General features: G+C 47.1%; 2 protein-coding genes across 8 annotated transcripts; one reads left to right on the plus strand and one right to left on the minus strand.

The window, feature by feature from the left end:
• Positions 1-70,554: 70,554 nt before the first annotated feature.
• On the minus strand, positions 70,555-153,669 carry LOC8054049 (mothers against decapentaplegic homolog 4). 7 transcript variants are annotated; one of them, XM_029976687.4, is made up of 14 exons: positions 153,100-153,612; positions 152,850-153,024; positions 152,339-152,368; positions 146,727-146,906; positions 122,504-122,752; positions 119,464-119,532; positions 116,176-116,283; positions 114,894-114,989; positions 96,613-96,714; positions 95,070-95,132; positions 90,784-90,967; positions 88,259-88,427; positions 81,447-81,585; positions 70,555-70,806 (listed from the first exon to the last, which is right to left on the minus strand). In XM_029976687.4, the coding sequence occupies exons 1-14, from the start codon at positions 153,343-153,345 to the stop codon at positions 70,595-70,597; spliced, it is 2,022 nt and encodes a 673-aa protein (XP_029832547.1). In that variant the 5' UTR covers positions 153,346-153,612; the 3' UTR covers positions 70,555-70,594. The 7 variants fall into 7 exon arrangements, with proteins under 7 accessions (XP_029832547.1, XP_029832553.1, XP_029832558.1 ...); XM_029976693.4 differs by lacking the exon at positions 96,613-96,714; XM_029976698.4 differs by lacking the exon at positions 116,176-116,283 and having other exon boundaries at positions 153,100-153,611.
• A 567-nt stretch (positions 153,670-154,236) lies between these two features.
• Positions 154,237-203,416, plus strand: LOC8054046 (double-stranded RNA-specific editase 1). Its single transcript, XM_029976742.4, has 6 exons — positions 154,237-154,493; positions 157,712-158,616; positions 185,370-185,677; positions 190,045-190,212; positions 199,789-200,089; positions 200,531-203,416. Exons 1-6 carry the CDS (start codon positions 154,418-154,420, stop codon positions 200,861-200,863), a joined length of 2,091 nt encoding a protein of 696 aa, XP_029832602.1. The 5' UTR covers positions 154,237-154,417; the 3' UTR covers positions 200,864-203,416.
• The last annotated feature ends 84,942 nt before the right edge of the window (positions 203,417-288,358 follow it).

Raw genomic sequence — 288,358 nt, forward strand, 5'->3', positions numbered from 1 at the left:
TAAGAAACACGCCAGTACAACAAACGTGGGCGTAACGGAAGCACGGAACGACGGTAGGAAACACGGGGACTACACTGTTAGCAATTCCCCTGTACTTGGTGAATATTTGGGGTAAAAAACACGCTATTTACGCAAATTACCATAAATTTACACGTTGAGTAACGGATAATATCTTCAAAAATCATGCGAGGTTGTAAAAAACGTGTTTTTGTTCGGTCATACACGCATAACCGTGTAGCCGACCTCGAAAACATGCACCACCGCCGGTGACGACCGCAGCATTGCCGGCTACCGAAGCACCGGAATGCTTGGGGACACACCTAGAAAGGACTGTGGAGACAAATTCCGCGGAAAGGAACATGTCTCGGAGACAGATATCCACCAAAAGTAATTACGCCATGTCGCGGGACGGAGGGAACCACGCGCTTACCGTGCTTGCTGCCATTGTTTGTGGTCGACGATGGCAATGCGGGTTCCCTTATGTCGCCCTTGTTTGTATTTATTTTAGGGGTCTTTATAATTGTTTCTTACACACCACAGATAACGTTAGGAGTTTAATTACTCGTTCTAAACAGTTACGATGGATATAAAAAGCGTGCCCTCGATCTGAACACGTGACATTGCAGTTGGTTTCGTTTTGGCTTCAACCATTCAACTGCAAGCGAAGGTGCCGCCGCTTCCCATGCATCCTCCTCAGAATTTACTAGGGCTGTCGCGAACTTTCGTCGAACCGGATTTTTAGGTCGAACTTTCGGGGTTCGACTGGGTCGAACCGGTCGACGAACCTTCGAACTTTTCACCAGATTCGGCCAGTTCGACTTTGTGTACAGTGTGGCCAGACCTTGACACAAGCATGTCAAGGTTTCGAGAATTACTTTTTGAGCAAAGGGTTATTTTAATTTTGTGAACAGCTACAATTAAAAGTAGCTGATACTAATGACTGAAGAAGTTAACGACTTAATTTTTTTACTGTATTGACTGAAAAAAACCAATCAGCGCTTTCTTTCATTCATTCCTTAGCCATCACCGGCCAATCCGAAGCCAACTGGCCAGCCTGTCGCGCATGCGCACACGAGTCGAACCTCAATACAAGGTTCGTCGAATTTTCCCCTAAAAGTTCGAAAAAGTGGAACCTGGTCGAACTCGAACCTCGGCCGGTTCGCGACACCCCTAGAATTTACGGCGCTCCGTGGTGGCCAGTGTTGTTGCATCAGTAGGTCATCTTTAAGTTAGAGCTGACAGAGAAAATTTGGCCACGGCGTAACGCGGATGTATGCGGGTGTTATGAAAGCGTTCATTAACGTCTAGTTAATACAACTGAGAAGACCGAGTCAACCGAGTACTGAGTTCGAGTTCGACGAGCTTCCCTCGACATGGCAGGTCACGTTGCTTCCCGTGTGTGTGTGTCTCTCATTGGTCAACGGTTCCAAGCCGCTTGCGCGATACTCGTGTTTTTCCTAGGGAGGCTCAAGTGAGGGTGGGTGCAACTGCAAGATCGGCGATCACGGGACATGGACGCCATTTAATTGCTAAATTTTGCTGGGTGTCTATGAGGCAAAGGGTCGTTTTCTTTCCTAACTCGGGTCATAAAAGCCCATTAAGGTGCTTGAATAATTTACACAAGGTATAAATGATTACTTTTCCATAGCCACAAGTTTTGTTGCGATAGGTTAAGTATTTTTTTAACACGAAAAATGGTAAATTCTGCCATCTCGGACGTTGCTGCTTGTCTGGAGCTTTGCTTTCTCCGCTCGACGTTTGCAATTCTCGGAGCGAGAAGGAAGCGAGAGAGGCTGCGCCAAGGCGCTCGTTGCTTGCAATGGGAGGCGACAGGAGGAAAGGCGCATGGAGCAACAGAGTTGCAACAGAGCGGGCGCCTGCTCTCGTGCAGGCAACACTGGCGCATATCATTTCTCGAATCCTCTCTCTCAGGCGCCGCCATTAAATTGCAAACGCTCTCCAGGTTTTGAGTTGCGCCCACCCTCACTACAGCCTCCCTAGTTTTACCTCGGTGAGGTGGCTCCCTCCCGTGTTGAAGATGCGAACTTGTCTACATCTCCCTTTTTCACTCATGAATAAAATTTGTGTCGCGGTAGCGGGCTGGTTTTTGTTTCGCTCTCTAGCTCCTGCGAAGAGCGATGGTGTTCCTTCTGCTCTGTGTGCCCTCGTCGTCTTGAACAATATATGACCTTGGCTGCGGGGCTCTAGCGAGTATGACAGCCGGTTTCCAGGTTCCTCGTTCTTGATCTTGAAGGTAGACGTCTTCTCCCGCATGTAATTCAGGTAGAGGTTTGGCACCTTTGTTGTAGTACCGTTGCTGAGTTCGTTGTTTGTCTCTCAGCCGCTGTTGTACCTTGCTTGAGTCTGTGCTTGTCCCTTGCAGTTGAGAAGGGTGTATAGGGATTTCCGTCCTCGTATGTCTGTTCATGAGCCTTTCAAATGGTGATCCTAGAACCCCATCCCTGGGAGTGTTTCGCCATTCGTGTAGGCGATCGTAGTAGTCTGGCGTTCCGTAGCTGCACTTGGTCATGAGTTTTTTCGACTCCTGCACCGCTCCCTCTGCCATCCCGTTTGACTGAGGATAATACGGGCTGGATGTCACATGTGAAATTCCTCGGTGCTGCAAGAACTCTTTGAAGTCAGCGCTGTTGAATGGTGGTCCATTGTCAGTAACCAACCTGACAGGTAGACCATGCAGGGAAAACGTTGCCAGGCAGCATTTGATTATCGTCTTGGCAGAGGACCTTTGAAGCTGGTGCACTTCATAAAAAAAAGAGCAATAGTCCACCAACACAATGTAGTAGTGTCCCGAGTGCTGAAACAAGTCCACTCCAACAATCTGCCAGGGTGCGGTTGGCACTGGATGGTTCACAAGTGGCTCCTTCTGTTGCCTCGGCTTGTGTTCCTTGCACACACTGCAATTTTCTAGCACCTGCTTGATGTCATTCTGCATTGCAGGCCAGTAGAGGGCTTCTTTAGCACGATGAACGTCTTCTCTACTTTGTGAGCTTTGTGAAGCCTTGCCAAGATGGTCCTCTTCATCTCTCCTGGAATGACGAGTCTATTCGACCTGAGTAGTAAGCCCTCCTCCTCATGGATTTCATCCCTGTACGGCCAATATGTCTTTAACGGGCCTGAAATGTCTTCTTTGTTGCTCGTCCACTGGCTCTTTGCATACTCAGCATGGTACTCAGATCCTTGTCCCTGCTGATTGCTTGACGACATTCTTCTAGTGTTTCATCTCTTACAGGAAGACACTCCAAGACATTCACCTCGAAGACTTCAGACTCTTCCTCCTTCGCAGGGTTTCTCGACAGCGTGTCTGCAATGTACAGCTCTTTGCCAGGAGTGTACTTCACCAGTAGGTCATACTTTAGTAGGGTCAGTCTCATCCTTGGTAATCTGAGAGGACATTGATTCAAAGGTTTTCTGAAGATCGCCTCTAGTGGCTTGTGGTCCGACTCCACGGTAACGGTTTGCCCGAAAATGTAGTCGTAAAATCGGCTGCATCCATGGACAATCGCCAACAGCTCCTTCTCAATCTGGGCATAGTTCTTTTGGGCGTCATTTAACGACCTTGATGAGTAGGCTTCTTGCTGGCCCTCCTGAAGCAACACTGCACCAGTTCCTCTGGAACTTGCATCCACTGACAGAGGTACTGGTTTGTTCTTGTCGTAGAACCGCATAGTCGGTGCGATAGTCAACGCTGTTCGAAGTGCTGTGAAGCTTTTATCGTGCTCCTCTGTCCAGGACCAGGCCGCCTCTTTCTTCAAGAGTTGCCTTAACGGTGCACTTGTGTCTGACATGTGCGGAATGAACTTGTCAAGGTGGTTCACGACTCCTAGGAAGCTCTTCAGTTCCCCCACATTTGATGGTCTTGGAAGAGCAAGGATGTCTTGCACTCTCGTCGGGTCAATCGAGAGTCCCTCAGGTGACAAGATATGTCCCAAGTGCTTGACCTGGCTTTGAGAGAACTTGCATTTCTCTTTGTTCAGTCTAAGGTTGACCTCACGACACCTCTGCAGCACGGCTTGCAGTCGACGGTCATGCTCCTCTTCCGTCCTTCCCCAGATAAGAATGTCGTCGACCATGATTTCAACTCCGTCGAGACCTTCAAACACCACATGCATAGTCTTCTGGAACACCTCGGGAGCTGACGACATGCCAAAAGGCATTTGGAGAAATCTGTATCTCCCGAACGGTGTTGCAAATGTGCAGAGGTATGAACTCGGTGTGTCTAGCTTGACCTGCCAAAACCCCGTGGCTGCGTCGAGTGTCGAGAAGAACTTGGCTCTCTCCAGTCGTGCTGTTATGTCCTCCAGTGTAGGCATGCAGTAGTTCTTTCGCATGAGAACCTTGTTGAGCTCTTGTGGATCGATACACACTCGGAGTTTGTCCTTCTTTTTCACAACCACGATTTGGTGGACCCACTCTGTTGGTTCTGTCACTTGTGCAATCACCTTCTGTTGCACGAAGTCATCTAGGTGGCTTTTCAGGTGGTCTCGGATGGCTACTGGGACTGTACGTGGCTGTTGCGTAACACCCTGAGCATCTGGCTTGAGCTTCATGTGATACTTGACACCCTTGATTTCACCAAGTCCATGGAAGACGTCCTCGTGCTCTTTTACTGTCTGGTTGCAGTGCTTTTCCGCTGACGCCACTCGCTTGATCAGGTTCAGTCGTTCCGCGATGGTACCGCTTATCGATGTGGGTACTCCCCGTTTCACGATGTAGAACTGTACGTCGGTACTCTGGTTGCCATGGGCGACTGGCAGCATAATGCGGCCTTCCGCTTTGCTGACATGGCCAAAGAACGAACCTATTTCCGTAGTGACTGCTTGCGGTTTCTGTTTCGTGACTCGTCGCAGTTGCTTTGCAGACATAACAGAACAGTTTACTCCTGTGTCCACCCTGCAGTCAACTGCCTTTCCTGCAACTCTGACTTCAGCACTCCAGAACTGTTCATCACCAACGCTGTTGGATAGACCACAAACCAACTTCTCTTCTTCGGAGCTGGAACTTGAAAATTTGCATCGTTCAACATTGCGAACATTCTTCCGTGGTGATGCTCTATTTTTCGGTAAGTCGTTCTTCGCGCGACACACTCGAGCGAAATATCCCCTCCAACCACAGTTTTTACACTTCGTACCTTTGGCAGGACATGTTCCGCTTGTGTGCGTAGAGTATCCACATTGGAGGGCATGTCTCGGACTTGAGTCCATATACAACGGCAGGCGATGCTCCAGCTTGGATATCTTTGAACTGTAGGGCTCCACGTTCCTCCGTGCGGCACTTTTGAATCACTTGTTCCAAAGTCGAATCGTCGTTGATGAGGCGTTGTTGCAGTCGCTTGTTGGTCATTTCAAGAATGATGCGGCTTCGCAACATGCGGTCGTATAGCTCGCCAAAATCGCACTGCTTCGCCAGCGTGCGCAGCTCGGTAAGCCAGTCATCGAATCGTTCGCCGTCATGCTGGTTCCGTGTGCCGAATACAAAGTCCCTATAGCTCACGTTGATAGCAGGCTTGCAATGTTTTTCAAAAAGCTCCGCTATTTTCTCAACGCGTAGTTCCTCACCTGGGTTTTCGAACGTGAACGTTTTGTAGACGCGCCTGGCGTCTTCCCCTACGACGACTAGGAACGTCGCGGCCTGTACCTCGGCGTCTTGCGACTTCAGAGCAGTGGCGGTTGAGAACAACTTAAATTCGTCCCATCATGTTCTCCAGGATGTCTCCAGGTCTCCGGAGATGTCGAGTGGCTTCGGAGGAGGCAGCAAACTTGCGAAGACCCCTCCCGGCATGGGAGGTTGGACGTTCGGACTCCCGCCCGACTGCTGCGTAGTCGCGGTGCCGCTTCCTTCCGCCATTTTCTGCGCTGCCTGTCTTCTCTTGCCTTCACTCTTGCGCCGTGCGACTCACATCGGTCTTGACTTCACGTGCGAACGTTTTCGTGTTCCGTTTCTGACACCATGTTATGAAAGCGTTTATTAACGTCTGGTTAATACAACTGAGAAGACCGAGTCAACCGAGTACTGAGTTTGAGTTCGACGAGCTTCCCTCGACATGGCAGGTCACGTTGCTTCCCGTGTGTGTGTGTCTCTTATTGTTCAAAGGTTCCAAGCCGCTTGCGCGATACTCGTGTTCTCCCTCGGTGAGGTGAATCCCTCCCGTGTTGAAGATGCGAACTTCTCTACAGCGGGAAGCTATAGTCGGTTACAAGTTAAGAAGGTAGTAGAAGCCCCTCCCCATAAGCGTGATGCGCCCGTTTCAGACGCCTCCGTAGTCGAGAAAATAGTTCGCTGAAACGCCCCTTCTGCTTCAATGGATGGATATTGACTAAAGACAGACCTTGTAGCGGGCGGCAGCTTGCGCAAGCTAGCCGAGGCAAATTACTCGCCCCGGAAGGTTGACGTAAAAAGAAGGCTTCAGTGCAACGAAAATTGTAACTTTTATAAGATGATGCATATATGGTTGTTGGTTTTAGCTTGATAAACTTCCTACTCGAATTAGGTGCATTCCGTGTATTTGCTGCGTTTGTTAAAAAAAAAAAAAAAAAAAAAAAAGAAAAAAAAACCTGCGTTTCGGGTTTTGAAAGTTCCTGCGATTCGCGTTTTGACAATGCCGAAGTCGTCTTTTCTTTTCCGTTATGAATCCCAACGTGGAGACAGCGGAATGCGATTCCTCCGATTCTTCTTCGTCAAGAGAGTCTGGTGCAGCCTCGCCGCCTACGCCAAAGCGTCTCTACAAGAAGCATAAGAGCGGCGATGTCCTCAACCGAGTTGCACGGCAGCTCATAATGTACGCGCACGTTCAGGTGCGACACAAACCGCCCGCCGAGCCCGGCCAGCCAGGGCCTCACTGTGGGTAAGTCCTGCATCAAAGTCAGCAAACTGCTTGGCGTTGGTGTACGCACCGTCCTCGAGATTAGGAAGCAGGTGAAAGAAACCGAGGGACAAGTTGTGAAACCTTCTCGGAAGCGCCCAGCAAGTGAAGGCAAGAGGCGGCGCAAAGTCAGGTACGGCGAGTTCACGTTGTGCGCGCTGAGATCGTGCGTCCACCGTTTCTTTCGACGGAAAGAGGTCCACACGGTCAAGAAGATAACGGCCGAATTCTGCGCGAGCACTGAACTTCCCTCGTTGAAGGCTTGGACTGTGCGTCGCCTTCTCCACGACATCGGATTCCAGCATGACAAGAGGGAACGAAACTCCCGGTTGATTGAACGAGAGGACATAGTCGCCTGGCAGCAGAAATACCTGCATGAGATCGCACGTCACCGACAAGATGGTCGTAAGATCTTTTATTTGGACGAGACGTGGGTGACGGCAGGGCACACTGTCTCAAGGGTGTGGGTAGACGCGAAAGTGGCCTCGTCTCACGACGCCCTCAGGCGTGGTCTCTCGACTGGCCTCAAGCAGCCATCGGGGAAGGGCCAGCGTCTTATTGTCACCCACATCGGCAGCGATGAAGGCTTCGTCGACGGCTGCCTGGACGTGTTCCGTGGACAAAAGACCGGTGATTACCACGAGGAAATGGATGGCGCCCGCTTCGAGAAGTGGTTCGACGGTGTCCTCGACAAACTGCCCACAGGAAGCGTTATCGTCATGGACAACGCTTCTTACCATTCACGGCGGTTGGAAGCAGTGCCGACGACGAGTTCCCGGAAGGACGACATCCGACAGTGGCTGACGTCTAAGAAAATTTCATGTGACACCAAGATGGTGAAGAAGGGAACGCGACAGAACAGCACACGACAGAACAGCACGCGACAAAACAGCACGGTCAAAACAGCACGCCTCAAAACAGCACTGCGTCAAAACAGCGCGGCGACAAAACAGCACGCGTCAAAATAGCACGCGACAAAACAGCACAGCGTCAAAACGGCACTGCGACAAAAGAGCACGTGCCAAAACAGCACGTCGTCAAAACAGCACAGCGACAAAACAGCACGCATGTGGAAACTTCGAGCGCACTCTAACTCTCTCTGCACGAATAATTTCGAACCTCCTCGACCCTTTCATTTTTTGGCGCTAGGCTATAAAGGATGGGGGCATACTTGAAGAGATTGGGTAGTTAGAGGTGCTATCCTCTCGTCAATGTTGGCCACGTTCTCTGGACTTTTCTGTAGGACCAAAGAAAGCGGAAAAGTTATTTTAAAAAAAATTCACAGGTTCAAGTTATGTTCTGGTTTGCGGCGTCTGGTTTGCGGCGGTCCGGTAAGGTTCTGTAGTACTCGTCGTTTCGTAATTACCACCTAAGCGTAGAACGTCCCCCCCTCCCCCCCCCCCCCCCCCCCCCAAAAAAAAAAGAAAAAAAGCGGGAGATGCGCTGAATACAGATGCATTGCTAGAACCGGTAAGGTAAGGTGACTTTAATGTTGAGCGTATTCAATGTGTACCATGAGCAACGATTCTGCGGGGTTCATTCGCCGTGAATAAAATGTCCAGGAAACACGCGGCTGCAGCTTGCAAGCGAGAAGTCGTTTTGAATTAAATTCACAGATTATTTCCGACGCAGGCCTCGATCGAGGGGAAACCGGTGAAGCAGAAACATGCCACATCCTCAATGCTGCTGCCGTACAGCATGGACTGAGCACACCGTTGCCGCACACGCTTTCTGTTTTTTTTTTTTTTTTTTTTTTTAACAACTAACGACAACACTGATATTTTTTTTTGCAGACGAGATTGTTAGCAAACTTGCGCGTCAAAATTAGCAGAACTGCTCCAGAAATAGCCAGAATACGCACACGCAAAGGCTTTGGTACTGCCCAGGGAGCCTTCATGTGCCCATCGAGTATACTCCCCACTTCCAGCTCGCTCCCAGGAAAACGGATGTGACAAGTTGGCCCTCGACGAGTTGGCCCTCGACGAGTTGGCTTTCGACGAATTGGCCTAGACCCTACATTCCTTTACAGTGCCTACTTTGAGACATACATCTTTTTTTAACTACATGCGCTACATTTTGGGTTCAGCGTTTTCGGCTTTAACCGAATAAAACCGGTAAAAGTACGCCGAATTATTTTTTCAAATTCGATTTTAACTGAAAAAATCAATATGTTCGAGGGAGTTCGGAGAGGCAAGGGCGGGGGGGGGGGGGGGGGGGGGGGGAAGGGTATGACTCATTACTGACCGTATGCCACTTCCCTTCGTAGTCTCCAGCTTGTCTCCCGAGATCGGCTCAACGTTCAACAAAAGCACCGGGAGCCCAGGGGTCTACAGGACGATATCTGGGTTTTTATGTGATAGCAATTTGTGTGTCGAATTCTCCGTTCAAAGAAGAGAGTTTAATCGTGAACTGAACAATGAAAATCAAGGACGTCCGTAAATGCCGCGCATTTTTAACACCCCTAGCTTCCGTCTACTAGCGGAGGGTGTGGGGTATTTACAAGAAAAACGGGTTACAGAAATCAGCCCGGTTAGAACACGGCTGCATGCTGTCGCTCGGGTAGGCAGTCCGTCAGTTCACGCGATAGTCTCGCGCGCACGCTGCACGTCAAGGCACGAGCACTGCCACACATATAACATTTCCCCCGGCGTAATTGAAGAAACCAAAGGAAAACACACACTGCACAAAATGCCAAAAACGTTATGCGTCGCATCTGTCTGGAGGACGGCGATGTCTTGTGGGGTAGCGCTGTTGCACAGCGTGATTGTCGGTTGTCCTCTGTGGGGTGGTTGCAAACTCACTGACCACAGGCTCGTCGACGCAGTTCTCTGGATCCCTCAGGTCGGGCAGGAATCCGTCTGATGTGGCTTGCATCGAGTTTTCACGATGATGAAGCATCTGGTCTTGGTGACGGCGCCAGATATATATGCCCCGAGCAGTCGTGACTGGAACCTGGAACGACACTGTTCCAGATTGCTTGAGAATTGTGCCGGGAATCCACTTCTGGGAGCCTCTATAGTTCCTCACGAGAACATTGTCGTTCACACTAAAAATCCTTGTTCGTGCCTTTCGCTGCGAGGTCTGGACGAACTGTTGATGTCCTACTCTTCCCCCAACGGAAGGGTTAATGGCATCGAGTCGTGTGCGAAGTCTTCTGCCTAAGAACAAACTGGCAGGTGTTTCTTTTGTCGTCGTGTGAGGGGTATTGCGGTACGTCAGAAGAAACGTTTGTACCGTCAACTCCAGGGAGTCTTGCGGTCGTCCTTTTCGGAGAGCAGACTTCAATGTCTGGACAAACCTCTCCGCGAGGCCATTAGTACTCGGGTGATAGGCCGCGCTCAAGATGTGACGACCTCCTAGATTCTTAATAAAAGCCTTGAATTCTGTTGAGACGAACTGGGGACCGTTGTCCGTAACAATGGCCTCAGGTACACCAAAACGACAAAACAAGTCCTGAAGACGTTGGATCGTGTGCTGTGATTTCGTCTTCTCGATCACATAGACCTCGGGCCACTTTGAGTGTGCATGTACGGCGACCAAAAACATCTTCCCCTTGACTGGACCCGCGAAATCCAAATGCACCCTTTGCCAGGGCGATGTCGGCCATGCCCAAGGGTGGAGGGGCGCGGGGACTGGCTCGTTCCGCTGTTGATAGCATTCTTGACATGCTTTCACTTGCTCTTCCAGGTCATTGTCAATTGAAGGCCACCAGATGTAGCTCCTGGCTAATTCCTTGCTTCTGACAATACCTGGATGACCCAGATGTATCTCTTCAAGCAGGAGATTGCGCAGTTTTGGTGGTACGACTACCCGCGTGCCATACATCAGACACCCTTGATGCACAGTGAGCTCCAGACGTCTGTCAAAGAAAGGCTTCCTTTCCTTGTCAGTGATGGACGATGGCCAGCCCACGTGTGTCAAGTCGAGTACTTTGCTTAACAAAGGGTCGTGGCGTGTGGCACGAGCAATGTCACGGCTGGGGACAGGTAGCGTATCTAGACGCAGAGAATAGAAAGTTTCGTTTCCTTCGGTAGATTCATCTGCCACAATGTCAAGTGGCAATCTTGACAAGCAGTCTGCTTCAGCGTTGTCACTTGATTTCTTGAACTGGAGCGAGCAGCTGTACGTAGACAGCGTCACTGCCCACCGCTGCATCCGTGCAGCAGCCATTGCTGGAATACCTGTTTTCGGGCCGAAAATGGTTTGCAAAGGCTTATGGTCTGTAATCAAGGTGAAGAAACGGCCGTAAATATACACGTGGAATTTTTTAACTCCAAAAATCAGGGCCAGTGCTTCTTTCTCAATCTGGCTGTAGTTCTTTTCAGCCTCCGATAAGGTACGAGACGCGTAAGCCACAGGTTGAACTTTTCCGTCCGGAGAAACTTGAGAAAGAAGGGCGCCTATGCTGTATTGCGATGCGTCACAGGCGAGCTGCAGGGGTCTTTTGGGATCATAATGAACTAAGATCGGTGGGGAAGTCATCGCAGCTTTGATTTTCTGAAAAGCGGACTGGCAAACTTCGTCCCCCGTCCATTCTTCTCCTTGTCTCAGCATCTTGTACAAGGGGTGTGCCAGCGTAGAAAGTTGCGGAACGAACTTTCCGTAGTAGTTCACCATCCCAAGGAACGACTGCAGTTGCTGCTTGTTTTTCGGATCAGGAGCATTCAGTAGTGCAGACACTTTCTCAGGGGATGCGCAAACACCTTTGGCGTTGATGACGTGGCCTAGATAACGTAGTTCGTGCTGAAAAAACGAGCACTTGTCACGCCGCACTCGCACACCACGTTCTTGTAATCTCGACAAGACGGCTTCGAGATTGCTGAGGTGTTCTTGCTTCGACTTTCCGGTGATCAGGATGTCATCGAGATAGCAGCTGACACCCTTCAGGCCCTTCAGCATATTATTCATTATCCTCTGGAAGATGCCTGGTGCTGATGAGATGCCAAAAGCAAGACGGTTCATGACGTACAGCCCTTTGTGCGTGTTCAGCGTTAGCAACTTTTTTGAGCTGTCCGCCATAACCACCTGTTGGTAAGCCCTGCTGAGGTCGATCTTTGAGAATTCTTGTCCGCCAGCTAAGGCCGCCAACAGCTCATCAATACGTGGTATGGGGTACCTGTCCACCTCCAGGCAGGGATTGAGCGTAGCCTTGAAATCTCCGCAGAGGCGTATACTGCCATCCTTTTTTACTACAGGCACAAGGGGTGTCGCATACTCGCTGGTAGCCACGGGCGTGATGACTCCCAACTTTTCCATTTTTGCCAATTCTGTCTCGACTGCTGCTTGCAGTGCGAATGGAATGCTCCTAGCCTTCAAAAACTTCGGCTGTGAACCTTCACGAAGAAAAAGTTCGGCTTGTTCTCCAGAAATGGTGCCAAGCTCATCTTTGAACAGGTCGCTGTGGTTCTCCAACAAGGCGTCCAACTTTTGTTTGAGACTCTCCGACATGTCGAGCCTGTTGACAGTGACCAGGTTCTTCCAGTCTAGCCGAATTTCTCGCAGCCATTCTCTGCCAAGCAATGCCGGTCCCTTGGTTTCCACGACGTACAGTGGAAGCTCCTTACTTTGGTCGTTGTGCTGCACAAAGACCAAGGCCCGACCCTTCGGCTTCACAAAGTCTCCTGTATACGTGCGAAGTTTCAGCGTTGTAGGTTGTAGCTGCTTTCTTGGGAACAGCTTCCGAAATTCAGCCAAGGAGACAACGGACACAGCTGCGCCTGTGTCAATTTCCATTGTAAGCTTCACACCGTCAACGTTTATGGGTACGGTGATCGGTTCCAAGCCCGCAGCCTTGACCGCTTGCAGAGATACCGCGTCGTGAACGGACGTCAGCGTTTTCACCTGCCTTTGTCGTTTCGATTTTGTCGGCTTCTTGTTACCCGAACGGCAGGCGCGCTGAATGTGCCCTTTCCGGTTGCACTTGAAACATGTGTCACCGACGTGGGGGCACGCATCACTGCGGTGGTTGGTCGAGCCACAACGGAAACAACTTGACTGCTCTGGTACTTGCTTGTCGATCCGCGCTTTGTGGTCGACCCGAACCTTGTGGACGTCAGGGACCGATGCACCGCTGGTGTGCGATAACGCTGCACTTTTAGTTGCTATTTCCATCGCAAGAGCCCTAGCTCTCTACGGCTTTCTGGAAAGTCAGCTTTTTGTCTTCTGTGAAGAGGACGCGCTGTACATCTTCTCGGCGAAGGCCGCACACAAAACGGTCGCGTAGCGCCTCATCAAGAAAGCCTCCAAAATCGCAGCTCTGTGCTAGGTCTCGAAGTACCGCTACAAATTCGGCGATGGACTCACTTTCTTCTTGCGAACGCTTGTAGAACTTCGCCCTTTCCGCTATGACAGATGGCTGCGCCGCAAGATGATCGCCCAGAAGCTTGAGTAACGCGGTAAACGACTTTTCGGACAGTGACTGCGGGGCCGTAAGCGACTTCAACAAAGCGTACGTCTTCGGACCGATGAGACTCAAGAAGACATGGACCTTCTTACCTTCGGGAACCTCGTTTACCAGGAGGTATGACGCCAGTCTTTCTTCATAGGAGCGCCAGTCGCTCGTCGTATCGTCGAAAGACTCGATGTGCCCGATGCGACTCATGGTCTTCGCTGAGGGGTTGCCGCTTGATGGCCGCTCCAGGATTCCGAGGCTGGACAATCCTTGGCTCCAGTCAAGCCCCCAGCAGTCAGACGATGATCCAACCCGTGGACCCGAACATCCTCGTCGCCAATAAATGTGGTGTATTTACAAGAAAAACGGGTTACAGAAATCAGCCCGGTTAGAACACGGCTGCATGCTGTCGCTCGGGTATATGGCAGTCAGTCAGTTCACGCGATAGTCTCGCGCGCACGCTGCACGTCAAGGCACGAGCACTGCCACACATATAACAGAGGGCATACATACGATTGCTCGTTTGTCGTTTCTGTGGTCGGCGCGAAATTACCACCCGTCGCAGCCGCAAAAATGGGGAAAAAACGCACTAAACACAATGCTTGCAAATTTCTGGATTTTGATATTTGCCTCTCCGACCGAGGTGGTGGTGAAGCTTATGTTCGTCCAAAGTACGTACAAATACGAGCACACGACGATAATGTCAGGTCACGATGGGTTGCCACAGACAGGAACAAATAATAAAATCAATACCTGGTTTACTCACTATACATTTTAAACAAACACTTTTAAATACTGAATTTTCGTCAGTATACTGGTTTTCGTCAATAAACCGGAAAGAACCGAGAAGTTTGAGTCTACATATATTCACCGCCATAAACCAAAAAAATCCCTGTTTGGAATGGAAACCGAAAAAGGTACGCCGAATTTAGGAATAATAAAAACCGAGAATGCCGAACCCTAGCTACAGTATGTTGTGAATGTTCTGTGTTGACACAGTGCTATTTTTCTGCGGTGCTGTTTTGACGCTGTGCTGTTTTGACGCCGTGCTGTTTTGGCACGTGCTCTTCTGTCGCTGTGCCGTTTTGACGCTGTGCTGTTTTGTCGCGTGCTATTTTGACGCATGCTGTTTTGCGCCGTGCTGTTTCGACGCTGTGCTGTTTTGACGCGTGCTGTTATGTCGTGTGCTGTTTTGTCGTGTGCTGTTCTGTCATGGTGCCGGTGAAGAAGTAGCTGCTCGACATTGTGGCCTTGGTGAAGCCACAGCACCTAAAGTATCGTGTGGACACTGTTGCCGAGACGGCTGGCTGCACTGTGGTGAGCCTCCCACCGTATCACTGCGAGTTCAACCTCATTGAACTGATATGGGCGCAGATCAAGAACGGCGTTGCTGCCCGAAACACGACGTTCAAGATTGTCGACGTGGGGAGACTCCTCAACGAAGAAGTTGACAAAGTCACCACTGACAACTGGATTAATGCTGTCAGGCACGTTATTGACATTGAAGCAACATTCCGACGAGGCGGTGCCACAAGTGCCCACATCCAGCCCATCGTCATCCAGCTGGATGGAGAGGACATTCCATCCGAGAGTGACCTGTCTGGTGTCGAGCCCCTTGACGAAGCTTAAGGCCACCATTATGGAGAAAGCGTGGAACATCTCCGAACACAAAACGGTCCTTTTAAGGACCACTCATTTGCTTTAAGATCGGATTGTTGTTCTTGACCACCACTAACCTCCCGTGTCTCATGTTGTCATGCTCCTCTGCTCGTTGCCGTATAGCATTTCGATATGCAGCCACCAGACAAACTTTTTATTTTTGTTAGATTATGTCTAAGCTTGTCTCTACATTACACTGTGCCATGAATCACCAGTATAGATTTCAACTTCACGAAAACAAAAGTTTGCAGCCCATCTACGGCAAAGACATCAGATGCCATATTGACCCTTCCCGCTGTCTAAGCATCTTTGCTACGCAGCAAATGGAATTTTGATTGCAAATAAGCTCTTTTGTATCTAAGAAAAACGACACAACATATTACTGCTAGTGCTCTGCTTTAAAGCATAAATGGGACGTCTGTCCATTTACATGACTGAGGCTTCTGGGAATAACAAAGCCGTGTGTTAGCTCAGCGGAGAGCGAAATCGCAGTACCAGTACTCCAGTACTCTGTTTCGAAGTCTAAAGGGAACGCCTATGGTCATTCACATGACCGAGGCCCCCTGAAAACAACAATAATGTGTGTCAGCACTGTGAGCAGCTAACTCTTAATGCCAATGACCTGTTTCGAAGCATAAACTGGTCGTCAGTGGCCATCCACACGACCGAGGCCACTCCGAGAATAACAATAACGTGCATCAGCGCTGCGGGTAGCTAACTCTAACTGCCAGTGACCTGTTTCGAAGCATAAACTGGACGTCAGTGGCCACCCACATGACCGAGGCCACCCTGGGAATAAAAATACCTTGTGTTAGCACAGTGGAGCGCAAAATGCCCGTGCTAGTGCTCCGTTTCGAAGCATAATAGACGCGTCGAAAGTTCCCTTGAAGTCGACGGCCATTATGACTCTTGGGTCGCACTTTAGCGAGTTGGCCAACACCTTGTGGTGGATGAGGAGCAGGCTGCCCTGTGCGCCGAAGTGCGGTCTGAAGTAGTGCGGCATGGATTTCCTGAATTTAAGAGGCGCCATTGTACTCGCTTGAAATATATCGTAAAAACAGCACTAATTGCTTGACGTGAGTAAACGTTGGCTACAACATTGATGAAGGATTGGTGAGAGGACGGAGATCTGGGGAATGCCAATGCCAGTAACTGGGCCTAGCTCAAGCTTGATATTGTCCGTCTTGCAGAAACGCTGTGATGAAGTGAAGCGGTCTTCCATACAGACCTCAGTTTTGAGCCTCCCGGACTAGTGCAATGTACAGGATTAAATCTAACGTTTTCAAAACCGATAAGAACCACAATGCACAGATTGCAGCCAGACTTGTTGCCAAGGGCAGAGTTGTGAAGTACCGAAAGGTTGTTTTCGAGTGCTTGGGTGGCTTCTAAAGCTGCTTTAGAATGAATGGAGGTATTTCTGGGTTTTGTGATGTTATAGGCTGTAACAGGCGTAATCGCATTTTCCGCTGTTGCCCCTGTAGTGCCCCCATCAGCTGGCCCAGAGGTCAACTATATAGTGCACGTCACAATTTGGGGTCCCTTCTCGCACCCGGATCCAGTGGGTCGCCTCCTGGAAGGCCTGGGGATGTACTGTTGGAGCAAAATTGTAGGATTAGTCTAATGGGCTGCTAAGAAGTTATCCCATCCGACGAATCATGCGGAGCCCTTTGAAGGCTGAGGTCTAAGGCTTGCAACGAGATCAAATAAGTAGGTGGTCGCCTCCCACTGTCGGAGTGAACTCGCCTTACCCCTCGGCTTGGGGAGCCCCACGTTAACCCTCAGCTCTCAGGCCCGAGCCCACTGTACTCGTCATACTTTTGCACGAATAACGCCGATAATGAGTCCATCTTGTCCAGTCCAGAACCATTTCAAATTTGCCTCATGGCCCCTTATCCAATTCCAGGTCGTGAACTTCAGCAGAAGGGCGTGAAATTCATTTTCTTCTTTGGTTAGAGTGCATTTGCTGTGGCAATGGGTATCTAAAAATGATGCCTGCGATAGTGTTTAAGTAACGCGGCTCGGGAACAGGCTTTTTGTGCGGTGCCACTCATTTCATCAAATGACATTTCCCCGACAGTTTGTTTCAACGCTGCGACGTTTTATCAACAGATTGTTTCATCGACACTCGCTCATCGACATATCTTGCTATGTTTCGTCAACAAGATCTTTGTTTGGTTAGGGGTGCGCTGCTTTGTTGGTGAGCAAAGGTACGGGTACATGCACGGGGGCAGGACCACCCTTACACGCTGCCGCGAAGCGGCATGTAAGGGTGGGCTGGGTGTGTCCACATTTTTGTAATGAACTGCTGGAGATTGTCACCGCAAAGCGTCGTGAACTGGGTGGGTCGCATAGTTTAATATGTGCCTCAGTGATAAACGCACAACAAAATGTTCCTACAGCATGCAATGTGTGTGTCGATGAAACTTCACAGCACAGTGTGGCAGTATCGATGAAACGAGAGTCGTAAAACGTTGATGAAACGTGTTGATGAAACAACAGGGACCCTTCTTTCCAATGGTTCCATGGAGGATCTGACAATGAGGACTGCAAGGTTGCCTCCAAGAAGGTCAATGTTTTTTACACGAGTCTGTCTTTGCCAAGGTAGACCAGAAAGACGATGGCAGATTCTGAAGAGCTCGTTCGCAGCTATGGCCTGGTATAATCCAGAGATAAACATACATGAGAAATGTAATTAGGCGGTTTGAGCTGTTGCTTGATTCAAACATTGTTGATTTTATTGTTATAAAGACAAATTATTCTGCCACTTGCACTCGGTCCAAGATCAGGACATCATGAGCATTCGGTATGCTTTCAATTCTTGATTTAAACAAATATTTCGCATATAAGAAAGCCACAATTCATGAAGCGGGAAGCTGCCCTTAACAATCAATTTTTATTGACATGCTTTTCATATTTTACAAATTATTAAACCTATGCTGCGATCCAATATTGTGGACACATTTTCCTTCTAAAGTAAATTGGAAGAATTGGTGCGTGTTTGCCGGTAAAACCTCAGGCCGCGACGCGACGCGAGTGGAGGTCCACGCGTCTCGTACCCGGGTTTCGAAGCATAAACATACGACTGACAGCGCCTCGAGAGCAAGCAGAATGTTCGGAAGCATTTGAGAGAACCAAATCTGCTTCCCTCAAATACTCTGGTATTTCTTACAAAAGACGACATCAGCTTCTTAACGTCCAAAACAATATCAATTAAATGTTTGCAACATACGCATCACCGGCTTTATCATTTGTGTGCCACCTGTATGTAACAGCTCATTATTGCGAACGAGGGTGCACCCGCGGGTACTATCGCAGTCATAGATTACCGTGCAGCTGATTGCGACACGGAAACTTGACAAGGACGCCACGTTTCACAGATGAATGCATACTGCTTCGAAGGCGTCATTTTAGTAGACAGACTATTTATTAACGCCAGCAAAGATACGGTCGAAATTGGGTAAAGACACTTACTGTGTTCGCGGTTCACTTATGCCCCTCCCGCACTGCCCACTACACTTATAAAGAAGAGTTTGATGACCGCTGCATTTTAACGTCGCTCCACAGAAACCACTGCGAAGAAAAGCCGATGCCTTCACGATGTTGAGGCGCAACCTGAGGCAGAGAAGCAGACGGCGTTCGACGTATGTACGATGCTAGGCCTTACTCCCGCATCGGAATTTTCGATGGCAATGCTATCGCTGGATTCTCACACTGTCGCGCAGAACCCATTCCGAATAAAAGTGGACGCGGTTACGACTTAGCGACGTATGCTCGGGTAAGTGAAAAACCGTATTAAAAAACAGAATAATTGGTGCAAGACACTCGAGTCGTAGAAAATCTGCCCGGCAGCCATGTCGAAAATATTCATTTGCCAAAACAAGATTGGTTCGGGCAGGTCGTGACGTCACGGAAACAACGGGACGCGATTGGTGGCGGAGGAATACAAGATTCCCTTTGAGGGGCAGTTGCCGCTACCTTCTTGACTTGTAACCGACTTTAGAACCGATTTGCTTTTGTTGTTTTTATTTGGTCGGAGAACATCTGGCGACAACGCACGTTTAACATGACGCATGTAGCTCGGTCGCAAACCAAGCTACATGTGCTCGGTTTGCGAGCACATGTAGCGAAGACGTCACTAGAGACTTGCCCCTGTGATGTTCCCGGACGACGGAAAGCATCATTCGTAATCGTCGCGTGTGCTTGGAAAGCGAAGGGAGTCACAGGGTTTACGAGTGCGCAGTTACAAGCCAAGGGCACGACAGCGCTGCGTTGACTTTGGCGATCTCGTTCTGTTTGGTGCAACGCGGCGATGCGACAAAGAGCTAAAGTGTTCGTGGTGTGTGGTGCGGTGCTTGGAGGTAGAAAGCCACACTAACACGGAACGCGAATGTGTTGTTGTGGGGTTGAGGGACTGAACCCGTATATGGGTTCAGTCCCGTCGTCGTCAGCTGATCCGGTCCAGCTGGTCCGGGAGGACGCAGCGAGCGTTTTTAAAAGTAAATCTTCCCTCGTTTCGTTTCAAAACATGGAAGTATCCCGACGCATACCGTGAGTAAAAAGCTCTGGGCGTTTTCAGCGAAATTACGTCGTTTAAATTGAACAATGAACTCCCGATTGTTATCCTAAATCTGCCGTTTTTATGCTTCGTGTTGGACTGCGTTTGCAAAAGCGACGCACACAGCTTGATTAGATGACTCGGTCCTGCAAACGAAAGTCACCACTGATATTTTCCTTTAAATCTCGTGCGAGTTTGTTGCGCTCATCATGCGGTGTGAACAAATTCGTGCAAGATTTTCTACCTGCCCACAGATGCATGAAGTGAGACCATTTTTTACGTGGTGCACGTAGTGCTTTTTCTTTATTTTGGAAAGAGGGGTTGGTGCATTTACTACGGTACAATCACTTGAGAGTTGAGAAATGGGAGACAGCGAGCAAGCTTTCCCAACTTTGTCTGTTCTCTCTGGCACTGCCCTGTTTCAGTTTCACTAGGCATATCTACAAGCAGGTACAAACTGCTCTAAAGCAGGTAAAAAACGGGAGAAGCTTAGGACGGTGCGGACTCCGTGTTTTGCGCTTTTCATAAGGTGACGGGGTAAATGCGTTTGCGAGGTATTCGGAATGTGCAAGCGATATTGTTATGCGTGTCGTTTGCGTCTCTCCAGCAAAACAAATAAGATGATCTACAAAGGCGCAATCACAAGCCAGGATTTACGATAGCAAAGCGTTTGCTTCGGTGGTCCGTGTAGTTGGGTTTTACCCTGCTCTCTGCAACACCGTGTCATGACGAAGAGCTGGAATGGTCACGGTTTGTGCTGGCCTCTCGGTTGACACAAACCCGCATCGCCCGCGTCGGCACCGAGTGCGCTTGGGCTGTTGATGCTCACAAGCCACGGATGCTTTCACGGATGCTTGTCGCCAGCTGATCCTGCTGCTCAACGGTGAGGAAGCGGCGAGAGTGACCTCTGAAGTGAATCTAGGTCCTAGTTCATTCAGTTATCCGGTGTCAAAGTGTGGAAGATGTCGAACGTGTACTGAGGGCGGGAACTACGAGCGTTTTGCCTTGTTTTTGTAATCGGAACCAGAGCAACGAGATAGCTGCCTTGCGTACTCCAAAATGACGGAAGCAAAACGTTTTAACAGGTCGAGTACGTCACCGGGGATGTAGGCGAGACGGTGCACACTGTTTAAACGCTTGCAGTATCCATGAGTGGTACCAGGAAAGCGACGTCAACAGAGAAGGAGCTCGCGATTCAGCGTAATGCAGTGCTATGGGCTCGTGTATCTTCAAAGTTCGGGATGGTGGCAGTATAAAGAAAAAGACGCATCAGCGCCCCACACTACTCATCACGAATAGCACCGGCCACGAACTCCCGAGCCCCACCGGTCCACTCAACACCGACACGACAGACGACAACAAGCTGCATCAACACGACCCAAAAGTGAAGGCGTCTGCTCCCGTACTGCAACTAGCGGAAGTGAAGTGTTGAGCACATGTCCTTTACAAGAATATGTAAAAAATGCTTTGCGCAAGGATCATTTCCATTTATTACTAATTACATAATGATAAAATCCCAATAATTTTTTTTTAATCTGATTCAAGCTATTCGGACTGCTCATAACACTGGTCTAGTATGAAAATAAAAGTTTGAACTTCTTCATGACCGGTTTAGGATTTATTGTCAATACATCGTTATTTTTCGCAACGGACTAACATTATAGATTTTGCCTCCATACTTTTTAAACGCAAACAGTTCTTACATACGGCCGTCCATTGCGCCGTGTTTTATGTCTTCTATAAATCTGTAACGGTCAGCGACTAAAGAGCTTACCCGCACATGTCAAGCTTATATACGCCGCGGAGAGAGAAGCATGTTGTGTAGGAAGTGTCGGGCGCAGTGTTCGGTGTTGTGTTTGTGTATCAGTCGGTGATGTGTAATACGTGGTACTGGTGTTGTCTGTGATGTATGTAGAGTTGTGTCCACTTGTGATCGGTCGTAGCGTACTAACAAACTCGTGTTTTTTTATAGACTGCTAGAAATCCCGCTAGGTGGCGGAAGTTACCGCCCGATTTCAAATAGTTTTCTCGAGTTTTTTGTTCATTTAAGTTCGTTTTTTTGTCTAGCGCCTCGAGCGTAGCCACCGATGCCGACGACGCACGTACGTACCTTCGCACGTAGCTACGTCTGCCGTTTGGAGACTGTTTAGTGTGTATAAAAGACATCGAACGAGAACAAACGCCGTCCTGTGTGCTCTCAATTTAGCTGAAAGGCGCGCGGCTCGCTGGGCTCGTTTCTCGCTTGTTCTCGGCTGCTGGCCGCCATGTTTTATGAGCACGCTCAGACTACACCACTGATCTCTATGACAATTGCTGGATCGCGCTTCCCCACACCGAAAATGAAGCCACCGTCGCTATATGCTCTATCGCTGTCAAGCCTCGACAGTTACCATGGTTACCGTGTGTAGGTCACGTGACAACAGAGACAACCGCCCCCTTGACAACGCTTCCACGGAACCCGTAAGATGGCCGACCGGTGGCTTCAATTCATCCAATGGCTCGAAGCGGGGAAGCGCGATCCAGCAATTGTCATAGAGATCAGTGACCAACACGCTCAGCCCTGCTTAGCGGAAGAAAAGCACGGTGTATCGTCTTAAGTTTACACAGCACCTATTGTGTAGACGAAAACCACAGGTGGCTGCGTGTAAAACGAACACGTTTCGACGTGTCCGCTATGGGAAAACGGTTTACACGTCTGGGCGTGTTACTTTTGCTAACAGTGTAGGAAAAAGGCTTACCAAAAGAAAAAACAAAGCCCCGTAAAATTCCTGCGAGTGGGTAGCATACAACGCTTGGGCGCCATTGTTGTCGGTTTGCCTTGCTGGATACCTGACCCGGAGAAATAACACGGAGCCAACGATTTCAACAACAAAAAACTACATTTATTAGGACAAGGACGATTGCGATAGTAACATAGTTATCATCTCTCGGCGATATTCGGCCGACTGCTCCTCGCGCCGCTTCTGCCTCGCCTTATCTAGGCGAGCGGTGCGAGGCGCGCGTGGCCGGCTGCTTGCCGCCACCTTGCGGCCGAATGATGGCCGCAGTATTCGGGGACCGGGCAGTCATGTCAAACGGGTCCCCACAAGCTTAAGTCCAGACGCGACCAACTCTACAAGCTAATGGGACCAATAAAAAGCGTCAAAAGTGCAAGTTACTGGGCCTTTACTGTTTATGACCGGTTCAGCGATGATAGTACTCGTACAGGAGCACGAGGAATACTACGACGGTGCACTTTTGACGCTTTCTGATTAGTCCCACCAACTCGTAGCGTCGGCCGTGTCTGGACTTAAGCTGGAACGAAATGTAGTCATAGTTCCCGGCATTCCATTCCTCCTTTTTGTTTTCCAGTCCTTATTGTCCTCGTGTTTTTGTAACATCACCATCGCCTTAGTGGTATGTTTTCTTAGATATTTAATTTGTTCGAAGATCCGTTCGTCGTTATTACGAAGTTTGGCGTGAAATGTTACCTTTGTTAGATATTTATTTTGCGCGATGATCCGTCCGTCATCACAACGAAGTTGGTCGTGGTCGTCACCATGCAAGGATGTCAAGGTCAGGGTAAGAGCGTTTGTATGTTGACATTGTTTGTTGTGCCCACCCGATTATTAAAACTTTTAGCGTCAGGTGTAAGTGATGGTATGTTATGTCATATAAACACTGCGTTGAATACTGAAAATTTTCGAGTTCAATCCTTCTAAATAATACCAGGATTATTAGTTGTCGCGGTGAGAGCAGTGTGTGGCTATCCCAGTCACTGTCAGCTCATCGAGCGGCGTGTAATCTACAGATCGTGTCTTCGACTCTGGGACGTTTTACCGTAAGGTAAATTCGTTTTTTTTTCTTTCACGTATCTCGCGACGTGTCGCCGACAGCTTCTTTTCGTTGTTGGAAATCGCGGCAACCACCACTATCCTGATCGCAGCCTAGCTTCCCTAACCGAAGTGACTATTTTTCTGGCAGTCGGCCTAGCAGCTCGCAAAATAAATTTCCGCCACGGCCATCTCATTGGCTGACTGTATGCCGGGATTTACGCTTTGTACCGAGTGCCGGCGGTCATAGTTCTCTGGTAGTAACGTTGTGTTCGACTCGCGCGCGATGTTACCGAATATTGCATTTGATATTACAAGCCTCTTATACTTCTTGTCATTTTACAATCGAATAACATGCAATAGCAGTACCGTATTTACTTTATTCAAGCGCGACCACAGTTGTAATTAGGGGGGCAGCTTTACATTTTTTTCCAGTGCAAAAAACAAATATGTATTAAATGCGAGATCTTTGTTTTTCATAGAGTGTAGCCAACATTTGCCAGCTTTGGGTGAATGAGTTTCTCGTCGTCGTCGGACGTCGAGTTTTCCTTCTTACATTTAAATGGCATCTCCTACTGGCAAATCATTCTGCAAATTACAAATTAGGTAAAAGCTAGCCCTACTGCGGCGGTGGAGTTTCTTGGCTCTTCGGCCATCAAAATCGTTCTTGGGGCTGGCAGCGTACCCAACTTGTCACATTGCTATTGGTTCTTTGAAAATGTCTGACCTCGCGAAAAGGAAAAGTGCGGTACCTTAAAGCAACAACAACAAGAAACAACAAAAGAGTTGCCATTTTGTGGCACAGAAACATAAGAAATGATGCGAGTTCATTCATTCGACTACCTCATGTAGCCACTCCATTTGGTTTTGGTTTCTCTGCATGCACGAATGCTTCTTAATTCTAGGTGGTAATTTGACAGATCAGTCGCAATTCATGAGTTTCATACAGATTTCTTCTTCCTATCATTAATGAGCCATGAAAATTTAGCATGTGTGGTAGTGGCACCACGGAACCGAAGAGTCGGCTAGTGCGAGCCTAGATCACGTCCGGTCACTAATTCTGTAGAACCAGTGATGCAGTATCATACATAATTTTATGTACAGCTGTTTGTAATTTAAAGCAGACGGAGGTTGGCATCGCCTGGTGAAGTCACCCTGTCATAAGTATTAAAAAATTCGAGGAAATTTTTTAATACTAAATGACAGGTTTCAAAATTTTAAACCTGTCATTAGGTTTCTGACTCGTGTGTTTGTTTGGTGCCCGTGTTCCCACTCCATGTACTATTTGCGCCCGAAACAAATACGGCAACCCTCCCCACAACAACTATACATATATCCTGCTCTTTTTCAATCTATGTGCATGCTTATTCGCTGGGATGCTTCCAAGAAGCCCCTTTACTAAGGACCATACATTGTTGTAGACAAGGTATGGACTTCGGTAGAGGCCACATTTCTACACGATTATTCGAAATGGCGGTCAAGAAACTGGCTCACTTAATCGCCTGAAACCTGCATTTGGATCTTCTCTTCCATAACTACGCCAATGCGCCAGGAATACGGTGTCGCCTACACTACGCCTTCAGCACATATGCCCCCGGTCACTTGTATCAGGGCATCTGTGGTAGATGTGACACGAAACCAAAAAAGTCAGCTAGCGCAAGACTAGAACACGAACCGCGTGCGCCACGCCGTGCGTCAAGTCGGAGTCCGAAACGAGGTGGTGTGCAAGAACAGAAGTTGTAAAATCCATCAGCAGGTACCTTGAGGAGGTACTAGTTCTAGAATGACTGATATATGATGAAACTGAAACCAGCGAGATAGAAGTGACTCATGACTTGTCTAGGAGGATGCTGGGTTATGAGTTTGCTCGACTTGTGATTTCGCTCGGCTTTTGGAACAAGCTAATGATTCGTAAAGATCGCATTAAAAATGCATCAAGATTCAAAAATGAACTTTCAAGATGCTGCTTTAGACAGTAAAAAGCTCCGAGATTACTTTTACGATGACACGCAGACACTCATATGCGAACCACTTGATGAAATGCTTCGTCTTTGTGGAGAGTGGGGCATCAAAATTTAAAGGCATCAGAGACTAAAACAAGAAATGCTTGGGGAAAAATCGAGAAAAGACAACTTAATTACCAAGCAGGAAATAGTAAGGACCATGAAGTTTACGCGCGGCCATCTTTGTATATAAAAATTGAGGAGAGGTTAACTTGCCTACACAACACCGATTCCAAGTTTCACTTCCTAATATACACTGACGAACTGTACAATGGTACCGACAGGAATTGCTTAAAATCAAGATGCTACAGTTTCAAAAAATTTTACAGCTACGAGGTCGGCACCCATGATCGGTGTGAAAGAAATTTTAGACTGCATATTATTGTCCTTAAAGCGGACTGACCTGAAGAAATCCTTCATTTTATTGTTCAGTATGGAGACGAAAGCGGCTTCTCCAATCGTCGCATCACTATTCAGATACTGATAACTAAAAAAGTTTTTATCACAGGATGTGGGAGAAGGTAGAGCAAGTTGAAGTTAATATGTACATATTTTTGAACTGTCATGGCCAAGGGCACATTTTATAATCTCGCTCTGGTGAGTGTAGGAAGAAAAAAAAAACTGATCAAAGGGGCATTGATTACATTGTGGACGAGTTCGCTATAAGGAAAGCAAGAAAGTTATTTGTTACTTTTATGCGTTGTCATGATACATTAAATTTTATTTTATATTTGCTCTGTGAATGCTCAAAACTGGAAAACAAAATGCTTAGGAAACCTAAACAGCACTTGTTGGTTAATACTATGTATATAACTTCATCACAGCGTCTCGCGACTTATCAAACTGTAACATTATGTTACTCTATCAAACCGTTAACTTGTTAGCATGGTTCACTCATCCAGTACCAATGCAGTTTTTAAATCTCTATTTTTTTATCTTTTTGTTTGGTAGTTTTCTTCATATTGTTTTCAGTATAATGCAATGAAATGGATATGCTGAAATTCAGCCAGTCCGCTTTGGCAGACACGTAAACTTTTACCCAAAATAATCGTCATCATCATCACCGTCGTTATTAAGGGCACGAATAAAAGTACTTGCTATGGGCGCCATCACCCTCTATAGCCACACCACTGCTCCCGAGTACCCCGCAGGACTGTATAAGCTAAGCTAGCCTTGAGAATGCACCAAAAAACAGTCGACGCCGAGTAGTGTAGACTGCCTATGAAAACAAACAAAAAAGTATGCATTAAATGGGGGACAATGGGACAAGCAGGTTCAAATTATGCTGCGTGTTAATGGCAGAACGTTCTTTCCAAGCCGAGATGCACGTGCGACTTTCCCGCAAATCATGTAAAATAGGCGGAGACCCTTCTCTAGGTCGCTCCCCACAGTTAACAATATCGTAGAGTAAAACGCACTTACAATTTTCGCACTTTTTCGCGACGTAAGTCTAGTTAGAAGCGCAGTTGCCCACTTTCGTCTCTTGTTGAAAAATGCCCTCCAACCAGGGACAAAGCGCGTTTTTGAGTTCCTCGCTTTCCCGCAATGGCCGTTTTTTTCTATGTAGAAGAAATATAAAGGCTGCAAAGTGGATCTTACGCTCTAAAACGACACCGCAAAATTTGGCGCAAGCACATAGCGATCTCAAAGTTCCACCGAATGTGCATTGAGGTGGTGCATTTCACCTCGTGAAATTGCAAGGCGTAGTTCTCTTTGTATAATTAGATAAAATAGTGAAAGCCGTTTACAACTCTCTGTAACGCCGAATTAGAGCGCAGCTCTTAAGGAGGAGGAGGGAAGGGTACTGAGGTGGAGGGGTGATGTGACCTCGGGGGGGGGGAGGTCACGTGGCCTGGGGAAGGGGGGGGTCACGTGACCCTCCCTCCCCGAGGTCACCGAAGGTACCCGAGGTCCTCCCGTGGTCCTCCCGAAGGCCTCCCGAAGGAACACCAGGTCCTCCCGAAGGAGCCCGAGGTCCTCCCGAGGTCCTCCCAAAGGAACCCGAGGTCCTCCCGAGGTCATCTCGAAGGTACCCGAGGTCTTCCCGAGGTTCTCCCGAAGAAACCCTAGGTCCTCCTGAAGGAACTCGAGGTCCTTCGGGAGGACCTCGGGTTCCCTCGGGAAAATTTATTCATAATGCACCGCGCGGTTACGCCGACAGCGACGGCGGTGGCGACGCCGCTGAAGCCGGAAACGGGCGCCTAAGAGCTGCGCTCCAAAAATGAAAGGCGTTTACAATTCCCTCTGATGCCGAATTAGAGCGCAGCTCTTGAGGAAGAAAAGGGGAGGGTATGCCCCTCCTCCCCCTCCTCTCCTGCTCCCCTCCCGTTTAGCGCGAAATTCTCGTAAAAATACCCGCTAAGGTTAGCGGAAAAATTTCTCGCTAAATTTAGTAGGGATATTTTTCCGCTAAATTTTTTGGGAAAATTTACCCATAATGCAACGCGCGGTTACGCCGACCGCGACGTCGCTCAAGAAGAAAACGGGCGCCTGAGAGCGGCGCTCTCAAAAAAACTTGCGGAATCGTTAACAGCACAGGTGCTTGTAGAAGACCGAATTAGCTATTAATGTCACTTATTGCGATTCATCTCTCTTGTCTGCATGCGAGCAGAAAAGAGAGTGGGTCGTCGGCTCACTACACCTGTTGGGAGATGGCGCCACAAGTTGGATTCATTAAACCACTGGATATCCGGACTTATCCCAACACCGCCATCGTCTGATTGTGCCGCGGGCGCTCGTATTGGATGCCGGCGACGGGTCGCCTTTTTGATGCTCATGGCGGATCCCACACCCAGACGTGCACGTCCCTCTTGGTCTGCTGTGGCTACCGGTGACCCGTCGCCGTTTGCGAGCACGCTCCTATTGGTTGATGCCGGTGCCGCACCGCCGCGACACACTACTGTAATAGGCACGACCATATTGGCGCCGTGGAGGCTTGCGGCGCGACGGTCGACGCCGCATGGCGACCAAAACCAGTTGAGGCCAGATTCTCAAAGCGAACTTACGACGAAAAAAATGCGTACGACAAATTTGAGAGAAAATCCGTATTCTCGAAACGAAATTGTCGTAACTTTTGCGCAGGTTACGACAAAATCCTACGACAGCTCTGAAGCTGTCTTACGCACTTTCTACGATCAAATTAACATGGCCGACAACGTCGCTCAGTTGCTCGGTCGCGACGACCCAATGGACATTTATTTTTCTACCTGCTCTTCTTGCGCGTCCCGACTTCAAGCAGCAAGAAAGAAATGAAGAAGTACTTGAAACCGACCACGACGAACATGAACGCTGGATCCACAGACACCCGGAAAAGGCAACAAAGGCGACGATCCCACCGACCATGCGAGCTCGGCAGAATATATAGGCCTAGCAGGCACTCCGACCCGTTCCGGCGCACCATTGCTCAGACGGTCTTTGGCCAAGACCGTCTGCCCACGACCGGCTGGCTTGCTGAATGGAATATGCCCGCGCGACCCTTGTGGACCCTCCCCGTATGAAAGTTTGATAGCTGAACTAAATTTCAGAGGTCAAGCGATTCCCCTTATCATCTCGATCACCTTGTTTTCCGAGGCAGCGGTGACGAACGCTGTCGTCGAAAAGGGACTCCTCGATTCAATCTCCTTGTTTTGTGTGATATAGAGCTCAAATAAACGCCGTATGGATTACCTTCGCAACACGGTATGTACACTTTGTTATTAGTATGGCATTTTTAACTGTCGAGCTGTATCAGTTTGTGGGAGCTACGTGATGCCGGTCCAACCTTTCTTTTCCGAGTGTCACGTCAGTATCGAGTTGCAATCGTAGAAGATCGGTCCCGAAGCGCTTACCGAAACGCAGTCTGAATCCAGCACTTCGATCAAACGCACGCGTCCGCTCCGAGTGTGAACAGGTATTTGCGTGACTCTTGCTGACACTCTCGTAGTTCAAACGTATCTTTTTTAACGTCGGCTCACTCCTGCATTTCCGAGGCCGCGAGAAACGCCGCGGCGGTTTGTTTCCTTCTACGTCGCTTTGCAAACGACTGGCACGGGGCTTTTACCAACGATGACAGTTGTGTTGACTTCGTAGCGATCGAGTTTGTAGCAGTCAACGAAGCGTTTAAATCGTGTTAGCGTCGATATACCACTGCACGGACACGAACCCCAGACAAGCGGTGGTGGAAAGGTCGCCCGTGTTTATGAGAATCAGCTTGAACACTACACATTTACACACAGACAGGACAGGACATACAGAGAGCTGTCTATCAACGAGTGGTTAGCCTGTGTTTGTTATTAAAAATCCACGTGCTCCGAACTATGCCTAGCTCTCTAATTGGTTATTCGTTTTGCCGAAGACGCCGTTGCCATAGCAACAGCACCGGAAGTCATCGTTTCTCCGTAAGAGGTCGTAACTTTCCTCCTCTCACTTAAGAACGCGTTTGTGAATACCGTTCTCGCCTCATCTTACGATGATCGCAACTTTACGAACTTCGTAGCTAAGTTGTCGTAGGTAAGAGGTTTTTATGAATGGGCCTCTGAGCTCGGCGCTTTTCGCCGCAGAAGAAAGGAGACAATGGGAGGTGGCGTAGATAGTGACGTTAAGATGCCATGGCAACGCTCAAGCCGGTTCTCCGCGCGTCTTTCACGTTGCGAAGGAACACAGGTTTGTTTCGTTTCGTCTGCTATCCCTATTTCTCCCTATGCCTTCCCCAACGAAGCGGTTCCTTCAAAACTGTGCAACTGTTTCCCTTTTGATATGACAAGACGCAGCCAGATTACCTAGATAAGGACGCTAAGAACAACCGCTGTGGAATTATAGGAGAGAATTTCGGAATTACAAGTGAGTTTCTCCGTGGCACTTGTTGCATGTCGTGTGTGTTGTGACGGATGTCATGTTGATTTAATGACACTCGCGAAAGTAGCGTTCATCTCTGGCGCACCACTGCGGCAGCGAAGCACTGACCTTTCCTTCGGTGTTTCGGTAGAAACAACTCAGCCGGACCCAAAACCTACGCTTCCTTTCCTTCAGAGCGCGGCGACGTCGCAAGATCAACGAGCAGGCTAGGATATTCACATTCACGCTGATCACCAGGTCATCATGGACACCTAGCATGTGCGGTTTCGATGCTGATATATGCGAAATATGAAAGTCGAAACGGAAAAATCTAAGAACAGACAACGAAAGAGCGGGAAATCCGACGGGAGGCTGGCGCGCGATCGCGAGAGCCAGGGTTGGGCAGTATCGCGATACAAATGTATCGCGATAGTATTTTAGAAATACATTTTGTATCACTATTTCTGTATCGCGATATTTTTTTTTCACCAGTACCTGTATTCCTGTATCGAAATACATTTTGAATGGTTCTTTGTATCGCGATACAATCAGGGTGAAATGTATTTCGTTATATATCTTGAGAAATACCCCCCCCCCCCAAAAAAAAAAAAAAATACAAATCCGAAAGATTTTTTTTTTTTTTACTTCTAAGGACATTAGGGTCACGGAGATGCTGGGGCATTGTTACCATGCTGACCAAGGTTCCTTCCGATTCTCCAAACTATTTTTCTATGCGTCCTCTTCTCTCTTCTGAGAAGTGTTGCATAGTCGGGGACTCGAACCAGGTGGCGTGCCAGTAGTGGAGTCAGAGCATCTTGTGCCGCAGGTTCTTAGGTAGCGGTTTCTTGAGTAATTTTTTGCTGCCATCCAAAGCCCACTGCTAACCGTCTTTTTCGCCTTAGCGTACACAGTACACCCAGCCGGCAAAGTTGATTCACAGTCCGTTGCAGCACGAGCCTGGCGGTGGTTGACTTGAAATAGTAGGATGACTCACGCAGTGAAGTTCAACACATATTCGAATGTGTCTGCGGCTGCGCCCGTAATATTGCACGGCTCAATGGTACGTCATCAGCCGACGTGAAAGCGACCCGCTGCTCTGGTGATCCGAAACCCAGGACTGAGGTCAGACGTGGCCTCGCTTTGCCGACCCAGACTTCGTACACCTGCGACTCGTCTTGAGCGGGCTGTTTCTCGGACAGCTCGTACCTCTGCCGGCAATATCGGGTCGCAATCCACGAGGTCTCTATCTGGAGTATCCAAGACGAAACTTGAGGATTGCAATCCATGCGTCGGTGGCGGAAGTTCGGTAGGAAGAACCTTCACAACAGGGATGCCACCGTATCGTTTTAGTAACCGTAACAGCTAGAAGACATGTGTTCCAGGATGCTTCATGTGGCCCACTATCCTCGAAAATTCCAAATGACACTGCCTGCATGATCTTCAACGAGGTAACCTACAACGAAAGCACGTATTGTCCTTCATTCCAGTTCATTCCACCGTGACGTCATGTGATAAATGTTGACAGGGACTTTCTTATTGGACAGGGGCATGGTGACATTTTGGTGGAATTTAGGATAACATGGAATTTATATAGAGGTCGAAGTTTTTTCGCATCCCTCGTCAGACAGACAGGATGTCGGGGAAGGGACCGCGGTCATTCTTTGATAGAACGTTTTTTTGAGCCCAGTGAAGACTACTCGTCGTCCGCAGTCCCTAGCTTCAAGGCAAAGTGCCTAGCCTACGGGAAAGCAATTTCAGAATCAACAACTTCCACTTCCAACTTCAAGCTTCATCTCATTTGGTGTCTCAAACAAATTTGAAAATGTATCGCAGTATCAGTATTTTTGTATTTGCATTTCTGCCCTCCCTAAAATGTATTCTTGTATTTGTATTTCCAAATACATTTTGCCTCTATTTAAAATGTATTTCCGATGCGTGTCGCGATACACTTTTACAGATATTTTTCAGTATCAGTATTTTAGTTACTATTTTAACGTATCCCAGTATTTGTATTTCCAAATATATTTTTCATTATTTCTGCCCAACCCCGGCGAGAGCCAGTGCTGTCACGTGACGCCCGCAAAACGGGGGCCAATGTCGACTCCTCGCGATGGGGCGCCGGGCGGCGGTGCCGCCCAGCGGCGCCGACCGGCGGCGGCGTTCACGCTAGTGTCGACGCACCGCCATTTCTGGCTCCAGTGTGCCCTAGCCTGCACCAGCTTGGCGGTACTTTGAAGCATTCATCGTTAACTCGGTTGTCTGCAAGCACGCCCGCTGTTGATTATGGAAAGTTCCTTGGTATAATTTTCAACGGAAAAGAAAAACGCCTTCAAATTTTTCAACCTATAATTAACCACCTCAATGCACATTTGGTGAAAGTTGGAGCTCTCTATATGTAGGCGCCGACTCTTCCAACTTGTTTTACAGCGTATGATCCCCTGAGCAAAGTGGATCATCAATTATGAAGAGGGTTTAGGAAGGGAAAACAGTAAGACGCAGCGTGCTTTGTGAACGGGAGACTAGTATATATCCAAAAATATAAAATATATGAGCAAGATATTTTCGCAAAATTTTCCAAATTCTACGAGATTTTACTGGGATCTGTTCCACCAACCCACAAGCATATGCAAATATATAGCCAAAATAAGTTGGAGATATATGTGCTTATGCTAACATAATGTGCATATATGTATATGCATACGCTAACATGTATCCGTGTGCATATGCTCAGCAAGCATAAGAAGAGATGGTCTGGAAACTTACCTTCAAATGGCTACTCTAGTTCAGTCAGGATTCGAAAGAGTTGTGCAGGGTTTGTTATTAATTTTACTATCGTAAGCACCTACGTAATGATCGGATTCATCTAGAGAATAGCACTCCTAACCGTGTGCATGCCTTTGCAAGTAACCTTTAAGAAATGCAACCAGAACGTTCCAAAGCAATCTGAAAAACACGAAAATCGGATAAAATGGGGATTTCAAACCGACAGGTTGTTATGCAAAAACGTGTTGACCAACAGGTCGTCGATCAACAACTGGTTGTGAAAGAGGTGGTCGATCGGGAGATGCTTGCCCAACAGCTGGTTCTATGTGATTCATCTGCAGGTGATTGCTCAGGCAGTGAGGTAATAGATACTCGCGGCGAGTGACGACATAGTAGAGGTCAAGGAAAGTAGAAGGAATGAGTTTATGCATAGAGGAAGAAGATTAAAATGAAAGTAGCACGAGGAACAGTGAGGTTGCAGAAGATGTTCTTACTAGCAGGGTGTTTCTGTGCGTCATTCCAATCCCGTAAAAAAACTTCGTATAAATAGACCAATGTAGGGAGCTCATTCGAATGTTTCACATGTGTGTCTTTAGGTGCTGCATTTATCATACTACAGTTTTTTATGAGTGTGGGTAAAAAACGTACACCTAAAAAATCCAGTTCTTTTTTTTTTGCATACATTTGTTAGGAAGAAAATGACGCAACACAACCTTCTGGTTGTACTCACAGATAGAACTGCTATACTCACAGCTACTCACGCGCTCGGATCTGCAAGATCCGCTCCTGGGTGTTCATATGAAAGAAGTTGTCACGTCTTTGCTTTATGTTGTGCCATTTTTTTTTTTTTTTAGAAATGCACTGTTATTTATAAGAAGTATGTAATTAATATTTTTTTTTTGTATGGCCACTGCGTAGCCAGGAATGTTTTATTTTTCCTTTTGTTACTTATTTTTGTTTATTGTTCCATATGTATGTGTTTTTCTGCATTGCCCCCCTCCCCTTTATGTAAAGCACCTCGGTTTCTTTAAGGATAAATAAATGAATGAATGTGAGTAGTAGCGTCATTCAGGTGGTTTTGCTGTTTTCTTGCCCTGACAAAACAGGATTTGCTTGCCTTACTTTTTTTTTTTTCCAATACCTATACAAGTTATGTGATCGATCTGAGTAATTTTGAAGCACCTTTTGGATAAGCTAAAAATTCATTTTGAAGCAGCAAATGGAACTTTTGGAGCATAATACGTTTACACTTCATTTTTATTTTTACCTGTGCAAAAATTATACGTAAAAATGAGTGTGATGGCCCGCCCCTCAAGAGACATTGTCTACTTTACCTTCCCACTTCTCTGCAACTTCTGTTATCATCAATTGCTGGGCAGAGGTTTGATTCCATCTAACACAGAACTAGCTGTTGCTTATACAAGTATTAGATACGATGACGATATGCTGAATGAGTAGTGCTGCATATGGTTATTTAGGTAAAGAGCAAAAGGTAAACCAAGTAGTTATAAATAAAAGGCAAACGCCAACCAATCCCTAAAATAAAGTAGGGTCCCAACGTTTCGGTGCCGGCTCGGCACCTTCTTCAGGAGAGCTATTTAAAAGAGAATCAGCTTCTTACTTTTCTTTTGCGGTGAATGTAGGGCAGTATCTTCGTTTTTTACGGCAGTTAGTTTTCAAACCAGGTGCGGTACCTCCATTTTCTTCACAGTTGATTATTTACAAACGAGGATCAGCATCTTAGTTCTCATCCATGGTAGGGGCTTCTTTCTTCTAAGTGTCGAAGTTCATTCACGTATGCCGAAGGCAAGGTGTCGGTGGATCGGTTAATATTTCCTGGTGTGGTCTGTATGCGCCATGACTCAATATATAGCTGTGCGCGCCGATTACTTTTTACACCCAAGATTCGGGTATTTTCAAAGTCGATGCGGTGGTCATTGTCGTCGCAGTGTTCCGCAGCAGCGCTACGCTCTCGTTCAAATTTGCGTACATCATTCTTATGTTGGTGGATTCTTTCCTTGAGGTTTTTCGTTTCGCCGACGTATGAGTGAAGTTTCCCTTGTATTTCTCTCTGATCTACACACCTTACGTGTACTGTCACCTGGTTTGGGGAACCACACCGAAACAAAACTTAACAGCACTGCTACTAACACAGAAGAAAGTATTTCACATAATTGAAACTGTTTCTTTTTTGCATTCTTCTGAGAAGCTTTTTCGTAAACATAAAGGTACAACTATCGTTTGATGGGAGTCTACGATACGGCAGTAAAACAAAATAAAAATGTTTTTCTTTCTGTACTGTCGGGCTCGGAGAGAACAACCCAGACGTATGAAACCCGAGTGTCGAACCGAAATTTTTATCGGTTCGGTTCCGGTTCGGTTCCGGTTCGGTTCCGGTTCGGGTTCAAGGCTTTCGGTTCAGTTCCGGGGAGCAAAAATAACGGTTACGAACCGGTTCGAACCGGTTTGAACCGCTAAACAAAACAAAAAATACTTTCCGATTTTTTTTTTTTTTTTTTTTTTTTTTGCAATAGGCATTTTTTTTAACAGTGGAACCAGTAACTGTATACCTTTTTATCATTCGTGTAATCCACTTTTATTTTCAGGTACCAAACGTAAATTTCATTATTTAATTTCGATGACACAGTAAAATGGAAGCTAGATTAACTTAGATGACACAACGTCCGTTTTTTTACCTCAGTCGGATATATTTTACCTGAATCGAAAGGTTATCAGCCTAATAGGTTGCCTGAAATACCCGTGATTGGTACAACTTTGCGTCGCAGTATTAAAAATCGTATTCTGTTCTGCTCTTGAACTTAGGAATTAATTGTAGTGCTTAAAATCATTAAATGGGCACGCACTCGCCATATCTATCCTGAAATCTAGTACGTTTCACAATATATATGAGGACGACCCAGCTGAGCTAAAATCAATAATATTTTCAAAATGTCAGGAAATGCTTAGGACAAACCCTTTCAGTCTTCATTTTATCGAAACACTGAGCGTCAATCGTTTACACTCAGTACCGTGATGCAGGCGAATAATCATGCAGAAAAGTGTGACCTTCGTGCTCAAATTGGATCTGGCCTAAAATAGCGATTACCGAAGTGAACATTTTCGACGTAGCTTGGCGTTTGAGGTTTGTTCTTGACAAGATGTCGGTCAGTTCACATTCCAAATAATCATCACCCTTGCTATTTGTTGTTTTTGTTGTGTTAGATAGAAGAAAGCAGTATTTTCTACTCTACTCGAAATTGCAGCTACTTGATTGTTCACTTTCTGACGGTCTGCGTACGGAATCATCATACGGTTCCGCCACGCGCCTCTGTGTACTTTGTTTTCGTCCAGCCCACACACACATAAAATTGTTGTTCAACATATAAAAGAGGCAACAGTCGTCTATATGTTTGAAAAGTTGAATATGCTTCAGAAACAAATATGTTATTTAAGTCAGCCTAGTTGTTTTTTAAGGTTTTTAAGGTTTTTTTAAGGTTTTCCAGAATCACTTAAGGCCCGTTCACACTCTTGCGACCGACTTCGACCGACAGAGACCAGACCGGTTTTTAAGCCTTTTGCGACTTCTTAGGACCGGATGCGATGCAGCGGAGCTGGTCCTAAGAGATCGCAAGAGGCTTAAATACCGGTCTGGTCTCTCTCGGTCTAACTCGGTCGCAAGAGTGTGAACGAGCCTTTATAGACGAGCCTATCGAGGATAAAAACGCCGGAGAGATTTGCAGAGCGTATTTGGTAAACCATTGGGGTGAATTTACTTATGATGTATATCTTTAGGGTGATTGGCCCTTTATTCATGTTGTCATGTCCTCAGGTAGCAATAATTTTTTTTTAATGTCATCAATGATTTTGGCTGTATGAAGCTCACATAACCGCTTGACCCCGACACGGGAGGACGATAGTAAAAAATACGCCATCTGTTGGGTCTGCGGAAACGTGTTTTTAAATTCACTGTTTGGCAGTGTGAAACACCGGGTTGTCGGGTATGCCAAAAAGGACTGTGTGCTCACATTATAGATCTGAAGGCAAATACACGAAATGTGCAGAAAGAGAGACGATAAACGGTATTCTTCTAAACAATCCCACACACGACGCCTTGCAGCAAAAAGAAATATATAGAGATGCATGATTTAAACGTAAACACGTTTGGCGGAACTCCGTTTGGTTGGGTCAAAATTTGAGAAATACAGACCTTCACCAACCAAGTCCTAAACAAATAGGAGCCAGACCTTTCAATAGGTCGGGCGAAATAGGTCGACAGGCTCTTAATCATCGGCGTATGTCAACGGTTTAGAGCACTTGAAGAAAAAAAGTGAATGAAGCAGATGACACGTTTTAGATGGAAAAAAGCTGCTGCTCTCCACGTGCAAATAATCGCCCCTAGTTAAAAAGAAAAAAAGCAACGAATCGGTTTTGAAACGCCGGGTTCCTATCTGTTTAGGACTTGCTTAATTATGGTCCGTTCTTTTTTTTTTTTTTTTCTTTTTTTTTTTTTGAGATGCATGCAGTGGTGTTTCTAATTACACATAAATAGCGCGAAGAACAGACAATATATTTCTAATTTAAATCGCATTTGGACATTGCCTTGCACGAGCTCGAAACTTCGCAGAACACTGTCTTGGGAGGCTAAAGTTATTTTCGGTTTTACGTGCACTTGTTTTGGGGCCGCACTTTACAACTCCGTTTTTTGTCAGCCATGCGCGCTCTAATATTTTATTAGGCAGCCGCATATCATCACGAGACTGCTAAATATACTGCGCGACTTTACAATTTAGACATCTCCTTTAGCTATACTTCGTTTCAGCTTAAACGGGCACTGCAAAGGGGCGAGAAAAAAAAAACAAATGGTGCTTCGAAAGGCGTGCCTATCAGTGTCAAACACGAGCGTTGAGTGACGACATTGAGCGCGTCAGATAATCCTTTCAAGCACGTGACTCTCCCTCAAATGTCTGCTTGAAACACCCGTAAATTGGTGGGGAGTTCACATCTTCATAAATGGATGTTAACCTCCAACACTTAGGAAAATCGCGCACGGTTGTCGCACGCTCTTGTCGTTTCGGTTCTTCATTGGTTCAGACTAAGGACGTCATGGACAAAAGAAAAAGTGCTCAAAAGTCTGAACTTCCTTCCCCTATTACTTTCAAAATACATCAGATTTCTTATTTATTTTATATTTACTGTGTTGCTAGGGTCCCACTCACTATAGTTCGAGCGAACGCGATGTAAATTTAAAAAAAATGGCCAGAAACGCTTTGCAGGGCTCCTCAAGTCCAGACGCAGCCGATGCTACAAGCGCGAGCGTGTGGCCCTGAACGGTGCTTGCTCTACACGAGCACGCGTCCTTGACAATGGAGGTGAAAGCCCGGAGCTCGCTCTTGTAGCTTCTGCTACGCTCACGATGTATTGTGTTGAGAACATCACATTTCACCAGAAAACTGAACTTTTTAACGTAGTTTGGACGTGACGTCAGCGCACTATATGTGGTCATTGAGATTTTTTTGTTTTGTTTTGTTTGCTTAGAAAATTCAATTTTGTCGTGCAAAATGCACGCTGCACAAGGTTCGCTCAGTGCAATCCATGTATTGTCACGGGTGATGACCAGAATAACAATAAATAAACAGGAAGAACTAAACGTTTAATGTGGCGAACTTGTGCCAATACAAAAAGAGAATAGAAAATAATAACAGCGTCGCGAGCGTCGAGGTCGGCGAGACAGCAGAGTCGAGCGCTGGGGCGAAACTGACTCGACACGGTCGCGGGCGGCCTCTTATCTAGAGTGAGTCACTATCTCGAAGATTCGGCGGAGAAGGTTCGAGCGTAGTGTGCTCGGGGCGAGAATGAACAAGCACTTTCTAGAACAACAAAAACAAGGATGAACGATAGTTATGTCCGCAGCAAGAATGAACGAGAACTTTCTACAAGTCCGTGACCCTGCGCGCGGCATTATCCCCCCCTTTAAAAAGTGCATCGTCCCGATGCAGCACAAAACGAAGAACAACAAACAAAAACAAATCCAAAACAAAAAGGCAGCAGAATCGCGAGTCGCAGTTCACAGTTCACAGTTCACCCGTCGACGAGAGTGGAAAGTTCTATCGTTCGTAATACGGCTTCAGCCGGACGACGTGCACCACCTCGGGTCGCGGCTGACGTCTTGCAGATGGCCGCGTTCCGTCGGGTAGAACTTCGTAGTTCAGATCGCCGAGGCGTCGGATGATCTTGTAGGGTCCGAAATAGCGTTTCAGGAGTTTTTCGCTGAGACCGCGACGACGTATTGGTGTCCAAACCCATACCCGGTCTCCGGGTTGAAAGTGGACGTCCCGGCGACGAAGGTTGTACCGGCGTGCGTCGACTCGCTGTTGGTCTTGAATCTTGACTCTTGCCAGTTGACGAGCTTCCTCCGCGCGCTGGGAGATGAGTTGAGCGTCGTCGTTGACATCACCGGTTGGCACGTGAGGCAGCATGGCGTCGAGCGTCGTGGTAACCGTCCGGCCGTGTACCAGTTGGAACGGTGTCATTCCCGTGGTTTCTTGAACCGCTGTGTTGTAGGCAAACGTGACGTACGGCAGCACTTCGTCCCATGTCTTGTGCTCTACGTCGACGTACATGGAAATCATGTCGGCGATGGTTTTGTTGAGTCTTTCCGTCAGCCCGTTGGTCTGCGGGTGGTACGCCGTGGTGCGACGATGGCTGGTGTGGCTGAGACGAAGGACTTCTTGCGTCAGCTGGGCCATGAAGGATGACCCGCGATCTGTAATCAGTACTTCAGGTGCGCCGTGTCGAAGGAGAATGGACTCGACGAAAAATTTGGCGACTTCCACGGCTGTTCCCGATGGCAGGGCTTTCGTCTCGGCGTATCGTGTAAGATAATCGGTCGCGACGATAATCCACCGATTTCCTTGCGTCGATGTTGGGAACGGCCCAAGCAAATCCATTCCGACTTGCTGGAAAGGCCTAGTCGGGGCAGGTATCGGCTGCAGGAGTCCTGCTGGCTTCGTCGGAGGCCTCTTACGTCGTTGGCACTCATGGCATGACCGTGTGTACAGGTGGACTGTTTTCGGGAGTCTCGGCCAGTAGTACTTGTCACGAATCCGGGCGAGCGTCCTGCTGTATCCAAGGTGTCCAGCCGTCGGGTCGTCATGGCATGCTTGAAAGATTTCTTCTCGCAGGCTGGCCGGAACAACCAGCAGCCAAGCAGGGTTGCTCGTTCCGAAGTTCTTCTTGAAGAGCACACCTCGCCGCAGAACGAAGCTTGACAAGTCTCGGGCCAAGACTCGCTGAACTGAACTTCCTTGGCCTTCGAGGTGTTCGATCACGGCGCGAAGTTCCGGGTCGTCTCGTTGAAGTGCTCCCATGTCGGCATCTGTCACTGCACCGAGAAAACGGGCGTCGTCGTCGTCGTCAGTGCTTTCGGGAGGAGATTCGACTGGGGCCCTAGACAAACAGTCAGCGTCGTTATGCTTGCGGCCAGACTTATGCACAATGGTCATGTCGAATTCTTGCAATCGCAGACTCCAGCGAGCGATGCGTCCTGACGGGTCCTTGAGGTTGGCGAGCCAACAGAGAGCGTGGTGGTCCGTGACAACGCGAAACGGGATCCCGTACAGGTACGGGCGGAACTTGGTTAAAGCCCAGATGACAGCGAGACATTCCTTGTCGGTCGTCGAGTAATTTTTCTCTGCCTTGGACAGTGCCCGGCTTGCGTAAGCGATCACCCTCTCTTCTCCGACTTGTCTTTGGACGAGTACCGCGCCGAGTCCGGCGTTGCTGGCGTCCGTGTGAACTTCCGTTTCCGCTGATGGATCGAAGTGTCCGAGGATAGGGGGCGACTGGAGTCTTTCCCTCAGTTCGTGGAACGCTTGTTCTTGCTCCTCCCCCCACTGGAAGTTCACGTCGTCCTTGGTCAGATGCGTGAGCGGTGCAGAAATCTTGGCAAAATCGCGAACAAAACGCCTGTAGTAAGCGCACAGTCCAAGAAATCTTCTTACGGCTTTCTTGTCTGATGGCTTGGGAAATTCTGAAACAGCAGATGTCTTGGAAGGATCAGGGCTTACACCCTGAGCACTCACGACATGGCCCAGGAATTTGAGCTCGCCGTAAGCGAACCGACATTTTGACGGCTTTAGTGTCAGTCCAGCATTCTGGATAGCCTGTAGCACGGCTCGCAAACGTCTCAGGTGCTCGTCGAAGTCGCTTGCGAATACCACGACGTCGTCGAGATAGACGAGGCAGCTTTGCCATTTCAAGCCGGAAAGAACGGTGTCCATTACGCGCTGGAACGTCGCCGGTGCTGTGCACAGTCCGAACGGCATCACTTTAAATTCGTACAGTCCGTCCGGCGTGACGAAGGCAGTCTTCTCACGATCCCGTTCGTCGACCTCGATCTGCCAGTACCCACTCTTCAGGTCCATCGACGAAAAGTATCGGGCATGGCGCAGCCGGTCCAGAGTGTCGTCGATGCGTGGCAGCGGGTAGACGTCCTTTTTCGTTACGGCGTTTAGTCGGCGATGGTCCACGCAGAACCGAAGAGTCCCGTCTTTCTTTTTCACCAGGACTACCGGTGAAGCCCACGGGCTGCTTGAGGGCTGGACAATGTCGTCATCGAGCATTTCTTGGACCTGCTTCTGGATGACTTCTCTTTCTTTCACGGAAACACGGTACGGCGACCGATGCACAGGAAGCGCGTTGTCTTCAGTGACAATCCGATGTTTCGCAACGGTCGTTTGGCGCACCTTTGACGACGTGGAGAAGCACTCATTGAACTCGGCGAGAAGGTCACTGAGTTGTCGTCGTTGTGGGGTAGGCAGGGTTGGGTCGATGTCAAACTGCGAAGGCGGCGTTGTCTTAGGTGGCCACGAAGAGAGGTCTTCTGATTTTCCGGCGATTGCGGCTGCGTCCGGGAGTTCCTCGGCGTGGCCCACGGCGGTGCCTCTCGTAAGGTGCTGGGCCTCCTGTCGGAAGTTCGTTACGAGTGCGACAGTAGTGCGTCCGTCTTGGAGCTCCGTGACGCCTCTTGCGATGCCGATCCCTCTTCCTAGAAGCAACTGGAGGCTTCCTTCGAGCAAAACGTCGCCACAGAAAGTCTCATCGACCCCGACGGGTACGAAAACACTTGACTGCGGCGGTAGGTTCACGTGGTTTGCGAGGACTCGTACCGCGGATGACGTCACTTTGGGGTCCTCCTGTGGTGGAGCAGGTTTTCGAAGCGTCAGCCGGTTTGCTCCGAGGTCGATGACGGCGCCATACTCGCAGAGAAAGTCCATTCCGAGGATAACGTCCCTCGAACAGTCTTGCAGAACGACGAACTTGACAGGGCACCTCTCACCGTGGATCTCGACGCGAGCAGTGCATCTCCCGACCGGTGTGATGAGGTGCCCTCCGGCGGTTCGTATCTGAGGTCCATCCCACGGCGTCGTGACTTTCCGAAGGCGGCGGGAGAGCCTCCCACTCAAGACTGAGTAGTCTGCTCCAGTGTCCACGAGCGCTGATGCGTCGTGGCCGTCGATGACGACGTTTAGGTTATTGGACACCGTTGCAGGGGCGTGGTTTCGATCTCTGGTAGCGTTCGAGTGGGGGCCCTCCGACGTTCGTGGAGGATCTTGGCGTCGGTCGTCTTCGGCAACTCCACCTCCAGGGGTTGCCGCGCCTAGTTTCCCCGGCGAGGAGCGAGGGGCGACAGGCTTTCACGTCGGGGTCGGTGCATCGGCGAAGCTGGACGTCGTGGCGACGGCGACCGGAACTCTCGGCGGGACGTAGGCTCGGGGGACTGAGGTCGTCGCAGGTACTCGTCGATCTCCCGAGGGCGTTCACCATAACGGGGTCGCGGGTCGTTCGGGTGGAACCCGCGAAGCCCGAGTCGTCGGTAGGGGCATCGGCGGTAGGTGTGGTCCGCTTCCCCACAATGGAAGCACAGAGGGCGTCGGTCGGGCGTTCGCCACACGTCGGTCTTGCGGGGTGCGCGAGGCTCCGGGCAGGCGTACTGGACCTGGTCGTCGTGGTGTCGGTCGTGCTGCGGCGCAGGAGACTGACGTCGGGGCGGCGCGACATAGGTGCGACGAGGAGGAGGCGGTGGCCGTCGAGCCACTGCGGCGTAAGTCAACGTGGGCTCCTCGGGGGCTGCCACGACGACGGGAGCCTCTTTCTGGAAGGTTCTCTGGACTTCTTCCCGCACAACCTCGGCGATAGAGAGTGAGGCCGGGCGTACTGCAGTGGGCAGGAGCTTCTTGAGTTCCTCCTGGACGACTTCACGGATAATTTCACGGATGCCGGGGAGGGTGGTGCCAAGGTCGGATCCGGATGTCGCCAGAGTGGTTACGCCGGGGTGTCGCTGGTAGTGTCTGGCGCGTGCTTGTAGGGCCCGTTCCATATTCGTCGCCTCCGTGACGAACCCGTCGACGGTTGTCGGGGGATTGCGAATGAGGCCGCCGAATATCTCACTTTTCACACCCCTCATCAAGTGGTGCAGCTTCTTCTCCTCGGTAGCCTGAGGATCGGCGCGGGCGCTCAGGCGGAGAACATCCTCAACGAAGCTGGTGACGCTCTCATGTAGGTCTTGGGTCCTTGTTCGCAGGAGATCTTCGGCCCTCTCACGTCGGTGTTGGCAGGCAAACGTTTTCTTCAATTCTTGCTTGCACACCTCCCACGACGTCAAAGAAGCCTCGTGGTTTTCCAACCAGTGCCTCGCAGTTCCTTCCATCGAAAAGTAAAGGTTCTGCAAGCAGTGCTCGGCTGACCACCCGTTATGGCGGGCCACCCGTTCATAGTGTTGCAGCCAGTCCTCGATGTCCTCGTGTGCGTCTCCGTGGAACGGCGTCGGAGTTTTGGGTGCGACGGGCAGGTATACGACGGCAGGAGCAGCCGGGGCCTGCGCCTGGTCGGCCATCGTCGTCTTCTTCGGCTTGGGCTTGTCCAGTAGCAAACCGTATTCAGGATCCTCTCCCTTGATGCGCCGGCTGGTCCGAGTTTCGGGTTCCGCGGGGAGTGGTCTTCTCACTGGGGTTGGTACCGGACTTATACTGCGGGATCTTGGAGGGGAACGCTGCACAGGCATGCGGTACCCCGCACCTCCACCAAAATGTCACGGGTGATGACCAGAATAACAATAAATAAACAGGAAGAACTAAACGTTTAATGTGGCGAACTTGTGCCAATACAAAAAGAGAATAGAAAATAATAACAGCGTCGCGAGCGTCGAGGTCGGCGAGACAGCAGAGTCGAGCGCTGGGGCGAAACTGACTCGACAAGGTCGCGGGCGGCCTCTTATCTAGAGTGAGTCACTATCTCGAAGATTCGGCGGAGAAGGTTCGAGCGTAGTGTGCTCGGGGCGAGAATGAACAAGCACTTTCTAGAACAACAAAAACAAGGATGAACGATAGTTATGTCCGCAGCAAGAATGAACGAGAACTTTCTACAAGTCCGTGACCCTGCGCGCGGCAGTATTCAGAAATAAAAATTATTCTTACTTGGTGCAGCGTCGTGAGGAACGGCGCGAACGTCTGGCACCACGAAAACGCGCTTTCTGGCAGGAGTGATTTTGCAAACGAAGTAGTTTTGTGGGATCCAGCCGTCAGGTCTGTGCCGAAGATGCGGAGAAGAGGAGCCTTTACACCACAGTATGTTTTTAACCCCCCCCCCCCCCCTTTTTTTTCCTTTTTCTTTTTACGATGCTCCTCCAGAGAATATTTTTTTTTTTATTCTGAGAGACTCACTTCATTGTTCGGGAGTGCCAATTCGACAATTATATTCGTGTCGTTTGTTGACAGTAATTCTCCTTTTATATTATTTTGCACCCAAAAACTGCGAAGTTTAAACAAAACTGCGAGAATGGACCTTTTTCACATACCGACTGCACCAGGCGGTGGCTGCACGAACTAAAAATCGAGGAAGTGACCTACCTGCGCTACCAATCGATAATGGGAGCTATGCTACCAGTTTCTTCGCTCTCTGAGCAGCGGCGCCTGCCCAACGCGACTTGAAAGAGGGGCATCCGTGGCGTCCACACAAACGTTGTGTTTTCCTTTTCGTCGACGTTCTTTTTTTTTTTTTTGTGTAACACAATTGTATATATGCTGCAGTTACGTGTTCTACTCGCTGATATACAGCCTCCTTCCGAATTTCCTCGATTTTTCGTTCCGACTTCCGCCGCTTGGCATCGGGCGCTCGCGCGTGCGCAGAACGCTTGTCGGAAAAGGTCCATTTGAGCTGCTGGCAACGTTCGGCTGTCTCTCTGAGGCCACTAGGTTCTTTCTTTTCAGGCATCCCTGCCGTATACACTTGTTGTTTTATTTATCGTCTGATTAATAAGCCATATTTAGTCCTTTCAATGCTTGTATTCTCGGGGACAACTTTCTGAGACAGATCAGCAGCAACAGAAACAGGTTTGGGTGTCTCCATGATGTGTTTGTTAAAATGGTTCGTGCGAACATTTTTGTACTTATAGTGAATACCGCTAAGAGTTAATCCCTGAATGTTGATAACTTGCCAAAACGCTCATTAGTTTTCCTCTCCGCTCAATGGCAGACGCGAGAAAAAAAAAAAGACAATAAAGGAAAAAAACAGTTGTTTCTCGTCAATCCGCTATTAGAACAAACGGCAACGTGATCTTACGCTAATTATAGTATACCATCAGTGTTAATCACACTGATGTGATGCGGTTGGCCAAGAACAAAGCATGGGTTGAGCTTTTCACATTGTTAGAGTTCGGCTATTCTCATCATTGATTGAACACAAGCCAACACGAATATTTGGCGATGCTGACTGTCTAGAACCCGAGCACTCGACTCGGGCTCATGGCAATCGAGTACGTCACGGTGTCACGCGACTTGTGAGGAGAAATTGTGATCAATGGTTGTGATGAGATGTGACGTCACGCTGTCAACAACGCTAATACATCTAGTGATGTGCTCAATTTATGTCGACTTGACGCGGTGAGTCACGTGACTACGTCACGGGGCCACTTGACATGACATTATTTGACAGCATGTCTTGGCACTATGATGTCATGTGACCACATGACAGAAGATTAATCACAGTGCAAATACAAAAGCGCCACGAAAACCCACAATTTCTTCTACATTGGAATTTAGTATTTGACAATTTGATCACTACATAGAAAGGCAGCTGCCAATTATTACTTCTCAAATACTCATTTGTGATAATAAAACAAAATTACCGTGAACCGTTCTGAACCGGTTACCGTTATATTTTTTTACGGCTCAGTTCCGGTTCAGTTCCAAGATGGCGCCGAAGATTTTGGTTCGTTTCAGCTCCGGTTCGGCTAAAAATAACGGTTCTGTTCCGGTTTTCGGTTCGGTTCGGTTCCAGTTCGACACTCTGTATTAAACTATATATAGCGAGGGCCTGGTGTATTACTACTTCCCGCGGAACTATGGACTAACTTCTTTAAAACATACACTACCGTCGCTTTTAAAAGAGCTCGAAGGTCAAAATATTGACATAATATAATATATTATAAAATTATATTAAAATATTATATTGACATGCTATTGGAAAACAATGATAACGACTTTTTTGTTGATAATCGATACAATAGGGTGTAGAACTTTGTTTTTTGCTTGTCCTGTTTTAAATGTCTCTGCTGCTTTGTTACACGGGGTAGGGCCTAGTCAAGCTGCAAGCCATGCAGCTTTTTGCCCTATCTTCGTCCTTTGTATATGAAGGAAAATAAATTATTAATATTATTATGAATCTGAACACTCAGCACAGGGAATTCGGTACAGAACACCTTGTGCTTTTTCTCTTGGTGGACGGTCTTTCAGACGTCGCATTAGGCGCCCAAGTGTCGAAACAGGCTTGTGAGCCCCCTGAATACATTCCTTGGCCAGCGTACGGGCCAGAGTGTTGCTAGTTCCTTTTATATAAGGTACACAGACGCGGATGCTAAGGCGGGGCTGCGTACTATTCTGTGGTTGCTTAAGACTGCGACCAAGACGACGGGCAACACAGCTGATGAAGCCGTTGGTGTAGCCATTTTTTTTTTTTTGGAGGTCGACCGTTGGCAGCCTGTTCTTCACTTTCTTTATCTTTCTTTAGGAGCAGATGTTCCGAGCTCTGGACAGCAGGGTCGCAACCACCGACGCCTTGTGACTCGTGGGTGGTATGAGTCAAGCCGAAGGTAACGTCCAGTGTTGGTCGGCTTCCTGTATACACTAAACTTCCTGTCCACCTACTCGCTTGACAAGCACGTCCAGAAACGGCAAGGTGCCGTCTTTCTCACGTTCTAGTGTAAACTGGATCGGCCTGTTCGATTGAGCTTAGGTGTGCTAGAAATTTGTCCCGCTCTGACGTTTTGAGGATACAAAAGCAATCATCGACCTAGTGTAGGAACACTTTGGGACTAGCCGGGAATGACTGCAGCGCCCTTTGTTCGATTGCTTCCATCGCCAGGTTTGCCGTAGTAACCGAAATAAAAGCACCCATTGCGTTTCCGTTGATCTGGCTGAAGAACTCTCCTTGGTAGCTGAAGTAGGAGTTGTGAAAGCAGAATTAAAGGGGGCAGCATATTTCATCCACGCTAAGGCAGGTTCTTTCGTTCAGGTCTTTCTCCTTTTTGAGAGCGTTTCTGGCTGTGGCTGCTGCCAGGGGCACGGAACCCTTGTGAACATTGAAATTACATCGAATGACACTAGACTCTCCTCGGTGGTGAACTTGAGTTCTGAAACATGCTCCACAAAATGACAGGCGTTTCGTACGTGAGTTGGCGTTCTTCAGACGAGAAGGAAAAGGGTGCGATGAAGGTAGTTGGATAGCGCCCGAAGCGGCGACAGACGTTACAAAGTCTACGATAGGCCGTAGGGGAACATTTGGGCTATGAACCTTAGGGAGTCCATAGAAACCAGGAACATTTGGCTTATGGACGATAATTTACAATTACGTTTGATTAGCGCATAGAGTCAATTGACCTGAGAAACTGCCACCACAGTTATCTTTAAAATATAGGACCACTGTCAAAAGGGTTCTTACCACTTATCTCGTCAAGGTTCATTCATGAAAACAGTTCATTGTCCTTTTGGGTCACGATAAAAGCCGCTGTATGGGTTTTCAGTATGAACCATAGTATTTGTGCTTTAGAGGAAGGACACGCTGTGTTCTTGTAAGAGTGAAAGCTATGGTCCAGGAGTGACCAGAGTGACATGAGGCTAGAGCCGCAGACAAAACTACAAAAAAATCTAAGAGCTGCAGGAAAAAGGCAAATAAAGATAGGGAGCGAACATTCCTTTCCAAAGTCGACAACCATAATTGCCGACTGTAACAACAACCACAAGGCAGCAGAACGTCTCTTCAACCGCTAAGCAAAAGTGAATGCATCGTTCACTAGTTAGCCACTGGCCCTGACGCCCATTATGCGTATACGTTTCGAGATTCTTTCTAGAACAATTAAGGAAACAGAGTAACTGGACACATCTATCTGTCAAAACGTGGTCCAGTTTTATGTATGTAGTGTAGTACGAGGCTGTCAAGACTGGGCTTTTATTTTGAATTCTAGAATTCTTCGTCTTGGGGACAAAGGAATGGAAGGAGGGCACCCTTATCAGGAAGCCGCGAGCCGCACTTGGAACCGCGAAGAGCCGCATGCGGCTCGCGAGCAGCAGTTTGGCCATCCCTGCTATAGGACCATAGAGATTGCATAAAATGGGGAAGAGGGGCAGTTGAAATTTCTCTATTACATCCTTTACCACTCCAACTCGCGTTGCCGCGGGGTAGGTTGATGCAAGAGAATGGGACGAATACGAGATTTTCAGCGACCACCTCCGGGAGTTTGGTGGTATCTACGTTTATCCAAGCAAAACTTCTGTGCAGTTCTTGCCCTGTGACAAATTAGTATTTCCAACGGCAATGGCACCAACGTTAAATCCAGCTGAAGAAATATTATTTGATACAAGCGCGTTTTATTGTTTTATTTATGTAGAATACGTTTACACTCGAATATTATTTATTTATGTATTTATTTATTTATTTTCAATAGCAAACACTGCGAAATTCAACTGAATTTAGGAGAATCGGGACTCAAACAAAAATAAACTCCGATACAAATCTGAATTTAGGTGAATTAGGAATCAAACAAAAATAAACTCCGAGAAACTCCGAATTTTCGTCAAAATATAAACTCTGAAAAAAAAAACACCCACCGAATTGGACAAAATATTAACTTCGAAAACATGGAATTCTAATTGTAGCCCCATTTCCGCAATGTACAAAGTCGCTTTTTAATATTTCTTATACCTTTTAGAACAGAAACCTTTTTTAAGTGGAGCAATGAGAAATGCTGCATTTAGGCTTTTTTATTTGTGTACCCCGTTATGTCCGTAATAAGTAAATAAAAACAAAAAGACTCAGCATAATTTTTTTGTAAATGTGTGACGCATGGCCTATTTTTCACATTAAACTAAACTGATTTGAGATATTTAATGCCAGAAAGAGAAAAATAAAAACATCACATCTTAGACGGTTCGGTGACATATTTTTGGAGCTTTGTATCGGATGGGATGAAGAAGATTCGTCACATGCGCACTCGTCACAGGACGATTGGTCACAGGACAATTCGTCACAGGATGACTCGTCACGCGGGCGATTCATCTCCTCAAGAGCGTAGGGGACGATAGCAAAAATTAAATTTCAACTGCCCACATTCCCTAATGAGTAGTTTCACGACATCCCACTGTGACATAAATCAGTAGTTAGAAAAACAAATCTTACAATACTCAACGTAGAAACGTTTTTGTCACTCACCCGTTTTTTCTTTAATCGTATGACGATCCTTCACCAGGTTGATCTCAGCTTGGTTCCTTGCGTGCTTATGCTGGCTTGAACGAGCAATAATCCGACTGGCAGCCAAATCAGTTGTTACTTTTGTCTTGCATGCACCTCTTCTGCGACAAATTTACTAAAAAGTATCATTATTATTTCCGCTGCATGTGTGCGAGGGCGTTCGGGATGGTACCAGTTTCAAACTTGGTTATTGCTCCAGTTTGACCAGTTTCATAATGGTTAAACTGGTCAAGGTGGGTCGAACTGGTTACACTTGTTGACCGGTCATGGCAGTTGAGCTGGTCATACTGGTTGACTGGTCATGATGGTTGAACTGGTCATGGTGGTTGAACTGGTCACACTGGTTCGACAAAAATATTTTCATTTGTTCACGCCACCATTGCCGTTTCAGAAATCTTTATTATAAAAAAAATGTAGACACATACGCCTACTACAAGCATCAGCTGAACATACATTGAGCGCATACACATACACGGTACATACAAACATCAACACAACAGCACACTTACCCGATCACTACTACCGAGCTCTACGTTTCCGTCTTTTATATTGGTCGTCTTGAACGTACGGAATTTCTCAGTGACCGCCTCAGAAATAAAAACTAGTGACAGCATGTTGATTTTTTTCCAGCAATGTCATACCTCTGAGAGTATTTTAAACGGTTCAGGGGATTAATCTCTTAGTAAATTATTTGAAAGCCAATTAATCAAAGTGAGAAAGCCAATAAATAAAGTGAGAAAGAAGGGTCAAACTGGTAACCAGTTTGGTCAATCTGGTTACCAGTTCGGCCAATCTGGTTCGGCCAATCTGGTGACCACTTATACAATCTTGTGCGCAGCAAGGACGAGGACAAAAGAAGAGAACAGGGCAGAACAAGGCGCAACTTTCAACTGAATCTTATTGAGTATGTGTTCGGTGACCAGTTAGGCTAATATGGTGACCAGTCAGGCGAATCTGGTGACCAGTTAGATCAATATGGTTACTAGTTAGACCGGTCTTGCTACCAGTTGTACTAGTCTGATTTCCTATTAGACCAGCATGACCAGTACTAATATCAGTTTGACCAGTCCAAATACCAGTCTGACCAGTTAGATAGTCAAACGGGTCTTTCCAATAGGGATGTAACTAAATATAGTAGTTATAAACAAAATGTAAATGTAACGTATATGTAACGATACGTTCCATTTTTTTAACTGTAGCGGGAACAAGTTTCTTTTGTCACATAAGAAACTAGGAACGGGAACGCGTTCCAAAAATCAGAAGGAACGAGGAACGTGTACAACACTGGTCTGTTACCAGTTGCCCTATGGCGAATCGACATGTGACGGATGGGCCGCATCCCTATTAAAAATATGTTCTCTGTTTTGTAATATTCTTGAAGTTCATTGGGCATATTTACTAATTCCTCGGAAATTTGTAATCACCCATTTTGTATATTAATGAAGCCGCATGGGTATAATATCAGAACATCGTACACCGGTAAAAAAAAAAAAAACGCTTTACTGACAGCTGACAGCGCCGTCAGTAGCTCTGTCAGATAAAGAGGTTTGTTTTTTGCGAGCGAATATGAATAGCGGTGTGTAAACCATTTCAGCTCCAAATATTATGTAGTGCCTAATAGATAAGTAAGTGTTTGTTAATGTAATTAGTGTCGGCTACGCTGTTTTCTTTCAGTTAATGGCGTTAACAAAACTTTAGTAGCGAGAACAGCTTCGTCCTGTCGTGTTTGTTGTCTTCACTCCGTAGTCGTTGTTTGAGCAGTTTTCATCAGGCATGGCCTTTACCAATTCGTCCTATTCCAGTGGTGGATCCGAGGGGGGGGGGGGGGCGACGAGCGCGGCCGCGCTTCCCCCCCCCCCCCCCCCCAAACAAAGTCGACCCCACTCCCTCCCCCCTCCTCGGAGGGCAATTTGACATGGGTGGACCCCCCTTGCACAAGAAAGAATGGGAGAATAGTATTAAAATTTTCCGCCCCCCCCCCCCCCCCACACTGAGTTCTGGATCTGCCCCTGCCCTATTCGCAACCTTACAGAGGACCACTTCTTATATAGGGCACGAGTAACAACGGTGCCAGTGTGCAGCTCTGAAGGTCATGGGTGGCTCGCCGTAGAAGGGCACTATCACACAAAAGCAACGTGTGGAAACACCAGCACGAACGGTTAGAAAACGTGCATGTCCGTGGAAGAAAGAAGCCTCGATATCCTACTGACAGTTTTATCCTGTCTTCACAGGTTAACAAAAGCTTCGAAGAGAATTTCAGGCACCGCGTTGTTGCGCACGCACTTTCGGATTTTCCGCGTTTACAGTTTGGATTTTTGGGTTTTAGGCAGACATTATTAAGTTTTCGAAGTTTTTCCTGTTCTTCAAGTTCACAAAATTTTCAAGATTCTTGTTGCTTAGAGAGTAAGCCACAAAAAAACATTCATCCGCAATTATTGATTTGGGAGCAATATACCCAATAAGCTTAACAAATATTGCAAGAAAGGATATTTTCTTTTTTACAAAGCCGGCGATTTTCAAGGATAATAAATTGAGATATGTTACGCGTGATTTAACAGCTTCTTCATAAAAAAAAAATCGGTGAGCTTTTCTGAGCATACGCTCAATGGACAGTGACCTTTTCTCCGCATCCGCCTGTTTTGCGTTGAGCTTTTCTCCGGTGAGTTTTTCTCCGGTGAGCTTTTCTCCGGGATTCACTTAGAAGTGACCCGCACCCCTCCCCCCTTCCCCTTTCCAGGCCGCTGCCATTGTACAGAAATGTGACTACTCGTCACGCGACCAAACCAAATACGTGACGTCACAGGAAAGGTACCAGCTCCCAGGCAGAGGCTGGCCCCAGCTGGGCCGGACCATTGGCCGGAGCTTGTCGGGTGCGTTGTTTGTTGGTATGAGCGAGTTGATTTAAGATGTAGGAGCCGTGATATGAAGCCGGTCGAAAGCGACTTCAGAGTTCAGCGGGGTTTCTCACGTACGTATAACGTGGATATACGGAAAAACAGTGTGAATTTTGCTGGTGATCGACGGGGATGTTGCCACGAAAGTAACAACCGGCCCTGGGTCGCACGGGAATCCTGGAGACAGGGTCACCGGAGGAAAGCTTACCGGAGAAAAGCTCGCCGGAGAAAAGCTCACCGGCAATTGAGCGTATGTAGAGAAAAGCTCACAGATTTTTTTTTCTTATTTTCATATAAAGGCTGTTGGATCATCCGTAACATATATCCATTTATTATCATTAAAATGCGTTAGCTATGCAAAAAAAGAATGTCCTTTTTTAATATTTGTTAAGCTTATTAGGTATTTGGACCCAAATAATGGGTCTAGGACTTTACGGTGTAGGACGTTTCGGTGCGGACTTTTCGGTGCACGGCCAATCAAAATTTTGTTTTGTTTTCTTTAAAAAGGGTAACCACTACTTTAGCTAAAAATGATATTTTCCCCACTTTATAATTTTGTAGACTTGGTCATCCATTTACGGTCACTTACTGATATACGACCTAAGGGACCTTGTTAGGCGCAGCAGCACCCTGCGGGAGGACTGCATACGTTGGACGTTATGTTTTGTTTGCCGGTTTCCCTTTTCTAACCTACGCACTATAGACCCTTTCTTCACGGGCGCCGCCATCTTGAACTGTCGTCACTTCCAGTATGGGCGAAAACATTGTTTTGACGTCGCCACGCCAATAGAATGCATTTAGGAAAAAAGCGTAACCGTTACCCATTCTCATTTTCTCTCCCCTCTATTTTTTTACTTCTTGCAAATTGAAACGTTTTAATATATTTTCGTCGCCCATACCGGACGTGCCTACTTGGCGGTCGGGGGCGAGAGTAAGCGGAAAAGGTCTATAAACTCTAAAAGTCCGCGCAGTGAAATGTCCGTGCACCGAAATGTCCGTGCACCGAAAGGTCCGTGCACCAAAAAGACCGCACCGAAACGCCCTTCACCCGATCGTCCTATACCGAAATGTCCGGATCCCGTCAGTAGGATATTGGTTTCTTTCTTCCACAGACATGCACGTTCTCTATAGACGCTTTACACACGCGCCAAATTACAGCCGCCATTGCTGACCTTCTCTTGTCTTACCGAGATGCCGAGCAACTGAAACGCTAGTTGACGATCCTCTACAAAGGCCGATGCTTTAGAAAAGGACACAGTTGAATCTAGTATGGCAATAACCTGGCCTGCTATGGTAATGATGAAGTGAAATTAACGAAATAAGAGGAAGCAAAAACTGAAGGTCAGTTACGGCGGCCTCCATGCTCAGCTGCTGCAAAGGGTCAATACATTTGTGCTGGTGTCTCCACACGTTGCTTTTGTGTGATAGTGCCCTTCTACAGCAAGCCACACACGACTTTCAGAGCTACACGCTCACCGTTGTTACTCGTGACATATATAAGAACTAATGTTTAGTAAGGTAGCAAATGGGGCGATTTGGTAAACGTTATACATGATGAAAAGCGCTCAAACGACGAACATGGAGTGAAAACAGCAAATATGACGGGACGAAGCTGTTCTCGCAATTAAAGCTTTATTGGTGAAAATAAGCAAAAGAAAACAGCGTAGCCGACACTGATTACATCAACAAACACCTACTCATCTATCAGGCACCACACAGTCTTCAAAGCTGAAACGGTTTAACAAATGAAACCCTGCCTCCGCTTGTATTCTTCTCCGGTTGCCCATCCATAACGACATACAAACTCGTAAGTTGACTGCTAATGGGATAGATAAAAAAAACTCTGCTTGAATAAACTAAATATAGTAGTTAACAAAATACAAATGTAACGTATATGTAACGATACTTTCTATTTTTTAAACTGTAACGGGAACGAGTTCCTTTTTCACAGATGTAACTTGTAACGGGAACGCGTTCCAGAAATCAAAAGGAACGAGGAACGAGCTTTTATTCCTTTTTTTGAGGAACGTGTACAACACTGCATCCCATCCAATGATATCCTGGTATGTATGGTGGTTCTTCTATAGCCCTCAGATGTGTTTCTGCTAATCCATACACTGCAAGCATTCACTTTGTAAATCTCCTTAATCTCCTCCCTCTTTATTCTGTTACTGTCCCCCTGCATGTTTATGAACCCCGTGCTAAGCTGTTTCTATTTTCCTAGTACTGCGAGGCTTCCTCTCCCCCTCCCAAACCCTCCCCCCTGTATCTACATTTTGGCCCTCATTTACACCGGCGCCCTCAGGGCTCCGGGACCCCCAAAAAATGTACGATATGACGTCCAATCCAATCGCCTACCGAGCTACAAGTGGTTCCACTGTAGCTGATACCCCATGTAAAAGGGACCCTGGAGCGAGCCCGTACACCACCCTGTTTACTTCCATTACTCCGTACTCAAACCGTCGGCTCAACCACCTTATCCCCCGGTTAGCTTCCACCACCCGCTTCTCTATCTGCAAAGACTGTCCCCAGACCTCTGGGACGGCGCATATTTGCACATGCACAGTCGCAGAGACCTCCCTCAGCTTACGTAACCCCAACTCTCTCTGCCTGGCGAGGTTCTGGCTCCGTCCCTTTAACACATCATTTAGTCATGCGCGTACTACCACTAGGTTCTCTCCCTCAATGTTTTCCCACACCTCCATTTTCGCTTTGGCCATAGCGTCTACCATGCATTTACCTGACTGGGCTACTAAGTTTATACCTCCCATACCATTTCACCCTGTCCAGCAGCCCCTCCTTAACCCTTGTTATGTTTGAGTCTCCTACCACCAGCACCCTCTTAACCCCCGACTGCCTGTCTTCACACCCTCCAGCGATCTGTGCTTTCTCTGCCTCAACTTCTGCTGCCTTTCTCGAGCCCTGCTGCACTGCAGCACTATACAGCTGTGCAGACTCCTTTCCTACGCAGTCAACCACCTCGTCACTATTTAACTGGCTCCCTTTGTCCGCGCCCCCACCGCCGCCTTTTTTGCCACCTCCTCATTTTTCTTATTAACTACTCCTCTCAGCTGCTGCACTATCTCCTCACACTTCTTATGCTCCTCCAACTCCACCTTCCACTGTTCCCCCTGTCTAAGCTCCTCCACCTGTCGCTGAAGTTCGGCTCGCTGTTGCCGATCTCGCCTCAGCTCTCCCGCCACGCTCTCTACCTTACTTTCCCATTCCCTGGTCATCTCCTCCACATCCGCTTCGGCCCTCTTAATCAAATCTCCGACCTGCATCTCGAGCTCAACCCACTTCTCCCGCTCTACCCGTATCTCCCGCTTCAACTCCTAAACCATATCCGCCCATTCCCTTCCTATTCTCCTAAAACCAAGTTCTACCTTCTCGCAATTCCGGCAGATAAAGTTGCTCTCCTCGGCTTCTGCTGCAGTTTTGAACTCCGCCTCCATCATGCAGCACCAACGGCCACACTCCTCACATTCTACATCGGCCCTTTTTTTACTTTAGGCTGCGCATCCTTCTTCCGTCGTGTATTCACGATTGCCTACCGACACACAGAGCGACACCACGACAAATATCCCACCAAAACTCGAACCAAGAGTGCCTGGGTACGCCTCTGCCCACACCACCGACTAGCCCGCCAAAAGTTTCAAACGTGCAGGTGGTTCGGTCTCGTGACCCTACCTAAAAAGCCTTCTTTAACCCAACTATCCTATTGCTTTAAAAACTGCTTTCTACTACCCCATAAAACCACCAGTGTATGAGCAAAAATGCTTTACAGCAGGGCGCTAAACCAGGAGGATCAACCCCAATAGGGTGTGACTCTTGCCTTTAGCGCGCAACACCACCAATGAAGAAGATCCCCCCACGACCAGTGTTGCCAATTTAGCGGTTTTCCCGCTAAACTTGGCGGTTTTTGGTTCTGTTTAGCGGGATGAATTATTGTTTTGCGGGCGGCGGGATTTTTAGCCGGTTTTATGTAATATTGGTGGCTTTTTAGAGATATACAAGTTTTATATCGACTTGCTGTCAACTACGCACCCGTCATATCCATAATCAGTCACAGTCGTCTTTTGCTCTCGTAATGTTCTGGTTTGCCTGTGACGTACTTAAAACATTAAGGCGTCGAATATCGGAACATGCCTTCCTGTTTTGTGCGCGAACGTTTGAACAGCATGAATGTTCCCGTGTTCCTTTGATGTTTTTGTCACTGCTTCGTGAAATGGGCCCGGTGTAGCAGGCTGAAAAGTTTAGGGAAGATTGGCTACAAGATCTCAAACTTAAAGACTGGCTACTGGAGCTTCCTGGTGATAGCAGACGAGCCAGGTGCCGCTATTTCAGAACGGAACTATCTGCGAAGCGCGTGGATTTGGTCGCGAAACTCGAGGCATATCAGAAGCGCGACCGTGCTAATACACAAAGGGCCAGACTCCTCGAACAAGAAAAGATGGAGAAGTGCATCCGTCCACGCAGAAAGTGACGTAGTGCGCCGGAAGTGACGTAGTACGTGGATTGTCCGGTCCAAACCGGAAGTACTTAAGTTTTTGCGCTCGTTACGTCGAGGGAGCCTTCATGTAGACAAACAACATTTTTATTTTGATATATGATCTCGTGTTATTAACTCAACCTTTCATCAGCGCATTTATGAAACTGCACCCCGAATTTCGCCAGTGTCAATGGTTGACATCCGTAGCTGCTGAGTGACGTCACAAAACGTAAAGGTTTGTCAATGGGTTTGTCGGATGGTCGGGATAACAAGCGTTGGTAAATTGATGTCTTGTATTTTGTTTCGAATTGTATAGTCTTTTAGGCCAGTGGTACTCAAATGGGGGTCCGCGAATGCCTTCTAGGGGTCCGCGAAGCCCTGCCTCATCAGTCAAGCCCGGCAACAAAAGTTTTTTTTTTTTTTAGGTCGAAAAGAAATGTTTGTTTTCGGGCAAGCTTTTTTCCTGTGAACGCCAATAAGAGAGGTCTACTTAACACTAGCCCTTAGTTGTATCCATTTATTAAATCATTATTATATTTAACGTATACCTTTCCTCTTCTCTCAACACGAATGGGGTCCTCCATCATCTCCGCCGATCCACAAGGGGTCCGCGAAACATCGATGATTGAGAACCACTGTCCTAGGCTGGACCCTACTGAAATACGGTTCTTTTATTGCAGTACCCAAGCGTGTGCAAAAAAGTCACGCCTTTTAACACGATATTACTCGAACAAAACCATAACCTTCGAGCAAACGTATGCCGTTTCGCGCAAACACAACTGCGACGGCCACCGATCGAATTAGGAGAGCTTGCAAAGCAAAGAATTCAGATTTCGCCTCTGAAGTGGCAACTAGGTACACGAAGCGCTATCTGGGTACACATATCGGCGGATCCACTGGATCGGTGATGAGGCCGCGGTCATCGCCTCAGAGGCGATGATCGCGGGTCGAAGGCAACCGGCGAATCCTTCAAATGCATGTCGTCACTTGACTTGGACGAGCTTGGTGAATCGTAGCCACGCTCTATTTGCATATGCGGGTTAAACAGAATTTGGCTGCACGCGTGCTAAGTACAACTTCTGGTATCGTTTCCAGGTGGTCTAGCTGTTGGTTTCGGTTTCGCTGTATAAACAAATTGATTGATCCGATTTGGGCGAGGAGTAGATGGACGTAGTTTAATGTCGTTGGCCCAGCATCACACCTCAGATTACGAGCCTCCTGTCCGCTTAGAGCTCAGCTCGTAGCTCTCTTCTGTGAGATGATTGCTGCATAAGCGGGATCTCGATCTTGACAGGAACCCAGTCCCTACGCACAGCGACGATCCACTTTGCTCGTCACTGCACGTCTCGCGCAAAAGTGTGGAACGTCATGTCTTGGCTCGCATGTGCTGCCCGGTGGTTGTGGCACCCAACCGCGCAACGAAAATCTCACCCAACTACGAAACAAGTCGAGCACAACAACAAAAACGAAGCACGCAGAGGCGCTCACTCGCCAATAAACGACGAGACAGAAATGCCCGCTTTGTGTTGTGTGACGTCAGAGCTCCCATGTTGCCACCGAAAACAGCGTTTACGCTAGAGTGCGATTGGAGCAGTATAAATTCAATTACTCATGCAGAGGGGCATATAAAATTCAGATATTGCACATACGATGCGTATCGAGGCAATAACAATGCTATTCAATTGTTTTCTCGAATGCAAAAATTTAACCGGACAACCCCTTTATCTCCTCCTGACGTGGCTACGTCCCCGCGCGTGGGTGTAGACACTCCCAAAATAATTTTAGAGCAATATTGACGGTAGTCACCTCCTCTCCACTTGTTTTCTCTCTCGGCATTTCGGGCGCGTAGAGGAGAGGAGAATCGGCTTGGCCATCACGTTGAGGTGGAGAGAGTGTATGACCATCTCGTTGAGGTGAAAAGAGATTATGACTATTCCGTGACGTTTTGGACTTTGCTAGCAGAATTTAAAATAAATCTCGCGCCGCCAATATTGATCTAATTTTTTTTTTCGCGTAAATTTTGTGTTTTGATTTGCGTGTCTCAATTAGACTGTTTAAAATATATTTTTTAGTAGCTGAGCTTAGAAGCTCCGCCTTCAGCGCCAAGTCGCTGGCTTCAGCAGTTTTGGTTGCGCGTGCCTGCGCGTTCACACTTGTGTAAGAAAGGGCAGAAAACTCGCGCTGAAGGCGTAGCTTTTAGCCTCAGTTTAAGGGTGAACGGCGTATAGCGTAGCACGTGGCGCAGTAATAATAATAATAATCTTTTTTAGCAAAAGATCTGGAATCTGCATGGCTTGCAAGGTTAGGCAGATAGGTACGGCCCCGTACCGAGTCAGAAAAAAGGCTGCGTGTTGGAAGTGGGGCCCAGTGAGCGTTCACCCTTAAAAAGGCACTGACAGGTCAAAATCATTATCTTTTTATTATTATTATCCGAGACGATTGAAAACGATGTTCGGAAAATTCGAAACTTTGCAACTCAGTATTTGTGAAGTAAATAACAGTTTACAAAAGCCCAATTTGAAGTTCCCGCGCGATCCGCGCCAGTGCAGTGACGTCAAAGATTGGGTCGTCCCTGCAACTCGAGCTTCTCTCAGGCCTCCGTGTCATGTTAGCACGTGTCCCGCGTCCCGCGATCCGTGCCGCTTACGAAGCTTCACTTCGTGTTTGAGGTTCTTTTTGGGCTCTTTCGGCGATCTCAAATTCTGTGAAACGGTGTGTAATCGCAGAGAACGGGCAGTTGACTTTAGTGAGCGACTTGAGGGGCCACGTCGTGCCGGTTCTGCGCGAAAGCTGTCCCGGCGGAGTCAAAACCGATACTACGGAACACAGTCACAAAACGCAGTTGTTTTGACAATTTGAAGATTTACTTTTCGAAGTCTGGGAGGTCGTCGGACACCTAAAAAAGAACTTGGTCCGATTCCCCGACTCATCGGTCATCCTCAGTGCTACATGCGTCGAGCGCCGCCATGTTTCCAAGGGTGTATAAAAAGCCAGGAGGCGACACCGCTCCGGACTTCGATTTTCGGTATTTCAAAAAGGGCCGTAGTGCGTTCGCAATAGCGTGAAAGAACGTGTTTTACGAATGCAGTTATTAAATATTATAAAATTGTCGCTTACAAAGCTTCTCAATTTCATAATCGATTACGCTACAAATGAAAAGAAGCGAGGAGGTGAGGGGCGGGAGAGGAGAGCGCCACGAGATGAAAAGCCGGTCTTCATTCTCATTTTTCCCGAAGCCCAGACATTTCACTGTCATCGTAAGAGTGAATTGAGGACTACGTCAATATTGCTGCGTGTGCTCGCGCTCACTGTCGGCTGCTGGCTCGTGGAAAGATCGTGCGCCAATGTTTGGTTTAGTATAGACGCTTTCAGGCAGCTGTGCATGGGCACCGCCATAACCGACCTTCAGTTTTCGTTCTCTCTTATTCCGTTCGCTTCACTTCATTGCCGCAGCAGGACAGGTTATTGCCATTTTAAATACTAATGTGTCCTCCCCAGCATAGGCCCTTGTGCAGACTCGTCAACACCCGCTTCAGTGCCTCGGGATCGCGGTAAGACAAGAGAAGGTCGGCTATGGCGGTTCAATCTGGCGCGCGCTGAAAGCGTCTATACCTTTAAACTACACGAATGGAGATTACTATTCCTTGTGTAGGTACCTTCGTGACCATGACTGAAGTTGTGTCCTAGAGGATCAGTCTGTTGAATCATCTGGATAGACTTTCTTCTATTGCGATGGAAAGCATGGAATTGTTAATATCAAACGAAGTATCTGTAAGGGAAAACTGGACAATATGACTGGTACAAATAATTTAGTCAATGTCGAGAGTCTGCGAAGCGATTTTAAGAGCATAATAGGCAAGGACGCGATAAGTTTCTGAAAGAATCGTAAAACAAAGTTTGTCAAAGAAAGCACGAAATATAATATTGCGTACTATCACGCTGCGACATGCCGATTTTTGTTTCGGACCCAGTAGATGTGGCGAATATTTTTGCCAGTCATGTTAGCTCTTCTTTCAGTGCGAATGATAATTTGTTGCCAAGCTCGGACAAACTGCACGAAATTTTTAATCGTCGTTTTAATAAATGAAAGCGAAGTGCTGAACAGAAAAAATTTTTTAAACCGAAGCTGTCCCCGGCAGCTATAGTCATGGGGTTGTGCTTAATATTCTTGTCAGGGGTGTTTCACATACTTAAAGAAATCATGAAATGAATGTTCGACTTGGATAAATTGGGATTTCAATAATCGCATATCGTTTAATGCATAAAAAAAGAACTAGCATTCGCGCGTAGTAAATTTCAAGCCTGCTTTTAGGTACGAAAATGAGAAAATATGGCAGTCTATTTCGTGATAATGTAGTGATTGCGCAGGCGAGCTGGTGGATGTTAACCATTTTGTTCTTAGCCCGAGACTGAGGCAGGAAAAGAGGAAAGTTTCAAAGTAGAAAAAAAATGAACAGTCGAGGACACGTCTCTAACACAGCTAAAGACAAGTTTATTTGGTCACCTTCTTATATACACTCCACGAACTTCACCACAGAACCTTCTCGATCTCCAAAGCCAAAAGATAACAAAAGGTCTCACATCTTTCCACCACAATTGTGAAACGACCTTGACGTTTTCCACAAAGCAACAAACAATAGCTCCCCTCACCCGGAAGACACTTGACTGAATCCTTCGCGTACAGAGTACACTCTCCCCCTCTACTCTCCGACCCACAATCACAAAGCATCCCGGTAACAGAAGATATCAATCCACGTGATACACAAAGGAGGAAACCACTTACACCTTCACATTCAACAAGCACTTTACAAAACTTTCAAATCCGCAAGAATGATGTTGCACTGCTGCTAAGCTGTAACGACACCTGACTAATGCAGTTGCCCATTGATTTCATTCTTATTGTTTCTTTTACAACCCTTTTGATGTCGTTTAACTCCCTGTGTATTATCTCTGTTTCAGACCAGTGGGGTATACAATTATTACATTCTTGAACATGTTTCGCTATTTCCGAATTAGCCACGTTGTTTGTGACATTCCTTTTGTGTTCAGTCAATCTGTCATTTATACACCTTGACGTCTGCCCCACATATTTAAAGCCACATTCCAGGGGGATTTCATATACCACTCCATTACCACACGGAATAGACTTTTCTCGATGCGTTTTTGCGCATTCCCTTACACGTTTGTGGAAGGGTGTGAGCTTACTCAACTTATAATCCGAACTAAAAACCAGATCTACATTGAACGAATTCTTGGCACAAGCCTTTAAGTTGTGAGAAATTTTGTGATAAAATGCAATTACAATAGTTCTATTTTTTTGGCCTTTGCTTTGGTTCTCCTGTACATTTGTTTGCGAATTTTACGGATAACTGCTTCCTTACGAATTCATCCTCATAACCAGCACTGTCTAGCCTTCTCCACTGTCTTTCTACCGATTCAGCCAAAAAATGTGTACATGATCTCTCCATTGCATTTGTGATTAAAGACTTTACAATACCCGCTTTCACTGTTTTTGAATGGCAACTCTTTTTTGACAGCAGCGGTTGTGCGTTTTCTTTTCCATATTCCCAACATAGCCCTTTTTCATTGTGAATCATAAGTTCTAAGAACTGCAGTCTACCATTCGTAGGTCGTTCGACCGTAAACCTCAGTTCCGGGGCTGCCGATCTGATCAATGCTTCCAGAGTGTCAGATAATCCCTCCCGAAAAGAACAGATCAAAATGTCATCGACATATCTTTTCACAAAACAGGACTCCGACGTACTTCATATCCTGCAATCTATCAGATACAATACAATCCAAAGAATTAGGGTAAATTTCCGCTAACGCCGGTGCGACACTCGACCCAATGCATACTCCCTCTTTCTGTAAATACTTTTTCCCTTCATACTCTACTATCGTTGACTGCAAGTAATAATCAAGAATGGCAAGAAAACTGTCTACCGAAATGCCTGACCGCGATTGGAACCTTACCAAATTCATTTCAAGCACCCCTTTCACCCTTTCCATCAGTCGGCTCTTCTCTAATGAGTAATAAAGATCCTTGATGTCCATTGACAACACGTCTCCTTCCTTTCCATGATGATCATCGAGTATTGTGATCAACTCACTCGAATTTCTCAGTGACAAAGACTTATCTAGAATTGCATGTTTTAAATTTTTTTGAAGAAACACGGAGACTACCTTCTGCCAAGTCCCATTCTCATGGATCACGACTCTAAGTGGCATCTCCGGTTTATGATCCTTAATGAAGAATTTTACGCTCAACGCTGAGTTCGGCAAATTTAACATAGTCTTTGCTACATCTTCAAATTCGTCTTCCTCTAAAATGGAAACTATATTTTTCTTTAACTTTCCGATGTTTCCACTCCATCCATGAAACAAGGATTCCATCGCGTCGCCTGTTTTCGTTTGAAATGACGATTTTGAAAGAACCGCGAATCTACCGGATTTATCCGTTTGTAGCAATTGTAATGAACGATCCTCTAACTCCTTTTTAACCGAGTTGACGACACGAAAATTCCTTTTCTCATTTGGGTATTCATTCCCCATTACGTTTTCCATTCTGCCAACAGCCTGTTCAATAAACGCCGCTTTTTCTTCATGCCTGACTCCTCTCGCAACCGACTGTATGGATGAAAATACATCCACCCTTGACGGTTTTACATCAATACAAAACTTCGGCCCCTTTTCCAAGACTTCTTGCGTCTTCCCTGACAACATTACGCCACCCGGGTTGATAACAGAACCTCCACACATCCGATCGAAAAAACTACAAAACCGTGACTCTCTAGCCCGTCCCTCCTGAGATCTCATCTTAATACTATCCAGAACATGTTTTCGTTTAACATACCACATTCGGTCGAAAATTGTCCTCCTGATGCTGCTCCAAAGGATGTAGTCTCTGTGCCGCTTGAAATCACCTCCCACCAGGAGCTCCCAAAGTCTTTCGGAAGCGATGCGTATTTCTTTGATCCGGTGACTTGAGGCTTCTCTGTACGCCTTGAGGATCCTCTTCTTGCCGCTCCAATGGCCCCCCGATGCCGACAGGTGTTTGAATGCAGATGGGTCCACGAATCGTTTTCGAAGGCAGATGCCGAAATATGCAACCTCGGCCTCCAGCTCCGCCAGTCGACGTCTTAGCCGGTCCAGTACTGCTACCGCTTGACAAATCCAGGCGGTCGGTGTCGTTGATGATGTGCATGGTTGCACATGAGAAGGGGATCAAGCCTGCTTCAGGTATAATCAATGATAATGTAGTGATTGCGCAGGCGAGCAGGTGGATGTTCAGGGACGGCGCCAGGCTTTTCATAGTGAGGGGGCAGTGGGGAGGCGAATGGCATTTTTTTGGGAGGCAATGTCCTTCGATCCGACTAAAACAACAAATATTCAGGGACGATGACTTGGTGCTTCGGGAGTTTTTAACAGAAATCAGCTCAGTCTATTTCATTATTTTACAACCTATCTACAACTCTGGTTAATGTAGGATTTCATGTGCAAAATATTCAGGCATGTTTACATTCCGCAATACTAAACAAGCACGCTCACGCTTGTCGGGACTCATCATCTGCTCTTTAGGCAGTCCCCCGCCTCGCGGAAAACCAGACCACGTCAGCGATCATGTAGATGTAGTGACGATTCTCCCTTCTCTGCTGATTACGCCTGGCAGAGGTACGCGGCGAGTGATTTAACCGCGCCACTCTTCATCTGGTTGAAGGAAGCCGATGATGTTTGGGACACCTTGCGTGCTGCACTGTTGGAGTAGCGTCATAGACCGCCTTCCTTTTGAAGAACTTCTAGTTTCGACAGCCCTCTGTCAAAATACAGCACTTCCACTGTTTTACTCCCTCTTTCCCTCCCTCCCTCCCTCCCTCCCTCCCTCCCTCCCTCCTCCTCCTCCTCCTCCTCCTCCTCCCCACCCAAATACACAAACATTTTCAGCTTTCCTCCAACCTCCTGGGATAGCCCCTCGATCGACTCCGTGCCCCAGGGTCACTAATGATGGGAGCGTGGCAGTTCTCGAACCGCCAGGCTCCGACCTACACCCTTTCCCGAGCACACACAGTCGCCATCACCAAAGTTGCTGCAAGGACCCCATAGAGACTTGAAATAAGCAGGATGGCCTAGACACATCAGAGCCCCCCCCTTGGGAACTCGCCAGTCGGCCCAGGCGTCTCAGGAATTTGGGAGATTTCCTCGGTCAGAACATGAACAGTTCCCTCGAGTTCCTTTGTCTGGCAGGTACGAAGCGACGGCGCAGTGCAGATGGGATTCTAAGTCTCTCCGAGTAATCACTTGGGTGAAGCTACTTTCAGGAAGCATTTTATGGTTGGCGACAGAGGAATTGAGTGGTAGACGACACTCCTTAGCTTCGGCAAGCCATACCGATATGCATGCATCGTTCTTCACGGGGTACAAAATAAAGCGGACGGCACGAAAAAGTTGAAAACGTCCGGTATGAGGCCTCTTTAGGCTGGCTATCTTTAAGCCAATGCCTTTTCCATGGGACGAGGAAATGAGGAAAATGACGAGCCATGTAGCGTATGCGGGTCTGCGCGCGAAAATTAGGGTGAGTGGGGGAGGTGTAAAGGCTGGCATATTTTTGGGGTGGCAGGACAAATTTTAGGGGAGGCGCCCGGCACCCCTCGCCTCCTATTGGCGCCGTCCCTTTGGATGTTAACCATTTTCGTCGGAGTGCACCGCTAACGCCGCTCCGCACTCCGACGGCTACAGACGGAGCGCCAGAGAGCGCTCTGAGAGGGAGAGGCGCCCTCGGAATGAACCACCCGATCAGGCCACAGCACTCTCTTTCAACCAACCGATTTCGCGCGCTCTGGAAAGAGCGCTCGAGAGCGCGCAGAAAGAACCACGCGAATTCGCCATGATTGTGTAGAAAGAGTGGAAGTCCCGGATGAGAGGTCTAGCCGGTGTTGGGCGTCTGCAGTGCCCCAACTTCGTTCGCGCTTTTTTCTACGTTTCAAACTCCCAAGCTTAATTAGAGTCATGGTCTTCAATGGCGACAGTCCCCCGGTCATCGGGACAACATTGCTGGGTGATAGGGTGCACGAATAACGACAGAAAGCATCGAATACTGTCCGAGGACCTATGTAGCTTGCATGGAATCCGGCAAGGCAAATACGGCTGGAATGTTTTTAAGCTCCATTGCTTTCCGCATGACTGGAAATGATGAACCATTTATAGATTTTTGCTTGCAATGGGCCTATTTCAACGTAGCCGCTTTTAGTTGTAATCAACAAGTTATACACGAAACGGGAAACTCAATTAACTTTGTAAACGCCCGGAGCTGCTACATAACGTCTTGCTCTGCTGTTTTTATCTTCGTGTCCCTGTTCTTATATTTTCTTGTGAATGAACGACGAAGACGCTCCAGATGTACTTTTATCGAACCGCAGAAAGCCTCGAAGCAGCCCCGAATTATCTTACTATTTGATGCAATATTTTGGGTACTCACCTCCAATTTCTATAGCTGGCACGTTCGCTGCCGCTGTTCCCCCCCGTCGCCACACTGGCGGTTGCCATGACTCAAACAAAGAAACGTGCACACTGGGCTCGAAAACGCAGATCGCAACACACGAGACGTTCCCTGCAGCGCCTCAAAGCGCCTTAGTCAACAGAAACAACTCACCAGCGGCACTCCGAGGACGCTTTTGCCGGCTCCCTGGTATCGCGCAGAAGATCGCAATTAAAAAAAAGACAAAAAAAAAAAAAATAGAAATACGTTTTCAACAATTTCCAGCCTCACCCGGGGGCGGAAATGAGCCTTCAACTAAGTGTTGTAGATGATAAAATCGAGTCAGTCACCACTGCAAATTATCACTATTAAGATAAATTCAGTTACAAAATTTTACGAGCTGAAACATCAGTTATCATGAGAAAACTCGCACGTACATTGCGAGCGTACCCCATGTTCATTGGCGGTACAGCGTTTGGTGCCCGCTCCATTCACGAAATGTTACGAGCGAAGTCGAGAAGATGGCGCTGAGGAAACGGCTTTTCGGTTTACGGACGCAATCCACTGCCGCCGGAGACAGGGGTCATGCGGAAAGCGATGGAGCTCAAAGACATTGCAGCCGCTCTAGCCTTGCCGGATTCCTTGCAAGCTACATATGTCCTCGGACAGTATTCTATGCTTTGTTTTTATTCGTGCACCCCGATGACCGGGGGACTGTTGCCATCGAAGCCTGTGGCTCTAACTAGGTTTGCGAGTCTAAAGGCCGACGACCAGACTCGAGATTCTGCAAGGCAGAAGATCCTCCTCACCATGGGGGAGGAGAAAACAGCCAGCGGTGGACAGGTAGAAGGGGAGAGGAGGAAGCGAGGCAAAAGTGGAAAGCGCGAACTGGTCGTCGGCCTTTAAAACCGAAAAGAAAGCGCGACCGAAGTTCGGGCACAGCAGACACCCAACACTGGCGAAGCCTCTCATACGGGACTTTCACTCTTTCTACACAATCAGAAAGGGGGAAAGCGCCGGTAGCCCTTTCCTCTTTTCTCTCTCGCCCTCTTTCAGTAAAACGGTATTATGAGGTGCCGGCTGACTCCACTGTTATTGAAGTAATGGAACAAAGATACGCTAGTTGATTATTTACTGAAATAAAACAGAGCGCGAAAGGCTCATTTTGGAATAACCATAAAATTCTAAAAACGCGAACCACTTCACAATGGCAGCCACGAGCGAGAGCTCGATGTTCGGTACAGCACGCCGGTACAACCCAAAGATGGAGAACGCCAACCTCCGGGTTCGTCGGCTGCTAGAAGTCGGGCGCGTGCCCTTTCTCGTTTTACCCCGCCAAACCTGGGCAGTGTTCCAAATCTTACCCAAACGAATCCAAGTTACTCCGGCGGGTCGTGTCACGTGACAGCGCCGACTGAAAAATGCTAGACGCAGGTAGGTTTTAGGACGCCGAAGTGTAAAATCCTTACCCTGGAGTAAGATGAAGTTGATTTTGGAACACAGCCCTGGCTGAACTTCCCAAATGTGTGGAGAGGGCGCTGCAGTCTAACAAAATTCACTGACAAAATTGCGCCGCCCTGAGAGCGCTAAATGGAATGGTCTATAGACCTTTTCTGCAAGTGCGCCGCCATCTTGAATTGACGTCACTTCCAGTATGGGCAAAAACATTATTTTGCCTTTGCCACGCCAATAGAAGGCATTTGGGATATAAGCGTAACCGTCACACTTTCTCGTTTTGCCTCCCCTTTATTTTTTTACTATTTGCAGGTTGAAACGTTGGATTATTTTTTCGTCGCCCATACCGGATACGCCTGTTAGGTGGCTGGGGACGAGAGTACACAGAAAAGGTCTATACACAATGTCAGTGAGATTTCGTGAGATTGGACCGAGATTAGTAAGCAAGTCTGGTCGTTTGCTCGGGATTACGCAGATGGTAGCTGTTTTCCAGCCTTTCGGAAACGAGCCCTCGTGCCAAATTTCGTTGAAGTGTATTAGTTTGTAACCGCTTTGCTGATGCGGTTACGTCGCCAATGTGAGTGCGGCATAAAGTGCCTTAGAAGTGTACTGGTTGACATGCTGTAGAATGCTGAATATTTCAAAAATGGACAAAGCATGAAATACTTTGTACAGTAAATTTCAGCTCAAAAACCTGATTTCCAAATCTGTTAAAATTCGCAAAATAAAGTCTCAAATGACAGATTAGCAAAAAGCTGTTTGTCATTTTATTTCTTTCAAATGTAAATAAAATAAATAACCAATTCTAATAGACCAGTTTATGTGCGCTATGCATAAAAAAAATATTAACGATGTAGAAAGTTGTATTCTTCATATTTGCAGCCCCCAAAGTTGCGTCATTGTGCATTTCGGACACAATTTTGTTTTTACACGAAAACAAAGTATATTTAAAAAAAGGGTGTAGTTATCATGCCCCTTATCGCATATACGACACCCCAAAATTTCAGTTCGACGTACAGCGCACAGACGTCGAACTGACAGCCCCAACTTTTACGAGAGGCTTGGTAACGGTGTAATATAACTTATTAAACAACTAGAGTATCTATCAGACTACAAAAAAAAAACAAAAAAACACTAAGGTTTTGCATAGAGCCAAGAAAACCCCAATTACTTTTTTTGCAGTAAGTCACACATACATTAGCTATTTTAATAAGTTGTACAACTCGGTTATCAAACTGCTCGTGAGAGTTGGCAGCGTCGGTTCACCGTCAGTGCGCTGCACGTCCAACCAAAGTTTTGGACTGTATTATATGCAACAAGGGATGTAAGATATACATTCTTTTTTTAGAGCGTATCTTGCAAAAAAAAAGAAAAAGGCCCGTTCCACAGTGTGAACATGTTTTGCTACATCATAAAAAATTTTAACTGAAAACAAAAAATGGACGTGACACACACGCCTATGACTGTCATTATATTTTCACACTGCTATCTCACAGGTCGTACACACCCTTGTTACAGTGTCCTACTCCACCCCAGAAAGTCATCTGCAGTGCTATCAAGGATGCATCTGTACAAGCCTAGCTCAGCAAACCAATTATTTTGCAGCAAAGAGATTGCGGCCATTCTCGCATATTTTGGCCTCTGTCGATTTTATACAGATTACCTACCTCGTACGTCACTCACAACCGATTTCTTCTTTGCAGGCAGCTATTCCTTCAGTTATTTCCTGGTGGCTTCAATTAATACAGCATTGCGCTATTAGGAGCAGTGTTGCCAATTGAAAAACTCAACTCGGAAGTCTAGCTTTTTAAAACCTCATGTGGATGACATCAGTTTGTACGGTACTTGAAGCGAAGTATCACTTCTGACAAGCAATCTAAAACCCCTGTCAAATGGACAATTTAACGCCAGTTTCGTCAAATGACATTCCAGTAATCGGCTGATCAGGACGCATTACTCGTGGCACACCACAATCTACAAGCTACGGACCTTGGGCAAGTTGCGCGCACGTTTAGACTGCACAAAGTTAGTCAGCCCCAATGGACACCTGGTCTCTCCTCTGTAGACTTGAGATCTCGACAGTGCAGAACCACTCCTAACTTGGGGTCTCTATTGTGCAGTACCACTCCTAACTTGGGGTCTTTAACAAGCCCAGTAACGATAAACGGCCACGTGCCGGTGCGGTGGCCATCCAGATCGAAACGGGCAGGGGTACATTTTGTGGCGCGATTTATTTTAATTAGACAGGGGTAAAGGTGGCCGGCCCTGCATAATCGCGTGGCCCGGGGTCGTGGATAGGACAAAACGGAGCACTTCACCAAGCAGAGTGGTCTCACCTAGTGGACGCCACACTGCCCCTACGTTCGCCGACAGAGTAAGAACAACAAGGTGTGTCTTTCGAACGCCTGACCTCCAGCCGTGGTTTGGGCGTGCGCGCAAGCTCGACGTGGACGATACGATGGAGCGTTGCCAGAGGTGGGAAGCTCATGCCGGAGGTGAGACGACCAAAGCCCCTCGCTGCCGCCTTCAGCTCATCGGCGACCGGGGTCGAGAGAAATGAGGCCGCTACTTCAGGCGCAATTTATTTTGATTGGAGAGGGGGGGCCCTAGTCGTGGGGCCTGGGGTCATGGATGGGCATGGAGTGGAGAACCTCGTCGAGCAGCTGCAGGGCCCTGTGCAGGTGCACCTCGATCCAACAGGGGGTCTCCTTGATGCTCTGCCGGGGGTAGTCGGGGCCCCAGCCCTTGACAAAGCTCAGCCGCAGGATGCACAGCCGCCGCAGGTCGTCCACCCCGATGCCGGCAGCCGCCGACAGACCTGTGGGCACGCGGTTTGCGTCAGAGGTCTGGAGGGAAGAGGACTGCCGACAAACTCCCCCTTTGGCGTCGAAAACCGTACACCATTTTCATTTACCGCGGGACTTCTCAAAGTTTCCGATCTAGAAGAACACCCATCTCTCTTAACTGCTAGGCGAAGGACCTTCCCGGTCTCAACGTCAATATGTACATAGATCGGGCATAAGTCTACGGACTTTGCAAACAATGATGCACAAACCAAGGAGTGTTTGGTACATAGTTATGCATCAAAGGATGACTCAGGTCTTCTAAAATTGTGTTGAGAGATTGTTGAACCTGATCTGTTTCTCCCTTTTCAAAATACAGATGGTACGCAAGATGTGGCTCCGTCGTCGACTCGTTGCACCATCCTGGAGTCACTAACCCAACTACGATTGCGCAAGCCGCACAGCAATCTCCACCACATTTTGTTTAGCAAACAGTAGACCCCTCAAATGCATGGAGAATCTTTTCCCACTCTCTCTCGCACATGTTTGCCTTTTGGTGTAGAGCCAAGTGCGGCATGGCCTTGCCACGCGCGCTGTCGTCCACCGCACAAATTGTGCGGAAGCTGAGATCGCGGTATGATTGTCGTTTGTGCCATATTTGAAGCGCACTATAGCCGAAGCTATTTATGGTAGAGATGTTGAACTTTTTAAGAATGATCTATATATAGCCTAGGTAAGTGCCGTCTTAAGATGTGATAATTGTTATTCAAGATGAGTTTCAAAGAAATGTTCAAACATGTATCTACGGGCAATTATGACCTAAACTTGGTATTTTTTTTTTTTTCGTCTAAGTTGTTTCAGGTATTGAATTTAAATTAACACTACAGACAGTACATAACATTGCCATCTGCAGAATACAAAATAATGTATTTATTGTTTTTTCACGTTAAGGAATAAATGAACTCATAGGAGAAGATATCTAATATTGTTCAAGTTCAGCACGTCATTAAAAAAAAGACATTTTTTTTCCGCTTCACGTTCCTGAAACGTGTTGCTTTTAGCCTGTGCACATTTCGGTAAGAAAAACTTTATTCGAAGTTCTGAGCCTTGAATATGCAAGAATACAACACTTCCGGCGAATGTTTGATAGTTTTTTTTTTCTTCTTTTGCTTCTTATCCCCGCATCGTTGTTTTTATTTTTTTTTTTTATTTTTTTATCAATGGCACAGTTATTTAGGTCGAAAAGACATAGCTTTGAACTACTATAAGCATGCCACAAGTAGTGCCTTCTGACAATGAGTTTCCGACAATGACCATCTACGCGATCTTGTATGCAGTGAAGAGCGGCAGCAAACAATACATATGCCCCCCCCCCTCCTGTTTTTATTCTTCCGACACCACTCGTATGGTAAAACACTCCTCGAGTTGTGTCAGCTTCTGTGCTTTTTGCGAGGCATTTCCTCGGTCCCGGAAAATAAACCTCCAGGACAATTACAAACTTAATTCACTATATGCCAGCGTCACTCGGCTGGCGTTCGATCAGATTACTTCCAGCGTGCGAGGGGTAGGGCAGTAGTTTGCCAGGTCGCTTCAAGGCTTTTCTGAGCTTCAACCTCCTGCCCGTCCCTGGCCATTTCGAACTAGAGGAGTATCGTAACACAGTGTGTTTGTGGGATCACTACTGTGTGATGCACGTTAAAGACCTCCCCGGCTGGCGGTCACAACTACTGATCCATGGTCACACGTCACTCTGCACTGGCAAATATTCCAGCACATCCGGGACACTCGTCGTCTCATTTAATTACCCGACCCAACTTTACACTCGTCGTCTCATTTAATTACCTGACCCAACTTTGCGGAGTCTAAATATCCCACCCAAACTTTTCTAAACCTGGTTTCGTGAAAACCAGTGAGTCGAGAAAACGTTATTTGAAACTGAAACTGTGGAGGAACATGAAAACCACACTTCGAACTTCGAAATCTTTGAAGTATTTTTTTTTTCTCGAATAAGCGTTAAAAGAGATTCGAAACCTTTGAACTTTATGTAGGAAGAAGTTTGAAATCTTCGAAACTTTTGAATTTTTTGTGTATAAAAATTCAAAGCGTTCAAATTTTTCGAATTTTGTATCCAAAAATTTCTAAATCTTAAATTTTTAAAATTTCAGATTCCAGGAAATTCAAAATTTTCAAATATCTCGAATTTCAAGTTAGAAAAGTTGAAATCTTCCAATTTATCGAACCTCAAGTAAAAAGATAATCGATATATTCTAACTCGAAATTTTAAAGACCGTGAAAGCTTCGAACTTTTCCAATTCGAAACTCCACTGTGATCGAAAGTTGTGAATTTTTCGAGTTCGAACCTCGGTCGGTACGAAAATACCAAAAATTTTCGAATTCAAACCTTAGTTCGCTTAGAAAATGTTGAAACCTTTCGAAATCAAACCTAGGGTGGTTCGCGACATCCCTAACTACAACCTTTTCATGGACAGCGAGCACCATCTTGGAGAAGCACAAACATACAAAAAACAAAAAAAAAACAAGCACCAATTTTTTGGTTTTTTTAATTCGCTGTAGTTACAGAATGGATCGACTTGTATCAATAATCGTTTGGTTCCGTATTAAGTCACGAAGCACAAAACGCTTTTAAAATTATAATTATAATTACAAAAGGACCTTGAAATTTGTATTCAAATTCAAAAGTGGCAAAACAATTGATTTTGACTAATTTCATCATTTTTAGAAAATATACAAAAAAAATTGTAACTGAATAGTCGTGCACTTTAATTTCTCAAAAACCTGTCAATGTCTTTAAAACAAAAAATTTCAAAAATATCTGTGCAGTAATGATTGCGGGAGTATGTTTCAAAAACTGGAAGTGCCCACTGACAATCCAATCATCAATATTTTTTTTATTATTGCAAACGACTGAAAACGATTTCCGGGGATTGCCCTAAACATATCAAGCATAAAAACTGCATATTTGCGAAAAAAAAAAAAAATTTTCAGAAAGCTTGATTGAAACGCTCACCAAGATCTATGACGTAGCCAGAGCATGGCCCAAGAGCGTGTGCCATTCTCGTACCATTTGTAAAAAGATTGCATATCCATTTGTCTTAGGAAATGCAGTACACCACACAAAAAGCATTACACAGGGTTCATGCTGGCCTCAAAGACAAAAATTCAAGGGTTTCGAAGGACTTTCAAGGACCAGCGAGGACATTTTCAAGGAATAGTTGAGAGCCTTACTTAGACAAAACACAATTCTAAATGCGTTAAAAATGTAATATTTATTGCACGAGACAAGATATTAAGGGGCTCTCCTTTTTGTATGCTAGATTCAAAGAAGCACATTAACAACACACGTTGCCGTGTCCCACATGTTAAACAAAAAATATACACCAAACAAGCACTCATTGAATGTTCATGGTAGTTCAGATTTATTTTTCTGGACTTTGAGGTCAATGTCCAGAATTTCCTGTGCCTTGCTTTTAGCAGTCTTCCCGAGGCTGTTGGATTTCATGATCCATGTGAGGTCACTCGTGGCTTCTGCCTTCTCTGCATAATTGCCTGCTGAAGCCGTCAATTCAGCAACAACTACCTTCCAGTTTCTTCTTCTTTCTCAATATTTCAACTTCCTCGTCAATGCAGTGCCTTTTCACTTGCCTTGCATCTTCAAGCTCCCGCTCCTTCTTCACTTCCAAAAAAGCATGGCCGAGGTGCCTTGAAGAAGCCACAGACGTCCTGATTTCCTCCGTGATATGTACATTCAAGATACCACCAGCCCTGCTTACAGCGTCACATACAATTCGCTGCGAGATGTAGGAAATGTCTTTCATATTTTTCACAGCGACCTGCCGATTGACACTGAATCCTCTCTCAACACTCGCTGGACCGTGACTGAGGGCAAGCAGAAGCTTAACGACCTCCCACAGTTCACTGTGTGACAAACTGATCTTCAGGAGGTCATAAAAAAACCTATCCAAAAGGTGTCCGAAGTTCTTTTAAACTGTTGCAAGTCGTGTCTTCGTTCTTGCAATATCTCGGCGTATTCCGCGAGCACAGTGTCTCTTTGATGATCACTGATCCTTTTTGCCGCAGTGAGAGAGTTCAAAACTTTTTTGATGCATTCCAGACACTCGTCTGGCTTCGAGCACATTCGCCTGGGGTCCAGTGAAGTAAGGCCTCTTACTATGGGCAATTGTAGTGGGCTCTTCGCAAGTATCTTCTTTGTTACAGCGACAAGGAATTGCTTGCACTGCATCCTAAATGTAAATGTATCTTTTGCACTTACTTTGGAGCATTTCAGAATCTGTTGGGCCGCATGGCCAATGTCCACTTTCTCAAGTGGGGTGTGGTTGTTTGGATCGCCCATGTCAATCTGAGCATGCTGGTGATGCCCATTACTGAGCAGAGAATCGAGCAATTCACAAATTTTGTCACCAGCTTTCTCACCACACTTTCAAGGTCTTTTGCCAGGAAGAATACCAGTGGCTTGTTGGCTTGGTATTCCATGAAAAAAGGCCGAAGCATCATGGCAACTTGGGAGCAAAGTTGAGCTTTGCTCCCATCGATGCGCAACAAACTTGCACGAGAAACTGCTCGGTTAGAGTTTTAAAGTTCTTCCTTCGTGCTCAGGCATCTTGAAACAATGTGTTTAGGCTTGAGACCAGGCCATCTAGCCTTCACTTGCTGGCCGTGACGCCTGCTTTGTAAGCATTGTGTACTGTGTGCAAGCCACAGCTGCCCAGATCTAAACACTGAACCCAATAATTCAGCTACAGCTGTTCTTGCAGACCTCTGAAAGCCTTCAAGTTGGCATTCGGTGCACCCATTGACAGTTGGACGATCTTCTCCAACGGCAGAGGCTCCAGAGCACTCAGCAGTTTCTCTTCAATGTCCTGCTCCTTTGAATGGCTCATAAACACGGACGTTATACCCCGTGGCAACCTTGTGTGACGCATCCCAGTACCTTATGTGAACATCCATATGCTTCTGTTGCAAGTAGTCATTCAGGGACTCGTCGAAGAGGACAACGTAATAGTCACGCAAATCTACCTCTCGTTGGAGAGAAGATAACAAAAAAGGTCCGAGACCATGGCACGCGACGTACAAAGACTTCTGCTCTCCGCAGGAGAAGGCTCGAGCGACTTCGCTGTCGGGAAACATTCTTCTGAACAAGTCACTTGTCTGTGAACAGGACTTGTAGGAATAGTGCGATACAGTTACTTTTAGTGTCTACAGAATCTCTGCATCAGTTACTAGCTCATGCTTCTTGCACAGACTGTCCAAGTCCGATGACTGTGATTGCGCTGGATTCACGGACATTGGGTTCACAGACAATTCAGTTACAGAGGGCACCAAGAAGTTCTTGATCGGGTTACTCACTGCCGCCTTCACGTTCGCGTCGAGTTTGGCGGTTTTCATGCGACTTTTCAGCGCCGACTCTCCCATAGCAGCAATATCAAACGTTTTCGAGCAAGGCTTGCACTTAGCCCGATTTGGATTCGGCGGGTATGGCGCAAGTCAGTGCCTATAACTGTCATTGCTCAGCCATGAGCGTTGGAACTTGCATTTCCCGCGCATTATTTCTCACTTGCAGTTTACGTTCGAGTTTACGTTCGAGCTACGCCGGCCACTTCTGATCTTGTACCGGAAATAACACAAAGGAGTACAGTAAAACCTCGTTATAACAAAGTTGAAGGAGCGATCGTAATTATTTCGTTATAACCATTAGTTTGTTATAGCCAATGTCCATTTCTTCCCTATTAGCAAGCAAGGGGAATTATGATTGCTTTGTTATATCTATTAGCTTGTTATATCCCATTTTGTTATAACGAGGTTTTACTGTAGATTGGAAGTGGATCTGGCTATGTTCATCAGAACTGAAACTGATTCCAGTGTCATCTGCTAAATGTCGTCGTCAAACTCGAAAATCCCCAAGGACCTTCAAGGATCTAGATAAATTCCAGGACTTTCAAGGCCTTGAAAACACTACTTTTAAATTCAAGGGTTTTCAAGGATTTTAAGGACTCGCATGAGCCCTGAATACAGCTGCTCGTCGGTACTACGGCAAAAAAAAAAAGGCATTATTATTAGTATTAAATTTTCACTCATCTACATATCTGGTACACTTGTTACCGGTTATATGCAACATGTTGTCACCGACATGCTTTTGGTTATTTATAAGAACCAAGCTAATTATTAAGCTGAAAAATAAATGCGCGCATTTTGGACATCTCGAAACAGTGGAACACGAGGGCAGGCATTAGTGGTCCCAGGGTGGTTCAGATTGCTGGAGAAGGTTTAATAAATGCAGTGAGACAGCCAAATATCACTTACAACATTGGTGCCTGATCCCCTTGAGCACTATTTTGCGAGAAAACGCCTGCATTGTGCATTATACGAAGAGAAACTAAACTTGGCTAAACTTCAGTGTGTCGTGGCTAAGCGAACGCGTCTAACGTAATGTCTGCTTTCTTTCTCCATTTTTCTGTTGCTCTCTTCCTTATTCTCTCTCATGGAACCACCGATGTCGGCACTTACCATCTTCCGCGCTTCACTCCTACCTTTACCTCCTGCTCGAGGCCATGGCAAACCGGAGAGGATGGAATGCTTTGGTGCTTTGACCCAGCATCATTTCGGAGCCTGATATCGACCCTACAACTGCAGGACGTAAAGCTAAGTTTCCATATTTGGGTGAGTCTGCACGCCCAGCCAGTCATTCCAAATCGCCGAAGACTTGATCATCATGATTCACATGAAATCAGTCCCGTGTTACCCAGAAAATTGGTTACGGTGATTATTTACGCCTTGTGGAACAGTGTGCTGTATAAACAGCATAATTCATAAAACAGAAATTCGTTGCAGTGCTCATAAGAACACATTGAATAAGTGAGAACAAATTGAACACATAAGAAATAAGCCGAAACTTCATTCCCACTTCATCAAACAGGTTATTTCATACTAGATGCAGTAATTATGTGGGAGTTTGACAAGACTGCTATGCTGGCACCTGTTTTCAGTGAGCCTAACAGTCAAATATTTTTTCCAAGATTCAATATTTCTTCAATCCCCTTCCTAAAAATTAGCTGTTGAAATAAAAAGCTCTTTATTCCATTCACATGTTGTCAGACAATCCACATTTAAAAACTATCATAATATATTAATAATTTAGATATGAATACAGTTTGAGTAATATTCTACAGTAGAACCTCGTTGATACGTTTTTCAGGGGACCGCGGAAAAAAAGCGTATCAACCGGGAAAGCGCAGCAACCGATAACGCACTTAAAGGCACTCTATATAAGATAGAAAGCAGCTCTTATGCAATGGTTTACTTTATGCACTTACCGAACTCTTTTGGACTCAGACACGTTCACAAAAGCGCGTAATATCCACCTGCCGCTTCGAATTAATGGTATGCAGTAAAAGTCGTTTCTCCAGAAGCCGCAGTCCCCTCACTCTCCGCGCAGTCATGAACGTTCACGTAGCGGCGCAAGGTGTCCAACGCAGCGATCGCGTCCGCAAACGTGGGTGCAGCGTAATCGCTGGTTTTTTGTTTGTCTTCATCACTTTCTTCGTTGTCGGCAGTAGTGAGGTCGGCCACAATGTCCGCCATGCTCGATATCCGAACGATCAGCAATCTCTTGCGCCTTTTCTCGCAGAATGCCTCCGTCGATGTTGACACAAGATGCCCGGGCTTGTTTGAACCATACCAACAGGGCCTCCTCTAACTTTGCGTGTTTTGCCCCCCGAGCCTGTTTAAAGCCTGGTTGGTAGAAAGGAGCCTTCGCCTCGATCTCCTTTCGTCTCGCGACGATACTGTTTAAAGTTGACGGCGCGAGTCCCAGCTCTCTTGCGACCTCAGACCTCTTCCGGCTGGGATTTCGATCCACCGTGCGAAGTATGTCAAACTTCTCTTTAAAAGAGAGTGCTTTTCTCTTTCGGGATGTCATGGCCGTCGTCAACGCGCACGCACTCAGAAACGGCACTGTTCGCGCAGTCGAGCTGTCGAGCGGAACAGAAACTGGAAGTGCAGCGTCCCGGCGTGCGTGCGGCGCGTAAACAACTCGCGCCGGAGAGAGAGGACAGATGAAAAGAAAGAGCAAGAGAGAACGAGCGTTTTCGCAGAGCTCAGCAAAGCCCAGTCGGCCCAGTGAGGAGACCGGGAAAGAGGGGGAAAGGAGTAAAGGCAGTAAAGGGAAAAGGGGCGCCCGCGTGCCGCGCGGCCGCGCGATCCGCGCTGCGTGGTTCGGCCAGTGGGGTGAAGCTCTCGGCTACTTCCGTCCCGCCGCGTATACTTATGACGTTTATCCGGTCCGGCGAACTGCTTCTGATTGCCGCGCTCCCAGCGGCTGTTGGCACTTGTTATTTTATTTTAAATAAAATTGATTCATATATTTAATGATGCGAAATAAAAGTGAAGTTGTTTTGAAGGTGTGAATGGCTTTGAAGCTTGTTATCGTAACTTTCTCTTTCACTCTTTCAACGTGTCTGGGCGCGCTTTCTCTCTCTCCGAACCCGCGACTCGCGCCTCGAGATGCGCTGGCCGCTGGCGCCGGGAAGTCGGTGGACCGTTAGAACGCGCGAGGGACGCGAGCCGGCGAGTTGTTTCGCTTCTGGGAGTGCGTTGCGGCGCGAGATTCGTCCCGCGTTCGTGCGCGCGCGGCTATCTTTTCTTTTTCGTGGGAACTTGTTGGTGTAATGTGATCAAGCATGGATTTTCGTCATCAACACACCACCTGATGTGCCAAGTGGGGAAACAATGACTGCCGAAAGCCGGAATATCAATGGTTTCGAGTTCGAATGGACGTGCGGTACGCTCTTTTGGTCTTCTCTTGCTTAAGTTTCTGATTAGATGTTTGCAACAAAACCTAACTGTCGCAGTGGTAGTGAGTATTAATTGTTTGATTTTGGCAATAGCTACAATGGTTTCCAATCACAAAACCAAATCCCATCATTGTTCAGGATTGCTCTTCACTCGCCGCGAGAAATATGTCATTGTCAAATTACTGGAGACTTCTGTGTAGACTTTGTCATATCAAGATCGAGCACATATGCTCGCTTTAAAAGATGGGAAACTTTTTGCTGTGAGCTGTTTATTTGGCACTGTTGTCAGCGATTCACACGTCTGTTCGCGAGGAGTGAAAATATGAGCCTAAATATTTTTCGATTAACTGAGGATGAGCGATAGAGCGATCCGCTCTGGTTTCCCGTTTCGTTTAGCAGTGACTCACTCCTAAATTTAAGTGATAATATTAAAAAAGAATGGGCAGGTTCTCGATGAAGGCTCAATACCAAAGAGCTGAGCTGTTTTTCTTGGTACTCATTGCTTAGTTTCCTTTAGTTGCAATTCAGACACCGTCGTCGGTCTTTACTTATATGCTTACTTCTGTAATCAAATTTGCGAGGACGTATATCATCACCTTCGTCGCACGTAACCTTAACGTTTTATCCTGTTTTGTTGTTCATTTCTTTGTTTCTCGTGTGCAAAACAGTGAGAAATTTCGTCTGTATTTTCTACTGTCTGTTGAATAAAAATGAGCGCAAAAGGACAAGCATTGCATATTTTTTGTGTATATGTCACTTTCGTTGCTTTGCAAGGTTTCTGCTGCTTTGCTGCTGGTCTCGCTTTTCAGTGCTGGCTTGTGTGCGTTTCAACGCACATTAACCAGCATTGAAATGCGAAAACCAGCCGCACAGCAGCAGAAGCCTAGCAAAGCAACGCGAAAACCGGGCAAGCAAAAAAAAAAAAAAGCTACAATATATATATTTTTAACTCTAGGTGGCGCAAGCTACCACCCATCCATCCAAACACAATGGCGCTGCCGTGCAGTTTCGGTTTTGGTTTCGCTGTGCCGCCATGTTGATTTTAGTACAGCCACCAGATACCAGGGGATTCAAATGGCGCTGCGGCCTCCCAGGGTTTTCCAATTTGCGTTCCATGGGCGGTATAGGAAGTTGCACTCCTCTGGTTCGGCTGTTCGGCTACTCTGCTTCGCTTCGCTTCAAGCCGGCGTGGCACCTCGGCGCACGGCGCGCCGAGGCGCCGAGGCGCCGAGGCGCCGCGATTCCGGCACTTTTGGACGTAACAACCGGGAAAGCAAACGTAACAGGCAGGAAACTAATACATGTATCTCTATGGAAGTAAAACGGGACCGGCGTTTTTGAACGCAACGGACAGGAAAACGTATCAACCAAGAACGTATCAACGAGGTTCTACTGTATTAATATTAGATTTGTGGAAAACACAAGTTGGTATTTATATAGAACAACTAGTATATGTACTCTTGCAGGGGCGTAGCCAGAAATTTCTTTTTTTGGAGAGGGGGGGGGGGGGGGGGGGGAATCTGGGGTGGTTGGATTGCCTGACTTGGGGTGTCAAAATGCATGTGTATATTATAGGTTCAGCCGGATTCTGGAGAAGGGGGGGCCTGAAGCCCCATAAGCCTCCCCCATGGCTACGCCACTCTATTTTTGCCCTGCTCCCTCCTCCCGTTGTTGCCACGGTCATTAATAAGAATTTCGACATCCCTTCAAGTTGTCAGCTGTGTGGGTACTTAGTGCAAGAGGGCCGACGACAATTACGGGAAACTTGCGAGAACCTGGAAGGCCTTAATCCCGAGGTTTCGACCCCTAGGAACAGACGCAGAGCGGCGCAAAGTTTCAGCACTCACTGATGGCGGGAGCGATGCCTCCGACAGAGGCGGGCCCCGGGATGTGTCCGGCCACTGCCGCCGCCTGGGCCGCAGCAGCTGCCTGGGCCGTCTGCGCCTGCTGCTGCATCTGTCCGTGACACTGGCGGAGATCGAACACCTGTCCAACAAGAGACACACGCTCCGGTTCAGCGTCCCAGCCCCGTGGCACTCAGCCCGGCCAACCTTGCGGCCTCGTCTCGACCCACCTTGCTGTGGAGTGCCACCTTTGCATTCATTTTGCGAGATTTATTTTCAGTAATAACCTACAAATATAACCTCCGGGCTGGTCTTATGAAAAACACAGTGATGTGATTGGCCTAAGCCATTTTGGAGCACCTTTTGGAGCAGCCAAAACAGTGTTTTGGAGCAGCAAATGTGGCCTTTGGAGCAGCCAAGACAGAGTTCTGGAGCAGCAAAAGTGGTTTTTGGAGCAGCCAAAACAGTGTTTCAAAGCTAAAAAAGTGACTTTTGGAGAATATATTCTTAGAAAAATAAATATTTGTTTTAAGTGCTGGACAAACGAAGGGCACTACGTGTTGTGTTGTGATGTGACGTGTTGGGGCGGAACTCGCTGCCTGTGTGTTTGCTGCTGAGACATCCCACAAGCATACAATGCTGTAGGCGTTGCCGAGCAATTCCGAAAAAAAAACAAAAAAACACTTGCTATTGTTTTACTGTTTCCAGACGTGGCAGATTTTTATAAAAAGTAAGCAAATGTAAAACAATGGATTGCAAGCGTCCCGGCTGGTGCCTCTCGTGCAATCATGTTCACCTGCTCGTGAGGGCAACTTCGGCAGGCTTGCAGTTACACGTGCTTCGTCACGCGAGCGGAGACAACGAATGTTCGACCGAAACCGAAACCATGCCACTCCGCTCCGTCGCCAACTGGTTCCCAAAATAGTATGCAAAATGTAACTGTCCAGCATACGACAATAAACAGTCCAGCGGCGCGTGCTTGCCAGGCCGGCAGACGAGGTACAGGCTAAACACACAGAAAAAAAGAACCTGAGCGTATCGATGCAAGACATTGCGATATAATCAGGGTAAAAAAGTTTTTGGAGCGCTTAAATTTGTGCAACGACTGAACTCAAGACAAACAAGCGAGGTGTGCGGGTTCAGCGTGCAGACATTGCCTTCTTTGCTTCAGCCCACTTCTCGTCATCAACTTTCTTTCGCGGCAGATTTCTCACGTACTGGGGTCCCTCTCGAAAGAAAGCTTATCGAGAAAAACCTAGGTAATCAAAACTTCGCCAAGCAGTCATTGAGTTAAGGAGGGATTTTTTTAGCAGCGTATGATTTAAACAAGAGCAGGAATGTCGATGCGTTTCAGTTTAGAAAGCGCCATATCTGTAGCGACGTGGGGACGGACACATACGACGTCGCGCGACCACGGCGACTGTGGTCGCGCGAGCGCTTCAGCTCACGAAGTAACTCTCGCCGCGCAAGTAAAGGGCTGTTTATACTAGGACGTTAAGCGCAGTGAACGCAGCGTAGCGCAGAACGCGCGCCGTTCATTGGCCGGCAACCAGAAACTCGATATCTGCGAACAATCCGTATCTGTGCGGGCTGCGCTACGCCACGCCCGTCGACGTTACGTTTGAGTATAAACATACCTTAACTCTCGCCACGCGGCATGTTTGGCACTCGGCACACTAACATCGGAGGGTGTGCACACGCACGCGTCTATCGCGAATAAAATAAAAAAAAAAAAGAAAAGACGCGAGATGACGGGAAAAATCATGCAAGACCGAATAGCGATTGATGTAGGGTACTTTGTGTCCGGCGGCGTCTTTTGTGCCACCAAGCTCACGCATGCTCAATTACGGTTTTCAGTTTAGTTTTGTTTTTGAAAGGCGACCAAAATCGGTCCTTTGGCGCAGGCTTGGCGCAGATTAGCCATATTTTGGTGAAATGTAGCAAGATGTAGCAGGGTTAGCCCCTTGGCGCAGTTTGGCGCAATTGGCGCAGCAATCACATCACTGAAAACAGGGGAGAATGGGAAAAAAAAGCCCAGAATAGGAGCACCGAGCTTCGTTCGATCAAATCTTTTGTCTTCGGCAGCAATTCCCTGGCTTTCCAATCTCAAGAAATGCCTGTTTTTTTTGTTTTTTTTTTTTGCTTATACGATGCACATATTATGCGACATTTTCACGTGGTCCTGTGGAAGTCGTGCGTATAATTGGGGTTCCACTGCAATCTTATCATTGTCGTTTTTGTTTTTCACACTTTGTCTACTTCTTTTTTTATATTTACAAAAAAAATGCTGGTCTTTTCAATGAATATTTTTACATATTAAAAAAAAGTTTTTTTTCTTTTCTTCAGTGATATGTGCAGTATCACCTCCATTCAACCCAAAACAGTATATGGCCTTTCTTTTACGATGGAATCTCATTAATTCAAACTAATAATAATAATAATAATAAATGTCTTTATTTTGCCATCTCTTTACAAATAGAAGGTGAAAGGGGAAAAAGCTGTAACACAGCTTGACTCCCAAGCCACCTAAATAGCAGTTAAGATGCGGGCACCAAAATTATTTACATATGATTAGGAAATAAATGAAAACATGAAGAGATCCTTTACACGAGAGAAAAATTGATTAGTGTCGTTATATAATGCAAACTCAATTTTAACAGACTAGGGCATTAGTAGAGAAAACATGACAAACAAACTAACACGCAGGTCCCGTCCTATGCGTCTCTATGGGAGGCAACTCCCGGTAATTCAAACTCTGCTTCATTCCCACAAAGATTTGGTCCCCATCGAGCTCAAATCAACAAGGTTTCACTGTACTGGAACTTTCGTCAGCAGTGGGCGAACGTTTACAAACAGTTGTGTTTACCACGGTTCTGCCCTGGGGGGTCTGCAACCGCCACATAAACGGCAACAATCCGGAAGCACGTGATTAAGACTACAACCTAACGAGGCAAATCCATAAAATAGCATTTTCTTGACACATAGCATGGACAAACACCACAATAGTCTTGAACCATGTATGGACAAGTACATTCGGGGCAAATATCAACATGTGCTCTACCCAGAGTGAACAAGCAAGAAGCCTTGAATTTCACTGGTAACCTAGATAGAAATTAACTTATACAACTTTAATGAATCCCCGTGTTTAGTTTCTGAGGTCTTCAATGCAAATGTGTTTGAGTTATTTTCTGTCTATGAGTGTCAAGTTCAAGAACGGCTCGTCAACATTTACCACAGCTGCTAAATGCTCTTCTTCTGTACAGGTGGCTTAACTGCATCTACGCTCAAAACTGGCAAGCCACCAATGCAAAGTACAACAGTAACTAGAGATGATTAATCGGTAAAATGCAACTGCCAGAATCCAACCGGCACCATATTTAAGAGTACTGCATTCTTCCCATAATCATGAATTCCAATCTGTGAGCCCCGTCATTTATTCTGAAAGAAACTTTCAAGATCTCTTCATATGTTGAGAATTTATGGGAGGTTTCAAACAATGAAAACAATCCAAACCCAACATCCAACCAATGAAACCTTAAAAAAAAAAACAAAAAAAAACCACACACACAAAAAAAACTAATTTTAAAAAGCTTGTTTATTGTTGAAGCTTCCCCAGCATAAAGCAAGACAATTTCAAAGACAGCTGACAACTCCATTAAAAAGTGTCCCCCCCCCCTTCCCCCGCCCCCGCACACAAAAAAGAAAAAAAAAAAAAAAAAAGAGAAGAATGTCCATTAGTTATGTTACACTTTTATCACCCACTGACCTTTGAGGGTTGAAACCGAATTTTGAAATAGGAAAAAGGCATACACCTTTATTGCACCGAAAATGCAGAACCCTATCGGTAATCTCAATCCAGCTTTACTGCTATTGTACAGCATGTGGCGTTGAGAATACAAATGGCGGCGACTCGGCTTGTGGCGATGATCTGGCGAATGCAGGCTTTTCTCGGAAAAGTTTTAAGGACATTATTTTAGAACTAAATGAGTGTGTCAAACCGACTCAGAACTTTCAAGGACTCCTGCAAGGTTATGAAATTTAAGTCAACCATGTGTGTGGTAAGCACACCAGGGTCACGGGGCATTTACTTCACAAGGTTGGTTCCGTTGGGTGTAGCAACGAGGAAGACATGGAAACACCTGCCCGCCCAAGTGCACCGCAGGTTGGATGGATGGATGAATGGATGGATGGACGGATGGATGTATAGATGGATGGATGGCTATACCCTTTGTAACAAGCAATCGCTTCTGCCACCTAGCCCAAGTCTAAAGCCTAGGCTAGAAGAGGTTATAGAGGCACTCAATGTTGCACGTCCATTCTTCGGTTACGAAGAAAGTGAAAATGCATTCTGCCACATCAGCCAACTAGAACAAAGGCTGACGCAAGTTGCTTTCTAAAACAAAAAAACAAGTAATGATCAATTTCTTTTTTTTTTTTCATAAATGAAGGTATTAGTGTCTGGCATTTTCCGCTCCTTTAGGCGCAGTAACTCTATAATTTTTCTTCGACTTTCGTTAGTTTTATCTTTCTTCAATTCACACTATTTTAACATCCCCTTGAAATTCAAACTGTCAGGCTTTTACTGTTTGGACTAATTTGTAAGTAAGAAATTAGCATACAATCGCTCAAATACCATTGACTGTCTCAAGACAACCTCTCCTCATATGGATGTACGAACGGAAATTTCAGTAGTAAGTGAAGCAGAAGGTTCCCTTCCCATTAGCAGTGCTAACTTGTTTGCTGCAAAACTTGCAGAACAATAATGTTGTGACTGCTAATCACTTCAAAATCAAGATATTCATTCTTAATAGCCAGGGTGCTTGTGCCTTCTGCCCACTGTAAGCATACTGAAAAACCTTTCAGCCTTTCCATTCCAAAGAAGAAGGAAGACCAGCGAAGCTGTACTATGGTGGGAATGAAGTGATGGCCGGCCACAAGTTGGCAAGCCAGAGTGGAAAGACCTTTAAAGGTTGCTGCCATCTATGAGCGACGGTGGCAACCAGACAACTGGCCATTCGGTTGTCTGGTTGCCGCCGCCGTTCATAGAGGGCGGTAGCTGTCTGGAGTGTTGTGTTGATGTTTATCTGCTGGCAGACACGATCCTGGGGAAACTATCCCTTAACAGCTTCGCTGTAAAAAGTCTGACTGAATAGTTCTGAATTGTAAACGCGAATATCGAGTAAGTTCTATTTTAATCTAAAAGAGGTCAAAGAAAGGTGTATCAATGGCAAGAAGAGAGACGTGTCAACGAGGAATGCTCTAAGTGGAGCGGACGCCGGGGACGATAAGATATGTTCGACTAGGTATTGCTGTAGGAAAGCGACTTCCATCTTCCAATATGAGTTGCAAAGAAATTCATTATTTGCAACCCTAATAAACAAAGTGGAATGACAAAGAGACAAAACAACCCAAAAGTGTCACTTTTGATTGTACTTAATGTTCAGCTTCGCATTAAATAAATTTTTTTGCTCCACAATTCCTAGACCAGTCTCTCCTAGCACAGTCCAGTGTTCGCCTACCTCCAACAATGCGAGCCCGAAAAGACTCACAAGCCTGCACCATCTGCAAAAGTTTAAATGCATATCTGACGAATGCTGGATCAATTTTCTTAGAAAAGCCTACCCTTAAACCAAGGGTAAAGATGAGATCGGAGCTCAGCAAATTGTAAGCGCCAACATCGGTCGAGAAAAAACGCGAGAGGAATCGACAGAAGACCGGATATTGAAAGCACGTAAAAGATTAGGCACGTTCGTTTTACCGCGACACGTTCAAGCAGTTCAACCGCTTGTCAACTTTCGATTTTCTTTATTGCTCGTACAACACGGGTGTTTTCTCGCAACGTAAAACCAGGAAAGACTACGGTAGAATACCACGCATCCGCCTATCCCACACTAAGTGCCCATTTCCAAATTTGTAAGATCTGAGAAAATATGCATGGTACATTGATATGTAAAATTGATGACCAGACAAGCGACCACCCCCCTTTTTTAACGATTACCTCTTAATTTTGAGTGGGCACTTCCCCGGTATTTTACGGTAAATACCAACCTCGTTGGCGACATTGCCACGTGCGTGGTCGAGTTGGCTACGCACGCAGCTGCCACGCGCAACGCACGCGGCTGCCACGCGGAGGAACCAAATTCGAATTCCCTCGGCCCGGATCTTTTTTTCTCCAATCTTTTGTCTTCCGGAATGTTCCGGTCCGTTCCTGACCATCACAGCGAGTTCCCGCTCAGAATGTTCCCGAATGTACCGTGTGCACAAAAGCAACGATAACGCGCCGATTCGGGACGGTCGGCCTTCCGTCGCCGGCGCAGGACGTGCGGTACTTTTCTACTTTAGTTTGTGGGCACAAGTTGGCCTCAATAAACGTTAAGTAATTTTCCGTTTAACACTCTTCCGCTCGCTTTTATTCGTGTCAACATTTTGCCACTCCAAAGCAACCGTTAAAGGCTCGCCGGCCATCTGGGCCCACCGGGACCACAAATGTTTGCGAGAAACGGTCTCTCATAACGTCAGCAGAATCGTTTAGAACACACAATGAAAAGAAGATGCATAAAATACACGCAGAGTGGACGCATTTCCACGGCCACCCGACTGACGACCCTGGCGCATTTTCTCATCGTAAGTGGTCGCGAGCAGTCACGTTATAATTGATCACATTCGAACGCAAATGTGTGAAGCGGCCTTTAAGCCCAGACACTGAACGAGGCGCGCATCTTTAGACGCGTTCGAAGCACGCACATCTACAAAACACTCATGCTTTACACGTGCGCGAGGACGGGCCTCGCGTGAAAGGTGTGGAGGGGACGCACCTTGATGTAGGCACTTGGGTAGATCTTGTGCACAGCGTCTCCCGGAGCCCTCCCGGCCTCCCTGTCCAGGTAGTAGCTCTGCACGAAGACGCTGTGGTCGCTGAGGCAGCGCAGCCACACGTCCCCTTCCCCTCGCAGGTCCAGCTGCACCCCTTTGCCGATGTGCAGCCTGTGGGAAGGGGGACAGAGATGATGCGGAGTTTCCCGGCGTGTTGCTTTCAAGACTCGGCGAAAATTATCGCGAGAAACCGCACTCTGAACATTGGTGGAGCGTTATGCGGGTAGAAATTGAGAGAGAGGAGGAGACAACAGCGTGCGGAGACACCGGTGTGCCGACCTCTGACCAGAATGATCAGTGGGTAGATGAAAAGTTAGCTGCCTTTGTCTCTACTCAATGTTTAAACGCATTCGAATGCGAACGTCGAACACTGAAAGCCGGCATTCCGCGTTCTAACGGCGAGTAGAGACAACGGCGGGTAGAGACAGACATCTACCCACTATTAATCGTTCCAATTAGACCTCGGTGTTCCGATGTCCTCACATGCTCTCGTTAGACATGGGCAGATATTCGAAACTTCGAATATGAATAGAATATTTAATATATTCTATTCATAACTGCGCAGCACTACCTATAATGTTCCGAGGCACGATGCCTTCATGTGCCACTGCCTTATTTACTGCGCCGAATGCTCCGGACAAAACACTCGTAGCCCCCTCAATTTATTATAAGCGATCCTAGTGATGCTGACCGGAGTCGACCAAACATGGTTTGACAGACGGCGTGACACCTCGCCGTTCTTACATGCACAGTGTTCCGGCGACTTCCAGTAGCCACGACAAGGGCCGAAAATCGCTTCTGGTTGGGATATGGTTTTCTTGCTTTTAAAGGGTGCGTCCCGCATGTCCACTAGCTGTGAAGATGTTCCAGTGTCATGCAGTTCACCGTGTAAGTTAGTTTTTCGTAGATCCCCGCGAAAGGAGAGTTACCACCAAGTTTAGGCAGTTTCCGCCCCGTGCGTCGAGTTCGTACCCGTATTGTCACTTTGTTTTCGATACTGCACCCCCGTACACCACCCAAATCTAAACTATTGATGCCCGTCCCCCGGCACCTCTGGCTAAGGAAAAAAACCCCAACCGTCGTACGAACACACTCGAGTTTGCAGCCAAGTGAGATATTCACCCCACGCCCCTGTTTTGTCACTGCCTCCAGCTTGCCATGACCAGAATACGGACTGAAAAACTATGAAAATATCACTCCCGCATTGAAATCCAAAGCATCGCTCAGCAATCGCAGCAAGAATTTAGTTTTTGCGACTGATATCAACTCTAACCACATATGTTTTCAAAAATGCAACTGTTGCCGACCTACGTTTCGAACGTCGAAATATCAGATGTGCCAGCTTATTTGAAATATTTTACGGAACTGTCACTCACCCCATAGAGTTATTGTATAACGGCGACTGAATGTCCAGACAATGTATGCCTCCTTGCTTTAACTCTTCGGCCATTTTAGCGGCCACCATGCCGCCACCACGAACCACTGCAACTATTGTTTCGGTTTGGCCTGTAGCCTCGACACAGCATTCTACACACGTTTCATGACAGGAGGTGCTGTCCATGCAATACAGAAGCTGGGGCTATAATCGGAATTATCAACTCTTTTCGTGCAGTCAAGGTTGTTGTGATTGGCACTCTCGATTTGAGCTGTTCACGGAAGAATCGTGGTCATCTAAATGAACCGCTTCGGTGTTCACCACTGTTTTTTGTTCATTGTTTCGCTTATGGTAAACTTGACTGATGCTGTCATGACAATTCGAGAAGTTCACAAATGCAGACAGTGCACTCTGTGCAGGCCATTGTGCAGCCATACCACACAAACTAACGAAATGCAAAATGATTCGACTGCAAAGAGGCGAAACACCCTTCAGCAAGCTATCGACCTGTTTCTCCAGCCATTTAGTATTTATATAAAGTGCAAGGAAAGAGATTCCTCGGTCGAATTAACTTTTTCGGACTGCTCGTTTATTCGGACTTAAGCGCTATCCCGATCGGATCCGAATAATCGGTCAGCGACTGAATTTGCAAGTCAATTACACTTCGGCTCGAGTAGAAATTGTGACTCACTTACTTTTGAAAAGTACACAACTTTCAGAACTTTAAAGACGCCAGAGAATGGTGTTTCACCAGCAACCTATGAAGAGCGCAAGCTTGTCTGCTTCTTTCGCACGTGTTGTGGTGACGTCAGAATGCCGAGTTCTGATTGGCTCTGACTGAAGGATAGTGGGTAGCCCTCAAAGCAGCTTGCTTTGAGGTCTACCCACTATCCTTCAGTCAGAGCCAACCAGAGCTTGGCGTCTCTCTCACGTCACCGCAACTCCTGCAAAAGAAGCAGACGAACTTGCGCTCTGCATTGAGACACTGGCAAATGTCGACCTTTAGCTGGCATCCTTCAAATATGCCTGAACACAGCATCCTACAAAGATGCCGGGCATTTCGTCAGCATCCCATAAAGGCGTGGCACCGACCTGGCTTTCTCGCTCTTCTCTGTCCGGTGCACGTTGGAGAGGGCACCGAGACAGAAGCGGTTTCCTCCCGAGGGGTCCACGTAACCATCGATGATGACGCCCGAGTAGGTTGACGGCACCTTGAAGGTCTCACCCACTTGCTGGTCCAGCTCGAAGTACGCAATGGAGCACCAGTACTCGGGAGCTGCAACGACATGCACCCACGTGTAAGCGGCCTTTCCCACACTTCGAGAGAAGCCCACGCACACACTCTTAGGGCGAAGGAACGACCAACCGCCACAACTTACGAAGAAAGCCTACTTGTCGGCTTTCCTGTGGAACAAGCGGCAAGGCCGACATGGTCTGCCCGGTGGACCAAGAAAGAGCACCGCATCGGCGCGGCGCGGTCGACAGTCCTGTGCACAAAGCCCATGCTTCCGCCAGCCCATACAGCGCGAAGAAGTAGGTTGTTGCCATTTATCGAAGGACTTCGGGGAATGAAGAGGCACCGATAAAATCTACCCCTAGAAAAGCGATATGTATCACAAAGCTAGACGTGGCATTCGCACGCAAAGGCCCCAGGGCAGATTCCATTTTTGAGTCAGATGTTGGTGAAATCTTGTTGTCTGCTCCCCTCCTATATTAGATTACAACTACTCGCTTTCGGTGCGATCCACCAAGACAAGAGGTGGACGAACGGGCGAAAGTCGACCTACATTTCAGGTAAATGAAATGTATGAAATAAGTAAAAAGAATAACCAACCAAAAGTACAAACTTTTCAGTTGGTTTAGGCATGAGGAGGAAAGAGAATATGATCAGGGCTGCTCAATTGCAGAACACTGGTGTAGCGAAGCTGCACCAGTGTTTTACAAAGGTGTCATCATGAGTAAAATGAATCATGAAACCATGTAATCATCAGAATCTCCAAAGTGATTTGAACTGGCATACTCGTTGCGATGTTTCATGTCAGAGAGTTCAAAAGCAGGTAATGCTTCTGAGTCAAAGCATAACCCGTGCCCCATCACCTGCTAGGCTCGCTCTATACACGACAGTGGTTGCCTCTCCACATGCACCGCAAGCAAGCCCATGTTCGGGTCATTTTTACATTTGCGCATCTTCGCAACTCTTTAAAAAAATTAATATGGCCGACGTACCATACTAAATGCCGGGCAATTCCGATGCAAACAGGCAGATTGACCTCCTGAGAAACAATGTTTACCCTCAAAACTAAACGAATCACAGATGCATTTACAATATCTCCTGCAAAATGTGGGAGCACAAAATGAACTGCGCGACGAGGCCATAAAAATTGGGGGCTTGCGAATATTTGAATCTGTAACAGTCAATCAGATATTTTAAATGCAGCAATGTCTCGTTAATACAGACACCTTCATTCCGCCCAAAAAGGCGTCCATAATGCGAACTGCCCCTAATAAGGAGACAAAAATGCAAATACCGCATTTACCCAGTTCGATTCTGAAAATGCTGTCTTTATGGCGGCTATCCATATTTCACGGGATCCGTATTAATGAGACACGACTGTCCCCAATGGGTAATATCCAATTCGAAAATTTTCTATTGGGTTCCATCCAAACATTTGGTCAGGATTGAATCTTCTAAGCTACCACAAATAACTTGAAAGAAGTTTAAATTGTCACGCTCAGAAAAATTAGAGCCATTTCGGTCAAATTGTTTGTTCTTGCGGGTAATTGCATCCCAACTTACGACCCACAAAAGAGACGAGGAAAGCCCTTGTATACTATTATCAGCACGTCTAGCCACGCAACGTCATGTTCATATCTTGTTCGAAATGACGCCTTTATTTCCAATCCTCAGTCGTCGCACCAGCCACTGCCACATAGGTACTCGAGTGCAATCATTCTTGAATGGAACCATCTATAACCTAACCTTAAAGGGGCGGTGCAACAATTTTTTCACTTTCGGTCCCACAGCGGTGAGTACACAAACGCGTGCTCACCACTGCGAAAAAAAAAAGTGGTAACTGAATTTAAGATGCCTGAATTCTGCGGCACAAGCTTTAGCCCCACATGCTCAGAGATGCGATGCGCTAGCAAACTCGGCAACCGTGCCCCCCCCCCCCCCTTGATAAATCATCAACGTACAAAACCTTGTTTCCGGATGTCGCGCGGGAGCGGCAATGTGCAATACAGTCGAAGCTCATTATAACAGACCTGGTTACAACAGACATTTGGATATAACATACCAATTTGTGAAGCTCAGTTGGTTTTCCTCTATGCACCATTGACTCAACTTCGTATCTGCATACAACATACTCCTTTTACAACAGACCGAAATCTTGGTCAAAATCAAGGTCTGTTATAACGAGTTTAAACTGAAGCACAAATTTGATTTCGCGTGATAGATTTTTCGCGCTCAACTACTACAACGAAATTTACCTGCATTACAAAAAATTCTGCCGGTCCCGCAGACTTCGTTATAAAGGTTGTATGACTGCAGACAGACGTCCAACTGGTGCCTACCTGTTGGCAGACTGCCTGTGTCGTTTTTGTCCCAATAAAGTTTAAAAGACGAAAAAGTAAGGCACAGAAGTCGAATCTGAGTGCATGGCCACCTAGGCTAGAAAAATTATAATTAGCGTAACTGATATTCATAAGTTTAATTCTGCTGTCATGCCAATTAAAAGTTTCTCACGCGTATAGTTTTTCAGTCAGCAGCATACCCCACCAAATTTTGTTACGTATACATTGTATGCTTCAGCAACCAAACTTGAGAGTGAAAAGCGACAACATTTCAATTTCCGGTGATTTAATCGCACCTTCAAGTCGATTTCACACGCAACGCCTTAAATGCTGTTTAAAAATGCGATATAAAACCTCTATAAAGCACGGCAGTGCTCCAAAGTTCGATAAAGCGAAGTTTAATAAACCAAAGCTCAATTAAACAGCCCTAAGCGTTCCAATAAAATGGCGTTCGATGAAACCGTGTTCAATAAAATGTTACTCGATGAAATGTACAGTACCTCTCAAAATTATACCGCGACAAAAAGCTTGTTGGTCAGTGGCACTGCGTGCAAGTATGCTTGGACCACACTAGTGCCACTAAGCTTGTGTAAAATGATAAACATTGGGAATGTTGCATTGCCCCTTTCCAAGTATGTAATGTCCAGTGCTTGCTAGGATTAAAGCAACATAATATGGCAACCAGGAGAGCCTTGCACAATTACTCGAGCCTAAAGGTATGTTTATACTCCAACAAAACGTCGACGGGCGTGGCGTAGCGCAGCACGCAGATACTGATTAGTCGCAGACATCGAGTTCCTGGTTGCCGGCCAATAAAAGGTGCGCGTTCTGCGCTATGCTGCATTCACTGCGCACAACATCGGAGTATAAACAGCCCTTTAAACAGAAGCTGAAGAGGTTCTTGAAGAAAAAAAGAGTTAGAGGTGAATTCTAGAGTGTTTTTGTCCCGCGAATTCGAATATCACAAGCCTACGACTTTAATGTATCAATAAACAAAAAAAAAAAAAGATTGTTGGGTGCGACGTTGTGCCTAGAGGTTTCAGCCGCCTTGCACGTGTTGCTAGCAAGAAAACACCTGCAGCGCTTTCAACTGCTCGGGCAAGGCTTGCGGAAATGTTGAGATCTCTGTATAATGCGCCATGATTCGCTCCTCGTACCGAAAGCAACGGGAAGGAGGGACTTCGGCGCCATTGCGAAAGCGCTGTTGTAACGACTTGACCCATCGATCCGAGAAATAATTTTAAAATTCGTAACTTTGGAGGCCGAAAAAGGACAGTTAAAGTGTATTTTCTCAAATGTAGAACTGCTTCAGTTTCGCTCCAAGTTGTCAAGTTGGGTTCCTGAGGGTCCGAGAGTTCCCCACAGTGCCCTTCAGGAGTTCCTTGATAGTGCAAATTATTTAGATCTGCCCTAACCCTCGGTAATAGATTTCCTAGTTCAAGCAGTATTTGAAGACACTATCAAAGTCGCGCATTCATGAACAACCCTGAGCCAAACACCGACTACTGCAAGCCTTGTTGTTCGCAATGTCTAAAAAGCTTCTACACTGCCTTAATGATGCCAAGAGGGGAAGAGTATTTCAGCTGTCACTCAAAGCAGATACTCAGGAGTACCTCGAAATCAAAATGTTTAAAAGCCCCTGCTTCAAACCTTAAAAAGCAGCTTTCGATAAAAAGATACTGCGAATTCTTATGCAATGCCAAGGCAGTCAATAACGGCCATTCGAGCAAAAGGGGCACTGAAATTCTGATAGCAGACTTGCAACGAGTGAAAACAATCTGAAATGTGCGTAAATGTCTCCTCACCTGGCTGGCTCGAAAGTGTTCCCTGCAAAGGCATATCTTGCTGCAAAATATTGTGGTGTTGCCCTGCAAGAGAAAACAGCTGTCTCTCCAAGCCACACCGGAAGCACACAAGAAGAAGCACAAGCTTCCCAAAAGGCAAACCAACGTTAACATCACTGTAACCGTACCCAACTTGCGACCTATAAAAACAAACCCGTCAACAACTGGGAAGTAATTGTGCCATTAAGCGTGAGTGTCTGTTGCATCTTCATCTACGTAGCAAACCATTCAAAATGAAACATAGGAGATAGAAGACTGCCAAAGTACCCTCGACCTCCCAATCTGCCACAAAAAACTGCAATAACCGTGCAGAGCTTTGCATGTGCTTAACTTGCAACTTTCCTAACACATTTTCTAAACAGGCTACGGCACCAACCATCAGCTCCGCTTCCATTTCAACGGCTTTTCCTATTAAGCCGACATATAAAGACAAAGCAAAATTATTGGCACTGTCTCTCGTCCCCGACAAGAGTGCGAGGGTGCCGCTAGTTCAGATGATTGAAACATGAAGCTAAGAATGATGAAAATAATCCCTGGAGAAGGGGAACAAGGGGGACAGAGGACAAACACAAATCTCCAAACACAGCTAGGTGACTGGTGCGCGCCCGAAAAAATCCGCCTGGTCCGGGTATCGAACCCGGGACCTCTCCATTACAGGTGGAGCGCTCTACCAACTGAGCTAACCTTTGCAATTAATTGCATTATAATTATAATTCTAATAATAATGAAGCTAAGGCTGTGAATTTTGCACCAAAGTAATCCACAAAAGAGCTGCGGCACAAGGACAGTGCTAAAAGACCTTCGCTTCAATCCACAATAAACTACACGAGGCAACTCGCATCGAAGAGTAAGCACCGAGGCATATAGTGTTGCAGTGGCTAAAATCCCAACTGACTTAGTATGAAGAAACTATTCCGCGAACGACCCGAGCATACGTAATGCCACGAGTGTCGGCACATTGACAAATGATTTAGAAAGAAAAAGCTGCAAAACATTACTCCTCCAAGCAGCCTGCGCATAGATGGCTGACCTTTGAGAACTTAAGAAATGGGCTCAGTAGTATGCCTTTGAAGCAGAGACACTTCGGAACGGCCCGTCTAAGGCCACACAGAAAATAACCGGGTTTACGGGAAAAACAAACCTTGCCAAAGGCCGTGCACACCTTGGGGCGCCCCAAGACACGAGCGCTGAACGATACAAATCGCCCCCTATGCCTCACGGCAGCTACGTCACGCACACCGAAGAACGCGAGTTTCTCTCTACACTGCGCGTCCCAAGGTACGTCACAGAGCAGCGCCATTGAAATTAAACGCCGCGTTTCTGAACAAAAAAACAAAGTGCCACTGTCTCGCTCCGCCTCGACGCTCAAGCACGCCTCCACCCCGCCTCGAAAGCGGCGAGCAGACGCCGGCTGCCGACCTGCGTGGCGGTGCAAGCGCGCCCCACACCAAAAGGGAAACGGCAATGGTAATGACAACAACGTGTAGAAAGAGAGAAGACGTACAAAATCCAGGGTGCTGCTGCCTTAAAGAGTTATCTGTTCCGGTGGGAGGCACCATTGTCTGAGTGTACGAGAGCGTGCTATTCCCTGTCCACGTCCCTCCACCTGCAAGTGGATCATCGCGCTTTTAGCCACTGCCCGGACTTAAAGGTAGGCAAGAAACATTGGCACCATGCGCCCCCCTCCCCCCCACCCCCTCCCCCTTTCCCAAAAGGACATACACCACAACTCCCCCTCAATCCAGACCTGGGTCTCCCTCACCCGCCCCACAATCGCTTCACGGCCCTCACAATGTCACACTCTTCCGGCAACAACGGGCCGTGCAGCAGACGGCAAGGGGCCATTGTTGTCTGGGATGCCCAGACGCAATCCATCAGGCAGCAATGTTGCGGCCGCAGATGGCAGTTGTGGCTTTGCCTCGGGGGCCCCAGACAAACATAGCTTTACTTTCGCATCCTCAACTGCAAAATTGCGCTCGCCGTCGATACGCCACTTGCAGTAAATTAGACCGCGAGGAGTTAGATCGGCGGTTCTCAAATTGTAGATGGAGGACCTCCAGGGGGTCCTTGAAAGCCTTCATGTGGGTTCATACCAATTTGCGATGGCCAAAGTTTGAGAAGCACTGAGTTAGATGACAGTGTCAGTGGTTTTAAGCATTGAACCGATTGTGTGCGGTCCTCAGCATGGCTGAAGATGATGATAGGTACCCTTAAAGAACAAATCTTGAAAAGAGTATAAAGATGGTGCACATTTAGGAACACTTCGAGTTTTGAACTGTTTGTGTCTTCTTCAAGGTCGAGGCTCTGTGGATCTCGCCATGAGCGAGAAATTACAGCCGACGACGAAATTTAAAAGCCTGCTTTCTCATGCAGCAAACGAAGAGCCAACGTTGCAATTAAGAAAAAAGGAAATGATGAGGCACAAAATGCGTTTCAACCTGAGAATGCAACCTGAGGCGCGCAATTCTGAGGATGACATTGACATGCTCAGAATCCAGGTGCCAGTCACATCCTTGTAACCTGTGCCCCATCATTTGCTGATATCTGTTTGTAAATATTAAAGAATGGCTCGCCAGGGTTTCATGTGAAACAAAACGCTGCCCGTATTAATTAAGGAAACCATTAAACTTGAGCAAACAGGGTAATCTACTTGTGAACTTGTTTAACTAACAGATGATGGCAGAATTCAAAATATTCCCAAAAAGCTACACTTCAGCATTTGCCACACATTAGAGCTCCTGCAAAAAAAAAGTTAATACTATGCTAGAGGCAGTTCCTACCGATCACCAGTACCATTTGGTGATGCCAAGCACAGTCAAAGAAAGCCCACCCTCCAAGGTAGTGCTCAGCAGATGATCACTTTTCTTTGCATGCTGCAACTTGCAAGTTTCTTTCAATGTTTCTTCCAAACAAATATTTGTCCTTTTCCTTTATACAGGTTGTTTAATTTTAATTCGAGCAGACTTATTTTTAAAAAAGCTGCAAAAGGTAGAACAACGCAGTCCGTGCAGGCGAGTTGTAAGGCCAGGGGGACAGGATATAGGGCGATAATCTTCACGAAAAGTTTAATAATGAACAAAATTTGTTGACTTCTTACTACAGAAAATAGAGATATGGTTTCAATTAGAAACATGCTCCCAGTCACCTACAACCACTAAATCAGTCATTTCAGAAAAGTTTGAGGCACGTGGTACGTCTGCTAAAGTTTCCGCTCGTGCGGAAGCAGCAACGCTGGCATACCGAAAAAACAGCGACGATTTCGACGTCCTCCGTCAAAATATTTCAAAAATTATTTTGACGTCCACGACGTCACTTTCGTAAACTGTCAGAATAGTGGCTTTATTATTTTGACGTCCCCCGTCAATGCAGTCATCACGGTGGAAACCGTTTCGTTCTGTATAGTTTCCGACAACGTGTAGTCAGTGTCCTGTTGACGGAGTCACGCGTCGCTGTGTCACGTGCCTACGAGGTTTCGGAACTACTTACCACTGGAAATGTCTTCCTCCGGATGCGATACGCCCGGCAGCTATGTTCGCCATCTTGGCGTGCGTGTCCCTTAGAATTCTGAATCCACAACAAAGGCGAGCTGGATATCCCTTTATCTTTCCTGCACGTAACAAATGTAAGTGCGTACACTATGTACTAACACAGAGTTCGGAACGATGTTTGTACCTCCCAGCCTCCACTACCGAGCGCGCACGTCTTCGAATGGTTGCAAAGTCTCGCTTTGCTTCTGGCTCCCGCCTTTTTGCTAACCAGGTTTCGTTGTTTAGTTTTGGTTTCCTTTTCTGGGTCGTGTATAACGAGTCTGGGTTGCCTATGAAACAATTAGGATGTTAAGTTGTTGTGAATGCAAACACTGCCTCCTTGATGATTCTTGGCCGGTGCAAACAAAAAAAAAGGTTTTGACGCACCAAGCAAACAATATGGTATACGTGTGTTTTACGACAGTAAATGTCGCGCAATAAACTGCAATTTTTATGACACAAGATTCAGCTCCTTTGTTTATATAAATAATGTGAAATACATTATGAAAAGCAACGGTGCCGCATTCTGCGACGTTTAGCATAACCAAGGAAACGTTACCTGCGGCCCGATAGCAGGTTTGTACTTCAGAAGTTTTCTTGCGTTCTCCATCCCTTAAAAGGTCATAAATACTGCAGCAGACTGCATGGAATTTGTCATCGAAAAATGTGTGTTGAACCACGACACCGACTGCAAGCAAGGTTATATTTTAATTACGTCACTTTCAATCATCTTCTAGTCCACAGTTTCGAAGCCCCAAGTTTAAGACGTTAAAATAATGAAAAAAACATTTTGACGGGTGACAACGAAATGATTTTTAATATATATCTTCACGTAATCAGGTAGTGGCATCACAAACACCAAAATAATACTGAAAATTATTTTTAAAATGGATGTCAAAACAGTCACTGCCTTCCGAAATCCGCACCTGCTACATTAGCAAAAACTTTAGCCACCGCCGTGCTTACCCCAGGCTTCAAATTTTTCTAAAATTGACTGATTTGGTGATGTTGAGCAAGCTACTAATTGAAACAATGTTTATTTTCAGTAATTAACAAGGTTAATTAACCTGTAGCAGTGATGGAAGTGCCATTTGACCTTTTGGAGCAGGCCTTGTAGCAGGCAAAATGTTGTTTTGGAGCAGGTAGTGGCCCTTTTGGAGCAGAGTACGTACGGCATATGTTGGCATACTACTTGAAAATGAAATAATGCTGCATTGCTGTATAAAACTTATCTCTATTATTGGAACACAGCGCCTGTCGCCTTTTTATGACAGGATATATAAAATTCAACAAAGTAAACACAAAAAAAAAAATTTTTTAAAATAAAGTTTATCTGCTCGGTCAGATAAAAAAGTACAATTAAGTATGTCACACTGAGTTCTGATGGTACAGGATATTTAGTTTTATCAGCCTGCACTTCTTTTTAGGAACCTGCAGCAGCATCTAACGACCCTCACTGTTGTGGAATGTTTTAGTTCAAATTAGAGTTGTCTTTCGGGCAGCAGCTTCAAATATTGCGGTATCTGATATTCGCTTAAAAATTCCGATTCATTTTCGATGTGCTGGCGAAGTCACGATTGGATCACAGCGAGTTAACCCGTTGAGTGCGTTCCTTGGCATGCACCGACGCGCTGCAGAGAAGTGACACCCGCGGAGCAGACACCGCAGTCGCGCAGTGCTTTGTGCTCCGAAAAGTATGGTGAGGCTTTACCAGTACTACATCCAGAGTTTGGTGCAACTCAACTATACTTCGTTTCAGCTTCGGTGCAAGCGCAGCCGAAGCTACAAGCACGCGCATGAAGCCTTAACGGTGCCCACACCGCACGAGCCCACGCGTGAGTCAAGAATGCACAGAGCATTGGGTTCGCTCTAGCTTTGACTTCGCACACGGGAACAGGGCGGGCCAACATTAAAAACATCCACAAGCTCGGCCTTTTTTTCTTTTTTTAATACACTGCTCAGTGGGATGGTTCTTCGCTTAGCCTCTGCGGCTTTGGTCTCAGATGTTGCTAACGTTGTTCCTTTCAATGATCATGATGATAATGCGCCCTCGCAGTTTCGGTTTGCGTCACAGTTGTGGCGCGGAAAATACTGCGGTACCGCAACGCGCTCTGATAAGACTTCAATTTTTATTTTTTATTGCTACATCTCATCTCGGAGCAGGCCTGGCACAATTTGGCGCAATTGGTGCAGCACTTCCATCACTGCTGTAGCGAATTATTTGACTTATGTTATGTTCTGTTCACTTGGCTGTATAGTTCACCTGCATAGGGTGGCTTTTATTAATATTGACCCATTCAAATTAAAACCAAACACCCTGCATATGATGTGCGTTATGATAGGCCCCGTCCTAAATTCAGACGCTGAAATAGCCGAGCTACAAAACAGCACAAGAATCACTCGACGTTGTGCGCTTATCAAGAAAATGATTAAAGCCCAGAAAAAACAAAACCCGAGCCAATTTCTACTTCTTACAGACTTAATCTCATATTCCTCCTTACTAGAGGACAAAGATTGAACTCGGAACATCAATGAAACAGAAGGATGAGAGGAAACTTCACTGGTCTTGGGCATCATATCCACATAGTACTATCAAGATGTATCTAAGTATAGCTAAGAATGAGAGGAAGACTCTAGTGTGCTTACAGAATGCAGGTTTATTTTAGGGGCAAAGGAGAAGTTGGGGGGTCGGTGGGACAGGTGAGGGAAGTATCAAAGGTTAAATGCCAATGGTTAATGCAAGTCCTCCCAGATGGCAGCAACAACAGGAGAGGAGAGGGTAAGAAGCATTATAAGCAGCTTAGCATTCACCTCTACTTTTGTGACCTAACGAAATTTCACACTATACATGGCCATATTTACCATAGTATAATCGAATGAAACACATCAGCACAGTTTGGTAAAAAGCAAAAGGCAGTAGAGAACTGGAGCATTGCAGCTTGATTGCCTGGCTTCGTATCAGGGCGGCATTTGAAGCATTGGCAACACCGTTTCCGCAATAAAGCAATTGTGTTTGGAGCCTGATCTCAAGTTGCCACGAGCTCTTGGTTGCTGCTAAAATGCAGAAATGTGCACAATTCCCCTCTTTAGGTGGCACCAGCTAGCACCCATGAGAAAGTGTTGCCAGCATTTCCCCGCTAGTTGCTAGAAAGTATAGGTTATGCTTATTCACTCATTTGCTTTTTTTACTGCACATATTCTTATTATTATTACACGTCACAACAGCGCCTAGCCACTACAGTAGTAGCAGCAGCCACGAGTGGGTTTCAAATATGGCATTACTATAAACTGAAGCCATTTGCAGCTGTTCGGAGGAATAGCACATAAAATAGTTATTGTTTCTCAAAACAAAAATAGGGAACAGAAACCTATCATTGTGTGTGGGACAGTTGTTTGGCAGAGATGCCAGGTGCTACTCAGCTGCGGGCAGTCTGCCATTCCAGGGTTAGTGGTGCCACCTGTGAGCAGCTAAGCCAACCGGTGAGCAGCACACGATACTCGTCCACATTCCCTAGCCATGCTCAAACTCTCTCGGCAAGAAACCTTTAACTAGAGACAACATCCTGACGTTTGAGTACGATGCCTGCACCAGTAAAATGAGCGTTTGAGTGAGGTTGTGGCCTGTTCCCACTGGGCAAACTATTTTTGCCAGTTGTTGAAAATGGGGCCCCACGAGCGACATTAAAAATGGACGCGTAATTGTTATATTTTTCGGACTAGTATATGTACATGTGTAAAGTTTAAAATTTCGCGTGATGCAAACTATCGACTATGCAAGGAATCGTCTTCCGGGGTCGTCCATTAGGATGATACGTCATGAACTTTGTGAATGACAGGTTGTGTTTAATGATGATTTCTGCATAACACACGTGTATGTCACAAACGTACCCGGACTACCCTTGGATACTCTGGGTACGGACTACCCGAGGGAAATTTTCTTTTCAGCGTAGATTTGCCCTCGCAGATTGGCCCAGCATGTGCTCTGAAAGTAGCTTGTGAACTATCGGGGATTGAAAAAAATGAAGCACCACATTCTACTCTTAAAAACTAAAACCACATTGTCCTTTTCCTAGGAGATGGAATTATTATTTTCCGATCAATGCCGAACTGTCTTTTCTTGTTTTTAGATGGTCTGTTCCCCATTTTTTGTTTAATGCAAAATTGGCAAATGTTCTGCTGTTTGATATATTATAAACAATCCACATATCCCAAAAACTGGTTTCACCCAAATAGTCGTAGACTTACTTTGGCTTTTCACTAATATTCCTTTCGTTTTGCACACTTTATATCAGACTACTGAGTGAGATATATCTATGTAGCAGTAGTCTTCACTTGGCAAGTATGCTTACTTTCTTTGCACGCTTAGTCTTCTTTTTTTGTATCCAAGATATTATATTGTGGACAGATAATGAGAATCTTCCTTAATTCAAGCAACCAAAGGCTGGCTGCCTTAAAACATTTCTGCTGCTTAGTTAACAAGACTCTGTAAAAACTTTAATTGAATGCAATTTTTTTCGTTCTTTGACTTAATGGATTTGTTTTCTGTCTCTGCACAGGCCCATCCTCTGGAAAATGGCCAATAATTTTTATTTTGTACGGTTGATGTATGAAATTATTGTATGTGACAAAACTTTGCAAATGCTTGTCAGGCTTTTAATTGCATCACTGTGAACAATAACAGCTTGTGGGGCCAAAAAGAGGGTTGCAGCAGTCTCCCAAGTCGGCGGCACCCCAAAACTAATTGCCCTTACCCGTTTGGTTGTTCATAATCTTAGTTACGCCTCTTTTTAAAAGGCACTCCAAATCTGGCTTGGGATGAGTTCAGCTCGCAGATTTGGAGTGCTCCAAAGGTACCCCTCTCGGAGCTGGCAGAACTGGCTCAAGTTGGTCATCTTCTGCTCGCAGATCTGTGGCGGCGCACTCCGTGAAGCCCTTCCTACCGCGCCACAACCATTCCGTCAACCTTGGCAGATCTCTCCGGAAGCCAACAGTGGCGCGTCACTGCACGTGCGTGTCGCGGGCCAAGCATGTTCGATCTGGTCTGGTCGGTCGGTTGTTTACGCGGGTGTCAACGGGCAGTACGTGCAGTGCGAGCATCGTGTGTAGTACGCCGTTACCTCGCACGTTTCGGGGGGTTGCAGAGGCGGGACTATAGCGTGGCAAATCGTAAGAGCCAACGTCTGCGATCTCAAGAAGAAGAATGAGAAAGAGCACGACAGAAAATCCCTAGAAGGAAGCAGACAAAAGGTTGGGTGTGTTCACTTTACCGCAACTGATTGTTCACCTTTGTACACTGCATGGAACTAGTGTCTTCTTGCCCAATAAAGCAAGAACAGACTATGCAACGACCATGCAAGTAATGGTTTGCTATCTCTGTGTGGTTACCAAAGTCTTACCGGCAATCAAAGGCAATTGCTAGCAATCACTGCGTGCCCTGCCATTCCAGGGCGGCAAATGCGGACCTATGCCTCTGTTTGTGAGATGGGCACCAGGTTTAGGCAAGTTCAAGCAGCGGCCATTTTGAACGACAAATCGTCTCTGGCGGGTCGCTCCGAAAAAAGTGATTCCATCTTCCGCTCGTCGAATCGAAGCAGGCGCCGTGCAGATATTTTTCTCCTCCCTCGCAGGTTTCAGAAACCGATCTGGATCTACCAGTGGAATTCACCATTAGTACCATATCACTTGAAAGGCTGTATGTTCATTAAGGTGAGACGAGGGTTGTAAAAAACAACAAATATCATAAAAATATGGATTTCTGAGAACCTCAATTTTAAAGTATTCACAGACCTGAGTATTTTCTCACAAGATATCAATACTACACTGAGTTCAATCTGAAGCAAAGTGCCAAGGGAGCCTGATTAACAAGGAGGACAGGAGAAAAAAAAAATTGAGGTACAGTGGACTCCCATTAAACGAAACTCGCTTAAACGGAAAATGCGGATAAACGGAACTCTAAAGGTTGTTTCGGTTGGTTTCCTATGTATTTAATGATAAATTCTTCGGGTAATCGGAACCCCCCTTTTTGCTTACTTCGGTTAAACGGGACCGAAACCGAAACTACCCATGGCGACCTCGGACATCGGAAATAGCTACAGCAGTCTCACAACCATGGAGTACGCAATAGCCAAGACTGAGGACACTTTAAAGGAAAAGGGGTTGTGTTAGAACAAAATTTATACAAATATTATTATAAAAAAAAAAAAAGTTGTTAGGCTAGGTGACGCGAGGTGCCGCTCGTTACAAAGGGTACGGTACAGCCATTCATCCATCCATCCAAGCCATTATATTAAGGCAATCCAATCCAGTCTTTCTACCGCCATTAGGGTTAGCGCCTCGTCTGTTGCGCGTCACGTTTACCATCGAGTACACAAACCAGCGTCCGCTTGCCGTGTTGTGATGGAAGCGGTAAAAAAGCGGCCGCACCAAGCGATCTCGCTTGCTACGAAAATGAAGATCCTTCAAGAGCTGGATCGTGGTGACCTCTCAAAGACGGAGATCGCAAGGAAGTTCGATATCCCGAAGTCTACACTCTCAAGGATATCAAAGGACAAAGAAAAGATTCAAGACGCTGTAAAGCGCGGAAGCTTTGCCACCGACCGAAGGAGGATGCGAAAGACGCCTTTTGAGGAAATAGAGAACGTCCTTTTTCTCTGGTTTAAGCGCGCGCGAAGTGCTAATTTCCCGATCAGCGGCCCCATCCTCGAAGAAAAGGCTGGAGAGATTGCGTCTCAGTTGGGAATAGATAACTTCAAAATGAGCGACGGTTGGCTCAGCCGTTTTAAAAAGCGCCACGGCCTAGTCTTTAAGACTATTTCTGGGGAAGGTGCAGCAGTCAACAGAAACCTTTGTACCTCCGAGGCATGCACACCTACTTCGTCAAAAAGCGATTACAAAATGCAAAACAAACTACCATTACCTCTTTTTTCTAGTCAGCTACATTAGCTGGACATCATGCTTGTGAAATAAAGTCATATTTCACTCATTTTATGTGCTTTGCTTTAATGAAACTTCTGATAAACGGAACAAATTTTTCTGTCCCTTCGAGTTCCGTTTAAGAGGAGTCCACTGTACACCTAAGCACTTCTTACGAGTTGTGAATCCAAAAGCATGTACATTATTGTTATAATGCAATTAAATGCAAAGGTGCAAGCGAGCCGGACAAGAATGATGAAAATAATCCCTAGAGAAGGGGAACAAGAAAGGGAACACGTGCGTTGGCGCGCTGACTGGCGCTGAATGACACGCAGTGCCACAGAGTGGCCGGTCGTTGAAACTGATGCGCAGTCCGGCGAATGGGATCCTGGTGGACGCACGCTAGCCAATGGGATCGAAGCGGTGTAAAAGGTGCTGTGGCTAACCGCCGAATGGGAGCTGGCTCGACTTGGAGAAGATTTAAGAGCTGTTTGGCATGGTTTCAAAGCTGATGACGCCGGTTCGCTCCATAAGACAGCTAAAGCTTTTGCACTAAAAGCAAATTGTTGTGTGTATGTTTATGCAGCCAGAAGTTAGTCTGCCTCAGTGGGCATCTGGTGTCTCAGCTGTAGATAAGCAAACTAGCCAGTGCGGTACAACCGCTAGCCAGTGCGGTACAACCGCTAGGAGGACAAGGGAAACTTCAAAAAGTTATTTACTCAGCATCCTTTTTCCATGTTGTCGAGTGCCAACTCCTTCCATGGGTTTTCACGTTTTCATAAACAGATTTAAGTAAACCTGGCACAGCTGCATTTCATAAATGAACTATACTCGAAAGCTTTATTTTTTACTCTAAACTCATCAGACAAACAGTAACTAGCTGCAAATTGACATAAATACCAACTAGGGATGCCGCAAACTTTTTTCGAACCAAAGTTTCGATGATTGAATCAAGCAGTTCGAAAGGTTTCAAACCTTTTTAACTTTCCATATCGAGAAATTCGACGGAAGTTGATTTTTTGAACTTATTGAACTAAGAAGTTCAGCGCTTTTCGAAATTTTGAACTTATTACGCTGCAAAATTCAATGCTTGTCGAACTTTGGAACTAGATAGACTAAAAAATTCAATGATTTTCGAACTTCCAAACTTTTTGCACTAAAAAGTTAGAAGCTTTTCGAACTTCTTACCCTAAGAAATTCAATAATTTTCGAGTTTATTAATCTAAAAAGTTTGAAAATTGTCAAACTTTCGATTCCTGAAAAGTCAGAAGTTTGACGAACTTCGAAAGACCGGCGGGCGGTTTCATTTGGATTCAAGCAATGAGGTACACTCATAATATTTTATTTTTTCGCAATTTTACATGCGGTGCCGCATTCCTTGCTAAAAACAATGCCGTTTATTTCAATCATCTGGCATGATTGCTTTTAAAGAAATAGATTCCCGAAGGAGCGAGGAAGGACGACGGGTTTTTGACAATTGTCGTTTGTGCCATATTTAAAACGTGCTATATCCGAAGCTATTTATGGTAGAGATGTTAAACTTTTTAAGAATGATCTATGTATAGCCTAGGTAAGTGTCGTCTTAAGATATGATTATTGTTGTTCAAGACGAGTTTCGAAGAAATATCCAAACATGTACCTATGGGCAATTATGCCCCAAACTTGGTAATTTTTTTAGCCTACATTGTTTGAGGTATTGCATTTTAATTAACACCAGAGACAGTATGTATCATTATTATCTGCAGAACACAAAATAATGTATTTATTGTTTTTTTCACGTTGAGGAATAAATGAATAGGGGAAGATTTCTAAAATTGTTCAAATTCAGCACGTCATAAAAAACTTCTTTTTTTTTTTCTCATTTTACGTTTTTGGGACGTGTTTCTTTTGGCCTGTACACATATTGGTAGGAGAAACTTGTTTGATTGTTCTGGGCCTCTGAACATGCAAGAATACAACACTTCCAGCGGGTTCTTGATAGCTTTTTTTTTTCTCCAACTTTTTATTTTTGCATTTATTGTTATGTCTATTTATTGATTATTTTTTACCAATGGCACAGTTATTTAGGTCAAAAAGACATAGCTTTGAACTTCCAAGCCACCGAGCATTAGACGAGTAGTGCCTTCTGACGAGTTTCTAGCAATGCCCATCAACGTGATCTTGTATGCAGTGAAGAGCGACAGTAGCTATACATATGCCTAAACAATTTCAGATTAAAATAACCTCGACCATGCCCTCTTTTCCCGTATTGTTTTCTTTAACAGTCCCAAATATCTGGGAGGGGAGGGGGGGAGAAACTGGAGCCCCCCCCCCCCCCCCCCCCATTTTTCCTCTTCTGACGCCACAGGTATGATAGAACTCTCCTCGACCTAGAGTTGCGTCAGCTTCTGTGCTTTTTGCTCGGCGTTTCTTCCGCCCCAGAAAATAAACCTCCAAAGCAATTACAAACAAAAAAATTGTCCAGGTGCAGGCGAGCTAATGTATGTTGATCATGACGCAAAATCCCGAGACTGGGAATGAAATTCGCAAGAAATAGTGTAAGAAGAAAGAAAAAAAGGGGACAGGACAACGTCTTAAACTCAGATGAGTTGAGTTTGAGACGTTGTCCAGAGCTGAGTTTTCAGCTGAGTTGAGTTTGAGACGTTGTCCTGTCCCCTTTTTTCTGTTTTCTTACACTTTTTCTTTGAAATTTCGTTCCTAGAGCTGAGTTTGAAGCGTTGTCCAGTCCCCTTCTTTCTGCCTTCTTACACTTTTTCTTTCAAATTTCATTCCCAGTCTCAGGATTTTGCATCATGTTCAAACTAAACTTACTATATGCCAGCGTCACTCGGGCGGCGTTCCTTTGGATTACTACCAGCGTGCAATGGGGTAGGCGGGCAGCTTCCCAGATCACTTCAAGGTTTTTCAGAGCCTCAACCACCTGCCTGCCCCTGGCCGTTTCAAGCTGGATGAGCATCGTTAAACAGTGCGTTCGTAGGATCACTACTTCGTGATGCACATTAATGACCACCCCGGGCTGGCGGTCACAATTACTGATCTATGGTCACACGTCACTCTGCACTGGAAAATATTCCAGAACATCCGGGACACTCGTCGTCTCATTTAATTGCCTGACCAACTTCGCGCAGTCTAAATATCACACCCAAACTTTTCTAAACCTGATTTCGTGAAAACGTTATTTGAAACTGAAACTGTGGCGGAACATGAAAACCGGACTTCGAACTTTGCACACTTGGACTTCAAAAAAATTGGAAAACTTCAAAGCTTTTTCATTTTTTTTCGAATTTAGCCCTAAAAGAGAATCAAAACCTTCAAACTTTTCTAACTTTATGTAGAAATAAATTCAAAATCTTCAAATTTATCTAACTTTGTCTTTAAGAATTTGAAACATTCGAATTTTAGATTCAAAGAAATTTGAAACATTCGAATCTCTCGAATTTCAAATTAGGGAAGTTCGAAATCTTCAAATTTATCGAACCTCAACTACCGTATTTACTCGCACAATAAACGCACTCGCGTAATGAACGCACCCCCAAGTCGGCTCTCAAAATTTCTACTTTTTTTTTTCACTCGCGTAATAAACGCACTTCCAACTCGGATGTCAAAATTTTGACCCCCTCCCCCCACGCGCGCTAAATGAACGCACTTTTTTATTCTGATACAGTGAGGTCGCGAATGCATGGGGAAGCGTGGGCCAACAAAACGCCTTGCAAGAGGCGTTAAAACAATTCGCAAAGATCCAACGGAAGCAAAAAAAGAAACAGGTAGTTTTTTTCTTCTTTTTTTTTTTGCACAGCGCAGTCTGGACTTTGGGTTCGCGCGCCGCCGCGCCTAAAGAGGTAAGAAGGAGAAGCGCTCTAAGCAAACAAAACAAGTTGCGAAAAGCGGCAAAAAAAACAAACAAAAAAAAAAAACACAAAAGAGAAAACAAAAAGCTCTTTTTTTTTTTTTCTTTTTTTTTTTGCACAGCTCAGTTTGGTTTGGGGGGGGGGGGTCTTCGCAAGGATAAGAAAGATAAGGGGAGAGCCCTCTCCTATGCAAACAAAACAGCTTGCGAAAGGCGGCAAAAAAACACCCAAGGAACTAAAAGAAAAAGAAAAAGTTTTTTTCTTTTTATTTTTTGCAAAGCTTGGTTTAGTACGGGGTCGGGCGCCGCGCGCAAAGAGATAAGAAGTTGGTTCGATTTTTCAGAATAAAAGGTCCATTCATTATGCGAGTAAATACGGACGCAAAAATTTTACTTCGAGTAATGAACGCCCCCCCCCCCCCCCCCCCCCCCCCCCCCCCGGCTAACTTTGCATCGATTTTTCGGGAAAAAAAAGTGCGTTCATTCTGGGAGTAAATACGGTAAACAAATATTCAAAATAATCCAACTCAAAATTTTAAAAACTGTGAAAGCTTCGAACTTTTCGAATTCAAATCCCCACCATTTTGGAAAGTGGCGAATTTCTCCAATTCGAACCTCCATATGGTCGAAAATATCGAAACCTTTCGAATTTGAACGTCAGTTCGGTTTGAAAATATTGAAACCTTTCGAATTCGAACCTAGGGTGGTTTGCGGCATCCCTAATACCAACCAGTTTTCTTTTTCACACTTGCAATTCATTCATAACACCACATTACAAACATTCAATTAGACTCAGGATATATGGCAGACTCCAGGAACCACTGCACACAGAAAAGGAGAAGTTTTTTAGTGCGAAATAACCCTTGCAATCAATAAGAAATGGCCCAATCATGGGATGCTACACTTTACCATATCTTCTACCCGAGAAAAGTTATTCTAACTCTGGTTGCAGATTCAAAATCAGCATTAAGAAATATACCTACACGCTGAATTTGAACGAGTTATGCAAATAAATGAAATTAAAGCTCGTCAAACCATTCAGGACAGGTATAGCTTGTCTGCCTTCCAAGGTTCACGCAAGGGTGTAAGATACGCAGGAAACGACCACTGAAACCTGCCGCAGTGGTACCATTACATTGCATCCTCCTTGCCGCTTTTGCTCGGCGGGTACCTCCGCCTTACAACAGATGGCGCGGCGGCATACGGAAGGCGATGGACTCGGGTTTGTGTGCAACTCAGCGAGGGAATGCATTCTGTTCTTTAATCTGATGTTATTAATCACAATTATTTATGAACACTTTTCTTAGCTACGATGCATGTTCCAAACTGTGTAAGCGCCTGGCAATATGAAGCAAACGAATTTGGCGGTAGCTGATGAAATTGCCATTTCTCGTTGTGCTTTGAAGCCTGGGCACGGCCAAGATTCTTGAGGCACGAGCCGCTGGTGTTTTGTTCCGAATTGTCGGTCGGGTTACGGCCCAAAGAAAGAAGCAGCAATATTTACTGCGGGCCCTGTTGAGTTCGGGTGACTCCGGCCGTGCTGGGCACAGTGCGACCGCAGTGCAGTGCAACGACATACTGCTGGCTTCAAATCACGTCGAGCTAAAACTTACCTTGCTTGTGCGTAAACAGCATAAACTTAAAAGCTAGATCGCCAAATGGATCCGTTGGCGGATTGGAATCGATGCCGTCGAGGCATTCACGACACGACTCGGCTGACTTTTTAGCTTGTCTTCCGTTTTGTTGTGCTGCGCGCCCCCTCACCTCGTAATGTAAAACTACGGGCAAAGCAGAACCTGTCTATTGATTATATCACTAGTATGCTCGATTACACTTTCGTTATTCATGCACAGTTTGAAATAAATTGCAGATCGGTCGCGTCCCCCGATATATTTTGTTTTTTTATTCGTCTTTGCGTGGCACCATCTATGTGGAGTGCTCAGACCTTCCTGAAGCGGGGACACAATCAAGTCGCCCAATCGGCTCTCGTTTTCCCACCTGCCCATCTTACAACCCTGTTTTACGCATTCAAGCAATTCCGTTTTGGACAAGCCAGGCTCGCTCGTGACTTAGTTTGTGTCACTGTCAACAGATGGCAGCACCGACTTTCTTAAGAGTTTGCTGCCCTTCCGTTTGTCGGTACAAATTTCATTTTTAAAGTAACAAAATCGATTTTGAAGAAAATGATTAAGCAGCTGACTATCAGAAATTCCAAAAAACTTTCAGCCTTTCCACTCTCATGAAGAAGAAAGATCAGCGGAGCTGTACTCGATACACTGTGTGTTTCTTCTTCATCGTCGTCTGTTTTTTGCGCTGTTTCCTGTGATGAATTCCCACCAACACACCCAACTATCAATTCTTCTATGATAGCTGGAAAGGTTGCTGCCATCTACAAGTGACGGCGGAAACCATACTGGTTGTGTTCTTGCCGCCGTCGCTTATAGATGGCGGTAGCTGTCCTGGTAGGTTTGTGTCGACATACACGGACACAATCCTGGGGAACCTAGCCCTTAACAGCTCCGCTGTAAAAACAAAAAATGATTAAAAGGTTGAAGGGGAGCTCCAGCATCAATTTTAACATTTTCAACCAAACAATTTCCGAAAGAGCACAAAACATTAAGCCTAAAAGAGCAAACAAATTTCCCCAATACGTCTTAAACCGTTTTAATCGTAGAAATATGACAAAACCGAAACTTGCGACTTAACAGATCCGCCATCCTGTGGTGACCCCAGATGTTGACTAAACGTCGGCACGTGGGAGCTTCTCTGAGTCGAGCAATAACCAGCAAATACTTTAAAATTTCCAGCACGGGATTTCGGACGATCCGCTGGGATCGTCCGAAATGCGAAACAGCGGCTGCATTCAAGATCCGACCACGTGTGGACCCAGGTGTTATTTGCTAGCACAGTGCAAACTGCTTTCTTCAGCCCGACGCAAATGCTGAGAGCCGGCGTTCACGTCGGACTGCATCGGTGAGCACCTGTGTCGCAGAAACTTCTTGTTTGAAAATGAATAAGATGTCACTCTGTGCATTTCTTCGTATGGTATTACTGCGCTCCGCGACACCAATCCCGCACCCTCTATCACGCACCACAAATAGCCTTAACCAGACAGAATCTGCAAAACCACAGACGGTCACCATCACTACAACACTGCGACGAGGGAGCGCCTGCTCTCGGACACAACGTTTGACGTCACGAGCGATCCCAGCGCCGCCGCTGTTCATTGTTGCCAGTAGAGCCGGTGATTCGGTGGTACTATACGCGTAAACTTGAAAATTGATTATTTAGAAAGGAAATTAATATTTTGATGAGATATTTTGTAGACATACTCATGGGCGGATATTGAGTGCATGGTGAAACTTTTATAAAAATTGTAGTAATCAATACTTCGAAGGAGCTCCTCTTTAAAAAGTGTAATAATATAACCAAGGCTTTTTAAGACGTGTTAGAAGCTTTGGTAAGTTCTCATAAAGATTTTTCACTAATATTTTATTAACAAAGTGTCCATCACTAGACGGGCCAGACTTGTTTGGCTATGCATACTTTGAAAGAGGCATGTCAGGTAGTTTTAAAATAACGTCAGCAGACATTTTGAATGTGGCATTCTGGAAAATTATGTCATTTCCTTGATTATCGAGAGCTTGAGACTTTACATCTCATGCTAGCCATTTACACGCACCAGAACAACCTCTTCTGCCGGCCACAATGTGTTGATATGGCGTCTACAGCAGTTGAGTAAAGCTGTAAGCCCAAGCAGACAGCCCCAAAAGAAGGTTATCCTACGCTTGTTCAGCAGAATATTTTAGAGAGGGGTGAGCCATTGCTCGTAGCTTCCAAAGAACCTCAAGTGTCGCACTAACCCATAGGCTGTGTGCATGACATTAAGGCCCTTGAAGACAATGACCACAAGGGCTGGGTGGCAAACATGATGACTCATTGTTGCTCAGTTTGTTTACTGAAGAGTCACTAACGCTGTTTCAAAAATAATAATTTTTTTTAATTATCAAAATATAAAATTTCGAAGTTCAAGAGTACAAATACAATTTGTGTTTGTATTTTGAAAATAATGATACAAAAAAGCTACAGGAAACTAGTGGAAGAGTCTGCGAGGCTGCGTTACACTACAACAAGACTAAAATGCATGGTGCTCCTGAGCTACAGCCTCTCGACTCTTGATTTCAAAGGAGTAAACAGTGAACATGCAGACAGTAAATAAAAAATTTGAGCTGAAAAGCCCCAAGTGATAGCGCAACGGACAAATTACGGCAAATCGTTTAGCAGCAGAGGTCTCTATCTGTGTGCAAGAAAGACTACCACAGCGTCTGGATCATGCCATAGCTTGTCAGGACTACTGACGGACAACCGTATACTCTCGACTTTAAAATGCGTCGCTCGCAAACAGCAGCGCACGTCTAACTTCCTGCGGAGCTTGCGAAAAACCAACTACTTCGGCATTTGAAAGGAGCCTGGTAAACAATAGTGTCAAAGCCAAATTAACTGCACAAATTTTTTAAATAGACAGTAAGAAATTACTAAGTAACAATTTATCTGTTTGCTGCAGACTGGCAATTTGGCAGCGAAATATGACTGCTATACACTGTCGCCTGGTACCGCTCCCAGCTTGTGAGTATGGGTGGAAGCACGATCGTATGGCAAGAGACAGACGCATGGCCGGTCCAAAGAGCTGGCAACTTCCATTGAACCGTTCGTTTAGGGAGATTGGAGTGGAAGCTCGGGTCTTTTGGCGCGCGACTACACGAACGAGGGCTGACTGTTACGACGTGCCTCCACCTTGAGACTGGCAGGTGTAGAAAATTAAATAGATAACGTCGAAACTCGCAGTGCAGGCCACTGCTCATTGTCTGGTCGAGCTGCAATACGCCAGCACCACAGTTGGCCGACAGACTTCTTCAACAAAGCTTAAAAAAGGTTCCTTCCAGAAACCGTCATTGGCATGCGAAGTGCCGCACTTAGTGTTGCGGCGCAACCACCTTTGTCGCCCAGAAGCATCAATATCCCTTCATCAATCGCCAGGCTCTTTTCATGAAACACGATGATTGGCTCTTCGTATGCGCCGCAAGAAAGTACCCAAGCAGCACGGATTTTGGCGAAGCATTGGCCAATGGCTGGCGACAGTCTTTTGGCCAATGGCCATTCATTGGCCAATGCTTGGTCGATGGCTGATGGCCGATGAGCATTCGCCAGAGAAAGGCCAGTCATTGGCCAATGGCTGGCCACTGGCCAAAGGAACATTGCCAGCCATTGGCCAGACAAGGGCCAGTCATTGGCCAATACCCAAAGGACCATTGGCCAATGACTGGCCAAGTCTGTGCTGCTTGGGTAGGCGTGCGTGGGCCTCGCCCCTAGGACATTTCGTCCAGGGACAGTCCAGGATCGTCAAAATACGGCAGGACCGAAGGTCGTCGTGCCCGAAGCACACACAGGGAACGGGAGAGGAACGCCACACAACGAGCAACAACAGAGGGGTTTTCCAACCTGTGCTTGAAAAGGACTGCAGTGACTGTTGCTGGTTCAGCCCATTCATCCCATTCTGGGGGACGTGAGGGGAGAGGGGAGCTATGCTGGTGTCCACTGAAAAATAGAGGGACACAGGACAGCTCCAGCAGGCTCATGTGCACACAGGGGTCACACGGTGCAGACGACAGGCACACAACAGGCAGATGCCCCCCACACCAAGGCCAGAGCGACCAGTCGGTCCTGACGTCCTTCCGCTGCCGAGATTTTCTTCCCAGCAGCGAAAAAAAAAAACGCACCTGGGCCGAATGAAACCGGCCTCAGCTTTCCCATCGCCGATTTCGGAGCGGTCGTTTTAACGCCCGAGCCGAAAGCGACGTGCTATTGCGCTTTCGTTCGCCTGGTAACTTGTCGCCTACGCTCTTTCGTGAGTCAAATCTTTCGGGGTGATAATACTCCTCTTCGATGTCTTGTACCACGTCGATCGTCGGCATAAAGCCAAAGTCGCAAGCTCATCAATTGCGACATTTCACTTGTCTATGCTGCCTCGCACACTGCAAGAAGGGAATCTCACTCCAGTTTGATAGCCACCACCACTGACCCTAACCCGCTCTGAAATGCCATCACTGACCATTCTTGGAGTGATCCACAATCCGCTTGATCGATCATTCGTTTTACTGCCTATTTTTCTATGCATCTGTTCCTCGCCTCTTCGGTGCCTTCGGGACATCTGGGTACAATCCATAAAATAAAACTAAATAAATAAAATCTCCCGAGATTTCGGTGCCTCCTCGTGGATCTCCTGAGCCTCCGAAGAGCATGGAGTTTCAGAAGTTGAACGGACCGAGTTGGTGATGCCTCGTCGATCCTGCTATTACAAGCATAAAGCAAACATCAATATCAAAAAAAAAAAAAATTGCCATCAAAAAGAAAAGACGGTAACTACTATCTTTTTACATTCCCAAGATATCATCTTTAGACAGCATTCATTCTACTCTCTAGCTGGGATCCATATTTACGACAGGCCTGCAATATTCCCGTGCCCCCAACGTGTTGCGGGACTAGTCTGGAGAAGATCCACGTTCATGGTGACTAGAGCCATGTGACATTTCAAGAATCACAAAAAAGATTGACTAGAGCAGATATTTTCATTTCTACGCAACTTAGTAACATTAGAAACCTTTTGATTTTTTGTTTACTATATAGCTCAACTATCCCACCTGTCACTAGGTACAGTCCGGGGTTTGCACTAATTAGAGCGAAGCACATGCTTAACATAATCTAGTCAATACAAATTTCCTACCTTTCCCACTATGTGTGGATGTCTTTATCCCTGACAAAGGCACCTTGCTGCTTTCGATATTCATCCGCTCCAGCATAGCCCTGCCTAGAACTGCGTCCCAGTTGATGCCTAAAATGGACTTTGTTAACATGGAAAAAAAATGCATTCCCTACAATCAACAGTTACAACTGTACTCGAGGCTTTTGCCAAGAGGCTCGGGAGTAAAACGGATTACAAAGCCGAAGCTCCCCAACCTCGTCGTCGCATTGCGCAAACTTTTTGAGCTTGTCGCCGCCAGAAAAAGACAGAACCCAAACAGAGCCTACGCCGAACGGTCGAGGTTAGGTTTCCTGTTCTCGACGCTATGCAGGCGTGCGTTATGCCGCGAGGCGCAAATGCGAGCGGAGAGCATGCCTTCTTCTTCTGCTCGTTTCGATCCGAGAGGACGAAAGGAGAGTATAGGACGCTAGCCCTCGTTCGATTCGCTGCTTAGCGAGCACCCCCCGATCGCCCCGGTCCTACCTCAAAAGAGAGGTAGGCATTGCCCTCGATCGCGCCTGCTCGGCGATAGAGGCGCACATCCCGCAATACCTGGACAACGAAAGCCGTAATGCTCGACTTTCTACGTCGCCCGCCGGAGGCCAAAGTGGGGCATGGGTCGCATAAAAATGCCGAGTCGGCGTTTGGCGGGGCTCCCACTCCCGTTGACCAGTCACGAGTCCCACTGATCCATGGAGGTAGGAAACTTCTGAAGGCAACATAAGGCCACCAGACGTGAAGCCAGAAGTATGGAGGAACACGCCCCCAACGATGACCAAAACCAGAAGACGCCATTGGACGAAAAGGACAGCCGACTCGGAGCCAGCATCTGTTTTAGGACTTAATGGGACTCGTGTCTGATCGATTGGTGACGAAGAAATTCCCCTGTAATGGCCTCTTTACCCAGAGGTCGTTGCATTGTGTAAGATTAGAGCGAGGGAGAAAGGAAGCCGGATGTGGAAGCTCCCATTGGCTCTCTGGGATCCTCTGGACTGGGCTGTTAGTGGACGATAGATCCGGCTAGAGCCGGCGCGACGCCACGCAGCTGGCTGCCAAAGCTGCCCTAGTGCTTTGTAGAGGCTAATGCCGTTCGGCATTTCACTGAACGAACGTCAATCAGAGTCCCGAGAAGGCGTCAAAGGAGTGGCAGACCGCGAAGCCCAGTCGCCTCACGGCAGAGTTGTCTGCACTCGTGAACCGCACAAACCTGGGGTCAAACTTTTTATTGAGGTAATCCCACCGACGATGAAACGAGAGCGTAATCTCTGTGCATTCCTCAATAAATAGACCTCAACAGGGACTCGGGAGATTGAGAAAATATAAACGTACATCCTTTAATCATCCTTGCTCTCGACTTTCGCGGGCAGGCAACACTACAATGAAGTAACCTTCGAAGGCATTTCCTAGGGCCGCAGGGGAGAGGCCAGTCCCACCAGAGGCAATGGGCACACGCATCGCAGCATAAGACAAAAAGCGAGCTGCAGTGCTATGACAAACGAAACGCTTACTGATTTTACCGAGAAGTAGGCTAGAACGGAGGCCTGCACAACATGCTGGCACAGGGCACATGGAGGATTATTCATTGCAAATCGAAGCAAGGAACCCAGATAGCTTGATCAGAAAACGCAAGAATCCAGAAACAAGTAAAAGAGCAAAGAGGAGCATACAGGACAATACAAAAGACAGAGTCAAGAATGGGAGCATGAAACATCATACTCAGAGCCTCAATGACGGCCTTGGTTGTAGGTTGCATTATCTCTGCTTCATTATTCCTAGCTTCTATGGACTGCAATAATTGATCCTCTAAGCGTGCGGCATAAAGAATGCAGAAAGGTTCTTTTTTCTACCGGCAAGTTATACATTGAAGCAAGTACAGTAATGAATGTAATGTACTCTGATCGAGTCTTTTCTCTCTGGAAGTGCCTGCCATCAGACTAATTTGATAAAATTTGCGGCACATTTAAGCTGCTCAGAAAAACATTGAAGAACCAAAAAGGCAAAATACAGTTAGTGTGCAGGTGAGCTGCTGGAAGCTCACCTGGGTTGTGATAATAACCTGAGACTGGGGCAAAGCAAAAATTTTATGCCAGTAGGAAACAGAAATAGGGACAGACAATGTGCCAAACTCATCTAATGCATCGAAAGTCCAGCTGCAGTTTTTCATATATTAAATGTTTCCAATTGAAAGAGCACTCAATGTGTTTTCTATACTTTCTAACCAATCTAACTAACTAAATCAACGCATGCACGGAGTAAGTTCGAACTTTCACCGAATCTGCATCGAGGCAGCCATTTTTTACTTTGTGACATATCAAGGCATCATTCTCTCCTTGTAAAAATCAATACCAACAAACTTGCCGAAGTCAACGACGGACCTGTCTGCAGATGACCGAGTTAGCGATTAATGCATCTTGCGGTGCCATGCCCCAATAGGCGAGTGAGCAGACGACGCGCTCCGTTGTCTGCTTGCTGCAAGTATCGGAAGATACTTGTACGTAGCTAACTTGGTCGTCTACGAGCACATCCACCGTCGACTTCAACAAGTTTGTTGGTCTCATTTTTTTAACGGGGAGAGAACTATGCCGTGAAATTTAAAGAGATAAAAATGACACCCTTAATGCACATTTGCTGAGAGTTTAAGTCTTCTATGTCCAAGCGCCGATTTTTCCGGCTCATTTTACAGCGCAAGATCCACTGTGCATATCCAATAGATGAAAACAGTGCTCCCTTAGACCACGCAGATGCCAGCTGTTTATGGAGTCGCGGAGATTCCACCGACTACCCAAAATATTCTGTCCTTTTCCAAACAAATTTATACGACCGAGCAAAACAACCTCTCCGTAAAAAAGCGGATGTTCCCCCATTTTGCTTACCACGCCACGGGCAGCCTACACTCGACGTCGACTGTTTCGTGCGACATCGTCGAAACTAGCATAGTTTCCGCAGTACTTTGACGGTGTCAAAACCACATGAACGAGCACGTGCAAACGACGTGCAAGGGGAAGGGCTCTCGCAGCAATGTAGGGCTGCAGCAAACATGAAAGCCACGCCAGCCTCGACAGCGGAGCACGGAACAGTTGACGTCGAGTGTGGATTCCATCACCACTCTGCTTCGACAGACACAGAATCTCGTAGGCTGCCCTGTTTCTCAAGAAAAGCATCACACGAAATCACAGGGCCATTATCGTGCAGGAGCAAAACACAGAAGAGTGCAATAAAAAGTTACAGGGCACAACAACGAGGGACCTGGAGACGTGGGAAAAGACGTACCTGAGGAGGTGGGCGGGGCTTCACGAGAACTAAACGAATCTATGCTTGCCGAGCTCGTTGGTGCTTGGACTGCCAAGAGAAAGTGGGGAGGGGGCAGTCCTTAAGCACGGCGACACACCCCAACGGGCCGCTGCGTCCGGGGCAGTCGCCGGACCCGCGCGAGCCAACAAGCAACGAGACAGCCTAAACACAACTCCTCGCTGTCGGTGTCAGACTCAATTATCTTTATTCCATCACCGCAACGATAAAAGACGCTTCCGTGGTTCCAACAATGTGTTGTTCTTAATTTAGGAGTGTTCAGTTTTCCTTTGCTTGGATCGGTTCTTAACTAGCTATTGTAGATCTTTTGATTTATGTTGGAGGTTTCAGCTGCAACTAACATGTTGCTAATTGTGACACTGCTTTTTTTTTTTTTCTTTTTTTATTCCATACCTTGAGTGCTCGTTTAAACTGAAGTGACAACTGTGAACCTAAGTAGCCCTCAATTTCCTAAATGTCCAGGACAACGCATGTTGACCAGCAGCTGTGGGGAGTCCAGATAACGAAACACTTCCCAAGAAGGGGAGGGTACAACATAGAGAAGAGTCAGACAAAGCAACAGAACACAGCACCGACAAAGGCAACAGAAACAACTTTAGGGAAACACCACACAAGCCTCAACAGTCTTTGTAACATAGCTTGCTTTCATGTACAAATGCACACATAAATTCAAGCTTACTTCCTTAATAATCACTCTCCTGAGAGGCCAATAAACAAAAGTCCAATAATATGAAGCATCCGTTTGTCATCGGTTAATATCGTAGAGTTTGATGTGGTTCATTCACGCCGCAAAATACGGAAGCCCAAAGGGATTAGGCAAAACTGTTTCACTTTACCGGAAGTCAAGAAGGCCCCACTTAAAGCCCTATAGAAAAGCAAGCAGACGTCTTGCGCAAAGTACCACTTATTCGGAACAGTGAGCTCGCAGGATCTCTATTAAGGCGCTTTTACCGTGCAGCCAGTAATTTGAGCTGGAGGACACCTAACGGAAGATTTCTAGTCGATTGCTTCTCGCAAAAGCCGATTTGGAGGGGGGCAAAACAGTGAGCAAATATCACATATCCTCGAATGCACGTCCAACGACCCGCGCCGCCCGTGACAGGGTCTGCTTTACTGCGCAAGGCCTTGTCACAAGCGCTAAGGCTGTCGCCGCCTCCTCCGTCTCCGCCCAAAAACGTACCGCACCACCGCGATTGTGGATGTGGCACGGCGGCAAAGGTGGGTACGGCAGACCTCCGTTCTTTTGTAGCTTGCTCTCCGGCTTGACAGTCCAGAAAAGCTTCCTTCGCCTAAAGTTGGAACGTCGCAACAACAGTCGCAAGTGCCCTCTTTTTTTTTTTTCTTCTAGGGGCCTTTAGGGTGACCACCTTCCTGCTAGCGAAATGCGGGACATGCGAGGCAGGGGGAGGGGGGGGGGAATAAATTACATTTTAAACACGCAAACACTGACCCGAGGCTCTGAACACACCCGTATTATCCTGTACTGTTTATACACCTGCTAATTTTATTGAAGCAATTAAGCTAAAATAGTTTCCATTCCCGATGATATATTTTTGAATGCCAAAGATGTTATTAAAAGTATCAAAGTTGAAAACATAAAAATCGACTGTAGCAGAACTCAACGCATAAAATGGAAATAAGAAACAATAAATCTGTTTTCGGGTTATTGTTTTCTTTCAACACTTACTTTTATTAACATGGTCCTACACAAAATTTTAACATTATGTTCTTTTTCCACTATTGCAAATAATGCTGTCTTCAATAAAAAAAAAAATTCAACGCAACCTTTTCGCATTGACACAGCAATTTGAAAATAATTACAATATTTTATATTTAAACTTTGGGTGAGCAATGTTTCTTACAATATTTTGCGCACACACACGCGCACAACGGCGCATGCGCGTCGGGGCTACTGCAAAAACGACGGTCGCTTCCCGCAATGCTTGGATAGAAAATGGCATACCATTTCCATTCAAACGATTATCAGCAACCTCTGCGCTTCCCCGTGCCCCGTTGTTCGGCAGCACCATGAGTTGCGGAATGAATTTTGCGACGGTGTGAAATGCGGGACATTTTGAAGATTCTAGAATTTCTCGCGGGACGCGGGACACGAGCCCTCAATGCGGGACAGTCTCGCAAGTCGCAAACCGGGTGGTCACCCTAGGGACCTTTAATGATTCGCCCAAAGGATCACAATCGTACGACAGCACGACACACCCGCGCACGCGACGTAATCCGTAGCCACTTTGGGGACGTTTTCGACAGCCGATTTCAAGAGGCCTAAGCTCCCCGGTTTAAGCCGCGTTCTAGGTGCGAGACTAAAACATTGTCGTTACCGTGCCCAGAGCGCGTCTTCGACCGGCGCAGCGGCGGTTTACCGCTCTGTCCCACCCGAGCGTCGAAAGCGGTCACTAAGTGGCAACAAATTAGGCTGCAAGAGCCGGCGCGTTTTGCTGTCGGAAGTTGAAATCCCAGCAGCGATCGCTCGCGGAAGTTTGGGCAAAGAGTATGAGAGATTGCGGGGGGAGGGCCGCCGTCATTACGGCGTCCCAACTCCCAGCTAAATGAATTGGAGCGTGCCGCTGAGTCGAGGGGCAAAAGAAGAGCGACGTGAAGGCTGAGGACGGGACGAAACGGTCTCGCCTTCGTCCTCCGCGTCGCTTCCTTTTTGTCCCCGTAACTCGCAGAGGTGGGAAGCTTCCGGAGGCGATGCAACGGCACCGGAGGCAAAACTGAATGCGTGGCGGGCCCCAAGGGTGACCAAAACGGCCGTACGCACAGAGTCGGCTCTTTTTTTCGACAGCGTTTATCGGCTTTGTTCGTCGTCGGGGCAGCGTTCCTCCAAGCTTCTGGCTTCGCCCCTGGCGGCATCGTGTCACTTTCAGAAACTTCCTACCTCCATGCCGTAGTATTCCCGTAACTCCCGGGGTTCCCTTCCGCCGGCCGGGATCAGGGGGGCCGAGGGTGGAAACCGAAAGGACGCCCTCGGAGAGGCACTCACTCATGGGCTGGTTGTCGAGGACCGCCCCAAAGAACCCCGCCTGGGACTGCACCAAGGACACGTTCACCGGGCCGGATGGGGACGGGGCGACGGCGCCCTGCAGCGCGGGCGACTGCGGAGCCGGGGCCTGCTGAAGCTGAGGCTGGCCGGCCGGCTGCTGCTGGGCCGGCTGGACGGGGGGTGGCGGCTGCTGCTGCGTGGGCGGCTGACTCGACTGACTGGCCAGGCTGCCGTTGGGAGACGTGGGGCCTGCGCACGGTCCCGCGGGGTCAACCTCGGTGGGTCGGTTCGTCCTCGTCCCGGCCAAAATATTATGTCAAAGTGAAGCCGTATACTCAATAACACCAATAACACCAGCTTTTAGTCAAGGAACACTGGCACAGCATCCTTGCGACGTCACCTCACGCTGGAGCTGCGATCGATTGGTACCGCATACGGTAACACCATGGCGACGTCAGATCGCGGCCGTACGGCCGATGATCAGTATTGCCACCCCTCTAGCAGATAGTTTCGGTTTTCCTGGAGATCCCTGAAACAAACCTTTATGCCGTGATATTTATGAAACTATGCATAATATCGAGAAAAAAAAAATTATACCTTGTAACTCGGGGACACTGCTTTAACTAAAGACATTTGTAATCGACAAACACTTGCACGTGCACTCTATGACATCAAGTGCGCGTGCAATTGTACTGGATCTTTATACAACCACGATCGCAACCGCTTTGCGAACGCGGATCCACTTCCAGTGTGAATGAGCGGTAAAAGTGCGGTGCAGCAAACTCAGCGCCAAAAGTATCTGCAGCTCGGATTTTTTAATGCGAAAGCATTAACTGGGCCTTAGAGAGCGAGCCGACGTCATCAGCTTTGAAACCGCGCCAAATGGCACTTTAAATCTTTTCTCCAAGTGAAGCCAGCCCCAGCTATGAAAAAATGCAAAAAGCCTAGCCAAACGGCAGCTAGTTCCTCGATTTCAAAGGAGCAGAGTAAAGCTGATGGATTTCAGCTTCGGTCCCATTAGCTGGCGCGCATCAACAAGGCTCTCATTGGCCACTGCATGTCAGTTTCAACGACCGCCACCCCATGGCGCTGCGTGAGCGGCAGCACGCTGATAACACGAAACATCCAAGTTCACAGCGGCGAGGAAAGGGCGCGCTCCGCCGTCAACGCAAATACGCTCCAGATGAAATAAGAGAGCGGAAGAATGACGTGCATGCTTCCACATTCCCAACTCATAGCAAGTACTTAGGTGTATCTCGAGCATTCTTTATTGTTTATCTTGGCACAAGCAGGAGAAAGCGCGCCACCTTCTCCTGAAATACTGCAATTCCATCACGCAATCACGAAGAAAAATATGCATTTGCCAGTCTGCAGCTGCGGGTGGCAGTTGTAGGAACCAGTGCTTAGGCAGAGAGTTTTCAAATTCTAGGGAGGAGGCTGGGGTCCAACGTGCCACACTTCTCCTCCTCCCCCCCCCCCCCACACCCCCAAGTACAGGATGTCCATGAAAGAGTTTAGTGTTTTTATGATGGCAAAGATAAACTATGCATTGCCGAATGATCAGTCTCCATTGGAGTATACCTACGGCGACCTAAATCAGAGGACAAAGTATAAGGACAAATCCTTATCCAGTCCAAATAATATGAGCAATTTTTGCTCATACCATTTTTTATTATAATTATATAATTTTCTATGGGAAACTGGTGGCTGCTCCTTCAAGGCCGGTACAGCATTTATGTTTGAGTGTGTGACAATGTCATAAATAGGGTTCTCTGGCCCTAAATAAATCCAAAAAAAACTAAAAAAAAAAATGGTTGTTTGATTTGGGTGGGGGAGCGGGCCTTGCTAAATGGCGCAAGCTACCAGAACGGGCCTCAATTTCCCATTGAAAGATTCAGAAAATAACGTAACTTTTCAATACGATAATGGCTTGTTCTTAAAACTTTGGCACCCGGTCCGGACTGCTAGCGCAACATCTGGGCAGAGCATTCGGCGATGCATAGTTTACGTTTTGCGGTGAGAAAAAATAAGACACGCTGCAAACACGTGGATGATTTCGTTATAATTCCTGTTTTTCCATCACCAGCCTAAGGCGGCATTGTGCATCCGCTGCACGGATGGCAACTTAAAGGGGCCCTGCAATCATATTTAAGCGTCTACCTTTTTTGCAGTTTCCACTTCTGTTGGGGTTTGGGCAAGCCAGCGGGCACGGAGAGAGTAACTAAATATCAGTGCATCATATTTTAACCGGACGATGCAAAAACCTCCTCCCCCTACGGGGGCGACCCGCAGTGCTGGAAGTGTGCGATATGTGACGTCTGTGGTCTTGGGCTTACTACTGGTCAGAGCCGCTAAAAGCTTCTTTTTAGTCAAAATGCAAAATAAATGTAGCGCAAACAGTTTCTATTAATTATGAAAGTAGTTTTTGTTCAGCATTTTTGAAAACTAACTGAAAAGCAACGTCATTACTTTTTAAAAGTAGCCGTAACTGTAACGAGTTACTCTTTTGTTGCGGTAACTGTAACAATAACTTCCCTACTTTTTTCTGAAAGTAACCTTAACTGTAACGAATTACTTTTTAAAAGTAACTTACCCAAGACTGTTTATAGTAGATATATTTTATGTGCCGAAATGCACCAAAGTGCTGCTAAGTTTGTTTTCCATACGGAAAACTGAACTTTTGAACTTCGAATTGCTCTGTAAAATTTTGTTCAAGCGGAACGGCACAAGAAATAGTGTTCTCTGTAGTGAGAATTTTTATGCATTGACTCCTATGAACCGTTGACGGGGAACCGGAAAATATTTGTTGAACCGGAAAGGTCCTTGAAGGAGCATTTTACTGTACTTGGAAAACATATTTTTGCCTTAAGAAATTAAAATGGGGTAGGGGATGTGGTTACGAGAAATGAAACAGCTCCATGGACAGTTCAGCGGCAGTTCTATTTAGGGTAAACATCAAATGAAACAGTAAACACAAAATTTGCATCCCACATAGCTTTGGCTTTTTTTTTATTCAAGGAGAGCTCCAGTTCGGGCTTTTCGGTTTTTACAGATTTTATTAAGATCGTAAACGGAACATGCGATCACCAATTTGTCACATTCTCCAGGCCAAATTAAAAGGCTTCCACGGAATATAACTGCGTGTCGAATTATGTATGCGGACAGCAGTGCTTGACGCTAAGCTACGCATGATTTAACCGCAACAAAGCATAACAACTCAAGAAGGCCAAACCCATCATCTATGCCAAGAGAAAACTGCTTAGTGCCAGAAACATGAAACAAGGGTATCCATTTGAACCTATTTCCACAGTGCAATGAAGTACCTCCCAAATCAGCGAACCCCAGCTGGCACCTTGCATCAGCTTTATTAGACGAATGCGAGAAAAATTTTAAAATATTTTTTGACATTTAGGTGCATTGCGGCAGCAGTTGGAACTTCTACAAAGAGCGGGCCAGATTGCCATGCAGCATGGAGGTTGCAGAAGGAAGAAGGCAAAAAACCACCAGTTCAGCCAAACACCGAAGGCAGGCGAAAATTGGAACTGGGAAAAACTCAGTAGTACTTTGTTCTCTCGACAGTACACACATAGTCAAATGCCCTCCTCAAAAAAAAAAAGGCTAACGAAAAATCGGCAGACAGACTGGACACTGCACACTCTTAGGTAAGCTTTGGGTCTAGTTGTCGTAATTCCCCCGAAAATCTGCCGACATTGGCAACTGAGGAAATCAGACTCCCGGAGTCGACGCCGGCACACAAAATACCAAGACCTGCACGTTGTTGGTCGACTACCCCTGCTATGAAGGGTCTTGGATAATTTAAGGGCTCCATATTGATTAGCGTAAGAAATGCTCCTTCGGTACCCTTTCGAGAACTGGCTCCTGCACTTCAAAAGCAGGACGGTCTGTCAGTGGACACCATAAAGAATGTATTGTTTGTGGTGAGAAAATTTGGTGCTAACTTTCCAAATCGAAAGCAAATGTGACAACCTGGTCATGCTAATTAAATTCATGTAGCCATAAGGAGTACTTTGGCCAATTCACAAAATAGTTAGCCCGCAATTTCCCCTTACTTGTGTCTTCCATGCTGTGGCAAATGCCTGTGTTGCTGAAATCTTGGAGCAAGTTTGTAATGCAGTTTACTTGCTAAATTGAACGCTTCGCGAGTCGCCGAGCACGTCAAGGTTTCGAGGGTACAATTGCAGAAGGGGGCGGATCTAAGGGTGGGGTCGGCCGCCTCCTCTAAGCTTCCCAAGGGCGACTTTTTTTATCAAGAAGTGACATACCCTAGCATTTTCAAAAAAGAAATGTTTAAAATTTGGTGGAATGGCAATTATTCGGACAACCAAATAGATCTGAGCAATGCATTGCTCAGGGAAAGACTCACCAATAGGCAGAGTAGGCAGCTGGGTAGGGCGGCAGAATTTTGGGAACAGCCAATTTGCAGCGAACCCCAAATAAACTGGCTTTTTTTCTTTTCTTTTTTTTTTTGTTTAATCTAGCTTTGAATTTAGCGATTTCGGGAATTCTAGCTCCCAATGTAGCTACTTTTAAAAATTTTAAGTCCAAACTTACTAGCTATTCCCCCCCCCACTCCAACTCCCCGTGGTCTCTGAACAAGGGGAGCGGGGGTTCAGGGGTCAGGGGAGCGGTACTGTTAAAGGCAGCGGTGAGGAGCAAATTGCTAAATCCAAGTCTGGCTTTGCTCGTGACATTACATCCTTTCGTGATGCCCAATCTCTCTGCAGACACCCTTCAAACCCCAAACCTGACCTGTAAATACATCCCTGATTTGCAGTTAGACTGCACTACCGCTGTCACCCCAAGATAATCATGCTGCACTACCCTGCCTTCACAGATGCCAGATTTGGGGAGCCATTCTCAATAATAAGCCTACTGTGTCATAACACGAAATCGCAAGTATATGGTTGTGCTGCTCCAAAAATGATGTGGACAAGAAGGTATACCGTCCTGTCCACGTCCAACTAATGTCGTTGTACACCTTCCTGTCCATCTAAACTCAAGTGGAAGGTGAATTTTCAACCACCAAATTAATCGACGATTCGGCCTTGAGGAATATACACTCGACATATTAGGCCCCCTTGTGTCACTTGTTTTTTGTTTTTGTGCCTGTTGCGTATACAGTGATGTGATTGGTCTACATCGTTTTGGAGCACCTTTCGGAGCAGCCAAAAAAGTGTTTTGGAGCAGCAAAAGTGGCCTTTGGAGTAGCCAAAACAATGTTTTGGAGCAGCAAAAGTGGCTTTTGAAGCAGCTAAAACAGTGTTTTGGAGCACAGAAAGTGGCTGTCAGAGCAGATATTCTAAGAAAAATACAAATATTCGCTTTAGGTGCTGGACAAACGAAAGACACTTTGCTCGCCGAAATAAACGAATTATGGTCAAGTTCGACCACCTAGGAGTCTTTTGCATTTTTTGCAAAGGACTCCTAGGTGGTTTTTGCACACATTTGGCAATGCTTCAGTTAAATGATAGATATTTATGTACCCACTATAGATAGATAAGAAGCAAACTTCCCATATTAAAATTTATTTGAAAATGACCAGTAGTAAATATCACAGCATTAGGTTGAATAGTGATATAATCTATAAACGGAAGCAGTCTCCGACTGGTGAAACATATATATAAATATATAGCTACTGCAGTGTAATGCGAAATTGCAAACAAGAAAAAGGTGCATTACAACTAGCGGGTACTTTTTGCTTTTCGAAACTTTCTGCAAAGCTGCTGCAAGCTTCGCTTTGGCTTAGGCTAGAAAATAATGTCCACTTTCAATGTCTTAAAAAGACATTGAGACACCTTAAAAGTTTACAGTGCTGTACGCGTTGCCAAGCAATTTGAAAAAGCCGCTTGCATGTTGCATGTTGCTTGCATGTTGATGAACATGCAGCGGTCCTTATGTTTCAGTTTAGGAAGGCCCATATCTGTAGCGACGTGCGGACTGGCCGGCAGGGACCAAATAGTTTTCCCACAGCCGTTGCTTTCAGAAGGGAGTTCTTCAGCTCAAAAAGTAACTCCTGCCGCGCAAAAATGTAATGGACCGACCTCACTAAGCGTACCGCGCATGCGTGACGCCGCCATAACTGTAGTTCAAAAGAGGTAGGCGCCCGTGAACGAGGCAGCTTGTGTCGTCTTGTGCTTTGCTCGCGCAGACCTCCAGCTTGGTTCTTGCGCGTGCAGAAAAACTACAGTTCCCACGATGCATGGCGACAGCGGTGGCGTACTCAAACTAGCTGGTGAGATCAGTCTATTTCGTTCCACAGCATGACGGCATGGCTGGTATCCAGCACGTTAGCGTCGGAGCGTCCGCACACGCGCGCATCTATCAATAAAAAAAAAAGAAAAAGAAAAAAAAAAAACGCGAGACGAGATTTACGAGACGACGAGAGCGCGAAAGAAGAGACGGCGAGAAAAACCATGCAAGACCGGATGGACGATTAATGTAACTAAAGCAAGGGTGCAGGCGAGCTGGTTCAATACTGAGATTGGAGTTTTGTGCCTGTCCTACGTCCCTTCTTTTCCCCGGCTCCAGGGTTACAATGCCACGATTGATGCAGGGTACTTTGTGTTGGGCGGCCGCCTGCGCCACTTAGCTCACGCGTGCTCAATTACGGTACTCAGTTTAGTTTCGGCAAATACGATATAGCTTCGCCAATACTGGAAACTACTCCGAAAACACATAGGAGCGGCGGCGAACGTGACAGTGGCGCCTCTAGCGGACTCGGAGTCTACGGAAGCAGTCGACGCAATGGAAAAGTATAGGCTCCGCGACGTCCTCGCGCTTTAAGAGCCCCGTTTCGTCACCCTAACAGCAGAAACAATTTATTACGGTCAATCCGCTTGCAAAGCGGAATCCACTGATCGCAACTGCAACGACAATCGAATAACAACGCGCGCATAAACAAAGATAGAGCAGTTTATTTAGCGGTCTCAAACGCCTCTCAGGGGATCACACGCGTTTGAAACGCGTCTGGGAAGCGGAAAAAAGGCGTTTAGGTACTCGAACTACGTCGTAATCATTAAAACATGCAAAAACGACATGTTAATATTACCAGAGCAAGCGCACGAGCTGCTGGAGCATAAAAACAAAACAAAAAGTAAGGATAAAAATGACCGTGCAAACACTTACCGAACTTTGCAGAAAAAATGGTGTCGCCATTCCCGATGAAAATAAAAAGAAACGGGAACGAGAAGCGAACAACGGCGAATAAAGCAAAGAAGCTAGCAAAAAAACTATTTCAAACGATCGTTGCGGCGCTTATAGAAAAAAAGAAAAAAAAAATGGAAAGCAGCAAATGAATAGCTGGTGGTCGCCACCGGTGTTGAGTTCACGACAAACAAAGCGGAATCAACAGACGAAACTAATGAAAAAAGAAGAAAGCGTCCCTTTTTTTTTTTCAGCTGCTCGTTGTACATTTTTTTATTTGCTTTCGCGGCGTAGGTACGAACTGAAAACAAAACAGGGGAAATAAATAACGCAGTGCAGCTGACACTGCCTGGTAAAAAAGAGTCGCAGAAATGTTTTGGTCGCAGGCAGCACTATATGTGCTAGCAGTGAGTAACCTTTTTTTGCTTTCGAATTTCTTTTTCCAGTGACTTTGGCGGGTTGTTCGTTCGTTCGCTTGACGAAGCAGTTTAAAAGTGCATTCAAGTACTTGTTGACGTAGGTGTCCGTAGGTTGACGTAGGAAGCAGAAGAAAGATTTTCCACCACATCGCACAAACTTGTTCTTGCAATGGTAGGCAGCACATAGCATGCCTGCCATCTCTAAGTATGCTCTGGTGAATGCTCGAATGCGGCCGGTTGATCAACAAACGATGACCCGTAGCAGACGTGCCGGCCGGAGTATACAAATAAAATTCTAACAAAAATAGATAACTAGCGTACACTTCTTAATATATTTAATAAATATCAAAAAGCACGTTTGACGATTTTGGATTAGAAACTCAATCGAAGGCGAAAATAGGAGGTTATTGCAGACGACAGTGGAAGAAAACAACAACAACAACAACAGCAAAGTTGCAGACGGCCCTCAAAATGCCCGGGCCTAGCGCAGACGGACCGGGGGCAGTAAGCGCCGAAGCGAAGGAAAGTGAGTAAAAACTAAGCCAAACAAAGCAAGGATACGCGATGGTTTACGCGTCGGGCAAAATAAAAGAAAGCAAAAAGAAAACAACAAAAAAATACACAGCAACATATAAGCAGGAGGAAGAAATAACGCGGCAGAGTGGCGTCGCCTCAAAAATATAAAAGAAAGAAGACTCAAATATGGAAAGAGTGGAGACGGTTCAACGGGTGTCGGCCTTTATCCTAGAAGTAAAGAAGCAGCGAAGCAGATGTTGGTCGTCCCCGCGCTAACAATCCGAATTTGTGCACTGTAAATAACGTGACTGAAATCACCTTTTTTCACCGGGGCTACGACGCTCTCCCCTTCTTTCTTTGCAAGCGCGAGAAGTCTGCTTTTTTTCGTAACCCCGCTTTTGTTAATCTATAATCGCGTCAGATTTGCATATGCACAACGACTTCTTTCGGAGCATACTGACATCGGCGTAACGTACGTGGTTCGAAATTGACTTCTGCTCTTTTCATCCGGAGACGATCTTAACGGGATTAGCCAGAACGCCTGTTCGACAAAACGGTTATAAGCAAGACATTCATGAGAAATGGGAATTGCAACAACAAAACGAATTGACTGATAAGAACAATAAAGTTGAAACGAAGCTATGTTCTGAAATGTTTGTACATTTCCCTTTTTCACGAAACAGCGCGAAGGCATACATTCGTGTTTTGCTTGGCTTACATAAGTTGTGACAGAATGTTTTCTTCGGGAGAACTCCGAAATTGCGCCGAGAAAGCTGTAACATCTTTCCCACCCGAAGAGAATGTCCTTCATTCATGAGCTGGCACCCATTTTTTAACTTTCAACGCAGCGAATGTCCGTGACAATTTTTTTTCGTTGGTCACCTCGCACGGAGATAGGCAAAACCAATGCATTTGGAGATTTTGTCTGCCAGCGGAGACTCCGAGCTCGCCAGGGGCGCTGCAATCACTTTTCGCCCGTTTTCCGCGGGAGTTGCCAGTATTGGCTTCCACGGTATTTGGTTTCGGTCTTGAAAAACGACCAAAACTGGTCCTTTGGCGCAGGCTTGGCGCAGATTACCCATATTTTGGCAAAATGTAGCAGGATGTATAGCAGTGTTAGCCCCTTGGCCCAGTTTGGTGCAACTGGCGCAGCAATCACATCACTGCGTATACAGCTTTCTTTAGGGTATGAAGTTGTAAGTTATAATTCGGACATGTAAGGAAAACTTTGTACTTCCAACTGCCGACCACCTCGACGTGAAGTATGAAAGACTGAGATAGCCTTCTTGTAGGTCTGGTGGACAATGAAAATTGGCATTCAATTTCAAAGTAACAAAAAAACAATGGCCTTGGAATAAACTTAAAAGCAATTAAAAAAGATTGAATTGAGTTTTTAAATATTTTGTCGTTACCTATAAAGACACCACAACACTGACACCCCCCAAAAAAGTTTTTTTATCTTTTGCCAGGTAATTCATAAGGTGTCAGAAAACTACCCAATTAATACTTTGCAACACAGTCACGTATATTTTTATTAAAGCCATAAAACGCAACTGCTCAAAACTAAAACTGAAACCCGCGCACAGAAGTTGAAGAAGTGTGAGTGGCGGAAGTCACGTGGCAACACCAGACTGTGCACTTTTTTTCCTCTGCGTTTTTTTTTTCCTTCTTTTTCTGCGCACAGCAGACGACAAGCATGGCAGGAACTGTTTGCCGTGCGATTCCTTTGCAGTTATGTTTGTTCCGCTCGCTGTTCTGTACCTTAAAGTAAGTTGTTTGGTATATTGAGGAGTTGGAGATGAGTAGTGAGTGTCCATGGTGAATTTCCGTGATCGGCTCCAAAAAGAATACCTCCAAGATGTTGCATGAAGAGCTGCCTCACATGTCCTGCGTCCGAAAAAAGTGGCATTGTGCGGCAGAGTCTGCACAAGTTTCTGAAAGATCAACGGGATCGGAACTTCCTGTAAAACATTTACTCCTGTAAAACATTTACGGGCACCTCGGAAAGCAGACGCTACCAGATTTATATGCTCCTTGCATTTTGTGGAAAGTGATTACACTGAGTTCGCAGGTGTTAAAAAGGAAATTCCATACCATTCAGTTCAGCGACGTTTTTCAGTGACAAAAAAGAACTGCAAGTATTGCAAAGCGTATGAGAAAAAAAAACGGCACGCCCACACTGGGGATTAGACCCGGGTACGCCGCGTGTGAAGCGGACGTCTTTCCACTGGGCTACTGGGGGAGCTCTTTCGTTAGTAATACAGTATAGATCACTTACAACGTAATCGCTTATAGTGCAGGACCGGGTATAACGCGGCTTTTTTAAACCACCGGTTCGCCTCCAATAGAACTCTATGTAATTACATACCGCTTAAATGCAGGCACGTGAAGGGAAATACCGGTTATAGTGCGGTTTCTGAAACAGCCCGCCGACCGCGCCAACCGGTGCAGCGAGCACGCTTCTCTGCGCGACACTAGATAACCAAGATAACGGCGCGCGGCGCTAGCCGCAAGCGGAACTCGCGGGGCAAGGAGGTTGCTCGAAGAAGCGGGGAAAAGCGAAGAGAGAAGCTTCAGTTGCCATAGCGACGGAGGGACGCACGCACGTGTCATTCACATCTTGCGTCGCTCCGCTGCGTCGGAAACCGCAATGACAGACCAATCGCAGGTTGAAAAGTGTTTGCGCACGTTACATGCCGGTCGCGGGGCGACTTCTTCTATCCGCAAACATGGCGTCGGTTGTGATCGTTGACGTAGACGGCGTGGTGGAAGCTTATCGTTCCGCGTAAAAGCGCTATCCTTGACTGTGACTTTTCGTCGTGCGTCGCTTTGATAACCCAGCACGTACTAGAAGGGAAGATCCACCTACTCGTGCAGCGATGTCATGGCGGCACTCTCAAGACGGCAGAGACGCCCGTGTCATAGTGTTTGTTTACTTCGACTACAGTGGTGCTTTCTAAGCATTTGTGTTTTCGAACATCGCCCGGATTTCTTATCTGGAGCATTTCATGCCTGTGCTCAAGTTGAAGGTATTACTGGCGCGTACCGTATAAAGGATGCGAATTTTCACGCGTTTTCATCGCTGGAGAAAAGTGATTAGGGTTAGCAATCCTGAACGCTCGCAACGTCCGTCCGCAACCCGCGACACCGTTAAAAGGCTGTGCCAGGCAAAAGTCGCTCATTTCTTTCAAAATGCGTGACACACTTGAGAGAGAAGTGTACTAGTCTAGTGAAATAAAGACTTTTCTCAAACTAAGCTTTATTTTTCATCTAATATAAAATAAATTGTTTTACAAAGATGGCCTGAAAAATTGATGTTTTGGTTATAGCGCAGTACCGCTTATAGTGCAGATTTTCGCGACTCCCGCGACATACGTTAATATGCGGTCTACACTGTAATGCAGCCAGTCAACTGTAGGTTCGAAAGTTTGCTGCCGATTTTCCTCTAGCAAAAGCATTTTCGGAATGAAGTGGGGCAGCACCAAGCATTGGCCACATTTGCACCTATACTCGTTTTCACCTTAAGAAAAAAGTGGGTGTGTCCCTCTCGTAGCAAGCTTATTGGTCGCATGCCGTCGCACATATTATTCCGTTCTGCGAAGAAGTTCCAATAAACGTTTGCTCTCTGGGAAGCTAGTGTTATTTAAGCTTAAATAAATTTGTTATTTTCAGTAGGATAAATAATACACCGCCTTAGTACGCGTGCATTCACGTAATTCAACGCCTCACAAGATCTGAGGATCGATGTTCGTAGCCAGCCGGCCAGCCACTGTTGCTCGCCTTCTAAAATGGCGACTCCAACAACTCTGGCTGATCGGTCCGTGATGTCAGCACTCTTTCCTGAAGACGTTTCCCCTCGGGTGCACTACAAACTTCACGCAAGTGGAAATGTCCTGTTGAGCCAGACAAGGCAGTGTGTTTTGAACGTTTATTCTTAAATGCGGCGGCAGTACCAAGAAAAAAATGTGGTGGAAGTTGTCAACCTGACTGCCACCGCAACGGGGATCAGTGCTAGCTCGGTCTACGAGATCAAGCGTGGCTTCAAACGTGCCAACAAAGCTGTGAAATCTCCTTCAAATTAGTGCTTGGAATTCGCTGAGAAAAGGAAGAGGATTTCGAAACACGACGCGTGCACTTTGACGGCCGTGAGAAGCTGCCTGCACAATTTCTTCCATCGGAGAGGATTCCAACGTTAGGAAAATCGCCGCTCGTCTCCAAGACGACGACGTGCTGCCGTCCTGTGCCGGGTCTACCCTGTATCGCCTGCTGAAGGACATGGGTTTCGATAAACAGAAACGGAATCGCAACTCCTTCCTAATTGAGGGAGAGGACGTCGTCGAATGGAGGCGGCGGTATTTGAAAGCAATCGGAAAGCACAGAGCCCAGAACCGCAAGATCTACTTCCAGGACGAGACCTGGGTGAACGCCGGCCTTACAGTTGACAAGGTGTGGACTGACAGCACCATAAAGTCAGCAAGGCAAGCCTTCATGTCTGGGCTGACGACCGGGCTAAAGGTTCCTTCTGGAAAAGGTGAAACAGTGATTGTCACCCACGCAGGTAGTGACACTGGCTTCGTGTTCGGCTGCCTGGACGTGTTCCGTGGGAAGAAAAAGGGGGACTACCACGATTAAATGGACTCGAACAGGTTTGAAGCATGGTTTCTTCATCTGCTGGACCACATTGAGCCTAACAGCGTAATTGTTATAGACAACGCGCCATACTACAGCAGAAAGGCTAAAGCAGTTCCCACAACTGCAACAAAGAAGGGCGAGATCCAGCAGTAGCTCTCTTCCAAGAACCTAGACTGGACTGCCACAATGAAGAAAAAAGACCTTCTGAGCATCCTGGCAACGGTGAAGAATCATTACACAAAGTACAAAGTTGACGTCATGGCTACAGACGCCGGACACAGTGTTGAGGCTCCCACCGTACCATTGCAAACTAAATTCCATACCGTTGATATGGGCACGAGTCAAGCAGGAGGTAGCCTCCAAGAACATCACATTCAAGCCCAATGACGCAGAGCAGCTCTTGAGGGAAGCAGTGGACAACGTAACAGCTGTCCATTGGCATGACTGTGTAGAGCATGTGAAAAAAATGGAGGCGAAGTTTCGAGAATGTGATGTCCCAGAGTCGAACCTCGAGCCAGTCATCATACCCCTCGATGCAAGCGACACGGAGGAGGAGTGGAGACGACGACGAAGCTGACGACGAGGATGAGGGTGAAGAGATCTTCGGTGTTCAGCCTTTAGAATGGAATTGACCGTGAACTAATGCCCCCCTAGGATATGTTCTCTTCTGAAAGTGGCTAGAACTTTGGACTCTGTTTGTCATTCCCCAGAACACAGAGCGGTCCTTTTAAGGACCATTCACATACTGCAAAATCGGATTCCCGACTTCATACACGCCTAACCTCCAGTGTCATGTTGTTGTCGTGATTCTACGTTTCATTACTTAAAAGCCGTGTTCATGGCTTCTCGAGGTCCTTGAAATCAGCTGTATGTATCCCACCGCACCGTGGATAACCAGTACAAAGATTCACCCTAAAAAAAAAAAGTGTGCAGTTGTACTGCACTCGCTAATTTACGATCTACAGCAGAGGAGTCAGGCGCCATTTTGCCTTTTTGCTTTCTAAACATATATGTATACAATTACACTTTAAGGGTCGTTTTCATTCAAGAAAGAAGACGTAGTGTTGGCGGCATGCCGAAAGTGGACCATGGTTCTGGAATGTGACCCTGAGCGTAACATTTTACTTGCTCACCTCATGTAAATTCAGTGTCGCTTACACCTCATTTTGAGGTCTAAACGTCACGTTCAGCCCAGTCTTTCATTGAGATAGCTCTGTTATTTGCAGTGATCAGTTCCCCAGGTGGTTTGTGGGAAAGTAAACTCACAAACTGCCATCCACATGTCTTGGGGTCGCTCTGGCAATAAACGTATTTCTCATCCACCATGCTGTTTCAGATTATAATCGGGATTCTTATCGCTATCCTCACACAGGGCCACTCGGGCAACAAGCAGAAGCTTTGATAGGATCCTGGAAGAACGTATCTCACATCAACCATGCTGTTTCTCCTTATAATCAGGATTTGTACCACCATCCCCACACCACGGAACTTAAGAAAACAGAATTAAAGAATAAAAATTGAAATTCACCGCGACACACAAGGAAACCGACTGCCCACTCAATATACACATGAACAACAACGCAATAACGTAAACAAACGTCTACAGTCAAATCTCGTTACAACAAACACCAGATTAAAAATTTTTTCAGAATTACGAACATTTCGAAAATTCCCTTCCAAAGGCCTATAGTTTCAATGCAAAAATGTTTCATTACTACGAATTTCAAAATACCGAATAATTCAGAATAACGAATGCAATATCTCAGTCACATAAGGTAAACGCCTCATTACTGCATATTTGCATCCACCGCAAAAAGGGAAGCGAAAAGTTTAGCAGGATGCGGGTGATACTCGGTACGGGTTTCGCCGCTAGGCGGCTTTTATAGTTGACGAGTATCATCATCATCAAACATCGGGGCACGGGTGGAATGCGCACTTGGCCTAGGCCGAGGAGGCCGAGGAGAGTACCGCTTCTTTGTGTTCTCGGGGAACCGAAGTCTTGGTCGTTGTCGGCTGCCGCAGGTCAGTTTGGCCATTGAACGATTGAACGGACGATGAATTCAGCTGTCGCCCCCGAAAGGAAGCGGAAGCAGTTTTCGTTACAAGAGAAAGTCAGCATCCTTCGGGACATTGATGCAGGAAAAAAGCAGGTTGACATCAGCAAGGATCTTGGAGTGGCGCCGTCGACCATCGCGACCGTCTTGAAAGATTGTGCGAAGATTACCGTGCTTCAGCGGGGGTCTCAGCTTGCTCCGAGCAGGAAACGGCTGCGACTCGGTAATTTTCAAGTCGTGGATCAAGCAGTCTTGACGTGGTTCAAGGATGCCCGATTGCAAGATGTGCCAGTGTCGAGAGAAAGCCCGGGAATTCGCCGCAGTGCTTGAAGTCACCGGTTTTGAAGCAAGTGCTGGATGGCTCTACCGTTTCCGCCAGAGAAACGGAATTACGTGGCAGACGGCCTCCGGAGAAGGAAAGGCAGCGGACGCGGAGGGCGCAGCTGCATGGACGAACGACCACTTTCAAGAAATCGTCGAGTCGTACTCGGAGGAGGATATTTTCAACGCCGACGAGACCGCGTGCTTTTATTAGCTCCTTCCGGAGAAAACGATGCATTTTAAAGGGGTTATGACACGAAAATTAAACGGATAGATTATTCTTGAAATGGAATGCTCATAGGCTACTTAGTATATACACCAAGTTACGTAATTTTTAGAGCTCTGATAATTGCAATATTCAATTTACGAATTTTTATAATTTTCATCTGGCGACCAGGCATCACTGCTCAAGTTAGTCACACCATGGTGTCCATAAAACCACGTGACCATGAACACTCTCTCATTCTAGGCGCCCCCATGATCGCCCAAGCTCTTCTCGTCGCGGTACGAACAAAACCGCTCAAACAGCTCGGTAAGCTGAAAGCTATTCTCACTCTCGCCCCCCGGCCAGTTGACCTTCCAGCCTGCATGCGCCTGCAAGACATTCCCAAACGACGGTGACCACGGCGAAGTGGTCGTCGCTAGAGCTGGTCGCCAGCGGGTCGCAGTCAAAATGAACAGCTTCCAACATCTCTTGATAGCAATCACTCTCATCGCTGCTGCGATCAATGTCGAACACTTCGACAAGGCGATCGATGCCGTAGACGTAATCGTCACAGACCGGATGCTGGAAACGTGGAAGGTAAACGAGGAAGCTGAGGCTCGATACGCGAAGAGAGCCAAGTCTGTGAGTGCGTGCAATTAGACACCGCGCTGGAGGCTGGCTACGTCATCAGCCTCCAGGTCCGCCCGGATCTGCCCCTCCGAGGGGCCCGCATATAAATCGATTTATCCACGAAATTATCGCGCCTTTTTCAAAACAAATTTAGCAGGATTATAGGAACACACAATGGGTCCTAGCAGTATAGTTATGTAAGATTTTATTTTTGGCGTGTCATAACCCCTTTAAGGGCAACAAGTGCAAAGGTGGGAAGAAGTCGAAAGTTCGCATATCCGTGCTGTTTGCCTGTAATGCAACTGGAACGAAGAAATTCAAGCCTCTGGTCATCGGGAAGTATTTTAAGCCTCGCTGAATGAAAAATGTAGTGTCGCTGCCCTGTGACTACCGAGCGAATAGCCGTGCTTGGATGACGCGCGATCTCTTTTCCGAGTGGCTCCTCAACGTTGACAGCCAAATGAGGAAGGAGGACAGGAAAATCCTCATGATCGTAGATAACTGCTCGGCGCATCTTGTGAACGTTCGCTTGACGAATGTGCGTCTGGAGTTCTTGCCCCCGAATTGCACTTCATTGCTGCAGCCTCTGGACCAAAAAATTATCAAGAGCGTCAAGACGGAATTTCGAAGGCGCCTTGTTCAGCGGCTGCTGATTAACCTTCGAAAGAACCAGCCAACATCAATAAACGTCAAGCAGGCGTCGGAAATGCTTACCAGATCGTGGTGGAACGTGAAGCTGACCACCATTCAAAACTGCTGGAGGAAGGCAGGTCTACTGAAGACGCCAGCCCATCCGCAAGCTCTCGAGTGCCAGGAAGACGACGACGACGCAAGCGAGTTGTGGGAAGAGGCACAAGGAAAGCTCGCCGTAGCCTTTTCGGTGACGTTCGATGATTACGTCCAGTGCAACACGGCAGCGTGGACGGCGGCGGAGCTGACAACCGTGGACATCGTGGGCAGCGTTCGCGAGCCAGAGGATGCCAGCGATGAAGACGCGGAGGCGGAAATCGCTGATCGCCCTGACGACTCTGTCTCAAACTCCGATGTCCTGAGCGCTATCGGGAAGCTGCGCACCTACCTTGAGGCTTCTACCAGTGTGCCCGAGGCGCTATACAAGAATCTGGACGATATAGAGTCGTTTGTCTTGCGCCGTTTGTGCTCCACGCAGCAAAAAAACATCACCGATTTCTTCAAATAAATGCTACGTCTTCAACCGTGTGTATTTATTGGTTGGAGATTACTATCTCCGAGTGTACCGTTGCTATAGAGCTGAGGTAGGTCGTCTCTTCTCTCCAATATAATTATTGGCGCTAATCTACGAGATTTTCACTTTAATGATATTTCAGAATAACGAATGATTTCGGGTGGTCCCTTGAAATTCGTTATATTGAGATTTGACTGTATTAGGACAGAATAAGCTATGCAAACATAGGTTAGTGGCTGGCAGTAGGTCTGATCAATCCCAGTTTACCAAGTTTGCGGCGATGTCGATGATGTCAGCTGATCTTTTTGCTTTAGCGCTCCATGGTTGCCGTTCAAAACTGTAAATACGCTAAAACTGGCACACATTGATTTTTTTTCTCGTGGTGGCTTTAGAAAGCCGACGGTATAAACAATGTTAGATATACAAAAATATGTTTATTGAAGACAGTTTAAAGAAGCGATGCAAAATTGTGCAGAGCATAAGCATGTTTATCAGAAACAAACGCTATTTAACAAGGTATGTTCTAGCTTTTTGCCACAAGAGGATGCTGCAGTGCTAATTTCGTTTTGGTTTCGTTCTCTAATTGTAGATCCCACCACCTCCCGACAAAGAGTGGTGAAGTCTACGCGATATCGCGGCCTTTCATTGGTGGAAACCCAGAACACTCCACCACCAGCCGGACTTGTTTTACTTCGGTTCTTAAGGTGAAAATGAGTATAGTAAACAAAACGTATGCATGCATATTCAATCCGAAGTACGCACTTCGTGCTTGACGTTTGCGCGAGCGATGTCTTCAGCCACGAAAAGGGGGTGACGGTTCGGCGATGACTTTGTGCTAATAGGCTTGGTGGTTGGGCGTGTCGTACGGGAGGAATACCAATTCTTTTGATCAATCCAAAATTTCTTTTTCAAAGGCAGACAGAATTCTCCGATACCCCGAACGACAGTTCAGAAGTAGAGGTCCCACACCCGTCGTTCGCTACCATCGCTGTCCCCGCGACCCATAATACGCGGAACGCTGCCATGTTGAGAATTACACAGGGAATGCGCACAATGCTTCCGGTTCTCTGTGCAACTTTTTTTCAATCAACCTATTTGCAGCTTTTTAGAAGCCACAAAAAATGGGTTTCATATTTTTTTATATTTTTAATACTGAGTGTGTGCCTTCAACGACCAACGACCTTGATTAAATTTGGTGGTTGTGTCTAACCCTTAGAAAACGGCCCGTGACCATGAAAACGAGTGAGCGCGACTCAAACCGGCCAGTTCTTGATCGGCAGTTTCCGGGCGGAAAGAAACCGAATTTCGAGTAGTAAATTCTGTTCTGGGCAGTTGGGCTCTCATATGTCACGTACAACTAAAAACCTCGGCGAGCATAAATATCCTGACAGTGTCTGTTAAGTAACGAAGGATTGTGTTAGAAATAAGTAAGATTTGTTTTAGAAAAGTCTATCTTTCTACAATTGCGTCGGCATGGTTTTTTTAGCTTTCTTTGTGAGTGTCGGCGTTTTGGAGGGAGCATTTGCGTGGGCAGAGCGGCCGGGAGGTGGGAGCGGTTCCCCCGCAATCGTTAAGAGACGTCTCGGGTTTCGGGGGTCTGCTCGGACAGATCCCTTCTTGCAGCTGGTTGTGGCTTTTAGTCGAATGTGCCTGTATATAGAGGGTTTTGCCGCTTAGTGTAAAATTGTAGCTTTTTGCCCGGTGCAATAACTTAGTGGTTGGCGCCAGTCAGACTGGGAAAATTGCAGAGAACAACTCTACAAGGAATTTAGGTTTGGCAGTTGGAGCGCCAGGATGACAGCTCGCCGACCATTGGATAACAGTGTACCACGTGTGAGTGGTGGAATTTGAAGTGATTGGTACGTCTCTGGAGGGAAAGGAGGCCCTTACGAGTCTAGAAAAGGGCTGCCGAGAGGATTCTTGGAGATTCGGCTTTTGAGATCAGGCAGATTCAGCTCTTGAGACTGGGGGACTAAAGTATGGGTTTTAATTTTGGGAGTTTTGTAATGTAAATTATTGTTGACTTGTTGTCGTTTTGTTTTGAAAATAAACGTGGCTACACTGGCCACCGTAAACCAACCAACGTCGTAATGTGCCCAGCGGGATCAAACAACTTTCAGTTTTTTTTTCTTATTCGACTTCCCGGGGGACTACCATCGGGCGAACACAACCATCGGTCGTCACCATCCTGACCGGCCCCCTCTCCCACGGAAGGTTGACGGTTGACTGTGTCCCTTTAAAGGGACACTGACAGGGTATTTATGCTGATCAAGGTTTTTGTCTGTACATGACATATGAGAGACCAACTACCCAGAACACAATTTAAGGCTCGAAATTCGTTTTCTTTCTGCCCGAAAACTGCGGATCGAGAACTGGCCGTTTTGAGTTGCACTTACTCTCTTTTCCGTTGTCATGAGCTGTTTTCTATGGTTTAGACACAACCACCAAAGATATTCAGAGTCGCGGGTTATCGAAGACACACACTCAATAATAAAAATGAACTGAAAATTTTGTGGCTTCTAAAACGTTGCAAATACGTTGATTGAAAAAAGAAGTTGCACAGCCACGTGACTTCCAGTAACTTTCCCCCCCTCTATATTTCTTTTTCCACCCCCAGTTCAGTTTTGGTTTCAAGCAGTTGTGGATTCTGACTTTATTAAAATATATGGGCCACTGTAGCAAAATACTTATTGGGTAGTCTTCCGACACCATAAAAAATCGCCTGGCAAAAAATCAAAAAAAAAAAATTGGGGGGGCTGTCAGCTTTTTTCTGAGCCCTTCTTTAGTGTTGAAGAATGTCACAAGCACACCATTTATGCGAGAATCTTTGCAAGCATAACCGGTGAAGAATGTTGCATGCATACTATCTACGCAACATCCTTCGCGAGTGTGACCGGCAAAAGGGACTGATTGCCGGAGCGGATGCCACAAACAAGTAGAAGAAACAAAAAGTGCTGTCTGATTGTATTTTCACTGATTTCTATGACAATTGCTGGGTCGCGTTTTCCCGCTCCACGAATGCGGTCACTGGCGACCATCTTTTTGGTAGAGTTATATCACCTCTAGCCAAGGTACAGCTGCTGCAGCCACTATCATCCATCGATGGCAGACAGCGTTGTGGCAGTTGTGGTGGCAGGCTGCCATCAAAATAGCGTGGGTGATATTTCGTACTTGATTGAAATTGTTTGACGAAACATATTCTTGAAACCCAGCGTGAACAGTAGCCCGATCTTTGAGGACCCGGAGAAAGTTTTACGAGATCGCAGCACCGGGGAAAAGCAGCACAGCACGCATTGAAGGTCGCATCGAAAGAAGCATCGAAAGCAAACGCCGGTAAGGAGTCTGCTTTCGATGCGAGCTGCGCTGCTTTCCCCTGGTGCTGCGCGATCGTAGAACTTTCGCAGAGTCCTCAAAGATGAGGCTATTGTTCACGCCGGGTTTCAAGAATCTGCTTCATTGAACAACTTCAATCAAGCACGAAATATCGCCCAAGGTACAGTGTACTAGACTAGATCTACGGCTATTTTATGGCAGCCTGCCGCCATTGCGCTGTCCGCCATATTACTATGATGGCTAGAGGTTATATAACTCTACCAAAAAAATGGCCGACCGTGGCCACATTCCCGTCCATAGGCGGAGCTGGTCAAACGCAACTCGAACAATAGCCTCACACATGACTTCACGCATGTCTTCTCTAGTTATTCGTACAATATAAGTGTCACGGGTTTAAAAGAATGTGCAGAACTACAGTAGAATACCATGCATCCGCCCCCATTCCATATTAAGCGCCCATTTACCAAATATTTAAGATCTGAGAAAATACGCACAGTACATTTGTATGTAAAATTGACGACCGGACAAGCGCTCATCCCCCATTTTTTTGCGATTATCTTTAAAGTTTGAGTGGGTGCTTGCCCGGTATTTTACGGTAGATGATCTATTTCTTCGACGAAGGTTTTTTGCACTATCACTGCTTCACAAATTCTATTGCCATTTCCAACCAAATTCACCAAATATCACGCCATCTCCACACGTTCCCTATTGTATGAGTCATCAATGTAATGTAGTGCGCCACAAAACTAAAGCGGTAAACCCATCTGCTTTATTTTTTTTTTTTTCCGCATGCAGCTAAGGACCGAAACGACCTCCCCCACAGCATTGTTTCTTTATCAAACCCAATTCACTTGAAAGAGAAGCTGAGTGAAACCATGCTCCTGGCTGCTTCATAGTCAAACAAAAAACAAAAAGGTTTTTACAGTGTCTTATTGATTTCTAGTTTAATTTTATCTGTCCATGTATACCTTCTTATGCCATTTCATTTTTAATGTTTGTGTTTACATTTTTTTTTTAAGTCATGAGCCATTCCACTTTCAAGGTAGGGTTGTGCGAATAGTGGATTTTGATTTCGAATCGAATTCGAAGCGAATAGTGATTTTGGCCGAATATTTTCGAATCGAATATCGAATACTTGCTGTTCAAAAATCTTGGCCGCAAAGTTGCATGCAAAATAATCATTGCAGACGTGGAATTATTAAGTGGCCTGATTTGTGAGAATGAGAGCTAAATAATTCATGTATGAGTTATTTATTGGAATACAGGGCGCCAAAATGGGCAAAGATGGCGCAGGCGCTGCTGGACCTCATTGGTCTTTTTTTTTTTTTTTTGCCCGTTTTTAAACAAAGTTGATGAAATGACTACGAGGAATATATTTGAGAGTTTCCACCATAATATTTGTACCATTTTGCCGAACGTGCGAGCATATTTTTGAACTTAGAAAATGTTTCTTACGTATTTTTAAACAGTAAACAAACACGCGACTCGAGGTTGCCAACACTTCGAAAAGCACGAATATTACAACTGCTCTCGAATCGAATATCGAAATATTCGAAACTACTATTCGGAAATTCGAATATTCGCACAACACTACCACTTTGTGAAGGTAGATGACCAGCGAAGCTGTTTAGCACATGACACAGAATTTTGAACAAAGGTACAAACACATTTATGCATGATCTTCATTGATGGTGTTCGCCGCCCGCCACCGCCGCTGACATTCCCGTTGCCGTTCCCGTCGTTGCTCTTCAGGAGTCCGGACTATACACGGCCTCCCCATTACGACGAGAGAAGTAAAATTGAAAATGGAGAACGGCAACTTGTCTTTCTGGTTTTTTATATACATTCGCGTGGACGACTTTCGCCGCCCCAAGAAGCCGGAAGAAACTAGACACGCGCGACGGGACTGCACCCTGGGAGAGTAGAAGGAAACTAGGCCCGCAAGCGCTTGGAACAACGACAAAGAGAGGGCGCTGCGAGTTTTTGTTGACGCACATGAAAAATCGACGGAACCCTAGCCATAAACAGCTTCGCTGTAATAAAGAGTGTTTTTCCTCTTGCAATAGCCTCCCTGAGGGGGTTTTAAAGGTTAAGTGAAATAAAGAAATAAGATGCCGACAATGTCGTCCTGATGTAAAACAAACAAAAAGCTAAGAAAAAGAAAAAAAGAAAGGCATCTAGCGGAATGGTTAGAACGAATGGAGGTTGATGGGTTCATTTCAGCACATCTAATACAACCGCCAAGTGATATTGGAGGTGAGGAATGTTGTCGGCACGTTGTTAGGGCTGAATGAAAAGCAAGACAGAACTCCTGCATCGCCCTTGGTCAAGAGGGACTTCGGCACACATTACTCCACTCTGCACGACAATTGCAACACCACTAGATGAATGAGAAGATGGCTGGTCTTTGTGGAAAAGACAATAATTCCTTAAAACTTGAGTATGTGTGGACGTCAACTGAGTCTCCCGTAATGCTAAAGCTTTTGGATGGCTCACTAAGAGGCAAATACCATCAATATTGCGTAGGAGACCCCGACAGTTCCAATGCATGAAGCTAAGATGGCCCCGTAACGCAACTTAGTTAAAAATGTATTAAAAAGGGGAGTTTACACCAAGTGGACGCAAGCTGTGTTCCATGAGTTGGGGGCAGTGACACGTGGTGGTATTTTTCTTTTGTTCCCCTGAGCAGGAGAAAGCTTTGTGCCCCCCTTGACAGGTGGAGAAGGTTCTGTTGAATCGACAAATACCTCCAGGGTCTCCTCCTCCCGCTGGGAAGTGGAAGGCATGCTTCGGTTGACAACATTTCTTCTCTATTGTTAAAAAATAAAAAAATAAAGCACTTGTGTTCTCAACAAAGAGCCCTGGAAAAACATGTGCTTACGTTTATGTCAATTGTAGCGGAGCTTTCTTTTCTGCCTCACTCCCCCCTTAAGTCCCATGTTTTACTCCCAAGGATTACGGTCACCCTACCCTCGCCGCCAAAGAAGGCAGAAAACGAAAATGGGAAAGAAAAAGAAGTGGAAGATAACAGGGGAGAGTAGAAGAGGGGACTGACCGAATCCATCCCGGCCTAAGCCTTACCAGGACACCCGCCTGCGAGACGTGGGGGCCAAAATGTAGCGTCGCCTCGCCCAGGTTGTCCTGAAGGGTCCAAACCTACCTCGGGCTCTGTTTGACTGCCGAAATGCCCTTTTCCCCGTACGCAGGCGTGCCACACAGAGCCGGGTGTGGGTGGGCGAACCCATGTGGCTCGGGGTTTGTGGTGATGCCACTTTCCAAACACCTACTGATGCAGGTGCCCCCTGCAGGATCTAAAGTCACCGAGACAATAAGAATGACAGCGAGTCTCTTTCGAATGCCCTGGCTTTTGTTGCCTTCCGTCGTACGTTGGCTGCATGTGCACGCTCTAAGCAAGGAGATGCCCAAGCATTACCGAAGGCAGGAAGCTGCTCAAGCAGCACAAATTTTGGCCAAGCATTGGCCAATGGCTGGCGATGGTCTTTTGGCCAACGGCCAAAGAGTGGCCGTTCAGCAGCCAATGCTTGGCCAATGGCTGATGGCCAGTGGCCAATCGCTAAAGAAAGGCCTGTCATCGGCCAATGGCTGGCCGTTGGCTAAAGGACCATTGCCAGCCATTGGCCGAAGATTGGCCAAATCTTTGCTGCTTGGGTGGAGGCGAGACAAGTGAAAGGCATTCTTTTTATCCTGTCAGTAAGTGAGGAAGCCGGATGCCGAAGGCTCTTACCCGTGCTGGTGGGCGAGAGCAGCATCGGCCGTCCGTAAGGGTCTGCGGCCGAGGCCTGCGGGGGTCCCTGCGTGGGGTGGTGCTGGATCGTCTGTGGCGTGTGCTGCAGGCCGCTCGGACCGCAGTCCAGGTCTCCATACTCATTCTTCACGTAGTGGCCCTCGCCGCCGCCGAACACGTCTGCACGGGATTTGGAGCCGTCGGGAAAACGGTTAGTACCATATATTATAGGACGCATTGCGCGGACCACGCACATTCCAAAGTTGCCGCGGTGCGGACTATGCGAGGATGTTTGTTCGAGACTGTCTGTCACGAGAGACGCAACGGATTGTAACTGTACACCAAATGTGGACGATGCCCCCGGTGCAGACAATCTAAGGAAGAACATTTTTCTCTAAACCCAAACTTTTCCTCCGCAGACTATGTACCGAGCACGGACAATAGTCTGGGAAATAGAGTAGTTGGCAGTGTGGACCCCGAGATTGCCATCGCGCAAGGCTTTCACCCAGCTTGTTCATTTGTATGGGGAGACCCTTAGCGGCAGGTCGCTGGTTCCATGCCCGCTTCTCACAGTGTCAACTTTTTTATCTCATCTGTTAACTCATTTTAGCAATGTCGCAGTATTAAAGGGGCGGTGCAATGATTTTAACACTGAACGAATGTGCAGCTTGTATTTTTTATATTCTTTACTTCGGCATAAGTAAGAGAAAAAGTGCCACCATACCCCAAAATACCTCTATTTCGCTGCGTAATCGTAAAATAAAAAACACTTTTTTTCCCAACCTGCGGCCACATGGTGGCCGCAAATGGAACCTGTGGTGTGACGTCATTCGGAGTGGTTTTTGTAAGTGATAGTGTTAGGCAACTGTAAGCTTGATTTAAGGTTAAGTTTAAAAAATCTTGTTGTTTAGGCATGCAGAAACGCTTCAAAAGCCTAATATTGCCTCTAAAAGGGTATGAATTATTTGTGGCGCCATCTACCGCAAGTCAACAAAACCTGCTGTCGCCGACATCCGTCAACGCCCGAGGCGCCTAAGGCGGCTACACGAGCAACCCGGACGTTTTGTCTTTCCCTCGCTCGACGAAGTGCGTTGGTCGTGGACCGTAGTATCGTTATTGTTCCTGGTGTCTCGACTTCGACTTCGACTGCCCGCCGCAAGCATCTTGCGCTCGACGTCGCTCAGGCCGTCCGCCAATGCCGCCATGTTGGTCGGGAATCGGCGGGAGAGCGGGAGAGCGGCGAGGCCTGGCGAGCCGGCGAGCGCTGGGGAAAAGGAAGCCAGAAGAACCCAACCGGAAACCAACGCCACTCCGAATGACGTCACAGGCGAAGCTGGTGCCGCTTCAATGTTGAGTTGAGGCGTGCCAGAGATACCAATTTCTTTTATTTTTTTTAATGAAAACTAGGGCAAGCAGGAAAGAATAGTTTTCGGTCCTTCGTCTTATATGTAGCCGAGATCAATTCCCGCAATTAGCCAAAGTCCGCAGATTGTTGCACCGCCCCTTTAAGAGAAATGGCCATCAACCAACGCTGCTCTGCAGTGGCACTCATTGCCTAAAGGCAGATAGCCCCTTCAGGGAACAAGTCCGCATCACACAGTCCTTAGTAAGTATTTCTCGAATGCATATGCCTGAAGCCTTCATCAGATTGGGGTGGTGGCTTACACCACCTAGATCCACTAAATGTTCCCAGGGTGCCAAAACTCCCAAGCTTGGCTTCAGAACCAAGCTGCGGCGCAGCAGTCGCGATCCCCAACGTGGCATTGCCCTGTGCAATCAAAGTGAAGCACGTACAGTGTAGCATTCATTCTCGTGCGAGCTCATCAATCCACGTTCCTGGCCTGTGGCAACACTAATTTGTTTTTATTAAAGTTCTTTCCTTCGTTCTGAGTGGTGCGCTACTTGCCTCCTCGCTGTCTCGTCTTTCGCTCGCCTTGAAACACATCGAAGTCGAGTGTTAGGCTCAGCGTCTGAAGCCTGGGGATCGAACCGCAGCACCAACGCAGTCGGAGCGAGGAAACGAGCCGGCAAACTTTCTTTGGCAAACTAAATTAATGGCTAGTTGATATTTAAAAAAAAAAAAAAAACTACCGAAAGTTGACGCACCTTCCGTTCGAACCAAAATCGTTGATGCCCAGAGCTCCCACCCGTGCGTACACCCAGCCGTAGCCGTGGTAATGTGGAAACATTCTATATAGAGTATAGACCACTTACAACGTAACCGCTTATAGTGCAGGACCGGGTATAACGCGGCTTTTTAAAACAACCGGTTCGCCTCCCATAGAACTCCATGTAATTACATACCGCTTAAAATGAAGGCGCGCGAAGGGAAATACCGGTTATAGTGAGGTTTCTGGAACAGCCCACCGACCGCGCCGACTGCGGCACAGCGAGCATGCTTCCCTGTGCGACACTAGATAAAGGCACAAGCCGCAAGCGGCACTCGCGGGGCAAGGAGGTTGCTCGAAGAGGCGGGGAGAAGTGAAGAGAGAGGCTTCAGTTGCCATAGCGACAAAGGGACGCACGCAAGTGTCGTTCACGTGCGTGCATCCCTCTGCTGCGCTGGAAACAACCGCAATGACAGACCAATCGCAGGTTGAAAAGTGTTTGCGCGCGTTGCATGCCGGTCGCGGGGCGACTTCTTCTATCCGCAAACATGGCGTCGGTTGTGATCGTTGACGTAGACGGCGTGGTGGAAGCTTATCGTTCCGCGTAAAAGCGCTATCCTTGACTGTGACTTTTCGTTGTGCTTTGATAACCCAGCACGTACTAGAAGGGAAGATCCACCTACTCGTGCGGCGATGTCATGGCGGCACTCTCAAGACGGCAGAGACGCCCGTGTCATTGTGTTTGTTTACTTCGACTACAGTGGTGCTCTCTAAGCATTTGCGTTTTCGAACATCGCCCGGATTTCTTATTTGGAGCATTTCATGCCTGTGCTCAAGTTGAAGGTATTACTGGCGCGCTTTGTATAAAGGATGCAAATTTTCACGCGTTTTCATCGCCGGAGAAAACCGACTACTAGGGTTAGCAATCCCGAACGCTCGCAACGTCCGTCCGCAACCCGCGACGTCGTTGAAAGGCTGTGCCAGGCAAAAGTCGCTCATTTCTTTTAAAATGTGTGACACATTTGAGAGAGAAGTGTACTAGTCTGGTAAATTAAAGACTTTCCTCAAACTAAGCTTTATTATTCATCTAACATAAAATAAATTTTTTTACAAAGGTAAGTTGTCTGATGGCATGTAATTTGGCCTGAAAAATTGATGTTTTGGTTATAGCGCGGTACCGCTTATAGTGTGGATTTCCACAACTCCCGCGACATACGTTATATGCGGTCTACACTGCACATGTTTTTTTTTGTTGTTTTAGGCTGACCCACAAAATGGCCGACCGATAACTTCCGCCACGGGCTAAGCCAGCCAATCGGAACTAGATTCTGTGGGGTTGACTTCCGTTAAGCGGACTGAATGAAATTTGGTACTCTGGGAACATTCACTGACTTCAGTGCCACCTAGACAGAGTTCTTAGCATAAACTGTTGACCTGTACCCAACACACAACAGATTAGGGTCAAGCTTTTTTCAATGCAATAGTGATAAAAAAACATGATTCCTGTGAAGGAACAGAGTTGTTTATCCCGAGAGAGTATGGGGAATGGGCGGAGCTTGGGGCCCGTTAAATCTAGGTAGAATAAGCCAACTCGCACAAGACGGAGATTCGTTGTTGTCAAGCTACTTCATTCTAAGCGAGCCAACTTAAATTTGCAATTACCAGGGGCGTTTTGAAAAAATTTTTTCATACATCGGAACTTTGTTATGCCCGTAAATTATCAATGTAATCAATTTTTTCGCTCATTCTTCATTGATTTCCAATAACTGAACTTAACAACCAGCTCCTTTTCTTTTTGTTTCCAAACGAAAAGAGATGCTTTTCCAGGCAAGAGAGGGTCGGACAATTCAGGAGACGGCTTCGCATTTCCTCTGAAGCTAACAAAGTTTGCGGCGTTGAATTGTGTTGGCGGAAACGATACTCAGAAGACATTTTTGAGACAAATAAAGGAGTGAAAGATTATATTTTTGGATATTGTTACAAGCAAGCAAGTTTGAGCTGACGATTGCACATAAAAAGCCAAAGACGCTGACATTAACGAGAAATCTTTCATCGCAATGACACGTCATTCCAGTCTCCACACTGTGTGCGTGGAGGATGCAACCTCCACACAAAATGGTGGAGGTTGCATCTGGTTGCCAGATTCCCAGCTGTGGTTGCTAGACTGTCCACATGTTCAAAGGAATGCCAAACTCTCACAGCGTAAACGGCCCTGTGACCGAAGGGAAAGCACCACTACCTGGTGGAGCAAGGAAGAAACATAATGGTGTGCCTTTTCTGCTGGGCACCAGAGCATTTGGAACGGCTTGGAGGAAGCTTTGCACACAGGCAATCCCGGAAGCCATGATGGCAACTGAATCTTTCGATTACGTAACAAGAGATGACAACACTCGGTCAAATGCACAACAATAAGGTTAGCTAGGCAGTCTCTCATATTGGTAACAAACGATACAAAAGGTGGGATAAATTTGCGCTGTCGTGAAAATCAGACAGGAACATTTCTATAAACGGGAACCTTCAAACAGTCGGTGACAGGCGAAGAATTCAGGGGAAACTTCTGCCACCTCTTTCCACTTTAGCAGAGCGATCGCAGGAAAGGAAGTCGCCTCCTTTCGAGCGTTCGCTTCGCCAAAGTAGAAAGCTGTAGGAGGAGTTTCCACCAAACTCTTAACCTGTCACTAACTACAGCTGCGAGGAAAATTGTGAGGTGCGGACTACCACACTGAAGTAGAAACTGTTGTAAGTTGGTGGCAGAACCTCGGTAGACCTTTTTGTCAATAATGCAGTGTGAAGATTCCTTCAGCAGCCTCGAGCACCATTTTAGCTAAACACAATTCCAACACAGTACCAAGATGGGAATAGCCGAAGACATGAATTGCATCTAGAGTAGTACAAATATGCGCTGTTATACCCCTTTCTCAATGGCTCGCTACGAAAGGCATACCCAAATGATGCATTGATATTTATAGGCATCAGGCTTTGTTGAAGTTTGGGTAGATTTAACGTCGAGTAAGTCTAACAAGGAACTATGAAACGAATTCAATAGTGTATTGGTCATTAGAGCCCACAAATCTACACAAGCACATAACGACGGCTTCACAAATGGCCACCGTTAAACTTAGCAGTCTGTTGTAGCATCTTAAAAGTAATGTTTTACGAAACTACTCCTGAACGTTTGCATTTTCCTACATCACAAGCCTGCCACTCTGGAAGTTGACCAACGTTCAACAGTTTTGCAAAGACCTTGGTTTGTCAAAGTTATCAAAGCATCCGAATGTGATAGAAATGTAATGTAATCTTTATTTGCTCAGGAGAGCCGCGGCCTGGCAGAAAGGTACCAAGGAGGCCCGCGGTGCCACGTCTAGTGATGGTGATTATGGGATGATGTATATACAAGATGAAAGTGAAGCTAATAAATAATAAATATAGATATTCATTTTAGCGGAAAGGCAAGTCGCTTGTACCGTGAAGGCCTTCATGTGTGTGTATGTGACAAGTGCTTACCTGAATGTTGTAAGGTGAGGCCCGACAGGTCTGTGGAAAGGGGAAAAAAAATGACAGCGATAAAAAGAGCAGGAGTTAATCTCTGTTTGAGGAGCTGATAACAGAAACCCGAAATCAGCATCAGTGTGCACCTTTCCATACCAGAGTTGCACATGTCGGCAAAAACTTTTATCGAGCACCATAAAATTCCTGAAAGAGATAGATGCAAGCACGAGTCGAACGGCTAAAAACAAAAGTTCCTTCCCCCCTTGGACAGCGAGCATTTCTTCTCGGTTAGGCGCCTGTTTTCTCTCATCCCTTTGAAACGTAAGGTTTTCGTGAGTCGAACTTTCGAACCGGACAAAGCGCGCGAGAATGAAGGCCGATTGCCGGGCGATTACAAACCAACCAAACAATCGAACCTCGCGGTGCATAGGAGGCAGTTGCGTTTCAGTGCTAAGAGAAACATCAAGGAGGATTCACGCCACGAGAGATAGTTCAAACGAAGACAAAGAAAGGGTCTGCTGCGTACCGATCCCAGGCGACACAACCCGCTCGTAGTGGTAAGGATTGACACACACACTGTCGCACTTGAGGTCGAACGCGTACTGGCAGTACTTGACGTGCTTCAGCTCGTTCTTGTGCAGGTCGGGCCACCTCCAGATCCTGGCATAAATAACGTGCGGGAAGCCTTTCCTCCCCGCGACCTGCACCGAGGGAAAGAGCACTCGTCGCTCTCGTCATGCAAAAGAAAGCAGCGCTGCGTGGTCGTGCGAACCTACCTGAAGCCTGCCGTCCAAAGTTCGCTGAATGGTCACACACTTGCTGGGATGCGCACCGTTCGTTGTGATCGCCGTGATCAGACTGTCCAGCTCGTCCCGCTTTTCCTTCAGCTTCTTCACCAGGCTCTCGATGGCTCGCTTGGCGAAGCTCTCCGACTCACCGCCCTGCCTGTGACACATCAAACTATGCACGATGCTGAGGCAGGCATCCGCCGACGTCGGCGCGGCCGTGGAAATTGTTGCCATCACGGCGCCGCGGCCGGGATCGGGAGAGAAAGGATCGATGATCTCTCGTCGGCGAAAGCGTCCCAGATCCGCGCTAATCCGCGAGGGGCTCGCAGGAGCTGCACGCGCGATACAGTCAATACAGTGCCATCGACGAACGACCGCGAACAACGCCAAGAATCAACGTTTGTAACGACCCCACAGCGGCCGCTTCCCTTCAACCAAACGCACAACACACACAGAGAGCAGCCAGAGCTACACAGTAGCCACAAACGACACTTTTGAAGTGACGAGACGAACGAGATTCTGCGAGACGAGACTGACATACCAGTTCTTGTTCTGGCCGCAAGGCCGCAAGCGCGGCGAGCGTTGTTTGCGATTTCCCGTTGCTCGGCGTAGAAGTTCGCTACCTTCGAAAGCATGTTCTTCTTGACAGAATTTTCTGGTTTGCCAATTTTTCAATCCCCCTGTAAATTTGTCAATGCTTTTAGAAGTGGGTAAGGAGATATCCAAGACACCATATCAAAGACTCAAAGTATAACCAAATAGTTTAAACGCTAACAGTAGAAGTGGTAGAAGTAGAAGAATAGGCTCTAGTTTCAGTTTCGAAACAATTCTTTGTTTACACCTCACATGATGGAATAAATTACGGTATACTCTACGGAAAACTGTACACTTTCTGAATTAAATAAAATATCGCCTTTTCAAACGTCTGTATCTGAAGTTTTTTTTTTTTCGACTTCGTATGCTTTAGTTATGTTCAAATGTTCGTAGTAAGAGCTGCGGCACTTTATTTTGCGCACTTTTTTTCTTTCAGAACGATCTTGTATGTGTTTATTTAGAACTGTGGTCAAAAGCCGTACTACTTTGATGCCTTGATCAATTTTCGGAAGTTGAATCGCAGGGCGGCACAGCGTCCAACGGCTGGCCACCTACGTTGGAAGCGTTTGGCCTCACTCCCCTTGCTCTCTCTCTCTCTCCGCTTCGGTTTTTTCATAGCGTTATCGTGTTCGTTGTATTTGCTGGATAATTCCTGAAATTATCCCATCAACTTTATTACCGCAGTGTAGACGATCTGCCTTTTTTCCTCCAAATGTCGACAGTCACTGTAAGTGGCAAAGAAGACGTGACGATGGTTAACGCACCAACAAAGACAAAAGATGGACACGGTAAGCCGCCTTTACACGTTCACTCGCCGCGCCGGTCCAGCATAAACCGTAATCTACTAGAAATCACTCGCGTTATAACGTTCGATTACGAAGTTAGGTGCACAACAGAATCCCACGACAACCTGCACTCGAATGTGCCTCAAGACCGAGCATTGCCGGCGTTAGGCCTAACGCAACGCTTCGAATTTTTGCCTTATAATTTGACGGGCACGCGTTTCGTTTGTCTAACCAGCGTTCTTGCGCGTTGTTTGGACGTTGTTGCGTCGCGAGTACTTCCACCCTGTGAAGAGTTTACAACTGAGTCTTTAGCGCCTGCTTTACTTGCTTTGATTTGGTTTTGCTTGTATTTTTTTTTTTTTTTTTTTGCTGGGATTGAGCGGTTTATTGTAAAAATCGTACCGGATCGCGGGTCTTTTTTTAAGCAGCCTATCGAATTTCCTGAGCCAGAGCTGCCGACAGTCCGAACTAGTGATATTTTGCAGCGGAGATAACATTAATAAAAGAAAGCAGCAGGCAAAAGAAAAAGCTTTCACGCGCGAGGCGACTGACTGGCGCCCATCTGCCTGCGTCGTCGGACAGTCTGCCGATGAGCAAACTCCTCTAATGCAAAAACTGCTTTCAGATGCTGGTCATTGGTTCCGTACTTATTGATGTTCGATCGTGCAATGGACCGTGTTCCACTGTTCCTGGTAGCGTAGGTCTACGGCTGCGATTTTCCTGCGCGCAGAAAGTCCTTTTAAAACGTCCCGAAACGCCGGCAATACCTTTATTGCAAGCATTTAATTTTTTTTAGGCATGAAATGTTTTTAACGCTGTCCCCCCCCCCCCTCCCCTTTTACACAGAAACACACACACACATTTTGTCTGTCCATGAATTTTCTGCTAAATTTAGCAGGGAAAGGGCCATCACATGAACTCTTTATCTTGGGGAAATTAGTGGCATGTGACCTATACGTCAACTCAGTTTCCCCGTTAAATTTACCAGGATGATATGTCACGTGAAACGCCAATCCCCTATAATGCATTTCATCCATTAAAGGGCAACTCCAGTCTACTTTCGATTTGTCAGCATCCCTGAATTGCAAGGTGTAATTTTTTTCTCGTTAATGCGCATAGTTTTAAAGATATTGACGCCTCAAAGTTTTGTTTGGGGCGCTGCTAACAAAACTAAAACTAGCCGCTCGAGGTCCCGGCAACACTGGAAATCAGCCGCTATGTGAACGTGACGTCAGGATCGTTCTCGTTGAACGAGTACGCAGGCCAAGCGGCACCTACCTCTGTTGCGCTAGCCGTCTAAAGATAGGATGAAAGCTGATTTTGTTTTAATTCTGTATATGTGGTAGTTATCCAGCATATGTAGCAAGAGTTACTGCGTATACCCAAAAGCTAGCGACTGGAAAACCCGTGAACTCGTATGGCACCGTACGGCACCATACTCGGCAGCCACCGCCGTTCGTGCGCTATGCCGTACTCTGCACTTGTATACCCAAAAGCTAGCGACTGGAAAACGAGTCAACTCGTTCGGTGCCATACTTGGCGGCTGCCGCAGTGTGTGTGGTCTTCCGTACTCGTCGCTACGCTGTGCTGCCAGTGACGTACAGTACTGGGGGCCCTCTCGCTTTTGCGCTGCGGGTCAGTCCCAGACACGAAGCTCTGAGGCTCTCTGGCGCGGGCCGCGGTGCCCGAACACACATGTGCTGAACTGTACAAGCCTTTTTTTTTTTTGGGTGCGTAAAAGCCGAAGTGCAAAGTCCACTCGTCGAACTGCGTTCATCCACACTTTCTTCAATTTCCGGTGCGTTGGAAACTTGTGAAAAAGCACCTCCGTGTGGCGCGGCGGGTTGTTTGAGCAGCCCACAGCGCTACAAGTTGCACTCGGCATCTTTCGAGAAACAGCTGAGCAGTCTTGGGCGCACCGAGTCGCTCGCTAAAATATCTTGGAGTCCTCACAAGCAAATAAACAGAAGGTTATACCGAAGCTATACGGGCTACAGATAAAAGCAACGACTAAACACGCCAATCGAAAGCCAAAGTAGCAGTGGTAGCGGCTCAAACAAGCGCACTCCGCGCAACGCCCGGACCGTAGGTAAAAAAGAATGATACTGACGTCACGGCCCGATGCTGCTTTAGCGATCGGCAACCCCCAGGCCGCCCACTAAGGAGCAGCGGCTCGCTGCGGGTCGCATTTTTATTATCGGCATTAGTTGAGAATGAGGCGTCCCACGGACGTGATATTTTGGCTGGGGTCGTATTTTGTGTCACTACAGGGATACTAGTAATTTATTTCATTTTGAATTTTGATCGGGGTTGCCCTTTAAGTAAAAATCGCTGCCAATATTTTTTTTTTTTTTGACTGTGCATTTGTTTGTAGTGGAAGGACTGATTTTAGCTTATTTATTTGTGTGCCCCAGAAAACCACTTTACAGTGCATTCTCTTGAGGCTGATTGCTCGTGGATTACCCTGCGAAAGTTTTAAGTTGGCGATTCCCGCGTCAGCTGCAGTCATATCTGTCCATGTCTGTTCGAATTATGTGGGTGGGTGATATGTATGGCGACAAAGCGGGTGGCTTTGTCTTTGATTCTTGAAATTCAGCGGCCAATCAGATCAAAAGCGGCTACGCTAAGCGGTATATTTTTAAAATAACTGGACAGCTCTTGAACTGTGTCGAGTAAGCTGATCCGTTTACCTCAGATCCCCGCTTCTTGCAACAAAATGCAAAGGGCACGCATGCAGATAGTAAAGTCTGACGTAGTACACAAAGTTTGTTTGAGCCTCTTTTATTGCAACATTGTTTTTTCTATGTTCTGCTTGCAATGTTACTGATTTTTTATACGTGTGTCTACGAGCACGGCTGGGCAAGATAATTCAATAATGATTCCGAGTACCCGCACAAATTGCCTCGCTAAATTTGGTGGGAAAATTGACACCATGTGATCTATGCGTCCTCCAGTTTCCCTGCTCATTGTACCTAGAAAGTCAGTTAAATGCAGGCTTTTTTTTTTTTTTCTTCTCGTAAATGATGGTTTTGGAGAAACTCGTTTCAAACTAATAAACTAAATCAAAATGATTCTGCCTTAAATACTGCATTTCATGCTTTATAGAGCTTTGAAGATAAAAGTAGCTGCCAATTTTTAGGTCACAGTTACAACCGCTCGTTCATAATTTATTTTGGCGTGCCGCCTGGAGCAGAAACTAATCGGCGTGCTCACTCCTGCAGGAGCCCAAGAGTCCAATGGGAAAGTGGAGGACGGGGATGAGAACAACGCCGGGGACGCCAAGACGAGTGGCAAGCGCAAGGCCTCCGGGCAGGGCACCCCCCGCAAGAAGCAGAAGAAGAACAGCCCAATGACGCCCAAGATGGTGCAGCCCAAGAACGCGCTGATGCAGCTGAACGAGCTCAAGCCGGGCCTCAAGTACTCGGTGGAGTCGCAGGAGGGCCCCGCCCACCAGCCCAGCTTCGTGGTCTCAGTGGACGTGGACGGCCAGACCTTCACGGGCCGGGGCCAGTCCAAGCAGCTGGCCAAGCACGCGGCCGCCCAGGCGGCCCTCAAGTCGTTCGTCCAGTTCCGCAACATGCCGGAGGCCTTCTGGGCCATGAGCCGGAAGGTGACCAGCGCTGACTTCACCAGCGACGAGGTGGAGCAAGAGGAGGGCACGGGCATCTTCAGCAAGTTCTCTTCGGGGGCGGCGGCCATCGCGGAGTTCCACCGGGACCAGCTGAAGCGGTTCTCGGCGGACGGCGAGGACGACTCGCCCGGCGGCGCCTCGGCCAAGAAAGCGTCGAGGGCCGCCGAGGAGGCGGACAAGAAGAACCCTGTGATGCTGCTGAACGAGCTGCAGCCGGGCCTGGAGTACACTCTGGTGGCAGAGAACGCGGCGGTTCCCACCCAGCGGTTCACCATGGCAGTGACGGTGGCCAACGGGGACGTGTATGAGGGCTGCGGCTCTAACAAACGGCTCGCCAAGGCGGCAGCGGCCCGCTCTGCCCTGCTCAAGCTCTACAACATCATGGCCAACCCGTCCGGGGTGGTGCACTGCGGGGAGACCGGGGTCAAGGTGGGCACCCTGGCCCAGGCATTGGCGGACCGGCTTGGTGGACGGGTCAACGAGGCCCTGCAGAAGGTGGGTTCCCTTCAATCGTCCGGGGGCGACAGCGGAGGCTGTATGCTGGGTCCGTCAGGGAAGACAATGCTTTTCTTTGTATTCCCGGGTAGATTGTGGACAGCAGAGGGCAACCTCTGTCTCGCTCGTCTGTCCGTCGCAGAAAATAAGGCTTTTCTTTGCATTCCTGGGCAGATTATGTGTCCCAGAGCCCTCCTTCCTTTTGACGTTAATGCCAGCGGCGGTGATAAGGTACAAACTTTTCAGCCTGCGACATTATTTCTTGGACCTAGGGTAAAATACTGAACGAGCGACCATGTGGAAGTTGTAGATAACCACGAAAAAAAAGGGGATGAATGCTGTTTTTATCGGAGGGCAGAAAGCACCTGATAGGGCAATCGATTCAACAGAAGGGCGAAGAAGCAGTACGGGGTGGTGGTAGAACCCTTAATTTTCAAAGCAGCTGTGTTGCTCTCATCGAACCTACTTTCCACCGACGCATTGAGCTTTACCTCTTTGCACGAATGTATGCGTGTAAAGCTTCGCCGCTTTGCATTGGCTTCTCGGAGAAGCGGCCGACAAAGAGAAGCCCCTCAGTTTTCCTCAGTTTGCATTTTCCCCCCAATTACATTTGGAAACAAAAAGACCGCATTCATAAAATGTGTTAGCTCCGATCCAGGGCTGAATTGGGTAAGACGCGTTGCATTATGGGACGCTTCCCATAATGACGTCACGTGATTGAATGTGACGTCACACGAAATGGAGCGGAAATCTTTCCTGCCAAATTTAGCGCTAAAATTTTACCCTTGTGACGTCTAACGTCACGTGACCCTTTCCTCTGTTCTTTCCCCTCCTCCTCAAAAGCTGTGCTCTAATTCGGCATTACAGAGAATTGTAAATGTCTTTTTTTGTTAAGACGGTAACGCGCAAGTTTTCAAACCAGGTTCCTCATGCTGCCCTGAGAATTGGCCGAGCTTCTGAAAATTCCCAGCCGTCTCTGCCCGCAAATAAAGCGTTCTTCCAGCTTAAAGGGAGACACTACCTTGGAATGTCAACTTTTGAACCGCTCACTCAATCGACATGGTATTTGCAGGTGGTGTTTGTAGCCAAGTTGAAGGAAGGCATGCGAAGTTTCAGCCCTGTGAACCAATCTTATGACGTACTGTACCCCCAGAACAAAGTAAAGCACAGCTTTTTATGTAATCTGTTCAATGAATGTACTGTTGAAAAATGGTGTTGATAACCACATATTTTTCTGGTGGAATGCATACTGGAATACCTGTTGCCGGTTGCTATTGGTGAATTCCACTAACAGATCTGGGGAGCTTTCCAAAATCCGTGAGGGAGGCGAAATGTCGCTCCGTGGAACCCGCTCCAAATCGACGTGGGAAAGATGAACTCGCATTTTTGGAGCGACCCACCAACCCGCCCGAGACGGTCGGCTGCTCAAAATGGCCGCTGCTCGAACTTGGCACACCAACCAACGCTTCAACCAACTCATCTTTTCGGCAACCATTGACAACTGTCGCTGCTTAGCTGTGGAAATAACACGCGACACGGGCCGGCCAAAGATATCCATACTACGGAGCCCATGTCACAAAAAGCGATGAAAAAGCCCGCATTCGCCACCGTCGCATACCTTTACGCCACCTTGAAGCGGTGGGGCACGCACAGCGATTGGTGGACTTCAAACTTCTGGTATGACTGTAATAAGCACAAAGAAGTAACAAGTCATCACTTGCACGGTCATTGCCTAATCTGTTCTTGCTTTATTGCACGAGAAAACACCGGCGGCATGCAGTGTAAGAAGGTAAACAATCAGTGGCGGCAAAATGAACAGGCCTAACCTTTCGTCTGCCTCCTTCAGATTTTCTGTCATTCTTTTTCTCATTCTTCCTCTCACGATCACAGATATCAGCGCTTACGATGTGCCACGCTTCAGTTTTTGACTTCGCATCTCTGATCTACATGAGGTTGAAGTGTTGGAGCCGTCACAATCCCGCATAGACAACCAGATCCAACTCGACGGCGCTGCCGGTCCGGCAACCTCGCCACACATGCACACCGCCGAGTGAAAGGAAATGACATAGCACGCTTCTGTCAACTTCTGCCGAAATCCCTAAAATCCCGCGGATCAAGTTCGGCGGGTTTGGAGGTGCCCCACGGTGCAGGCGCTGCCACAAATGGGAGATGATTAACTTGAGCCGGATCTGCCAGCGCAAGAGGGTGGCTCCAAAAGGGGCACTTTTGGAGCGCCCAAAATCTGCAAGTCCCCGCAGGGGGCACCTGTGAAAGCAGGTGTTTGGAGAGTGGCGTCTCCACGGACCCCGAGCCATGCGGGTTCGCCCGCCCACGTATGGCTGTGCGTGGCTTTCCCGTGTCTGGGCCCCGCAGGGGGCACCTGTGAAAGCAGGTGTTTGGAGAGTGGCGTCTCCACGGACCCCGAGCCATGCGGGTTCGCCCGCCCACGTCTGGCTGTGCGTGGCTTTCCCGTGTCCGAGGAAAAGGGCATCCTGGTGGTTGAGCCGAGCCCGGGGTAGGTTTGGACCCTTCGGGGCCCCCCGGGTGAGGCAATACACCACTTCGGCCCCTGCTTCTCGTAGACGGGAGTCCTGGTAAGGCCCGGCCAGGATGATTCAGCCTAGTCGCCTTTTCTTCTACTATCCCCTCCGATCTTTCACTTTTACCTGTCCTGTTTCCTTCTTTTCCTTCTCATTTCTCTTGCTCCTTTTTCTTCCCTCTTTGGCGGCAAGGGCTAACCTTGGGTGGCAATAGACCTCTTGTCTGGACCCACACTAGGTTATAGTGTCTTGGTAGCACTGATAGCGTAATGTCGTCAGCAAAACCCTTATTGCTATGGCGCATTACCTATCCCCATGTTGGGCTCCGTGGTGGGTGGTGCGCTACAGATGCCGAACGCCTTCCCATTTCTTATGGGTTCTAAACTAAACCAAAAACCTGATCGGGCCCTGAAAAGGGTCCGGACCGAAGTACACGTCAGAGAAGCATTTGCACCCGTGGAAAAGTTTCCCCGATTTCTCGTCATGCATTCCGAAACGGAAAAACCTTTATCCAAGTTATCCCCGTTCCTGGTCTCTAAGACTCTTGAATCTGTAATCGGAAAAAATTTTAAAGCAAAAAAAATGCCATCTGGAGATCTCCTCGTTGAAGTTGTAACCGCTCAACAAAGCTTAGACCTGCTGGCACTCAACGTGGTGTCTGACTACAGGGTTACTGTATCACCCCACCGCACTTTGAACACTATAAAAGGCGTAATATCAGAAGATGACCTGCTAGAATCCCCCGAAGATGAAATTGTCGATGGCCTTCGTGACCAAGGAGTCATTGCTGCCAAACGAATTTCTTTTCGAAGGGACGGCCAAGAGGTGAAGACAAAGCATGTCATTCTGACTTTTGAGCTGAGGGCGCTTCCGGAATCAGTGAAAGCCGGATATCTGAACTGTAGAGTACGGCCATATGTGCCAAACCCTCAGCGTTGCTTTCATTGCCAGAGATATGGCCATAGCGCCCAGAGCTGCCGTGGGAAGACAACATGTGCCAAGTGTGGCAAAAATGATCACCCTGCAGAGAATTGCTCTAATGCACCTTGCTGTATCAACTGTGGTGAACCTCACCCTGCTTATTCCCGATCGTGCAAAAAATGGAAACAAGAAAAAGAAATTATAACACTCAAAGTGAAAGAGAACATCTCATTCCCCGAAGCCAGGAAGCGATTCTCCTTCCTGCAGAAGGGTTCTTACTCTTTGGTGGCACGTGCAGGGGGTGTGCCATCAAAGTCTTCGGTAGGAATCCAGGTCTGTCCTAATGACCTGGTGATTCCACCACCTCCCCCTGCCTCACAAAGATTCGCTCCACGACTCCGTTTGTCGTTGGAACCGAAGAAACCACAGGGGCCTCCAGATGGTGCAGAGGCAAGAGATGCCTCTGTGCCAATGGATGGGAGACAAGAGGAGAGGCGGCAACACCAGCCTCAGGGAGAAGGCACTAGTGCCTCTTCCATTCTAAAGGACGGGCCATCGAACGATGTGCCTGCCTTGGTCACTCGGACCCCTCCCAAGAAGAAGGAGGGTAGTTTTCGTTTTAAGGCTTTAGGAGAGGCCTCGACACGTAAGGAGGTGCCCGTACCAGCTGCTCCCTCAGCCGTTCCGCCTGAGGAGGAGCGGATGGAACTTGGTGAATCTCCTCCTCCTTGTTCGGTCCCACCTGATGACGCAAGGCTTATTACAAAGTCATCCCAGAAAAAGCTCAATCCGCGAGTAACCCCACCCAAACCGCCCCAGGGCACTTAGGGCAGGTTTCCTTTTTTCTTGTGTTGTTACTTTAAACCGTTTTTAACATGAACTCATATAGTTTTATACAGTGGAACTGTAGAAGTCTTCTGCAAAATATTGATGACATTCATTTCTTTCTGGATGAGCTACAGCCCATTGCTGTGTGCTTGCAGGAGACATATCTTAACAACACCCATACAAATGTTTTTAATCGTCACCGCGTTTTTAGAAAGGATCGGGATTCAGACCACTCTTCAGGTGGTGTTGCCATTGTTGTACGGAGTGGCATAGCATGTGTGGAAGTTCCTTTGCGTACATCACTAGAAGCTGTTGCGGTACGTGTTCTTGCTGATCGTCTCATTACGGTTGTGTCCTTGTATTTGCCACCTCATCGTCAACTGCATCTTCATGAACTTCAAGGATTGGTTCAGCAACTCCCAACGCCTTTTTTAATTTGTGGTGATTTTAATGCTCACAGTCCCATGTGGGGCAGTAAGCGCCTTGACTCTCGTGGCACTGTTGTAGAAAGATTTTTATTGTCCTCAGACGTATGTCTTTTAAATAAGAAAGAACCAACGTTTTATAGTTCCACTCATAATTGCTTCACATCCATCGACCTCTCCATTTCATCACCTTCATTACTTCCCTGCTTTTCTTGGAAGGTTTTAAAGAACCCTTTTGGGAGTGATCATTTCCCGGTTGTAATTGAAAGCCTTGTTCCTCTGCCGTCTATTTTAAAACGAACCCCTAGGTGGAAACTGGACAAAGCCGACTGGGCACTCTTTAAACTTGATGCAGTGCTTGACCCGTCAGTTCTAGCAAATTTGTCACCTGAAGAAGCGACAGTGTATGTTACGGAGCAAATCATAAGTGCCGCCCAAGACGCCATTCCTCGCACCTCCGAAAATTTACCCAAGAGGTGTAGGCCTTGGTGGATTGAAGACTGTGCCACCGCAAGGAAAAAGCAGCATAGGGCATGGGACACCTTTCGGAGGTACCCTACTCCTTCAAATAAGATAGAATTTAAAAGACTAAAAGCAAAGGCCCGATGGACTATGAGAAAAGCTAAGTGGAAGTCCTGGACCAGGTATATTTCTTCCCTAAATAGTTTTGTCTCAGAGAAGGAAGTTTGGGATAGGTACAAAAAAATCAAAGGGGATTACCGTTGCTTTGTTGTTCCTCTATTTAGCTCCCCTGCTAACTCGCTGAAAGATGTTGCTAATGTGCTTGGACAGCACTTCGAAAATGTTTCCAGCTCCCGAAATTATCGGATGGAATTTAAACGTTTTAAAGCAAATGCAGAATGTCACCGTATACCCATGTCCGGTTGTAGCTCGGAGCCATACAACACTCCTTTTACAATGCAAGAACTAGAGGTGGCTCTGGGCTCCAAGAAGAGGTCGGCTCCGGGCCCTGATGGAATCCACTATGAAATGCTCCGTCAACTGTCTCGAGAATCGCTCAACACACTACTAGATTTTTTTAACTATCTGTGGGAAGCAGGCTACTTTCCTCAAATGTGGAAACAGGCGCATGTAATTCCGTTGCTGAAAGCTGGGAAGGACCCTTCGGACCCCCGTAGTTATCGTCCAATCGCGTTAACGAGTTGCCTTGGCAAAACCTTTGAACGCCTCATTAATAGGCGGTTAATTTATATTTTGGAGCATAACCACTTCTTTGCTAATAACCAATGTGGTTTTCGAGAAGGGCGCTCTACTTTGGACCACATAGTCCGCCTGGAAACAACAATACGTGAAGCTTTCATAAATAGGCAACATTGTGTCTCTGTTTTCTTCGACCTGGAGAAAGCATATGATACGACATGGCGCTATGGTATCCTTCATGATTTATATGCCTCTGGGGTGCGTGGTCGCATGTTGCGGTGTATAAGCAGTTTTCTGACAGGTCGCTCCTTTCAAGTTCGACTCGGCACCACACTATCCGACCAGTATGTCCAGGAAAATGGTGTTCCGCAAGGAGGTGTACTGAGTGTCTCCTTGTTTGCCGTAAAGATAAACTCGTTGTCAAAGGTAATTCCACCTTCCGTTTCATACTCCCTCTACGTGGATGATATTCACATCTCGGCCTCTTCTTGTAATTTGTCTAGCTGTGAGCGGCAACTGCAGCTTACCATCAACAGAATTAGTAAGTGGGCTGACCAAAATGGGTTTAAGTTTTCAGCTGAGAAGACTATCTGCGTGCCATTTTCTCTGCGTCGGGGGCTGTTTCTAGATCCAGAACTGACACTAAACAGGGTCCCTATTAGTGTAAAAACGGAGCATAAATTTTTGGGCATAACGTTTGATAAAAAGTTAAACTTCGTTTCCCACCTGAAGAACCTGAAGAAGAAGTGCCTTAAATCAGCTAATATTCTTAAAGTCTTAGCGCACAAGTCATGGGGATCCGACAGAATATGTCTGCTACGCCTGTACAACTCCCTTATCCGGTCACGTCTGGACTATGGTGCTATAGTTTACGACTCAGCAAGGCCTTCTGCACTTAAAATGTTGGATCCTGTGCATCATCTCGGTTTAAGGCTCGCTACAGGTGCCTTCCGCACATCGCCCATTCCTAGCTTGTATGCTGAATCTAATCAGATGTCACTTAGGCACAGACGACGTTATCTTGCTGTGACTTATGCTTCCAGAATTTTGTCCTATCCAAATCACCCAACTTATGGTGCCTTGCAACATTCTCGGTTTGCTCGTCTTTTCGAACATAAGCCCAGGGTTGTACCGCCTTTAAGTCTTCGCCTTGAGGGCATTTGTACATCTCTTGACCTCACCCTTGACGAGACCGACCTTTTGCAGAAGGGTGAAAATGAAGCTCCGTGGAGTACGTTGCCCGTCTTTTGTGATTGGTATTTTACTAGATTTAATAAACATAACGTCCCCCCTGTGGTGATTCAACAAGAATTTCTTGAGGTGCAGAAGAAGTATGATAACTACTCCCAATTTTATACCGATGGTGCTAAATCATTGCATTTTGTAGGATCAGCAGTTTACTCTGAAGGATTCAGTAAGGTTCAGCGTCTCAAGGAATGTGCAAGTATTTACACGGCAGAGCTCTATGCAGTGTTGATGGCCTTGGAATATATCCTCATCAGCAAGACAATGAAATCTATTTTATTCGTGGACTCTCAAAGTGTGCTCACCACACTTTGCTCAATAAAGGGAAGTAAAAATAGACTGGCACAACTTGTCCGATCTAAGGTACAATGTGGTCTGCGGCTTGGCCGAGACATAAAATTCTGCTGGGTGCCTAGCCATGTGGGGATCCTAGGTAATGAAAGAGCAGACGAATTGGCCACGAGCTCTAAGCACCTACTGCCAACCACCTCACAGATTCCATTTCAAGACATGAAGCCCTTGGTGAAATCATCAGTTTTCCGGCTATGGCAATCGGAGTGGAGTCTGGAATGCGAAAACAAACTTCACAGGATTAAACCAGCTCTTGGTATATGGGAGAGTGCATCCCACAAAACCCGCCGCCTTGAAGTTCTTTTGTGTCGTCTTAGAATTGGACATTCCTTCCTCACCCACAAACATCTGCTCAGGGGGGAAGCCCCACCCCTGTGTGATGAATGTGGGGAGCGTTTGACAATTTTACACATTTTGTGGCTGTGCCCAGGGCTTGAGCAAGAACGACGTACACATTTCCCCGAGTTTTTTTCCCACCAGATTCCTTTTCACCCAGCGCTGCTAATTGGCGAGACTCCTATAGTACCATTTGATCGTATCATAAATTACTTAAGAAAAACCGGCTTCCTACTAGAGTTGTAATTTTAACTCTATGAATTTTAACCTTGTCATATGAACCTCTTTTTGATAATTCATATAAAAAAGACCTGAGTATGGCCCAACTAAACAAGCTTGGCGCAGTATGGCCATAGTAGCTTTGCGCCATAAAGCCCGTAATCAATCAACCCGTGTCTGGGGAAAAGGGCATCCTGGTGGTTGAGCCGAGCCCGGGGTAGGTTTGGACCCTCCGGGGCCCCCCGGGCAAGGCAATACACCACTTCGGCCCCCGCTTCTCATAGACGGGAGTCCTGGTAAGGCCCGGCCAGGATGATTCAGCCTAGTCGCCACTTCTACTATCCCCTCCCTTCTTTTACCTTTGTCTTCTCCTTCTTTTCACTCTTCTCATTTTCTCTTCTTTCCTTTTTTCATTTCCTTTGGCGGCAAGGGCTAACCTTGGGTGGCGACAGACTCCTTGTCCAGAACCACACTTGGGTATAGTACCTGGGCAGTGCTAGTAGCGTAACGTCTCCAGCAAAGCCCTGTTTGTTATGGTGCGTTACCTATTCCTGTGTTGGGCTCCGTGGTGGGCGGCACACCACAGGTTCTGAAGACTCTCCGCCTCTTATGGCTCCCCCCTCCTCCAAACCAAACACGGCGCGTGCCCCTAAAAGGGGTTGCTCCGTACTTACTTTCGAAAAAGCATCCGAACCGCCAAAGTTTCCGAGATTTTTTGTCATTCAAGCTCTAGATGAAGAAAAGCCACTGGCTAAGCTCTCGCCTTTTCTAGTTTCAAAATGTCTTGATGCCATTATTGGCAAAGCTTTCAAGGCGAAAAAGCTTTCTGGTAACCTTCTTGTCGAGGTTGAAACAGAAGTTCAAAGCAGGACGCTTCTAAAACAGACATGTCTAGGCGAACACCAGGTAAAAGTAAGCCCACATCGGACACTGAATAGTGTTCGAGGTGTTATCTCTGAGCCTGATCTGATAGATTGCACTGAGGATGAAATTCTGGCTGGACTCCAGAAACAGGCAGTGGTGGCCGTCAAGCGGATCACCATCCGTAAAGACGGGCAGGAGCAGCCAACCAAGCATTTGATCCTGACTTTTGAACTGCATACGCTTCCTACGACTGTTAAAGCTGGTTACCTACACTGCAAAGTCCGGCCTTTTATCCCCAACCCACAAAGGTGTTTCCGGTGTCAGCGCTTCGGGCATGGCTCGCGAAACTGTCGGGGCCGTGAAACTTGTGCAAAGTGTGGCAGCAACGACCATGTTGCTGACATTTGTGAGAATACTCTCAACTGTGTTAACTGCCAAGGCAACCATGCTGCTTATGCTAGAGCATGCCCACAATGGAAGCGGGGAAAAAGAAATCCTAACCCTTAAAGCACAAAAGAATATTACCTACCAAGAGGCAAAACAACAGTATTCCTTTTTCGCAAAAGGAACGTTTGCGCAGGCGGTGCAAAGGGTGTTGTAAGTTTGAACTCTGACTCGGAGCCCGGGAGGGCAAGGAACAGAAAAACCGACAACGAGATGGCGATAAATCTCACGTGGTACGGCGCAGCGTAAGAACGTAAACACAAGACGAAAAATAAGCACGCACAAAGAGAAAACACCGATCACGAGGAAAGCACGTGGATGCTCGTGTAACCTCGACTGGCACCTGACGGACTGAGCTTTGCCCGCGGCCTCACGTCATGTTTACACCAGCTCGGGCGAACTTGAGCAAGACGAGATGCCTGCCGCTGCCATCAACCATCTGGGGGTGCGAGAAGCGGAATCTGAAACGTCGGTCGGAAGAGAGAGAAGGAAGACGCGAGCGACAGCCACAGCCCGGTGTGGGAACGAGAGATCGAAAAGGAACGCCACGAAAGACGCCACGCAAAAAAGAACTCTTCTGTGTTTAACGAAGCTTAAGTTGTAGATTTAGAATAATAAACAGTTCGTATTGGGTTAAACCTTGCGGTTGTCATTAAACAACAAAACTTTCTGGTGCCGAAAACCCGGGATTAACCGCCAACGAAACCCCCGAACGAAGAAATGGCAATTCAAGCTACAATCGACCGACTAAGACGCAGAAGAGCAGTGGTCCGAACGTCAACAACGAAACTCCTGAACGAAATCGATGTTCTGCTGGCCGCGGAAGACACGCATACGGGTGAGCTTCAAGAAAAGTTTGAACTTCTGGTGTCCAGAGAATCAACGTTAAAGGAACTGGACCGTGAGATGGAAGCAGTGGTGGACTGCGAATCGATAGAAGAGGAGATGACAGGCGCGGAAGTTTACCATGAAAGAATCAGCGTAACGAAGACGCGATTGCGAAACAAGCTGGCAGAACATGAACAAGCCGCTGCCAGGTTATCTTTGATGCAGAACACGGCCGTCAAAACTATCGCAAATCAAGGACGGATGACTACGACAGTGAAGCTCCCGAAACTTGAGATAACGAAATTCCAAGGGGACATACGAGCATGGCAAGGATTTTGGAGCCAATTTGACTGCACCATTCACCAGAACGAAACTCTCTCGGAAATCGACAAGTTCAAGTACCTCAAAAGCTACCTGACCGGCAAAGCTGCTGCGGCAATTGAGGGACTCGCCGTTACTGCCGAGAACTATAAAGTTGCAATCGACCTCCTGAAGGAAAGATTTGGTCAACAGGAGCTGATCATCGAAAGCCATCTGTCACGGCTTCTAGAGATCAAACCAGTCCATGACTCCAGGAGCGTCAATGCGCTCAGAGCGTTATACGATGAAGTGGAGACGGGAGTTCGAAGTCTTGACGCCCTGGGGGTTCAATCGGATACCTATGGAACGATGCTCCTTACCGTTCTTCGAAAGGTCGTGCCGGCCGATCTGAGCCTGGAGTACAACCGGAGGTCCGCCTCACGAACAGCGACAAAGCACAACGAGCTGAGAGACTTTCTGGACTTCCTGAAAATCGAGATAGAAAGCCGGGAAAGAAGCTTATATGGGTCAGGACATTCCGTGCCACGAACCGAGGATCAAAGAACCTTTCGTGCAAGGAGAGATCAGCAGAGTCGTTATCCTCCTTCTGCGTCTGTACTAACAACAGCAGCAGGCCTGGATGAAAAGAACTGTGTGTTCTGCAAATCAGGTGCTCATCTGACTGCGGACTGCACATCCTCAATGACCAACGACGAACGCAAGCGTGTTCTGAAGGCTGAAAATCGATGTTATCGTTGCACCAAGAAAAACCATCGAGCAAAGGATTGCAGAAGTGCAAAGTGGCTGAAGTGTGCGCAGTGTGCAGGGAGACACGCAAGTGCCATGTGCGACCCGAACTTCAAGCCTCAGCATAAGACTACGGTGAAAGAAATGGCGAACACCGGTGAAACATCAACTTCGGAAGGAACGACACTCCAGTCAACGCTCAAGATAACAAACTTAGAAAGGAACAGGGGAAAGCGAGTACCTCTGCAGACCGCTCAAGCCTGGGCAGAAGGTGAAAGAGAGCGTTGCCGGATTAGACTTCTCATCGACGGAGGAAGCCAGCGGACTTTTATTCGCCAAACCGTTTCCAAGAGGCTTCACCTGAAGGAACTGGGTGAGGAGGACTTGACCATTTTCACGTTTGGAGATGCAGCAACGAAAACGAAATGCAAGCGAGTGGAACTATGGCTCCGCAGCCAATACGACAGAAGATCCGTAAGAATAGAAGCCCTCGAGGTTCCTCACATCTGCTCAGATGTCATGAACAACCCCTCCGAGGAACTGCGGGGGCTGCCTGACGATATGAACCTCGCGGACGTGGAGCTCTGGGACAATCCATGCGAGGAGGGAATCAGCCTTCTCATCGGAGCCGATCACTTCTGGGACATTGTGAACGGCGAGGTCAAGCGCTTGGATGGGAAGCTGATGGCAGTCGACACCATCCTCGGGTGGACACTTCAGGGTCCCGTTACCTCTACTTCTGCGACAATCTACTCGCCAACAACTGGAGTGATGAGGGTGACTGTGTCCGACACAAACGACGCGGAAATTTCGGCTCAGCTCAGATCATTCTGGGAACTTGAGCACATTGGAATAGCTGACGACGTGACGAAGACATAAGAGACGGAGTTGCTCAGCGAATTCAAGAAATCCGTAAAGCTTGAAAACGAACCGCACCAAGTTTCACTGCCAGGCAATGAAGAAGGCTGGCCAGGCCGAGTGGAAAATGATCGCCAGGTTGCGGACAACAAAGCAGAAGAAAAGAAGGCAACAGTGTTGCAAGTAACTGCACCAGCTCTGTTTCCAGTTTTCGACTTGGAAAGGTACAACTCGGCAACCAAGGTGATCCGCGTAACTGCTTGGATCAAACGTTTCGTGAATAATTGTGCCAAGACAGCAGACAAACGAAGCTGACCTCTCTCAAGCGAAGAACTCATAGAACCCGAAACGTATTGGCTTACCATTGCACAAAACGAGACCTTTGTACCAGAAATCACGAGCTTTCGTGAAGACAAACACGTTGACAGAAAATCGCCTCTCAGAAATTTGAACCCATTCCTGGACAGCGACGGATTGGTTCGAGTGGGTGGACGATTGCAGCATAGTGACAACAGCGAGAATGTGAAACACCCAATCGTCCTTACCGCCGATCACCCTTTCACCACCCTTCTCATCGCTGAGGAACACCGTCGGCTGTTCCATGCAGGGGTTCGAGACACGTTAGGACGGCTACGGGAATGCTACTGGATCATCAGAGGACGACAAGCAGTAAAGAAAGTAATTCACAAGTGTTTCGCCTGCCGAAAACAAAGTTGCCTGCCCGCATCCGAGCCAATGGCTCCCTTACCGGCGGACCGAGTCACAAGAAGCGACCCTTTCAGCATCACGGGAGTAGACTTCGCAGGACCTTTGATCTGCCGTCAACGGAAAGGAAGCAGCAAGTGCTACATCGCTCTATTCACGTGCGCTGTTACACGGGCGGTCCACCTGGAGTTGGTGAGTGACCTCTCCTCCGCCACATTTTTGTTGGCTTTCAAGCGTTTTGTCGCACGACGCGGGATCAGCACGACAGTGTATTCGGACAACGCTTTAACATTCAAACGAACGTCGAAAGACCTTGAACTAATTTTCCGTGTCATCCGGTCTGAAGAAGTGCAGGCATACTTCTCGAATCACAGAATCCGTTGGAAATTTATCGTCGAGAGGGCCGCATGGTGGGGCGGATTTTGGGAAAGAATGGTGCGATCCGTCAAGGTGTCTCTGCGCAAGGTGTTGGGACGCAGCAGCCTGGATTTTGAGGAACTAACGACTGTCCTGGCCGAGGTCGAGGCCGTCATAAATTCTCGCCCTCTGACGTACGTGTACGCAAACGCCGAGGAACCAGAGGTGCTCTCCCCAGCTCACTACCTAGTGGGGAGGAAACTAACGAGCCTTCCGCCACATCGAATACCAACGGAAGCGCTACCAGCTGGAGATCAGCTTGCTCGAAGATGGAAATACCGCACTGCGGTGGTGAACAATTTCTGGAGACGGTGGCGGCGAGAGTATCTGCTCGAACTAAGGTCAGCGCACCTGGTCAAACCCACTGCCTCATCGGGACTCCAAGTGGGTGACCTGGTTCTTCTAAAGGAAGACCGTCTACCAAGACACATGTGGAAAACCTGCAGAATAGAGGAGACTATTCAAGGAAGGGACGGCAGAGCAAGAGCATGTAAGCTGATCCTACCCGGGGGAGGAAGGCTTCGCCGGCCCATTCAACATCTGTACCCGTTGGAGTTAAAAGAATGACCGTGCCCGCTCATTCCGGGGGAGATTGTTGTAAGTTTGAACTCTGACTCGGAGCCCGGGAGGGCAAGGAACAGAAAAACCGACAACGAGATGGCGATAAATCTCACGTGGTACGGCGCAGCGTAAGAACGTAAACACAAGACGAAAAATAAGCACGCACAAAGAGAAAACACCGATCACGAGGAAAGCACGTGGATGCTCGTGTAACCTCGACTGGCACCTGACGGACTGAGCTTTGCCCGCGGCCTCACGTCATGTTTACACCAGCTCGGGCGAACTTGAGCAAGACGAGATGCCTGCCGCTGCCATCAACCATCTGGGGGTGCGAGAAGCGGAATCTGAAACGTCGGTCGGAAGAGAGAGAAGGAAGACGCGAGCGACAGCCACAGCCCGGTGTGGGAACGAGAGATCGAAAAGGAACGCCACGAAAGACGCCACGCAAAAAGAACTCTTCTGTGTTTAACGAAGCTTAAGTTGTAGATTTAGAATAATAAACAGTTTGTATTGGGTTAAACCTTGCGGTTGTCATTAAACAACAAAGGGGACAAGCACCGCGAACAGAATCGAAGGCCACTCAGGTCTCTCCTGAGGTTCTGGCAGTGGCTCTTCAGTCCCCAACCCCCCAGCAGTGGCAGCAGCTTCCCCTGGTTTCTGGAGGAAGCGCACCAGCTGCCTCTCGACCACGGGACAGGCAGGGAGCCCCCCTAGCTGTCTCCACTCCAAGGTGTCCCCCCAGGGAGAAGGAGCGAGAGTCTCGCCCCAACTCACGGGAGAGGGCCTCGTCTAAGGAGCGGCATCACGCCGCTCCTTCAACAGCTGAGGGGCGGGGACGGATGGAGTTGGGCGACGTTCAGCCCAGCACCTCCACTGCTGCCCCTTTGAGTGAGGGCGGTCGTGGCCGGGGAGTCCGGCCCCGTACCTCGACTTTGCCCAAACCTACACAACAAGCCTCGTCTCAAGAGGTGGAGGCGAGGGACGAGGCCTCCGAGCCTTCCGCTCTTTCGTCCGATCAGGACGATATGGAATGGGAGATTTCTAAAACAAAGAAAAAAAACGAAAAAACCAGTAATACCTCCAAAGTAGTTTCCTCTGGGAACGTCATCCCAAGACCAGAGTAGTTGATTGTATTTTTATACTTGCATCTCTTTTACATAATAATGCCTCCACTTGTTCTACAATGGAACTGTCGAGGTCTTCTTGCAAACTATGATGATATTACTGATATACTAGAGGAACACAGTCCCATTGCCCTCTGTTTGCAAGAGACTCACCTAAAAGAGAGTCACACAAATGTCCTCAGGCATTTCCAAGTGTTTCGGAAAGATCGGCAGCATTCAAGCCATCCATCTGGAGGTTCTGCTGTCGTTTTGCAACGCTCTGTACCATGTTTGGAAGTACCCTTAAACACTGAACTAGAGGCCGTTGCTACCCGTATACTGACTAACCGATTGATTACTATTTGTTCAGTATATATACCTCCAAACTACCAGCTTAAGTATGAGGAACTTGAATTACTTTGTGATCAGCTTCCTTCTCCTTTTGTGCTTGTGGGTGATTTTAATGCTCATAATCCTCTCTGGGGAAGTGGACGAAAAGATACACGAGGAGCACTTATTGAACGTTTTTTACTGTCATCAGGATTATGTTTGCTCAACTCGAAAGAATCTACACATTTTTCATCAGGAACACGTACATTCACATCAATTGATCTTTCAATTGTGCATCCCACATTATTTCCTTTTCTAACATGGAAAGTCATTCCTAATCCATATGGCAGTGATCATTTTCCAATTATTTTAGATTTTCACAATCGCCCTATTACAGTCCCAACTCGGACACCTAGGTGGAAGATTGACAAAGCCAATTGGACACTTTTCAAACAATCCTCTGTTTTAGCTATTACATCTCTCCATCAACTTTCTATTGAAGAGGCAGTAGACCATATTACAAAGCACATATTGGAAGCTGCTATGATAGCAATACCCATGACATCCACTCACCTTCCCAAACGACCGAAGCCATGGTGGAATGAAGATTGCCAAAAGGCTAAAAAGAAACAAAACAAAGCATGGGGCATTTTTAGGCGGTACCCTACACCGAGGAACCTTGTTACTTTCAAGAAAATGAAGGCTTCTGCGCGATTTGTTCGCAGGCTGTCTAAAAGACATTGTTGGATGAAGTATTCGTCATCTATAAATAGTCAGGCGACACCAAAGGAGGTATGGGATCGAGTCCACAAAATAAATGGGTCTTACCATGCTTTTTCCATTCCTCTTTTGACAAAAAATGGAATATGCCCTGAAAGCCTCGAAGAACAGGCAGACATTCTTGGCGAACACTTCGAGTTCATTTCCAGCTCAAAGAACTACACGCCTACTTTCCTTCGACACAAAGTACAGGTAGAAAAAAGGTCAGTAAATAGTTCGAGTGGCTATCAAGACCCATATAATGCTCCACTTACGTTGCATGAACTTGAAATGGTTCTTCATTCCCCTAAGCAGACTGCACCTGGCCCAGATGGAATTCATTACATTATGCTACAACATCTTCATCCTTCAACTGTTCAACTCATTTTATATCTTTTCAATAGAATTTGGTCTGAAGGCCACTTTCCAACTTCTTGGAAGTTGGCCTTTGTAGTACCCTTGCTTAAACCAGGAAAGGATCCTTCTAGTGCTTCTAGTTATAGGCCTATTGCATTGACTAGCTGTCTATCAAAAACTCTGGAACGAATAATTAACAGAAGGCTTATGCATTATCTTGAAACTCACAAAATTCTAGACAGGTATCAATGCGGCTTTCGGTCGGCACGATCCACAGTGGACCACCTGGTTCGCTTTGAGACAGCCGTGAGAGAGGCATTTGTGAACAAACAGCACTGCCTTTCGGTGTTCTTTGATCTGGAGAAGGCTTATGATACTGCCTGGCGATTTGGAATCCTGCAAGACCTCATCAACATCGGTATTTGCGGGAGCATGTTCGGCATCATTAAAAGCTATTTAGAGTGCCGCTCATTTCGTGTGAAACTTGGAACAACTTTCTCTCGGGATTTTGTACAGGAAAATGGTGTGCCCCAGGGTGGTGTACTTAGTGTCACTCTTTTCATTATAAAAATAAACTCCATTGCCCGAGTAATACCTCCTTCAGTTCAATACTCTATTTATGTTGATGACATCCAAGTTTCAGTATCATCATGTAACCGCTCCATATGTGAAAGGAGAGTTCAACTGGCAATCAACAAATTGACGAACTGGGCTGATACCAACGGTTTCAGGTTTTCCACAGAAAAAACTGTGTGTGTATGCTTTTCTCGCCAGCGAGGAATTTTTCAAGATCCTTCATTAACCATTTATGGACTGCCTATAGCTGTGAAGAGTGAACATAAGTTTTTAGGTCTTCTATTTGATTCAAAATTATCTTTTGTTTCTCACATTAAGCAGTTGAAGTTGAAATGCACAAAAGCACTTAATATCCTAAAAGTATTGTCTCATCAATCTTGGGGTTCTGATAGACTGTGCCTTTTACGCATTTATCGTTCAGTGGTTCGCTCCCGTCTAGATTATGGCAGCTTTGTGTATGGCTCAGCTAAAGCATCAGTATTGAAGATGTTAGACCCTATTCATAATCAGGGGCTACGGCTGTCTATCGGAGCATTCCGCACATCCCCGGTTCCCAGCCTTTATGCGGAGGCCAATGAGGTCTCTCTTGAGAAAAGACGCTTTGCTCTAGGATTTATGTATTCACTCCGAGTAAGGTCTGTTCCTCTCCATCCTGCTCATGATTCTGTGGTAAAAATTAGGTTTCAAAGGACTTTCCAAAATAAGCCAAGTTTTGTTCCTCCTTTTGCCTTGAGAAATACTACAGCAGCAGAACTCTTTGGTCTGGAGCCCAAACCCTGCGTGACACAGCACAGAAACACTGTAGCTCCTTGGGATTACTCCCTCGTCCATTGTGACTTTACACTGACAAAACACAGCAAGAAAGACACTCCGGACGAAGTGCTGAGGCAAGAGTTCTTCGAACTACAGAGCCACTATCAGCACTACACAAGCTTTTATACAGATGGTACTAAAACTGAATCGTTTGTAGGCTGTGCAATGGTTGGACCATCTGTTTCCAAGGTAAAAAGACTGAACCCCTTTGCCACAATTTTAAAGGAGCTGTGCAACGATTTTAATGTTGAAAGAATTGGCATTTTCTGCTTTTGATATTGTTCACTGTGTCACAAATGGCAGAAAACACACCTCCTTTCATCGCAATGTTGCGATTCTGCCGCGTAATAGCGAGGCAAAACTTGGAATATTTCCCGACCTGCAGCCACGAGCGGCGGCCATGAGAAACAAGCGGCGTGACGTCACTTGGGTCGTTGTAAGAAAGATAGCAAGTTGTGCGAATACCTGCTCGATAAAAGGTAACTCTTTTTACAAATCTTGTCGTTCCAACATATATATAAATGCGTCAACACCCTGGTATCATCGACAAAACTTTTATTATACGGAGTTTTAGTGGCGCCATCTATCCTAGGTCCACAAAACCGCGAACAGCCGCCAGAAGCCGGAGGGGGAGGGGGACAGCGCCGGACTGGCAAGGACGGGTGGTCACGCGGTCGGCAGCGGATGAGTTCTCGCTGCTCGCTGATGGCTCTAAAGAGAGAACTTTTCCGGAACTCCGCGCCTACTCTAGTGACGTCACTGTGCACGTGACCCGGAAGACGATGCACGAGTTGAGAGGCGGCAAAAACCTGGATCTTTTTCATTTTTTTAAGTAAAAACTAGGGTATCCAGGCAAAATCTGTTTTCTGTAGTTCACTGCAGAAGTGTCAGGCATCAACTTCCACAATTATTTAAGCAAAGCCCTGAAATTGTTGCACAGCTCCTTTAACGGCAGAGTTGCATGGTCTACTTCTTGCTGTTGAACATATCGTTGAGAAGAGGCTACGTCGCTCCGTAGTATACTCAGACTCTTTAAGCTCATTGAAAGCCCTTGTTTCCCTGAATATCCCCACAAACCCGTTGGTTTCACACCTGCAGAGTAAAATAATCTGTGCGATCAAAAACAAATGTGATATTGTGTTCTGCTGGGTGCCAAGTCATGTTGGCATCCCGGGTAATGAGGAGGCAGATCAAGCTGCGCACTCTGCGGCCACACAAATTGTACACCTTAAAGAAATTCCCCACAAGGATTATCACAAGGTGGTTAAACATTGCATACTACAGAGATGGCAACATGAGTGGGATACTGAGATAAACAATAAGTTGCATATGGTGAAACAACTCTTGAAGGAATGGGAGAGTGCTCGGCACCGTGAACGATTCTACGAGGTGATACTCTGCCGTCTAAGGATTGGCCATACACGGCTCACGCATGGGCATCTTTTGCGGGGTGAAGATGCGCCACAGTGCGAACATTGCCATTGTCCTTTGACTATACTTCATATTTTAATTGAATGCAATGCGTATGGCCTAGAACGCCGTAACCACTTTTCAGAGCTTTACAAAGAGCATACTCCCCTACATCTGATGATTTTACTTGGCGATCAACCCCTCATACCACACTCTTGTGTTTTTAACTTTCTCAAAGCAATCGGCTTTCTACACCGACTGTGATTTTACTGTTTTGATCTCATGTCCATTCCTTTTACACTTATACATAGGTCATGTCCATTGTTTTATCCTATCATCTGCTACTAAAGCTCTTTCTTCTCCTTAACCCTCTCCCGACAATAGTTTATGTACTTGGCGCAGTATAGCCTTAGATGCTTTTGCGCCACTAAAACCCAATCAATCAATCAAAATCTGCAAGTGGAATTCACCATATAAAAAAAAAGTTAAAAAAAATGCAGATAAAAAAATACAAATTTTTTTTTTTTACATTTTTTTTTGTTTTGTGCGAAATTAAAATTTTCATGATAGAGGAATGTGAGAATGCAAAATCTAAGTTTATAGTAACCGCCTCCATGAAATTCTGGCATATAAGTCGCAAATATTAAGTCTCTATACACCAACTCATGTTTACAAACGAACCGGAGCGCCCGGAGCACCCCTAGCGGACGCCACCTGCGCCGCGCATGCGCGATGGGGGTGTGGGCTAGAAGCTTGCCGTCGCCCATAAACAAACCATTGAAATGCGATATTGTTGGCGTGGGTGTGAGTCCCCGTGCTCTTTTTGGCGTTGGAATTGTTGATTCTGCGTCCTCCTAACAATGTCTGACTACTTGAGCATCGTCAGCAAAATTACCGAGGCTCTCTACACCGCAAAACTTCGCGTGAATCATCTGACATGCGGCGATTCATTCCGCGTGGACGCCGCAGAATGTACGCTAAAGCCTGATTCACATGATGAGATTTCGCTCGCAATTTTCAGTAGCGACGTCGCTTGGACTGCAAAAGCGTGAACTGTAGCTGAGATGTCGACGTCGATACTGAAAATCGCAAGCAGAATCTAACCAAGTGAATCAGACATAACAAGCCGGTGATGGCCACTGGTAACAATGATCAACATCTCTTTGTATCTACTGTTTACGTCCCAGCCTGCTTACCAACCGTCAAACTCATGTCTTTTGGGGCCGGCACTTACTTCTTATCGCAAGTACCGGGCCCACGTTTGGTCTACGGGCCGGTGTCCTCTAAAAGAGCAGACAACAAGCAGAAACGTTTGAAAGAGCAGACGACAGTTTGAACGATCAGGCGGCCGTTTGAACTTGAAGACGCACTGAACGTAGTCCGCAGGTGGTTCGTACAACTTGACAATTTTCCGGCGCTCATTTCGGAGCAAAACAAATAAATTTGATGCCCAGAAGTATCCGTAAATTCAACCCAAATTGCTTTCCGCCCAAGCAATCGTGGTCCGACGGCGTCTGGTTTTCACTTTTCACGGCATATATCCACGTTCTCGGACGAACCAAGCGCATGAAAACTGACCTTCAAATCTTTCTCGACAATTTTTGGTACAGCCCCAGTCGCAGCATTTCGACGAGAAGGCAGGTTTTTGTCTTGTTCCTTTCAAAACAACGCAGGAATACACGTCTGGCATGGGCACTTCCGCCCGCAGCCCCGGACCGGAAGTGCGTCCGACGCGCCACCACCGCGGCGTGACGTAACAGAGATGAGTTTGTGTATAGTTTCATACTGAGATGATTGTTTTATTAAAGGAGCTGTGCAACAATTTCAGGGCTTTGCTTAAATAATTGTGGAAGTTGATGCAGTGAACTTCTGCAGTGAACTACAGAAAACAGATTTTGCCTGGATACCCTAGTTTTTACTTAAAAAAATGAAAAAGATCCAGGTTTTTGCCGCCTCTCAACTCGTGCATCGTCTTCCGGGTCACGTGCACAGTGACGTCACTAGAGTAGGCGCGGAGTTCCGGAAAAGTTCTCTCTTTAGAGCCATCAGCGAGCAGCGAGAACTCATCCGCTGCCGACTGCGTGACCACCCGTCCTTGCCCGTCCGGCGCTGTACCCCTCCCCCTCCGGCTTCTGGCGGCTGTTCGCGGTTTTGTGGACCTAGGATAGATGGCGCCACTAAAACTCCGTATAATAAAAGTTGTCGATGATACCAGGGTGTTGACGCATTTATATATACGTTGGAACGACAAGATTTGTAAAAAGAGTTACCTTTTATCGAGCAGGTATTCGCACAACTTGCTATCTTTCTTACAACGACCCAAGTGACGTCACGCCGCTTGTTTCTCATGGCCGCCGCTCGTGGCTGCAGGTCGGGAAATATTCCAAGTTTTGCCTCGCTATTACGCGGCGGAATCGCAACATTGCGATGAAAGGAGGTGTGTTTTCTGCCATTTGTGACACAGTGAACAATATCAAAAGCAGAAAATGCCAATTCTTTCAACGTTAAAATCGTTGCACAGCTCCTTTAAGGTGGGATTTGCTGCTGAAAAGCTGAACTGTGAAAGATGCACTTTAAATTTGAAGTTCACTTTTCTTTATTTTATCTTCAAAAGAATTGTGTGGGGTGTCTTCATGTGACCTAGAACTCTCCAGCTCCATATGCTGGTCCTTCTTCAATCCTCTTCTGCTCATTTGTGATGGCTCCAAGCTTGCGACGTTTCTGGGCGATCTTAGAGCTGTCCTGTGCCTTCAACTTGGCCTTCAGGATCTTCTGCTGGGTTGCTTTCCTGTGCCCGTTTTCTTGGAACGCAAACCGTGGGTTAAAGTGAACTATTGTCCCTAGAAGGGGGAATTCTATCTAGGTCACATGACTGGGCAGAGCAGGGGCGCTGAGAGAGGAGCAGTACCTACAAGCAAAATGGCCGCGGCATCGCTTAATGAGGGCTAATAGTTCTGCTTGGTTCTGCTGAACATTCATTTCGATCCGGCTGTTATATTAATGATACATCATCAGCCTATTAGCACGTCAAGCAATGCGATAGTTCAGAGGGACTACTAAACTAACCGACGGCAGCATTCCGCGAACGCATCACTCTTCAGCAGTCCGGGATCCAAGACATATGACTGTGCATAAGCCTTGCAACTGTTTTTATGGCGAGTAAAAAAATGTTTTGCAAACGAGTGTTGGTAAATATTTATACTAACCCGTTTAATTTGTTACACTATGCACGCCAACTCGTGAGCAGCGATTACTTTGCGGAGAAAGGGAGTTATTCTCAATAAAGTCTTCGTTCCAAGTGAACAGCTAGGACATTGTACTGTTTTTTTGTTCGCGGTGCGCCGACAGTATGCCGACATCATCGAGGTTTCTACGTATCCCCAGTGGCCAGCAATTCAATGGTGACGAGAAGCTTAGCTTCTCGTCACCGGTGGATCGGTTGGGCATATGGAAGAGAGGGCAAACAATTGAGATCAGCAGGAATCGCAGAAACGTGCGTCGCAAGGAACAAAGACGAGACTACGGTACCGGCGTTGCGAGACTGGAAGGCACGCGGGAAAGTTATGCGTTGTTTATGGCGAAACATATTAACAGAAATGTTTCTTACATTTTCGAATATTTGTCGACAAACTCTAGCATAGTAGCTAAAAATTTTTCGTACCATCTGAAGCAAATAAAGTGGTCTTCAAGTACAACATTACTATATTTTGACTTAAAATGCCACACTAGATCGATAACAACCAGCGGAAAAAGAGGATAAACAAAATGACTGGCTTGTTTCACCGATAGATGGCGCATCTTACTGCTTAATCAAAAATAATTATTGTTGTTCTATATCCAGCCGTTTATTACAGTACCTAGGTACTTTTCCCTTCCTAGGCACCGTGGTTTACCAAAATGGGTTTACCATCGCTTCGAGAAAACCGGCCCTGGTGGGTTCCTCGTTGTGGCTTCGGGGGCACATGCCCATCTTCTTGGGGATCCTTTCATAGCCCTTAGGCCCCAAGTTGTATTTGAGAACAGCCATGGCCACAGCAGTCTTCACTGTCCTGGGCGATGCGAATCTCGTCTTGGGGCATCTCTTCCCGATGAGTGCGTTGAATGACTCTTCTAAGTTTTCATTCTGCAGCACCTTTGAAGCAGGGTCTGATGGGATGGCCAGTTGTAGAAAGAAGTACCAACTCCTTTGCAATGTCCCTTGCAAAGGCTGGGCGATGTGGGTGTGACACAGACGCTTCTCGGTAGCAACCAGTGTGTTTTGACGGTTGTAGTGGCACCACAAGTCTTCTCTGCTAGGGCAAACCACATGCTGTGGTGCTTCATCGGTAAAGTAAAAGTGCAAGAGACTTGTGTAAATGCCTTTCTGCATTTTTCTGACGTCAGGAGCGTTGTCTTTCAGAGCAGTCGCATAATAGTTTGTTAGCTTTCTCATCATGACGTTAGTCAACTTCCTCTTCCCTCCAAGGCCTTTTTCGCTCTTCAACTTTTCCATGCCACTGTACATCCTCTTGGTCGCATTGACACAGTCTTCCTTCTAGATGTCCTTGTCATAGAGGCCAAAACCAGCAATGTGTGTAAACTCTTTACTGTCACCATAACTTAGTACGGTGACATACTGCAGCTTGTGGAGCTCCAAAGATTTGCTGAAGATGACTCCTCCAGCCACAACCTCCGTAGCATTTTTTGATCCTCTGAAGTTCTTCGGACAAAGGTCTTTATGAGGCATCCCGGCCTGGTAGCCTTCAGCGTCCTCTTTTGGGCCCAGGTTGCATCCGTGACAGCAATTGCTGTGAACGGAGAAGTCGAGCACCAAACCGGTTGTCACTTCAATGACTGCGCTAACACCGAAATTCGACGTGTGGCCGCGCTTCTGCCAAGTACCGTTGTAACTGACGCAGACGTCGGGCAAGTCATCTGCATCGTTGACGTGGCCTTCTCCATCCTCGGACACCTGAACTCCTCTCACTGCAATCGCTGCCTCCTGCATCGCGTGCTGCTGCCACGGATGCTTCATGCACCTTCTCTGCAGTCTTCTGATAGGTCTTTAGATGGATCGGCGATTGAGCATTCATGCCACCGAAAAGGTTCTTCAGCTTTGTGAAGCTGATGCCGCAGAATTTTCTGACAACACAAAAGTGTGCGGGAAGTTGCTCTGCCGGGTCTTACTGACAACCGCCGACTGACATTGTCACAATGTCCCCGCAAGCTCCGCACACGACAACAAAGTGAAGATTGGCTCCAACGTCACTTTTCTTCAAATCCAGTTAATTTCCACAGTAGTTGGGACACAGCAAGGCACTCACCAATGTCTTCATGGCATACACATCCACGAAGCAATACCTGTCGAGCATCTCGTCGCGAACGTCGTCAGCTGGTTTTGGCAGGTCGGGCCAAAATCGTGATCTTCCTTTCGAAGGTCGTCAACTCATCCGTTTCCTTCTATGCTGAACCACTTTCGGGATGCGGCATAGAAGGAAAGGCCTCCGGAGACAGTGACAGGTGCAATGGGACTGCGTCATGAGCTTTAGAACGTTGTCCACTCACTGTGCCTCTCGATTGCGTAAACCAAGAACACTCACCGAAGCTTCCGTGAATGTAGGCTTTTCTCAGCTACATTTTTGGGACGAAAGACGATATGACATTGCAGCGAAACAGCGAGATTTAGCAGATACGACAATAAAACGTGGTCTGAAGTGTGACCGCCGCGAAAGATCAGTTGTGGCTCTAGTTTCAGTTTTCCCGCCAATAAGAAGACGAGTTCCATCAAATTCCCTATTATTCTTTCCGTGGAAGAAGTTTTTACGACAGGGTTCTTCCCATGCTCACATACCGTCGACTCGTGTTTACTATTTAAAAAAAAAAAAAAGAACTAGAAACGACCTTTCCAATGAGGGTACGAAAATACCACGCTAGACCTCACAGGCGCAGCGCTGTACCACACCGAAAATCGGAAAAATGGTGCTTTCCTCGCGTCTTTCGCAAGCGCGACGCACCTCGGAGCACTGCGGAGGCCCTGAAAATTGTCTTCTGGGTAATTACGACATGGAAGTTTACCAAATTCCGCCACATTGCTCAATAATAGTCTGAGGTGCCAAAACTGCAACATTTTAAAAACACATTTTTTTGTTGAAAAATGCGCATTGTAGGCCCGTGTCACCCTTAAAAAGGTACTGAACCGGAATTTGAATTTCGCAAAATAAGGCCGCACAAGCTTTGAACAAGACACGATAAACTCCAAAACATCACTGATACATCAAAAAGGATTACCATATTTTTTTGTAAAAGAAGGGTGTGATCAAGCGAGGAATGTGACGTCATGATTCTCCTCGAACAGTTGAGAATGAGGGGAAGCGGCCTTGCTTTTCTCCGCCTCGCGTCGGTTCACCTGCTCGGCGGGACAAAGTGAAGAGGAGAGGGAATGAGAATCGCGATGTCACACGTCTCGTCAGCCTCGTTGGCGGTGTTCAATCGCACACTTTTCCGAAAATATGGACATCGTTAAACATATCACTGACGAGTGATGTTTTTGGGTTTTGCCACCTCCCGCTTATCGCTCCATCCCTGTTTTGTGAGCTCCAAATTTCAGTTCAGCATTCCTTTAAGCGCTGTTTGAGAAGATCCGAGCCACCCACCGATGCATAACTGCATGCCAAACACACTCTAGTGTGTACATTACGTTATAAGAGGTCTGCGGCCTTCTGCACCACTTCGTTGCACCGGTGCCAAATCCAGGAGTGGTTCCTCGGTCGTTGATCGAGAGAGATGAGTGTCCCTGGAGGTTGTGCTTTGAGAACCCCGCCATAGAGGGGCGGAGCGCTCTGCCTTCCGAGATGGTTCATTCCACAAATATGGAAACGTGGTACTTGGAATGCGTTTGGATGGGTGCGTCTAAGGCGTCCCAACGCATAGTCTCTCAGTTTTTGCCCGGTGTCGTCGTAAAAGCATCAAGCCATTGCCTGGGGTTGGATGTTGCAGATGCACATTCTGCCGTAACTCGCCTTCTGCTCAACGGTTCTCGGAACCCTCTGCAACGGCAAGATGCGACGCTGTGACAAACGGTGACGCTCGCCTTCCCTCGTTTCTGTTTGCCTACTACGGGCAACAACCATGTGGCAGGATGCCGACGGCACAACGGGCTGGCTCCTGTGGCACAGTTTGTTGACACTTCCAGACCAAAAATAAAACAACCAATTTTGTCATTTGTGTTTGTACGGCGCAAGCTCGGTCTGCCTTTTGAATTGCGGCATCACTGGTTTACGCTGTAGGTGAGAACGGTTAGCCAGTGCTGTACTACTGTTAATCCGGGGTCTTCAGCGTGCACCACGCAGTAGCGATACGCGACCACACGACTGTCGTCTGAGTCGAAACGGGTAGGGGTGGGGATTGAACCCAGGATCCCTGGATGTTGCAATGCGAGCTTTCGCTCCACATGCTCCGAGCTGGTGTGCGCTGACGCACTCCTCCACCGATTCCCCCCCCCTTAGGGACCACTTTTAATATGTGGCCGGTATGGGACGCTAAACAAGACGATCAAAGATGCGTTCCATACATCATAACAAAAGTTTGTCTTTTCCTTTTTTTCTTTTTTTTTTTTTGTGGCTCCTTTGTTTGTTGCATGTTTTAACTAACGAAGAATGTGCGACCGACCATTGCAGGTGATGGCGGACCGGGCGGAGAGTGCCAAGTGGAAGGTGCTGGCTGGCATAGTGATGACCCAGGGAGATCTGGAGGACGGGGAGGTGAAGGTGGTGACGGTGGCCACCGGCACCAAGTGCATCAACGGAGAGTACATCAGCATGAACGGGGCAGTGCTCCAGGACTGCCACGCCGAGGTGGTGTCCAGGCGCTGCTTCAAGGACTTCCTTTACGGCCAGCTGGAGCTCTGGCAGAAAGGCCGGGGCCAGGAGAGCGTGCTCGAGGAGCGCCAGGGCGGCAGGGGCTTCCGCATCAAGCCGGGCATCAAGTGAGTCTCGGAGGGCATTCAGCGGGGCGCTGGATCGTGCCAATTGGGGGCATCGAGTTAATAGACCTTTTGCATAACATGCAGCGTCGATAGGAATACAGGGATAACTTTGTTCAGAACTCAATGCAGCAGACAACGAAGGAAGCAAAGTGGGTGACAAACTGCGTTACCTCCTTCGTTTCTCACCCTCTTTTTTTCTTTTTTCTTTTTTTTGTGTTACATTGTAGATGTTGCAGGGGGCAAGGAGGAGCAAACAGGACTTTACGCGTGGTTTGAGTCTTTTGCCGCTTTTGTTTCGTGGCTGTTGGTTTCCCTCAATATCGGCTCAACGTATCAGTACACATGGCTGAACTATAGACCATTCCATCAGAAAGAAAACTCTTGGACCGACGTGACGCTTATCCTTTTCCTCAAAATGTTGCCTGCTTCTCTGACGGGATTCTTGGAAACGGCCAAGTTGACATTTATGCAGCTTAAGGATGCGTGCTTTTCCGTAAATATTGACTGCCGTATTACAAATTTAATAGCTTGTTTCTTGTACCCTGTCAAATACCAGTTTGGAATTGGCCGAACAGTGTTGCACTGTCATGGGCTGTGCAAATAATGGAGATAGATGTGAACTAAGTGCTGAACCAGTGTGCACGAACCAGACTAAGAGGAAATAAATCTGAATGTGGCGTGTTTATGCCACAGCAGTTACATGCCGATCCAGACCTGCAGCGCTGGTGACTGTTTAATTTAAAACTAAAAGACTTAAATTAAGCCTTTGGGAAATAGTCTCATCTGCTCGCACGTTTTTTGTTTTATTTTATTTTTAATGGCCGGCGAACTGCCGCAAGTCTCGTGCCGACATTCGTGCTGGGCTACTGCAGAAATGTAAGCGGAGCACAGCGTTGGCCTCGAACGAAACAGTTGCGTGGCAGCTAGATCAATAATTTAGTGACTATTAGGCCCTTCGCCTCTCAAATAGCGATCGCTCAGCGCATACTCGCCAAGCGGATTCCCGTGCCCCTCGTGAGATGCGAGCTGTCTTTCCATGTGCCGCTGGTAGATCTGGAGCCAAGGGAGCACTCGCCGAACGGCTCAAACCGATGCGTGGGAAAGTGGCAGAATGCATCGAGCAGTTCGGGGAAGTTCTCTGGTCTGACTTTTCCGAGAAAGTTTGATCCGTAGTCGCTAGCAAAATTTGAGTTTCGGTATTTGCCTTGGCGATATTGTGGCAGCCACAAAAGCTATTGCGCCATTAGCCCTTGAGGATAGAAAGTTTTGAGAATGTCGGAGAGACGCAGTGGTGTTACAAGCCCCGTTTGAAAGTCGGCGAAGCGATACAATGCGGTGCCGAGGTGTGGACATTCCCGCCATACTGCCGGAGTTGCGATGAAGATGCGTGAAGGGTTACTCTTGCTTAGTGTATGCTTATTATTCTGTGGGAAGGGTACATTGATTGGGTGCCTTAAAAAACACATGCAAAGGAAAAAAACATTTTTTTAAACAGCTTAGATGGAAAACGGATGTCATAAAACGATTTTACAACGAAGAAAAATTTTTAGAGCTATATTTATGGCGCTATACGAATTTGCAGTTGGCGCCCACGGGCGCCACGGAAAAGTGGCTTTTATTTATCACATGACTGGTACATATTTGTCACATGGTGCTTGCGCCCTTTCGGAAGCTTCCTATGGCCTCTAAAAGTAACTTGTTCATCTTTGTTTGAAGTATAACAAAAAACTAAGATTAATAAATATCTCTTAGAGCTCAAAGGAAACTCCTGAAAAAGCGCAAGCAGACGTGATAGACCTGTGCACCGATCAGATGACGGCGGCGGCGCCCCGAAGCAGACGAACTTGTGCAACGACGGTGGCGTGGAGAAACGCGTTGAAGCGGCGTTGCACAACGCTCAGCGTGCGGCGGTAACGACGCAGCGCGGCGATGCACAGGACTACCACGTGACCAGCAGCGGGTCCCGCTGGCACCTCTTTAAATTCGTTTTACGTCGTAAATATTTGCGACTTTAACTAACTATAGGGGCGCCACTGATTTTCCAAAATGGCAGTTATAGTGAGGGTCGGAGATGCATGCCGCTGTTGAGCCTGTCTAGTGTGCTGGCTTCAGCGAGCGACACAAATTATTTTTGGTAATACAAAGAAGCTAGGGTGTTATAAGCGCAGGTCACCTCTTTATCCTGAAAACAAGAACAGTGTAAGCATAATATTTACACAAGGATGCACATTTTAATTCTGGAGCGAAACCGAAACTAACCTCTATTTTGGATTAAATTTCTTGACATGGGTCTTAATTTCGGATTCTTTCACTACTCAAGATGTGTCTTATATCGTAATTATCTAGTTAGAAAAGTTGTTTGCGGAAACTTAATTTTTGTGACATACGTGTTTTATTCCGGCTGATGTTTGTAGTTGTAATTCTAGTAGCTGAAAAAATCAGTACTGATATTTGTGCGTACTCGCTGCCTTTTCTCGCTTGGATAATAGTCATGGTAAATAATAAACTGCGAGCCTTTTAATGGGTTTAGGGGTATTTAGATGATTAATTGGTTTAACATTATTTCAAGCACAAGAATAAGAGAATAATTCCAATTTTTACAATATGTCCACAAAATGTATAAATTAATGAACGCTGTCCTCACTGCAACAACCCAAAGATAGAATTCGAGTCAGACCGTTGAAGTGTGTGTGTTTCTTTTTATAGCAACGCGTGACGCATAGGACTTTATTACATACAGTGTTTGACTGTTTGTCTATCTATCTTGATAGCGATGTCAGAATATTTCATACACAAAAAAGAAAACAAAATTATACCTTTCTGGTAAGACTATTAAGGTTAAATGGCGTATTTTTGTGATCTTGCCGTTAATTGGGGGCATACATTGCCGCGATTTGTATTAATAATAATATTAAATTTCAGATATTTTAATACATCATTTTTCAAGCTCTAATATAATTTGCAGCTTATGATCTAATTTCAAACGTGCGAACAAATATGACGATCAAAAGTTGCAGCATTTTTAATTACCAAGTAATAAAATTAAAAAAGGCTAAAATCAATAAAAACATTCTAGCTAATGTGAGAAATCCATGTAAAATTACGTTTATTGTGGGTAAGGTATATTTTTATTGTGCTATCAAAGTCGCAACTTTTGACAATCAGCAAAACGTCCAAAGTCACCGTCAATATCCTTCCAGACCAAATAAAAAAAACAAAAAAAAAAAACTTTTTTTAATTATTAATTTTTTTATAACATTTAGTTACTTTCATTTTTACGCTCCGTCGTTTTGCCAATCTCAACCATTCCAGTTCGAAGGAAAGCCTACCTGCTTGCACGTCTGCTCACTGCAGCATGTTGCATTGGCGTTGGAAGCCGGTGAAACAGGAGCGAGTTTTAGTATTGCGTATACGAGAGAACGCAAATGCTGGGGGGGGGTGTTTGCGTTGGCTTTGTGTGTTCTACACTGCGCTTGCGCGGAGCCCAAAATTGCGATCTTGGATGGCGCATGGCGATGAGGCGCACGCACAACGAGGGGCACGCAAAGGCACATCGTTTGCATTTGCTTCTGTGCTCATTCCACGCGCAATACGACAACTCTCTAGTAAGGTACAATCCTATGCCGGCTGCAGCACTATGTTGGGATAGTGAAGAGTGTTGTTTGCATTCGGAAATGACATTTCGCGAGCAGTTCCGCCGTGCCCGCCGAGCAGGGGAATCGTGGGACCCTCACTAGAGCGCTCCCCGTTTCCGCTGCGGGAGGGTGAGCGTCGAGCTGGAGACGCGAATAGCTCTACATTTTTTTTTTTTTTTATTGTAAATTTGTTTTGTAATATTCTTTTTCCATCTAGCCTGTTTAAAAAAAAAGTTTTTTTCCTTTGCATGTGTCTTTTAAAAGCTAAGGCAGTAAATAGGAGCCACGCTCGTCCAGCACGGCAGCTTTCACGCTGTAGCGGGGCTAGCGAGGCATTGGAGGGGAAAAGAACAGCCAGAAGAACGCCTTAACAGTGGCAACCACGCAGCAAAAGTGCCAGCAAGCGGAGCATTGTCCGCTGCATGGTGCTACCTGTCGCGGCATCCTTCAAGAAAACTTAAAACTAGCGCATGCAAGAAAAAATGATTTTCTATTCTTCATTCGTTAGGTGACAGAGGCTAATTGCTACAATTAATCCGCCAAGGCCCAAAAATGATTGCACCGTCCCTTTAATTTCTTGCTAGCAATCTGGGCCCAGTGTGATGAGCAACGCCTGCATCAGTGCTCCGCCGTTCGGAGGTGGCAGAGGTTGCTGGCTCGGAGCGGCCTACCTCTCTTCCTCCGTACTCGTCGCGCGAAGTGCGTTGCTGACACGGAGCCGAACCGTTGCAGGTTCCACCTGTACATCAGCACATCCCCGTGCGGGGACGGCCGCATCTTCTCGCCCCACGAGCTGCTGGACAGCGCCGAGCCACTCCCAGCCGACAGGCACCCCAACCGCCGGGTGCGAGGCCTGCTGCGCACCAAGATCGAGGCCGGGGAGGGCACCATTCCCCTCAGGTGGGCGGCCTCTGCGTGTGGCATCTCATAAATTGGAACCCCAAATATTGCCGGGTGCATGACCGGGGGGGAACGCTTTTCAGTTCTTCCAGGAGATTCGTGTTTACTCTTACCTCTAGCGTGATAGATCAGGTGCCCAACATGACCTTGCCGACTCTCCCCCGAGTGTTCGATGCTCGATCGTTCTAGGTGGAATGTTCGAGATGCCGGGCGTAATAGATGAGCCCGGCATGGCCTTGCCCGCTCGCTCTCGTACTAGCCAGCTATCGCGCCGACACCAACATCTCCACGCTTGCCACTGTTTCATCGACGGCCATTCTCTCTTTTGTTTCTGGTGCAAGCTCGCCGATTAAACCTTTTCCAGATTCACACTCGTAGATCCTTTTCTATCCGCGACAATTTGCATCCCTGGTTTATTCAGCGTTTCACATTCGACGACGATGGGAGTGCCTGGCTGAAACGCAATGAAACAATAGAATTTTAGGGAACTGTAGGTGTGTCTCCAATCGGTGGAGCCACGTTCCAATACAATTGTCAAACAGCATGCGCAAAATGCGTCCTCGCTTTGGTCACAAGACTGCAATTTTGCTCATGGATGTGTGACAAAGAGCCTACGAATATGAGCTAAATTAATTTTTGTTTACTTGAGGAGCAATGCATAAAGTCTTTGCCCAGAAAGGTCGTAATAAATGAAAACTTAAGAAAAACAGATGGTTCATAGGCCTTCATGGACAAAAGATGGAGTCGCCGATCGTTTTTTGGACTCCATTAATTCAAACTTGTTCAATATTTCGCACCTAGTGGAGGAACCGTAACTTACCCCATTCGAACAGTTTAAAGTCCGAAAGTTTGATTATTCGGGCAAAATCGTCGCAAGCGATCAGTGGGATGCACCGCCGAGAAGCGGCCATTTTGAATTCTATGTTGGCTGCAAATGGATTGGCTTGGTTTGGCAGCGCTACTCCCGCCGCCGCAATGTGTCATTAAGAAGCGCAGAAAGTACTTCACCATAGCGCTAGAAAAGAAGGCAGCGATTCTCAAGCAAACAGAAAGTTGCCGAACGCAAACGGAGGCGTATCCTGAAGGAAGGCACTATTTACGGCTTTTTTAAGCCCACTTGGAAGTAATAAAGGCAAGTTTTTTCTCATTTTTCGAACTGCACTATTATTTGGACGTTTTTTCGGTCCCTGCGAAGTCCGAATAGTCGGTCGGCGACTGTGTTTATATGCAATCGTGGATAACCTGAAATAGGGTATGCATGGCGGCCGAGTGGTCCAGGGTGTTGCTCTCTGGCGGCAGGAATCGCGAACCTCTGGGTTCGAGTCCTTCTGGGGAAATGTCTTTTCTATTGCTTTCTTTTGTACTTTGAGTGTTATTGCACAAGTGCATAATTTATACACTTAACTCTTCATAAATGACATAATTAAATCTCACAAGTGTTCGTAAATTTACCCCAAACCAATGTGCCTCCCGCCCAGGCGATCGTGGTCTGAACGAGTCTAGTTTTCTCCTTTCACAACGTCTGTTCACGTTCTTGGACAGATGGGGCGGGCAGGAAATATGTGAAAATTAATCTTGACACTTTCCCCAGTTCTTTCGGTGCAGCCGCAATCTACAAAACGTTGGGGATCTTGAAAAAAAAGCAGGTGACTACTAAACCAACATAGCGATGCCCAGCCCGCATGGCGTTTCTTTTCCACACCCCAGACTGGGTGTGTTCCCATAGCACCGCCGTTCTCAGCTGAGGTGTGCCGGATGCCAGCGATGCGATTGCTGTTTTAAGCTTTGCCAATGGGCTCACCCTGCTACATACTTCTGCAATTCACCAAAATGTGACGAATTCGCCCTAGTGCAGCACCAAGAGTTCATTTTGGTTCTCGACTGCCTTCTAATAATTCAGGTTTCAGTAAATTCCCAGATCTTTCAGTAGGATGGTGCTTATTTGGGTTGATTTGTAACTTTGGTGCAGGTTACTTACCGTTTAAGACTTCAACGTCAAGTACATTGTTGTTTTTGCTCACAAAATTTTGTCAAGAACAGTCAAATTCAACACCACGCCAAGCAAGAACCACGCTGCGTAGCACAGCCATTTTAGTCTCTTTTGAAAGCCGCACTTTCGCGCTTTACGTTTTTTAGCGGAATGAATATTGTCAGCCCGACAACAGTGGTAATCTGAAAGAAACAAAAATAAGAATACTCGCACACCATTGGGGCTTTTGAGTCACGTGTGGTGAATCCTCTCCTCTGATTGGATGCGACGAAAATTCGGCTGCTAGACAAAAGCGAAACGCACCGCCATCTTGGACGCATCTGCGTGCGCATTGCTGCGTATCGCTGCTACGATGCCTGGTGGTCATCGAAAGGTTCGAAGTGCGCATCCCTTCGGCAAGAAAAAACGTCGGCCTCTGCCACGCGAGGTTTTGTCAGATCCACCTGCAGCGGAGGCAAACGACACGGCGAGCAACGCGAGCGCACCCACAGACGATGCGATCGCGCATGTGATACCTACGGCCGAAATGACGCGTGTGGACGCTCTGCTTCTTTTCGACGCGCAAAAAGGCAGAAATCGAGTCTCACGTGAGAGATACAGAGCAGAAGCTTTCTCAAATGTCCGCCACTCGACGGAAGCAGTCCTTTTTGGGAGAAAAAACAGAAGATGCTGAAACGACGGCAATGGGAACATTGTTCGCCATGCTAAGCCTTTCTGCTTTGAACGAGCTGCTTCGGCGTGTGAAATGCTAACTCTGCGGCAGCTCGGTAAACATCTCAAAAGGAGGCCGAGAATATGGAATTGCCGTGAAACTGATCTTGAATTGTGATGCATGCGGAGAAGTGGATAGCACTTGGAGCTCGCCGAGAGTAGACGGGGACGCAAGCTGCAATTTCTTCGAGGTGAACGTGCTCGCGACTCGTGCTGTTCCCAGTACGGGGAACGGACAGACAGTACTCAATGACCTTTGTGCCGCCCTGAACATTTCTAAGCGAGGCATGCACACGAAGACGTACCAGAACTACGTTAAGAACAAGCTCAACCCTGCCGCTCGGAGGGCTGCTGCACACGTAATCGGCGAGTGCGTGGACGCAGTGAAAGCGCTATACAGTGTAGACCGCATATAATGTATGTTGCGGAAGTCGCGAAAATCCGCACTATAAGCGGTACCGCGCTATAACCAAAACATCAATTTTTCAGGCCAAAATACATGCCATGAGACAACTTACCTTTGTAAAACAATTTACTTTATGTTAGATGAAAAATAAAGCTTAGTTTGAGGAAAGTCTTTATTTCACCAGACTAGTACACCTCTCTCTCAAGTGTGTCACACATTTTGAAAGAAATGAGCGACTTTTGCCTGGCGCAGCCTTTTATTGGCGTCGCGGGTTGCGGACGGACGTTGCGAGCATTCAGGATTGCTAACTTTAATCACTTTCCTCCGGCAATGAAAACGCATGAAAATTCTCATCCCTTCTACGGTACGCGCCAGTAATACCTTCAACTTGAGCACAGGCATGAAATGCTCCAAATAAGAAATCCGGGCGATGTTCGAAAACACAAATGCTTAGAAAGCACCACTGTAGTCGAAGTAAACAAACACGACGACACGGCTTTTCTGCCGTCTTGAGAGTGCCGCCAACATCGCCGCACGAATAGGTGGATCTTTCCTCCTAGTATGTGCTGGGTTATCATAGCGACACACAACGAAAATTCACAGTCAAGTATAGCGCTTTTGCGGGGAACGATGAGCGTCCACCACAGCGTCTACGTTGACGATCACAACCGACGCCATGTTTGCGGATAGAAGCAGCCGGCCCGCGACCGGCATGCAACGCGCGCGAACACTTCTCCTCGACCTGCGATTGGTCTGTCGTTGCGGTTGTTTCCAATGCAGCGGAGGGACGCACGCACGTGAATGACACGTGCGTGCCTCCCTCCGTCGCTATGGCAACTGAAGCCTCTCTCTTCGCTTCTCCCCGCTTCTTCGAGCAACCTCCTTGCTCCGCGAGTGCCGCTTGCGTCGGTCGGCGTTGGTTGGCGCGGTTGGCGGGCTGTTCGAAACTGCACTATGACCAGTATTTCCCTTCACGCGCCTGCATTTTAAGCGGTATGTAATTACATGGAGTTCTATGGGAGGCGAACCGGTGGTTTAAAAAAGCCGCATTATACCCGGTCCTGCACTATAAGCGGTTACGCTGTAAGTGGTCTATACCGTACTCCGATTTGGACTTCGGAAATCCCGGAAATATAGTGGTCTCCTTTGATGGGTCGTGGCTGACTAGGGGCCATTCATCACACATCTGTGTGGGAACTGTTATAGAGCTATTCACAGGCTATGTGCTCGATTTTGTCGTGCTTTCGAACTTTTGCTTGGGTTGCGAGCTTGGCCCAAAAGAAGGTGACCCTGGGCATGAACAGTGGCGAGCTGGCCACAGGTGCCAAATGAACAGCTCAAGTAAGCCTGGCCAGATAGAAGTCGAAGCTGCCGCAGTCCTCTTCGGTCGTTCGTGGAACAAGCATCGACTCCACTACACCACCATGCTGAGCGATGGTGATAGCCGGGATTTCAACAACCTCCAAGCGGACAAAGTGTATGGTTTTGTGCCCATTGAAAAAGAGGACTTCATAAATCATGTGAGCAAGCGATTGGGTACTGCTCTCCGAAACCTCGTCCAAAAACAGAAGGGAGAGGGCAGGCCAAGCCTTGGTGGCAAAGGGAAGCTAACGAGTGAGCTTATCGTGAAGCTCACGATGTACTACGGCTGGGCACTGAAGGGACACCAGGGCGACATTGATGGGTTGCAGAACGCTGTTCTGGCTACGTACAACCATGTGACATCCACCGATGCCCAGCCAAACCACTCGCTCTGCCCAAAGGGACAAGACTCCTGGTGCAAGCAGAACAAGGCTGCTGCAAAAAAGCAGCCTGCACCCAAGCATCGCTACAACCTGCCACAAAATGTCGCAGAATCCTTGCTTCCAGTGTACATGCGTCTCTCCGACAGGAAACTGCTGGAACGCTTCCAGCGAGGGAAGACGCAGAACTCGAACGAGAGCCTGCACGCTGTAATTTGGTCACTGGTGTCAAAAAGCAGGCATGCCTCCTTGTACACTGTTGAAGCTGCCGTGGCTGAGGCAGTGATAAGGTTCAATGCAGGAAAAGAGTGTGCGACAGAGGCAATCTTGAGAGAGCTGAACATCAACGTGGGCAGCAGCAGCCTTCAAAGGTGCGGCGAGAAGGATCGCTGCCGGCTCGCTGCATCTGACAAGAAGCATGAGCAGGCTGAGAACTTTCAGCACGCAATTAAAAGGAAGCGGACCAGTGTAAACGAAAAGGACTATGTGCCTGGTGGTTTCTAGAGTCAAAACCAGCTGGCCCCCCCTACGTCTGTGTAAATAAAGCGTCTTCATGTTTTAAACTTCTTATCTTGTTTTCTCGAAACTACTTTTCGTGCCACAATGCGGGCTGTTGCCCACAATATCTCTGGATGCACTGGTTTGATTTGCATGATTCTTGTTGCATATGAAAGCTTAAGAACTGGTTAGTGCAACCATACCAAGAGAATGTAATATTTATTTGTTAAATTATATTTTAATTAGCGGCTAAATTAATCATGTGTTTGTTGTTCTTCAAGGCCTTACTAGATAAGAGCACAATATTTTTTCTGATAAAGCTAAAATTAAAATGGTGGTATGGTTGCACTCTCCGGTCTTTCTAGATGATGTACACATAAAATTTATATAGGTCATTAAAGAGGAAGTTATAAAAAAGTTGGGCAAAATGGCCTGCCATGATGTCATCATTATCTTAAAGGGCAACTCCACTCAAAAAGTCGACCCTATCGAAATGACTGACATCGCTTTAGGAGGTCAAAATACGGTCATACCCAAAATATCACGTCAAACCGACGCCGCGTTACCAATTAAAACCAATATTAAAAATGTTCTCTCGGCTCGGTTAGCGGCCCGAAAGCGGGTGAGCAACGCTGGCACCGGGTGAGCTAGTGAAGCAACACTGGGCAATGACGTAGGTCTAGTCCTACGCTCTCGTACGGACGCCGCGAACGCTTCGTTTCCCGTGGCATTCTGCGATTCTGCTGACGGCACGAGGTGTTTACCACATTATCCTGTGTTCTCCTATTTTTATTAGCGTTTACGCAGTTCCTTTAATTTCAGCATTGCTTCCGCGACAGCACGGAAGAGAGCGAAGCGGTGCTGCTCGCTCACGCGCGCGTCGTGGAGCTGGAGAGATTCGCCGGTCTCGCGTTGGGCAATGTCGAGTAGGATCTGTAGTGCTGTGGGTTGCACCAATAACCCGGTGCGCAACCCGGAGCTGCGGTTCCACCAGTTCCCAAGAGACCGGGAGAGGCACAAGGCGTGGGTCGGTGCCGTTCGCCGGATAGACTTCGGAAGACCGTTGACTCCCAGCTCCAACGCGAAGCTCTGCTCCCAGCACTTTACGTCAGACATCCACACATGGGATCTGCGGCTGCTGACTGCTGCGGGTTTCACCACGAAACAGGCGTCTTTGAAGAACGATGCGGTGCCGTCGCTGTTTGCGTACCGTTCGCCGGTTGCTCCAGCACGATCGGCCGGACGCAGCAGGTCGCGGCTGATCTAACTAGCGTGCACATAAAGGCACCTTGGCTTTAACAACTTAGACCACTTGTGAATAGATCCGTCCATTTATCTCCCATTATTTCGTTTTCTCGGTCCGCGCGCAAGAAACAAATACAGTCACGCTGCGCCGGCACCGACCGCGTCATATTTAGAGCAGTCGGATTCGCTTTTCGGCCGGCAAATTTATAAATACACACTAAAAATTACTATATTTGGTGCATATTTGCAAAGTGAAGCGGTAAAAAAAGAAAATGTGCATCTAACCTTCTGTTTTGAAACTCCACGTGCGACTGAGCCGACCTCGTCAGCGCGTCGGCTCAGAAGCGCGGGACTAGAACTAGGTCATGCCGACGACGCGCCAATAGTATCAGTGTTGCCAAGCTGCTTCAACCGGTAGTTTCGGTTTCGCCGAGCCGCCGGACCGATTCTTGCATTCGCGATATCTACAAAACTATACACACTACCGAAAAACAAATTATATCTCGTGATTCAGGGTCACCGGCTTCGACTAAACAGATCATAACCCAAAAATTGTAAAAGTGGAGTGGAGTTGCCCTTTAAGATATATAAGATGTAGACCGACACGCGGGCTTGACGTCACGGAGCTGCGGCGGCGCTGCGATCGCACTGGAGCCAGGTGGTGTGGGCAAAAGCGCGCCCGGTTTGCATGGGCGTAATAGCCTTTCAGCATGCCGCGAAGCTGTGTTGCCGTTAATCGCCCCCAAAGGTACAGAAATATTAGTGAAGTGAGTTTCCACAAGCTTCCGGCGAACTCTGAAAGGCACAGAAGGTGCGTAATATTCCTGGATCAAAAAGAATGGTCGCTTCGTGCGAACGACCGTTTTATGCGGCATGCACTTTCTTGAAGGCAAGTTCGGCTTTTATTTCAATCTCCGTCCCAAGGCTTGCTGATATCCAGGGAAACCGTAGCCTGATCGAGACCACCCGGATTTTGTTCCCACGGTGTTCGCGCAAAAAGCACCGGCCAAGCGCTCGTCGGAGGCTCGCTGCGCCCGCGCTATTAAGCAGAAGAGGATCGGCGACAGAACGGCAGTGTTGTAGGCGCTATGGAAAAAAAGTAACGAAATATGTTACTCCTTAATCGCAAATAAAAGGTAAGCGTTACCGAGCTACGTTAACTAAAAATAAAAGGAACCCGTTACCACTACCCATAAAAAGTAAGGCACGTTACTTCTGCGTTACTTTTTAAATTATGATTTAACACGTTTTACTGTTTTGACGATACAACTATGCATAAGCTCATATATCAAGAAATATTATGTTCATGCAAAACGGAACATAATTACTTTATCTCTTTCTGCGGTTTCACCTAAATACTCACGAGAAAAAACGCAAAGAAAAACGCAGAAAACTTAGAAATTTACATGGCTTGAGACCTAAAAACACGGAAAAAATTGAAGTGTAATTTCTTTAAGACCTGGGAAGTATCAACGAGTAACGTAACTACGTTACTTCAAATAGTAACGTAGTACGTTACTCGTTACTGTGTCGAAAAAGTCACGAGTAGGTATACGTTACTGAAAAAAAGTAACGCGCCCCTGGCAACGCTGTTACTTGTAACGCGTTACCGCGAAGACTGCATAACGGACAAAGCGTTACTGCTTGTCATGCCTTGTGGTCATGAGGGCAGGAAAAATATCATACCATGACTTGAAGACGCTGTGTGTTTTTAATCAATTAATAAATACACTTCCGCGGACCCACGGCCGGCTGATCCCGCCGGCAGTGCGGAAACCGACTCGCCTCGAGAGACTTGTGCGTCTGCACCGTGTCATCCGTGAACTGGCTTGGCGAAAAAAACTAAATAAACGACAACGTGAGTCGTCGACTTGGGTGGCAGCAACTTCACGTTGGAAGTCCAGCAGACCTTGTTTGCGGCGTACGGATCCTCGCAGGCAACGCCGTCCACGCAGTTTGTTTCGATACCGCTGCCGTTCAGGCTCGGGTAGCGAGCGCAAATAGTCGGGCATAGCATACGACATACGTTGTCAGGAAATACGACGCACAAATACAGCTAGAAGCGTCCTAACAACGTCAACAACGAGCCCACGCCACACGACAGAATGGCGAAAACACAGAGCCGGGCCCCTTTTGCCCACATAGCTGCCGCGCATGCGCGGCCTTCCGGCCGTGTTGGTAAACAAAGCCGCTCCGCGTGTCGGTCTATATATCCAGTCAAAAAGTGACTGGATATTTTCTTTCAGCTTATCAAAGAGCACTATGTATCAAAATTTCAACTATGTAAGCTAAAAATTAATGAAAATAGCCATAAGAGCAGTGTCTGCCCTTAAGCACGATTGCGGTGTCTTGAATAGCTGCGGACACCATTGGTTGGGTCGTGGTGGTTTCTGCAGGTTTAAGATTTAAAAAGAATATTTGAGTACTGTACCAAGAGGGTAGATAGATATCCAAGTTGGTATATGAACGTATTGTTTTAGGCTTACTTTTTATGTGAAATCCCTCGTCGTCTTTTCACCTCCCGGGAGGGCTTTGCACTAGTTTTACCGAAACAAAGTTCTAAAATTTGTAATACCAACCTTATGGCTATAATTAATGTCAGCAGAAATTTAGAAAGGTAGGGTAATTAGTTTATGACGAAGGGTAACATTTTGATGACATACGGTATTTTATGAAAAAGACACAAACGAGGGATTTTCCGGCGGTGAATTCGTTATTAAAGACCTAGTGTTTTTCGTGGTAGAAGTGCTGGCAGTGTGACGATAGATTCCTAGTAGATTGAATGTTAACGATATTCACAGTTCTGCTCCAAAAGTTCTTTCTGCTGCTCCGAAAGGTGCTCCAAAACGAGCCGGTCGCGTCGCTGCAGACGCCATTGGTTGGTTTGGGACGTAAGGCGCCCTAATCGGGACCTGCCTCGAGCACAGCCGAAGGCAGCAAATGCGTACCGGAACACCGTTAGACCGCGGTGGCGCCCCCCGCAGGCTGGGACCCGTGATGCAGACCTGGGACGGGGTGCTGCACGGCCAGCAGCGCCTGCTGACCATGTCGTGCTCGGACAAACTGGCCCGCTGGAACGTGCTGGGGCTGCAGGGCTCGCTGCTGTCCCTGTTCATGGAGCCCGTGTACCTGGAGAGTGTGGTGCTGGGCTCCCTGTACCACCCGGGGCACATGCAGAGGGCCATGTGGGGCCGCCTGGAGGCACAGCTGGCCCTGGACGAGGGGGGCCCCTTCCAGCTGCACCGGCCCCTGCTCGGGGCCATCAGCAGCCCAGAGTCGCGACAGGTGGGTGCCACGTCATGTACAGTCGCCGACTGATTTTTCTAATGCCTATCATTCGGACGTTTTTGCGGAACCGTCACTCACCCTTAGAGTTAATGTATAACATTGACCGAAATTTGGGACGCCATAAAGCTTTTTGCTCAACATTTCAAACATAATTTGCATGATTTTCTCAGTTCACCCGCCGCGATAGCGCCACGAGCTTAGTCGCCGCCATTTTGGTTGTTTTGATTTGGCCCTGTAGCCTAGATACCACGTCATGTGCAATAAACAAGCTGGGCTGAGGCTATTGGCGACTCCAGCGAAACCAGTGCTGCGTAGCGGCAACGCCGAGAAGCTCAGGTTTCACAGGCAACACAATTGCTTGGCAATTCGCTAGGCATTTTTATAGTCGGAGGCTGGACCCCTCACCTTTCCCCCAGTATTGAGTGCACACCTGTGCAGGTGAACAAGTCTCCAAACTTCAGTATCAACTGGACCGTTGGCTGCGAGGGCCCCGAGGTGGTGAACGCGAGCACGGGCAAGGCGGAGGACGGCCAGGTCTCGCGGCTGTCCAAGCGCAGCCTCTTCGCCCGCTTCTGCCGCCTCTGGGGCCGCGTGGCGGCCATGGAGTCTCAGGACCCCGCACAGCCGCCCCGGCTCTACGCCGACGCCAAGAAGTCTGCCGGCTTGTACCAGGAAGCCAAGGCCAAGGTCAGCGAGGCCTTCAGCGCCTCGGGCCTCGGAACCTGGGTGTCCAAGCCCATTGAGGCTGACGAGTTTGAGCTCGTCTTCTGAGTTCCCCCCTCACCCCTGCGCCTCGTCCCTGTGGCCCCTTGTCCCCGTCGCGTGTCGCGGGTCTGCCTCTCGGGGACTTTGGGTTACCTAGAGTCACTCTGGCTAACCGAGAGTTACCCAGAGTTGCCCCTCGGCAACTCCGGGTCACTTCGGGTTGCCCACAGTTGCCCCTCAGCAATTCTGGGTCACTTTGGGTGGCCCAGAGTTCCTGGGAGTTGGCCATGGTTACCCCTCTGTGTTTCTGGGTCACTTTGGGAAGCCGGGAGTTGCCCACGGGTGCCCCTCGGTGACTGGGTTGCTTTCGGCGACCCCAAAGTCGCCAAGAGTTACCCCGGAGCTTACGAGAGTTACCTAGAGTTCTCGAAAGTAATGCTCTGGGTTAGCGCGAGTTACCGAGGAGGTACCTTACCCTCTCTAGGTGACCCTGCGCATCGCCTCCATAACAGATGGAGACCATTGGACTGTGAATGTCATCGACGGTGGAATGAGGAACGATTCTATTGTGTTCCTCGCTTCGTCTAATTTTGTTCCATCGCAAGCTGTTGATTGGTCACCTTTTTTTTTTTGTTTGCCTCTGACGTATTCTGCATTATTTCTTTTTAAATGGGATTTAAATTTTTATGGCCATGCTTGTCTTGTACACCAGTTGTGTTTTTGTTAGCTGCCTGGGATTTGTATTGTTCCTGCTCTCTTTGGATAGAGCCAGACTGATGAGCAATTTTCTTTCTGTTTTGCGAGACTAAGGGGGGTTTTCCTTTATTTTTCTTCACTCATCATTTTATCTGAGCTCAGGCTGAGGCTTCCCATGGAACACCCAGCCCCTGTAAATGCTGCATCAGATTAGCCGCGGCTGGACAAAGTCCTTGTGTTATCGCTGAAACGGCACCGCGCTACAAACGAGCGAGACTTGTCTCGGTGAAACATCCAGACATCCTTGGTCTTCTCTCTTCTCACTCTCTCCCCTAAATTGCATTCCAGAAGAATTCTACTAACGGGCACCCTGGTGTTGCAAGTACATTGGAGAATACTTGGAACCACTTTACATTATGCAAGTGATAGGTACTCTTGGGATCTTTTGTTTTTGTTTGATTCCTCCTCTGGATGTCGGTAGTTCTTTGTATGCGTTGGGGAATTTCTTTTTTTAATTTTATGATCATCCAGAGTGTCTGACAAGAAGGACTTTAAGCTTTTTTTTCTTTTTGTGGTACTACTCATTGTATCTTGGGACATTCTGCAGGATGTGCATGTGTAATGATGCATACTTGCCCCTTCATAGAAGTGTCGGCTTCGCTGCATCCAGGTGACAACTCTGCCTAATGGACAAAGTTCACACTGAATCTAGCACATTTTTGCTTTTTTCTCGATAGACATCTCCCCAAAAGTATATAGCCTCTACCTCTAATTTGCTGCTTGGTTTTATTTTTTTATAAATTTGCCAAAACGCGTTAAAATTTCATTTTCCAAGTAGGTTTTTCATGTTCAATCAGCCCTGGGCAACCCAGTGGTGTACCAGAGCACGTTCACTTAAATTTGTCTACATTTGAAGCTTTCCAGGATGACACACTTACGATGTCCGTTTGTTTAATTTTTTTTCTGCACAGAGTTTTTGAGGCACTTTCTATTCAACAGGGACAAAAGCTGTAGCATGCTTATCAGGCTATCATCAATCAATGTAGATGGTTGCATCGTTGACATGTCCCCATTTTCACACTATCTCATGTAGCTTGCATTACATAGCAGAAAGAATACCTGCGTCCGGTAATTGTTAAACAGGTCTGAAAGGCATTCTTCGACGTAGTGGTAGGTCTGTTTCATCGCCCGCTGGTGTAGGCAGGCTTGCCGGCATTGATAGACAAGATCACAGCTGTGGTTGTGAAACGTGCCACAATCAGCTCAGAGATTGCTTGATTAGCAATGGGCACCTTCACAATTTTCCAAACGACTGTTAAGCTTGTCAAAGGATGATAACGATGACCTTTCATTCATATTCTTCATCAAACGCTACTCCCCCCAACGGCCATTGAAACAAAGACCTTGCCCACAAACCCAACAGGTTTTTGGATGCTTGCGCACACTTGCCGTAGACGACATCGCATGTCGGTAGACTTTCTCTCCCAATCTTCCCACCACTTTGTATAACAGTGCTAGAGTAGCTTTTAAGCATGCATCCCAACAGAATGAAGCGCTGCATCTTCTCATCATAGCTTTGTCCACATTCTTCCTACATGTTATGCGGCACGTCTACGTGCGACGCAAAGGGTGCTGGCCGAGTACGACGAGGGGAGTGGGCGTAACTGAGGCGTGTGTGACAGTGCACTTGGCCGGTTTCTATTAACACGAAGCTATCAGCGGTACCAACGACTTGTTCGTCGACTGTGTCTAGGGAATTGTTGGTTTTTGTGTTGGCATACTTCGTGTTTAGTTCTGGGTTCATAAGCGACCAGTCAGAGGTGGTTGTCTGTAAATATCCGCTTTTCAAACACTTTGCATTTGTGTCCTACATCCTTGTATATAAAATTCTTGCTTGGTGCACATTAAATTTGATGCCTGGCAGTTGTGTTTCTTTCTGCCTGTTGACAATCATTTAATTGAGGGTATGGAAGGAGTAATAAACAATGAGATGTACGGTAGAACCTCGTTGGAAAACGTAAGTAACTAGAACGTCAGTCGGGGGGTGCTACAGATAAGATGGATGGCAATTGTCATGGAACAATTTTTGACAGAAGCTGATTTACCCGGACTGGGAGGAGTACTAGAACCTGCAGTGCGTCAGCCGGGCACCTTAAAGGGGTACTTCAACGAAATTTGAAATATACCCATTGTGTTCAAAAATAGGTTGAATATGATTCACAATATCTGTAAATGACAATCTCACGGTTGTATTTTGAGCCTGGTGGCTGTATTTTTCGTTATAAACGGCCCACTCTGGCAAGTGCTCCGAGAACGGCTGGCGGAGAGCACATGACGTCCAACGCAATTGTGACGTAATTCGTCTTGGAACGAGTAAAGCTACGGCAGGGCTAACGTCAAGAGGATGGCGTAGTTCCAGGCACCGAAGCAGCTGCTTTTGTACGAATTTTGAGTGACAGGTTAATCTTCTTGAATCATTAAGGGGAACAATAGCGACTTCGGGGACATACAAAAGGGATTCTGGGGAAGGGGGGGGGGTTTCTCTTACCCCTCTTCTCTCGTGGCGGCTGGAGGCGAGACAGATATCGTCACTACCTGTCAAGGTTCGTTCCTATACGGGCATTACAAACGAGGCGTTGGGGACATTCACCAGGTGCTGTTTGCTAATTCTTTAATTCGTTTTAAAATTCCTTTTTGGGACTTTTTTTAACAAGATGTGATAATGCTCCTTTGAACACATGTAGACCAAAAAAAAATAGGCGCCGAAATTTCGTTGTAGTATTCCTTTAAAGGAACTGTGCAACAATGTCAGTGCTTTGCTTAAATAATTTGGGATTTGGTGTCTCGACCTTTCTGAAGTAAAGAACAAAAAAGAAACGCATTTTCCTGGAAGTTTTAGTTTTTATTTTAAAAATGGACAAAGAGGTTTTCGGCACCTCTTAACTCCTTCACCTTCCGAGTGACGTGCACTGTGACGTCGGTGGGGGTCGCGCAGGGTTCCGGTGGAGAAGCTGATTTACCCGTTTTCTAAGGTATCGATGCGACCACCAAATTTAATCAGTCGTGGGTCACTGAAGGCACACACTCAATATCAAAAATAGAAAAAAATACGAAACCCATTTTTTGTGGCTTCTAAAAAGCTGCAAATACGTTGATTGAAAAAAAAAAAAAAAAAAAAAGTTCCACAGACATTTGGAAGCATTCTGTGCGTTCGTCGTTTCGCGTATCGTGGGACTCGCGGGGACGGCGATGGCAGCGGACGATGGGCGTGGGACCTCTGTTTCAAAACTGTCGTTCGCGGTACTGGCGAATTCTGTCTACCTTTAAAAGAGTTTCGGACTGATCAAAAGAATTCGTATTCATCCCGTACGACACGCCCGACCACCAAGCCGATTTGCACGAAGGCGTCGCCGAGCCGTCGCACCCTTCTCGTGGCTGAGGACATCGCTTCGAGTTGAATATGCACGCGTACGATTTCTTTACTAGGTGCGAATGTCGCCAATGCGTGGTGCTTCCCGACTTCGACCCAGGAGTGCTTTTGCTAAAGGAAAATCGGCAGCAAACTTTCCAACTTACAGTTTACCGACTGAATTATTACTAAGGAAAGAGATCGACCAGTAAAGAGGCGCTCCAGTAGCTTCGAGCAGTGCTGCTGATAGATCTTTACGTAGAGTGGAAAAGCGCGAAATTTCTGCTTTTCGGCGACAGTGCACAGAGTAGGGCATGGGAGCTGCTAGCACTCCTCGGTCTATATGCGCTGTGGCGGTCGAGGACGGATCACTTGGAGGTCCGAGCAGTGGCGGATTTAAGGGGGAGGGGGGGCGGTGGGGGCGATCGCCCCCCCCCCCCCCAAACGCCTCGCCAGGCACCCCCCCCCCCCCCGGGGTTCTTCGTCAGCTCGAAGAAAAAACGTAAGCAATCGACGCGAGAAACAAAAGATTAAAACACAGTGGGTGGACGCGCCTGCTGGGCGCTTCCAAAGTGGGGTTTATCTCCGTCAAGGTCACGGTCCGTCTTCCCGACAGGGATGGCGCCAGGAGTTTCGAAGTGGAGAGACAGTGGGGAGGCGCACCAAATATCATGGTCCTCGATTGCAGGCACAGTTCCAAACAAGGCCAGCACGTCGAGCAGGAGGGGAAAATACCTTCAGCATATCTAGTCCCCTTTCTCTCTCTCTCTCTGTCTCCCTCTCTCTCTTTGGGGGTTGTCTGCAAAAAATTTGTGCCCTGAAAGCTCCCAAACGCAGACGTCAAGCAGCCTTCCTCAAGGGTAGCGGATTATCCTTCCTCTCTGGCGGCCGCCTTTTCATCACTTTTCGTTTGATGGTTTCTTCGTGGTTCTGGGCTTGTCTTTTGGCATGTCTTTTTTGGCTTGCTTTGAGATGCTGTCACCCGCGGGCTCACTAAAGGTACCGTATTGGCACGGTGTGCTCATTGCCGAGGGAAGTGCGGAGGGGACGTACCGGGAGGAGACGTTCCAGGAGGGGGGGGGGGGGGGGATGCAGCTTGTACAACCAAGTGTCAAATAGCTTTTCTTCTCAACTGAGAGAGGAAGCAAATACTTTGGGTACAGTGTAGTCTGGGTCTGAGCGTCTCCTGAAGACGCTCCGGACTTCCCATGACCTTGGCTTAAACATAAGCCCGCTTTCGTCCTTGCCTCCATCCCTCACTGAGGATCAGCGCCGCAGCGCGGAATACAGAAAGAAGCCGATGAGCGCCAGAAGGTGGAGATGTTCCCTCTAATGTGCTTCATACTGCCTGCGGTACGACTTCTCGTGGCGAAAAGCTAATAAAAAAAAGATAAACGGTACGAGCACTCTAAAGGCTGGAGGCTGCTTACACGGGGTCCTCAAGCCGACGCCGTAGGCATTTATTTGTATACAATGCCGTTTCAACTTAGGGTGGCGGGACATATTTTAGGAAAGGCGCCCGCTACCCCTTGTCTCCCCTTGGCGCTGTCTTTTCCAGTTAAACGCGGCTTCTGTGGATTGACGGCAGAGCTTTCGCGCGGCTTTGCAGCAGCGAATATGTGTGTGTCGAACGGACTTGGGGAAAACGAGCCCTTCCAAAGATGCGGCTATACATAAATTAAATAGACAGTGCCTCTGCCCGTTCGAGTGAACACCGACTCCCAAACATCCATGCTGCAGTCGTGATCGGCCTTTAGCCCAGTTGAGATTCGCCGACCTTACAACCGCTCTTCTCTATCATATCTTTGCACCTGTCCTCTCGACCCTGACAAATGAGCTAAATACCCAGAAACCAGTAAGTGTTCCTTTCACACAGAAAATATCCAGGCAAAGTGCAATTGAATATAATTTGGAAGGATCCATTGGTGGTTTAAGATCTTGTCTAAGTTTAAAAGTTATATAGTTGCCGAACTGCAACATGCTTTCAAAAACATTCAACAAATATTCGCTTTCGTTCTCTCGAGTGGCATCCAGAACACGTGAAAACACGAGTTTCTTATTGGCAATGCTGCATGTGCTGCGCTCTGGACATTCCAAATATACGGCGAACAACCAACGAACTTGCCTGGCAGCGTTCGTTTCGCTTGCTGCGTCAACAGTGTTTGACGCCGCGAGCAGCGTCGAAGCCGCCGGGCCATTTTTGTCGCTTTGCAATGTACTCGCTCCATTGATTTAAGCCGCACTTCCTGTTGCCGCAGCAGTTGAGCACTAGCTCCAACCAGAATGTCTGCCAAGGCAATGTCTTTAAGCTGCCCTAAATCGAGTGCTCACGTAGTGTCGGTCTGAAACCCAAATTTCAGAAAGGATAGTGTCACCACAATTTTCGAGATACTTACCTCTAGCGTGGTCACCCGAAAGGTTTTAATTCAAAGAGTTCATCCCCGACAGGTAAACCGATACAAAAGCTCTCAAGATCTATATTATGTTATCAGAGTTTAGTAAAAACGATAACTCCACAAAAAATATAAACACTCCCCCTCTCTCCCCCCCCCCCCCCCCCCGCCGTTTTACACCGAGGAACCGCCCCCCCCTAAAATGGAGGTCTGGACCCGCCCCTGGGTCCGAGAGGGATCCAAGCCCACCTGGCAACACTTCTGCGACGGCTTTCTGTACGTGAGCAGCCTTCTTGAGGCGACGGAACAACAAGGGCTTGAATGTTGGTCGCTTTTTGGAACGCGTGTGCATAACCGCGCTCTAAAGGCTTAGTGGTAAACGAGGATTCCCGGGCTACTGCGCTAGTGGCTACGGGGTGCACGGGTGCATGTGACGCTACAAAGAAATGATTGAGCGAGATACATTTTGAACTTGTGTGGGAATCGCGGTCCTCGCCTGTCAAACAGTGCTCACTGACATGATAAGTGTATGGCAACCAATGTGATCATTTTAAAACTTTGTGAATAGACATACTTTTAATAAAAAAATCTTTCGGAAAAAAGAAAACGCTCCAGTAACTCAGTGGGAAAGACGTCCACTTCTCACGCGGTAGGACCGGGTTCGATCCCCCGTGGAACCTTTTTTTTTTTCAAACATTTCCCGATGTTTACATATCTTTTTTTTTTTTACAATTATCACTAAAGAAAACAAGAAAAAAAAAAAAAAACATGTTGTGGACGACACTTAGCTGAATTAAATGGTATGGGATTTCCTTTTTGACACCTGCGAACTCAATGTAATTCCTTTCCACAAAATGCAAGTAGCATATAAATCAGGTAGCGTCCGCTTTCCGAGGTGCCCGTATATGTTTTACAGGCAGCCATTGGTCCCGATCCTGTTGATCTTTCGGAAACTCTGTCGCACAATGCCCCCCCCCCCCCCCCCCTTTTTTTCTTCGGACGCAGGACATGTGAGTCAGCTCTTCACGCAACATCTTGGGTGTATTCTTTTCGGAGCCGACGATGGAAATTCACCACGGGCATTCACTACTCATCTCCAACTCCTCAATGTACAAAACAACTCATCTTGGAGTACAGAACAACGAGCGGAACAAATATAACTGCAAAAGAATCGCACGGCGAACAGTTCCCGTACGCCGCATGTCGTGTCGTCTGCTAGCTGCCCGGAGAGGAGAAAAAAAAACAAAAACCGCACGGTCGGGTGTAGCCACGTGACTTCTGCCACTCACTAGGGAGTTTTAGAATAACGTACGCAATTTTAGCGCTCGCTAGCGCTAAATTTAGCGCTTGTATTAGCGCACGCAGCGCAAGAGAGTTTTAGAATAGCGTTTCTCCGCCGCGACGCAAAAGCACAAGTAGCTCGCCCTTGCAACGCCACCAAGATAGTCACAATTTTTATTTCACACACGAAATGCTGTAACTTTAGAAAAAAAAAAAAAGTTTTTTGGTTCAGAGTACTATTTTAGAATTGTTTAAACATGAGAATGCGACGCGAGCGGTTGACAAGTCGTGTCCGCTTGCGTCGCCTCGGCAAGAGAGGTCTCGTGTACTGACCTTCGCACATCGTACCTTCGCCGAGAAATGTTCGCGCGTCGCAAGCATCAAGTTGCCGGGGGTCGTTGCCAAACCACGTACAATGTCGTCCCGTATTGAAAATCGCTGTCGCGAGGATGCCGCCGACGTCGCACTCACGACGCCACCAAAGCAGCCGCCGGCATAATCCTGGAAGCCGCCATTTTTTTCAACTGTGCTCGTCTTGGCTTTAGCCAACTTCTCATCACGAATCCTCCTTGGAGAAGCGCAAAGACTCTTTGCGTATGCATGCTATTTCCGAGAAATAGCGCACGCTAAAATTGCGCTCGCAAAGCGCAAAACCTGGTTTGCGTTCGGAGCATGCGCAGTGGCGACGACGCTATTCTTTGCGTACGCAAAGCTTTAGCGTGCGTTATTAGGGAGTTTTAGAATAACGTACGCAATTTTAGCGCACGCTAGCCCTAAATTTAGCGCTTGTATTAGCGCACGCGACGCAAGAGGGTTTTAGAATAGCGTTTCTCCGCCTCGACGCAAAAGCCCAAGCATCTCGCGCTTGCGACGCCACCAAGATACAGTAAAAATTTTTATTTCACACACGAAATGCTGTAACTTTAGAAAAAAAACGAGTTTTTTGGTCCAGAGTAGCATTTTAATTCGTTTAAACATCAGAACGCGACGTGAGCGGTTGAGCTGTCGTGTCCGCTTGCGTCGCCTCGGCAAGAGAGGTCTCGTGTACTGACCTTCGCACATCATACCTTCGCCGTGAAATGTTCGCGCGTCGCAAGCATCAAGTTGTCGGTAATCGCTGCCAAACCGAGTACAATGTCGTCCCGTATTGAAAATTGCAGTCGCGAGGATAACGCCGACGTCGCACTCACGACGCCGCCAAAGCAGCCGCCGACATAATCCTGGAAGCCGCCATGTTTTTTTAACTGTGCTCGTCTTGGATTTAGCCAACTTCTCATCACGAATCCTCCTAGGAGAAGCGCAAAGACTCTTTGCGTACGCACGCTATTTCCGAGAAATAGCGCACGCTAAAATTGCGCACGCAAAGCGCAAAACCTGGTTTGCGTTCGGAGCATGCGCAGTGGCGACGACGCTATTCTTTGCGTACGCAAAGCTTTAGCATGCGCTATTCTAAAACTCCCTATTCTAAAACTCCCTACTCTCTTCTTTCCACTTCTCAGACCTCCGTCGGGTTTCGGTTTCGGTTTCGAGCAGTTGCGTCTTTTGGCTTTATTAAAAAAAATACGCTACTCTGTTGCAAAATATTAATTGGGTAGTCCTCCAACAACCATAATAAAACGCCTGAAAAAAAATTTAAAAAAAAAATTTTGGGGGGTGTCAGTGTTTCTTTAAAGGGATACTTCAACGAAATTTGAAATATTCCCGTCGTGTTCAAAAATAGGTTGAATATGATCCACAATATCCGTAAATGACAATCGCACGTTTGTATTTTGATCCTGGTGGCTGTAGTTTTCGTTATAAACGGCCCACTCTGGCAAGCGCTCGGAGAAGGCCCAACTTAGAGCACGTGACATCCAACGCAATCGTGACGTAGGTCGTCTCAAGACGAGCAAAGCTACGGCGAGGCTGACGTCGAGAGGATGGCCTAGTCGTTCCAGCCACCGAAGCGGCTGCTTTTGTACGAATTTTGAGTGTCGGGTTAATCTTCTATAATCTTCTAGGGGGACAATAGCGACTTCTGCGACACACAAAAGGCATTCTCGGGAGGAGGGGAGTTCCTCCTTCCCCCTTCTCTCGTCGTGGCCGGAGACGAGACAACCTCCGTCACTAGCTGTCAAGGTTCCTAGACGAGCATTACAAACGAGGCGTTAGCGACATCCACCAGGTGCTCTTTGCTAATCGTTTAATTCGTTTTAAAATTCCTTTTCGAGACTTTTTTAACAAGATATTGGTATGTTCCATGTGATACTGCTCTTTTGAACACATAATGAGCGCCGAAATTTCGTTGTAGTATCCCTTTAAACCTCCCCATGCTTACAACCTCCTCATCCTTCAACCCCCGGACCTGGGGGGTCACTTGACCTGGGGGATCACGTGACCTAAGGGTAGGGTCACGTAAGCTTACGGTTACGCCGACGGCGACGCCGCTCAAGCCGGAAACGGGCGCCGAGGAGCTGCGATCTAAAACATATTCTAACATTCCCTTTCTGCGTGACAGTGTTCTGTGGCTAGCAACAATCATTTCCTCGCGAAGATCACGATTATGGCGGAATAGTTGACCGAAGTAGCAGGCGACACTCGTCGCTAGTTCTGGCAAAACGGCCGATACAATCTTCTTTCGCATTTCCCCGCTCGGTGTCAAGGATGAGGAGGTTCGCTTTAACCAAAAAAATATAGCCGCGGATGCCTGTTTACTGAGCAGTCATGCCTGTCGCCATCCATGCACTCACTGGCGTCACGGGCGATAATATCAGACTCAAAGAAGCACATCCATATACAGCAGAACCCCCAAATACTCGAGCACCACGTAAATATAATATTGCGTAAACACTTTTACCATGTTAACCTAGCAATAAGGGTTAACATGGCGGCGGTGTTTACGCTCCAGGTAAGGAAAAGCATGGCGTGCGGTATGAGCCGGATCCTCACACGAGGTGCAAGGTGAACCCTGAGAACGTGTCTGCTGCCCTGGAGTACTCCATGAAAGACGAGCTACAATGTTCGCGCCAAGGTCCGAACCAGGGGGACGTGATAGCTGTCATGCTCGACGGGGAGAAAACGTTCGCGCAAAGCGCTTCCTGACACGCTCAATCCGAGAGGCCTTTTGTGCATACAAAGACAAGCATCCTGATTCCGTGGGCTAACGAAATTTTATTCCTTCCGCCATAGAAGGGTTTAAAGTGTTCCACACCAGGAATTGTGCGTTTGTGTGCGCTGCGCCAATTATTACGTTTGTATTGCCGCTGTAGAGAACGCCTCAGGCTCAACATTGAACACTGGTGAAATGAATTCTCAGCATTTCTGTGCGACCCACTAACAAGTCCGTGTCTTTAGGGAATCTGTGATCACCGCCCAAAAGGCCAGTCTCCTACACTCGAGGAACTTCATATCCCAGAGGATGAAGAGATTGTGCTTACAACATGAGAGTTTGGCGACCTTGCGAAAAAAAACATTGAATCCTGAGACTTTCCTAAATGTCGTTCAAGTAACGGTTAAAAGTTGGATATTTCACAAGCATATTCGACAAACGCAAGATAACGCGATCTACGATGCGCGGGAGCATTTTCTTTCATTTCGACTTAACTAAAAACTGGACCATCGTGCTTCCTGACAAAGTTCAAGCATACCACTGGGGAAAAAAAGTTATGATATCTACATGTGTAGTCACGGCAAGAAAATCTACAAATAGCTTTGCTATCATCAATGAAGACCTGTGTGGCGACGCCGCTCACACGTGTTTGGCTTATAGGAAAAGTGGAAGAGTGGGTTGAACACAACGTTGCGGTATAGTCGCACGTGACGTACTTAAGTGACGGGGCCGCCATTAATTTTAAGAATCGCTACCAGATTTGCACAAAATGATTGCCCAAAAGCCCAGTAGTTATTTTCTGCATTTGGACTTGGGAAAATGCATGCGACGGAGTTGGCGGATTCGTGAAGCACCACGCCACGCTGATCACCCTCAGACAACTTCAATAAACGCAAATCAGACGGCCAGGACAATGGTGAGCGTTCTATCTGAGAAAATGGGTGCATATTGTGTATCTAAACGAAAATAATTATTCGGTATCGTCAAAAAAAAAGAAAGAAGAAGAGTGGTTGACGGTGCGTGCCTTTCCTGGCATTTAGTCTTGGCACACGTGGCGGCTGTGCATGACATCAACAGAAGGAACCTGTGACATATATGAAGCACGGACAGTCGGATCTGGTTAGAAGTAACTTTATTAAATGGGCACATCGAGGAAAGCCTTAGCGTAAAGTGCCGAATTCGATTCCCCAAGAACAGCTCACTTTGAATGCAGGGACATCTAATACCCGTGCCACACGGGCAACTCGAATGCCATTTACAACGAATGTCATTTCTGTGATCGGCAAATCAGCTCGCAATCTGTCGCGCGTGGAATGCGCCGCGCCCGGAGTGTTGCGCGCTGATTGGCCGTCCGCTCTATAATGTCATTCGTTGTAAATGGCATTCGAGTTGCCCGTGTGGCATGGGTATTAACACAGTTTTCTTCGCGGAGTATTTAACCTACTGTTTTACTTGGTGATAACTTATAATCTTTATCTGATCACCATAAGAGAATCACGAAACGTTATCCTCGCGCAGGATAAAATATCTCGGCTTGCCACGATCCATTCGTACACCGAGAGCATCGAAGCACTTACAGTCCGGCGCGGTGGCACTTTTCACCTGAAATAATTTGTCCCCGGAAATACATAGCTAATCAAAACAATTTTAGTATTCTATCTTTATTTTTGTGTCTGGAAGTAAAGTTATTTATTTTATTCTAAATATAAAATATACCGGAAAGTAGAACTTCACACTGCATCATCTTTTCTCGAATCACTATTCTCTAATATGATACCTCCTTGTACGCAGTATGTAAAATGTTGTATATAGTTTCTCCTCACTTTTACTGTGTGAACGATTGCTACAGTCATCAATTGCCTCATCTGAATAAAAATATATAAAATATGTGTGTTAGTTTCATGAAACCGGAACTCAGAGTCATTTCTCGCAAAGGGCACTGCTAAGGTAGGCTTTGAAAAAGGACCCTACTTTGGGGAGTTGTGTCTTCTTTCTCAATCAAATAATGCAACATGTTTTAATAGAAATTAATGTCGAAATAGAGTATAGCAGGGTACCCAAACATAAAAACAATCGAAGATGTTTTTTTTTTTATTTGCATCGGAATTTTTTGTTGTTTGATTTTTTTCCCCTGTTTGTCTAAATATATCCCTACTATCGTATCACTCAGATATATATATATATTTTTTTAATAATAGCCATATATAAGTAGAATACTATCTGAAAAGTATATGATAATGATTAAATTATTGTTGTGAGATACAGGCTTCCAAATTTTTCCATTTGTCGTTCGAGGAGGCATATATGGGAATTTTTAGAAAACTAAATAAAATCGAAATAAATATAATTACTATAGATTACCACGGCCGGACTGGAAGCGAGCGCTCTCTTTCTCTTCTTACGGCCTTTGCAATTGGGAGAATCGCCACCTCCCGCCGCAATTCGCGGGGGGCGCTGTCACCTCACCCCTGGGCTACCCTTTGTCGTTTGCTCAAAGCGCGTCTGACAGCGTATCTCAACGCTGTCGCAACTTGCGGCCGAGATTTTTATAGCCTTTGACACCTGAACCTTACGTTTAAACCCTCAGCCACTATCTGATGCGCTTCTGATGAGCCCAAAACGGTGAATATTTTGACGCATATCTCCGAGATATTCGGGAGTAAAAAGTAGTAAGTAGTGACAGCGAATGCAATGGACCTTTTCCGAGAAGCGTTCTGCGCACGTGCGAGCGCCCGATGCCAAGCGGCGGAACTAGGAACGAAAAATCGAGGAAATTCGGAAGGAGGCTGTACATCAACGACTAGAACACGTAACTGCAGCATATATATAATTGTGTTACACAAAAAAAGAACGTCGGCGGGAAGGAAAATACGACGTTTGGGTGGACGCCACGGATGCCCCTCTTTCAAGTCGCGTTGGGCAGGCGCCGCTGCTCAGAGAGCGAAGAAACTGGTAGCGTAGCTCCCCTTATTTATTGGTAGCGCAGGTAGGTCACTTCCTCGATTTTTAGTTCGTGCAGCCACCGCCTGGTGCCGTCGGTATGTGGAAAAGGTCCATTGCGGAAAAACTATACTCGTCCTTACCTCCAGGATCTTTTGCAACTCAAGAACAGGAGGCGACGTACGGACCCCTTCTACGTAGAGGAACTTTAAATGAGAAATAATTCGCACATTCTCGTAAATGTAAGCAGGCCCAATCTATCTATTGCCGTGGTCTGCATCATCATTTCATGGGCCGCACATGAAGTCGGTCAGCTGCCTTAGACGAGGGTGTAGTAGTCTGTACAATTTTGGCACAGTGCATATTACTGCCTGGAGTGCTTCCTCGAAGGCTTGTGAACATATCCAGCTGAGTTTTCGTTTCTGTCCGTGACCGTCTTTGCATACTTAATCAGAAATATTCTGAGGAACCGTTGCCAAAACAACAACCTACGAAGCTCGAACACCAGCGCAAAGCAGCTCGAAGGGACTCTCCGAGTGGGGTGAGGTGGTTGCGCCCCTGGCGGCAAGCAAGTGAACTACATACGGAGAAAAGATGCCATTGACTCCCGGGTGATTGCAAAGGCCGTAAGAAGAGAAAGAGAGCGCGCGCTTCCAGTCCGGCCGTGATATTACAAGCAAACTGTACTCATAGTTTGTTTCTGAAAAGTATTAGAATTCTCCTAATTTTATCGTTTTAGTTATTCATTTTCAAACATGCCCCTTCCATCAGTGCGCGTTAATGCAACTGTCCACCTCTTCATGCCTTGCGATTTTTCCTGTCCCCAAATTTTTTTTTGGACAAAAACTAAGTATGGATTCGTTTATACCAGGCACGAGACAATGGCATATAAAAACATCAGTTGATTTAAAAATGTCGACCAGCCACCTTTTGGTCGATCTTATCTCAAATCAGCCTGCATGGTTTTCTTCAGCGCAAAACTCAACTATAATAATAATAATAATAATAATATCTTTATTTCCATCAATCTTGATGGGGGAGCACGAGGAAAAAAGCTGCGATAAGCAGCTTGACTGGTCCTCGGTCCCCTTACAGTGGTCAACGGCTAGCATCGAGAAACAAAGATGAAAATCACATCATGTAGCAGCTATGCATCGCTGAACCCTCATTCTCTGCCTAAAGGTATCGCTAGAGGTCTGAATCATATGCCAAAGTTTCAGCCCGAGCCGATATGTTATTTAAAAGTTTTAAGTGATTTTGTGAAAATTGCAATGGGGAAAAATGGGGCCTATTTTCGACCGTTCTCGGTTTCTGGCGTCATAGAGCTACATGTATTCGAGAGCTCCGTCGGCCGCCATTTTCCCATCGCAATTCTCATATAATCACTTTCAACTTTTCTAATAAGATATCGGTTCGGGCTGAAACTTTGGCATCCGGTTCGGACATCTAGTGCTACCTTTGGGCAGAGAATGAGCGTTCGGCGATGCATGGTTCATTTTTGCAGCGAAGAAAATCCTGTAAATTTTTGTTTGGAACACCCTGTATAGACTTTTACCAAGGCGTCTATGCGGGTTGACGCTTCGTTCTGTCTGGTTGCATCTTCTGCGCCATCGACACTGACCGAGACTGAGAAAGAGCTGTACAGTGAAGCGCACATTCTCGTTTGTCTGACTTGCCAAAGTGACGGTGCCCGATAAAATGCTGCAGACTATAAATTAATCGCCGCCGTTAGTACGGTGAAAGTTAACTGCCATTCGAACCACCAGATAGCTCTGAATTCCGGAAAGGGTCTATTTGCCACTGACCGCAGTGATGTACACTCTAAGAAAAATTGAGCACCCCCCTAGTCATCATGCGTTTTGACGGCTGTAACTACCCCACAAGCTTACTTAAATACCCACTGGGCTCGAGCCATTGAGCGTTACCACCCTGTTGGCACGTGACAAGCATGGGGTAGGCACGTTTTATAAACTCTTGAATTGAACATTCAAGTGCATGCAATCGTTCAATAGTAAAAGTCACTTCAAAAATCTCAAAAAGTACTTGAAACTTGTTTTCTTTGTGCGTTGGTTACCATTTATTCGAATTTGAACCGGTCAAAACTAGGGGTGTCGCGAACTTTTGTCAAACCGGATTTTTAGGTCGAACTTTCGCGGTTCGACTGGGTCGAACCGGTTCGACGTACCTTCGAACATTTCCAGATTCAACCGGTTCGACTTTGCGGACAGTGTGGCCAGACCTGATACACGCATGTCTAGGTTTGGAAAATTTATTTTTATGCAAAGGGTTATTTTATTTTATGAACAGTTGGAATTAAAAGAAATCAATTCTAATCACTGAAGCGTTAATAACTTTTTTTGTACTGTATTAACTGAAATAACCAATCAGAGGTGCCCTTAATTCATCCCTTAGCCATTACAATCCAGTCAGAAGCCAACTGGACAGCCTGTCGCGCATGCGCACACGAGTCGAACCTCAATACAAGGTTCGTCGAAATTCACACAAAAAGGTCGAAAAAGTCGAACCTGGTCGACCTCGAAGCTCGGCTGGTTCGCGACACCCCTAGTTGAAACAGGCGTGTGGCCCAGTTCGCCTAAACTGGCAGAAAACAAGCATCCCAAAGAGAACAGGCAACCTTGGTAGGCACCTACTAAAACCCGAGGCCAGGGGGGTAAAGGTCGGTGAGGAGGAGTGGCAAATCCCGCACGCCGACATCCTGGGTCCCGAGTGAAAGATCGCGAAAGAGAGCGACAGACCACGAGAGAAAGAAACCAACGTTGCCAGCTGAAGGACGACAGTCGCAATGGTAATCGCGAAGACTGAAAACTCTCAGCAATATAAACAGTGAGAATTTAACGTTGCAAACTAAATTCTGAGCTATTCTAAGGTTTATAAAAAGCAGCATACTCATTACGCTGCATTAACTTCCCTTCTGTCGAAATCTCGAAAAGCTGGTGGTTGCGCGGTTTCGTATTTCCGGGCGCGGCCACCCGCGCCCGGAAATACGAAACTAAACCAGGTAACCGAAGCCGGTTATCTGGTTTAGTTTTGTGTTGATGGGAGGCCGTACATCTGCGTGCTATGCAAAAAGAAAGCTTCGAAAGGGACGCGAATATCTTTTCACCGGTAAGTTCATGGATTGTTGAAGTTCATGACACTGCTCTGATGATATATTTGTGAAATCGAAGGCAGTTGGTAACTATGTGGGACCCCGAGGGTCTGCCTGCATACTCCGCCGCTTGCGGCAGCCAGAATGCATGGGAAAATGGCGGACCTTTTCCTCTAGAGTTAGTAGGGAGTTTTAGAATAGCGCACGCTAAAGCTTTGCGTACGTAAAGAATAGCGTCGTCGCCACTGCGCATGCTCCGAACGCAAACCAGGTTTTGCGCTTTAAGTGCGCAATTTTAGCGCGCGCTATTTCTCGGAAATAGCGTGCGTACGCAAAGAGTCTTTGCGCTTTTCCAAGGAGGATTCGTGATGAGAAGTTGGCTGAAGCCAAGACGAGCACAGTTAAAAAAAATGGCGGCTTCCATGATTATGTCGGCGGCTGCTTTGGCGGCGTCGCGAGTGCGACGTCGGCGGCATCCTCGCAACCGCAATTTTCAATACGGGACGACATTGTACTCGGTTTGGCAGCGATCACCGGCAACTTGATGCTTGCGACGCGCGAACATTTCACGGCGAAGGAACGATGTGAGAAGGTCAGTACACGAGACCTCTCTTGCCGAGGCGACGCAAGCGGACACGACCGGTCAACCGCTCGCGTCGTGTTCTCATGTTTAAACAAATTAAAATGCTACTCTGGACCAAAAAACTCGTTTTCTTTTAAAGTTACATCATTTCGTGTGTGAAATAAAAATTTGACTGTATCTTGGTGGCGTCGCAAGCGCGAGATGCTTGGGCTTTTGCGTCGCGGCGGAGAAACGATATTCTAAAACTCCCCTGCGTCGCGTGCGCTAATACAAGCGCTAAATTTAGCGCTAGCGTGCGCTAAAATTGCGTACGTTATTCTAAAACTCCCTAGTATGTATGATCTCTATGCCCGAGACAGATAAAAAGTATCGCGGTTGTCCTTTTTGGTTCCGTCGAGGGTTTTACCATGTACTGCTAGTAAACAGCTGGCACCTGGCGTCGTGCTCGAGGAATTTAACCAAATCTCTAGAAAAGCACAGGAAGCTACGCACAGGCTTGAGTTGACTAGAATGTTCACCGGACGAGATACTCTTGTCGTCTTTTATCGTGCGGTTCAGTAAAGAGCGTGCTCTCATTAAAGGTGTGATCGGTCAGTTCTGCGTGCAGATCAGTTGCAAATGGCCTCCTCGGTTCCGCCGAACTTGCGCGCCCGTCATACTCAATTTTTTTCCTTTCAAGTGCAGTGAAGTATGAAGCATTGAACACCAGGACTGAGGCCGGAAAAGACGAACGTACACAGATATCTGGCGCGTATTTCAGTATTTCTCTGTCTTGGGATATATTATTCGCCTTCACTGGCTCATTTGGCAGATTTCATTGAGCATACTCGATAAAAAATGCTTCAAACAAGTGTGTGTCATCCAAGGTGGAGTACTTGAAGGGGACTAGGATTTCAGGCATTTCGGCACGCGTTCCTTTTACCTATATAAAGGATTCCAAGTAAATTTCCAAAAATAAGGCGTTAGCAAACATACACGTGCTATTCGGTTTAGATTTTTTTTTTTTTTTTCAGAAAAAGTATTGTTGGAGAAGCCAGCAGGTGCAGCGCAGAGTCTCGGCGTTCTTTGATGCTTGAGGCCGGTTCAGACACTTGCGTTTGAATGCTTTTGACAGCGTTGCGTCGAGAACCGAAAGCGACTCACCGGCACATCTGTGCTTCGTATGAAGCGTGGAATCCAATTCAAGGAATCGTCTTGGCACGCGATATAAGCAGCAGGGATGTCCTGGTTTCTCGCTGCCGCAACGCAGTCAAACGCAACTGTCTGAACCAGGCTTCAGATAATTTAGCGTATGTATTTCGCGTTCGCTGTAGGTGAAGGCACGGGCCCGAAAGCGGCAATTCTGCACTGTCCTCTTGGCGCGAGCGCGAGCGCATAGAACGCATCTTTGAAAGACACTCGCTTGAGCAGAAACAATTGTAGCGAAAAGAAGAAAACTGAAACAACGCTTCGGGGAGGACCGGCAGACGGGCTTCGCTAGAATCACCTAGGGAGGCTCAAGTGAGGGTGGGTGCAACTGCTAGATCGGGGATCACGGGACATGGACGCCATTTAATTGCTAAATTTTGCTGGGAGTCTATGGGGCAAACTCAGGTCATAAGAGCCCATCAAGGCGCTTGAATAATTTACACAAGGTATAATTGATTACCTTTCTATAGCCACCAGTCTTGTTCCGATAGGCTAAGCATTTTTTTAATGCGAAAAATAGTAAATTTCGCCATCTTGGACATTGCTGCTGGTCTGGCAACGCTGCTTTCTCCTCTCGACGTTTGCAATTCTCGGAGCGAGAAGGAAGCGAGAGATTCTGCGCCAAAGCGTTCGTTGCTTGCAATGGGAGGCGAGAGGAGGAAAGGCGCATGGAGCAACGGAGTTGCAAGAGAGCGGGCGTCTGCTCTCGTGCTGGCAACATTGGCGCATATCCTTTCTCGAATCCTCTCCCTCAGGCGCCGCCATTAAATTGCAAACGCTCTCCAGGTTTTGAGTTGCGCCCACCCTCACTAGAGCCTCTCTAGAATCACCCAGAATCACCTGCGCGCGCTCAGTGTACTCAACATTTATTCAACCGCCGCTGAAGTCATTCGGATATGTAAAAAGAGAAAAGAAAATGCATCAGCGTGTTCAGAAAGTTGTGATTGCAGAAATTGGTTTCGATAATTAATAAAATTAATTAAACAGGCTTCTGTACACTTTAAGTGTAGGCAAGCGAGAAAACGAAACTGATTGTGGGAGAAGCGCTAAGTAGATTCACTCACCCTCAAACTCGCACTCACACTCACACCAGAAAAACGGTCATTCACGTCGCGCTGTGAATGACCGTTTTTCTGGTGTGAGTGTGAGTGTGAGTTTGAGGGTGAGTGAACCTACTTAGCGCTTCTCCCACAATATGAATATCCAACTCGCCCAAGCATCCATTCTAAGAAACTGATTGGCAAAATGTGACGTGTAGCGACTATTCAGTTTGATTTATAACCTGCAGTTCACTTTTGCAATGGATTACATTAGAGATACGAACGCTTTCCTAAGCAAAATAATATAAACGAATAAATCTTGCACAGTCTTTTCGTATTTATGCAAAATATGACAGTGGTCACCATCCTTATCGGTGACAGAAAATAGAGCAGCATATAAGCTGGTGGTGTCGACTAGTCGTGTGTATAGGAATGTAGAGCGTAAATATCTCATGTTGTACCTTGTGTTGTCTGTGAACGCGTTCATGTGTAATATTGTATGCTGTCTGTATGTCGCCTATATGTGAAGTGTGGTGTATGTTGTACGTGCATGTCTGGCGAGGCGCTCAGGGCAAAGACCGTTGGTTTCTTTTTTTTAGTTTGAGCGCTGTCCGTTGGGTGGCGCGTGTCGCCGCCCAATTCGAGGAGTCGCGCGTTTATCTGTTTGCTTATTTAAGTGAAAAACACGGAGGCGCTCCATGCCTCCATGGCTCCACGGAGCAGCCACTAAAAGTTCGGTTCTCGGCCTCTCGTCCCAGTGGGATCAGTCCCATAGCCAGTTGAATGGGTGTTCCGTGCGGTGAATAGTGCGTGCACAGATTCGGTGTGGATTACCAGGGACTTGAAAGTGGATAACGAATGCTAACAGGTGAGCAGGAGCGTTGAACGATCGGAACCGACGCCGCTTGAATCGGTGATGCCTCGCCTCGCCGCTGTCAACCGAAAACGCCGGATCACTTGCGGCAAGCACTGTTAGCAGATTCTCTGTTCAATAAAGACATAATTTCATTTGTCGCTATACTATTCCTTCTTTGAATGTTTTCTGGCCGCGAAGTAAATGCAGCCGGCCGCGCCGAAAGCAGTCGCGGACAAACCACCTCGAATGCCCCCCTCACATCGCCGCCCCTACTCGTAATAGGTGCGGTGCCGGTGCTTCGAGGCGCGTTTTGGAGTGCTTTAGTGCGCACGGAAGGCAGCGAACGGGCGTGCGCACTTGAGAACCGTATTTTAGCAAAAAGCACTCCAGCTCGCTAGGCCTTACTCGTATTGCTCCACTGTCGCTTGCCAGCCACCATGTTGCTTTTGGGGGTGCTCACTGCAACTACTTTTTGATTGCATGCCACGTGACTACCCATGGGGTCGTTAGTGTTACTAAGGGAGGGTAGCGATATCTGTGACGGCTTCTGACTACCAGTACCCTACGACTAACCTTTTGTTGAGAGTGTACCGTGCTCTGCCATTGGTCCCGGAAACTGGGAAGGTTTGTGTAATAAGCACTACCATCCAAACCAGAAGAACCTTTATGGCGTCCACCTCGTTCTGAGAACTTACAAACGATAATGTCTCATGCGCGAGACGAACGCGGCCTACAGCACTATATAGCTCCTAGGGAGCAGAGTAGCGCAATCCTTTGATCCGCGTGTTTCGCCGACAACATGGCCGACAGAGCAGCGCGGCGCGAGTCACGTGGTACTCAGGGTTCCAAGAGGCGACCCGCCCTATGGGAGAATACATGGAGATCGACACAACACGGCTGATTAAAAAATAAACGTCAAGTTCACACTTTTCGAAACTAGTCTGTCGTGAAGTTGGTAAAGCAATAAACACTTTATCAAAGTTTTAATATTCTTGGATACGTGTGAAAATTTTGCGAAGCAATTTTCGAAGCAATGGCGTTTAAAGCAGACGATTGTTTTACGCAGCGGAGATGGACTTTATGGATTGGCCGGAGCGGGTCACGTGAACGGTGTGACGTCGCCGCGTCGTCTGCTGCATGATGCTGCTCAGGCAATTAAAAAAAAAAAAAGTTATTTCATTGCGCACCATTTAGCGCAAATTATTGTAAACTATTCTCTTATTATGTCAAAAACTATTGTCGTTCCATAGATCCCCAAAATAATCAGGAACCAGCGATTTTCTCCCGTTCCCCATGCATTTGTGGCCGGAGTGGGAACCTCCGGGCGTTCGCCGCTAGTCGCCGAGAGACGGCGTTCTAGATTGCGCTACTCTGCTCCGAAGGAGCTATATAGTGCTCTAACGCGGCCCATGTCACGAACTTGAAGTCAAAGCCCCTCGCGCTACTAGCTCAGCGCTTGGTTCTCGCGCTCCAGTCAGCCGATTTTTTGGTAGACTTCGATTTGGCTGGAAATTTGCAGACCGCATCAATAACCCTTTCTCAATTGATAACCAAACTATTTTTATAAAAATAATTTTTTTCGTGAAGTTATTGAATTTTCAAGTTACGCCGGCCGCGAAGGCACCAGGAGGCGACTTTCTACTGGCAACAATGAAAAATCCCTACTTTTCCCTACCCGCGTACGTCACGAATGTGCAGGCGGACGAGCGACTCCGGCAGCGGCGAAGTGGCTTTCCGGACGCCAGCGATCGAGATAATTTTTTCGCAGCTTCAAGGTTGAAAGTTCCTTTGCAATGGGTAGCAATATGTGCTCCGCGATACATTGTAGAAAATAGTGCCGGGAAAAAAAAGTTCCCCGGTAGCAATTAATGGAGGCCAGCCACGTGAAGGTGCTTTTGCGCGAGCTGTGTGCCGAGAGAACTAGTTCACGTGAAACAACTTCACTTTTACTCGGAATACTTTATAGCCGCGTGCTGTGAGTTCAGTATCCTTCAGCAGCTGGAACAGCTTCAAGAGCGGTAAGCGCGAACTCAAGCCGGTTGTGACCATTACGACACCCGTCCAAAGAAGAGCGCTAATAATATCGAGAAATATAGTACACAATCTAGTACTATAGTCGTCATTTTTCACAGTCACATTTGTTGTTCACAATTGTTTCAGTGATTTTTTTTATTTTTTAGAAAGACTTTATTTGTTTCGGACGTCGAATCTAGCTCGGGCTACTCCCTGCGTTTCACTCACACGACCGCTATGTTGAAGACGAGAAGTAAAACGGCTAAACAAAGTTCAAGTCTGAATTTAGACATGACTTTCGACATACCGCTATTCCTCTCCGCTATTACAGAGGTTCATGGAGCAGGTGTTGAGCTCCAATAATATACGATAGAGCCTTACCTGGTTAGTCTTATGGTAGGCGTGCAATAGTCTCTGCAGAAGAAGTGATGAAAACGTCTTTAATTTATTCTATAGCGGAGAAAATTTATATAAGCCTGAAAAGTTTTTTAAACCGTGAAAATAATAATGTCGTTGAGGGGAGGCATAAAAATTTACAGCCGATGGAAACTCTCCTAAACCAACTTAATTAAAAAAAATATCTTATACAGAATTACCCCCTTCACATGTGCTCTCGTGGATGGGTGTTTGAACGCGTTGCATTCTACTCCAAAAGTAAAAAGAAAAAATACGGGTACACATTTTTTTAATAACTTTTATTAACTCATTTTAAAGTAAAAGATTTATGATGTCTTTCTGCACCTCACGGACTATTGTATTTGCAAGCTAATATTCTTTATTTGGAGATGAACAGTGTAGTCGTGTATTTTATATGTCTGTCATTGCACCTTGATGTTCGGTTTGGGGGTTGCGAAGTTCTTTTAATCGTCATTTTAACACGATCTTCATGACCAATAACCTGCCATCTCATCTACGCAAATGCAGTTCATTCTATTCTATACATTTCATTGTTCACGAGAATCACAGCCTACATGTCTTAGGTCCCAGCCCAGCATGCACATGTTCATCGCTCTGGAAGGCGAGCAATGTACGCGCCACACGCACGAACGCTGAAAATGCTATCGACCAGAAGCGCTTTTCAGAAATAGTCTACAGATCTTTTGCTAAATCACTTAAGCACCTAGGAGCATATTCATGCCACAAGAGTAGTTACATGTGCTGACGCCTGCAACAGTGACCTTTTAAAAGAAAATCTAAAACAAATGGCGCGTTCCTTCAGGTCATACGAGCGTGTGGGGCATCTCTACCACCCTTCCGAGCATTTTCCGCGATGCTTTTGCAATTCATCAAAAAATGTATTGCGTGACTCTTCGACCTTTCTTCGGCAGCCATCTTCTAATAAAAAGAGAACGAATTTACCAGCGATATCACGGAACTAGCGAGCCGCGGCTTGAGCGCAGCGAGTTGCGAAAACGGTTTTATAAAAATTCCAATTTCTCCCTTTTCTTTTTACTTTTTTATAGTTTAGCACGTAGGCCAAGGTAATACTTTGTGCAAATATAGATAATTATCAACTTCAAATGGGCACGGAAGCCCAAGTTTTCTCGCTGTTAGACGCGAGAAAGGCGGGCAGCGGGCGTTCCCGGTTGCCGGCCGCGCGCCTCGCTGCACACAGGTGACGTCACGCTTGGGTGGCGGGGAAAACTGGGGACAAGCTAGGGGAGAACGGTGTTTCGGTCTCGGCAAGTAACAAAATATAACTTTTTTAATTAACTAGATTGAATCTGGGAGAACGAGATAGCATTTCGAAATAAGGAAGCCATCCGCATTCACATTATGTCTTTGCATTAGGTAGCTCGAAAAATCGGCGGAGCTCCCCTTTAAAGGAGCGGTGCAACCATATTCAATTGGAATGTTTTTCACTTGACACGAGCTTACTGGCACACCTGGGACTCAAGGATACTCACACGCAGCGTCGCTTGCCAAGAAACTCCTTTGTTGCGGTGTAATTTCAAGGACAAAAGCGATCATTTTCATTCAATCTCTCCTTTGCAAAATTTGATGACGTAACGTGGGGATCGCAGTACACCCAAGTGACGATATTTGAATGCGGTTCATAGATTGGACCCGAGCATTGCGTGGGCACTCGACTTAGGCTCGTGATAATTGCTAGCTCGAGAAGCATCCGGGTATTGGCCCGTGTCCAATCGCTGCAACGACGACAACAGCCGAGCCATAACAATGTCTGGAACTCAGCGCGTGTCCTGCGCTTTGCCAACCCCAGCGCGTGGCTATGATCAACACTGGCGGCATATAATCGGCTCCAGATCACGTGGCCGCTTGTTCTGACTGCGAGTTCAGGGGGTGAACGCTGCTCGTTTTTCTTTAATTTTTTTCTGGGACTTCTATTGCGTGGGGTGAAAAACGAACGCGTGTTTCATAGGTTTAAGCGGTATTTGCGCAAAGTACAAAAATTGTTGCATTGCTCCTTTAATGCGCGACCTGCTGATCACTTTCTAAAATCTGAATGCTTGAACCAGTTGGGTGGATGACGCAGACGCGCACTTCGTCGTAACTCAACGTCCGGCTGGTCTTGACTTCCAGTTGACGGTTACGAGCCTGCAGGCGGCGTCGCATCAGGCGGAGATGTCACCGAATCAGTCCTCGAAGGTATTGCACATGTCGCGATATCGGACATCGGTTCGTTGTCTAGGTCATGTGTTTTCGTCATCACAGGTGGCTGCTCATGCTGTTTTGTCGGGTCTGATTGATCGTGTCGCGGAAGCAAGGATGAAGCTTCATCTGGTCGTGTCGAAGAACGGCGGAAGTGGCCAGCGTGCACAAATCGCGTTCGACCGGCCACACGCACATTATATGTCACCGGATTCACAATTTGTATCAATTCACCGTCCTTCCAGGGAACGCTCTCACCTCGCACACATTTTACCCACACTCTTTCCCCCAGATCAAATGCGCGGTCTGTGCCCCTGTGCTTGTCGCATTGCTGTTTCATGCTCAGCTGTTTTTCAGTCATGTCTTTTACAAAGTCGGGCTTGATGAAAGACAACTTCACTCTTGGTTATCATTTCAAGAAGAGTTCAGCTGGAGTCTTTCCAGTTACCGAATGAGGGGTGTTTCTATAAGTCATCAAAAAGCTGTCTGGCCCTTCTTGCACTGATTCTTTTTTTCCCGACTCAGCGTGAGACAGCACTTGCTTTAGCAGTGCCCGCTTTGTAGTCTGCACAAGACGTTCGGCAGCCCCATTTGAAATTGGGTGGTAGGGCGGCGTCTTTGTATGATTAATGTTATTTTTTTGTCAAGAAACGTTCCAGATCCTGAGATACAAACTGTGGCCTGCCATCACTCACAATTTCTTCGGGGAAACTGAAGCCAGCGAAGGCACTGCGAAGTTTGGTAATTGTTTGAGTTGCAGTGGTAGTGCTCATCAACCAAACTTCAACCCATTTGGAATACGCGTCCACTAAGACAAGAAAGTTATTTGGACCCTTTGCCGCGAAATCAATATGGATTCTCTGCCAGCACCTCGAAGGGTATGGCCAAGGGTGCAGTGGTGTAGGCTGTGCCGACGGCTGTACGACCTGACACACCTTGCATTGCTTCACGTACTCTTCGACAGCTTTGTCTAATCCAGGCCACCAAATAAAGCTTCTAGCTAACATCTTCATTCGGCTGGTGCCGGCGTGATCCTCATGAAGCAACGACAGAACTGGTGGTCTCAAGCTCTCGGGTACGATAACCCGCTATCTCCAAGTGAGACAGCTCTGCTCAATTGAAAGTTCGAGACGTCGGACGGAGCACGGTTGTAGTTCGTCTGCGACGTCTCCTGGCCAGCCAGATCTGGTGTACTCTAGAACTTTGCAAAGTGTGGCATCTCGTGCCGTGGCTTTGGCCACATCTCGGGCTGTCAGGGGAGTGCACTCAAAAACCAAGGGACATTCAGCTGCCTCTTCTCTGGACGTCGAACAGACAGGTAGCCTACACAAGGCACCAGCCACTTCTGTTTCAGTGCCCTTACGGTATTTAAGAGTGTAGTGGTGCGCTGATATAATCAAGGACCACCTTTGCATCAAAGAAGCTGCTAGGGAAGGAGTTACTTTGATTTGTCCCAAAATCCATAGAAGTGGCTGATCGTCCGTGTACAAAGCGAACTGTCGACCAAACAGAAACTTGTGGAATTTCTTTAGGCCGAATATAAAAGCGAGAGCCTCCCTTTCTCCCTGCGCATAATTCTTTTCTGCAGGTGTCAGTGTTCGCGAAGCAAATGCAATCGGACGCTCCTCGCCATTCGGCAGCACGTGGAAAATGACAGCTCCAACGCCGTACGATGACGCATCACACTGCAAACCCAGCGGCTTGCGAACGTCGTAATGTGTGAGCGCGCTGCTGTTGATCAGCAGGTGCTTCGTGGCGTCGAACGCATCGCTGCACTGCTTGGTCCAAACCCATCTTTCGCCCTTCCTCAGTAACCGGTACAATGGCTCTGCCACTGACGCCACATTTTTCAAGAATTCTCCGGAATAGTTTAACATTCCTAGGTAGGCTTTTAGCTCTGTGGTGTTTGTGGGCTCTAGTGCCTGGTTGATTGCCTTCACTTTTCCTTCTGTTGGGTAGATACCCTCTGAGCTCAGTTTGTGTCCGAGATACGACACCGAGTTTTGGAAGTACTTTCACTTTTCTTGCTTCAGAGTAATGTTGTGCTTGTTCAATCGTTCCAAGACGCACTCAAGTGTACGTTGGCAATCGTCTATGTTTCGCCCTGTGACAATTACGTCGTCAATGTAGTAACCTACATTGCTTAGGCCCATCGATACCTTATCCATTAAGGACTGGAACAAAGCTGGGGCGCTGGCGATACAAAGGGAAGTCTATTGTACTGACAGAGTCCCTTATGGGTGTTTACTTTCAGGATGGGTTTGGATTCTGGGCTTAGCAACACTTGCTGGTATGCCGAGAATAAATCTAGCACCCCAAACACTTTGCCATCACAAACCTCAGTGAACAACTCCTCTGGCAGTGGAAGCGGATAGTGGTCAACTTTCAGTACTGGGTTAACTGTGACCTTGAACTCACCACATAGCCTCAGTTTGTTACCTTCTTTTTTTGGCACCACTACCGGCGGAGTTGCTGCAGTCACTTTGACTCACTGGCTGGATTATGGCTTGCGTTTCGAGCTAAGACAACTGCTTTTCAACCGCGTCACGTAACGCGAAAGGTACTGGCCTGGCTTTACAAAACACAGGTGAGCAGCCAGCTTTGAAGACTATTTTTGGTTCGAAGTCTTTGATAGCTCCAAGCGTAGAAGAAAAAACAAGTGGGAACTTGCTGCGTAGTTTTGCAACCCTGTCTTTTGCGCTTAAGCTGAAAATAGAATTCCAGTTCAGCTGCAACTTGTCTAACCAGCTCCGTCCTAGAAGCACAGGAAGCTTCCGTTCACACCCACGCACCACGATAAGGGGCAACTTAGCAGATTGCCCTTCATAGCATGCAGTAACGTCACACTGTCCTAAGACCTGCATTCTCTGTCCCGTGTAAGTTTTTAACACGAGTGGCGTTGATTCCCATTTGACGTGTGAAAACTTGGAGTTGTACACGCTTTCCGGCATTACGGTGACAGCGGCCCCCGTGTCGACCTGCATCGGCAAGTCCTGTCCTTCGACGTTCACAGTCACCATGTAGCCCTTCTTCATCGTTGGATCCGCTGTGCAGTTGTGCAAAATGTACTCGTCTTCCTCAGATGACTTAGATACTATAGATGTGTCGTCAGCGGTTCTTGGTTTACTCGACACATCTTCTGAAGATGGCCCACTTTTGAGCACTGCCTACAGGTGTAGGTCTTGTACCAGCAACTATCTGACGCATGTGCCTTGGCACAGCGCTCACAATTTTGTTTTGTGTCCTTTCGGCATGTTGAACTTGGGTTTTGACCTCACTTCCGTTTTAACGGTGTTGACAGAGGTGTTCACAGCATCGTTTCGGCTCCCTACTTGTAAGGCAGTGCTTTGCTTGGCGGCCGACTCCCTGTCACGAACGATCTTGCAGGCGCCTTCAAACGTTAAGTCATCCGCCGCAAACAGAGCTCAGAGTTTCCTCACACCGGATACCTGTCACTAATCTGTCACGCAGCGCATCTTGAAGGAATACCCCATGTTAAAACAGAAGTTCGGGCGAGTTGGTAGTTCATGACGCACGAGGACACAGCGCACCCGTAACAAACACTAGGACAACGTTCACAGTCACACCAAAAGAAAGGGACACTTACACAGCGCTGACTTCAACTCTTTGTATATTCCCGCCTTTTCTCTTCTTTCACGTCTAATGCATAACCTAGGCCTCATCTTTTTCTTTCTTTGCTAAAGGTTAACTGTAAAAGTTTTAAGTTAACCTTTAGAGATCCTTAATATCGATGGAGAATGCTCTTAGATCTAGGTCGCTATTTTGATCGAAGAAGCTGATGACGTCATAAGAGCTATGAATCAAGTAAGGATCATCGATGACTAGCAGCTTCTTATGCTGCTAGTCACTTATGCCAGCTGACAAAGAAGGCGGTTTTGTGCTCATGCACAAGGAGACGTTCGGAGAAAAAGCTTTAACAGCGGTCGAATCTGTCTTCAGCAGCCACGACGAGATCTCCCTGGAAAAAGTGAAACGGGTAGCAAAAACGTTTTGTCAGTCACAGAATTTGAATCAACTTTGCTCCCAAATTGAACGCAGCAAAAACTTGAGCCTTCAATTATTCTTCAGCGCCAAAACTCATAAACCGGAATGCCCTAGCTCTTAGAGTAATAATTTCAGAAAGGGAAACTTGGCAGAAGTCGGTAGGTGTATATTTGCAAGAAAGACTGAAGCTGCTAGTCATCGATGATCCTTACTTGATTCATAACTCTTATGACGTCATCAGCTTCTTCGATCAAAATAGCGACCTAGATCTAAGAGCATTCTCCATCGATATTAAGGATCTCTATTATTCCTTGCCCCAACCCCATCTCCTAAGGTGTATTGAGGACTGCATAGACACATATGGCATTACCGCCTTTCAGAATGCGGCAGGCCTATCCCAAAGCAAATTCTTAAACTTAATTGACATCTATCTAAAATCCACCTTCGCCACCTGGGATGGACACACGTATCTACAGAAGAGAGGGGTGTGTATTGGTTCGTGCATTGCACCTATCCTCAGTGACCTGTATCTTGCACACCTTGACAGGAATTTAAACCAAACTCTCGACGGGTCAAAAGTTAAAAAAGTATTCAGATATGTCGACGATTATTTAATTGTCCTCGCCACCGATGACCAAAATCTGACAGCCTTGGTACCAGACATTCTCAACAGTTTCAAAAGGTGCATGAACCCATTGGAGATTACCCACGAACTTCCAAGTGAAAGAAGCTTGAGATTCTTAGATCTTCGTCTTTGTACGTCACCGTACCATACGTGCTGGACTTACGAGCCAAGGGGAAAGAAGCCACTTCTGCCATTCAACTCAGCGCATTCAAAACTAGTTAAGAGAGGCATAGCGCGGTTGTGCCTTAAGAACTCCCTTACGAAGTCATGCTTCCATTCCATCCAAAGGAGCTTTGATGGGCAAGTGTCGAGATTAAAACGCGCTGGATATCCACCATCCTTGTTAACATCAGTGGCAGAAGGACTTTTCAGAGAATTTAAGCATGATGAGCGATTTAGGAAAAGTCATCGGGACAGGGCAAAAAGACCAGTGATTGTGCCATATCTCCATCATTTTTCTCATGGCCTCAAGAAAATAGCAAACAAAGTAGGCACGGACGTTATTTTCTCCGCTCCGAACAAGCTCTACAGCCTGTGCAAGAGGGTAAACACTCCTTCAAGAACACCGACGTCCTGCACAACGAATCACAAAAATAAGTTCGTTCGATGCACTGAAAATGTGGTTTACTCCTTCCCCCTGTCCTGTGAAAGAACATATATCGGACAGACGGGTAGGTGTTTAAACCACCGCCTTAGAGAACACAACTTGTCCACCATCAACAAGAACTCTGGACATGTTGGCATACACATTCGGGACTGTGGGTGCACAGCGGAACTTGACAAGTGTGTGGTGTTGGCAAGGAGCCGAGACCAGCTCACAAGGGAAATAATAGAAGCGGAGAACATTGCCAGGCAAAACGGCAGGTGTATTAGTAATCCATCTATAGCGCTGTCACAAAAAGAGCTGGATTACTTAGCTTTGCATCATTGATCTACAGTAATTTCAATTTTAATTTTTCATTTAATTTTTTTATTTAATTTTTAATTTTTAATTTTCAATTTCTGGCTTAAAACTTTTACAGTTAACCTTTAGCAAAGAAAGAAAAAGATGAGGCCTAGGTTATGCATTAGACGTGAAAGAAGAGAAAAGGCGGGAATATACAAAGAGTTGAAGTCAGCGCTGTGTAAGTGTCCCTTTCTTTTGGTGTGACTGTGAACGTTGTCCTAGTGTTTGTTACGGGTGCGCTGTGTCCTCGTGCGTCAGGAATACTCCAAAATAGCACTTTCGAGCGAGGTGTTTCAACTCGACAATGAAGTCCTCCACACTCTAGTGGTCTAATTGGATCCGGCGCTTGAATTTGCACCTCGGCTATGACTGAAGTCTTCGGGCTGTAGTGGTTCTTTAAAAGAGCCTTGACTTCTTCGTACGTCTTTTGTCCTGGAAGTGCGGGAACTACCAAGTTCTTCAGGACTTCGTATGCTTCTGCCCCAATTAGTGTTAAAAACACCGCTAGTTTTTTTGCTGCAGCTGTTTCGTTTGCGCTGACAAAAAGTTCAAAGCGTTCCAGGTAAGATTCAAAGTCCTTGATCTTTGGGTCGTACTCGTCGAGTCTGCCTAGTGGCGACATGACTTCAATAGGCACAAGAACCGTCCAAGCAGGTACTTATCTTGTCGCTGCTTTTCCCGACGTGCGTTCGAATTCCACTGCTGACGCCTGGTCCCCGGCCGCCCTCTCTGAACGTTGACGGCTTCCCATTACTTGCTGTCGCTTTCCTTACGCGACGCTTGGCAGACCAGTGCAGGTGAAACCGATCCTCGTCGCCAATGTAATAACCACGACGAAGCACGACGATCCAAACCAGAAGAACCTTCATGGCGTCCAGCTCGTTCTGAGAGCTTACAAAACGATAATGTCTCATGCGCGAGACGAACGCGGCCGATGTCAGGAGCTTGATGTCAAAGCCCCTCGCGCTACTAGCTCAGCGCTTGGTTCTCGCGCTACAACAGTTTGATTTTTTAAAATTCTTTTGTAAATACATCTGTTATGTCATGTATTATGTCATCAGTGTTCCAAAGAGATGGTTCAAATACTTTGTATAACACTTTATGTTTTGGGCTATGTGTACAGCCCATGAGGCTATTTTAGGGCTATATCTCACAAAATCTGGCGGTTTAATCTGCGAGTTTACCTGGCAACCCTTTTTCCGGCCGTGCGAAGCAGACGACACTCATGTGGCGCCAGGAAGCGCCACATGAACGCTCCTTGGAGCGCTCACGTAGCGCTAACTTAGCGCTCCGCTGTATGTGTGAACAGGCCTTAAAGGCCTACTTAGCGCTCCGCTGTATGTGTGAACAGGCCTTAAAGGCCTGTTCACACATATAGCGGAGCGCTAAGTTAGCGCTACGTGAGCGCTCCAAGGAGCGCTCATGTGGCGCTTCCTGGCGCGTGTTCTTAGTTCTAACACAGCGCGCGATTAGCGCTTCTGTAGTGCCTTGTTAGCGCTCCAGTAGCGCCTTGTTAGCGCTCCAGTAGCGCCTTGTTAGCGCTTCAGCGCCGTGTTAGCGCTTCAGTAGCGCTTCTTGTACCGCGGTGCTGCGGATTAGCGCGTGCCCTGCGGTTCCGGTTCCTGTGGTTGGGTGGGCATCAGCAGCACCATGGCGGACATGTGGGATGTTGAAATAGAAATGCGAAAAATGCTCTTACATACGCGATTAGTGCATATGTGTGTGAACGGCTTAACGCCCAGAAGAGCCTTCTGGGTGCGCGAAATCTTTCGCCACCGAGATACCGACAGGTACTCGGTGAACCTTGTTTCTGGGCTGAGGGACCGAGACGCAGAGCTCTTTCGAGGGCGGTTACTTTTAACTGCCTGTCTTTGAAACCAGGGTCACGTATATCGAATAGAAAGCGATGAGGTCGTACCCAATCAATTAGTCGCTCAGAGTCCATAATTCTGGATCGCCTGCCCGACCCTTTGCTTGGAGAGCGGCTGTTTTACTTCTTCTTCTTTCAATGCCAAAGCAAAAACAACAACAAAGGAATCGCCGTGCACGCGCTGTTCCGCAGCAGCAAGCAGCAGCAAGGAGCGTGAGAGCGCTAACAGAGCGCTTCTGTAGCGCTAACAGAGCGCTAACAAAGCGCTTCTGTAGCGCTAACAGAGCGCTAACAAAGTGCTTCTGAAGCGCTAACAGAGCGCTACTGAAGCGCTAACCGAGCGCTACATCACGCTATAGGAAGCGCCACATGAGCGCTCTCTCGAGCGCTCACGTAGCGCTAACTTAGCGCTTCGCTGTATGTGTAAACCGCCCTTTAACATTGTAATGGTCAAGCACATGAGGGGGAACTCCTCGTTCGCAGTAATGCAGCCAGTAGACTGTAGATCAGAAAGTTTGCTGTCGATTCCCTGTTGCAAAGGCACTGCCCAGGCTCGAAGTCGGGCAGCACCACGCACCTAGTAAAGAAATCGTAGGCATGCATATTCAACACCAAGTACGCACTTCGTGCTTGATGTTTGCGCGTGTTTTAAGCTCTTACCAATTCGTGTTCAGAAGATGAGCGATGTCTTCAGCCAGGAGAGGAGATCGTGCGAACCACCTTGGCGCGGTCGGGCGTGTCGTACGGAATAAATCCTAATCGGTAAAAAATTTCTCTTTCGAAGCTAGACACATTCGCCGCCCGGTACCGCGAACGACAGTTCTGAAGTAGAGGTCCCACGCCCGTCGTCCGCTGCCATCTCCACTTCGTCCTGCCGTCCAGCCCGCTACTCCCGCGCTGCTCCCGCGATCCCTTGATGCGATGGCAATGGAACATTTGATGCGAAAGCATTAACCGTCCCTTGGAGCGAACTGGCGTTATGAGCTTTTGAAGCCACGCCAAATGGCACCTATATTCCTCTGTCCGATGGAGCGAAGCCTGTAGTCTGTAGCATCGAATCGATGGATAAATTCATATTGGGTAGCGCGCGTCATAGTTTCAAGGAACGTCACCCCACAGATTAGGTTTCTCCATGGCGCTGCCGAAGTTTCTGCTCTAAGGTCCCTCTCTACACGTTTGCAAGTCCGGTCTCAGGACGCCGCCATCTTGCTCAGTAAGGTGCGCTCTTGGACGCGGCCATAATCCGATTACGACGCCTTAGCAAAGCTTCGTAATCGGATTATGACACGTCCAAGCGCACCCCAGCGAGCAAGATGGCAGCGCCCTGAAGCCGGACCTATCGGCGTCGACAAAAATGGCGGCGCTTCGTATTTTTTTAATCAACGTATTTCAACTTTCAAAAGCCCCCCCCCCCCCCTCCCCCCCCCCCCCCCCCCCCCGCCCAAAAAAAAAAAAAAGAATGGTTTCATGTTGCCTTTTTAAACGAGTGTCTGACAAATAAACCTTCTGCTGTGCTTGAGACGTTGTGTTGTGTTCGTCCCCTCCTGTGTTCTTGAGTCTCGAGTTTTATTACCATGAATGGCTTCATATTTCTTTTTAGTTTTAATATTGAGTGTGTGCCTTCGATTTCCCACGACTTTGCTTATATTTGGTGGTTGTGTGTGAGTGGCGTGATCACGGATTAGAAAGTGATCGCGACTCAAACCGTCCGGTTCTCAATCAACAATGTTCTGGAAAAAAAAATTTCAGTTGCAAATTTTGTTTTGAATAGCTAAGAGCCCCCCCCCCCCCCCCCCCCCACCACCATTCCCTTTCCCAAAAATAATAGTAATCACTGTTTTTTTTTTGAGTAAGGAAGACAAATATTGAATGACTACGGAATTGTTTCAGCCAACCGAAGGGTTGGGGATGGCCGTGTTCGTACTCATGCATGCTTACGCAAAAAATATCATAATTTTAATGCTCTTTTTGCTTGAACTTTCGGGGCCGTTCAGGACAGTGATTACCAAGATATTACACCGCAAGAATTTAATGAAGCTTCTGCTTTTCTTTTATTGTTATCAGAACGTGACTTCAGTGATTATTTATTCTCATCCAAAGAAAGAAAGTCTTCAAGTTTTGATAGAATTGGATTCTCATCCAAAGAAATTTTGAGACAATCGAGCATGTACACTTCTAAGAATGATGAATGGTATAAGGCTATAGACCTTGCGCTTCAAGAGGCAGGGCGCAGCTCTGAATTATTACGGGATTCTGAATTCTGCGATCAGAAAATCGATATACGCTGTCATTGTGTCCTCTCCGTGCCCCTCAGAATGTGAGATCGACAAGCACGCGAAGCAGCTGTTGGCCCTCTGTCCAACCCGCTGGTCAGTACGCGGGAACTCTATGTCCCGATTTCTGGAAAATTACGGTAGGGTGCAAAACACTCTTGAAAAGATTAAAACTTCTATTCGAGACGACCGCCCGCTGCGTTTCAAGGATACCTAAAATGTCTGGAGCGGTTTGAGACAATATTTTCATTAATCTCGGCAATCAAGGTGTTCGGTCCAAGCAAGAGAGTCGGTCGATGTGCAAGAACTGACACTGAGAAATCTCCGGAACGACGAAGTTTTTGCTGACATTTCTCTTCTTGCATCTGTCGAAGCGGAAAAAACTTGATCTCAGGTTTCTCTCTGAGACAAGAAAGAAAATACCACCGAAGAGACTGGAATAGGCAATCCGTCCAGCTTCACCAGAGTCACTGAACTTTAAAAAGACGCTAAGGAAAGTTCTTTCAGCTGGTCGGCATACTAACGGCAGAGATTCACAGAACGTTCATGCAGCCTGGATTGGAGGAGCTCGTCCATCTGGAAGGCGTCGTAACTGAAGCTGCCAAAGGGAGTGCGCCTTCCGTCGCAGTATTAGAAAAGGAACTGGGGCTCCACTCATCGGACTTCAAAGTTTTCAGGCTAGCCGCACAGTTATTAACGATCGATTGCCAGTAATAAATGTGACACGATCAAAGATGTCTTTGCATTGCTGGAAAGTCAAGCTCCCAACGTCAAGCGAAAATTTTCAAACTGATGCTTTTTGTCCTTGTGGTCCCCGCGTAATCAACAACACCCGAACAATGGTTTAGTAGTCTGCGACGTCTGAAAATGTGTTTTCGAAGCACGATGTCGCAGAAAAGATTAACACACCAACTCTGAAATGCAGGAATTTGTAGCAAGGACAACAGAACAAAAAAGCGACGTTTGGCACAGTGTAAAATTGAAACGTACACAATCTCACAAATTTGCCTGCGCAACCTTCGGTCATTTCTAACGTACCTGCATACGTACGATTGGTACTTCTCTTCTGGTTCGCGTCTGGAACTGTACGTGCAGATATGTATACGTTGCACGTATAGACCGACACGCGGAGCAGCTCTGTTTACCAACACGGCCGGAAGGCCGCGCATGCGCGGTTGCTATGTGGGCAAAAGCGACCCGGCCCTCCGTGTTTTCGCCATTGCGTTGTGTGGCGTGCGCTCGTTGTTGACGCTGTAGGGACGCTTCTAGCTTTATTTGTGAGTCGTATTTCCTGGCAACGTATGTCGTATGCTATGCCCGACTATTTGAGCTCGCTACCCGAGCCTGAACGGCGGCGGTATCGAAACAAACTGTGCGTGGACGGCGTTGCCTACGAGGATCCGTACGCCGTAAACAAGGCCTGCTGGACTTCCGACGTGAAGTTGCTGCCACCAAAGTCGACAGCTCACGTCGTCGTTTATTTAGTTTTTTCGCCAAGCCAGTTCACGGCCGACACGGAGCAGGCGTACAAGTATCTCGAGGCCTACGATTACTTTGAGTCGGTTTCCGCACTGCCGGCGGGATCAGCAGACTTTGGATCTGTGGAAGTGTATTTATTAATTAAATAAATACACACAGCGTTTTCAAGTCAAGGTATGCTATTTTTCCTACTCTCATGCCCATGACATGACAGGCTGTAACGCTTTGTCCGTTCTGCAGACTTGGCAGTAACACGTTACAAGTAACGGCGTTACCAGGAACGCGTTACTTTATTCAGTAACATAGTAACCTGCTCGTTACTTTTTCGACACAGTAACGGGTAACGTACTTGCGTTACTATTTCAAGTAACGGACTTACGTTACTCGTTACTACAATTACACTTCAAGTTTTTCCGTGTTTTTAGGCGTCAAGCCATGTTTTTCTTTGCGTTTTTTCTTGTCAGTATTTAGCTGAAACCGTAAAAAGAGATAAAGTAATTATATTCTGTTTCTGCATGAACATAATGTTTATAGATATATGAGCTTATGCATACCTGTATCGTCAAAACCGTACAACGTGTTAAATCATAATTTAAAAAAGTAACGCAGAACTAACGTGCATTACCTTTTATCGGTAGCGGTAACGCGTTCCTTTTATTATTAGGAGACGTAGCTCAGTAACGCGTGCCTTTGATTTGCAAGTAGCGAGTAACGTATTTCGTTACTTTTTTTTTTTTTTTTTTGGTAACGCCTACAGCACTGCCATTCTGTCGCTGATCCCCTTCTGCTGGGTAGCACGGGCGTAGCGAGCCTCCGACGAGCGCTTGGCCGGTGCTTTGTGCGCGAACACCGTGGGAGCAAAATCCGGGTGGTTTCGATTAGAGGATGGTTTCCCTGTACATAAGCAAGCCTCGGGACGGAGATTGAAATAAAAGCCGCACATGCCTCCAAGAAAGTGCTTGCCGCACAAACGCGCGAGGCGACCATAATGTTCGATCCACGGATATTATCCACCTTCTATGCCTTTCAGAGCCTGCCGGGAACTTCTAGAAGCTCACTCCGCTACTTTTCTTGTACATTTCGGTGAGATTAACGGCAACACAGCTTCGCGGCATGCTGAAATACTATGACGCCCATGCGAAACGTCCGCCCTTTTGCCCACACCCCTCGGCTCCGGCGCGATTGCAGCGCCGCCGCACCGCCGTGACGTCAAGCCCGCGTGCCGGTCTATTATACATATCTGTTTATATCTGTTTTTGCCCATTTTTGCCTCCTGGTTAGTAGTGTCTTGAAGATTTAATTCAATATTTTTTCTTCTTTTTTATGTTTGTCGTTATGAAAGTAGATCGAGGTTTGGGGAGATGAAGTACGTGCGAGTGAGTGAAAGGTTGTCGTCGAGCTTGTTGACCTTCATATTTTCTAAGTAGGTATAAGTGTGTTTGTGTGTGTGTCTGCACACGTGCATTCATGTTTTGACCTTGATTTGATGTTCTGTTGAGGACCGTCTATTTGGCGCACGTACTGCCTTTTCTATAGATTGTAGATTCCTTATATTTTCGTGAACGTCAGTGCTTCATTTGTTTGGACCGTCTCTTCCACGTTTTTGTAAAATATATTGCTTTCAGTTGCAGCTTTCTTACCCTTTTGTAGAACTGGACTGTTATGAGGTGTATTTTTGTCTTGAAAATAAATACGCATGAATCATTTATAGTTTGATGTTTTATATTTCTCGCAATTTTAACGTATTCCTAAAAGTACAGCTTTGTCTCGGTAATCCTTTTATCCATGGAAATTTGAATATGTTGTCAATCTGCCTCAGTAATAGATTTTAATTTCAGATTTACAATCATACAATCACATACAAATGATCCGATCTTGAGCAGCCGGCTACAAGCCGAGGGGGAAACGCACTTTGTCAAACAAATAATTGAACATAACTGCAGTTGAAGTTAAACACCTCAACTAAAAATCAGCGGAAAGTCGCCCAAAATTCTCCTATCTTTTTAATTGTTTCAGACAGAAAAAAAATAATGGGGTGTGGGTATGTTTTACAGCCTCTCCCTCAACGGGCTGCTTGTCCCTCAGCTGTAAATAAGAAATTTAATCAGTCGGTACAACCACTAACCTAGAATGGAGGTTATCCTCTTCCTGTCTGATTAAGGAAACTGATGTTTAGAGTTTATGTTGGTATGTAGTTTTTAAAGCACACGTAATACTTCCATTTATAATTTCCATACGGGCCCTAGAATCATCATGATGACGACAGCGGTGACAATAATGAAAATGCTGATGATTTCGATGATGGTGATGCGTATGGTAGAGATTTCTCGGTACCCCACTGAAAAAAATTAAGTTCCGATGCCACTGTGCGAGGCCCAATCAGGCGAGCTAGTACAACGCAAAATAAGAACGGCATAGTTTGTTCCAAGCTACAGCAGGAGGCGTCTAATCGATCCGAAAGCGCGAGCGTTCCCTCATTTGCTTTTCGTCATGCTTTACGTGCGTAAAATGCGAATTTGTGGCTCGTGGTTCTGCAGCCGTTTTCTTCCTCCGTCGATTCCGCACGCTGAGTAGCACCTTCCCACAACGCGCTCATCAAATGAGCAGAGGCGACGTACTGTGCACGTGTCCTTCATCTTCTTTAATTAATCTTATTCGAAAAAATGCTCGCTAATCAGAAGGGCGAAGAGACCGAGCTGTTTACCCCCCGCCATTAAATCAACTAAAACTCCCACCGCTACGTTTACTTCTTTTAAATGGCCACGTCTCCTCAAACCATGGAGGTAGGAAGAAGAGGACGTACCAGCTCAAGCCAGCCAAACGAGAAAATACCAAGTGAAGCCGGAAGTAGAGGGTGCTGTCGGTGAAAGCGCCCCCAAGGGAGACCGAGGGTGTATTTCCTGTCCAATAGCGTCTTTCGGTTTTATTCGTTTTTTGCCATCGTTGGTCGGCGTGTCACTCCAAACCGGAAGTCTCACCCGGCTTTCTCTTCCGGTGGCGTCACGTCGCGTCCTGAAGCTTGCTACCTTCGTTACAGTGGCTACAATGTACCTTCGTGCCTCAGATCACAGAGGTATTATAATACGCTAGAGGTCCGAATGGCGCTAGCGTGTGGTTTGGAATAAGGTCCCTCTATAGCTTCATATTGAGGCAGACAACAGCGGGTCTAAAATTGACTTTCCGTAATGCGTTTCTATGGAAAAAGGTGTGTGCATTTCTTTTTTTCTTTCCGAGATGTATATACGAACAAGTAGTAAGAAGAATTCGTATAACATCTATAGCTTGGGACATTTTTCAGTCGTGTAGGCGAATGTATCGGTCAGTTAGTCTTTCTTCTTTTAGACTTATTAAATACCGTGCAAAACTAAGTTCATACATGCGTTTATGTACTGTCCGATACATTTATGCAGGGGGGTTCGCGTGCCAAAGCAACAAAGGGGCATTCAAAAATCAATATATTCGTCAAGAGCTATGCACCAACACCGGATCAGTAGCTACCTGTGCATATAGACAGTTAAAATAACGTAAAAGTCAGTAATTATTGCAATTTTCAACGCTTAATTTTCGTGCTTTTCTTTTCGCTGAATTATTTCTGCAAATATAATTTTGCTCCAGTGTTCAAAACCTATGTCCATGCTCGAAAACTTTGAAAATAGAGGAAAACCAGAGAAGTGTTACCAACCGATAAAAAAAGCGACTCAGCAATAAAAAAGAGGAACCTTTTTTACGATTCCTCGGGTGCCGTTACTGTTTTACGTGCGTTTAACCGCTCGTAGGGTGTCATTTTACAACATATATATCTCGAAGATAATCAATATTAGCGTCATGGAGATGTTGGCGCACTGCGAACGGGCCTACGTACTTTTAAACTGTTATTCTTGCTTCGAATCGTCGCTTGCCTGTACAGACCTGCTGCGGAACAATGGATCGGGCCTGGAATACAGCGAAGTTAAATATCGCTCAATTACCAGAAAAATAATGTAACAAAAGGAATGACACTTTTGTAATGTTAAGCAAGTTACGTACTATTCGCTACAATCCAAGTAACATAGATGAATCCTGCTATTCTTCGGCGATGAGACAAAATGCACGCCCGTTTTCCCATGCAGGAATGCACAGGACCACCGCAAAACTGGACTGATTGCTGTCAGCGTTAATTTGAAACGAGAAGTTCCGGTAGACATTGTAGTCGGTGTCAGGTTAAGAGTTTAGGGGAAGCTCCTCCCATCCTTCTCCGCTAGCAGAGGGAACGCCGGAGAGGAGACGGCCTCCTCTTCAGCGTTCTCTCTGCTAAAGTGGGAAGGAATGGGAGGAGCTTCCCCTGAAATCTTCACCGGTTACGGAAAATAGCGCAAGCTGAATCCTGTATACCGTACACTCTATTAACTCGATGCCCCAGACGACACTTGACCTGCTTTACCCCCCAATCCGTGGACAGCATGGGCGGCGTCTCAGGCCCCTGCCATGGTTTCTTGGCGTCTCGAAGAGAGCAGGGCTTGTCTCTCGCCAGCGGGTTCGACGATAACTTGCCCTGCGTCCAAACCGCGCATTTTCTCGTCCGTATACGCCACACCAACGACGAGCGTCAGGCTGACCAGGAACACGAGCAGGACCCAGCCCGGGCTGACGTCGAGCCATAGAAGGATCAGCACCGACACCATGAGCACTCCGATGCAGCAGGCGCTGATGAGCAGATTTCGCAAGTGTGTATTCCTCCGGTGAAGACGGGCGCGCTGCAAGTCCATGACTGTTGGAATCCCTAATTACCTGCGGTCAAAAAAAAAAAAAAAAGACACCCACCTTAAAATAATTTGGACGAAAAAAAAAAAAAACTCTTACGCGTTGTTCGGCTTGTCCACATTTTGCTCCCTAAAGATTTATTCCAAGCCCCCCCCACCCCGCCCCCCCCCCCCCTAGAACGGATATTTGTGAAAAACTAACTATAAGGGGGTAATTTTAAGCTCCTCCCAGAAGATATCGCCATTAAAAGACAAGTATTTGTTCGAGTGTTGTAGTAAAAATTTTCACGAGAGCAACAACCGTCATATTACCTTATTGTAGTGTTAGAGGCAAGTTGGAGCTTGGTTATTTCCTGGATGCATTGAGTAACGGAAACGACAGTGTAATTGCTCTATTAAAATGTTGTACTTGTTCTATTAAAAATGCTGTACTTGTTCTATTACAAATGCCAGCACGTTGGCGGGGTGGCGTCATTTTAATTGTTATCACATCAGTTCAGGCTCCAAAGTAGTCTTATAAAGAAATCAAACCTAAAGATGTCGCTGGCAAGACTACAAATTTACCAAAAATATAAAGCACAAAGGCTTTCTCTCCCCCCCCCCCCCTCCCCCGTCTTACATTGGCCCTCGACCTTTCCGGTGTGGGATGTCTGGACCCCACACTCAAATGAGTTTGAGACCACTGTACAGTGTATATAGTGACGACAAATGACACGTACAAATAAAGTATGTTGGTTTTGGCGAGCCGAGCAATTTTTTTCACACTGCGTGTCACGAGAATGTTTTTTGTTTTGTTTTTTTGCGGCCAGTTTTATTTGGCATGAAAATGTTGTGGAGTTTGTTCCTCTAGCTGCCCGTACAAAAATGTCCGATGGATGTGAGATTCGGTCTTGTCCAGTGTCAACCAAGCGGCTCCGACTTCAAATTGCGCTCGATCCGAGGCGACCGACTTCAAATCGGGCCGGATGCAGTCAACAGTTTCAATGGTTCCGGTCTATCCAAAACAATTCCGGAGATTCCAGTGTGGCCTAATCCAGCCAGCATTATTTATTTATCTTTTTTTGTTCAGAGGGACGGAAATTTTACAAGGTTCAAGTTTAATCTACTTTATCGGCCAATATGCGGGAACGCGTACTTTTAGACGATGTATTTGCTCTGCTCTGGCCGACCGATGGCCCGGCTGGCTCCTCGTCAGCAGCTGGTATACTCCTTCAAATGCTCTGGCGGCCAATCCCGTCGTGTTACTGGCGTGCTTATGACGCATGTAATATGACATTGATAATGCAAGACACTTTCACCTCCACAAGGCGGGCACAGTCTTTCGGCCAAACACGAATGCGAGCGGCCTCCCCGTCATGACTCGACAACAAAGGTGGCCCGGCGGCTGGCTTAGCCAGCCGCCGGGCCACCTTCCTCCGCATGCGCAAGAGTTGCGATGACGTCAAAACGACGCCGAACTCTTATTGGCTGATTGAAAAAAAAAAAGAATAACGGGTAACCCTCAAGGCATCTATCATTGAAGTCACCGCATCGACGTCACCGCCAATTCGTGCAAGAAGCAGACGACTTCCTCTCCGCATTGCTTTTCCGCGCCCGTGCGCGTAGCATAAACGAGAGAAGCAAACAGACACACCCGAAAACACAGGCGTCCATCGACGAGTGGCGCAGAGGGGAAAAAGAACGTGCGACGACGAAAAAGAAGAGGCCCACTGACACCGTCCACTGCGACCCAGAAAATAGTTCCAACGAAATCCCTTCGTATTCTCCATTGTAGCTTTTGTAGGATCGGAAGAGAGCTAGGAAACACGATAATGCCCTCAAAATACACTATATCCTTGCCCTTTGTCACCTTTTATTAGCAGTTTCTGTTCTAGTTTGTGCGTTTTGAACGAGCGAATCGCGCAGTGGTACAACAAACTGCTCGCGCGGTCGCGCGACATTTCATCGGTTGGCGTCCGCGTGAAGATTTTCGTGTCCCTGCCGACTTCGCATTTAAAGGGCAACTCCGCTTCATTTTTTTTAACAATGCAGTCCTCTTCAGTATCAGCTAAAAAGACCACACGTCAAATATTACTACACAGTTTGTCTAAATGTTTCTTAAACGTTCCGGCAAACTTTGCATTTCGCCGAGTTGCCGAAATCGCCTGACTCGAGCGGGCAAATCGAGGCGCAACAAATAGTGCAGTCAAGGCTACAGGGTGGGCGAAGCCAACATTGAGCGAAACATCATCATCATGCCTCCCATTTGCTTGTTTCTACTTCTCCGGGCAAGCGTAGCGGGTGACGTCAACAACGTCTCCTCACGAGGCTCAGCGGTGTACACTTGATTGGCGTAAAGGCTCGTTCACACACTTCCAACCGAGATAGACCAGACCGGTTTTTAAGCCTCTTGCGACGTCTTAGGACTGGATGCGCTGCAGCAGAGCTGGTCCTAAGAAGTTGCAAGAGGCTTAAAAACCCGTCTGGTCTCTCTCTGTCCTACTCGGTTGGAAGTGTGTGAACGAGCCTTAAGGCGCCGTTCACACATATGCAACCGAGTACGACCGAGAGAGGCCAGACCGGTTTTTAAGCCTCTTGCGACGTCTTAGAATCGGATGCGCTGCAGCAGAGCTGGTCCTAAGAAGTTGCAAGAGGCTTAAAAACCCGTCTGGTCTCTCTCTGTCCTACTCGGTTGGAAGTGTGTGAACGAGCCTTAAAGCGCCGTTCACACATATGCAACCGAGTACGACCGAGAGAGGCCAGACCGGTTTTTAAGCCTTTTGCGACGTCTTAGAATCGGATGCGCTGCAGCAGAGCTGGTCCTAAGAAGTTGCAAGAGGCTTAAAAACCCGTCTGGTCTCTCTCTGTTCTACTCGGTTGGAAGTGTGTGAACGAGCCTTAAAGCGCCGTTCACACATATGCAACCGAGTACGACTGAGAGAGGCCAGACCGGTTTTTAAGCCTCTTGCGACGTCTTAGAATCGGATGCGCTGCAGCAGAGCTGGTCCTAAGAAGTTGCAAGAGGCTTAAAAACCCGTCTGGTCTCTCTCTGTCCTACTCGGTTGGAAGTGTGTGAACGAGCCTTAAAGCGCCGTTCACACATATGCAACCGAGTACGACCGAGAGAGGCCAGACCGGTTTTTAAGCCTTTTGCAACGTCTTAGAATCGGATGCGCTGCAGCAGAGCTGGTCCTAAGAAGTTGCAAGAGGCTTAAAAACCCGTCTGGTCTCTCTCTGTCCTACTCGGTTGGAAGTGTGTGAACGAGCCTTAAAGCGCCGTTCACACATATGCAACCGAGTACGACCGAGAGAGGCCAGACCGGTTTTTAAGCCTCTTGCGACGTCTTAGGACTGGATGCGCTGCAGCAGAGCTGGTCCTAAGAAGTTGCAAGAGGCTTAAAAACCCGTCTGGTCTCTCTCTGTCCTACTCGGTTGGAAGTGTGTGAACGAGCCTTAAAGCGCCGTTCACACATATGCAACCGAGTACGACCGAGAGAGGCCAGACCGGTTTTTAAGCCTCTTGCGACGTCTTAGAATCGGATGCGCTGCAGCAGAGCTGGTCCTAAGAAGTTGCAAGAGGCTTAAAAACCCGTCTGGTCTCTCTCTGTCCTACTCGGTTGGAAGTGTGTGAACGAGCCTTAAAGCGCCGTTCACACATATGCAACCGAGTACGACCGAGATAGGCCAGACCGGTTTTTAAGCCTTTTGCGACGTCTTAGAATCGGATGCGCTGCAGCAGAGCTGGTCCTAAGAAGTTGCAAGAGGCTTAAAAACCCGTCTGGTCTCTCTCTGTCCTACTTGGTTGGAAGTGTGTGAACGAGCCTTAAAGCGCCGTTCACACATATGCAACCGAGTACGACCGAGAGAGGCCAGACCGGTTTTTAAGCCTTTTGCGACGTCTTAGAATCGGATGCGCTGCAGCAGAGCTGGTCCTAAGAAGTTGCAAGAGGCTTAAAAACCCGTCTGGTCTCTCTCTGTCCTACTCGGTTGGAAGTGTGTGAACGAGCCTTAAAGCGCCGTTCACACATATGCAACCGAGTACGACCGAGAGAGGCCAGACCGGTTTTTAAGCCTTTTGCGACGTCTTAGAATCGGATGCGCTGCAGCAGAGCTGGTCCTAAGAAGTTGCAAGAGGCTTAAAAACCCGTCTGGTCTCTCTCTGTCCTACTCGGTTGGAAGTGTGTGAACGAGCCTTAAAGCGCCGTTCACACATATGCAACCGAGTACGACCGAGAGAGGCCAAACCGGTTTTTAAGCCTCTTGCGACGTCTTAGGACTGGATGCGCTGCAGCAGAGCTGGTCCTAAGAAGTTGCAAGAGGCTTAAAAACCCGTCTGGTCTCTCTCTGTCCTACTCGGTTGGAAGTGTGTGAACGAGCCTTAAAGCGCCGTTCACACATATGCAACCGAGTACGACCGAGAGAGGCCAGACCGGTTTTTAAGCCTCTTGCGACGTCTTAGAATCGGATGCGCTGCAGCAGAGCTGGTCCTAAGAAGTTGCAAGAGGCTTAAAAACCCGTCTGGTCTCTCTCTGTCCTACTCGGTTGGAAGTGTGTGAACGAGCCTTAAAGCGCCGTTCACACATATGCAACCGAGTACGACCGAGAGGCCAGACCGGTTTTTAAGCCTTTTGCGACGTCTTAGAATCGGATGCGCTGCAGCAGAGCTGGTCCTAAGAAGTTGCAAGAGGCTTAAAAACCCGTCTGGTCTCTCTCTGTCCTACTCGGTTGGAGGTGTGTGAACGAGCCTGAAAGCGCCGTTCACACATATGCAACCGAGTACGACCGAGAGAGGCCAAACCGGTTTTTAAGCCTCTTGCGACGTCTTAGGACTGGATGCGCTGCAGCAGAGCTAGTCCTAAGAAGTTGCAAGAGGCTTAAAAACCCGTCTGGTCTCTCTCTGTCCTACTCGGTTGGAAGTGTGTGAACGAGCCTTAAAGCGCCGTTCACACATATGCAACCGAGTACGACCGAGAGAGGCCAGACCGGTTTTTAAGCCTCTTGCGACGTCTTAGGACTGGATGCGCTGCAGCAGAGCTAGTCCTAAGAAGTTGCAAGAGGCTTAAAAACCCGTCTGGTCTCTCTCTGTCCTACTCGGTTGGAAGTGTGTGAACGAGCCTTAAAGCGCCGTTCACACATATGCAACCGAGTACGACCGAGAGAGGCCAAACCGGTTTTTAAGCCTCTTGCGACGTCTTAGAATCGGATGCGCCGCTGCGGAGCTGTTCCTAAGAGATCGGGCCTTGTCTCTCTCGGCCGTACTCGGTTGCAAGAGTGTGAAGCAGCGCGCGTTTATGGGAGCCGTTCGGCCGCCCCGCCGTTAAAGCCGTCTTCCGCGTCACAACCGCCGTCGTCGTCTCACCGTTTGTGATTTTGTCTCTCGGAGTTTCGTCCACACTAGGGGCACCAGGTGCGCAGACTTATGCTGCAGTTCTGGAGACGTCGTCGAATGTCGTAGACATTAAAACCTGATGAAGAGCGCGGTGCAGACGACACTTGCGCCTTGTACCCGCCCGCCCCAATCCCACCCGTCGTTGTGGATAACGTGACATCCCGTATCACGTGATAGCCATGTTCTTGGCGGCCCGTGGTCAATGTTGCCGGACGGAGCCGTCGTTTCCGTTTTGATTTCTGCTCGTGTTTAAAATTAGATCTTAAAATATATATCCCATTTGTCGCGAAGCTAATGACGTAGTGCCTTTTAGTGGGGCTTTTAATGTGAAATCACTCATTATCCCGAAATCTTCAGAATCGAGCGGAGTTGCGCTTTAATAGAGGGTTGGTGGCGTTGCAAGCGCGAGATGCTTGGGCTTCTTCGTCGCGGTCACGTGGTCGCGGTGGAGAGACGCCATTCTAAAACTCTCTAGCGTACGTGCGCTGACGCAAGCGCTACATTTAGCGCTAGTGTGGGCTAAAATTGCGTACGTTATTCTAAAACTGCCTAATGACTCTCCATGGTGGCTTTGTGCATGTGACGTTGAGTGTTTTTGACAGCTTTACTTGTGATTGTTCTGTGCACCATGCGATCTCGGATTACGCGTTTCGAGTTAGTTGTTCTCGTGAGTGCATTCTACCACCCCATTCCTTCAACCACTTTCAACAGAGGTTTGCCCCGCTCTTCAGTTACTCGAGCTGCCACCAGTCGGCGCGCCCTTCGCGCGCTTTCCGGGCCGCCATAGCCGACCTTCAGTTTTGCGCCGTTGCTTTGCGTTGTGTGCAGCGAATGGGTCGACGATACAGAATTATGAGGCTTCAATGACTATGTAAGTTCATGCCATTCTTACGTTTTTATCGCTAATAAAGGCAGTCAACACTATTGCGACATATGTAAATTGCAACTGACGCAGTAGGGCTATCACAGTCGTGTTTCTCGCTGCATGTGCGCGCTCGTTTCCGTAAAGCCGACCCGCATGTAAGCGATTTAGCGTGCGACGGGACGAGCGACGGATATTTCTCACTGTTGCCCGTCGCATCGCTTGGTTTTGGGATTTTTAGAAAACGTCGCTCACCGTCTTGGTCGCTTGCTCCGTCGCTTCCATGCAGTTTGCCTCCTCGCGCGACTGACCGAGCGACAGCGAAGCGGGTCGCCGTCGCTTATCTGGTCGCTCGCCAAATCGCTTACATGCGGTTTATACTCAATTAATTTCGATGCACACAGCATTGAACCATTGGCGCCTCGATATTAAGTATAAACCGCATGCAATCGATTCGGCGAGCGACCAGATAAGCGACGGCGACCTGCTTCGCTGTCGCTCAGTCAGTCGCGCGAGGAGGCAAACTGCATGGAAGCGACGGAGCAAGCGACCAAGACGGTGAGCGACGTGTTCTAAAAATCCCAAAACCGAGCGATGCGACGGGCGACGGCCCCTTCGCTGTCGCTCGGGCAGTCACGCGACGAGGCAAACCGCATAGAAGCGACGGGAGCAAGCGACCAAGACGGTAAGCTACGAAACCCAATAAACCGAGCGATGCAACAGGCGACAGGGAGAAATCTTCGTCGCTGACTCTCGTCGTTGTCGCCGTCGCTCGTCTCGTCGCACGCTAAATCGCTTACATGCGGGTCCGCTTTACGGAAACGTGCGCGCAAATGCAGCGAGAAGTACGACTGGATAGCCTTACTGCGTCAGTCTAAATTTGGATATGTCGCAATGGTGTTGACTGCCCTTTATTAGCGAGAAAAACGTTAGAATGGGATGAACTTACATGGTCTCTGAAGCCGTAATCTTGTATCGTCAATCCATTCGCTGTCTGATTCCATTTCATTAATAAGAAAATACAAGAGATATGTTGAAATATAGATATCAAATGATTAAATGAAAGCCCGAAATATCAAAAAGACCTAAAGAAAAGACACGATTTCAACGCAGAACGTAAAAAAACGCGAAACAAAGCTCCGGTGGTGGCCGGTGCAGCACACAACGCCGAGGAACGGCGAGAAACTGAATGGCGGCTATGGCGGCAGTGTCACGCGTGACGTCAAGATGGCCGTTTGCCTTTCGATTTGCGTTCTAGAGAGCGGTTTCATGTTCGAACTTGTATGTGACATAGGCTATGTTTGGTGCAATAATAAATGGGGCTTATTTAAATTACATCACTTGCTTCCGCTTTTTCTTTCGGTTTTACGTTCTAGAAGGCAAATTCAGCAAAATTTTAACATACTGGATGCGAACGAGCATTTTCCTTTGCGTCTTCGGTGGCAATAAAACTTGTCGCGAGAAATGTGTCGCGCTTGTGTTGACCCTAAATCCAATGATGACTTGTAGTTCGATCTCCTGGTTTAAAAGCGAGATATATTAGCATTGCGTGCTCGGATGTTTCGTATCGAATTCTGTCTTAATATATTTCGTAATTTGAATTCTGTTCTCCAGATGCGGGTTAAAGTTCCCACTTTTATGCGTCATAGGCTTTGTGCGATGTAATAACAAACGTGGGGATAAATCAAGACACATCGTATATATTCGTTCTTTCTGCTAATTTGAGTGATTTTTCAATCGACTGCGTGCAAACAAAGCTTGTTCTTGGCGTTGTTGGTGGTGGCCTAACGCGTCCGTGTTTCCGGTTTTCCGGCCGTGGTCCCATGCACTGTCCCAGCAAGGTGGTTGTGGGACGGCGCTTTGTCCCGCTTCGGCTCCCCCGAACGGCAAATAAATAAAAGATGCGGTTAAACGAATGTGTCGCATCAGTGAGTGGGTGCTTTCTCTGATCAAGGAACAAGATATGCTCGACAGAGAGGATACTGAAGGTTAATTTACGTATGGCATGTGAACAGAACTATGGATATACTATACAAAAATAAATATATTATTACTAAAGAAATATTCCAACCAAATGTATTAGATCTGCATGCCAAACAGTATGCAAATTGCAAGGAAAAGAAATGCGCACGGTGAATACGAACAAAAAAAAAAGGTGTGATCTCACTCCGATACGCGTCTCGCTTTGGGGCCCGAGGAATGTGGTCCCTTTATCGTTGTTACGTTTTTAGACGGAAGGAAAGAGGCGCATGAACAACTGTTCGTGCCGGAATTAGGCTAAAGTCTACTCCAGTTTCGTTTATTCGTTTATTAGAACTGTGGAGAGTAGAGGCACAACGCCTCGGGTACAAAGATACTGGGCGCCTATTTTACGGCGCAGCCAAGGGGGGTGTGTACGTTTGCCCCGCGGCAAACGTGAGCTCAAATATCACTAGCTCCTGACATTGACGGCGACCGCCGATAAACGTATATAAAGCCTGCTTGGCTTCGCCGTAACATAAGCGCCCCGTAGCCTTGTATCCGAGGCGTCGTTACTTTATTCCCTACCGTTTTAATAAACCAGATATGCGAAGTCCAAGCGCGATTAAGGAGCGTAAACTTTCATAAATGCACGTTAACCACAAGAAAAAAAAAATCTGGAATTATGTTTTTATTACAGCAAGCTACAACACATAAATTTCTTATTTCTAAAAAAAAAAAAAAAAAACTCTAAAAAAGAAAGAAAAACAAAACCTTAGCGGGGTGAAGCGAAAACCGCCGGAGTCAAGACGCCTCGCAACCGCCACTTTGACCGCACAGAACTTTTGTACCAAGCAAATGATGCAACATGTTTTTGTACATTCTTTTTGCCTGGCCTAAGGAGAGTTGTACCCCAAAGATTTATTAAAATAGAGACCGTTTTTTTTTATTTTATTCTTTCAATATGGGTATTTTCATGAAAATGTGATTTTCAAAATATATTTTTTTTTATGTTTCTATTTTTATTGGAAGCTCATAATTTGCAGGTATAATTTAGATGCCTTGGCCTATATTATGTATAGTTTTCAAGGCCGCTAATGCTATACATATTGAGGTAGAAGGCCGGAAAGTTCGTGTATTTGTTGCGCCTGGTCTAAAGTTCTGAATTTTTTATATATTAGAGCCCAGCTCTCAGGCGTCCGTTACTGGCTTGAGCGGCGTCGCCGTCGGCGTAACCGCGAGTAACCCTCGTGAGGGTTACGAGGGTTACTTTCACGAGGATCACGAGGGCTGCGAGGGTTACTAACCCTCGTAACTCTCACGAGGGTTATAAGGGTTAGTTACCCTCAAAAGGGTTACCCTCACGAGGGTCACGAGGGTTATGAGAGTTACCCTCACAAGGGTTACTAGGGTTACCCTCACGATGGTCACCCAGGTCACGTGACCCCCTCCCCCCGAGGTCACGTGACTCCCGTTGACGTCATCGCCAATGATGACGTCATCAGTGACGTCACTGTTGATGTCACCAGCATCCACGTCGTCATCATCACCTATGACATCATCAGTGACCTCACTGATGACGCCACCGGCATCCGCATCGTCATCATTACTGATGACGTCATCAGTGACGTCACTGATGACGTCACCGGCACCCACGTCGTCATCATCACCGATGACATCATCAGTGACATCACTGATGACGTCACCGGCATCCGCATCGTCATCATCACTGATGATATCATCAGTGACGTCACTCATGACGTCATTGGTATCCGCATCGTCATCGTCACTGATGACGTCATTGGTGACGTCATGGGCATCGGTACGTGACCCCCGACGTCACGTGACACCCCAAGGTCACGTGACCTCCCCCCCCCCCCGAAGGTCACAGGAACCCCCGCCACCCGAGGTCACTTGACCCACTCCCCAGTACCCTTCCCTCCTCCTCAAGAGGTGCGCTCTATTTCGGCGTTACAGAGAGTTGTAAACGGCTTTCATTTTTTTATTCATAAAAAAACATAATAATTGCACGCAAGTGACTTAAACTTTGGTGTACTATATGAAACAGGAAACATTTTTTGCCTACCGCTCTTTGCCTGCCATCCACAGGACCGCAAAGGTGGAACCTAATGCAGTCCGCGGTGGGAGCAGGGCCGTCGCGCAATCTTAAAACATTTTTTTTTCTTGTAGTGAAAACGCGTTTCCGAGAAAGAAAGTTCAGTTTCGTACGATTGATTTGTGTGTACATCACATATAAAAAAAAAGAAAAAAACTAAAATGTTGAGTGGACCTGCAGGTTCGATCTCTCGTGGAATCACCCTATAGGAGGTATTCACTGGACGCCATATTTGTGGGCGATGTTTATAGCGCATGCTCAGAACGACCTCACATTACTAGCCTGCTAAAACCGGCAACCTTGATCGTGCTAAACGCACGCTCCAAAAGGACTGCGGAAACTCGCCGTCAGCACGCGCTCAGCAGCAGCGCACAAGGATATGGCCGCCAGCATCAAGGATAATGCAGGAATTTGTGTTCCGCGGGCCGCACGTGCTGGACTCAGCAGTAGTAACTTTTCTAAAGCAAATGCCTAAAACAAACGGCATCTTGCACGCGCGTTCGTCAGCGCTTTATTTTGGTTATTTACTTCGAATCTTTTATACGGGGAAGGCGTGCGCGTGGAACACCAATCCCTTCATTCTCCTTGATGCTTGGGTAATTTATCTATTTCAGATTCAGACAGAACCTGCGAAGTTTAATTCAGATTTTGATCTGATATTTCCGCACGTGTCCACAAAGCCTTCAAGCAGCGGTCACACTGCCCCGGCATCATACAAAAGACAGTCTGCGAACACGAGCCACCGAAATATCGGTGGTCCGAATGTGCGCGTGCCAATTTTACCCTGAAACTCATTAGCATATGGCCTTCGAAGCTGGGATCTCGCGGTGAATGGCCAGGGCCGGATTAAGGTACGGGCTAAGGGGGCTGCAGTCCTGGGCCCCAAGCTGTCAGGGGGCCTCATGCTGGCCCCTGAAAATTTAAAAATATTAGTCTTTTTTTTTGTTTATTATTTAAGAAAGTTTAGGCAGAGAGCAGAAGAAACACTCCGAAGGGCTTCTGGCGCAATATCCTTCTCGTTCTCTTTTCCTCAACGAGGAAACAAGGATGAAATAAAGTTCCCGTCTCTAGTTCACCTGGCGTTTGTGAGCTCGTTGTACAAGAGCGTGCCAGGACAACAAAATTTAACACGGCCTCCCATGCCCCTTGTTAGATCTTTTTTTTTTTTTAATTGGAGTTGGATGGAAGAACGGTTATGGAGCTTTCTACTGTACTGGGGCCCCCTTAGCATGTTTTACGGACACTTGTGGGCAGGAAGTTAAGCGAGCAACGCAGATAATTCACACATGTTTTAAAGTTTTGGAACCAGCGAAAAGGTGCCCGTAAAACTTCCGGCGACCATCACTATAGCCACCAACAAAGTGTTTTCAATGGGTACTGACTGCAAGGAAGTGCTCTAGAGTCGATATCTAATCTGCCAGTGCAACTGAACACTCCTCCTTCCAGCGACTGATATGATACAAAATGGCCGCCAAGGTCTAAATTACTGCATTTCAAAAGAACAAGATTAGTACTAAATCTGATGCGAAACATTTTCCCCAGTCAAAAAGACAGCGTGTAGATACGAAAAGAAAACACCTTCTCGATTCTCATGATACATTCTTTAAATGCAAATGTGCCCGAACGACAGCAGTCATTGTCTTAGAATCGCACGCAGTTTCTCCTATGCTTTAAATGTAAAAAACCGGTATTTGTTTGCGAAACGAGGGTTAAGTTATTAGACGAGCGTTTACGAAGTAGTTTGATCCCGTTAAAGACTGCTTCAACCGACGAAATTTCTTTCTTGCCTATGCCACTTCCTTGACTGTTTACACCAGTATTTAATTAACGGAGGGATAGTTAGAAGTTAAAACACTTCCAATAATTTGGAACAATTACAAGAATAAGGGCTCTAGACTTTTGTGGCATTGTCAATTGCCGAGGTATGACATTTAGGGGAAGCGAAATTAGGATGGGACTTTTGCAGGTACCTTTTCGGTTGCTGCATAACTCAATTCATGTTTGATTAATGATGTCACTCGATATGTTAGCAAGAGGGTCACCTGTGCTACAAGTCTAGATCGTAACCAATTTGTATAAACTGGCCCGGGCATGTACTCTATGAATTCTGTAATTCTAGTCAAAGTCATGAACGGAGTGAACATTTTAAACAAAAGCAATTTAGTGTTTTTTTTGTTTTTTTTTGTTTTTGTGGTTAAGTTGTTGGATGTGAACGACAAATCACAATATTTTCCACCTCAAAATTACTATATTGTAAATTGCTAGAGCCGTTGATTATTTGCGAAGTAGCTTCTAAGCAATCGCATCCGCCTCAATGTCAGCAAGGAAAACTCGAATTCCATTGAATCTACGGATCTATACAAGGCTCGACAATAATCATACGATGAAACATATCTAGATTTAACAAATTCAAAAATATACATATTCCCGTCGTCATCGTTACCTCCACCACCACCATCATCACCAGCACCATTATCATAGGTAGAGGCCTCATAACAGCCTCAGCCCAGGGCCCCCAAATGCCTTAATCCGGCACTGGGTGAATCGCGTTCGAATCTGTATGCAGACTGTTCTTTGCATGATGTATAAGCAGAGCGACCCCGGCTTACGCCGCATACGTCTCAAGCGCTGTCAGTGTACCTACCTGTTGCCACACGGAGTCGATGTGTCCGCTCTGAACAAGGCTTGTCGTGGTCTCGAGAGCTGCCGAAGAGCAGAGAAGATGGACCCCGTTCCTGGAAGAAGAGGCTTCTGAAAAATGCCCCTCACAACTTCAGGAAAAAAAAAAAAAAATTCTTTCCGGATCGGTGCAACCTGGGCGACAGACACTTTTACTTGAATGACTCATATCGTCCCCGTCGTGTGAAGCCGCTTGCAAGTGGTACCAGCGAGCGCAAGCATTTCAGTGGGCAACAAAGCTAGATCCTTTTGGCTTCGCTGCGCTGGTGACCTAGATTGTGCTTCTGAAGCATCGGTTTTGTGCCCGTTATGACTAATCTTTCACCCGCAGATACGAACAAAGAAGCTCCTTCCCTCCCATTTCAAACGGCATCGTTCACCCCTAAGCTGAGAATGCGGTGTGAGCTACGGGCTCACCGGATCACTCAGTCGCCTCCCTTTCATCACCTGACCAGCTTTCCTTGCGTGAATTGGGCGGGAGCGTGACCACGTGGCGAAAGAAACACTTAAAAAACTTGTGACTGGTCCAACGAGGATGTAGCTTCCACCGCAGCCTCAGCTTAGATGGACGGAGTGCAAGGGATCCTCAAACCAAGTCTCCGACTGGCTTCGGTCGCATAGCTAGGAGGCGCCGCCGCCGGGCGCCGGCGTCTCTGCCGGCCTCGACGTGCAACGATGAGAGTCGCCTGCGACTTGCTTGCTTCTGCTGCCAGCTTTGCACGTCCCGCATCTACTGAAAACTTGGTGACCGCTGCAGGCCCTTGGTAGGACTGAGTTGTTCTGTTCGGATCGGTCCGTATCACAAGAGCGAATGACGTTTTAGCGAACAGCGACATTTGAGCGTATCGACGTTTTAGCGAATAACGGGGGCGCGCGTTAATCCATCCGCCGCGCCGCGCTTTACGCCGCTTCGCGGCGACGGTCTGCGGCGGCTCATTACAAAAATGTGAACCCACTTGGCCCCCCCCCCCCTGCCCCCCCCCCCCCCCCCCCCGAAGACGCCGCTTCGCGACGTCCGACTATTCGCTCAAGTGTAGTTCGGTGAAACGTGGGCGTTTCGCTAAAACGTCATTCGATCAAGTGAGTACTCCCGTTTTCGAGCGACCGAGGGCTGGGGGTCACTGCCACCGAGGAAGGTTTCCCACAGTGCAGCCGAAATACGTCAAGGTTCGCTCGCGGACGCCGCGAGTTCAGCTTTCGATCTTTCAAAGGAGGATGAAAACCCTCCATAAAGTGGATCCAGAATTCCGTTTTTTATTTTTTATTTTTTATCTTTTGTAGTGTGAGCTACTCTGGCCGAGGTTGAGCAGTTTCGCGTGGGCTCGCATAATGAGCTGTGCTCCGTGCTGCGCAAGCGCGAAGAGCAGTGACGTCACACGGCGCACAGCTGGCGCGCCGGAGACGCCTCCGCCGCGCGCTCCGCTGCCGCCGTGCACGCCTCGCCGGTCAGTGCATTCGCGAGGAGCAGTGACGTCACACGGCGCACAGCTGGCGCGCCGGAGCCGTCGCCGCCGCGCGCCCGCCGCCACCGCGCGCGCCACGCCGGTCTGCACATTCCAGAGGAGTGACGTCATAGCCGCGGCAGACGCACTGGCGCCGCTGCGCGCCCAGCTGTCTGCCTCCCTTGCGCAGTGGCCAAGTCTGACGCTGCACCGGAGCCGCTTGATAGCGCCTCTCATTTTGTGCGCGTAAGCTCACGCTACGTATATCCTGGCATAGACGAACTAAGCCACCGCAATTGTTTTTTTTTGGGGGGGGGGGGGGGATTTTTAAGGATACTATTCTCCCGTTCTTTCTTGTGCACTGGGGAATCCACCAATGTCGAATTGCCCTCCAAAAAAAACGGGGGGGACGGCCGTTCCCATTGCCTCTCCCCTTAGATCCGCCCCCGCCACAGGTTAGCGCTTGCTGTCTCGCCATCTATGTAATGACATGCGAAGTGAACGAGAACGACAAGGACAATACACGCATCACGGAGATTGTGCACAGCGTGCACGTCGCTTTCACACCGCCGCTGAATAATAAATGTACACCATCCACCTCCGAGCTGTCAATTTGTCTTTTCCTGACCACTTCGTAGAATTTTTACGCTTTGTAAAAATAATGAAATTGTCAAGAAAGGGCATGTGCATGGCAACCGCGTTAGCGTCAATGATGTCCAGATTTTTAGCTGTATAACTTCAAAGCCACACATACGTTGAATTATGTTTTTTTTGCAGATAGTGTTAGCACATATTAAAAACGTTAATTTTGGAAAGGTTAAAAAATATTTCAAATGGCCATTTAATTTTTCTTTCTTCAAAATAATGCATATTTAGTCATATGCCCGTTTGAGCAATTGTAAATTTCTCCCGCTAACCGGGACGACAATATTTTATGCAAAGATGAACTAAACACACGGCAAATGACTGGAAAATTTCTGAAGACCTTAGATATTATAGGTACGGAAAAAAAATCTTTAAACCAGAGCGTTATTGCGCAATGTGCCGTATTTGCATTTTTTTTCTCTACATAACGACACTAATACTCCGTGATTAATACTTTTGTTTTCAATCTTTTTTATAGCTAATTTTTCAGTAAATATTTCTCGACCCGTAGCCAGAACAGTTTTTTGAGGGAAGCCGCCCGAAATGCCAACATCGGACGATACGCAAAAGGCGCACGTGACTGAGGGTGCTTATAATTCTTTTTTTGGAAAGACACAATATATTTTTTATATAACAAGGATTGCTTTTGTTTTTGTGGGCACGAAGCAAGAAAAAAATATTTCTTTCATCAAAATTAAAAATGGTCGCCGAACATGGTTGTTCGATCTCATCTGAAAACGCCCTGCTTTTCTTCGTAAATATCAAACATCTGTAGCAAATATAACGCACATTGATAAGTTTATGATTATAATGCAATTAAATGCAAAGGTGCAAGCGAGCTGGACAAGAATGACGACAATGATTCCTGGAGAAGGGAAACAAGAGGGACAAAGGACAAACACAAATCTCCAAACACAGCTAATGAATGGTGCGCGACCGAAAAAATCTGCCTGGTCGGCCGCGCACCAGTCACCTAGCTGTGTTCGGAGATTTGTGTTTGTCCTTTGTCCCTCTTGTTCCCCTTCTCCAGGAATTATTTTCGTCATTCTCGTCCAGCTCGCTTGCACCTTTGCATTTCATTGCTTTAGAATCATAACCTTAAAATGCCAGCCTTTCACCCTTGTTGGTGTTAGACTGGTGGCAGCTGATAAAACCTGTTTGCTCTACTGGGTGCAGCGTCGTCCCCTGGCCAAACCAATGTTGGAGTTCAAAGAAGCGTTTGAGACCGCAAATCCTTCACCTTTGTGGGATTTGCAGCAACGACATTGATTTCCGTCAACAGCTTAAAGGGGCACTCAAGTGGATTCTGAGATTGTCTACTTATTGGTATACCTCAATCTATGCACTTTCAGCATCCTAAAAAAACTCAGAATTACGATCAAGGGCAGCCGATTTTCCTATTAAAAATCTAATTAAAGATCGTGGCAGGCCACCCTTTCTGCACCCTGGAGCAGAACACCAGGGGGTGCCACCGGAGGGGAGGGCAGCAGGGAAGGGCACGCGACGGCCAGTCACGAGTGACGGCTTCTCGGCGGAATGATTTTTCAAAGGCGCACGTAATCGAAAATTTAGTCTGCCGGGAAGCCATCACTCATAATTGGCTGTCACGTGCCCTCCCCTGCTGCCTTCCCGTCCGGTGGCACCCCCTGGTGTTCTGGGCCACGGCGTAGAAAAGAGGGTATGCCACGATCTTTGATCGGATTTTGAATAGGGAAATCGGCCGCCCTTGTATGTAATTTCAGGTTTCTTAGGATGCTTAGAGTCCACAGATTGAGTTATGACAATAAATAAACGATCTCAGATACCACTTGAGTGCCCCTTTAAGACGATGAACGCCTTCTTTATTGAAAGTAGCTACCCACTCGGCCTTCTGTGCAAGGCAAACAGTCGCGTCTCTAACATTTCGCGGCACGACGCCCTCCTTCCCCAACCAAGATCTAAACCACCGTGCAACCCCCTCATCATCACGTTCCATCCCTCCATACCCAGGCTCAGCAAACTAATCATGGACGCCACTTTCCACCTTGTATACTCTATAAAGTTTTTCTATAGAACCCGCCCTAACTTACCGTCGTCAGCTCAACTTACGATCCCTTTTAGTACGCAGCAACCAGTCCGGAACCCTCTCATCTTCACCGTTCAATCCCTCCATACCCAAGCTCGGCAAACTAATCATGGACGCCACTTCCCTCGTCGTAGACTGTAATGTAATTTATAAAGCACCCGCCCTAACTTACTATCGACAGCCAAACTTATGATCTCTTCCAGTATACGTAGCAACCAGTCCACAAAACTTCCGACTTTGCTCCCCGGTACCACGCCGTGCGGCACTCCGACATGTCTTGCGTGAAAACGCACAAGGCGGGACAGAGCTTTGAAGACCAGTTACAACGGCTTGCGACTTCTGACTATCCAAGTACCATCTTGTGTGAGGCAGTTGAAAGAATGAGTAGCTCTCGAAAGGGAAAAGAAAAAACTAAACCCCCAAGGCAGCGTCCTGCAGTGATACCCTATATTCACCAGGTGTCGCATAACATGAAAAAGGTGGCGTCTAGATGTAACATCCCTGTCATATTTTCTGCACCAAACAAGCTCAAGAAGCTGTGTCCAAAGATAAATAATCCTCAAGATCGACAAAGTCAGTGCACCGTCAAACACAAGCAATTGTATGTACCTTGCCAAAGCCAGGTATTTTATGAAATACCATTCACTTGTGGCAAGATATACGTCGGTCAGACAGGCCGCTGCGTAAACACCAGGATCGCTAGGTTGGACATTTGAGAAAAGGTACATGGAAGTGACGTAATGCAAAGGAGGAGCGTATCCTAGCAACACTCACGTGGCGGCTCTGCCCACTTTGACGCCGCTACGTCATCGCAAACTTGACACCCGTCACCCGTTTCAGCGACGTCCGGAGCCAACCACCGACGAGCGGAAGCAGCTACGCATTCCCCGAGTCGTCCCTACGCGCGGGATACGGGGTAGGATTTACTACGACGCGGGGAGCAGTTCCTGCGTTTAGCGAAGGAACGGCAACCAATCCTGTGCGTCGCTGGCCGTCGCATCTGTTCTAGCACAGGTAAAAGTATTGAAAAACAATCAAAACCTTTTGGGCGTTGTTAAAACAAACCGCTTTTTTGTACCCTTTTGCAATACATTTAAGAATTAATTGGAGAGAAATTTGTTCCAATATTATGCGGGATGTGCGCTACGCGCCTTCTTCAAACCAAAATGTCGAACCACGAGGAGCCGGGTGTGCCGGGGGCAGCGGAGGGGTCGGCGGAACCAACGGGGAGCGCGCGAGTGACGGCTGCTTTAGTCAGAAACAATTTTTTTATCTTTCGAGAACTTGCTATTGCTGTGCCCAAATAAGAATGTTTGGTGCAACATCTGTGATAATTCTTTCAAAGTGGTCCAGTGTTTATATGGTGGTATGCTAGTCAGAGAATATATATATTTTTTTTCCTTTCGAAATTTAACTATTGTGCTCAAATAAGACCAGAGTGTTCAACAAGATATCTGTGATATATACTTAAGATTGCCCAATTGCTTACATGGTTCCAGTCGATGCTCAGTTTTACTTCCAAGAATGAAATATTACATTCCATGTTATCACACTTTTATTCATGAAGTCACAGGTTTTTCTTTAAGAAATAAAGCAATTTTCAAAACAAACTACATGTGCACTGTCTTGAGATAACACAATCACCTAACTTTGATGAAGTACCATAAAAGAGATAATAAAATGGAGCAGAAGGCAAGACTCTTTGAAGCATTTGTAAAATGAAACAATGTCCATGACAACAATATCCCTGGTTCAATCAGCAACTAAGAAAGCAATCTCTGCAAAAGCAAGCATTTCTTTCTAGAGGTAGTCTAAATTACTTCTGAGTTCTTTGCAGGGGCAATCCAGATGACCTGTTGGTCTGGCAACTAAACCTCCAAACCTTTTCTGTCACTGCCGACTGCGTCTCGTGCCTTCTGCTCATAAAAATTAAAAAAAACGCTGTATCGATTTCACCGCGATGCACTCGACACGTATCCGGAGGCAGCACGCTGGCTGTGCGACGAACTTCACAAGGTGTAGGAGCTGAAGAGAGTATGTAGCTTGTGGACGGCCATGACTGTGGAGCAGGAAGCGAAATGTGCACTTTACGGCTTCCACGGGGAGGGCTTCACTAAAGGCAGGGATGTGACGGGGTCCTTGGTGGTCAGGACCTCAGTCGTGGTGGCAAGAGGTTCCCTGTCGCTGGCGGCGTCCGTGCTGGGCACCACCGCAGCGAGGGCGCTGTGGGGCTTCCCGATGGTGTCCCTGGTGGTCGGGACTACCGTCGTGGCAACGGACCCCTTGCGTGTGGCGCTCCGCACGGGCACGTCTGCGGCGGGCTCCGAACCGGGCGACAAGGCGCTGCCTCAGAGCCTTCCCCCTGTCCGAGAGGCCGACCGGAAGGCCGACCGGAGGGCCGGCAGGAGCCAGCCTCTCGGGAGCCGACGCTGACCTCTCCGAGCTCGGCTCAGACTCCAACTCTGACTCTTCAGGGTCGGAGTCTGACTCCAGTTCTGGCTCGCTCGATGCAAGGCAGATGTTGTGGAGCACTGCACATGCCGAAATAATGGCGGTGGCTGTTGAAGGGTGGTAATACAGAGCCCGGTGCCTTTGCAGACACCGGAATCTGTTTTTCAACAGCCCGATGCAGCGCTCCACAACAGACCTGATCGAGGAATGCGCCTTATTAAACCGGCCGCAAGCGGTGGAGGTCGCGTGGTTCCCGGGGACAGGGGTGATGAGCCAAGGCTCCAAGGGGTAGCCGCTGTCACCTGCACATGTAGAGGATGGAACATATTACATTCTTTACTTTTTAAAATAAAAGGCAAGAAGACAGCTGTGTGCAACTATGTCAATTATAATGTAACTTAAGTGTGACTTAAAAGTGTGTTAATATTTCTGCACTACAGTATCAGTTTACATTATGATTAATTAGCACCAGCTTGCCTGCAAACTCCCTGTTATTTCATGTAACTATGTGTTTTCCCGGTGGGTTGCATGGGATGTGTGCACGATTCCTTAGGGGTGCTGTGTTGTATGCAAGTGCATTATTAGGCCCTTGCATCCGACAGATAAAAGCTGTGTTGCTTTTGGGAGTGTGGCCGTGACCTTAGGCACGGGCGGAGCAGAACACGCTGGCCTTGTCTTTGGCAAGCAAGGGGATAAGGCGCCAGTTCGACGAACCTCTTTCCTAATCCTCGGTGGAGTTGGAGATGGGGAAAAGAGAGGGGGTGGTTAGATTGGAAAGGAGTCAGGTCCTGTTGGGACACGGAGGGTCTAATAGAAGGAGCTATATCGGCAGGCCGAAGAAGAAAGGTCAGGGAAAAGAATCCAGTGTGTGGGACTGAGACGACCCGAGGACAGATTTGGCGAGCCCCAAGTGGCCAAGGAGGAATTGATCCCATTCCGTACAAACTGACGACCGTCAAAGCGACCAGGCGAGCCCCCAGGTATCAGTGAAAGAGCTCCAACTTCATGCAAAAACCAACCAGCAAGAGGGTACAGGCAGGCAGTAACAGTGAGTGGGCCGAACCGGACAGCGACTCGCACTGCGGTCGCATGCCTTGCATAGTCTATCCCTGTCGTGAGATTGGTGTAGTGTGGCTTTCGTAGCCTGCAGAGTGTGAGAGTTATGTGGACATAAACAGAGATTAATGGCCAAACTTTGGGTGTTGTCTCACTTCAAGGAGTTCCAGCAACTGTGTCTGTGTGCCTCACAACAAGCACAGTACGTGTGGTACTGTGGCTTTCAAGCAGTGGGAGCCACCGTGTGCGTAAGGAATGAATTTAGTATGCTCACCAAGCAGGAACCGGCCGTCGCGTGGCACCTGCCCTTGCTCGAGTTGGTTTCGGAGCCAGGAAAATTGCCACACGAAGGAGTCGTGCACCGACCCGGGATACCGTGGGTCGATGCACATTATCCGGCAGTCGGCGTCACACACCTGAAAGTGAGAGAGATATTGACATGTAATTGCTTGAATCCACAAGTAGTAGATTGTACTTATGGTTCACAAAGCAGTCGCAATTTCAGAACCTTTTAAGTTATTTTGTCTGACACATGCATGTCAACACACCTTCCTGGATGCAAGGTACAACTAACTACCTTGAAACAAAAATAATGTGTTCTTTTTTTTTTTACGGAAGCTTGCACGTTTTAACAGACAAGTATTATTTTTCGGAGAAGAGTCTCACGGCTCACATGCTACGTAGAGCACACGCTCGCGCAGTCGTGAGACCCCACAGCCCGCAGTCATAAAACGGCATACTTGAATCGTATCGGCAATACGTTTTTTTTTTCTACAGATTTGGGGCGCGTTTTGACAACGTAACATGAGTGTACTTACCACCATCACGTTGAGGGCGTAGAAGTACTTGCGGCACCAGTACGCCGCCTTCGTGACGGTGGGGTCGTTCTTGGACGGGCCGACGATGGAGACCATGGTCCCGTCCACGCAACCGATGACGCCGGGTATCCTGCCGAGCAGCCTGAAGCCCTTCTCCGCGTCGAACCTCTCGCTCGGCGTCTCGGGGAAGTGGATCCAGCCACGCTGGACCCCGAGACGACGCACGATAGCGACGGACACGGCGCGGACCGCAACGCTGACTGTCTTTTGGTCCCGCGCTACGTGTTCGTCGCTCGCCACCATGCCTTGGAAGCTCCCCGTGCCGTAGAAGCGCAGTGCACACAACACTTGAAGCTCCACAGTCATGACCGTCCACGAGGTACGCACTCTCCTCACCTCCGGTTCCTCGCGAAGTTCGTCGCACAACCACCGCACCACGATATTGGGCAGGCGGTATTAGGGAGTTTTAGAATAACGTACGCAATTTTAGCGCACGCTAGCGCTAAATTTAGTGCTTGTATTAGCGCACGCGACGCGAGAGAGTTTTAGAATAGCGTTTCTCCGTCGCGACGCAAAAGCCCAAGCATCTCGCGCTTGCGACGCCACCAAGATACAGTCACATTTTTTAATTCACACACGAAATGCTGTAACTTAAGAAAAAGAAGTTTTTTGGTCCAGAGTATAATTTTAGATTTGTTTAAACAGAAGAATGCGACGCGAGCGGTTGATCGGTTGTGTCCGCTTGCGTCGCCTCGGCAAGAGAGGTCTCGTGTACTGACCTTCGCACATCGTACCTTCGCCGAGAAATGTTTGCGCGTCACAAGCATAAAGCTGTCGGTGATCGTTGCCAAACCGAGTTCAATGTCGTCTTCTATTGAAAATCGCAGTCGCGAGGATGCCGCCGACGTCGCACTCACGACGCCGCCAAAGCAGCCGCTGACATAATCCAGGAAACCGCCATCTTTTTTAAACTCTGCTCGTCTTGGCTATAGCCAACTTCTCATCACGAATCCTCCTTGGACAAGCGCAAAGACTCTTTGCGTACGCACGCTATTTCCGAGAAATAGCGCACGCTAAAATTGCGCACGCAAAGCGCAAAATCTGGTTTGCGTTCGGAGCATGCGCAGTAGCGACGACGCTATTCTTTGCGCACGCAAAGCTTTAGCGTGCGCTATTCTAAAACTCCCTATTGCTTCCGAAAGATCTCCTCCGGGAGCTCGAATGCATCGCGGTGATCCCGATACAGCCTCTCGGGCGAAAAAAAAAGCTCTATTAAAGAAAAAGTCGAATTGACGAGACGACGACGCCTCGCCGCCTCGCCGCCGAAAACATGGTGCCAATGACACCTAGTTCCGAGCAAGTACCTTTTGAAACGTACTCGGTACAAAACGAAACGTCATTTTGTTGTCACGTCCGGTAGCCGACTCCGCCCAGTTTTGCCGACTCCGCCCACATTTTTCTAGGGAAATTACGTCACTTTTGTTTCCAACCAATCAGACATGATGACGTCACTTCCGTGTACTAAAAAAAGGTACATGTACAATGTCGAACCTAGCTATCCTGGGAACACGCCATCTCACTCAAATCAACTCGAGCGGGGCATCTCGCAGTACATGTTAGAGACTGTAAATGCCAACCCATCCTGACAAAAACGAAAATCCTACGACGGTTTCGAGATAAAACTTCAAGAGAAATATAGGAGGCCTTAACCATCAAGGAAAAGGAGGACGCCTGTGTGAGTGCACCATCGGTGGCATTAACTGAAAAAGAATTAGTTTACCTTCGTTTGCCAACTTGAGGTTGATTCAGCGGGAATTTCTAGTCTTTTCAACTTCTTCTTTCTTTAAGCTGTAGTCTTTTTCTTAATTTAGATATATTCCCCGGAATCAATTTAGTTACGCAGGTCCCTTTCTTTTTTTCTTTTTTCTCTTTCTTCCGTTTCTTTTCTTTCCTTCCTTTTTGTATATACCTTTTAATTTTCTCTATTTATTATAAATCTTCTTTCTTCCTTTTTTCGGTGTATCTATACGCTGCTTCCTTCTCTTCTTTTCTATTAAAACGCCAGTTGTGAGTTAGCGCTTGTCCTGTCTACATGTTCTGTCCTTTGTCTAATTCCTTTGCGCTATTTAATTTTTATATCAAACACACCGGCTCTCCTCCCAACCTGCCAATGAGAATCCCTCCAGCCCTTCAAATGTATACCAATCAAATACTAGATAATGCTGGTCTCCACCTAGTAAAGGCACATCTGAGATATTATAAAGACCACTGTGCTCAGTTACGCCAATAAGCTCACTGTCGCTAAAAGACTCCTCAAGTCCCTTGACTCATCTTTCCATTCCCACTCAAGCAAACTTGTCGACAAAATTCTTGAAGTCAACTCGTATCTCTATGCCGATGTTCTCGCCTGTAAATCAAGGAAACTAGACACTCTCTTGTCCCGAAATGATGAGGCTGCCGTCCAACGCAATGGTGATGTCACCTTTGCCAGATGATTTACCCCTCACTGCCCCTGAACACGTTATCTTATCGAAGGGCCTGTCCTTCGTCCCTGCACTTCAAAGCCGACCTGACCCTTTTTCCTTACATGTAGGGAGCGAACAATTCTTCTGATGCCTAGTCTTAGATGCCCCCTTCACCCAGCATCGGTCTAACTTTAATCGCACCATGTTCGACACCATTAACCCAAAGACTAGTATCCGGACCCCGCTTCAAGTCAAACACCCTGAAACTGACACTTCAATCAAAGCATGTCGTAGCATCCTTGCCAACTCGTCTAGCAACCTAATCTCTAAATACCGCAACGCCACCCCACAAGAAGTTACCGCTCTAAAATCCCCTCGAAACCGCACTGTCCTCGTAACCAAGCCAGCCGATAAGGGTGGAGCCGTGGTGGTCTGGCGCAGTGATCTCTACTCCGAGGAGGCTCTCCGATAGCTCTCCGTTTCCGATTTTTACCAACCCCTTTCCTCTGACCCCACCTCCGCCGTCCAAGATAAAATTACATCCACCGTAAGGCTCCTAATCAAAACCAACTCCTTTCACCCCGCTGAAAATTTCCTAATTGTTCGTCATCCCCACGCTGCCTCATTTTATCTCCTTCCCAAAATTCACAAAGCTGGATCCCCTGGCCGAAATATTCTGTCCGCCATATTCTGCCCCACTTACATCATCTTCTCTTTTGTCGATTCGCTCCTTCAGCCTATTGTACAAAACCTGCTCAGTTACGTTAAAGACACAACAGGCATCCTCCAACGCTTATCTATAATCTGGCCCCGACTCCCGACACTATCCTTTTCACAATGAACGTCACATTTAGACGGTAATTCCTCACTTTAAAGAACTATAGGCTCTCTCACACTTTTTTGATCAGCGTCCCTCTCAAAATCCCCCGTCTCACGCCATAATCCGCCTCGCCGAACTAGTCCTAACACTGAACGCCTTCCAGTTCAACTACTCCTAGCGCCAAAAGTGTGGTGTAGCGATGGGCGCTAAGAGGTGTCCCCCTTGTTCGCCAACCTTTCTGTCGGCTACGTCGAGCACTAGTTCTTTAATTCCTTCCCACTCACGCATCCAAAATTTTATGGTCATTATATTGACGACATCTTTGGTTTTGGCCCCACTCCTGAAGTTCACCGCGTCACCAATGCACTCTGTAACGCCCACCCGTCCCTCAAGTTTACCTCACTGATATTGAAATGCTCTGTCAACTTCCTAGACTTAAAAATCACTATTTACGGTCACAGGTTCCACACCTCTGAGCACTATAAACCCACTGACAGCAATAGCTACCTTCCTTAATCCTCGATCCATCCTAGATCCCAAATCAACTCTATTCCCTTCTCACAATTCCTTCGCCTACATAGGATATGCAGCGACGACTTCGATTTCCGTTAACAGCTAAAGTTGATGACCGCCTTGTTTACTGAACGTAGTTACCCACTCGGCCTTCTGCGCAATGCGAGCAGTTGCTTCTCGAACATTTCGCGGCACTGCTGCAGCGACTCGAATCTTCTGAGTGCTCTACTGGAGCATGTCGGGCTGCTTCAAAACCGAGCCGAAGCGTCCTCTACGGCTATGGGATCTCTTCCTTTTCGCTCTTGTCAGCTCAGCTGCACATTACTGCTTGTGCTGGCTCTTATACCACTGCTTCTTTGGCCTTTTCTGGAACTCGTGGCAATGGTCTCGAATATCTTGGGGTCAATACCAGTGGCGGCCCTAATGCTGGCTATTGCACTGCCCTCATCAAGCCCTCACAATTATTTTATTGCTGCTTTTCCAGAAGGTACCGTACACACGTTGCTCTCTGCGGTGCTTTTGCACTGCACGTCTGAAAACAAGTGAGGAGAATGTCACACAAGTGGCCATGGCTGCAAGAAACTGCCACTTGTTATTTAGAGGCAGTGATCCCAGGAACTTGTCAATTTCTCTGTAATGTAGCCAGCTCACTTTGCCTGCTTCTATGGTGGCCCCCAGCAGCAGATGTTTTCTGAAACATGTAGATATCCTAAGTAGCAACTGTGCAGCAACTGTATTCAATGTATATATGCAATATTTTATTAAACAATTTTTAGGATGTTTTGGAATAACATGTGCATATATCATGTAAACACACGTAGCATACACTCTAAAAAAATTGTAAAAGGGTGTATCGTTACACCCTTTGTCCCATATAATGCACCCCAAACTTCAATTCGACGTACAGCGCCCTACAGTCGAACAGACGGCCCGAAATTTTACCAGGGGCTTGATAGCCGTGTGGTACAACTTATTAAAAGAGCTAATGTGCGTTTTACTGAATACAAAAATAAAAAAATAATAATCGAGGTTTTCTTTTTCCTACTGCAAAAATTCGGTGTATTCTTTATGTGGTCTTTGATGCGTACTTTAGCTATTTAAAAGTTATGTCACTCGTTTTCAAGCCCCTCGTAAAATATGGGGCCGTCTGTTCGACTGTAGGGCGCCGTACAGTGCTAATCACACTTGTCTTTAACGCGCGGGCGTGCGGCTTTCTCCGGGGAGCGCTAGACTGGTGGCATTCGCGGAAGCTAAGCTAGTCACGCGGCGCGGCATGGAAGGGCCCGCTCGAGGGATGTCCTGCCCACTCTATCAGCTGGCGGCGAATGCTGAAGGCTGCTTGCACGCTTTTTACAAACATCATTGCTTGAACAATAAACAAACTAAAGCATGAAGGCGTATAAACGATTTTGTCATCAAAAAACAAAAAACAAACAAAATATCATGAAGCACTTTTATAGCTTGTTAAGCTGGTATAAGGCTTGCTACTATGCAAAAAACAAAAGTATATCAATTCACGGGATTCAACAGGACTGCGCATAATATCGAGAGAATCCTACAGAACAAAAGCACTGATCGCCGACAATGACACCGCGTTCGCCGCCAGCTGATAGATTGGGCAGGACACCCCTCGAGCGGGCCGTTCCATGTTGCGCCACGTGACTAGCTTAGCTTCCGCGAATGCCACCAGCCTAGCGCTCCACGGAGAAAGCCACACGCTCGCGCGTTATAGACAAGTGTGATTAGCACTGTTCCTCGAATTGAAGTTTTGGGGTGTATTATATGGAACGAAGGGTGTAACGGTACACCCTTTTACACCCTTTTTTCTTGAGAGTGTATTTAGCTTTGAAACAGTATGGGATCATCCAACATCAAAGAAAGCTAGAAATAGAAACATTCAGAGACTGACCTCCATGCAGCAATTCTTTTTATTTCTTTTTGAAGCATGTCAATGGGAATGTAAACGCCGGTAAAAAGTCACGGTGGCGAATACCTACACTACGTTTATTAGAACAACAGACCCTTTACAGGATTTGTACCACTTGAAGAAAAGTAAGCTCGTTTTGTCGTCTTGCATTCTTCCCAGAATCTCTACCCGGCGGTAGTACATTTGACAAGGCTTGTCAGCCAACCTCGGGAGCTGTTGCCTGAGCAACGAACGCGAAATTTAAAGCGCTGCTAGGCGAAGACAGCTAGTATGAACCACGACCAAGCCGGTCGTGCAATGAACTGGTTGGAGGTATGCACTACTCGTTCCAGATACGCAGTGCTGCGACGAACCACACACGCAGACCAAATACTAGGCGGCTGTCCGCTCCCCTAATTGTTTTGCGTGCTCCTTTTGTTTACGCCCACTGTCAAAGTTTTGTCTTTCCCAAACATGTTCCTTGAGGTTTCGGAGTTGTGATGGACTGCGGCGTATGTCTTGAGGGAACCGACGGCTTCTAAAATCGCCCGTAGGCCGGTGCAGAACCCGCCGTTCGGCTTCTGCTACCGAGGACATCTGAGGTGCATGCTCGTCTCACATAGTTTGAGTACCGACGTCTCGCGGGTGGTATAGTTGACAGGTGGCTTCTTCTTGCCCGCAGGCGCTTTTCTGACACCGTAAAAACGCGTAAATGTGAAGCGCATCGCAAGTAGAACTAACGAACCGAGAGCCGACCGAGGCGAGCACATGCACGACAGGTTCAGCGGCTCAGAACCATTACTGGTCATTAGGCCTACTGGATAACTGGAGCCGTGAGTAGGTTAAACTATTAGGAACGTAAAGTCTGTAGAAAATATGCGTTAAACAAATTATTTTCGTAATTAAAACGAAAGTAAAAATTTGTTTCCGTGATATATGCCTTCTTTTTTTAAAACAATCTTGTAACATGTGTAGAGCGCTGGCAACGAGAGTACGCTTTGCGAGCCGTAAATGAGTTTGGGAAACTCTGTTTACCCGAAATTGCGTTTAGGTTAAATGCCATTTGAGTTGCCATGTGGCAACTCAACTCAAATGCTAAATGACATTTACACTGAATCTCATATGGCCTAAATGCCATTTTAGCTGCCGTCTGACAGGGGTATTCGCCTCGAGATCGAACCGTGTCGCCACCGTGCGGCCGAAATTGGAACGCGCGAAAGCGCGGATACCGCCGTGCGTCGTCTGCTACGGGCGCACGCTCAGAGCATGGATCTCGACGACGCAAGCCCGTTTCAGGCTGATCTTGACATTCCTTATTAAATGTTTTATGTTTTTGTTGCCCTTTCTTCATACTAAATGTTGTTGTATCGTTTCCCATGCGTAGAAATTCAGCAAAGCGATTTATTATTAAGTCGGAAGCTTCCATAATCTTAGTGCGTTGGTTTGTATACAATCGCTGGTCCCACATATTTTTGTTATCTCGCACAAACCGCGGCTTCCATAAAACATTGAATGTTAAGTGGGTCTGTGGTTTGATTAGACAATTAACCCGACTGATCGCTATTTTAATAGATTAATGTTCCTGTTATTAAATGTTTTTCTCGGTAGTGTGGGTTCACCCGCTTCAATTTTCTTGGTGAGGGCCGCGGATGTCAAGAGGCTAATACTATACATTTCTGGCTAAATAATCTTGCATTCAAACACAGTAGACTCTGCAACCCCAACAAACGACGCGCACCACGATACAGACAGCATCGGCAGCCGTGATACTCTTTTACTGATGAAGGCTAGCGACCTTCACGAGATTTTCCGATCACCCTCCGCCCTCACCTAACGTATATCGGGACTGGGCAGTTCATCGATTAACTTTCCGATTATTCAAGTAATGCTCTATTGCAATTTTTTTTTTGCCGGTTAATTGGAGTCTTGTGCTGGAGAAAGTCAACATGGAGTAAAAAATGCCTGCTTTAATATTTTTGACGTCTTTATTTTTTTATTTTTTTGTGACACAGGTTTGCACGGTAAACCACATCAGCGTGCTTGTCATCACCGAGGGTGATTATACCGTTTAAATAACTTTGAAAATACTTCACTTTAAAAGGCTTCCCGTGTTCATATTTCTGTAGGAATCACAACGTGAAGTTTAGAATGGGAATGCAATATGACATTTATGACATAGTAAAACCAGTAAAAAAACGTGGTTTTAGGTTTTAACGCCTTTCACGCAATATTACCGGCGAAAAATCAACATACGGTTTTATTGATTGCTACGTTGCTCGGTTACACTCGTTTATTACAGTCACGGCAGATATATTTGAACAGTTTGTTTCACTTGTTTCAGTTGTCCTGCTAACCGTGCAATTTGCAGGGGGGCTATGTTCGACACATTTTTCGTTTCTCCAAAAAAGAAACGGAAGTGACAGAAGTGACGATATCACGTCTGATTGGTTAGAAGCTCAAATGACGAAAGAGGGAACTTTCGTCATTTGAGCCTCTAACCAATCAGACGCGATATCGTCACTTCTGTCACTTCCGTTTCTTTTTAGGAGAAACGAAACATTTGTCGAACATAGCCCCCTGATCTTAACTAGAAGAGACACACCCTCCTCATCGCAACGCAGTAGATTTGTTGAGACTCCAAAAAACTTACCCACACTATGGCACAGTAAAAGAGCAGAGGAACTCAATAGCATGGCAATTTTCAATGCAGCGCTAACTTATCTTCATCCTAAATAATTATATTACTGGAAAAGCTAGAAGTTAAATAACAGCATAGAAGCTGCGATATCACAGCCCACAGTACCAGTATTATGTTATCTGGGTTGGAATTTATTGTTTTTTTAATTCCCACTTTGATGAACCGATTCACCCATTTTAAAAGAAGCAAGTATTTAACATAAATATTCCAGTGCAACCGGAGACAGGCATCAGTCGTGGTGATCCATGCTTTTCAACGTCTGCCTAGAGCAGACGACGCACCCACAGAAGGGATTACATAAATTTAGGCCGCACGCTGGCAACACGACTCGATCTTCACCGAAGCACACAACAGTACCGCATCCTTTTCCGCTAGAATTGTTTTACCACCGATAGTATGCGACAAAATAAACGCAAGAATCTACGCCGTCTCGCGCGCGAACGTGGAGAGCCTATGGGGCGGCCTTTCTCCTATCCCCGCTTTGATGATGATGATAGCGCTACCGTAGCGCCACCTCTAGGTCGATCTCGAGGCCAATAAGTCTAACCGCTGGTAAGCTCAGTTGGTAGAGCGCTCCACTAGAAATGGAGAGGTCCCGGGTTTCATACCCGGACCAAGCGGATTTTTTCGGTCGCGCATCAGTCACCTGGCTGTGTTTGGAGATTTGTGTTTGTCCTTTGTCCCTCTTGTTCCCCTTCTCCAGGGATTATTTTCGTCGCTCGTCGTCTTTCGTCATTGATAAGGTTGTAGGCCGAAAAGCGAGTTTGCCACGATGAACGCAGGCTCAGCGCAGCTTTAAAACGAGCCCCCACTTACCTTCCGGGAAGATCTAGAACCTTGGTGGTGTGCAATGCACGTTGTAGAAACGTTGTGAAAGCTTAACTCATACTGAACAGGAACGGACTGTTTGCCACCAGTGAATGCTTTAGTGAATGCCACCTTCGGCACCACCACGCTCTTGAGCGAGCAGGGAGTCATTAGGGAGTTTGTACACCGTGTTTCCCTTTCAGCTAAGCCCATCCGCTACCCGGAACTCTACAGCCAAGGCCATCGGCACGCAGGCGCAGTGGCGGTTTCTTCGTTGCGAACGACGGCCGCTAGAACATAACATATCGAGCAAAACTCTTTCGCTAAAACGGCTAAAAACGCAAAAAAAAAAACCACTGCGAAAGAAGTGGAGGTACGATCACGTGACTTCCTCGAATACGAACATGACATCAGGGCACAAAGTTGCTTGACAAACAGCCAACCCGCTCTATACACCTTTTCCGTCTAACCTCGACCCAGCGCGTAACGTGCGTAGCCTCGACTCGGCGACTCGGCGCACAGCGGGAATGGTTCTTCCGGTTCTAACACTTCCGGTATGCGGGAGCAGGCCTAGCCGGCTGGCAAGATGCTGAAGTAGCGCGTTAAATGGGTTTTGAAGCCCTTGACAGCGAAGTGAGTTGTGATAAGGTGGGTTAATACGATCGATGTATCATGTCCGCGCATATTTGGTCATCGGGCTGCCACTGCGCAGTCGTTGGCTGCAGCAGCAATTTCCAAAAACGGAAGATAGCGCGCGACAAATTGTGCACCGAACACAAGAAGTCGCAAAGCGAATGCGGCTGTAACGTATACATTTTGCATCGCTTCCCCGCTGATATCAGCGGGGAAGCGATGCAATATCCGCACATAATAAAAGCAAATAGGCAGTATAGAAACGGACATCTACAAGTGCAGTAATAAGCCTCGACAAGTCAAATGTAGAACGAATTTTGCAGCTTGTGCAAATGTAAGACCCTGGGTGTAATGATTGTTATTGGCTACTCAAGTTTTGTTTTTCATTCCGTTCATTCCTACGAGGATGTGCACTATAATTTTGTCTGTTGCTCGGTAGCGACGCCCGTTAAAATACGTTAATGGAAACAATACGAAAAGAGGGCGCAAAATCGTCGTCGTCCTCCCCCCCCCCCCCCCCCCCCCCCATTTCACCCCCATCTCCTGAATAGTTCCGATGCATCTGGGCGTCATACGAAGTACAGATGTCCCGGTAACTAACGATCGTACCTCGACGGTGCACCATAACAATAAACCGTTCGCCCCGCGTCGCCAACTCCCATTGTGAGTATTTCTACGATTAAACGATGATACTTCTATGCCCAGGGTCGCCCTCGCTCGCGCATAGAAACCCTCCGTTAGTCATTCGCAGAAGGCTGTCATTCTTCACAAACAACAAAGCGCGAAGAGTAAACACTGGTAAACGTCCTCAGGAAAAGTGAACATGCCTCCGATTTCGATTACTGGCGACGCTGGCGACGAACCTCTCGGCGCTGTTGGCGCAACAACGGGCGCCATGAAGGCGAATAAACACGCCAGAACACAAGAATAATTCACACTTTCAATAACAAACGAATTAAGAACTCACTAAAGGAAAAACAATGAAGATACGATGCACGGGGTCAATGGGGACAACGCGGGAGCTAGGAACAACGCTGCTCTCCGCATACCAAAATGGGCGCACAACAACCGTACGCCAGACGGCGCGGCTGTCGCTGCAACACGCAAGATGGCGACGACTACGCGGAAAAGGTGTATACACGAACTCAACTCTCCTACGTCACGCAGCGGTGGTGGCACGTCGGGCGCACTCCCGGTCTGGGGCGGTGGGCAGAAGTCGCCGAGTGAGACATGCATTCCTGTGTTCTTTTAGGAGAAACTAGACAAAAAACCTACCTTTTTGTCAAAATGCTGCGACGGAGGCTGTACCAAGAATGTCCGGAAAGGTTTGAAGATCAGTTTTCATGTGTTTCTGCCCTTTCCGTTCGTCCGAGAATGTGGATAGCAGCCGTGACAAGGGCAAACCAGACGCTGTCGAACTACGATTGCTTGTGCGGGCAACACTCTCTGGTCGCCAGATGTATTCGTTTGGTTCCAACATGAACCAGGGAAAACCGCCAAGTTGTCCGGAGTCCGGACCACCCGCGGGTTCCAGTGCGTCTTCAAATTCACACGGCCGCCTGATCGTTCGAACTTGTCTGTTTTTTGTCGTCTGCTCGTTAAAACAAAAGCGGCCCGTAGATGAAACGTTGACCCGGTGATTGCAATAAGAAGTAATTGCAGGCCTCAAAAGGCTTAGTAGGCTCGGTGTAAACAGTAGATACAAGATGTTGATCATTTGTACCAGTGGCCATCACCGACTTGTTACGGTTGGTCTGTTCCCGCTTCCGATTTTCAGTATCGATCATCGCCGCTACCTTCTACACTTTTGCAGCACGAGCGACGTGGCGACCGAAAATAACTAGAATGATCTCATCATGGTTATGGCGTCCAATCTGCGGCGTTCATGGGAATGAATCGCCGCACGTCAAAGTATTTACGCAAAGTTTAGCGGCGTAACGAGCCTTGATAATTTCGATCAGGCGATTAAAGTGGTAAGACATTGCAATGAGGACGTAGAATAGACAATTCCAACACGAAAAAGAGGCATGCAGACTCACACAGAGGCCGACAACGTCACATTAAAATGGTTTGTTGACGCGAGACGCGATGCTTATTGCCCGCACTCCATTGCGCATGCGTTCGAACTGTCGTTTGCTCTTTCAAACTTGTCGGCTTTTTGCCGTCAGCTCGTTCAAAGGACAGCGGCCCGTAAACCAAACACTGACCCGGTGACTGCGACAAGAAGTAAGTGCAGGCCTAAAAACATTTTTGAAGGTTGGTTGGGGTAAGTAGGCTAAGTGTGAACAGTGGATACAAGAAGATGTTGATCATTGTTACCAGTGGCCATCACCGACTTATAAAGCCCCATTTTACTTGCGGTTTTCAGTATCTACGTCCACCATCTCAGGTACGTTCCACGCTCTTGCAGCCCGAGCGACGTCGAGACTGAAAATAGCGTGCAGAATCTCATCGTGGGAGTCAGGCTTTAGCGCCCATCCTGCGGCGTCCTTGTGAAATGAATCGCCACACCATCTCATTATTCACGCAAAGTTTTGCGGTGTAATCAGCTTCGTTAATTTTGCTGAAGCCGCTCAAGTAGTCAAACATTGTCGCCCGTAAACAACGCCATTCAATGGTTTGTTTATGGGCGACGGCGAGCTTCTTGCCCACCCTCCAACGCGCATGCGCGGTGCCGGTGGCATCCGCTAGGTGCGCTGCGGTTTGTTTGTAAACATGAGTTTGTGTATACACCAACTCCTGTTTACAAACAAACTGGAGAGCCTCTAGCAGACGCCACCGGCGCCGCGCATGCGCGACGGGGGTGGGCAAGAAGCTCGCCGTCGCCCATAAACAAAGCATTGGAATGCGATGTTGACGGCGTCGGTGTGAGTCCCCCTGCCTTTTTTCGCGTTCGAGTGTTTGATTCTACGTCTTCCTGGCGATGTCTGACTACTTGAGCGGCGTCAGCGAAATTACCGAGGCTCGTTACTCCGCAAAACTTCGCGTGAATAATGTGACATGTGGCGATTCATTCCGCGTCGACGCCGCAGTATGTACGCTAAAGCCTGATTCGCACGATCCGATTTCGCTCGCAATTTTCAGGCGCGACGCCGCTCGGGCTGCAAAAGCGTAAACCGTAGCTGAGATGGTCGACGTCAATACTGAAAATCGCAAGCAGAATCGGATCAAGTAAATTAGGGATAACAAGTCGGTGATGGTCACTGGTAACAATCATCAACATCTCCTTGTATCTACGGTTTACATCGAGTCTGCTTACCAACCTTCAAATTTGAGTCTTTTGGGGCCTGCACTTACTTCTTATCGCAAGTACCGGGACAACATTTGGTCTACGGGCCGGCGTCGTCTAAGAGAGCAGACGACAAGCAGAAACGTTTGAAAGAGCAGACGATGGTTCGAACGATCAGGCGGCCGTTTGAACTTGAAGACGCACTGAACGTAGTCCGCATGGTCCGCAGAACTTGTCGGTTTTCTGACGTTGATGTTGGAACAGAACAAATAAATCTAATGACCACAAGTATCCGTGAATTCAACCCAAGGTGCTTCCCGGTCAAGCAATCGCTGTCCGACGGCGTCTGCTTTTCCCTTTTCACGGCACATACCCAGATTCTCGGAGGAACTCAGCACGTGAAAACTGACCTTCAAACCTTTCTCGACACTTTTGGTACGGCCCCAGTCGCGGCGTTTTTACAAAAAGGCAGGTTTTCGTCTGGTCCCTTTTAAAGCAACGCAGGAATACACGTCTGGCATGGGGACTTCTGCCCACAACCCCAGACTGGAAGTGCGACCGACGCGCCACCACCGCGCCGTGACGTCACAGAGTTGAGCATTTTTAATATCGGTTTTAAAGTGGATCGCCATTTTCCATTAGTGTAATATTTTGACGGTGCTTATATTTAGTATGCGTGAATCTATATCAGTCATTTATTGTAGTTCGACTTCTGACTGGAGTTCATCTTTAAACTTTGTGAGATATTAAAAAAAGCTGCAACTAATAGAACGACGGGCTCATAAAGGCTAAGGGAGCCAAATCTCGATAGCATCCCTTGTTAGAAGCCGTGCTTTTGTTACCAAATGCCGAGCCCAAGAAGGAACAATCAAATATGCACAAGAAATATCCCACCCAGGTGTAACATATAACTTTCGTTGTTTTATTTTATTTTCGTACATGATTCTCTGAAGGTTATCTATGATGCCGGTAAGCTGCGCCGAGATTATGCCTGATCGTATGGACCAAACCCGAGGCCATCCTTTGGATGTAACCGACGCCGTGACCACACCTTGCGTCCCTGTACAGCGCGGTGCGCGGACCTCGGTTGCCACCAACACCGCCTCGTCGTTAGCAGTCATAAGCGGTCGTAACGCAGTCGGCACACTCACAAAAGGATCTGAACCAGCCGTTATAAAATACTGAGTCTGACCATGCGCGAAGCGATAGCAAGAATCAAGGGGTCACATATGCTAAAAAGTCATTAAACCACATTCTGCGAGAGTATGGTCACAACCCTTTCTATAAGTACTAAGCATAAAAAAAATTACATTTATTTTCTATTAAAGTTTTTTTATTTATTTATTTATTTATTTATTGATACTGCAACCCCTGAAAGGGATTTTAGCAGGTGGGTATACACTTGATTGACAAGACATGCAGGCATACAAAATAGCAAACAAGTCGCAGAAACAAAGGAACAAATATTTTTCAGAGGGACAAAACTGATTTAGAAGGGATTCAAATAAAGATAATGATGGCTGCATAACGACACTTTCAGAAAGGCTATTCCAATCAGTTAACGTTCGCGGAAAAAAAGAGTACTTGAAGCAATTATTGTGCGATTGAAAAGGAGTTATTGTTAGCGCATACCTCTGACGAGTAGCGTAGCCTGATGAGAAGTTTATTAAGTGAGACAGATCTATCCTATAATGTCCATTTATTAATTGATACAAAAATTTTAGTCGAGAATGCTGCTTTCTGAGAGATAATGACTTTAAGTTAGCTCTGGTTAAAAGTTCGGTTATAGAGGTTCGTCCAAAGCTATTGTAAATGTAGCGAACTGCCTTTTTCTGCACACGATCCAGCTTGTTAATGTTTAGTTTGGTGAAGGGATCCCAAATGATAGCCGCGTAATCTAATGTTGGCAAGACTATGGCTTTATATGTTAAAAGACGCAAGGAAGGGGTAGAAAGTCTTAGAGTCCTTTTAAGAAAGAATAACTTTCAAAGAGCATTTGAAGTTACGTAGTCAAGCTGTTTTGTCCAAGTAAGATTATGAGTGATCCATAATTTAAGGTATTTATATTGTGTTACTTCTGATAGAAGAATATTATTAGTATTGTAAATAAATTTTAAAGGATTTCTTTTATGTGTAATTCTCATAAAAACAGTTTTTTCAAAGTTAACAGTCATTTGGTATCTAAGATCGATTGCCTCGTAACTATCGCTGTCACCATGTAGCGCCATATAACTCCACTGCTTCTCCTCTTCTCCTCGTCCGATGGCGCCATCTTGTGTCGGCGATAGTGCCGAGGTTAATCAATCTCTGATACCGATTTTAATAGATCGGCCATGCGTTAAGGAACTGTTATTTTATGATGCTTACATTCCATAGATTGAGTTATGACCATAAAGAGACTATCACAAAGTACTTTAAAATTAAAAGGGAGAATGGCCGGAACACTTACCAGAGACTGTGTTATTTATAGGACAGTTGAGGCGCCGCGGTCGAGCCTGGTGCTGCGTGCGACGCGTGTGAGTCAGGGCGCACCCGATAACATCAAACAACCTTCAATCTCGGTATCTTGGACGGAGTGGAAAGCCTCAGCTGAACCAGGGATAAGACAGACAACGAAGTCTTTCAAACGGGTCCCAGATTAACAGTAGGAGACCTTCAGGCGAAAATAGTTGACCGTCACATAAAGATGCGACACAGACGTAAACCACTGTCGTGGATCCGGATCTTTACTGTGGCCGCCAGTGTCGTTGCAAAAAATGTCTATTTTGGGATGTTTCACTTTGTTGGTGAGATTAGAGAAGAAAAAGAAAAGAAAGAAAGAAAGATGTACTTTGTTATGGTAATCGCGGGAGTTTTGGTAGTTTGCTTTTGGTGAATGAAGTCCTAACGACGCAGCTGCGCAGCGACGACAAAGTGATACATACGGCGCATCATGCTAAAGAAAAAAATGGAGAGAAAAAAAGAGAAAGAATTGATCTCTTTTTTTTTAACGTCGTCATTTATTAAAGTCCCATGGCGTCACCTACAGACGATTGAAACCACGGTCATGTTCCTGCTCGTCCGGACAAGCTGCAATAGACCGATCGTCCAGCCAGTTTCGTAACGCCGCCGCTGCCGCAATGCCTAGAGGGAACTTTAGGCTTTCTGCGCTTGGGAAAACCTCGCTGGAAGCTCTGCGCGCGCAGAGCACGAGAGGGCACGAGCAGTCTCGTGCGCTGCCGCCTGCCTCTTTCAAACTAAAGTCATGGCGGCGTCAGGCATGCGTGAGTCGCTTAGTGAGATCGGTCATAACCTCTTCTATTAGCGGCGTGATGTTTCCGTGGCGCCCTCGTTCGTTTACCTTTCGTGACGTCTTTACCTTGTGAACAACAAGTTCAATGGTGTTTGTAACGGGCATGGCGGAAGCCTGAAATTATAGCGCTCTCAAAGCAACACTGCCAACACCGTCGAAAATGAAGTTCTTGCATTCATCTTATTTCCGTCGATGAGACATCTTTTGCTGACGTCATAGTCAGCATTCAGCCAATTGTGGTGGGCCGACCACAGCGGCGCTTTCGATCGCTCACGTCGCCAATACTACTCACAAAGCCTGGCAGTTCGACGAAGGAGCCGCAGATCTGGAGCGCGAGGATCTGGTAGCACAGAGCATTTGTCGGGGAACCTGGACGCCAGCGCACAGCTTTGGCAGCGGCGAGGACCCGAAACATGGTTTTCAAAGCCAACGAGAAAGGAACGGTAGCGCGAGGAACGCGAGGAGCACGAGCGGACATTCCATCGCTCGGGAAAAGAGTGTTTCGGCGTCTCGCCGCAGCGGGGCGCCCGTCACGTGGCTCTCCTCTCACCAATTGTCTGCCGTTCTACCTTTTAAATTTCGGCTGCGGCTTCTCGTGACGATTTGCCAGGTTTTACCAGTATAGAGGAAGCTATATAAGTAGACACGCCAAGAACTGTAGAACAAACCAAACAAAAACAGGACGAGGTTGCCACATTTTGTCCAACCACCTCGTCCACCAATGGTCAGCTGTTCAAGAATAATCAAACAAACAGATTCCACAGGTCCCACTGAATCGCCTTTGACCGCGGTTCAAATAGGGACTACCTTGTTATTCTCGCATAGAGTTCTCATCGTCGAAACTTCCAAAAGGCCTCAAACATCTTAGAGAGGCTAGAAAGGTGGCTAGAAGGGCTTCTAGCCACCATAATAAACCTGCTTACTGATCTCTATGACAATTTGCCAAATCGCACTTCACTGCTCCTCGAATGCGGCCACCGGAAGTTCCGAATCGACCATCTTGGGCATGCGGGAAGGCGTAGGGCAGCCACTGAAGAGGAGCTGACCGCAGGGGCGGATCCAAGAGAAAAAAAAAGGGGGGGGGGGCGACCGCCCCCCCTCCACCTTTCACGGAGGGCAATTCGACATGGGTGAATCTCCTGGGCCCGTTTGCTCGAAGCGCTAACCGCGGCTAAAGTTAGCCGCAGTACCTAGGAGAGGGATTTTGAAATCACGTGACTATCTCGGTAAGGATGCGGGGAAACATGGCGGTGCCCCGGTGACTGAGCGGTGCTCGCTTTGGAACTAATATTTCGTTGTGGCTGCAATATCGGGCGCGTTAGTCAGCAACGAGTGGTGCAGGAGGTTTTCGCCTCGCCTTAATTCACTTAAACGCAAAGCATGAGCCATTGCCTCATTGTATTTTTTAGATTGTCTTTCGATTCTAGACATTCCTAAGCCTAAATGCACGCGATAATTGTCGCCATGGCAACGTCTTTGGAAAGTGGATTGTTTTGACTCAATCGGCCGGGTATTGAGGACACCGAGGTGCATGCTACGAGTGTAGTTACACGCGTTGCACGTGTGGCGTCTGCAGTAGTAATTGCTCTCCAGCAAAAAGTAAAAAAAATTTAGCCTTGCACGCGCGTTCGTCAAAGCCTTATTATGATTATTTACTTCGAATCTTTTATAAGAGAAAGGCCAGCGCGCGCGAACCGTAGAATTACACTTCCAGCGTTCTCCTTGATGCTTGGGTAATTTAGAAAAAAGTCTATTGGGACGCTGTCTGCTTTTATATGCGGTGAGTACCCGGTCGATTGAGTCAAGGCAATCCGCTTTCCACAGACGTTGCCATGCCAACAATTAGCGCGTTCATTTAGGCTTAGGAATGGCCAGAATCGAAAAACAATCTAAAAATTCCGGCGAGGTCATTGCTCGGCTTTGCGCTTTAAGTGAGGTAATGCAAATCGAAAGCCTCTTGCACCATTCGTTGCTGACTAACGCACCCGATATTGCAGCTAAAACGACATATTAGTTCCAAAGCGAGCGGCGCTCACTCGCCGGGGCACCGCCATGTTTCCCCGCATCCCTACCGAGCCAGTCACGTGATTTCAAAATCCCTCTCCTAGGTACTGCGGCTAACTTTAGCCGCGGTTAGCGCTTCGAGCAAACGGGCCCTGGTGCACGAAAAGAATGGGAGAATAGTATTCTTAAAAGTGTTCCGCCCCCCTCCCCTCCCCTCCCCTGCCCTGCCCTCCCCCCCCCCCCCCCCCCCCCCCCAAACGGAGTTCTGGATCCGCCCCTGGCCGACCGGACCATCGGACGGGAACAGCAGAGCAAATACATCGTGTTAAAATACAGAGTTCGCTCATTTGGGGCGGTGAAGTAATCGAACCTGGCGGAATCTTAAACTTGTCTCGTTCGATTATAATTTACGTCCTGCTACGCTTTATGATAAACTAAAGCAAAAGAAGGAAAAGGAAGGAACAATGCTGGCTTTATCCGACCATACTGGAATCGCCAGGATCGTTTTGGATCAATCGAAGCCTTCGAATGGATCCGGACCGATTTAGAGTCCGGTGGAGTATCCAAGGTAATAAGGGCGCTGCCGAGCACAGTGAGCTTAGACACGAAATCGTAAATATATGGTTGTGCTACTTGAAAAAATACGTGGACAGGAAGGTATACACGTCGTTTCGAGCGGACACCCTTTTTCAAGTGATCGACGCAAAACACGGCAAGGAACAGGCAAGGGTCATACACGTCACAAAAAGAGGGGTAGGTACACAGCCGAGAGGGCCCAGATTAAAGTCGGAGAGCCGCCCGATTGACTTGACACTGGACAAGACCGAACATGATTTTGATTTGACATTTTCGTAGGGAAGGCCACTTGTGCAGGTGGGCGGAAAAGTTCATGGTCGACAATCTTGGCAGCTGGGTGCCGACAACGGTGTGAAATTTTTATAGGCGGGCCCACCGTGCGCGTCACAGATGCAAGATGTCGTCGTTTTGTGATCTTGGGTGTAAGCGGCGCATCCAGGTGCCTCGTCGATATGCTGCTAAAATTAAAGCCCCTCGGTGTGTTTGCGCTTGTTTATGCGGCAAATGGCAGCCTGACGCTGTCCCGGTTTCCGATACTTCTGAATGTGAGACGTGCTTGTTTTTAAAGATTTTTTTTTTCTGGATTTTATGCCACGTCATGTAGAGTTTGGCACTTACGCTACGCGTGTTGCTTAGACACTGCTTCGTCCCTTATTCTTTAATTTCGCGCCTCAACGGCGGCAATAACAGTTTTATATACGTGTTGAAACAGAGAGATCTCTAGTGTGGTGTTCGAGCCAGCGCCTGCAAGATTAGAGCAGACGCTGCGAGCCGATCGGAGCACGCGTCCGGCTGTCATCAGCAAGTTACTGGACTGTCAGTGCACCTAACGGCTGTTGTGAAGTTGGTGTTGGCTTACTGTTTAGGCGTTCCGTTGACTACACGAATAGGGACATAGGATGCTGCTACCTGAATGGGTAGATAACTAATATGAATAATTTTGTTTATATTAGGCGATAGCTTTTGCCACCTAGTCTGCCATCGAAAGAATTTGCAAAAATGTAATGCTTTTTTTAAGAAATGAATTGATACATGTTCAAGTTCTTTAACCGGGCCGGCTTACAAATTGCACACACCAGGAATAACCAAACTGATACTTTCTGTCGGGAGTAATGACATTGCCCCGAATGGTGCGGCTCCTGTGTGCAGAATCTACATTCGAATGATACGACAACTACGACGAAGTCAACCTGAACGTTGAAGCATTCATGTGAGCCTCGTCTTTCCTCTGCCCACAAATCGACGCAGGGGCAACATGAGCGGCTTTGTTCGCCGTTTTAACCACAAAGCTCGTAACATCAACCTGGAGATGAAGAGCTTATGATATGAGGACCTCGAGAGCATACTTATATAGAGATCACGGTTTTCACTTACTTCCGCCGTGGCACTTCTTTGCGGCCGATGGAGTTGGCACCAGTTTTGAAGGCGTTTCACTATACCGGCGGAGCACTTCAAAGCTGTGATCGGATATGGAAGAACCCACCGGACCTCTGATTAGCTTGACAGGTTTCCAAGTGTTGATTCGGCTAGCTGTGAGATTTGTATACACGTAAAAACTATCAAGCTTGCCACAACCACGAACTTTGACTTTTCTTACAAAATCACTGAAAACCTCAACTGTTCTAGGCCTAGTGTTAGTTATCTTTTACGTTGTAAACTATGTAACATGGATTATATAGGACCAACCACTACTTCATTTCGGTTGCGGTTTAATAGCCACAGGTCTCATGTCAAGTCTATACGTCCGCTCCCGTTCTCAAAACATGTGAATCTTACGGAACGCAGCATTGGCAAAATACGTATCATTGTCATTGACCCTGCACTCTTAGAAAAAAGGGTCAGTATAGTCCTCCCTAAAGGGAGGAACGCTCTTGACACCTATGTTCCTTCAGAAAGGGAGAAACTTTCGTCCCTTAAGCAGGGGAGCAAAACTTCCTCCGTCGACTGCATCTCATTATAGCGGCCACGAATCGAGCAAATCGAGCTCGATAAGGCTTAACGAGAACACTAAGTCTATTGTACGAAGCGAGAGGAGCAGCAAATAAAAACGTAACACGAGCTTTCCGCGAACTGTATTTATTTACGAAGTTTTTTACCCCTGCAGGTAAAGAAACTTACGTTTCGAAAACATACAGTCACTCAGTCTTCTCATCGTCAGCACTGCGATGGTCAACGGAGATAACCGGCACCCAGTTCGCGCACTTTATGTCTTATCTTTGCTATTCATCGAGTCACAATTCTCTCGTCAACCGTTGCGTCAACCGCACATCACGGAGGAGTGAAAATCATTAGCCGCAAAACCAAAAGCCGCTGTCAAAAAAAAAGCAAATCCGAAGCAACCTCTTGGCTTACCTCAGCACGGTAACACGAAATTATGGCGTAGCCGCGGAGCGTAAAAGGATGTTAAATCGCTTCCCACCAGATGGCAGGGTCAAGCAGAGTAATCGCAAGTAGCTAGGCTAGGTGGCGCTAAGTACTGCCCAATTCATGTTTTTACAAAAAAAACATTTTATTATCTTACGCCACAATTGCGTTTCGTTTTCTTCGGGAATCTCCAACACATATAGATACGTTACGCACACTACAAGCATCAGGTGAACATATATTGAGCGCATACACAGGCATCACACATACAAACATCAATAATACAGCACACTAACCCGATCACTACACTCGAGCCCTGCGTTTCCGTCTTTTATACTGGTAGTTTTGAACGTACGGAATTTTTCGGTGACTCCCTAAGCAATAAAAAATATTCCGAACATGTTCATTTTTTTTCCAGCAATGTCATACATCAGAGACCATTTTTAATGGCTCAGGTTATGAATTAAAAAGAAAACTCTCGATCATGCCGTAATTATCTGAAAGCCAATAAATCGAGCCCTCCAATGTGGTTCCAAGCCATGAGTTTGTTTTCCCGCACGGCCCTTCGTAGCCAGTATTTATATTGTAGTGTTTGTTTTTCTATTTGTGCTGTTCGCGCACGGCTGCAATTGCCGTCTTGAATTAATCTTTGTACAGCGGATATTCACTCAGCTGTATGCTTCACGGGCAGAGAAATCGCTTTTCGATCAACTTGAATGCAGTCAAAGCCGCGACTTGCGGCAACTGTTAAGTGTACCGAGCTAAGCCGTTGCGAGCTCGAAAACTTCTAGCTAGGGGTGTCGCCAACTTTTGTCGAACCAGATTTTTAGGTCGAACTTTCGGGGTTCGACGAACCTTCGAACTTTTCACCAGATTCGACCGGTTCGACTTTCTGGACACTGTGGCCAGACCTTGAAGCAAGCATGTCTAGGTTTGGGTAATTTTTTTTTGTATGCAATGGGTTATTTTGTTTTATGAACAGTTGCAATGAAAAGAAATCAGTTCTTATCACCGAAGACGTTAATAACTTAATTGTTTTGTACTGAATTAACTGAAAGAGCCAATCAGCGCTGCCCTTGATTCATCCCTTAGACATCACCATCCAATCCCAAGCCAACTTTTCACTAAAAGTTCGAAAAAGTCGAACCTGGTCGAACTCGAACCGCGGCCGGTTCGCGACACCCCTACTTCTAGCGCTTATCCAGGGGGGTAAAGGTGGGTGAGGAGGAGTGGCAAATCCCGTGCGCCGACACCCGGGGTCCCGAGTGAACGATCGCAAAAGAGAGCGACAGAACACGAGAGAAAGAAAGCAACGTTGCCATGGTAAACGCGAAGAGTGAAAACTCTCAGCAATATAAACAGTGATAAGTTAACGTTGTAAACTAAATTCTGAGCTATTCTAACGCTTATAAAAAGCAATAAAGTCATTACGCTGCATAAACTTCCCTTCTGTCGAAATCTCGGAAATCTGGTGGTTGCGCAGTTTCGTATTCCTCAACAGCGCCCACCCGCGCCGCACTGGCGAAGCCGGGTATATGGTTTAGTTTAGCGTTAACGCGAGGCCGTACATCTGCGCGTCATGCAAAAAGAAAGCTTCGAAAAGAACGCGAATATTTTTCCACCGGTAAGTTCGTGGATTGTTGAAGCTCACGAAACTGCTCTGATGATGTAACCGTGTTTGGGACCCCGAGGGTCTGTCTGCATGATCCGCCGCTTGCGGCAGCCAGAATGTATGGGAAAATGGCGGACCTTTTCTTCTATAGAGTTAGTATGTATGATCTCTATGCGCTCATCCCAGCGCGCCCCTTGGAGGGCAGTTTCTACAGGAACCGTAATATATTTAAACAGTAATATAAAGGATAGCGTTTTTTTTCGATTTTACCTGTTCTTTGTTGTTTTTTATGCTAAACTTCCATTGTAAATATACGTACTTTCCGTCATACTTTCGTACTGTTCAGTCTTTTCCCCAGAGCGCAATCGCTCTCGGGGACCGAGAGTCACATTGGCCACTGTACGATAGAAGCTTACCGTTCAGACCAGCGTTCCAACATGACTATCCACACGTCAATCGACTGCACCTAATCCCTCAAGTGGTTTTAAACTCTTTAATGTAAAGCGGAATGTCATCCTGCGACACCCCGCCCCCTCCGATCACGGCCCAACCAGCGGCATCAATGCCCGACAGTTTAAGTCATATCATCTTGTTGTTACACCACTGATACGTGAACACAAGGTCACATCGGCGATAATTCCAGTCTTCTGTTCACAACCCACAACACTGCCATCACGAAGTCGCTGACACGCAGAAATACAGAACCACGTTGACGGTGTTGCTGACACACAGAAATACAGAATCACGTTGAACGCCGGTTGGCACTCGGCACGGGACAACAGAACCGAACTTAGCACGGAAGGCGCCCAGGCAGCCGGCTGGAAAACCTGCCTGCCTTGGACGCAGTTCCCGCGATTTCCATAACGTCGAAAACGTCGACGCAGTTCCTCGTGGTTTCGCTGCCGTAGTTCCGCGTGTGTCCCGCAAATCGGAGACGGCCGACGGCCGTCTTACCCAGTGTATGTAGCGCTGCTGGCACTGCTCCGGAACTTCGCTGTTTCTAGCGGCTTCGTTAGCTGCTTGATAAAATTAGTGGTAAAAACGTCAATGCAACCGAAATGTTCTGCACGTTTGGACTAGAAGACGAAATTGCAGGCGGCCTTTGCTGCCGCTGAGGCTCAATCAACTCAACATTAATTTATTAAACAACGTGCACGATGTTCTCGAAAAACGAAACCAAAAGAAGATGAGTCGGGAGGGCGAAAGCTTTCTCCGGTCTGCCTGGAGAAGGAGGAAAACGGCTCGGTGAATAATAAGGACTTTAATATTCCTTTCATCGGTCTGGGTTTGTTTATGTGTGTTTTGGTAAATAAAAATACAAAAAAATAAAACTTTGGCGAAAAAAAAAAAAAAAAGCCGCCCCTCTGGGGATCGGATTTTTGACCACTTGGTCAGTAGCGCGATGTTTTACCCCTGCGCCAACTGAACAAGGAGGTACTCTACCTCCTCCTTTCATCTGAACTGCCGTTCCTCCCTTCTCTGGGCAACTTGTCCGCAACAAGGAGGAACAGTCGCTGTTGCTACCCTTCTCCTCCTTTTTTTCTTAGAATGTGGGTTTAATTCTGATCACGAGAGGGAATTGAAGGAGGCTTTTTTCATTCACAAATTCAATTCGGTTGCTTGTGGTATCAACGCAACTCCAGACGTACTTAACTTGGCTGCCACGGTTTGTGTAGGGCAGAAGCAACACGTGTTCAATTGGTTTGGTTCTGTACGGACTGTGCTAGCCGGGCGCGTCCATCACATTGTTGCGCCAAAGGCACCTGCCATCGTGCAGCTCATTCCACGCCTCTCGTGAACATCCCCGTGAGCGTGCGTACCGTGGAAATCTTGTTCCGCTGCGTGAAATGTCTTGGCGCGTGAACATAATTAAAATATGACATAAATATTTCATAAAAAACCGCCACAGCACCCTTGCACTGTTTAGATCTCCGCTCTTGAAGCGGCGTGAATCCCGATCACATCCTCATTCCTATTTCATTTTGCGCTCCAGTGCTGGATGGTGATTGTGTTTATCGACTGTGACAAATACTGT

The sequence above is a fragment of the Ixodes scapularis genome, unplaced genomic scaffold (assembly GCF_016920785.2).
Source record: "Ixodes scapularis isolate PalLabHiFi unplaced genomic scaffold, ASM1692078v2 PGA_scaffold0__279_contigs__length_252992795, whole genome shotgun sequence".
Classification (NCBI taxonomy): Eukaryota; Metazoa; Arthropoda; class Arachnida; order Ixodida; family Ixodidae; genus Ixodes; species Ixodes scapularis.

Bases quoted from the DNA above. Each gene is read 5' to 3' on its own strand.
- LOC8054046 (XM_029976742.4), top strand. From the start codon at position 154,418: ATGTCGACAGTCACTGTAAGTGGCAAAGAAGACGTGACGATGGTTAAC. The intron at 190,213-199,788 runs GTGGGCGGCCTC...CGCCCCCCGCAG, and splicing joins GAGGGCACCATTCCCCTCAG to GCTGGGACCCGTGATGCAGA. The intron at 200,090-200,530 runs GTGGGTGCCACG...ACACCTGTGCAG, and splicing joins GCAGCCCAGAGTCGCGACAG to GTGAACAAGTCTCCAAACTT.
- LOC8054049 (XM_029976687.4), bottom strand. From the start codon at position 153,345: ATGGCAACAATTTCCACGGCCGCGCCGACGTCGGCGGATGCCTGCCTC. The intron at 152,369-152,849 runs GTACGCAGCAGA...CCCTTTCCACAG, and splicing joins GGTTGTGTCGCCTGGGATCG to ACCTGTCGGGCCTCACCTTA. The intron at 114,990-116,175 runs GTAGGAAATTTG...TCTATTTTTCAG, and splicing joins ATCCACACATAGTGGGAAAG to TGGACACCAGCATAGCTCCC.